The 288,358-nt window shown below is 37.0% G+C and overlaps 2 protein-coding genes across 2 annotated transcripts in view; both read right to left on the minus strand.

Moving 5' to 3' along the window:
- Positions 1–11,245: 11,245 nt before the first annotated feature.
- On the minus strand, positions 11,246–141,222 carry LOC103180383 (transcription elongation regulator 1-like protein). The gene is made up of 9 exons (XM_007896196.1): positions 141,091–141,222; positions 74,336–74,427; positions 73,482–73,570; positions 57,188–57,342; positions 52,127–52,190; positions 50,140–50,275; positions 38,053–38,142; positions 37,442–37,560; positions 11,246–11,518 (listed from the first exon to the last, which is right to left on the minus strand). The coding sequence occupies exons 3-9, from the start codon at positions 73,550–73,552 to the stop codon at positions 11,362–11,364; spliced, it is 792 nt and encodes a 263-aa protein (XP_007894387.1). The 5' UTR covers positions 73,553–73,570; positions 74,336–74,427; positions 141,091–141,222; the 3' UTR covers positions 11,246–11,361.
- Positions 141,223–282,538: 141,316 nt separating this feature from the next.
- The window catches only part of glrx3 (glutaredoxin 3), a 7,355-nt gene continuing 1,535 nt past the window's right edge, over positions 282,539–288,358 (minus strand). The window contains 10 exon segments of the mRNA NM_001292424.1: positions 282,539–282,799; positions 284,060–284,152; positions 284,599–284,638; positions 284,954–285,006; positions 285,345–285,402; positions 285,586–285,647; positions 285,728–285,900; positions 286,079–286,250; positions 286,736–286,810; positions 287,841–287,949. Coding sequence (NP_001279353.1) covers positions 282,743–282,799; positions 284,060–284,152; positions 284,599–284,638; positions 284,954–285,006; positions 285,345–285,402; positions 285,586–285,647; positions 285,728–285,900; positions 286,079–286,250; positions 286,736–286,810; positions 287,841–287,949 — 892 coding nt within the window. The 3' untranslated portion in view covers positions 282,539–282,742.

The following is a 288,358-nucleotide window of genomic DNA, read 5'->3' on the forward strand; positions in this document are numbered from 1 at the left end:
AAGTTCAAACACCTTCATATTGACCTTACAGACACATCTCAGCACCATAGAACAATACAATCAGTTTCCTCTAGTTAAAGGGCAGGTTTAATTTTATGTTTAGTTGATTGGGTCACTGTATTTTGTTGGATATTGTGATTCTCATTCAGTGTCTCTGCCTGCTTAGAGCACTCACCTCCCAAGCGAGAGACCTGGGTTCGATTCCGCCCGCAAAATATACAGTCAATTCACTTTACAGTATATTCTGTGAAGGGCTTTGAGACGTCTCGAAGATATGATTAAGGCACTGTATCAAATGTAAGGATTATTATTATTATCTGTGACATGTGAATTAATCTATACTTCTCAAAAGGTGAGATAATGGGACGAGGGCTGATGTGGGATACAGCTATATTTCACCAATTTGCAAATTAGTCTAACAGTTGTACTTGTTGTTTCCACACGATGAGCTTTATGTAAATACAAGTTAATCTTTCCTTCAGATTGTACCTTTACCGCCGTTTGTAGGACACGCTGCCAGGTTCCCCTGCAAACACACAGTCTCCATTTGCATTTATATATCGCTCTTCACATGATTAGCATCTCAGAGCACTTAACAGTGATCAAATACACAGTCAAATAGGAAAATCTTCAAGAGCAAACAAGCAGCATGGACTAATTTCCTATGTTTGAACAGTGGCTCTTTCAACAAACCATTGAGTACCTTAGGGGAAACATTTGAAGCCTAAGACAGTGCTAGTCCTCTTGCTGAAACTAGGTGTTTGTTGGCTGGTGCTAGACAAATATAAATATGATCTCTTTAGCATTTGAAATATTCACTGGTTTAAGGATGATACATAATAGTAAAATCCATACTGAAGATAAACTATGGCTCTTGTCACAAATAAAATAACATGTTTACTTAACCACATTCATGCATTCAATTAATTTAAATACAGTTTGGTCACTTAGAGTGGTGCTTCCCTGTTTAAAAGCTAAGTCTGACAGCACATGCACAGAGAATTCTTTTTGGTATTTATTAGACTGATAACATTTTCAAGCTGTCATATGCATGATTAACTTTCTGTAGAACTGTGGACATAAGAGTAATGGTACAACATGTGTGGCTTGGCATAGTAGAGATTGGAGTGTACTGAGATACCCTTGAAACGTAATATAGTCAATTTCCTGTCGTGAATAAATAGACACCTCCAACTAAAAGATTGCTCTTCACTCAAAGTACTCTTGAGAGGATTTCACCATTTTACTATTGCTAAAATTGATACCCTGATGTAAATTGGTTTTTAGATTAAATTACTTTGATTTAACCTAGCCCTCAGCAGTACAGCATGAACTTCACTGATGTTCTATTTGTGCAACCTTGGAGGTTAAATTAATAGAAGTCAGAGTTAGAGAAATAAGAGTTACCCAACCAAAAATGTTATGTAATGTAATTTCAGCAAAATGTAAAAATGTCTGCAAAAGAAATGAACAAGTGAATTTCATTAAAAATATTATACACAAGTGTTATCAATGATTTTATTCTTAAAAAAACCATAATGTCAAATGTTGAACTATTCACAGTCTGGCAAGTTATTTAAGGACAAACAAACTATAAAAACAATATAACTATTAAGCAATAAAACAAACTAAAATATTTTAATAAAGCTACTGAGACAGTTGTTCCTTCAATATTAATAACAAATTAGAGTATTATTTTAACCATATTATATGTTTATGCCCAATGTTATGCGTTGAGCAGCTGCCTGTAGCTTGGGTTCAGTTCCATGGTTGCTGGCCAGCTATCACCTAAGTGATAATTTTGAATATATGGAAACTGAGTGTTGGCAAGATATTTGGAAAACATCATAAACGAATGGTCCACATATTTTACAAGCTTTATGTATAAGAAAACATCAACGTAAATATTGTTTTATATCCAGGGCAGTATCATTTCACTATAATTCTGTAATCATATCACAATATCTGATAAAATGTAGGTGGCTTATACTGCTTTCATGCCAGGTAAATATATACTAAAATGTAGTGTGCCGCAGATATACCAAAGCAGGATTTGCAAAATGTACCAGTACAGCCAAATCTTTATAAAATTCACTTAAAGAACGAGAGAAAATAGCTTCCAATTTGAAGACTTCAATTTCATATTGTTTAAAAGTAGAGCCAACAAGAAAGACCAATAACAACACACTGTTATAGGCATCCAACTATGAAAAACACAGTAAAATGTGGCTTTCAAATTCTTGCCACTTCTTTCCTTCCAGCAGTTTGCTTTTACCTCAAGCAGTTATGTCTTCATCAACTGTTGGTGTTCCCCTCTGTTGCTAAATTAAACACAAGACTATAAATATATTTAAACTGTATGTCTCGACATGTTTCAAAGATGAGAACGGACAAGATATTTCTTGGTGCGTCTGGTTGCAGAGGATTGACCCAACCATGTAAGGGCAGCACCACTGAAGCTGGAGGCAACAATGTTGAACGTTGATCCCAGATTACATCTCAGGAATTCAGCTCAAATTTAACAGTAGATTCCTTCCAGCGTGGAACTAAGCACCTGCTCACAGTGCGCTGAGTGGTGTCATCATGGAAAGAAACCAATAACAGCAACTTGATTTTTATACTGCTTTGCTACTGGTATTATCTGTTAACTCTGCAAGCCAACTGTGCCCACACCATTCCAGACAGAAGGTTATTTCCATGTAAAATACAATTCACATTTATATAACATATTTCAGGTAGGGAGGACATCTTGAAGCTGGATGGGCACCCAAGCTGGGGATGGCAGCCAAGGGGGTGGGTTAGAGAAATATAACTGAAAGTGCAATCAAAGAGGTATATTTTTGAGACCTGCATATCTAGGTGGTGTACATATGTGGAACTCTCAGTCTGAGTTAGATATTTTTAAACTGGCAATGGGTTTCCACCAAGCTTATTAGGTCAAATTGAAATTCTCCAGCATAAACTTATTGTCCATTCCAATTGTCTGATGTTCATAATATTTATAGATACCATAGTTTTAACATTAGAACGTCAAGATAAAAAAGCTTCCTAATGCAGGACATATAAAAAAGATTTAATTATAAATGCATCAGGATCACAATATGTCAATTTGCTCCTGGAACAGTTCATTTCATGCTAGATTGCATGTATTGTGAGTTAATGTTAAAGCAATGTGACTTGCTGTTAGCTTTCATTGATGTACTTACACTTCATATTTGCATCCTGCAAAATATTGATTTTGCTATGTGTGTGAACCTCATCATTACAATGGCAATTCACTGTGTTACAAGTTACATTAATCAGTATTATAATCCTCATTATGCATGATTTCTTCACTGATGAAATAGATGTGGTAATGAAACATACACTTGTACTATCCAATTAAATTCTTCTCCAATTTACATTTGTCAATATTATGAATGCATCTAGACTACTATATCTGTTCATGTTCAAAGTCACGAAAGGACTATTCAGGTATCATTCATTTCCTGTTCTTTGAAATAGGACTGAAACCATCCCAACAGTTTACATTCGGAGCAGTCTTATTGTACGGGTAGTCTATTACAAATGCAAGGATTATTATTTGGATATATTGGCTATGTGCTATCTCCCGTCCTTCAGATGAAACGTTAAACAAGGTCCCATCTGCCTATTCTGGTGGACTCTAAAGATCCCATGGCACCATTCAAAAAGAGAAGGGAGTTTCTCTCGGTGTCCTGGCCATCAATCCTAAAAATAAAAGTTAGTTACTGACTTCATTGTTATTTGTGGGACATTGTTGTGTGCAAACTGGACGTCCTCCCGACGTGAAAGGCGCTCTATAAATGGAATCTTGTTGTTGTTGTAATATTTCTAATAAAGTTCTCTTTTCCCTTGAAAAGGAAGCAGTGGTTCAAATTGCAAGGTAGAAATCCACATACGGAATGGTGAACGTACAAATGAGTAATGGTGCTTTTGTAGTTAATCACCACATCTGGTTAATATTGCCTCTAAATAATATGCTACTGAGGAATGCCTGTTTCAGAGATTAAAACATCTGAGTTTTCTATCAGTTTTAAAAGGATTTAAAATGTTAACTCTGGTAAACTTGATAATTCAAGAATAACAGAGCTTGCTTTATAAATGTAGCAGTTCAGATGGTCTCACAAACATTTGGAGTTTTAAATTCAGTATTGATTACCTTTGTCATAAGCTGTGTGGCATTTATGTTTTGTAAATTGCTTTGTATGTATGAAACTTAAGGACATTGTGTTATTGCTACAAGTACACTGAAGCAGAGAATTCAGGCGCATTAAAGGACCACATGCTTTATGAACGTCTTGAAAAAAGATTTAAACCACTGATAATATTGTATCTAACATTACTTATATGAAAAAAAAGACCCAAGTTCCATGCTAAAACCTGAGACAGATTGCCACGTAAACTAAAATGTGAAATTATGTAAAATAAAAAAATGCAAAATAAAAAAGAAAGGCCATTTTGAACCTAGCTGGGTGTTAAGTGATAAAAATAAGAGAGGTTTATATTGAGACCATGAGTACAACTGTATGAAATATGAAGAGTATGCAGTATTTCAAGGAGTACAATTTACCGTGGAAACAAGTAGGCAGTCTCAAAGTAGACAGAATGATAGATTTTCAGTGGTAACAGATCTGATTTCTGAAGAATATATTCATAAGAGTCAACTGAAACTGAGCAACATTTGTGGGGGTGGGATTGGGGGAAGGAGTTGAGCATCTGAATCAAAAATAAATCTCAGAAAGATACAGAAGAAGATGAGACCTGAGATTACCTGACCCGTCTACACTGTTAAATATACCAATTCCAGGTGCTGTTTGATGGCTTCATCCCTCCATGTCTATAAATCCTCAGCCAATATAATGCAAGGGAGCTGGTGAGGGCTTAATGTCTTTCCTCTATTATTAAAGTGGTTCCCTGTGGGCACAGTTGAAAACCCAATTTAACTTATTGTCAGAGGGATGACTTTCAGAATTATCTAGACTGAAGGATGAGATCAAATGGGCCAAAAGGCCTTCTCCAGCTCAACCTTTCTTGTGAATTTGTGAACCCCAAAAGCTCCCTATATGGAATGCTGAATTATTAAAAATAGATCAAATCATCAATTGTCAGGCTAGTGTGTTGAATTAACTGTTTCAGGGGATTGCTCTGGAGATGTCTTTATATTTGTAAGTGTCCATTTGCAGCACTGTGTTGGGATAGAGATTATTATTCTGTTATGAATATGAGCAAACAGCGCTTGCCCTAACACGTCAAGGTACACATTCTAGGGGATGCATTCCAGTACATAAAGGCAATTGGAATGTTTTAGCTCCAATTCATAATAACCATTTGAAATTGAACATAAGAAGTATGTTCTGAAGATGACTGATTGTTTGCTGATGAAAATGATCAGTCAGCATTTTTTAGTTTAATTCGATAGTTTCAAATGTGAAATATCTGCCGTGGAAGATTTTTAAAAATTCTGGCTTCTAACAGGCCTCCACACTTCAATTTATTTTATGTATTCTTCTCCTCTTTTACTATTGTAATGGGAACTTTTTATTGATTCAGAAAACTAGCATAACAATAATCTCCAGGTTTTACATTATTTATCTGTGGAAAGAAGCAAAGAAAGCTAAATCTATTTAACTGGAAAATATATTTTTTTACATGACCACAGGCATTCATATACTTTGTTGCATAACAACAAAATATAATTTTGTAGACGATCAAAATTTCTAGCAAAATACTATGGCAGAGAGAAAACATTTTTGTCCGTTTTCCACTGTCGTACTCATTACATGTCTTTCAGGTGGGATAAACCAATTATTTTGCATAATACCAGAGAAGCATACAGTGCACAGATGTATCTGAATTTGTAACAACAGATCAAGGTAAGACCTTTTTCCTGATGCATGCCCACAGAAGTCCTGTAGCTCAGTGGTTAGAGCACTCGCCTTGCAAGCGAGACACCTGGGTTCAATTCCAGGCAGAGGGCGAAACCTTGGGCAAGTTTCCTTACTCCACACACCTAATAATAATCCCTCCAAAACAAAACAATAATAAATTGGTCATTTTTAATCCACGACTGTTTGTGGGACACTGCTGTGCGCAATTGGCTGCCACGTTTCGCCCACAAATATACGGTCAATTCACCTTACAGTGTGTTCTGTGAAGCGCTTTGGGACATCCTCCCGACGTGAAAAGCGCTATATCAAATGCAAGGATTATTATTATTACAGTCTATCCTGTGAAGCACTTTGAGTCGTCGAGAAGACGTGAAAAGTGCTTTATCAAATGCAAGGATTATTATTATTATCTTGGTAGACAAGGAAATATGTCGTCTTTTGCCCTACATTAAATTTAAATATGACACATTTCCTTGCACACATTAACACAGCATTAAAACTGTTTCTGGCCAACATTTTGATACTCATTGACTGTTAATGAACTATTTCATTCAATTGATAAGATGCTAAACATAAAACTTACAGCAAACTTTGATTTTGTTATGCTCAACAGTCCCGATTAAAACTGTGTCACTGCATAATGCAGCCATATTAGTTGTGAAAAATAATTACAAACTAAAAGTTACACAATTAAATAAAAGGACTCAAAAAAGAAGATCCAATAAGATTAAACTTTGAAAATGTAACTCCAGTACAGAGTAACAAACAAATCAAATAATAATCTTTGTATTTGATGTAACATCTTTTACATTGGGAGGATGTTTCAAAGGCTCTTCACAGGATTTACCGTAAAACATAGTGACTGGAATTTGCATGCAACAAAGTCCCACGAACAGCCATGAAGTGAGTAACCAATCAAGATTTCTGAAAGCTGGTAAAGTGCAAAACAGTTTGAAGTACAAAATACCAATCTGAAAAACTCCCTGGTTAAATTTAATAGTGGTGCAGTGAACACTGATTGATTTGGCACTTACAGACTGCAAAAGTTATCCATGTTTATGTATTACACAATTGTAAGGTGCTATTTGTTCAGTGTTTATCCTTTCAAATTTAAAATATTATGCTTTGTGTATTTCCTGCAAAGATCGATTTAACTTTTAAGTTATATCAATCATTCAATTGATCTGGCATATAAATAATTCTATCATATCCTTCCTAGGCATAACATCAATAAATATATATGATCTAGGGTTCATAAGAAGTGGAAATCATTACTGTGATTAAATATGGAATGTGAGCAAACAGAAAGGCTTTGTTATGGGGGATGGTTTGACCTCCCTCTGAGATAAGTCAGTTCTTGTCCACTGAATTGATATGTTGAAACAGAACATCCCTGGCACAGAAATACAGTGAAATCAACCTTTTAGGAGATTGTGTTTGTGTGTGTGTTTGGCAAATATGTTTAATTCATTCCTAAATCTTTTAAATTTAATTTATGATGTGGCAGGATATAAGCCATTCTTATTTAAGATTATAATTTGTTAAAGATCACAAATCAGGCAAAGTTTAGAAGGAACAGAAGGTCCAGAATCCACCTGAGAAATAGATCAATTGACCAGGATTATGATTGTTTGAAAGTTCATTCTTTTGTAACCTGCACAACTGAACACTAGAAACCAATAAATACCAGCTCATGTCAACTTAGATTTAATTGACTCTGCTGCAAGTTAAGGGCAGGCTAGCCCCACTTATCCTGGTCCTCTATTTATTATTTTTGACGTATATGACATGTAATCTGCAAAATAGTCTTGGACAATTGGTCTCTCCTCAACTGGACAGGAATGGCAGATTCCTCTAACTCTCAAGGCAATTTTTAGTCTTCTTAAAAGATCATTTCTCAAGAGCTTCTGAATGATTTCTTCAGTGTTTTATCCCCTATGCTTTTTTTCTAACTCAATCACTTTTAAGTGCTATTAATTGAATTTCGATGCATCTGTTGCCAAACCAAGCACAATTATTGTACACGGTTGAGCATTTGTCACACTATTTAACTATGTAAGTACAAATTAATTCTGATTTGATATAATGGGGGTCTGAATTGCAGCAATTTCAAATGGGATTTGAAGTGAAATGAACAGCCATGGAGTGAGTGAACACATTTATTTGGAGGATTGTTGGCCAGGACACCAGAAAAAAACTCCCTTCTCTTTTCAAGTAATGCAACAGAGTCTTTAATGTCCACTGAACAGGTATACAGGACCTTTGTTTAATCCCCCATCTAAAGGTTGTTACCTCTGAAAATGCAGCATTCCCCCAGCATGGTACTAAATTATCAGCCAAGACAATGAGCTCAGAGTTTAGACACAATCTTAAACACACAGCCTGCTGACTCAAGAGAGTGGCTATCAATTGAGCCAGGATGACACCTGACATACAAGTACAGTAAAGGTATAGATACCTCACTTTATAATTAAGGTTCTCTATGGTGTTATTTTGTGGAACCTCCACTTTAAACCTGGTTTAAGCCTGGGACGTCCTCCTGATATGAAAGACGCTATACAAATGTGATTTTGTTGTTGTTTTGGTTTTACAATTCTCCTCTCATCTGCTAATTTCCCCCAATCCAGATATGGCTTACTCTAGCATTTAATACTGGAGCAGATATTAAACATAGGGCACTTAATCTACCCGTTCTGAATTCTCTGAAGAAATCTGCTCAGCCTGTTAGAATCGGCTCAGCACCTCAAGCCCTCTGAGGCACTACCCTACATGGAGGGCGCTATATAAGTGCAAGTTGTTGTTGGATTAATGTGTAACTACTCACTTCTGTTTTGAATGCTGAACAAATTGATTTCAACAAAAACTATTCATCTTCAAGAAACTTCAAAATCGCTTAGAAATTAATCACATTTAAGAGTACAAATTATCCATTCTTGCTGCGTGGTGATACATTACATGTCTCTGTGAAATATTAATCAAAGACTAGCAAAAATGTTGATGAGAAGACCAACTGATAATAACAGAACCTAATGAATGCCTCCATTAAACAGAACATTGACAATTCCACAAGGCAACTTACAATAGAAAAGATATGTTTCCCAAATGTTCCTTCATCTTAAGACAATTTACTGGTTTAACTCAGAAGGATGACAGAGTAAAACTTGCATAAGTCTTATCTTTATAAATCGTATCATTGCCCAAGTTGTACACTCAACTGAGTCCGATTCAGTTTCGTATCAAAACCACTTAAGATATCCTTGCACTAGTTGTATTAATCATCTCCTACCTCGTATCGTCACTCCCCTATTCTCCATTACTTCTGCACTTTCCGGCTGCATTAAATCATGGGAAACGATGTCCTGATTCATCGCCACATGCAGACTTACAGAGGGTCAACATTCATAAAATGAATACTTTCCCCACTGATTGAACTTATTTCAATTACCGCTGAACATCCAATTTGAGACACCTTGACAACGTGATAAGGCACTATATCAAATGCAAGGATTATTATTGTTATTATAATGACTGATGGGCATCTTGTCTTGTACGAAATGATGCATCCATGTGGATGTCAAGGGACATCAGAACAAAATGAGCTGAAAAATGAGGTGAACATGGATCAGTGTGAGGTTAGTGTTTCAATTGCGGAAAATGACATGGAAGTGTGGATAGAAGCAAGCTTGCAGATGATATTAAAGTGGGAGGTTTTTTTCCTATCTTGCATCTTTATGATATTCCTTATTGAAGTCGTGTCTATTGCTAATCTCTGATGAACTGAAGACTTTTTTTGCAGTGGCCTACAGTCAAGAATAGTGTGATACAATAGTTTGTATTTTGTGCTGTTAAATTTTAATGCTATCGAAATAGTCTTCACCATGGATTTGCTGGAGATGTGCTTCATTACTTTGGGAAGAAATTATTCAAAATATCTCTTCAGTGGATGGATTAAAGTATTAATGGAAATGTTACAGATTAAATTGTACGCGATCTGAACTGAGTGGATTTGAAGGGCCAAATGTTCTTTCTTTATCCCATACTTTCTGATCGTAATCAATTCTTTGCTTGCTTTAAGTACAGTATTCTGGCACATTTTAATTTTCCAGATGAGTTAATTCTTTGCACTATTTTTATTGCACTTATTTAAATTCATATAACAACCTTTCCTGTGAGATTAAAATTCTTAATTATTTTCAGATTTACAAACTCCAACTGCTTAATAGAACTGACAAATGTGTTGTTACAGTGTGTGCAAGGTATATGTGACTGTAACTGTGAAATTAAATGATTATAATACAGAATAATTAGATCAGACTGTGAAATATTTATTAATGAAAATACACGAATTTGTGTATACATACTTTCAAAAAGAAATCATTCAAGACATTAAACCAGAAATGTCATGGAAATTAGTGTGGCTGTTAATAAAAGTAAAATGCTGATTTCTTTCTTTCAGATAATGCATAAACTATTCAGATATTATCTGACAGCATTGCATTACAAAATCATACTGTAAATGGTTTACTTTACCACAAGCACCTTTAAATCAGTACAACGTCATAAAAAGCTAATTTTGTGAAATTACAGGCAGTCTCTAATAGATCTACTAACGTTTTAAACATCAAGCTCACACTACTAATTAGGCACCTTGCATTTCATGAGCATTAATTCACTCATTAACTCACAGATTCAATAAAGAGCATGTATTAATGTAAATAGTTTAATACTGTACATTTTCCAACCTCAACATCACTATTTCAGAGATATGGATAAATGTGAAGCAACACATAATTGGATTAAAATTATCATGTTATTTCCTTAAATACTGTAATTATGCTTTTAACGGTGCAAATTAATAAACTGGTCCTTTGGGAAGAACCTAGTCCTACTCTAGCGTAAGAGCTTTTGGAGTAATGGTCCCATCTCATGTCCATGTTCAGCATCAATCTGTGCATATTGAGCTATCAAAGGGTTCAACAGTTATTACTGAACACCCCATAAATTCTGCTCAACACTAGCATTTTTTTTCCTTACAAAACATAGATTAAAAAAAAGATCAGCTTTGAAATAATGATATTTTCTGCCAGTTAAAACAGAGCAATGAGTTCATTAACATGAAACTTACACACTGTTATAGTGAGTGATGCTGCACTAATGGATGTGTAAACAAATACAACTATCTTATCTATAATTTTCTTTAAATAAAATGTAAGGAATGAAATAGTTGTGCTTTAACAAATGTCGTTTCACAAAAATACCTTCAAATTAATAAAGAATCAATATATTAACCAATGTCATTTATATTAAAAATGTTTTAACTGGTACCATCTGCAAGTTTAAATTTTAATAGATGCAAGGTATTACGCAGTACTGTAAATGATCTTATAATACAATTATTCAAATTTCTTGCTATAGTCACTGAATCTGTAAGAGCAATTCACTCTCATGTCATTCATCTGATCTTCCTCAGTCGAATTCTATTTTCTTTATCTTTCTTTTTGAGAATGTTTATGAACTGATTGAAGAAATGTTCTTGATCTTTCTTTTTCTGTACCATTCTAAACCGATGTTCTCTCCCATATTTTTCTGCAAACTCTTGGAAAGTGGATCTAGAAAGAAGAGGCGAGACATAAAACAATGATAAGCTTGTGCAACAGTCTGGACATGATGCGCTAAAAGCATTGGGCCTGACAATCAGAGTACTTGGACTGCAAAATGTCTCTTTTTATTTTTAGTTAAGCATTTATTTCATAAAGCCTTTCATAAGACATGGAACATTATGAATACAGTCACTGAAGAATAAATACAATCCTTTTAATCTTTCATTTAATTAATCAAATTATAGTGTTAGGGTATTGTTGTGCAAAGGCATTCCTTAAAGCACAACGATTATATTATTTCATGTTGATTAAAGAAAATGACATAAAGAATAAATTGTTTCATTTGTTGATATATGCAAACCACAACTTGCATTTATATAACGGCCCTCACACAGGGTAGCGTCTCAGAGCGCTTATTATGCAGCTTCTTATCCATTAATGCAGAATGACTCAATATAACAGTTTTACTTCAGATCGAAGGACTGGTTATATTTTCTAGAGGATAAACTTTTACATTGAAAGGTGCATTTATTTGAGCTTACTGATGTTGTGCAGGAATACACATGCTGATCATTCTTTTCTCAACTCCAAAATATCCAAAGATCAATAAAGGAAAATACTCTTTAGAAAATGTAACAGTAAATGGAAGTTGGCATGGTGACCATTTCACAGTGGTACAAAGGCATTATTATCACAGGTTTCTGAAATGTTAAACTACTCAGTGCTATTACCCCTGTGTCCTTATAAAGGACACAAACAAAAAGCCTGGTACATTGTGTTTTAACAATGAAAGAAATATAGATATGACACTTGCAGCTGAGCACACAGGATGGTCCAAACTGGGAGGTAGGAAACACAACTACTGTAAGATTGTGTAATTGTATGCTGGAATACAGTGCTATACAAAACTACATTTCCCCCTTCCCCAACCCCAGCCCCCCAACCATCTGTCCCAGAATGAAACAGGGATTTGGGATTAGACTGGATGGTTCTTGGAAAAGAAAACACTGACCCCAAAAAGTCTGAATTCAGAATGTTTGGGAGTTATTCTATGCTGTTTTGCAACAATGACCACAGAAATTCTTACACAGTTATATTGCCTTGATAAAAACAAATTCACTTAGAGTTGTTACTATGGAATTCTATCCGTTTGTATGCAAAACAGTTTACAGATCAATTAAACAAATATTCTATTGTTGACAAGAGCTATTGCATCTACTAACATTGAAGGAAACACAATGTTTTTTGCGAAGAATCTTATTACTTAAGAAAAAGTCATAGCACTAATACGATCTCATGTTTTTCTCATAAAACATTACTGTTAGATGGATTCTATCTACTACACTTTTACATGCTCTCTGCAGTACGTCTTGTGGTATGTGGTGAGCTGGGCATATTTTTTGGATTCATGTCAGTTAGTTTTATTTTCCTGAGCAGTAAACATAACATAACCACCTCATATATCACATAATTTTAAATGATGATATAGGAGGAAACATATTTTGCTTCTATTTTTCGCAAGATCAGTTCAACCAGACAATTGATTTAAGACGATTCAATTTTAATAGTTACCCACCTTCTTGCTGTTGTCCAAATCAACTATGTCTAACCATCTAGTATTTATTGAAGAAAGTCATGTTAACCCAAATCTGTCAGTGCTTCAGGCATTCCTCATTACATTAATAACCCAATTCATCATCATGCAAACTGGAGGTAGCAACATAGTACCCATAACTGTTAATTATGACCTTCTCATATCTTCTGTAGCATTTAAAACTGGATTCATAAAACATTTGACAATTTCCCTTTCCTCCAGGGACTACTGCCCTTGTATAGGCCACTCACTTCTCTACCTGGACCTTATTTAGCAGTAGAAATATTCATACTTTTTTCAGTATACCCCATTATAAACTTCTCCAATCATAAGTGAGCAGGATCATCAGTCATTGCCATCAAATCTGACACTTACAACAGTTGATTTGATATTTTATATTGAAGCATGTTGTGTTTGTTTCAAGGTGAACTCATTAAAGATAAATGTATGTTTTGTACATTGGATCCATTCTTCTTCCCTTTCACTTTGTTTCTGTCTACATTGAGCAGGCAAGAGGACAGGCAGACCGCCATTGCCACTGTATAATTGGCCACTAAGACATTTTGCAAAATAATCCCTAGGTGATTGAGTCACTTATCTTTTCTCTCTTCCTTCCTGGTTGGTGGTTGCAATACACACTTCATTTAACAACACCAAATTGGTCCTTTACTGTTGGGATTTGAAGACAGCAGTGGCAGAAATTGTAGCTGCCTCCCACTGGTGTTTTGCATGTTCTCTCATAAGGTCTTAGCAAGTGCAAAATATGAATGCATTTCCTTGGTGATCCTGAATGTGTGATGACCAGATAAATCGAGGTTAAGGATTTTAAAAAAAACAATTATTGAGTTTCATTCCATTTTAATTTGCTGTCCTACAAATTGAAGTCTTGGAGGATAATGGGCAAATTTTGTACACAGCTCTCCTAATAATTGCAAGGATGTGTAGTGAATTATTTAATCCTTTATACCAATATAGTTTACATGAAGAAGCTACAAACTAACCTATTGTGTCATTTGTATAAAATTCACCAAGTGACTGCTTCTCTTTCAAATTTGCATGCAGTACTGTAATCTAGCCGTGGTATGATTTTTTTTTCTAAAGTGGTTTGTTTACAAGTAATAAATGTGCAACATATGTCCATAAATATGCATTTCCTAATTACCTTAATTCATTTGCATTTGGATTCTAAGCTATTTCTTTGGAGCAAATTTCAATAACAATTAAAGCACAGTTCAAAACATAATTAAAGCACAGAGCAAATAAAACTTCTCTTTGTCCCATAAAAAAACCTTGTTAAAACAGACAATGATCTTTGTTTGTATCAATCAATTTGCATTTTAAGAGAGTTTTACAGAGTTAGAAAGCTATTGACTTTATAATTAATGGTGATATAACAATATATGATTCAGTAAAAATGTAATTAAATGCGTTGATTCTGAACACAAAACATATTTTGTGAGAAATAGATTTAACAAAATATGCAAAGCTTTTTTCTTAAATAAATAAAAAATTCAGACTAATAATCTTAACAGAATGGTACTGAAACAATTGATGAGGTCAAATGTGTCAGAAATTTGACCCTGAAAGTTAGATTATTGGGGTCCTGTAGCTCAGTGGTTAGAGCACTTGCCTCACAAGCAAGAGACTTGGGTTCGATTCCAGGCAGGGCAAAGTTTCCTTACTCCACACACCTGATAATAATCCCTCAAGAAAAAAACAATAATCAAATTGGTCACTTCAATCCACGACTGTTTGTGGGACACTGCTGTGCGCAATTGGCTGCTGCGTTTTGCCCACAAATATACAGTCAATTCACTTTACAGTCTATTCTGTGAAGCACTTTGAGACGTCTAGAATATGTGAAAACGTGCTTTATCAAATGCAAAGATTATTATTATTATTATGATTATAAAAAGACCTGGTGAAATGCTATTAAATGCCAATGGTTTTTGCAAAAGTCAGGGTTTAGCAAGAGGTCTAATGCTTTGTCCGATAATCTTGGTTCAGTAAGTGAGATGTAGTTTCTGCATTTGAGTATTTATACTGTAGAAGGAACAAATATTTTGTTGACAGAATGTTCCACAGTCAGTAGTTTGCTGTCCATTTTGTTCAGCCTTTCTGAATTGATATAAATGTTTTTGGGGTGAAGTTGCTGCAGTTCTGTATTTCTATTGGGAATCTGGAGGCCTTGCCTTTAGAATTAGCAGTTCTTATACTCATGTAACAGATATCCTGACAGGTCAGCTGCATCTTAGAACATTGTAGAATGTGTAAGGAGTTAGGATTCTTCATTCATTCCATTGCTATGTATGGTCTTAGACTGTACCAAGGGGATGATGGAGAGAAAGGTTTTCTCTATAGTGTGCACAACAGGGCTACATAATCCCATCAGCGATTATAAGAAAGCAACAAATGAGACACATCATTCAGCACATAAAGCTTCCCCTTCCATAGCCCTGCCTACCCAACATCTGGGGAGACCAAGCCACAAATAAAGTCAAATCTTGAAGCTGCCAGTAAAAATTAGCAGGGGGCTCGAAATTTCGAAGAATTCCCACTTAAAAGATGATTTTTTAAACAACTTTGCTTCTTAATCATCCTGAGACAGTTCAGATGTTTTACCAAGCAAAAAACATTTTTGTAATTGGATAGAGCTGCACATCTTCATAGATTTTGATACACTGATGATTTCCCACCAGTCAAGCTGCTGATCTCAGTCAAAGGCCAGGCACTTTGCTACGCAGAAGAAAAAAGCAATTGCAGTTTGTACATTTGATGATATTTAACACTAACTTTAAGGCCTCAAAACATCCCAATTTAGCACATTTTGTTATACATGTGTAACACTATGTAATCTGAGTTCTCACACCAACTAGTGCCTCTGCTATGGTTGCTGCATATCTGTTCCAGCAAAGCAGATCAGTTTTAGGTTAGATTTATAAATTAAAAATGGAATGGGTGAGTCCTGCATACCTCTCAGCATCTGATTATAGAGTAGTCTAGGCAACAGTCCAGAAGTAATTAATTTACTTGCTTTCTCAATTAGAATTGATGCATGCAGCAAAGACATAAAGAAAAGAAACATATGCGAATAAGTCAGCTTTGGTTTCCTTACAATCTATTTAGGCCCATTTTTTATTTGATTTTTGCAATTCGCAGCGAAGATTGCATGGAAGTGGGATCCTGGGAATCTAACTGGTTTATCCTGATTTAAACCTTTTTCATCAATGTTATGTAATTTCCCAGGGAAAGCACAGTATAAAACCATCATAAAACAGGCTTCCAGTAGTCTTAGGACATTGGCTCTACCTCAGGCCTTGCATATTAAAAATGTGTAAAAGATCTGAGACTGACTTGTGATAATTTGGAACACTAGTTTGTGCTTTATACACCTCAAAATACACTGGAGTCATGCATGTTCCTGCCAAATCAAATAAAATGGGTCTCCTACCATCTGTTCTTGGAATAGTCTAAATGAAAAAAACACAAGATCTACACTCTATAGAGCTGAAAGCATATTGTAAACAATATTTTAAGATCTAAAGAAATCTAAGATTGAGAAGACCCAAGTCTCTGTGGCTCATATTCTGGCAGATTCTCTGTGCACTTTTCTGCCAATAATTGAACATCATTTAGTGAATAACCATCAAAGCTGTGTTTGTACAGCAATCCCCCTCTCTACCACCACCACTGAGAGAAATGGAGATTTTCTGCCACATTATGATGGAAAGACCAACATTTTTTTTAAAAAATGAGGTATCAGAACAGATTGTATCTGAACAGAGTGAGGAAAATCCCCCAGTTCTTATAGAGAATAGTTTGAATTGGTACTGAAGATCTTTTGAGGAAACAAATATTTCGACAATGATTATCCCAAGCATCCAACTGTATGCTTTAACATGCTGTTCTCTTATCCTTAAAACACTGGATTTCCTGCTTCAAATAGATTTCTCAATGTTGTGAGTTGATAGAGTATATACACACAACAAATTCAACTGTTGGGGGCACATATAATGCTATCCTCCCTGTACTTTTTTCACATGCATACCTTTCATCATCAGCAACTCGATAGTGACTAACAGCAGAAACTCGAGCTTATATTCCCTTCCCAAGCCTTTATCCAATGTGTGCAATCTAATCTGGAATTGACTGTACCGCTTGAGGTAGGTTCATATCCTTTCAGAAGCATGTGTATGACATTCATGCCCTCGTGCAAAGTCTATTTTTATTTTTAAGATAGAGCCGTTACTTCAGTATTTTTGACCACCTAAATTAAATGCTGTGGTAAAGACAAAGTTCAAAATTGTGGCATTCTTAACACATTCTGTTCCTTAATTACCCTAAATAAGGAACAGCATTTGCTTAGGAATTCTACAATTTTTCACATGTATCTAAAACCATTGTTGATTAGCGAGTTACTGATTATGAACTTGATACTTTGCTGTTTGAGGTGCTAATTATTTATTTAAACCCAAGCTATTCTCTTCTAAGATTTTCTAAAAAAAAGTCTGGGACAAAATTGATGCAGTATTTTTATGCTGCACTATCAATGACCTTGACTTGTCTCCTCTATATCAAATATTTAGTGATTCTGGCATTAGTGAAGTTAAAGGAATGATAATTTAAAGGAATGTTAAAGGAATGATAATTTGCTTGATTCACAAATCAAGAACAGATGATAGATTTTTGGAAAACAAAATCCACAGTAAACCTGTTTCTTTACATCAATTATATAATTTATTTTGCTTTTCCCCCCAAGTTTACAGCAATAAGACCTATTTTGCATTCATCTTTTATGAGTAGCTATAAGGGAAAATATACATTTATAAAATAATCAGCATTGGAAGCAAGCTCTGTTGTGGTAACATGCTACTCATGCACTATTTTGAAATAAGGGCAAATAAACGTAGATCACTGGTTAGATGACAATCAGTTAGCAAAGCCAGCATTTTGTTAATGGATAACTTGTAAGGATAATGATCTCCAAATTGCGGAGAGTCCTAATAGAGGTTATTGCTAATGACTCTGAAACTCCGTCTGATAACTGGACATACATCACACTGACCTACTGAAATGTTCAGTTGCCATATTCTACTGCTATAGTTTGGTGTGACATACCCCTGGTTTATCTACAAATATAAAGACAGTACACTTTACAGTAAATCCTGTGAAGCACTTTGAGACATTTCAATGATACAATATGGTACTGTGCCAAATGTAAGGATCGGAAGCAATGTCTCTTTGGTATTCAGAGTTGTTATAAAGAACTCTGGTTGAGAATTTGCTTACAATTAAGACCCCAATGTGGCTTTAATATTAATATGAGCTATCCACATAAATGGTATTATAGAAAATCATGCATGTAATCATTCCACAAAATATCAATTTAATATCATCTTTTACATCACTTAGCCAGTATAGAATGGAAACACCCACAAATGGTCACTCTATTCTTGATTCTCTAATGTTTAAGATAAAACTATTATATAAATTATAATCATGCAGAACATAATCCAATGAAACATGTTCTTTCAGCACTGTAACCAAAATGATGCTGTGAATGTCTACATTTATGCATTCATGGGTTATCTCTAAGAATTGACAGCAGCAACATTTTACGTGAAATAATTTTGTGACAAGCAAAATTGCACTGTATTTTAATATCAATATCAGCTGTGTTGCATGACTAACCACAAAATGTTAGATTTCATATAACCCACGGATAACACAAGAATCATACATCTTTCCTGTGATGCAATCCATAGGAAACATGAAGCATTATTTTGGCTACAGTGCTGAAAGCTACTGCTTTATCAAATCATAAAATATAGTAATCATTCTTCCTGTAACTTAGATCACAGCTAAATGGAGAAAGGCTACGCATTAATCTAAAGTCTAAATGGTAATAATACTTTTGATAGTTTAATATAAATAACTGGAAGCTGTAACCTGGTGGGGTAATGTATTGGCTCAAGTTCATTCTATAAAACAGGATTTATTTTACGCTGATTTGCAAAAACAGTGACCTTCTTAATAGCAAAAACATTTCTATTTTATAATTTAATGTAAGATAGACACCCATGAAATACTAGACCAGGTTTCATAACTGTGCTTTGTTCAGTCTCAATCTCCTCTGCTAAGGCCTTGTGTGAAGTGTAGACAACCTTCTAGTTTAGTCAGTAATTTTAAATAGATAAAACACATTTTAGGCTTGCATTTGCAATTTATTAAACACACATTTGTGCAATGGGCCAAAATAGCCCATTAATTAAATATATCTCAAAGCAACATTTCAGCAATTCATTTATAATTTATCATTTACTGAAATAAATACTCACAGGAAGAGGGTTTCAACACCAAACACAGCCAGAAACTGGAGTAATAAAGTGAATAAGGTGAAAATGTCTGCACAGTTGGGGAACAAACATTTTTGTTATCCACCATTCCTTTTAGGTTTCTTTTGCAGCTGGGTTACTAGATTCTAGTCTTTGTTCTACGATTGCTTTTTTATGATGTGCATTTTGCTCGAGGATACTAACTATTGAAGCTTTTGCAGCTCCACTAGAAGAGGTGCACCACTGTGCATGCCACATTCTTTACAGAAAATATTAAAAATATTACTTGCATTTGTTATAGTGCCTTATTATATTATCAAGACATCTCAATGTACTTCACAGGATTCTTCTGTAAAGTGTGGTGATTTTTTATTTGAAGGTGAATGTGGGAGCCAATTTGTGCACAGCAATGTCCCACAAACAGCCATAAGGTGAATGAGCATTTTGATCTGGGGTGTGTTTGGCCAGGGTACTAGGAGAAATAAAACAAATTGTCAGTTGAAGAGGTGACTTTCAGCAGAAGAAACAGGAAAGCAAGTTGAAGAGAAAAAGCAATGCCATAGAAAGTATAAATAGGTGTAGGACAAAAGTGTGGCAGGGATAAGAGAAATCATACAGATAAAGTGAGGAGAACTTTGAAAAGATAAAAGTAGAGAGGAGTAATCATAGAGAGAAAATATAAGGAGAGAATTAGGAATAGAGAAAATAATAGAGAAAAAAAAACCCTCTTTATTATTCTTATTCTTAAACTAGTTCCGGACTTTCTAAATCAGAACTGCTTTTGACCTTAGCTGTAACATTTCTGGTATATTTGAATTACTCCAATTTGTACTGACATGATGATACAAAAGACAATCTAAATATAGAGGAACACTTGATTCATTTAATTTGGGCTTTAACTGCATATTATTTAAGAGAAATTAATTGGATGCATTATTAATAAATGTAATCTTTTTATAATAAAATGCTGTCATGTGGTTTATTTCATTAATGGGAAGCTGTTAATTGACAGAATTTAATTGATTTGGAGATTTAATTAATTTAACTAGATGGAAATTTACCATTGGAGACAAGTAATAGTCTGTCCGGAAATTGGCAAGTCCTGGATGAGCAACGTGGAATTTCCTTTCTTTTAGGATGTTGGGTGAAGCTCTATTCCAATCCTAATCATGGCAATTAAATGGCAGCTCAGTTGTGCTCAAATTTTATAATGTTTAATGCGTCAAGATATTGTTAAAGTTAACAACATGATGAAGGGTACCTTCAATGATAGTGTTAGGGTACAGAATGGAATTTAGTGGTCTGGACAACCTGAATACATATTTTAGGGTAAAATGTGTGCTATGACACCGTGCTGATAAAGAAACATGACCATTAAATTATTATGCAAAGTAGTAATAAGTAAATCAAAATAAATACACAATGATGGGAGAATTAATGTAGTGTATTATGATTTCTTTCATTTCTATCTCAACATTAAAGGCTATGTTCAAGGACAAGAATTGGTACTTAACTAGAGGTCATAGACAGTCAGAACATCTCTCACAAATTCCCACACTGTTGCTAATGCAGGCCTTGGAATTCATATTCAATGAGGTAGCCATGGTTAGCTTCAACCATTGTGAGATGGCCTCAACCAAAAATATGTTTTCTCCTGATGTGAAAGGCGCTATACAAATTGAATCTGTTGTTGTTTGGAATGGCAAAAGTGTAGGTAGTTGACCTTCATATGACTAGTACTTCGATTCTGGTCTGTATCTGATAGAATTTTTTGTGTGAGGAAAGCTAAAATTTAGGCCAAGATTTACTTAATGATGTACTTAATGAATTGCAACATGTCTTATAATTTTTTTAAAATTGCTATTCACCTAGATGATCATGTAAGATAAAACAACGCAAGACACATGTTACGATTAACATTTAGTAAAGCACATCCAGAGATTCTAAGGGAAGTGTTAGAACTTTGACAGGTACAATAGTTGTTACCAACTGCAATTGTGTTGCCAGCTCCAGGTTTAATTGATAAATAAGTAAAGGCAGTCCTGGTGGTAGTATGCTGAACTTCTATTTGGAGGACTGATTCAATCATGCTCTTAATAACCATTCAGACTTAATTCCAGTCAATCAAGATGTTTTGTGGGCGCCACAGTGGAGCTCTGGAACGATAAATCTAAATGGGAGGAGAAGCAGACCCAAACAATCCTACCCTGCTGAATGAAACAAACTCTGTATTCAGCAAATCACAGAAGATGCAATGCCAAAAGACAGTGGCATAGTGATAGCAAGGATAAATCATTTCACTTGGCAAATAACCATTGTCATGCTGGAAAAATAGAACGTCCACAATTTGAAACAAAATTTGCCATTTGTCAATGGTAACTTTCTCTTCTGTCCTGAGACGTTTAAACCTTGTTGGTCTGTTACAACTTTTCCCTGTCCTACTCGAATGTGTTCAAAAATACAAAATGTGTATGCAGGATTTATAGGTCAATAACAGCCAATACTTTTAATAATATCCCAGTGCTAGGCAGGTGAGTTGTTGTGGATCTTGTAATAATTCACAAGGTCACAAGGGAAGCTTGGATGAAGAAGATCCTTCAGCACAATATCGTTTTCCAGGTACAACATTAAGATGTTTCTAAAGTGAATCTAGCATCCTGGGCTCAATCATCTTTCCTAGTAATCTGTTCTAGTTGTTGATCATCCTCTGTGTAATGAAATACTTACCAATGTCTGCCCTCAAATTACAACCCCCCCACCCCCATGTTTAGTTTCTTGTCCTACCGCCTTGGCATATTTGAAAGTAACAACAACAACAACTTGGATTTATATAGCGCCCACCACGGCGGACGGGGTTTCAGAGCACTTCATAGTAACGGATCCCGGGGCCGAGCCGGGGGGAGGGGAAGAAGATGACCAAAGACGTGATTGAAAAGAAAGGTCTTCAGCCGAGACCTGAAAATAGGAAGAGGGGGCGAGGCGAAGAGAGTGAGGAAGGGAGTTCCAGAACCTCGGGGTATAGTGGCTAAAGGAACGGCCGCTGATGGTGGAGTGGAGGATTTCGGGGGATGAGGAGGAGGCCAGACCCGGTGGAGCGAAGGCATCCGTCACTGTTGTGAGGAGAGAGGTCAGAGAGGTAGGGGAGTGCAGAGAAGTGGAGGGATTTGAAGACAAGGGTGAGGATCTTGAAGTCGATCCTCTCTGGGACAAGCAGCCAGTGCAGTCTGGCAAGGACTGGGGGAATCGGGGAGTGGAGTTTGGTGCGGGTAAGAATGTGGGCGGCAGAGATCTGGATGACCTGGATTTGATGAATGGTAGTGGAGGGGAGACTGGCAAGAAGGGCATTTGAAATTCAATTGTTTGCACAGAAATAACATATGGAGAAAAGGAACTTAGAAGAAAAGATATTACTGAGAAACTCGAAACACCTTATGATAATTACCCATTTTCACCTGTCATTTGCAACTATATTTATTGCATTTGGGGCCAATTACATTCCCTCCAAATTTAACGTAACAGCAAAACTGCCATCTGTGCATCTTGTCTAAGTACAAGTAAAATATCAGTAGTCTTAAAAACATTATATTATAACCAGAACAATGTAGGTTTGCTTCATTGTTTCAGACTCCTTCTAATGCTTGACCAACATATTGCTGCTCCTCCAGGCTGTAATCTGTGTTCTTGTACATTGTTTATCTGAATAGGCTTACAGTATTTAAAATATTTCTTACAGAGTCACTTACAGTGGCAAATAACAGCTTTCAATATTATTCCACTTCGAGTGCCAAGCAGAAGCCGAATCAATAAGAAAAAGCAGTTGATTTAGTTGCCATTTATTACTGTGAATTTATTTTGAATACCTGCCATTTACCATTTTAATGCTACAAATCTTAATTCCCTGTTATATAGAATCTGTCATGTGTGCATCTACAGCATCATTAACATTAGTTTTTCTGCTTCCATTCTGGCAACCCTCAAAAAAGAGCACACTTTTTTACACAACACTTCTTTGGAATACTTCAAATATGATCAAGAATAAAACTGGTGCAACAAATGACAGCATAACACAATCTATTTCTGGGGGCATCAGATCAAATCACCAGGACTCCAGTTCTGATGTCTACAGTTTCCAGCATGATTATTTATGCAGTGATTCTACATTTCATGTGGAGAATTTGCAAATTAGACCCCAATTTCTGAAACTTGTTGCAAAAATACTGAGGTTTAAATGGAGCTTTAAATTTGAATGAAGCTTGATCAGAGTTAAAGAGGAGTTCTGTCTTTATTCTTTATTCAGGAATTCAATCAGCGAGGACCATGTACTGCATAATATAATATCCTTGACCTAGATTCTCTCTTGGAAGCAGAATATTAATGTACTGCAGTCCAACAATACTCTGTTCCAACGGTACCTATTCAGGATTTTATATTGTTCTATTTCTACAGACATGACAGACTATTCAAGACCTGGGTTCCATCCCGGCAGAGCGAAACCTTGGGCAAGTTTCCTTACTCCACATGCCTGATAATAATCCCTCACGAAAAAATAAAATAAAATAATAATTTGGTCACTCAATCCACGACTGTTTGTGGGACGCTGCTGTGTGCAATTGGCTGCCGCATTTCGCCGACAAATATACAGTCAACTTACTTTACAGTATATTCTCTGAAGCACTTTGAGAAGTCTAGAAGATGTGAAAAGCGCTATATCAAATGCAAGGGTTATTATTAATATTATTATTATGTTAAACTTAGGTCCCTGTTCAGTTAGACATTAAAGATTCCATGGCACTATTCAAAAAAAGGGAGTTTCTCCCAGCATCCTGGCCAGTACAGATAAAACGTTTGGCTGTTCACTTCATGGCTATTGTGGGACATTGCCGTGTGCACATTGAATTACATGAGATAGAGAATCAATTTATTGTTGAGCTTTGATTGTATATTATATGCAGTATAAATAAAAGAAAGGCACTACAAATACTTGGAAATGAACCCAGTTGAACCTGATTCCCTAACCTTCTGAACTAGAAGGCAAGTGTGCTAACCCATCAGATAAGTCACACGGCAAAGAAAAACTGAGATCCAATAACACATGTAACTGCCAAATGGAGGTAAGTTTGGGTAATGATTTCTGTAAATTAGAAACTATTGGAGTCAATCGGTTAAAACATTAGGAAGCATCTTTCAGTCAATATTGAGCAGACACTGCCATGCAGGTTCATAGGTTTGTCCCCTTTTGATGGATTAGTGTACTAATGACAGTACTAATGACATTGTACCTTGCAAATTAATGTAATTAAAATACACTATAAAGAGAAGAATTAGCATGTGCTGGGAAACCTTAGATTATTCCACTGGTAAAGTGAAATACGACTTAGATGGCAGACACTGCAATTACCTGTTTAAAATCTAACGGGTCATCGGCATTCTTTAATGGCCCTTTTTAAAAAAAACAGATGTATCAAAAGATGAAAACACACAGGAATTAATCCAGAAAGTCTTAAAAGATTATTATGATTCCAGCAAAATGAATTAAAGAAAGATAAAAGCTGTACTATTGTTGTCCTGTAAAATGACCAGGTCAACATTTTGTAGCTAATGAGTGAAACCAGCAAGTTGTAAGCGATTGATCACCTTTGGACTAAGGCATTCCTTAGATTTCTAAAGAAGGCCAACAGTCACTTCACTTGACAGTAATTAATGTCAAGAACTTTACGACAACAATATGATAAGGTGCAATAAAAATGTAAGTCTTTCTCCTTTCTAATGAGGAATGTAATCAAAAGGAGAAGAAATTCAGTAATACTCGTATAAGTCTGATCTGTACAAATCGTATGATCGCCTAAGCCTTACATCTGCCGATGTCCCGTTCAAGAGTTTATATTCTATGGAGGTTTGACATAACTCATACTTTTCATAAATCATATTAAATGTATGGTCCCAACTGATACAACTTAGTGAGGTTTACTGTATGCTGTATAATAATAACACGCCTAATAATAATCCCTCCAAAACCAAAAACAATAATAAATTGGTCATTTTCAATCTACGACTGTTTGTGGGACATTGCTGTGCGCAATTGGCTGCCGCGTTCGCCCACAAATATACAGTCAATTCACTTTACAGTGTGTTTTGTGAAGCGCTTTGGGACGTCCTCCCGACGTGAAAAGCGCTATATCAAATGCAAGGATTATTATTATTATTATTATATGCTATGTTAAAAGGCATGAGAGCATCAGACTGTCTGGTTGCATGTATAAGATCAAGGGCATTACTAGACTTCCACTTTAAAAGCACAAAATATATAATTAAGTCAAAGGGGAAAATTTTACACTTTGTCTGGGAATAAACTACGATTGAATTGATTCATATTCAGCTTGCCCAAAATGCAAACAAATGCTCCAAGTAGGTTGCCATTTTGATAGACTCTCTAGTCATTCGGCTCTTCGGTGCAGGAACAGACCAGAAAGCTGATGGAGTTAATATCAGCCATGAGGTGGATGTGCTGGGAATAAGAAAAAACTTTAAAAATAATTTTAGTAGTGCACAAGGTCAAAAAGTACAAGAGCAACCATCTGCTCGGTGCTTGGATTTGGATCCACTGCATTCAGTTAACATAATAAACAGGTGGAAGATATTGATGTTGATGTCAATTTCAGCTCACCTATACAGGGATGAGTGGCAGTCAATTAGAAACCGTCAGCTTTTCTTCTTGTGCAGCCAGGAGAAACTGCCTGCAAGTTGTTTGCAATGATCCAAAAGGAGGTAAAATCATTAGTGCTTAACCATTCAGCATTTTACTGAAAACACTGTTTCAGGGCCTACACTATCCCTCGTGAGAATTTAAAAATGCACCTCAGCTTTTTAAAACAATAACAATGAGTGTGGTCATTCAGATGCTAAATATGGTCAAAAATCACATAGCTTAAGTGAAATGAATGAAAAATCTGTGAGGACAAGAGTGTGTGTTAACGTACTGCAAAGGTGTTATGCTTCTTACTGTTTACTGGATATCTGGGGACTTGAACCCAGATGTTTAGAATCCGATTATTGTTCTTGCTCATTATTCACTATCTCGCGAAGACATTTTTCTGCTTGTGGTCCATTACCTTCCTTATATTCCTCTTTTTCGTAGATATACGATGGCAATTACAGCAAGAGAAAATATCATACCCCACTGGAAACACTTCTTGATGCACTTCCAAAGATTCAGCATTCTCTGAATATCTGCTCATACCATGGCTGAATATATGTACTAAGGATCAGAGCCTGAGAAAATCTATCAATTTCCCAGTGTTCAGCAACAGTTAAAAGCCAAAATTGCTGCTTTTGACAATGTTTGTGTCAATTGCTATTTGGCCCTTTTTTATTTGAAATGAGAAAATGTTCCATACTATGGAATAAAGCATGATTAGCCTTCTATAAAGGTGAGAGCTATCAGTATCAATATGTGACTTTTGGAGAGGAGGTTATTTAAACAAATTGTAACAATTAGAACATTCAACCAAAGAACATACTTCTAGATTATAATTGGCAATAGGATGAGCTTTTGGGAAGTCAAACGCACAGAAATAATCAAGTCTATTTGAAGCAGAGGAAGCTCAGTTGCTGATGGATAAGCAAGCCTGCTCACAGTACTTTACACAACAATTTTGAATAGACAATATATGAAGGAGATTTCCCTGGCATCAGTCTCAAAGGAAAAAACTGCATTGATAGGGCCAGAATAGGGAATAGGGACCAGAAAACTAGCCAGTAACAATTAAAAGAGTAATAAGTGTTTGACAAATAACATTTTGGGATTTGCTCCCAAATCCATTAAATGATGAGTTAACACATACTCTGCTCGGGTTTCCCCACTTTCCACCCCCATTTCCCACGTCCAAACAACAGAAACAGTTTGTTAGGACGATAATACTGATTTAACAGAAACAGAAGCTCTTCAGCTTGATTGAGGTTCAGCCCTCCCCATTAGTCAATCTGGATGCGAATAGTGGAAAAACAAACTAGAGTATGCAGGTGGCCATCTTTGTATTAATTCTTTAATGTCAGAAAAAGCAAATACTGCATGTAATTTAGACAAAACACTAATTAATTTTGCATAATTAAAAGAGTGAGAGCTTCTGACTTTGTTGAAAGAGTGTTTGCAACAACTGTATTATTCATTCTGTGGTTATAGGCCTAAGTTTAAGTTTTAAGCTCCTTAACTCACAAAGAATAAAAGACTTATTAGTGTTAATGCTTATTAAATATTTATAAGACTGCATAGACACTCATGAATATGCCTGCTCTTTTTGTTTAAATGTTCCTTCCACTATTTCCGCTGTTCTCTCTCCCGGTTATCTCTTTTCAGCACACATGGCAAGATCAGGATAGGAGTCAAGCAACCTGTCCTTAGGTCTCTGTCAAACAGGCTCTGTCACTAGACACTAGGAAGTACATGACAATGAGACAGGCTGATTTGTCCTCACATTTTATCTTTCTTTCTTGAGGAAGTGCCTCACCTCAGCTCCCCTGAACCATTTGGCTGCAATACATGGGCAGGAGAGGAATTTCCAAAAATGGGATAATAATCACCTGCCAGTGAGTATCATCATGTCAAGAATCAAAATGTGTTACTCCAGCTTGTTATTTGCAAGCAAAACCAACATGATGAAAACACATAGCTTCTCTTTGCCCAAATAGAAAAAAAGTTTGGAAAAAACTTTCTTTTGAAGATTGGGGTAAATAATGTGCTTGTTTTATTCCCATTCATAAGGCTTTTCCTGTCATAAGTACAGAATGCAACGTTCTCAAGCACTAAGGAATAAAATATTTATCTCCAATGTCTCTGTAAAATTAATTGCAATTCAATGAAATATTCTTTGATTTTCTTCTGAATGTTTGTGCGGATAAAAGCATTCAATGAGGTGAGGACTGCAATTATCTATTAAGCAGCTGTGTATTCACACACCCAGATTGTTATCTGGAGCCTGTGTGTGCCTCTCTGACAGCATGCCAACTAGGTGACACTTTTGTCTTAGATGAAAATCAAAAGGATTGGAAAAAAACAGATAGATAGAGAAAGGCTGGGAGAAGACATGACACAGACAGGCATAAGCCAAGACTGGTACATAGAGACAAGCAGAGAGCAAATACATGCTGCTTGTTTGGCTTGCTCATGGTGTCTTTATATGTGCATAGCATCTAATCATAAAAGCATTAAAAGTGATTGATTCACAGAAACAATTTATGATCAAGAGTTTATTGCCCCATACCGACTCCTGCAAAAATTAGTTCAGTTGCTTGCAATCCGACGATGCAGTGTTGGGGAAATGTTCCTAGTATCAGTTAATAATAGTACAGGATAATCATGGATATGTCCATTTCCCAACAATAGGCACTGCAATTTTGTTTGGCTGTTGTCAAAATTGAGCCAATGGTTGACCCCAACAGTACCATGCCTCAATGGACCAACTGTTGTATTAGCTAAAGTTACAAAAAAGGGAGTAATGTACAGAATTGATGAAACCGCTGATTTATACAATACAGGAACTCACTTTTCCACTGACATGAATAGACATGAACCCATCTTGACGCACATCTCTACTATTAACACTTCAAATAAATGCGTGAAATATCCAAGTAATTTTTTTCCTATTTTTGCAGGGTGTGAAGTCAAGCTGGTCTCTGATTGGAAATGAGGCCCAGATCTTTCTTTTCTTGGTGAGATTGTGCAACGAAAAATCTTTCAACCTGACCTATAGTTTCATTACCAACAAGAAATGTGAATCTATAGCAGCAAATATAAAAACAAACTAAGCAATGCAGTAATATGTGGGAACAGCTCATACTCCTAAAATCACAATTATTTACTGGTGTAAATGATTAATGAGGTTGTAGGTTTTACCCTGGTATAGAGGAAACTGCTTTAATCAATTCAATATCCGCTATTCCAGCACAAAATATGTTGAAATGATCATATTACCGTAATAATACTGGTAAAGCATTTGTAAAGCAATTACTGAGACTCTGGTTATAAACTTAACGGGACTTAAAAAGCATCATGTCTACGGATGCTTATGTATCTTTGTTGGCTAAGTGCGCTTGTAGACTTCACAAATTCCACAGCACATTCTAGAGAACTGATGACTATGAATTTTTCATATAACACATTCAAATGAATAACTGCGTGGTAATGAACAATTTTTAGCTGCTCACCCATAAATCTAAATCTTGTTACTTTTTTCAAATGTCCACGTAATTTACTATGGCGGCAGTTTCTTTGTTCCTTTGCTACATAAAAAATTGTGCTATTTAACTTTTTATGTCACACAATAAGATGGATTGCTCACCTGCAATGTAAAAGTTCTTGTTCACATAAAATTAACTTCCAGATACTGCAGAGTCTAAAATCAGCAAGTCCCACAATAGTTTTCAAGCACTTGGTTTCTTAAGACCAGCAAAACTTGGACTTGTATTATCCCACAAGTACTTTTAGCTATTTACAAAGACTTACCTAGATTGTACAGCACAGAAACAGGTAATTCAGCCCAACTAGTCCACACCGGTGTTTATACTCTTTTTAAATGCATCTTTTAAACAATAATGTTATTATTATCGTCCATGCTACCTACTTCACCATCGCTTAAGCAGTGAGTTCCACGTTCTCACGTCTCTTTGCGTGAAATAATTCTTCCTAAATCCTCTTTTAGAGAATTCCCAAATCGTTAACTTCCCAAGTCGTGGAGTCCTGTAGCTCAGTGGTTAGAGCACTCCCTTTGCAAGCGAGAGACCTGAGTTCAATCCCAGGCAGAGGGCGAAATCTTGGGCAAGTTTCCTTACTCCACATGCCTAATAATAATCCCTCCAAAACCAAAAACAATAATAAATTGGTCATTTTCAATCTACGACTGTTTGTGGGACACTGCTGTGCGCAATTGGCTGCCGCTTTCGCCCACAAATATACAGTCAATTCACTTTACAGTGTGTTCTGTGAAGCGCTTTGGGACATCCTCCCGACGTGAAAAGCGCTATATCAAATGCAAGGATTATTATTATTATTATTATACTGTGTTCCCTGATTTGAACACCCCAACAGGTGGGAACAGACTATTTAGGCTAACCTTATCGAACCCTTTTATAATCTGGAAGTGAAAAAAAGCCAAACCTATCCAGTCTATCCAGATGGACAAACAGGGTTGGAATGATTGACCAGGAAAGGAATTCAATGCTTGGACACAACCAGTTGTTGCAATGGGAAGAAGATGTTGGTTATTCTAAAACAATGCAATCAACTTAGTTTAAACCCCTTATTCATCCAAACCTGTTTGGTAATTTGCCATCAGTTCTTTTCAGTCTAATGAGAACAAAGTTTACCAGCACCAGCTTCTAGTGGAAAACACACATCATTTTTTGTTCCACTTGAAACAAAAAATAGCTCTATTCTTTGATTTATTGGAAAATCAGACGCATTATATGTGGGTAATATATTTGCAATGCCTAAAACGCTAGTCATGTTTAGCTGAACAGTTGTTGCATCTGTCAGTGTTTTTATAGTATCCACAAATTTACAACAGTGGGTAGCAGAACAGAAAGAATGGCCCACTGAAGTCACAAAGCAAATCTGCTGTTTAGGTAAAATGCACGAACAACTTTTCAATTTTAAAACTTGAGTCCCCTTTTTAAACATTGAGCTAGTAGGTTGCATCTGGAGCAATTAACCCAGGAAAACTTTACAGAGGCTCTCAAACAGTTTAGGGTTTTTTGGTGCACAATAGACATAATATTAATTCATTGAACTACCAATTCAGATTAAGTATTTAGAAGGACTGTAATCTAGGGAGCCAATTAACCTGAATGGCATAACAGCCCTTCCTTGCTCTGGGACATTTTATACTTGTTTTATCGTGTTTTCTGGCAAGCAGTTTTCACACTTTTCTTCCCTGAATTGCAGATGCAGTGTTGTAATTAACTGTTTCTCTGCTCAGGGCTCTATCTATCACCACTTGTTCCCAGTTGTTTTGAGACGCCTAACAGCAACTTTTATTGCAGACAAATTAACGCAAGATCTTTTGGTTTTCAAATCTTCATCCAAGAAGATAATAAAGCAAATATTGCATAGAGCTTTAGGTTACACTACTGACCTATAGATAAAGCCTAAGGTGTAGCCTGAAGTTTATTTCAATTGGCAATATTTTCCATTCTACTGCTCACTGGCATAAAACGAGCAGCTGAAGTTGAAAATCCTTCAAATTCCTTGCTGGCTGTTGGAAGTGGATTCACAGAGATTTCAACAAGATAACATTTCTCCCATTTCACATTGGACTGCAATAGCCTAAATGTTATCTTGTTTTAGTTAAGAGACTTTCTAATGTGTAATCACGTCAGCATGACTACTTGCCACAAAATCTATAGTCAGAAAGACGCTCCTTAATTGCTTATCACAATTCACAAGTTGTAAAAACCATTACCCATTCTATTCTTAAAGTATGACAAGACACACGAGTGGCAAACACTTTGGAACACATTCTATTAGTACAAGATGGATGTTCCATATTATCTATTTATATAGCCTCAATAACTATCCTAAACACCTACCATCACCTCTATGCAGTCAAAACTCTCATCCATGGCATTTTCAGGCTGAGGCCGGAGTCTGCTGAGTGGAGGCAGCGGACAGGTTGATATGGCATTCGCAGGTCACAAAGGTAGGAAGTGGCAAAGCCGTGAAAGATTTTGAAGGCGAGGACAAGGATTTTGAACTCTATCTTCTGAGGGATGGGAAGCCAGTGGAGCCGAGCGGGGGTGATCAGGTCACTGAACCTGGTGCAGGAGAGGACACGAGCTGCAGATTTCTGAATGATCTGCAGCTTGTGGAGGGAAGAGTTGGGAAAGCCGACAAGCAGGGAAGGGAGTTGGTGTAGTTGAGCCAATGAACTTTTAAAGGACTACAACAACAACAAAAAAATTACATATGTATAGCGCCTTTCACATCAGGAGGACGTCCCAAGGGCTGGACAGAGTTTTGGACCCGAGCTGGAGGTCGGGATCGGGGAGGGTGGAGGGCAGGGGGGAAGCAGGGAGATCAAAAGCACAGTCGAAGGGGAGGGTCTACCCGACTACTGCTAAACAAACACAGTACAATGTGTTCTAGAAATTTGCATTGTATGGGCATGTCCTTATAGCACCACCTTGCTAAGCGTAGTGCTGAAGCATGATCGATGCTTCTTAAACTTTCATTTATATGGCATCTTTGGTGGTAAATGGCTGCAAAAATATATTATTTCGCCACTAAATGCACAACGGATACTCAGCATAAATCATCAAAGCACATTGCACTGAAAATGCATTTCAATATTTTGTGCCATTACTCAAAGCCAGAGCTAGCATTTTATCCCTGAACTGTAGATGATTAACTTCTAACAGCACTGCTATAACCTACAAATCAAAGATCACAGCCAAAATAACCCCCACAAATTCAAATTCTAAAACACAATACATGGCGCACTGTTATTCAGTTCAAGAACAAAAGGCAATAGCATAAACCTGTAATATAACAACAACATTAAAAAAAACCTTTCACATTGGGAAGATGTCCCAAGGCGTTGGACAGACAGAGTTACGGACCCGAGCTGCGGATTGGGGTTGGGCAGGGTGGAGGTTAGCTGGGGAAACCAGGGAGATCGAAAGCACGGTCGAAGAGGAGGGTCTTGAGATGGGTCTTGAAGGTGGCAAGGGAGGGGGCAAGGTGGAGGAACTGCGGGATGGAGTTCCAGAGGATGGGGGCAGAGTGACGGAAGGCCCGCCCACCAATAATGGGCGACCAGGTGAGGACCAAGATCCTGGAGTCAAGAGTGGAGGCAGAGAGGTAGATTTGGTGTCATCCACATACAAGTGGAAGTTGACCCCATATCTGCGGATGATGTCACCAAGAGGAAGCATATAGATATTGAAAAGGGGACCAAGGACAAAGACCTGAGGAATACCACACAAGATGGTGCGGGGGCTAGAGAAGCCGTATATAAATATATATAATAAATAATATATATAAATATATAAACAGTAACCCTCCATCCCCAAATAATTTGAGAAATCACACAGTAGACTAGAATAATTTTTCATCTCCCTACACAATAGACATCATCCAGAATTTCCACCTTATAACATTAGTTCCTAATAGTGCTGAAATATGCCCCAAGGTGAAAAAAAAGCAGTAGGTTTCAATCACCTATTTTATTATATAATAATAATCCTTGCATTTGATATAGCAGATTATCACGTCTTCAAGACGTCTCAAAGCGCTTCACAGAATATACTGTAAAGTAAATTGACTATACATTTTGTGGGTGAAACGGGCAACCAGTTGTGCACAGCAGGGTCCCACAAACAATCATGGATTAAGTAAACAAATTATGATTATTATTACATTTTAAAACATTTGTGATATATTTTTTGAGGGATTGTTAACCCCGGAAAAGTTACATTTTAAATTATGTTACATAACAAAGTATTTCAAATGGAAGACTAGGTCACATCTTAAAATCTCAATATGTGTGCCATGTAATTCCTCTTGTTACACTCCTCACCGGTCTCCCTAGCTCCACTATTCAAAAGATCCAGCTCATTCAGAACTCTGCCACCCACATACTTACCTGGAACAAACTCCATACCTCCATCTCACCAGTTCTGGCCAACCTCTGCACTCCCCAATCCACCTGGTGCCTCCGCTCAACTGGCACTGGCCTCTTGCTCATCCCTTGCACCCTCCGACCCACCATCAGAGGTCACGCATTCAGCCATTACATTCTGAAACTCTGGAACACTCTCCCTCAATCTCTCCGCCTTGGCCCCTCTCTTCCCTTTTTCAAGACCCACCTGAAAACCTTCCTCTTCGACCGTGCTTATGGCCACCTCACTCCCCAGCCAGCCCCCCCCTCCCCCCCACCACCGGCTCAGAGTCAGACTCCGACACTGTCTGACTCCGACACTGTTAAGTGATCTGAGACACTACCCTGCATGGGGGCACTGTATAAGTGCAAATTGTTGTTATTATAATTACATGTAACTCTGTATGAGTATGTGATATTTGTTTGAAGTTATAGGCCTGGGTTTAACGGGTCCATCTGCCTTTCACTGGGCAAAACACCTCAGTCTAAATGGAGCATTACATAAGTTGTCCAATACCAGGAACAAACCTCATGACATTGCTCGGGTATTCTGATCAATAAGAAGTTAAAATGCCTTGCTCATTAACTTTACCCAAGTTGGCAGTGGTACCACAATGAGCTAGGGAAGCAAAAAAACATCATTCGAATTTTCTCCTGATTTGCAATCCAGTAACCCTCTACTGAGCAGCCTGTATGAATTTTGTCATAGCAGCCAGGTTTGGGCTCAGCTGCATTACCACTAGCAGCTGAATAGTATTCTGATACTCTCTGCCTAGGCTCTAATATTAAGAATTGCCACTTGAGTGAGGTACCAGAGGGCATCCGTTGTCAATGCAACCGTATCTCCAGCAGAATGCAGAGCCCCTGGAGAGGATGAGTGGAAAAATTGGAAAAAGGAATGAAACATTTAAAAATGACAACACTCAGTTAAGAGAAATGTCTTGCATTTGAGAGAGATAAAAGACCTAGAGGGGAAGCAACAAAGGTTCATTTGCTAGGTTACCTACAGATAAAAGATATATTTTACCGAGAAACAAGAACCCCTAAAGCTCAACAGATTTCCAATAAGTAAGAAAATCTGTAATATTTTGTGTTGCTTGAAGCACAGACTTTTCATATAATGCAGAAATGATATTTTCACGTGAAGACCTCGGGCCCAAAAATAAGACATTATTTTTCTGAGATATTATCTAACTTTACTTCACTGCATTTCATTTAGGCATAATATCACATCCGGTCACAGAAAACATTAATACACATTTTAATGTTATGTCACACGCTGGAGAATTTGCATCTAAAATGAAAACAAAATTCTGCAGCAAATATTCATTAGAACTGGCTGTAACATCAATCTATCCAACAGTTTAACATTCCCAACTGAATATGGCATTTGCAGCTATGATAGTCCTGCATCATATTTCTTGACATTATAACAGGGAGGTAAAAAAAAATTAGATTTTCTAATTTACATTGTATCCCTGCATTGTAATCCACAGAGGACTCAATCCTATTCTTCATCCAGTCATTAAGAAACAGGTTTAAAATTGTCAGTGAGTGTACCGTTTTGTACCTAAGCAACAGATATCCCCTAATAAAGAGGACTTCCCCCAGACAGTATTCTGGATAATATATTCAGCATCAAAGACTTAGAAGTTACAGCATTGAAGGAAGCAATGCAGCCCATTGATCTTAAATGGTGCTAGCTCATCTACTGTAGCTAACTTGTCTCATTTACTTCAATTCACTGTTCTTTCCCTGTACATCCGATATTCTTTCTATGCAAGTATTGTCATGAACTAGCAAAGCTGTGCGAGAAGATCACATTCATATTTTCTTGTAAAAGCCATTCTTCTACTAGCAAAATCTTCTAAACCTTCTCCTTCATACAACAATTGGCTTTTAACATCTTAGACAATTGAGGGGAAATTCAACCAGGTTCCTGTACCCAACTGCTAAGCAAAGATTTGTTGGATGGTGCGTGTGTTTTGTAATGAATTGCTGAAACACTGGTCCACGCCTTTAACACCTCAAAGCTGGACTATGGGAACTCTCTCCTCGCCGGCCTTCCCAGCACCTCCCTCCACAAGCTGCAGGTCATTCCGAACTCTGCAGCTCATGTACTGTCCCGCACCAGGCTTCGCCACCACATCACTCCCACCCTCGCTCGCCCCACTGGCTCCCCATCCCCCAAAGGATCGAATTCAAGATCCTCATCCTCACCTATAAGACCATTCACGGCCTTGCTCCCTCCTACCTCTCCGACCTACTATCCCCCTACCTACCTGCCCGTACCCTCCGTTCCTCTGGCTCCGGTCTGCTCCACATCCCCCGCCCTAACCGCCCTACCATCGATGGCTGGGCCTTCAGCCTCTCAGCCCCTAGGCTCTGGAACTCCATCCCCCAGTGCCTTTGTCGTGCTTCCTCCCTTTCCTCCTTCAAAGCTGGTCTCAAGACCTTTCTCTTCGACCGTGCCTTCAGCTCCCCTCTCGACTCTCTAACCCCTCCTCGCTCGCTCGCTCCCTCCCTTCCCTCCCCTCACCCTGACCATTTCCCCCTTGCTCGGGTCCTGACCCAACTGTCCAGCGCCTTGGGACGTCCTCCCGACGTGAAAGGCGCTCTATAAATGAAATCTTGTTGTTGTTGTACGCTGGGATCCAGCACAGGTTTACGGTGAACTATAATGACTCCATCATCTCTGTTCACAAATAAATAAATCACCGTTTGGGCAAGGGACCTTGGGAGCGTCTTGTGCCTATGGAACCATATTCCAGTAAAAGGATAAAGCAGTCAAATGACTTCAAGAAAGGAAGAGGGAGTGGGGGGACAGAATAGAGGCATTAAACTGGGGAGAGGGAAGAAAAACATCTATTGCCAACATGTTTTAGATTTTACATTCGCAGTTTTTGCTGCAGTCCTAACCCTCCCCTCTGAATATGTAACAATCTTCCAAAGGACTCCAGCACCTTATAGCCTACAGCAACACATTTTCAGTCAACTCTAACACTTCATGTATAATGAACAGAAAGGGAGAAAAAAAGATAAAAGGATTGAGGATCATTCACTTTGCAAGATACAAGAGAGATCTGACAAATAATTTTCTTACTCTTGCAAGAAAGGCACGACCAAGGTTATATCATTTGCTGTAGCTCACATCTATTGTACAATTTAAAGAGGCCACTGGATATATCAAACACAAGTCAAATGTGTTTCAAATGCAAGTTACAGTCAAATATGTTTCTCTGAATAAAGTTGAATTACCTTTAAAAGTTCCAAGATGCTGTCCGGTGTGAAGTGTGCAATATAAATGCAAGTTGTTGTTACCTTGCTCTGTCAACAGTGTATCTGAATACTATACCTGGGAGTGAGTTTGGATTCTTCTAGGAGTTTTCGAAATTCTTCTTTGGCCTGAAGTAGCTTGCTCTTTTTCTCTTTGCATTCTTCTTTAATTCTTGTTTTTATAAATTTTTCAAAGATCTTTAAGAAAAAAGTGGTACAATTCGATTTGAATGTCGAACAATTGTTCGCAATGTTCTACATATGAATTTGTTAATTTGTACTCCCGCTAAAATGATCATATATTAAATATGTATCATTCATAGAAATCAATTTGCAATTGAAGTATTACTTTCAAGGACAAAATATTATTATGTTTTAATAGCTTTAAAGGGTGATGGATATGTTAAAACATACAATATATACACAATACAACCTGCTTCTGTAAAGCACACTGTGCTTCAAGCTGCATAGCATGGCCATCTACATAGTTAGCAACACTATAAGATGTCTAAAGGACATTTAATAAGGCATGTTTATGATCTGTACATTATAGCTCAGGGTCCATTGATAGCTTATTTTTCAAATCCATCACTACTCATTGCATTATATCCTGTACAACCACTTCCCAGTATACAGTACTTGGATTCATTAAGCAGTCAATCACCATTAACTGAAAAGACTTGTTTTTACCTGTTTACGTTCCTCAGGGTTTAGAAACAAATAGCGAGGGTCAAAGACTATCTTGTGCAGCTCCTTTTCCCAAGTAGAAAATGCAGACACCTAAAAGCAAAAAAAAAACTTGTTTGTATATACTCAACAGTATTCTAATAATGTAATCTGCCTTTGTTTCAATTTGACTGAATGCATTCCTAACTTGGCTTCACAATATGGTATTTCAGAATGAAAGGCAGATTTAGCGAATATATTCATTCCATCAAAGACATTTCCTTTCTGCAAACAGGCATTGCTGGATTGCCAATAAACTCAAATATTTCACAGGTGGAATACCACCACCAATTTGGACATTCACTTTACATGAATGATAATATCTTGAAGGGTCTTTATGGAAATAGAGTGGAACCCTGACCATATGGGAATCAGGGAAGAGAGTTGAGTGGAACAGTGTCTGAAAGTTTGGCCATCAATGGTTGAATATATTTTACATATTATACCAACATTATTACAACATCTTACAATGGTATTCATAAAACTTTCATGGGAAACTGTCAACAATCCTAGTAGAGTGGTTTTAACAAGTTTGATGGTACAATCATTTCAAGTAAATGGAACTGTTATAACTTTTAGAACCATTCTGAGCAGTCCATTTACCAAATATATAGCTAAGAAGGCAATTCACCAAGCAGAATTGAGCAAAGAGGTATTCGTCATCCTCTAACTAAGACCATCAGACTTCTGTACAGTTGTTGTTGCTTAAGAATACTTCATGAAGGCCAGAACCAGGTTAACAGAATACAGTATGACACCTGGAGTACTTAAATCAACCATGTCAAGACTGGTTTCGCCACAGGCCATTATTCTGTGCTCCTCGAATCACTGGTGTCCTGAATTGGAATGTTTTATAGCACTATCCTGAATTCCCAGTTTTGCAATTTGGGAATAATCTATGTCTTCAAATAACATTTTGCATACCTTGTATGCCCCCTACCCCCACCAAATTTGAATAGCAAAACCATGTGCACATATTAATACCCTCCATTCTCCACACAGGAAGTCACTTTGAATTTTCTGCACCAAGGCCTGAATAAAAGTAATTGTCAGCCATAGACAACAACTGCCTTCTTTCCTTAAATAAATGTTATCCATTATGAGGAAGAGTGGCTTCCCTTTCTGACAATTCAATATTAAAATGATCTATAAAATGTACATTATTCAGTTTTAGTTTACTTTGAATGTTGTAGAAAAATTGCCCCAACAAATGTAGATAAGGTTGGCGATGGGGGTGGGGGACGGTCAAAGCATGGTATGTGATGCAAGACATTTCACCCTTTCGACTTTGTTCAAGTGGTAATCCCCTCCCAAAAGCAGTCACTGAGATGGGCACCTTTGATCCTATCAAGTATGGCTGTTGAGTTATGAGTTCAGGCTCAGTGAAATTTGAGCTTCCTTCAGCTTTTATCTGCAGCATTTTCCTCCCATCTGGGCATATTTCTTTCTTTTATTCACTAATGATTGTGTTGAGTATTTGCTACAAGACCAATTTATTGATTCACGTTGCCTTCTCCTCATTTAAGAATCGTAGGCAGGAATTGGGGCTTTTTGGCGGAAAATGAAGAAGTATCTCTTACTCACTAATCAAGCAGAGTTGTTGATGGTGCCTTGGTTAAAGGGGATAATTAAAGGGGATAAGAGCAATATTCATTTCTATGCATATCTTGTTGGTTTACTATTCGTTAACTTTACCTGTCGAGGGCAAGTATCCATAGCTTTGTGTAAATGTGTAGTATAATCAAAATCTTTACAAAGCTATGTAGCAGCAGACACTGCAAAAGGCTGACTTCATAATGATTTTATAGCAAATTGCCTCATCTCAAACTTTTCACCAACAAGAACCCCATTGTGTGGAAGGGAAACATTTGTACTATTTCTTCAGAATGGGGACTGTCAATTTCTGGTCTTGCAAATTAAAAGTGACAACACAGGGGATCCATTGTATAGAGAACAATTCTCCTGAGTATTAAGCAAATATATTGCAGCAAACTTTGAGCTGTAAAAATTCTTCATTCAAGCCAAACTGTATAAACTGACCTGCATTAATATTTAAATCCAGGTTTTGGGGATAGAGAAAAATATTGACTTGAAAAACAATATCAGTTATTGCAACAATTGTAATGGTTGCAGGTTATTTTTCCCTCTAGTACTGCCTTCACTGGCTCATTTACGCTGGACAAAAGTTGATGAATGTTGATTCTTTTTATTAAAAACAAGTGGCGGGGTGGGGGTCTAACAAATGGTGTACATTTACAAATCAAATGCAAGGATTATTATTTAGAAATTCCTAAAGTATTGAATATTAATTGTCAAGGTATACTGGAGAAGAACCCCACCCCATGATCAGGCGTGAAACTGAGACTCACAGGCAATTTCTGATCTCCAGCATTTGCTGGCTAGTTAGTGTCATTCCAACTTTTGCTAAGCAAAAAAACTGAATAAGCAGTTATCTCAAGCACTGGTAGGTGAATGATGCAATCTGCAAGTTGGATATGTGTCCCAGTTTCTTGGATGTCAGTATTGAGATAGAGCACCTTATCATACCCTTGAGACATCTCAAAGTGCTTCACATGATATACTGTAAAGTGGAGTGACTGTGTATTTTGCGGGCAAAACAAGGTAGCTAATTGCGCACAACAGCCATGGAGTAAGTGACCAATTTTATGAGGGGGATTGTTGGCCATGACACCGGGAGAAACTCCCTTATCTTTTTGAATAGTCCCACAGGATATAATTCAGCTCACCAGTTAGATGGGACCTCGGTTTAATATCTCATCAGAAGTATGGCATCTCCGACAATGCAACACCCCCCCGCCCCCAGCAGCACTGCATTGGAGTGTCAGCTTAGACTATGTGATTGTAAGTGGATCACATCAAAATACAGCGTTATAATAATAATAATCCTTGCATTTGATATTGTGGCTTATCACATCTTTGAGATGCTTCAAAGCACTTCAACGTGTTGTGTCGATAAGGTGTACGTTAAAACAATAGCTGTTTCCACTTGTTGGTGAGTCGAAAATGAGGGGACATAAATATAGGATAGCTGGTCATGGATCTAATAGGAGGTTTAGGAAGCATGTATTCATGCAGAGGGTGATGAGGATGTAGAATTCACTGCCAGAAGCTGCATTGAAGCAAAACAAAATACAGTTAAGAGGAAACTTGATGCATACATGAGGGAGAAAGGAAGACAGGGATATAGGAGAGGATATTAAGAGGGTTTGGGTGCTCATGCGGAGGAGAAACACTAGCATGGACTAGTTTGGTCAAATGGATCGTTTATAACATTCTGTGTATTTCTATGTAACTTGTAAGAGATGGCACCATGAAGCAAAGCTCTCTTTCATTTCCCCTTCCCTCCGACAAAGTCAAAAAGGTTTCCAAAGTATTTTCTTCATTAGGTAGATGCCTCTTAAGCAGAGAAACAAAATGATAAGTTATCAAAAAGCCTTTATCTAAAAAGGCATCACGTTTTCATGAATATAACTGATGTGAGTCTATCAGAGATCTCCTAATTAATTTTTATTAGAATATTCCATTTAATATTCTTAGAATATCTGATTTATTTTAATTGTATAACCCATTTAGTTTAATTGCTTAATTTGGAGAACGTATTTGAAAAATCAATGCTGCTTCATACAAAGACAGATTGGAACCAGCAGTGGCTGGGGAAGACCATTTGAGTCAATTGAGACTCGAGTTTTAGATTCAAACCACACGAGGATCAGATGGCACTGATATGGAAAATAATTTATGGTTATTGGGAACAATGTCCCCAGAGTGTCAGTGAAACAAATTCTTCAAATCGGTGGATCTATAGAACTGTTCGTGGAAATTAGTGGAATCAAATAGATATTCCCTAAGCCGACTGGAGAATAAAACACTGTCCCATTTGTCCAATAGGACAATCAAATAAGTGGGGTATCTTTTCCTCACAGCTGCTTAAATGGACAAACAGATCCATTGACCAGCACAGAAATCAATATTTCAAACACCTTGGTCTAGACCTATTGTGCTGATGTAGCATTTCAAAGCATCCAGAAAAAGCCAAATTCTTAATTATAAAGTCAGTTTCTGCAAGCTTTAAAACCGACTTCAAAGTTCAGACTGAATTCAATTTTTTTTTACCCAAATTCTGGACACTCTAAAATGCTGCACTGACAGAACACATCTAGATCCCAGTAAAATCTGCACTCCAATATTCCTTAAGTGGAGTCCTGTAGCGGATTGGTTAGAGCACTTGCTTTGCAAGCGAGCGGACCAGGGCTCGATTCCTAGGCAGGGCAAAATGTTAGGCAAGTTTCCTCTGTTCATATTGCAGTAAGTAGGAACCCAGTTGTTATGCAATTGGTGGATCCCCCGACCCCCCCCCAAAAAAATTATTTTGTCACTCAATCCACGACTGTTTGTGGGACACTGCTGTGTGCAATTGGCTGCCGTTTTTCACCCATTAAAAAATAGTCAATTCACTTCACAGTATATTCTGTGAAATGCTTTGAGACTTAATAATAATAATAATCCTTGCATTTGATATAGCGCTTTTCATGTCTTCTAGACATTCCAAAGCGCTTCACAGAATATACTGTAAAGTGAATTGACTGTATATTTGTGGGCGAACGCGGCAGCCAATTGCACACAGCAGTGTCCACAAACAGTCATGGATTGAAAATGACCAATTTATTATTATTGTTTTGTCTTTTTGGAGGGATTATTATTAGGCTGTGGAGTAAGGAAACTTGCCCAAGGTTTCGCTCTGCCTGGAATTGAACTCAGGTCTCTCACTTGCAAAGCGAGTGCTCTTACCACTGAGCTACAGGACTCCACAAGACTTCTCGAAGATGTGATAAGGTGCTTTATCAAATGCAAGGATTATTATTATTATATGTGCTAAAAGTTCCATACACTCTCTCTGTACATTCTCCACACTTAGTTTTTGAAAAAGCAAACACGTTGCTGAACTGTCCTTTTAATTAACAGTGCTGCCAAATATCTCCAATCTGAATTTATTACCAGGAATGGATCTTTTACACATTTGTTTTTTCAAACTTGTCCAGTGAAGCACATTATTATCAGAAATTCCAATGTGCACAACTACCTCTTATTCTGGGTTTCTTCACACTGCTATTTTGATCCATACAAAAATTCAGTTAACTGCATCAATCACTCCTGCTATTTCAATGGTGCTGAACAATGACGAGAATTTTATTATAATCTTCCCCTGTAACTACATTCACATATCCAGCATTCAACAGTAATAATTAAGGTCATGTTACGCATAATTAAACATACAGGTACCGAGGTCGAAAAATGCAGTATTCATAACCTGGGTGCACACAGGAGTTGGAGATGTATAATAGGCCAGTAACTAGATATGCACCATACCAAGCCACAGGAACACAGCCCCAAGACTATTACCTGTGATCATTTCAAAGTGGAGTCATTGCAAGTCAGCATAATGCATCTCTGATATGCAGCAAAATTCAAATTGTATAAATTTTTAGATATGATTTAGGCTTTAATGGTGCATTTAAACCATTAACAAAGCTTTATTGTCTGAAGCACCACATATTAAACCTAGTCTAATCCAATTCATGCCTTGCAGGGGAAACTGTATGCATTCCACAGTGGCTACAGGTAATTATACAGCAACCAAATTAAATGGTAGGCACCTGCCCTTGGAAAAAAATCAACTCTCCCAAATTTCGCTTCATTATAAAATATAAAGTAATATAAAAGGGAACAGCTATGAGATCTAAAATTGATACAATCAAAATCCCTAGCATTTCTGAGGCTTAACAAAATGAATCAAAGACATGATCAGGCATTATATCAAATGCAAGAATTATTATTATTATTTCCTGCTCCAGCTCTCTTGCCATCACTCACCGTGCTGCTGCCGTGCCATACATCACCTCACATGGTCAACTCTTCAACTAATGCAATTATCTGAACTAATTATACAGATATGAATGAAATTGACTAACTATCTTTCATACAATTAAGCGAATATGCAATAATCTGATATGCATCTGAACTAAGTGCAACACCATGCAAACAAAAAGCAAATTTTCCGTACTAAATTGCTACGCAATTGCAACGCAATGACATTAAATATGCAATTAGTCAATATGCGATTAAGCATGGTGAACTGTGTTTGCAAACTGGACTTTTTGTCTCAAATATAAATTCAGGTTTCTGAAATTTGGGAATTAACACCGGACAAATTCCAAGTCAACAAAGTTGAAAGAATAGCAAACAAGTACAAAACTGTTCACATTTTCTTTGTCGGATTGGTATTCTGGAAGAAGGCGAACAAATGGGCTGGAGGGAGTTCTTCCTCTCAACCAATTGTATGATTGTGTGAATCCTTCAGAAGTTTCTGAATTTAAACTGTGAGTCAGATTCAAGTGTCAACAAAAAAGGTTTGAAGAATCCTGCTTGTGAATAATAGCACCACTGACATTAGAAAATATTGCAAAAATATTGCAATGGTTGAAGATCAAATTTCAGATGCTCTTTTTATTAACTTTTAATCATATGGAATATTAATTTATATTTGGACAGAATACAAGTTGTCATTTTGATTGCTGAAAATCCTTCAAGCGAGCACAAATATTGTTGTAATGTCTAATGTGTTTGCATTTAAAATTGTTGACCTGGGTGAGATTATAGTCTTTGTAATGTCTTTTCACAAACACAAAATTGTTATTGTTATTATTATACTGGAACACACTTGCCTGACTTTGTTCTTTTAATTATCTGAAAACAAGGCTGTAACAAGACTGAAAACAGGACGTGGAGTCCTGTAGCTCAGTGGTTAGAGCACTCGCTTTGCAAGCGAGACACCTGAGTTCAATTCCAGGCAGGTCAGGGCGAAACCTTGGGCAAGTTTCCTTACTCCACACGCCTAATAATAATCCCTCCAAAAACCAAAAACAATAATAAATTGGTCATTTTCAATCTACGACTGTTTGCGGGACATTGCTGTGCGCAATTGGCTGCCGCGTTCGCCCACAAATATACAGCCAATTCACTTTACAGTCTATTCTGTGAAGCGCTTTGGGACGTCCTCCCGACGTGAAAAGCGCTATATCAAATGCAAGGATTATTATTATTATTATTATTAAATGATCAGGGTCAAACCAAGTTGCAATGAAAAGATTGTAGATGCATATTCCAACTGATATGAAATTGCAAATGGCAATCAGATTTTGAATAATTGGATATCAACGTAAAGCATTTTCGCATGGGTTTTTGGCCAATTTCATATGATTCATTTTGGATAACAAGTATTGTAATAACAATCTCTCCCACTATTAAAACAGAAATAGTGCACTGTATGCTGTACTTTTTGCAGCAATTTGCCATGGCAATAAACACCATGCAGTCCAACTCCTATTGTAACACAGGTCTGCTCATACCATACTATGGAAAAAAGGCTTATGTGAAAACTGAATAACAAAAATAACCTAAACTGATGGCAGCTGCCCCTCATTGTAGCCTCTTTCATCTATTTTGTTAAATAGAATATTGGATTATTTCAAAATTGGCTAATGGAAAGTAGAGATACTGAAGGCAGTGACTGAAGATTCTCAGCAGCCAGGACTTACCCTACACACAACGCTTCGTAACCTTTAGCAAATATGTTAATTTCAGTTTGCAGTTTTGGACTTTAATACTGCTCTTAAACAAATACCTGTTCAGCCAAATCATTAATAAATACAAATAAATCCTGGATAGTCGTACTATTGGGGCTGAATTTGATATACTGCCTTATCACATCTCGAAGACGTGATAAGGCGCTATATCAAAAGCGAGGATTATTAATATTACGCAGTTATCTGTGATGAACATTATCCTTAATGCAGTGTCCAGTAAACAAACCCACTCATAACCAATAAGCTATAAGGCACGTCATGTATCCCTCTTCGATTTCATTGCATAACATAAAGCAATAAGCACTAACACCATTCCTCACAAAGTTTGCAGCCAACTCTTTATTATGCTGGTATATTTTAAACAGCAGAATACTGACTTCAGTGCCTTAATGTTGTACAGTTTTACTTTATAGAAACCCTGAAAAAAAGTCACAAAAATAATATCTTTTGACTGTTGCACTAGATAAACAAAACTAAAGTCAACTGCATGATCAATATGAATACACAGTACAAAAGTAATAAAATATATTTAATCCAATTAAGTACAACTATTTTATTCATTTATTATGGAATGCATTTTATGTGAGTGTTTCAGATTTATTTCAGAAGAAAAAATATATAGATTTAAAGCACATATTCCTAAAAAAAAACTGAAATAGCTCCTCACTCAAGTTTGTTAAATAACTATATGCTTTTTATATCCACAAAGCAAAACACCAGCTCTAAAAGAAAAAAACAGATCTCTTTTGATTGTTTGTCTTTTGTTACATAAGATGAACAAACATCTATTAGCTGTTTTGAATATTTCCAGTAGTAACTTTCTGTAACACTCACCATGAGTAGAAACTAGGGTTGTCAGAGAAACTGCAGGTTATTGCAGATTAAAAGATACACTTCAATGGATCCAGTAACTTTGATGCTTCAGTGAAAGAAAATGCAATGTAATATCCAGACATGATTGGCAATTAAATATTGTAGGATACTAAATATTTAGAAAGAAGAGGAGATGGGGTAGCATTATTGGTAAGGGAATTTATAATCACACTGGAAAGGAAGTGTAAATAATGAGGATAGAGACAGAATCCATCTTGGCGAGAGATAAAAAGGACTAGCCATGCTTTTAGAGGTGAACTACAGGGCACCTAAAGCAGAAAAGAAGTAGAAGAGGAAATATTCAGGCAGATAAGGGAGATGAGAAAAAATAGGTGATAATCATAGGCATTTCAATTATCCCCAGATAGATTAGCAGAGAGAGGGAGTAGGAGCCGAGAAGGGAATGGAGTTTTTTCAATGTGTATAGGACTCTTTTCTTTCAGAATATGTAGGAACTCTAAGAGGAGAAACACTGCTTGTCCTTGTTACGGCAATGAGCCAGAGCAGGTCAAACATTTCAATGTGGGGGAATAAATTAGGGATAGGGTTCACCTAGAAGATTTTTAAGCAAGGGATAGAAATGGTACAGGAGAAATTTATTCCATTAAGAAATAAGGGAACATTAGTTAATTGCCGTGGACAAATAAGGAGGTGAAGACAAAACTGCAGCTAAGGAAAACAGTATTTGAAAAGCATAGGATCCATAACAGAGAAAAACAGGAGAGAATACAGCAAAGTTAGGAAAGTGGTTAAAAGTCAATGAGGAATGCAAAGAGGAACCATGAGGAGGACCCAGCAGAAATATAAAAAAAGAAACAACAGTGTTAAAGTCCATGAACTCACTGCAGATAATAAGGAAATGCCAGATGTACTAGAATAATACTTTGCCTCAATTTTCACAAAGGAAACTGATAAAGAAAATATAGTATTTTGTTATGAATCCATTATGTATCCATTTTTATATTTGTGTACCAAGTTCAGGTACAAGTGATGATTGAATCAGATGCATTCAAAAGGAAGCTACCCCTTCACATGATGGAGAGGGGAATAAAAGGGTATGGGAGGGAGGAAAGGAATGGGTGGAGAAATGTGTGGAGTATGAACACTGGCACCGACTGGTTGGGCTGAGTGGCCTATTTCTGTGCTGTATATTCATTGTAAATAGGCTAAACTGTTGGCTTGGTGCAAACGGTGTAATTCAACTTTACTTTTGGGAAATTAATACTGTGTTTATTCTGGCTTTTATGTAGCACTAAAGTCTTCTCTTCCAACTTTGCCAAATGGGATTTTGTTTCAGAATCCTTTAATGAGGGCATGTGTCAGAACAATGGCTTGTGTGTTGTTGTTTTCTATTTAGTTATTTGAAGCAATTTCCTAGTGCAATTTATATCAAGATCCGTCTGGTGTTAGCTGACAGCAAACAGTATTAAAAGGAGAAGGCAAAAAAGACACAGGATATAGTTGATTGCTTGAGCAATAGCTCAGGATTTTGTAGCAATGCTGTTGGAAAGACAAAATAATAATAATATAATCCTAAATAAATACAACATTCTTGGTGCAATTTCATCTCCAATGTGGTTACCATGTCTTTGTCTAATCTTAGCAATCTTTTAAGTAATTGTAATTGTAATACATTTTGTGTCCATTTTTAGATTTGTGTACCAAGTTCTGATACATTTAAGCTAAATCCAAAGGATGTATACTTTTACTGGAAACAGTGAAATGAATGGCTTCATTTAACCACTATGCTATTGCTGCTTTTAGTCCTTGGTCTTCATGTGGCAATTTATTACGTCAATTCATTACACCCAAGTCAAGCTAAAAGCATTCTTACTGAATGAGATAGAATAAGAAGAAGTTCTATTCACAAGAAGGTACATTTTGTTTGACTAAACACGCTCTCAAATAAATAATAATAATAATCGTTGCATTTGATATAGCTCCTTTCACATCATTGAGATGTCCCAACACACTTTACAGAATACACTGTAAAGTGAATTGACTGTTCATTTGTGGGCGAAACACGGCAGCCATTTGTGCACAGCAGTGTTCCACAAACAGTCGTGGATTGAAGTAACTAGTTTATTATTTTTTACTGTCGAACCAGCTGCCTTTCTATTTACCATTTAACGACCACCAAGAACCCAAAGCGCAGAATTGTACCACAATGCTTCTCTTTTTATATGAAAATAAAATCTGACCCTCATCAGCTGTAAAATCCTGAAAAACAGCAAGTTATTGCGTCTCATTATCTGTTACATAAAACAACATGACAACACCCTGTAGCAAATCTAATCGCTTTCCCTTTCCCCTCCCTCCACTCCCACATGAACTCAGAGAAGTTATTTGTGTGAATAACAGTCTTGCTGAGCAAGGTATAATCTACATTTCAAAATGTAACCACAGGCGAGATTACTGTAATGAACTGATTGAACATACTGATGGACTGTGTATTTTGTGAGCAAAACGCGGCAGCCAGTTGACCAAGGCAATTTTCCACAAACAGCCATGGAGTGAGTGAGTAATTTGTTTTAATTTGGGGGGATTGTTGGTTAGGACACCGGGAGAGAGAAACTCCCTTCTCTTTTCGAATAATGATGCGATAAGTTTAACATCCACCTGGACAGGCAGGGGGAACCTTGGTTTAACATCTCATCTGAAGGACAGTAATTCCAACAATGAAACACACGCCCAACACTGCTTTGGGATGTCAGTTTAGACTATGTGATTCCAAATCCCAACATGGGGCTTGAACCCACAACCTTCTGACTCAGAAGCGAGAGTGCTACCGCTGTGCCATTTTGACACACAAATGTGTTCTCTCACTATTTTTCTCTTGGGAGGATTCACCCAAAAGAGTTGTTGATCATCAGGACAGGTGCTGGATGAATTTTGAAAGAGAAGGAAAGAGAAAAGGAAGGAAAAGAGAAGCGTACAGTGATAAGCAATCGTGTGGTTTTTCTTCCTGCTATTTACAGATGATCTGTGACCAGGTTCTGTAGAGATTGCAGCTTCTTTTGAAGGTAGGGTATTATCACAGCATGAATCTTCTGTTGGTTTTCCCCCTAACCCACAGGGAAAGCTGTGCCTATGACATTCCAGGAGGAGGAAGAGTATTTTGCTTATGCGATATTGAACAGTGTAAGTAAAATAAATATGCACACATACAGACATTAATACACAGAAAATCAGGTATAGCTCTTTAAGAATAGGTCACAATGCATATTCTTGAAAGGATAGACCTGGTAGCCAGTGCTGTTTGAAAGGCTCACTCAACACTCAATCCGTGCTATCAAGAGGAGACTTGACAATGAAAAATACTGCTTCTCCCATCAAATTATTTTACCAACTGTAGGGAACAAGTATTATATGGAACAGACTATATGTGTTCTAATTTCATATTAAAAAAAATTCTTTCTTTCAGCTTTCTTGCAGCATGTGGAAACAAATATTGATATGCGAGTAAGGCAAAGAGAAATCAATGATACATGCATGATAGACGTGTTCTTCTTACCCCTCTCTCCAAAAGCATATCCCGGAAATGATTTATTCGTTCTTCTAAGGGGAGAACAGTTCTGTGTGCAGTGTTATTCAGATTTTTCCCATCCATTTCTTCCTTTGCCGGTTTAGCAATTTCTACCTGCTCAATTCTTTAAGAAACGGTAATTCATTATATTGGGTCGAACTGATGTTTAGAGAATTGTACATAAGAAGCTAAGCTACACAATAAAGCAAACTTACAGAAAGTGTGTCATTAGATGTGATTGAATAGAATCAGGCCAGAATAGAAAGCCCAGCGGTACAATGAAGCTGCAAAGCATATGTCCCCAATGTGTTCTTAGCTATTTGCATATTGCAGTTATTCAAAACAAAGAAATGAAAATATGTCAACAGTGTTTCGTACAGTCAATCAGCACCTTCTATCAATATTCAGATCTGTGCAATTTTGAATTGAACAATAAGAATCTTTCTTTAGTGTGTAATAAAGTTCACACAAAATTAGACTTTTATGCATCCTATCCACTGTTATATCTCTGATCAGTAAATCTAATTACTATAGCTGAGTTACATTATTAGGTGGTGTTTGAAGTCCATAAAATCTCAAGCCACCTCATAACAAAGCCAGTTTCATTATGTACACACACAGCTGGCTGACTTGCTTCTGATACACTGGCCAGCTCTTGTGCTTAAAAAAAACTTCCAGGTGATCAGGTTACCACCGTCATACACCCCATTTATGTTATAGGTGAGTCAACACCACAGCAAAGGTTTATAGTGGGGCAGAATTATAGAATGACAGGATGCTCTAAATACATTTTAAGGTTGGGAATACAGTTTACAATACAGTAGTTACAGGACAACAATTAACCCACAGAAAATGCCTGCTCAGATACTAGTTGAGCACTAAATCATCTAGGCCAGTGCAAGCACATCCTGCCATCGTCTCCAACAGAGCTAGACATGTCAATGCCTGATCGTGCAGGATCGTGTGGCTTGTCTGCTGATACTTTTAAAGGACTTGGACAAGAGAGCAATCTAACAATATAAAAGAAACTATATAGAATCTACAGCAAATTCTACAAATTACAATGAACTATGTTCACAACAGTCATTGTACAATTGTTGTTAATATAGTATTTAAAATCTAGATAATTCTAAGACATTTTTAATGCCTGATATTTAATGACTGAGCTCCCGAAACCTTAACGTTGGGCTAATGTCCAAGCATGCTAATCAGCTGATCCAATCATTTGCTGTGACTTATTATCGTATCTAGAGGACATAAATGTCTCCTGCACTCTGCAGGAATCTAATGTAACAAATGTTCTGTTCAGTTAGATGCAGTCTTGGTCAGAGGGCAAGGCATGTTAACTATCACAAGAAGCATACTGATAATTATTAACTCTTTGCCTTGTCAATTCTGATGATGGAAATGTTCCCAGAAGAGTATTAATTCTAAGAGGTGCCAAGATGTTTCTAAATGTTTGAAGCATTTCAAGACATTCAATACATTATCCTAACAGAGTATTTGCTTCAAAACATTATCCTATGGTGAAAGGTGCCGTGGAAGAATATTTGTTGTTCTAAATGTTGACTTTTCTGTTAATTTTGCAAATTTTGCAAATATATAATTGATTTATATGTTATTAAAAATGCTCTGAATTTTGATAGTTTTAATGTTTATACACAACACAATTAAAGTATACTGTTGTCATAATTGGATTTTCTAGAAATTCAGATATGTTGGTGAAATAGTAAAGATTTTACATTGATAACAATCCTTGCATCCGTGCCTTATCACACTGTCTGAACATCTTTAAGTGCTTCACAAGATTTTACTGTAAAGTCTACTGACTGCGTATTTGTAAGCAAACCACAGCAAATCATATGAGCCAAATGAGATTTTAATATAATAGGGTAAATGGGCATAAGGACAAAAGTGTTTCATAGAGGATGCACATTTATATGAAAAGAAAGCAAGAACAAATTACTTTACATACTTGTTTCTTTTTGTTTTCATAAGGTGCTCCCCATGCGCTTCTTGATTAGAAGTTTCATCTTTAGCTAATAAAATAAAAATAATTTAAATGTAACCACCTTACAGCTAGAGTACAATTTAAAGAAAAAGTAAATGCAGTATCATTTCTGTTATTTAAAATATAGCTTTGCCAGGACTTAGCTCTACCTATTTCTTTAAAAATACAGACAGCAACAAAAAAACATATTTTAGATTTTTTTTATAAGGGAGGAAAGCACTAAACTTACAATAGTATTATATCTACAAGTGGTTATCAATGTTATTGATGGCAAATACAGCTAGCATGAAAATCTTTTTAAAAACTTGATCCAAGAGAATCTAATAAGATGAAAAGGACATTCAGCTGGTTCAGCTTGGTCCGTTCCTCAGATCCTGTTTTAAAACACAATCTGCTTCTGCTATTTAAACCCTAACCTTCTTCCCTTCACACATTCTTCCCCCCTGCATGTTTCAATGAAGGCAGTATTTACTTGATGGAAATGTACAGTGTAAATGGGAATAGAGTAACGTGGGAATCTCACAGAAGCGGTTTCAGTAACACTTTGATTTAAACCATGCAGTATTAACATTGCTCTTCCAATCAATTCTGGCTCAGCTCCCCAACTGTCTTTTGAAAGTTCTTTAGAGCAGTTTTTGAATGTTATTATAGGGTTCATGACAGCAGCTCTTCAATAAAATCCAAAATAATTGCCTAATACTGAACTTCTGCTCAAACAAGACCAAGTGCTTGTGCAGGAGTCCACAATCAGGTCTATCTTCTAAAACGTTTCTGGCTAATGCAAGGAGGAGCAGAAAGTATGAAGCTTTGATATAATAAAGTGCTTTAAACTTGCAAGTTATTTCCTTTGTTCCATCATCACATCACTCTGTGCTTCTAATGTTGTAAATGGGATTTAAGGAAGCTATTCATTCTGCTATTTCCACAAATGGCTTTTCCTCCAGGCCCCGCACAAGAGTGTGGTGTCCCTCAGGGCTCTGTACTCGGTCCCCTCCTCTTCACCCTCTATATGCTCCCCCTTGGTGACATCATCCGCAGACATGGGGTTAACTTCCACATGTATGTGGATGACACCCAACTCTACCTTTCCTCCTCTACCTTCAACTCCACGACCCCCGATGTCCTGACAGCCTGCCTGTCTGACATCGAGTCCTGGACGAGAGACAACTTTCTTCAGCTCAACGTGCGCAAAACTGAGGCCCTCCTGATTGGCTCGGCGCCTCCGCACCTCAGGCACTGACAGCATCAGCATCCAAGGCTGCACTCTCCACCTCTTAAAGCCAGTCAGGAACCTCGGCGTTCTGTTCGACCCTGAGCTGTCCTTTCTTCCTCATATCCGCGCCACAATTTGCACCGCCTTCCTCCACCTCCGAAACATCGCCAGACTACGGCACTACCTCACGCTGCTGAAACTCTGGTCCACGCCTTTATCACCTCAAGGCTGGACTATGGGAACTCTCTCCTCGCCGGCCTTCCCGACACCTCCCTCCACAAGCTGCAGGTCATTCAGAACTCTGCAGCTCGTGTACTGTCCCGCACCAGGCTTCACGACCACATCACTCCCACCCTCGCTCGCCTCCACTGGCTTCCCATCCCCCAGAGGAACGAATTCATGATCTTCACCTACAAGGCCATTCACGGCCTTGCTCCCTCCTACCTCTCTGACCTACTATCCCCCTACTTACCTGCCCATACCCTCCATTTCTCTGGCTCCGGTCTGCTCCACATCCCCCGCCCCAACCGCCCTACCATCGGTGGCCGGGCCTTCAGCCTCTCAGCCCCTCGGCTCTGGAACTCCATCGCCCAGTGCCTTCGCCTTGCTTCCTCCCTTTCCTCCTTCAAGGCCCTTCTCAAGACCTTTCTCTTTGACCGTGCCTTCAGCTCCCCTCTCGACTCTCTAACCCATCCTCGCTGCCTCCCTTCCCTCCCCTCACCCTGACCATTTCCCCCCTGCTCGGGTCCTGAACCAACTGTCCAACGCCTCCCGACATGAAAGGCGCTCTATAAATGGAATCTTGTTGTTGTTGTTGTTGCTAAGTCCAACTCTCATGTTTTCTTAGTTCCTAATCGTGTCCATTGCTTTTTCAATCTTTCTCTTGCACAAAGTAGCTCTTATTATTGATTCCCTTCATCATTCAACTAGCTTGATTCACACATCTCTTTTAATCTTTTTCCATTGAGAACAGACTTAACTTCCTTAGCATTTTATCATTGTTTAATTATGTCAAATGTGGAATCATCCTTGTGTTCCTTCTCTGAATCTTCTTACATTTTATTCACTTTCATACTGCTGCCAATATATTATGACAGTATGTTCAATATTTGGTTAACTATTGCACCTAGTTAATTCTCTTTAATTGTTGTATTTAATAGTTTACCTTAATTTTCCTGTTATATTTTCCTACGTTTCAAAGGTCTTTTGTGATTTATCTGAAATAAAGCAGAAAACCCTAGGTGAGCACAGCAGGTCGATTGGTCTATTAAAGAATAAGATAGGTTAATGTTTTAGGGGTGAATCTTCATTAGGATTCATGTATTCAGATGCTCTGATGAAGGATCAGACCTTTTATGTTAACCAATCTTTCTCCTTCAGATGGTGATTGACCTGCTGTGCATTTCCAGCAGTTTCCGGTTTTAAATCTTGATTTCTAGCATTTCCAGTTTTTCCTTTTATCTCTGCTACTGTGAGAAAAAGAAAATAGATAACTCTGCTCTGTGTTAAAAAACAATATATGCCAACTTGTTAATTCTCTCAATTCCTCTCCTTTCCCTCTAAATAGAAGCACTCCGGGACTCTATCCCACATGAAGGGCGTTATATAATTGCAAGTTGTTTTTGTGAATATCCTATTTTTCACACAGCTGTGCTTTGTTATAAAAAATGCTTTGCTATATAAAAAAGAAAAATTATATGCAGAAATAGTGTGTAAACACAAATTAAGATAATATTGTTCCATTCTAGTAAAAGGAAAACAGAAGTCCTCAAAAAAGCAGTGAAAATTCAATAGTTTGGTAGAATGAGCAAAGCAAGGTAATTTGCTCCTACATAAATGCCAAGAAATTTTCAAATACACTGCAAGTACATGTATTTTTCCTTTTATTAAAAAAAATTGTGAGAGGATTCTTTAATAAAACTAAATAGCTAATATCCGTACTCAATTTTTAAAGCCCCAACCAGACTTGAGAGTAGAAGACATTCCCTTTGCCTCCAAGTAGTGGAACAGCCTCCCAACATTTGGACGAGAAAAAGTTGATTAAATGCAACCAGAAACAACTGAATAAACATATACTTGAGAATGGTATGGGAAGCATATCAATATAGATGAATGAACACATTCTCCAGCAGACATAATGATTTTGGGCTGTGGGAAGTTGTTTTGTGAAGGAGTATGCCTACAGTTTGGGTGTGGGACAATTATATAGCTTGTGCAAGATTACTGTAGGCCAAGGAGTATTTCCGAGGAATTAAATGTCTGGGGTGAAGAGCTCCAAATGATTGTGGAGGGAAGTGGGATTCATTGAGCTTTTCTCATCCCGTTGGTTCTTTTGTGACAATGTTACAGTAGTTCTCATTGCTATGCAAGAGTGTCTCCTTGGGACTTAAATACATTTTCGGTGGAATAATTTAAATTGCCAATGTGATCCTTCAGGGAAATATAAATTCATCCTGTTTTCCAAACCACAGATAATGTACATTCCAATTAGATTCGCTCCAAAATTAGTTGAGATTAACTTAAACTGTTGCGCCAAGAGGGAGTGATCCATCATTTGAAATACTGTTTTTATTGAATTACTGTAAAATATGGATGATAAATGACTAAGGTTGTCAGATTATATACAAAATAAAAGTTCACATTTAAATCTATCCATTTTATATCTTGTTAATGAAGTGAATTTCGGTTTGGATTTTTATTCAACAATAATAGAACAAGATTTTTTTAAAGGTTTATATTTATAAAATGTATTGATTTTTGTTAGTTCACCACCCCCTCAGCTCTATTTCTTTAAACAAAATGATCCCATATAATTTATATGCTTTTGATAAACTGAATAACAATATTGACTATAAAGTGTACCATTATAAGAAATGCCCTCATTAATCGCCCACTATATCCTTGTTGGAGCTCATTAAGTGATGACTGGTATCTGTGCACCATTGAGTTTCATGGGTATTAACAATTGGCACTAGAGAATGTAGAGAATGGCTTCGGCATGCACAATTCAGGGTAATTCCAACCAGCACCAAATTTAAATAGGTCTGTGTACCTTGATCAATACAAAGGAGCTTTAATCAGGAAGGGAGTGGAAACTCATTAGTGCAAGACATAGAGAATGCTATACACTAGCTTGGCTGGCTACACAGGTATCATCACTCCACTTATAGATTGAGAGATCCACAGGTAGCAATTTCACTTGGGTCGAGATTATTCTATTAAGGTAGCATTTCAGAGCATCCAGAATTTAGGAAAGTCTTAGATAACCTTCAATTTTGAAGTAAGTTTTTTTGCCAAATTCAAATTCTACCCAGGTGGAATTTCTACCTAATGCACTGTAAAAACATGCTTCAAAAACATCGCTCCTTAGATTTTTTCCCCTTTTCACTTCCCTACACTGCATCATTCCCCAGCCAAAAAGGCAAGAAATGCTGGCATACTAAAATAGCAGGTACCACATCTTAAAATCATAGAAACTTGTTACACAGGGGGATTGCAGCAAGAAATCATTACAACAACAACAACAAGATTCCATTTATTGAGCGCCTTTTACGTCGGGAGGATGTCCCAAGGCGCTGTACAGTTGAGTCAGGACCTGAGCAGGGGGGAAATGGTCAGGGTGAGGGGAGGGAAGGGAGGGAGCGAGGAGGGGTAGAGAGTCGAGAGGGGACTCATTAGCCCTTCTGCTTTGAGTCACGGGTCAAAGGAACACCAACTCAAGGTATGTGATGCATTCTGCCACACGCACACTACATTTAGTGTGTTATTTGCTCATCAAGTGGTTAGCATTCATTAATGCAATTGATACTCACATGTTGTCATTTCCATCTTGCGCTTATGAGGAGGATCTTGTATAATTTTGCTAATATCGCCACGGCCTTCAAGTTCCATTGGTTTTTCCCATACGGACAGTTGTATTGAAGGGTTGAAGAAGAAGACTCTATCATCTCCAGTCCAGACAACACACCTGCACATACAACAAGTTAGAATGAGAATTAATAAGGCTGTGACTTTACCTTGATTTTGATGTTATTGATCAATTCTAATATGTGGCTAAATTCACTGATTATTTTTGCATGGAAAATACGATTGCATCACTGGAAGAATGCTCCCTCCCATTATTCCATAACAAATAATTGCTTGCAACAGAACCCAACACACTATTTCAACTCTCCTTCAAGAAATAGTTTTAGAGAAAAAAAACTGCAACAAAATTTTTTTATTCTATTTGCAGTTTATTTGAACCCAGCAATCCTCTTTATTAGTTCTGACAATTCTTCCGATATTTGATATACATATAGATTGCACCGTGCCCCAGATTCAACTAGTCAACACAATTATAAAGAATGTGTGTAACGGAAAACTAATTGCAGTGTCGGATCATATTAAGTTTCTTTTCTTTTTACGTCTCCCATTAAAAAAAACTATGCATACTATGTCCCACTTTGTTTTAGCTGAAAGAGTGGGCATGCAATAGTCTGCAGCTAAAACAGGTCATTAGAGTCCTACTCATGTTCCATTTTAAATGTAAAGTAATGATGTCTTCTTGCTATATAAAAAAATTGATGGGAGTTTCAAAAACATTTCAGACAGGAACACTTATTTGGGAATCTTCCACGTAGCAGTAAGTTTATGTCTGACATGCCATATGTAGTACTGGGGTGCCACTTAGAATCTGCACCTGACAGGAACTAGTGGACCTTTCTATTTCTAATTTCACAGCAGATTTCCCGCAGTTGTTGCATTCCAAGAATAAGTATATACTTCTGGAATAGTTAATAAATACAGTACAGTAGAACCTCACTAATCCGGTCATTCAAGGGACTGGGCAAAAGTGACTTACTTAGTGAGATGATCTGATTACTGGAACAGGTTGGGTGATTCAGGTCACTGATGTAATGTTAAGGGCATTGGTAATGGGCAAGGGTGATGAACATTCAACATACTTTGCAATCTCATTAAAATAGGCGTTTTCACATTTAAAACAAAAGCTGTCATGTATTGAGCCTCCTTTTTGAGAATGCATCCAACCTGTGTTCTGCCGATGCCATAGATCACAGCTAACTTTCTATGTCTTTTGCCCTCACTGTTTTTGATTACATCCACTCTCTCACGTAAGGACAACTCCTTCCGAATTGGCATGTTTACAACACTCGCCAACAGTCACTAAATCACAACACTGTACACACAAACCACGTGCTCTGAATACAGCATTTACCAAGAATTAGAGCTCAGGTTAGGCCGTGGCCATTGGGCAAAGTCGATTTGCTGCTTCTGAGATCCCAACACTCCCCACGCTGCGCATGTGCGACTGGAACCCACTCTGCCCACAGTAGCAGCATTGAGGAAACAGCGCGAGAGGCCTGAGGTTTAGCGCACTCCGTTCTGTACAGGTTAGTAGCGGAGGGGGGTGTTTGAAGCAGAGGAGGGCAATGCAATGGCTGCAATCAATGACCGTTTTTCTGAATAGTGAGTTGCCCAGATTACTGAAGCAGACAGACAGCCTGTCTTTTAACATTGACAATGAAAGAAACTGTGAAAATGCGCCCGCAATTGTGAGGTACCTGGAATACTAAGGTGACCGCATACAACTTTGAAAGATACATGGATTATTAAGTATTAAGAAATACATTGAGGGCTTTGGGAATATTAAATGGACAAGGTGGTTTACACTGCTGAGATAAGACAAAAGCATCTGGCCAGAGATGAGACCCAAACCTTAATTGGTGGTACGGAGGATGACTGGATACCCTGAGGTTTTACTTTATCAACTTTTTATGACTTTGGGGAAGAAAGGAAACTTTATTGTGGATCAAATGAGAGCTAGTGGTGAGGAAAGTCGATGATGGGATAATTATAAGAAGGATTGTGGAAAGAGTGACGAGTTTGTGATGACAGGCTTTCTGACCTTTTTATGAATGTCAAATTGAGAAAGCATACTGTTGAATTAAAATTCCAGTGCTTCTAAATGTATTCCGTTCCTTAATTATTAATGGCAGTAAGGAAAGCTATGCATGTAAGAGGCATAAACTTACTGCTATGTGGGAGATTCCTCTAATAAGTGTTCCTATCAAAAATACTTTGGAAACCCCCACCATATATTGTTTTTTTTATATCAAGTTGGCATACATTTCTTTAAAGTTAGAATGGTTTTCTTAAATAGAGGTCACGCTCCATCTAGGATGACTTTTGCTCCATAACCATGCAAACTTCCCAGCAAACTTCAGTCATTATACTACAACTATTTACAGCACACGTGCAATGTTACTTCAAATATTTCTTAGAACTATACATTTTGTTGTACGCCTACTACTTTTCAGCACAAAATATTATTATCATTGTTATATTGTTGGTCTCTCCACTTGTCTCCCCTTTTTGTCCCATTGAGACTTCCAGCATTATGAGCTGCACCAAGTTGCCAGGACACATTTTAGAAAATGTATTTGCACTTAATGTTAAATACTTAATATGGATTAAAGAAATGCTCCAACTCATAAAACACAACAAAAATTCAAATGCTGGCCTTGTCCGAAACACTGATTGTCCAGTGCCTTGGGACATCCTCCCGACATGAAAGGCGCTGTACAAATGTAATTTTGTTGTTGTTGTACTATGTTTGACAGCGTACAAGGAATGTACAAGGAAGATCAAGTAGCATTAATCACACTGCAACTGCACTCTCAACACCTTGGAGAAGGTATTTTTCAGGAACAGTACAATTTACATAGTCATAGAATAAACTGAGTGAATATGGTTCACTTTCTCTTTCTCCATTTAGTAAGCCACCAATCTTATTTGCCATTTCCCTTATATGCAGAACACAATCCAAGTAAATTACTTGCTTTCCAATTAATTTATAATTTATTTGAACCTATGGTTACGCCATGGGTGGACTGAAGAAGATTTAGAGTATTTTGACTGCATTTGTCTTTTTGCAGCTATTGTAAGTATTCATAGGAAACAGGTACAACAGAATTAGAGAGTGGCTTATTCTCTGGGCCCGAGGGAAGACACCTAGCAAGGATTTTTAAAAAAAATCTAGTATTGTTCTGCTTTCTCTAATTGGAATATCATGGTGTGCAGGCATTTGAAGTCCAAATTCTATAAAGGGATTGGAGACTGCACTTGTGTCTGCAATTTAGGCATACCAATACTAGCTCAAAAGAACTCTGAAGCATTGTTCATATTCTCTTAAAGACCTTTCAGATTTACTTAGTGGAATGACAAACATGCAATTGCTTATTTTCATAGTACCCATCTTTACACTCAGGAAAAATGATTAGATTGGAGAGATTACCTTTGAATCTGCTGAATAAAAGCTACTGATAATATTTGACCTTTTTAAGGGATGAGGCAGCTTCAAGCCAGCATTCATTGCCAGCCTGTCATTGTGTAGTTAAACCATCTGTTCAAAAGAACAATCTACAGTTTAGCTCAGTTTACATGGATCTGCAGCATTTTGCAAACTCTTTAACTGCATATCAAGGGAGTCAGAAATAAATTATACTTAGAAACAAACATCTTTGTTCATGGATAATTTAGCATTTGCTCCCTTACTTGATTAATGCAGGCTGTACAACTACTCAAAAAGTTCTGAGCTCATCATTATAAAATCAAGAGGACAATCCTCTTGGTGTGAAAGGTGAAACAAGAAAAGACATTTTAGGGCAACTGAAGTAATGGGAATTGAGTAATCTCTCTAATCATTCACCTACAAAATAGACTCATAGAATTATATAGCACAGAAGGAGACCATTCAGCCCATCGTGTCTGTACCGGCTCTTTGAAAAGAGCTATCCAATCCCATTTACCCCATAGCCCTGCAAACTCCCCAAGACAGTCTCTTTATAGTACATTCTGTGAAGTGCTTTGAGACATCCCTCGGATGTGAAAGGTGCCATATCAGATGCCAGCATGTTTTTTTTAATATAAAACCAAGCCTGGTTCTAAACTTGATCATGCTGTAAGAGAACTACTTCCAATCAACCAGACAATAATCGATTTTCTGCATCTAGTGAAAGTGCTGTAACCACACAATTCATTTGCGCCATGGAGCAAATTAAACTGCACATGTTCTCTGGTGCCTTCAGCCGCCAACCTACTTCTCTGCCCTCCATCATCCTAACCCTTCCACCCCACGCTCAGGTCCTGATCCCTGACTGTTCAATGCCTTGGGACGTGCTCCCCACGTGAAAGGCGCTTTATCAATGTAATTTTGTTGTTGCTGTTGTTGCTGAGAAGTCTCTTACAAAAAAAAACTTACTTTCACTTCATGTATTAAATGGATCAATGCTACCTCTAATCTGACCATTCCCAGTCAAGAATGATACATGATAACATCAATTAATGGGATTCATATCTACACTGACTTTAATGAACCATCTTCAAAACATCCTTTGCTGTGCTGGGGCTATAACCATCAAATAAATCTTTATAAAGTATACCAATGTAAGGCAAAGATTTCCCGGCAACTTACATCTTTTCCTGATAGAGACAAGTTATTCTGTAATTAATTTAGAAGTAGTTCATCCAGTGTTTCTATTTGAAGTTGATGAATGTTCACAAAAAATGTGTCCAATTCTTCTTCATTAATCTAAGCATCCAATCAATATAAATCTTCGCCAAATGACCTGAACTGCTCAATGAGTTTCTGGAGCATCATTATAAAATTCCGAACATGTATCATAAATAATGTTAATTCAAATCCACCCAGCTCCGAATCCCTGGCCCAAATTAATTATTTCAGATCATCTGTGTAAACCACTTGCTCCTACGCTAAACCTATGTCATAATAAGTTTCCCCCAATTCATTGCAGCTGGCCAGTAAGAGCGCATGTGTGAACAGGTCAGGACATCATTTCCTGCGGTTTAATGCAGCTGGTAAGTGTAGGAGTAACGGAGGGTAGAACAGCAGCATTACGAGTTGAGAGATAATAAATAACTAGTACAAATAAACTTAAATGACTTGATAGGAACCTAAATAGGACTTGGGGGCATGTACAACTTGGGCGATTATATGACTTATAAAGATAAGATTTATTTATGCAAGTTTTACTATAGTGCTAATAGGATCTTTACCATTCACCTGAGTAGGCAGATGCCGGGACCTGGTTTAATGTCTCATCCTAAGGAAGCACCTCTAACAATGCAGCATATCCCCTAACATTGACTGACAGCGAGCTATGAGCTGAGCCAAGCCTAATTGCCTGAAATTAGTTTGAACATTCTGGCTCATATTTTGCATTTGGCAGTAAATAGCATAAAAAATTACCAGCAGCGTAAATGTAACCCCAGAGGAGCATGATCAGCCACACACACACACAGAACTACGAGCATGCAAACACATACTCAGGGTTAGGAACTTGTCTGAGGAGAATATTCAGGAGCAACTTTGTCTGGCTTCAAGATAGAAATAAACTCTTCTAATTATGTCAATACAGAAATGCAAATGTATTTGTAACATCAATGCTTATGTGATGGACAATGTGTGGGCTGTACTGGGGAAATGGACTGATATCCTGTACATCATGTTTTGCTTGTAGCATGGGAGGTCTTTCATGCATGCCAAGCAGATTTGAATTGTATATTAATTAAAAGTATTCTCCTGTAACAGCAGCAAGCTTGCTGCATTGTGCATCACTGTTACTGTACTTCACACTGACATTTTAACAGCATTTCATGTCTTAGAACACAGCTGTGCATTCATAGTTGTTTGCTTTTCTAAATGTAAGGGTCCCGTTTATAATTTCTGTATATTTTTAATCTTTCAGCTCCTTTTGATTCAGAGCCTTGGTGATTAAATATTTTTGCACATGTTTACTAACCTCTCAGCATTCAAGACATGCACTAGAAGCATACATTTCAGCAGAACTGATTAAGTAGCTTGAATTGGTCAATGGACTAAAGAAAATAGATTTATGTTAAAAACAAATTGAAATTCAGAAGTTGCAATTGGCCCTTGCCATTTTGTAAGAGTCAGCATTTTTTTTTAGATTGAGTTTCAATTATTTACATTTTTGGGGCATTAAGAATTTACACGTTCTGTTGACCTTTCCAGATCTCGAGTCTGACAGATGTGCCTCAATCTTCATTCATATAATTCTACATTATAAGCACTTATATTCACATCCAAATCTTCCCTAACAATTTGTAATGCGCTTTGAAATACTGAAACATTTAAACATGTGGAATTCAAAATACTTGTATAAATAATATCAATAATCCTTGCATTTGAAATAGCATCTTTTATGTCGGGAGGACAGCCCAAAGGGCTTCACAGGGTTTATTGTGGAAGAGTAATGTGTATTTGTGGACAAAAGCGGCAGCCCAATTGAGCACAGCTCACAAACAGCCATGAAATGAATGACCAATTTTATTTGGAGTATTGTTAGTCAGGAAACAGGAAGAATCTCCCTTCTCTTTTTGAATTGTGCCATGGGACCTTCAACATCCTCCTGAACAGGCAAACAGGACCTCGGTTTAACATCTCATCCAAAGCACAGTACCTTCAAAAATGCAACACACCCCCAACACTACACTGGAGTGTCATCTTAGACTTTGTGAGTTCAAGTCCCAATGTCCTGATGTAGGGCTCGAACCTATAACCTTTTGATCCAGAGGTGAGAGTGCTATCACTGAGCTAGGCTGACATGAGAAGCAATTTTTGGATTTCCTCTGTTTATCATATTTTTGTCCTGCAACATTCACCTGATTTTACTGCATTTGCTCACAGAGCATCATAGTCCATTGCTGAGCTGTCTGCTGTGAACTGAACAGTGAAAAAAAATAATGGGTGTTCCTTACAATTCAGATATATAAATTCAATTCAATGTTTAACCAGCAGAAAAGTTGGCTAAAAAATGCTGTCACTATGTTTTAATAGTGGATCCTGTGAAGTGTTTTGAAATGTTTTCCCGAATCCAAAAGTGCTATATCAAATGCATGAATTATTATCATAAATTCAATTTGAAGCTTGATTTATGCACCGTGAGTCTAAAATGTGGGATTTTTAAATAACATATGAGAAATAGGGCAATTTAACCTTATCATTATTATTATGATACACCACACACTTTAGGGACTCCTCACAACAAACTCCACAAGAAGGCCATAGAAGCAATATTAAAATGGTACCAACTAACTTGAATATGAATAATAAATGATGTACATGCAACATTTATGAAGGAAGAATGTTCCTTCTAAAACAAAACAACGAACATGAAGAGAGAATGTCCTTCCCTGATCTACTCATGTGACTTAGTAACAATTATCTCCTGTTCCATTATGGGCATATATAAACATAGATGTTTTCAATGTTGTCTAAGCCAACGTTTGAAGAATATTAACTGGAACATAAGCATCCATGTACTCAAACTCTCTAGCAGTTGGTGGTAGCAGCCAAACCATTCATTGCTGGAATCAGTAAATGGAGAAATATTAAACTGACCTGTGAACTAGAACCTAACCAATACACCATCAACAGTACTACCTTCAATATTATCACTTCATTGCATCGTGAAAAAATAAGTGTGTTGGCACTTTGTGATCTTGCGAGTTCTATTTTAGGTAAGGATTCAATCCTCTTGTAATAACAGATTTGATGAAGATCATTTAGAAATGAAAGGAAAGCTTTGTTATTTTACAGTAAGGAAGGTTCACCCCGTCTGGACTTCCATTACTACTCAAACATATCAAAGATCTCCCGACACAAATTGATAAACTACAAGGAAGAAGCTACAGTGTGCAAGTCACTCTCTCTCCACCTATCCTTCCTAGATACACAGAGAATTATAGTTTATAAAATCTTTGTCACAGGATATTGGGCTTTCTAAAGTAATATTTTATACACTAGAAATGTGAAAAATCATCAGCTATAGATTGTGATTTTAATAGAGCATCGCCACATTCCCCAACATTTACCTCCACCCCAATTCATATACTTCTCTTCCTCCAGCCAACTATACCTATAAGATTCTCTTCCAACCATTCTGTGTCTCCAAAATTGCACCTCCCTTCTATATATTAGGCTTCCTTTCCTCCTACACCTTTCTGAGTTCACCCTTGCCTCTGTGTCTCGTGGATTCCCCAGTTTGGACTGTGATTCCTTTAATGTCCAGCTTCATGCTTCCAATTTCCCCATTTCCCTGTGAACCTTCTCCCACACCATTCCCGATCTGCTGCACACCCTCCCCTCCCATTTCACATCTCAAGACCCTCCTCTTCGACCGTGCTTTTGATCTCCCTGCTTCCCCCCCTGCCCTCTACACTCCCCGACCCCGACCCAGCTTGGGTCTGAAACTCTGTCTGTCCAGCACCTTGGGACATCCTCCTGACTCGAAAGGCAGTATACACATGTAATTTTGTTGTTGTTGTTCATGTCAACTTCAAACTCTTCTTCTCTTTCCTCCTTTTTGCTTCATTACTATATCTTCTCCCTATTAGAGCAATACTAAATGACAAGGAACCCAGATCATATGAACATTCTTTTGCACCAGTGCAAGTGGATTTCAATTGTCTGCAGTTTGCCATTTCCACACATTGCATTATACTGCAAGAGAAAGCCTCAGAGAGACAACTACAACAGTGAAGGGAAAGGATGGCATCAAGGTTGAAGCTGACATTAGAGAAAAAGGGTGATCTTGAGCCTTTATTATGGACCATTTGATACAGAGACAGACATAGTCAGATAACAAGGTGCGTTTGTTCACAAAATACCATTTTAGAGAACTATCAGCTACTCTTTTGCTACATTTTTGACATGTACACAATAATATGAAGCATCTTTCACCCAAAGATTAGTAGTCTGTGACAGAGATTAGAAAATATTAGTAATCTCAGCACAGACATTTCAAGTACTATTCTTTTGTACTCTAAACTTAGCGGGTAGATACAGAAAGCCAATGTGTGTGTGCCGAATGCTTTGTAGGAAACAAGCTACAGCGGGAATTGAAACATCAACTCAGAATAGATACTAGGTACTTGAGTTTGCAGCAGGATGCATACAATTACTCTACTGTTAATTTTCTACCCTCTAGACACAGTCATTCCACTATACCGAATAAAATAGGAACTCCCTATAGGATTTTAACTGTATTATGGTTTCAGATTTAAGGCAATGGGAGTAATCAAGACTCCCAGTTTAATGCATGTTTTCATGCATCGAAATACTATGCTTCACGTCTTAATTATTCCTCCAATCCATAATCTAAAGACTGAAAAGCCAAGCCAGGCACTACTTTTTTAAAATTATGTTGTAACTCTGTTTCTTTTAAAACTTGGGGATTGTACGGCACTGTGGGTTTTGAGCCTGTGTTATAGCAATAAAAACATGTTGAAAGAATATCAAAGGAATGATTTTACAGAAAATAATATATGGGAAACCAATGATGGGATTACAAAAAAAAGGCACCTGTACTGTTAACTTGACTGGGTGAGAAACTTTAGCTCTTGTTATGAAATCAAACTGCTGAGTAGGTGTAAAACTGAATGAGAGGTTTAGAGTAGACAGAAAAAAAGTGGTGTGCATTATTATGACTATTGTCCAGAGGCATTTTCTAATGGAAATTCCTAAGCGGCTGGTATATAATTTCTGATTCATGAATAAATTTACCGAATGTGGAGACGATCTGAAAATGAATGAGTTTTCACAATGAAATCTAGCCCCTGGTGCATTATTGAGATTTTACATTTTGTCCTCCTCACCTTCCCCCATCTGCCACTTGTTTTTTCAGCTAAATATCCTTGTCAGACAGAACAGCCTGTGGCACTAATTTCCTTACAGTCCACCATATAAGACAATGCCACAACAGTTGATTATCATGGGAACCTTTATCAGAACACCCAAAGAATTGTATGCAGAATAAAATGCCATCAGTAAGCGTGCACCTCAGCTAACCATCACATTTGATAATTTGCCATAACATGGCAGATCATTTCCTACACTTTCTATATCATATTGCAAAAACTTATTAAGAATCTTTCGATAAATATCTAGCCAGCAATCATATCTATCTATATTAATTACTACCATCAGTATTGCTTTTCAATAACAACAAATCACATTTGTATAGCGCCTTTCATGTTGGGACAATGTCCTAAGGTGCTGAAACATACCAAGCCACCACTTGCTTTCCCCACTATTCGTTAAGGAATCTTAAGCTGTTATCCCGGCTTACGTTGGTCACACTCTCACTTCTGAATCAGAAAGCTGAAAGTTCAAGCTCCAAGTCGGGACATAGAACTCATAGTCTAGGCTGACACTCCAGTGCCTTGCTGGAGGAGCCCACAATGTTGAATTCCATCCTTCGGATGAGACATTAAATCAAAGTTCAGTTTGTGGCTGTTCAGATGCACGTGAAAGATCCTACACCACTATTCGAGAAACAAAGAGAGTTTCTCCTAGTGTACTGGTCAACCATCCTCCAGATACAAATGGTCATTCACTTCATGACTGCTTGTGGGACATGCTGTATGCAAATTGGCTGTTAAATCTGCCTACAAATACAGTCTTTACAGTAAATCCTGTGAAGAGCTTTGGGACGTTTTGCTGATGTGATAAGGCACTATATCAAATGACGGGATTTTTTATTATAAATAACTTCACCTCATCGATTTCTTTGACAAACGGTTCTCTGCAGGGGCACAATCGATTAGCTGTAATATAAAATGGATTTACAAAACAAACGAGTAATAGATTGACCTTTAGACTGTGAAGGCTATTCTCCCCTACATCTTGTTAGAATTTACACTTTTTGTATGATGTTAGAATCATAATCGATGTTGCGAACGGGTTAACTTTTAAGTTAAGTGTGGGGGGCAACTGGATTGACTGTCATCGAATAGGACACATCTGGTTTTCTCTGTTTTTGAAAGAATAACGGACAGCTTTGGAAAAGGGCAGGGGGTCACCTCTTATCAGTAAATAACAACAAGCCCACAGAGGTAACGCTCCAAGGTACCGGTCGGCACAGGATCTCGACTTAGCAATAAGTCGCTAGATTCTGACAGGGCCTGCCAAGCGACAGAAGGCAACCCTCAAGAATAGCAACTAATGAGCAAGTTGCTTAAACTAGAGGACCTTGGTACCATCCCGAGATACTGATAAGAAATAACCAGTCACTTAAAAGGAATGTACTATTGATCCCACCTTACAAAATAACAAGCATCAGATAACAGGGGTCTTAAGGACAATGTGTATGTGTGCTGAGGCACGTACACCCCATGAGGTGTTCACGTGAACCCAGCATGATTTCGACCGGGTGATCTAATGTCCGCACCATGATTGGACGAACATCAGTATAAGAGTTCCGATAACTTTGTGTTATCATCCCGGGTCGCGGAGACAAGGATACGGGAGATGGGGCCATCCCGGGCTGCGGAGACAAGGATACGGGAGATGGGGCCATCCCGGGCTGCGGAGACAAGGGTACGGGAGATGGAAGACTGAGAGCTAGAAACACTAAGACTGAGGATATCAGATGGACGATTGAAAGCTGTAAGCAAGAAGACTGAAAGCATGACGAATCAAGCTTGTGTGTTGTAAAGATACAGTGTTGAACTCGAGATATCTACGGTGGTATTATTCTGTTATAAGATCTGTTGATTGTACCGGCCTTTGGTCTGACCCATCGGGATATTGGGGAATAACGAACGAATAATAATAAAACAGTCTGATATCTGGTTAAATGAATTAGACTTTAATTGCTTTAGTCATTGTTTCCTTACAGATTTGGCTGATTTTATTTTCTAACAATTTGGAATTCGGCAGGATACTCTGAATTAATACACTCGGCAGTTGACGTGTGTATGAGTCCGGTACGACCATAACTAGTAAATAGTTGGGACGGTGGCCGTGGTACTCGCAGAAATTATGTGTCCGGTACGATCGTAACTAGTAGATAGTTGGGACAATGGCCGTGCCTGCGGGCAATTAACCGAGTGTATTAACCCATTGGAATTCTGAGTATTAAAGAACCAATATAATCCATTTGAGCGAGTGTCTCTTATTTGGATTTTCTAACAATCTTTAGTAAGTTATGCTACAGAACAAAATAGCTACATTGTTATTTATATTGGATATTTTATATCAATCTGTTCTAAAATACATTTATTTGATGATATTTGTATATAGGCTGAAAATTGTATGGATATAAGATGGTCACACCATCCGTCAGTAAAAAGCTTTTACAAATTGCCTTGCGCTTCTGGTATTTTCAAAACAAAACAAACTAATTTGTATTCCTATTTAAAAGCACCTTGCAAGTGAGTCACCTGGGTTCAATTCCAGGCAGGGCGAAACCTTGGGCAAGTTTCCTTACTCCACACGCCTAATAATAATCCCTCCAAAACAAAACAATAATAAATTGGTCATTTTTAATCCACGACGTTTGTGGGACGTTGCTGTGTGCAATTGGCTGCCGTGTTTCACCCACAACTATAGCCAATTCACTTTACATTAGATTCTGTGAAGTGCTTTGAGACATCTAGAAGACGTGAAAAGTGCTATATCAAATGCAAGGATTAATATTATTTATGATTATTATTATCTGCAAGAACAACATTGAAAAATAGTCACTCTAGTGACTGCTAAACTTGATCTGACCAGGAAGACTGATGGCACTAGCAAAAGGAACTTTGTATTACTAATTTCACTTTCTCAAAATTTGTGTTCCATATTATGTTCCAGTACATCACAAAATGTGAGACACCTTCTCATTCTGATGACAAAAGTGAACTCTGGTAGTAATAGATACAATCCCAAACAAGCAAACTTGGAACCTAAGGCCAGGATACTAAATTGTACAGCAAAGATCTAAACAAAATACAAATGAGAAATGAAAATAAAAGTATTACAAGCTGTAACAGAACCTTGGGGTTCTTATTATTTTATAAACTACTCAAGCTTCACGCTTGAGATTTGCGATCGCAAAAGAACCCTCATCTGTATTTACAGCTTTGTACTCCCAGATAATTGTTATTCTGCATTCAAATAAGTACAGAGAATGCACATATGTGTTTTATTCAATATGATGTAAATGGTGTGTTTAATTTGGGGAAACAAATAAATTGATAAATATGACTAAGTCGGAATTTATGTTTCCACTGGTTTTTCAATTACGTTATCAAAAAAAATGACTCATTTATTATTCCACTCAAGGAATGGCAGCAAATTGGGACCAGGAAAATATTTTTAAATTTTTTTTCAGTAAATTAACACAACTATGCAACATGTGTATAAAATAAATGACACTGTTTTTTGCTGCAGTCAACAATAAAGTGAAACATTCATTGTATAGTGGCTAGACTTGTGTTCAGAAACATAATCAATTTGTTAAATCAATGATGTGTTTTTCATGTTAGCAGAACATTGTATTTACTATCAGGAGATAAGTTTACAGTTGCACAATTTCTCGTGTTTTTCAATAAAAATAGATTAACTGAAATGAAAAATTTCTTTATTGCAACTAATTTTAACTCAATATAGTTTGGTAGATTGATAGAGCAACAAAAGCCTACTGTAGGTGATTTCTCTTTTTGGCTCTGTTATTGAGTTACAAATCTGATAAATGTGTTAATCTTGATGAAAAAGTATTCATGTGAACAACCAAAATATTAAATGAAGTATAGTAAACATGAACGCATTTATATAGCGCCCTTTATGAGGGTTAGTGTCTCAGAGTGCTTAGCTTTGTTCAATATCTGTACATGTGGAGTCCTGTAGCTCAGTGGTTAGAGCACTCGCCTCGCAAGCGAGACACCCGGGTTTGATTCCCAGCAGGACGAAATGTTGGGCAAGTTTCTTTACTCCACACACCTCTGTTTACCTAGCAGGAAGTAAGAACCCGGTTGTTAGTCGATTGGAGGATCGCTTTTCCGGGGGTAATAATTCCTTCAAAAAAATAATAATAATTTGGTCACTCAATCCACGATGGGATGTGGGTAACACACCGTCCTTTCCTCTCTGGAACCTGTGTATGTATTGAGTTTACATTTAGAGCAGGAGTACATGAAAGAAACTCAGGCAGACTCAGAAGTTCAAAAGGCAAAATGGAAAATGCCCTGCAGTTCATTATTAAATGAAAAGGCTTGTTTACAAAGACCACAGGTCAGGTATATTTTCAGAGCAGACTGTTAATCTCAAAGCATATACTGGTTGATTTTACTTCACACCATTCTTTAAGTTAAGGGAAATCATGACAAATATGCCATTTCTTTTGAGTTCTGTGAAATCTGCAGTTTTAATTGAAATATCGTAGTACTGGAGATCTCAGCATTGTGATAGCTTTTGTTCCAAGAGCAGTAGTGGTTATGGAGGGGAAACACTGTTAGTTGGAGTGAATTGCTGGCAAGCTGTTGTCAGAGACGTGTCACTGAATTATTGGAAATCTGTGTTATTGCCATGGAATTTACACTTCTTAAAAAGAAATTCTTGCAGCAACATCTATTGAATATGCTAGTTTCCTTCTCATTTCCTTTTGCTATTTTCTACCAGTATTGTCTTCACTGACAAGGACTTCCATTCATGTTATCTTTGTTACACAAGCAAAGGTAAAATTCAACCAGATTAAATCAACCAGAATATTCTCCAAATGGTGCCTTCTGGTAGCATTAAACTCTACAGAATTGGACAACAAACACTATTTGTAATGCCAGCCAGCACAAATCACCTGCAGCAAAGCAAGTGAATTTAAAGCTTATTATTTGTGATGCAGTAGGACATTCATTGTCGGCATAGGTGATTTGCGCTGGCTGGCAATACAATGGCAACTCTTACATAAATGCAACTTGTTGCTGTAATGACAGCCAGCACAAATCATGGTATTTTGACAATGAGTGCGCTTGCTACATGGCAAGCTTTAAACTCATCCTGAAATGGTGTGACCTCGCCCTGTTAAAACTAGTTAAAACTCCAAGTTCATTTTGTAGCATTTAAAATGTTTTAAACTGCACAACCAGCAATTCATTCTTATAACTTTACATACTTTAAAACAAAACAACTTATCATGATAATAACATGGCTGTTTATGGAATACTGCTGTGCACAAGATGGTTGTTGTAAAGTTTGTAAAGTCATAATTGTTGATTGTGAATTGCTGTTAATAATTAGAATGATATTTAACGCTCTTTTATTTAGCTATTTAAGCAAGATGGTGAATACTGAATTAAAACAATTTTGTGCTAAAAATGTTTGCTTTTAACAATATCAACAGAAACAAAGTAAATTTTAAGTTAGGTAGAAGCATTTAAGTTAGATAGTAATATTTGCTTTAATAACAGTTTATGAACCATTTAAATTTAGATTACAAGTACAAATTTCTCTGTTATTTCCCTAATTCAGACATAGTGTATCTGGCAGTCCAAACTATGTTTAGGGAAGCTATCCAATCTAGAAATAATCTACACTTCAATAATTTACTACAATCCAACCATTCTGACAGATGTTCTGAATCATTTGTCGACTGGATGTGAAGGAATGAAGTCTTTAAATAAGGTATCATTGGATGCAATAACTTACTTCATGCTCCAGGTTCAGGTAATTATCACTGGTTATTTATTTTGATCTGAACAACTGTAACAGAAAACATTCTACAAATGTTTGGTACACGCAACAACAATAATTTTATTTTTTTCAATATTTTACAGTAAAACTGCACTTCTCAAATGAACAATTCGACCTTTTTGTCCCGAATGCACGAATCAGCAGAAATGGCACACGTGTGCTGAAATTTTAAATCGCTGAAAGCAATCTTAGATCAGACACCAGGAATGTCAGGATAAATCGACAGTTGGAACGGTTATCAGAAAGGATGATAGCGATTACGATGTTGAAATCATTTAAGAAGCAATTTGATTCTGCAATTGCAGCACGGTAGGTTTGGTATTGGAAGTGAGGATACAGTAATATTTACGTACGTTTATGACCGCCTGCTGACCCGAGAAGGTCAGTAAAGGTACCGATGTGTGAAGCTTGAATAAATTCAGTTAAGAATTTTGTTCAAGAATGGGAACAAGATTTCTTTGAAAAAAATACGTAAATTAGCTACTTGTATTATTCCAGATTAGAAATTGTACATGAATTTTCAGGTTAGAAATTATGTATGAACTTACCAAGGTGATCCAGGGACAGGAGTAGAAGCCACTGGTTTGTTCTGGCGACATATTGCTTCTTCTATGTTCATTTTTTTCTTTGAATTATTCTGAATTAAAAAAATGGAACATTAGCATTCTGGTAATCCAACAACTTTTTTTTATTTATCAAGCTGTTTCTCAGGTACCAGCCAAAGAATAAATTATGGACATGAATCTCAGAACATGATCTCCTTAACAGCTTTTCAGTGTCTGGAAATCCTTTGCCTAGTGAGTAGACCTTCAAGTCTGTCCATATAAAATGTTGTGTTGAAGTTCATGTGCTAGTGCCAGTTGCAGTACTGTCTGATGCCTCATACCTCTTCTATAATAATGATTCTCTTCTAAAATAATGCTGCCATTTTAGTATTTTGATGGTAAGTTTGACTCAATTAAAATATATATATATATATATAATTACAATATGAGGTAAAATAACAACTTGGAAGTCTCAGTAGACTTGAATTTTGAAATGAGTGATTATTTTGTGAGAACTGGAACTGTAGATTTTATGTGCATCTTAAATCTGTCAGCTGTTATTTGATTGTCCTCACAGCAGATATTTTCTTTTAATTGCCAAACTCTTTAAGATGGCTCGGTCACCACCATCATCAGGTCAATCTATAACGTTTGTATCCTGGCATTCAAATCCAACTTATTGCTAGCATCAACAATGTGTTTAATTTAAGTATTTAATATTCATGCATATCTTAATGCAGTGCTGCTTAGAAGCCTACTTTTTATGGACTGAAGCAGGTTAGTTGGTTTAAAATATCCAATGGCTTTGACATTGCTATTGATGTACAGATATGAACAGAATAAAAATAAAAACAAACCTCTTCTCCATGTTCACTTGACACTGTTTTCTCTGTTGAAAGAACTTTGGAAACTCCAGTGCAGATAGGTTTGCTTGACTGTATTCCTTTATCTATAAGATGAACAAAATACTTTTTGTGTTTGGAAATCTTAAGAGCAGCATGTGTTAATACACGTTTTCAAATGTAAAAGGTGCAGCTTTGAATATTTGCTTTACTTCTTTTGGTTATTCATGATGTTCCAGTTTGACTAAATGGTCTATTAACTATCCATGTTCACATTATGGGGTCAACCTGATGTAATCTTAAATACATCCAGTCCTTGTTTTAAGGAACAAGATTAAAATGTATTTTGAAATCTGCCCCACCCTGATGTCTGAATAAGGGTAGCTGCAAACTCACCTGTGAAATTGCTGCAGATGCTTACTATTGGGGAATCCTTTCTGTAAAGTTTAATTTACTCATCGATTGAAAAAAGTGCAACTGTTTTGTCAGTCATGAAATGCATATACATTTTTACAAAAAATACTTAATAACCTTGATATGTATGAGTTGCAAACAAAGTCAGCAACAGGCCCAGCAGGAGATGAATTCTGACACTATTATCAGATGACGATACTAAAAGACTTGATTTTGATTCTCTCTTGTGACAAGTTCACTACCATGAATCAAAATGGAACTGAACAAAATGAATGGTAGTATAATCAAATCAAATTACTGTAATTTAGCTCTTCAACTTGCTAATTAATGAGCTTCAGTTTTAATTCATCACAACGCTTTACAAGTAACAGCAAAATATTGGAACTAATTTCATTTTAAATAAACATTTTACATCAACACTGAATGACTTCAAGGTCCTGTAGTTATGAATCTTGTACTTTTTATTTAAATATATATTCTGCCAATAAACAAACATTCTCTTATTTCCTACACTTATGCTTAAATTTCCACTGAATTACATTCAGTAAGCGAAATTTACCAAAAGTATTTTTGTAGATGCTATATGATATATAAGAAAATTCTTAAACCAACCTTACCTTAAAAAAATGTTGGGGGTTATGTCAAAAATCAGGAAACTTTTTTTATTATTAGATATATATTTTGCAGTATCTAATAATAACATCTGTTGACACGTCTGGTAGATCCAGGGATAAAAAACTGGACTAAGATTTGAATCCCAAGCTTAGCCATCATTTGAAGTTGGCCATTTTCTGTCATTGAATGATATTGTCTCATGGCTTGGGTTACAAGATGGAGTGCCTTGTGCTGACAGTGATGGAGCACTCCACCTTCAGGGAAGCAAAAACAATTGTCATGGAGATCCATCTCACTCTATGAAGCAGACCTTGTCAGCTGATACAGAGGAACACTGATAGTAGATACAGACACGTTTGCAAGTTAGAATATTCTTCACTTGCATCTGAACAAGTCAATGAAGATGGTTGGGTCCTGTATTTTTATTTTGCTTACATCTTCATTTGTTTACAACTATCATTCAACACAAATCCTTGGTGTGATTTTTAGCTCATACACTACTGTTTGTGGCACAATTTCCTTCCCCCTCTATTTTTGGTTTTCAAGATTTATGATTCTGGTGAATTCTTGTTATTATTATGATGATGAATTCCATCCGCCCATTGATGCGAGGAGAACTGGATAGCCAGAGGCAGACATCTGTACAGATTCTTCACACTATACTTATAGCCAAAAGACCTTCTTTTTTGATCGTGCTCCCGGTCACCAACCCCCTCCCTCTGGCTCAGCGTCAGACTACACCACTGGGACGCTGCGCTGCATTAGAGCGCTGTATAAATGCAAGTTGTTGTTGCACTTAATAAAATGATAACCACAATTTTTTNGCCTCAATAATATTGCTTGGTATTATTTCAGATATTTTTTCCCCCAATGGATTTACATGGATGAGGAAAATATAAGCAGGTTATTCAACTTGTGAGAGCAGAACTGGAGACAATTTTGAATGGAAAAACTCATGTACCCATTGAAAATCCTATTGTACAAATATTCCTTAAAACCAAGATATTCAAGAACAAAACAAATCTTCACATTCAACCCTGACTTTCTTTGCTAAAAAGACAGCATTGTATCTCCCCTCCATCCCACCATCAATCCAACCCCAACAGTACAGAAATAATGTGTCCTGTAGAGTATTTGTTCATTTCACTTTGCACTTAACATTGTCCACAACTATTCTCAACATAAAAATCAGAAATTTCATAATTGCCCTTCATTCTAGGTTGGAACATTTAAAACAAATTACGTTTGAATAGCACCTTTCATGTCAGGAGATGTATAAATTTAGTAATCATAATTAGCTTTGTAGATGTTAAAATAATATTGTTTTCCCTAATAGATATTAAATTATATTATTTCCCCTCCACCCAACTCCTCCAGTCTCCCTGCTCACACCAGACTATATATGTTCTGTAGTCAAGAAGGCTGTTGCTGAATAGCTGTTCCACTGAGATTCAGGAGAGTGGCTCTATTGGTTTCCCATCTTCCCCGACAGAAAGCATCTGGTGACCATTTGTCAACCCTCTATACTAGTATAACTGTGATTAAAAACCCTTCAATGCAGGGATTGAACCAACAGCTCCCCACCCTCTGCCATGGTGCCACAGCGAATAATCCAAATTGTTTACCACTATTCTCCCTGTAAATGTTATATTACAGGCAAGTTTCAAAAGTTAGTTTATTCCACAATCGGAGGGCTAAAATAATACGTTAACATAAGTAAATCACGTGTTTTATAATTGCAATCCTATTGTAGGTTAATTGAAAGTCGTTGACATCTTACTTCGCACACAGGATTAAAAGATTAGAAACAAGCATACAAATACTGAAATACTTAATTTGGTTGCTATCAAACATGGTTTGTTCCAAGTGTGCTTTTACATTTAAAACAGAAGATTGAGACTGGATCAGTAATGCACCACTGAACAACGTTTTTTTCCAAATGACAATTAAAAACAGAATCTAAACACAGAATATTTGGCACTCACAACACATTCATTATATCTCAAATACTCTCCCACGTTAAACATGATTTAAAAAAAACCCACAGGATTTAATTTGCTTCAGCCCTCAATCTTCAAGAATAGATAAATTCAGTGCAATTCTATTTCATAAGTGCTGGTTCTAATCTAATGTGTCCTGTTTACAATGAAATCATAGGCAATGTTAGGCACATGGTCAATGCTTGAAACTTCTGGCCACCACATGTATGGTAGCAACCAGGGAACAAAATATCAAATTTAATTTCCCACAGTGAACTTATCAGCCCCTAGGTACATCAAATGTTTTCAGGAGGCTTTCCATCAGCACATGGCCAGCCATCTTGCACAAAATGAAATGACTTGCCATTTATAAAGCAAATCATGAAACATTTACAAAGTTTAGAGATTGTTGCATGAGAGACCCAATAGACTAAGCACTTGAGTACTTCTGGACATTTTCTTACAAGTGCAAATTGTTGAAGCAGTCTCTCTTGCACTGATTCAGATGTGCCATGTAATATTTAAGGAAAGATTTTTTGGAACAGACTCAGCCAACCTTAAAAGCTCCCTCCCACACCCAGTAAATCATATCAGCTGTTGGATCACACTATATTCTTCATTCATCTTTCATGCTATTTTGAAACTTCCAGCAATAAGTTTTTGATCACAAATAATGTATATAAAATAATAGGAAACATCTAAGTCTATGAATGGATCATTGTGAAACTGCATGGAAAAATATTGAGTTGACAATGATGTATTTTTTTTAAATCATGTCTTCACTGGGTTAAGTCTCTTGAATGGCTCATCAGATACTTTTTCTCCCTTTGGCCAAAGTGGGAAAGGCATCACAAAGCAGGGATACCATCTGCCAATCCCTGGACTTCACTCAGCTGAAACAAATAAAATAGCTGTCACAGTGCAGCCTGACTGCTCAATAACATATTTACAGTAATTTGTTTCATTTTTGCCTTTGATGAAGAGATTCGCATTCTGAGCTGGAGTAGATTTATAGCTACGTTTGTTGCCATTTACTATGTAGGAAATTCAATCTGGGCGCTGTCTCACTCATCCATTTAACACAAAAACACAATGTGATGGAAATGTATGCTATTCTAAGCAAACTTGCATTCATGTAGCTCCTTAAAAGAAATCTCAAAGCACACGACAAACATAGTGGTTCACACTGAGCAAGGAACAGACAGATTTAAAGATGTTAACCAAAGCCACGATCAAAGAGATATATTGTTCAGAGGTTTTTGAAAGAAAAGAGAAAGTCATGAAGAGTAGTTATAGAAGTGGGTACCAGAGGACAGGGCAATGGCAATTGAAGGCTTGCCAACAAATGCTGAAAGAAAGCAAATGGAGATTGAGCAATAAATAGATCTGATTCAGAAGAGCATGGACCACTGTAATATTGGGCTGCAGCAGACTGAAGGGAGACTGAGGCAAGAAAGTAGAGGGATTTTGAAAGGCAAGGATCTTAATTTTATCTTTTCAGATAGTGTGAGCCAATGGAGCTTGGTGAGTAAAGAAGGATAGGTGTACAGAGCCTTGTTTGAGAAAATGTGAGCTGCAGAGTTTTGGATCAGCTTAGTGGGTGAAGGTGGAATAGCTAGGAAGAAAACATTAGAAAATGTATGAACAAATTGACAATAGGGGCTAAGAATTATTTTAAGGTAAATCGTAGAATTAAAAGTCTGTGAGGAACTGGACATTTCGTAATTCTATTTCTAAAGATTAATCAATTGAATTGATTCAATTGAAAACATCCAGAATTTAGGACTTTATTTTCAACTTACTTTAGTATTTCTAACAGTTTGCAGTCTAATAGACTGCCAAGCAAAGAAAAACATTCTTGGACCATTCTTTGACTTTAGCACCACATATGGGGTCTCACAGAGATAAACGCTCAACACCAGTACACAGACTAACTCGGGTGCTGGCAACATCAGCATCATGACTGCAGACTCAATCTCACTAAGCCAGTCAGGAATCTGGGTGTCTTGTTTGACCTATCCTTTCTCCCCCACATCCGCGCCATGACTGGCACTGCCTACCACCACCTACGCAACATTGTCAGACTCCGCCACTGCCTCACCCCTCAGGTTGCCGAAACCCTTACCCACGCATTCGTCACATCAAGTCTCGATTATGGAAATTCTCTCCTCATCGGCCTTCCCAGCACTTCCCTTCACAAGCTGCAGATCATCCAAAACTCTGCAGCCTTATGTACTCTCGCGCACCAGGCTCCGTGACCCCATCACTCCTATCCTCGTCTGACTCCACTGGCTTCCCATCCCTCAGAGGATCGAATTCAAGATCCTCGTCCTCACATTCAAGGCCATCCATGGCCTTGCCCCTTCCTACCTCTCTGATCTGCTAACTCCCTACCAACCTGCCCGCTCCCTCCGTTCAGTGGGCTCCGGTCTGCTCCATGTCTCCCGCCCGACCCGCCCTACCATCGGTGGCCAGGTTTTCAGCCTCTCTGCCCCCACCCTCTGGAACCTCATCCCACGGTCCCTTTGCCTCGCTTCCTCCCTTGCCTCCTTCAAGGTCGGTCTCAAAATCCTCCTCTTTGATCGTGCCTTCAGTCGTCCTCCCACCTCTCTGCCTTCCCTCCCCCCTACCCTTCCCCCATGCTCGGGTCCTGAAAGACACTCTATAAATGTAATTGCGTTGTTGTTGTGTTGTTTATGATCGCAAAGGGGAAAGACATCCTCTTATTCCCAGGCAAGCAATGGATGAATTTCTTAGGCATATTAGAAACAAATGGATTTTAGAAGCTATAGTTTCAATTGGGAGCAAATATTGGATCTGTGTAAATGGTATCATCATATATGGAGGGCTCCCTAATGACTCCAGCTGTTTCGCTTATAGTGGTAAAAGTCACAGCACTCATCAATCTTTAACCACTAGTTCATTTCAAACAGCAGGAGATCATTTCTCTCTTATTATCCAAGGCATCAACTCCTCTGCACTCAGGAGGCGACTGATATAACCATCCTGGAGAGTTGATAGTTTTCTAATTTCTCTGGGGAATAGAGAAACTGTTGACCATGCAACAAATATTTTATACTCTTGTTCCAACAACAATTTGTATTTATATAGCACCATTCATGCAGGATAGTGTCCCCGAGAGCTTGACAGTTGCAGAGTCTGTCGCCGAGCTGGCAGTTGGCAGGGGAGGTCACCGTAAGCACCAGTTTCTTTAAATGCCAAGTGCAAGGGAATCCAACAGACATCACATCAGAAACACCTCATTGAGGCTTTTCAGCCCAGAAAATCTCTGTAGCCAGCAAACCCAACAGAAACATATCAACTGCTTATTTTACTTGTCCCCAATGTACATATTTATCCAGTAAATCCCCAGGTATTTATTGTTTATAAGGATCTAGCGATGGTTAGTCCACCATATAATACTGGCAAAATCAAGCACACGTTTTGCTCATGATACATTTTGGTACCTACTGACCTTAAAAAATTAAAATGTCCAGGCAGCAGTAAATATTTTATTGCCCGTACAAAATTGTTGGAAAGACTTGTAATGTTGAACAGGCAATAAAACTCATGTGCATTCATTTGTTGTATTTGTATTGCTTAAACCCATCAACTCCATATCTCCTGGAGTCTAGATTTTAGCAAGTTTTTTATGCTATATGTAGTGAAATGAAAGGACGTCCCTGCAGTTAGATGTGTTGTGCACTATTATTTTTCACAGGATGCCACTTGCATTTCTTTGTTGTAATTCCAGTGACATTCCCCTATGCCTGACCCCAAGTAGAATAACTTTAGGGTTGATGTTTAACTATATATAATTCATGAAGGGTACATCACACAAGCATTTTAGTCCTTGAATGTATGAAGCTCTTTGCCATGAGAAGTTAAAATTGCTCTTCATAGAATACAAGATTTTGTTACTTAGTATGTGGCTGGTATTCACAAAATCTATACATTGAACGTTTAAAAACTAGGCATTAAAAGTAAGAGAGAGAAGAAGGAAAAAAGAAATTGAGTGCACTGTTTCATTTAGAGCAATGGTAGCCAAACTTTTTAGTTGGCCAACAAAATAAATGTTTCTTGATTGAATATTTCTTGATTTATGGCATAAACCTATTCCATTTTGTTATTTCTATGATTATTTTGTTGGCTAACCAAAAAGGCCAACCATGAAAAGGTTCAAGAAGAAACTGTGATTACAAAGAGATGAGGTATACAAGGAATGCAAGTAACTACAATTCAGTAGTCAAAAAAGGGACAGACTTGTTCGACCTAAGGGACTTTTCCTACCCATAAACGTTTCACTTTATCATAAAATGATAAGGTAAATTGAGCAACAACCACAACTTGCATTTATATAGCACTCTTCACACTCCGAGCACTTATAATTGAATTGGGACACTGTAATGTCGCAGTGGTGTCCTGTAGCTCAGTAGTTAGAGCGAGAAACCTGGGTTCGATTCCTGACAAGGTGAAACCTTGGGCAAGTTTCCTTACTCCACACACCTACTAATAATCCCTCGAGAAAAAAATAATAAATTGGTCACTTCAATCCTAGACTGTTTGTGGGCCACTGCTGTGTGCAATTGGCTGCCGTGTTTTGCCCACAAATATACAGTCAATTCACTTTACAGTATATTCTGTGAAGCGCTTTGAGACGTCTAGAAGACGTGAAAAGCGCTATATCAAATGCAACCATTATTATATTTTATTATTATAAAAATAGCTGTTTCTTCACCTCTGGATAGCAATTATGAGTTAAGGTGACATGATGATTAGTAAGGTTTGACACTTGCTTCATAGCTCTCTCAATATTTGTAGGTGTATTGCTCCAGAGCCTATGCTCTCATCCTCATCGACTAACTGCTAATCCATACACTGCTGAGTCAGGGCCAGCATGATCCTGCATGTTAATAGGGACTGACTAGCTTCATCACACTATGGGATAAATCACTCATCATTAGAATAGAGTTAAGAACAACATTGTGAAAGAGACAAATGTTCCGAATACCAGGATTTTGTTTGGCAAGCTAACCGCAATAGAGTTAATAAATATGAGCTTTTTTTTACAGTGTTATCACTGTTAACACTGGGGTCCTGTAGCTCAGTGGTGAGAGCACTCGCTTTGCAAGCGAGAGACCTGAGTTCAATTCCAGGCAGGGCGAAACCTTGGGCAAGTTTCCTTACTCCACACGCCTAATAATAATCCCTCCAAAACAAAACACAATAATAAATTGGTCATTTTCAATCCATGACTGTTTGTGGGACATTGCTGTGCGCAATTGGCTGCCGCGTTCGCCCACAAATATACAGTCAATTCACTCTACAGTATATTCTGTGAAGTGCTTTGAGACGTCTAGAAGACGTGAAAAGCGCTATATCAAATGCAACCATTATTATATTTTATTATTATAAAAACAGCTGTTTCTTCACCTCTGGATAGCAATTATGAGTTAAGGTGACATGATGATTAGTAAGGTTTGACACTTGCTTCAAAGCGCTTTGGGACGTCCTCCCGACATGAAAAGCGCTATATCAAATGCAAGGATTATTATTATTATTATTATCAAACGTAACCTCCAGAGAGTTCTGCACATTCACCAAGGCTGCTTGTGATGTTGGGTTTGTTCTCTGTTTGGTCCTATTGGCGCAAGTAGCCCCAGGACTGCTATTCTGAATGGCGTGCTATTGTCTCACCTACAATGTTGTATTATTCAGGACAGACACTCCTGCATCAATTCAATGATATGAGCATACAGTACTCTGTTGCTAAGTACACTACTCTTTGGTAAACATTCAATGCACTGACTTCAGAATCTCCATTGCACCCAGATGAAATGTTCCAAAGAAGATGTCCATGCACCTTCAAAGCAGTACAGCATGACTGATGAGTGTCTGAAGTAAAGCTATTCCTTTGATCAAGTAAATCAAAGGATGCCTTTTGCTTTAACACAGTAGCCTGTTATCTGCGATAGTCATGCATAATAAAGAATTATGGGCAAAAAAAGGAAAACTATAGCTTTCAAAAGATATCCTGAATAATGCAATTATTCTCAAATAATTATAATACGGTATTATAAGACTTTTTGAAGAAAGGAATTAATCAGTTTTATCATACCTGCTCGAATATTACATTTTGGCCTGTTGGTACAAATTGAAACTTAGCCAGGAGAAATTCATAATAAGTTGCCTAACAATTAAAATTAAGTTTGTTCTCCAGTTACTTATCCCAGACTCTTGAGAAACAGTACACTTGGAAAATAAAGAGTATTCCAGCCAAAATCAGTCTGAATGTGCAGCTATGAACTGAAAAGTTTTCAATTGAGGAAAAAATGTGAGACTTGCCATTGAGAAAGTAAGTCCAATTTGAGCTGCATGATCTAAAAGTAGCCTTCTGTCCTTTCTTACCTAGTTATCCTTGCAAGTGAAGTTGGCAATTTAACAATTCTTCATGTCTTCCTACCCACCTTTGGTTCTACAGCTTTCTGAAGTTGCCAAACTGATTATAATTCTTAGATTTGATAGAGCACCTTATCATGTCTTCAAGATGTCTCAATACGCTTCACAGAATATACTGTATAATGAATTGACTATATATTTTGTGGGTGAAATGCTGCAGACAATTGCACACAATAGTGCCCCACAAACGGTCGTGGATTGAGTGACCAATTTATTTTTATTGAAGGAATTATTGCCCCTGGAAAAACAATCCACCAATTGACTAGTAATTGCTCTAGATAGAAGATTACAGAAGATTTCATCTATCAATGAGCTACGGGGATGTGACTGGACTTCAACAATACAAGTCTTAATTGATTGATAAAAAATTTGGAAAATAGCAAATGAGAAGATAAACTAATTGGTCTGGTCAAAGCTCCAAAATAGATAGTGGCAGGAGCAATCAGGATGCTTTCCACATGAGGATAAAATAAGTGAAGAAAATGGATGAATGAGGAAGGATATAAATACAAGTTAAAATTCCTCGAGACGTGTACATTTTTTATGAACATAAAGGTGTAAGTTCAAAGTCCGAAAGAAACTTCTGAAGCAGCTGGGCAGCACTTGAGGTGCCCAAGGCCCAAGGTTAGTGATCCACTATCTAATCACCAGCCATAACATACTCAGGCAACACCAATGGAGTGCTGGAGGCGCAATGCATTGTCGGAGGTGCACTAACTCCACTAAGAGTAAACTGTGTCAGGATGAGATATTAACCCGAGGTTCCATCTGCCTACTCAAGTGGAAGTTTAACCCCCATGGAACTAATTAATAAAAAAGAGAGGAGAGAGTGTGGATGTTAGGTGAGAATAGGATCAGGATCAAATGTTTCCTGCCAACACACTGTTAAGGATCATACACCTTCAGTAAAGGAAGAGAAAAAATGTACAATAAAGCCATTCTCAGCATCTGAACAATCCCCAACAATCTCCCAAATATAATTAGGCAATCATTTCATGGCTCTTTTGGGGATATTGCCATGCAATCTAGCTGCCACATTTCACCCGCAAAAAAAAAGTCATACTGTGAAGCGCTTTGAGACATCTTGATGACATGATGAGGTGCTATATCAAATGCAAGGATTGTTATTATTATAACATTTTAACTGTAATATTGAGTACTTATTTTGCTCTTAAAGAATAAAGTGAAATCTTATAAATGATTGGCTAAGAAAATGAGGAGAAAGGCAGAAAGTTGGGAGTAAAAAGACTGACAGCATAATTTCAGCAGATGTTTCGTTATTTTCTGCAGATTCCCACTAACTGCAAGCATTTCAATTTATTACAATGTTCAGCTTCTATAAAAAATAATTAAGATTCACGATTAGACTGAATTGTTCTGCCAACATAATTTTACATGGTCATGTGCCACACAGCAAACAGGCAAGAAGTTTACATTTATTTAAATTCTAAATACTATATACAAGTTACCCCAGCTATCAAATTGGCATCCAATCACCATATAGGTTGATCTTTTCAAGTAAACTGCTCTCCTTTAGAATTTTTCTTTGCACAAATATTAGATACGAACAGCACAAACAATTTTTCCTTGAGCGTTACTTTCATTTTTTAATGAGATTTTCTCTGCATTATACTCATGGCGGAGTAAACGTTATGATTTGAAAGGCTGATTTTGATCCAGTGAAAATCAATTTAAAAAAAAATGTTGCTTCCACATTCCAACATTAATGGTATCAGGTAGATGAAATAAGGAAAGTGAAGGCTTTTTTAAAAAAAAGTAAACTAGGTGGAAAAGAGTGAAAACACGAAGAACAGAAAATGAACAGATCAGAACCTAATAATGGAAAGGATGTGGAAAGCATAACTACATTTTAAAAAAATCATTTTCTAAAAATCATTTTAATGTTATTTTGAAGATTATATTTTAAAAAGTCCTAAAGTTCCACTTGTTGTGGAGATATCTGTACTATTTTAATATTATTAGCATGGATTTCTGACAACTCAGCATAACACACTTCTGATCATCTGCAGTTTTGACATTTTGGGAATCTAAAATACAAAAATTCTGGAGTGATTCCTGCATTTCGTAGGCCAAGGAGTAATATTCCACCTGCTCAGTGTAGTGATTTTAACGATACAAACCTATATGGGAAAAATAAATTGTCAAAGTCACTTAACGATATATCTTACCCAAAGTACTCTAGGAATTGAAACTGCTTCTCAATACTCAAATTAGCAATGCTCTTTTAAAGACTACTTAAAAATCAATGTCCTTCATAGACTTTTTTCCTATTTCAATGTTTCTGATGACGTCTGATGAGCTAGGACAAAGTCTAAAGTTGGAACAGTGTAAAAATGCTTTGTCACAGCCAGAACTAACTAAGATAATTCCACTTTAGCAAGATACTCTGGCATAGAACCAGAGAGCTGTCAAATTTTGTGCAGGCTACTTGCCAACTTGAAGGTATTATTATTATTATATACATGCTCATAATGCAGGTGCCAAGCCAGCACACTGCACAAAAGGGATGACCAATTTGTTTCCCTGCTAAACTTCACGTAACTTTAATTAATTTAAATTCTGTTATTGTACCTTCTTCATAGAGCTATAGATCGTACTTCATGTGCCATTAACATAGTGAATGTCAAATGTTTATGAGGCAGAGCTCTTGTACATCACTTCAGAGTGAACTTCACACATTAACTACAAAATAAATATGCATACAATTTGGATTTTGTTCCTGTGTATAATTGCAAAATAATGACATCAACCATTAAAGCTGATAGTCTTGGGATTAATTTACTGCTGTATTCAATATTTGAATGTATCTAGACATGATGATCATGTATATCCTCTCCCAGCGTCTGAATGACACTGTTTGCAACTTTCCCTGAAGCCATCCATGATGTACCAAAAGAGAACCTTGGATATAACCAAGCAGCATAATTGATATCAGGTCCTACCCTACTCAGCAAAATATATGAATTCATAGTGAGCTTGCAAACATCTAGGCATCATTTCCTTTGCATTGTTATTGTGGAACGATATTACAAAATATAATGCTATGTATAAAATATATATAATCTTAAATGCTGATAGTAAAAAAGTAGTGTGCTCACGTTATCATGAATGATATGCCCAGTTATGTGGAAATTATTGTAATGTAAGCTCTGCAAGACAGGTTAACGATTGACCTGACACAGTTTACTCTTAGTGGAGTTAGTGAAAAAATTGCTACTCTTAAAATTCCAATTCTTTAAATATCAGTGTTACAATAATGTTGGCAGCAATGAAAGAATCAGAAATTAACCCCAAGAACGTTTTGTTGAAGGCCATTAAACTCCATAAATCTGATGTAAATTCTCCAGTAACCTCTAACTTGGCATTATAACGCTCATCATTGACACAATGCAGAATCTGGGTGTGAAGCTGATTTGGGAGTGAGGCAGGTATAGGAGTGAATATCAACTTGTATTTAGAAACACTATTTTTCAGCTCACAGATAAGGAATCCAACAATGTCCATCCTACCTGGAGCATGTGCTATGGAAAATAATATAGTGTTATTTAAAGGAAAGGCTCTCAGCATTTTACTTTCTTCAGCATTGTTAAGCATAATCCCCAAGGTGTACTTTTTCAAATATTTATAGATTACAATTCAGAAGCAGTAGATAGCCAGATTAAAGGATTGCCCTGAAGTGATCATTTTTAACTGTTATGTGCCGTCATTGTTCCAGATGGTAATGTTTATTAAAATTAAAATCTCGCGAATGCTATATAAGACAAACTCTTGGTTACTAGCATGCATATTCCAGTACATTTAATGTAGATTTGATTAGTTTTCATGTTTCTACATTGGCATATAAAACATGGCAATCTGTCTCCTAACCCATGGGAACTCCAATGTCAACAATAACAACATGAACAACAACAATAACATGATTGCATTTATAGAGCGCCTTTCACGTCGGGAGGACGTCCCAAGGCACTGGACAGTTGGATCGGGACCCAAGCAGGGGGGAAATGGTCAGGGTGAGGGGAGGGAAGGGAGGGAGCGAGGAGGGGGTGGGGAGTCGAGAGGGGAGCTGAAGCCACGTCATTTACTTCTGGAGCGGATTTCTATCAGGCCAACACAAGTACTTCTGGTTAACAGTGTGAGTTGCAATTTGTGATTCCGGTTGTCATGTTTTAGATGCTGTCAGATTTACGAGCGGATATATATGGTATCCTGCAAATTGATGGATATGTATTATAAAAGCTCTATTGCACCCTTGTCGAGGATTTTATGAAGAACACAATATACATAGCAACAATGTCAATAATGTACCAACTTGGGGGCTGACACAAGACCACTTTAGAGGAGATACAGTCATGAGCTACGATACCACTATAATTTTCTACCGGCCAAAATCAAACTTCACCAATGTGCAAGCCCTGACTGTGCTCATCTCCTGAAAATCCAGACTCCACAACTAAATTATTGTCCTTCGTCATTCTTACTATTATTAACTATCTTGTTGAGTAATTAATGCAACAAAATGCACATTATTGAAGATGTCTTCTCAATTATTACAATTAGGGCATTAATGTTAAAACCAGAGTGGTAGATGCGCTGTTGGATTTTTTCTACTGAACGGTATGTTAATAACTTAGCAACAACCTAACCTTGCACTGATATGGCGCTAGCACTTTTTTTTCCTTCCACTGGTAGGACAGCAACCTTTTAGTTCCTTAAACACAATGAAGTGCATAATCCCATTAAGAAATGTCAATGTTAAGAACACTGTATGTATCAAATAGTGCTGTAAATTGAGAAAAGTGAAACAGAAAGTTAATTTTAAATGTTTCAATTCCTCTTGAAGTTTAAAAAATATAGTGAATTCTGGAATTCAACTCTTTCTTAGATGGACTCAACTTGTCCAGAATAGTAGAACCAGAGGACACGGCCTGCGATTGAAAGGGGGTAAATTCAGAACGAATCTACGCAAACACTATTTCAGTGAGCGAATAGTGAACCTGTGGAACAGGTTCCCTGGGGAGACAGTTGAAGCAGGAAGTGTTGATTCTTTGAAACACGGATTAGATTAGTTTTATTTTCTGAATTAACATGATGGGTTATGGTACATAGGTAGTTCGGGACATATGTGCATGCGACCACCAGGAAGGTGGAAGGCGAACTAGATGAACCTTGATCTTTTTTCGGCTAGCATTTCTTATGTTCTTATGGATTGCAATGTTCTGTTCACAAAATCAGTTTGAAAGACGAAGGCCATTCAGCCCATCTAATCTCATCTTTCCAGAAAAATCACACTACAGCATCAAGCTGTTTCTAAAATGAGTCCAGAATCCTGGCATCAACCACCATTCTGGCCAACCTGTTCCAGTTGTTATTTACACTTGTGGGTAAATAAACTTACCAATGTCTGTCATGACTTATCCTTTGTGACTCTAAACCCATGTTCTCTTGTACTACCATCTTGTTACATCCGAGAAGTAATGGTCATAAATACTGATATGTTCTCATTATGCACCTCTCCAGTAAAAGGAAGGCATGAAATGTATCCTTAAATAACCTTTGGTGAAATATTATTCAATATGGAATTGAATGTTATAAAATTTGCGCTGTGATAAATGTACACCAGAAAAAGAACAATGTATAAGGAAACAAAATAAAAGAGTTACAACTGGGATATCTTCCTTATTGTTGGAATTTACTTAACTGATTCAACTCTCCCAGTAAAAAATCTTATTTATGTGGCCCTTATACCTCCCGCGAGATAAATTCCAGAATATTGGTGTTGTCTTATATTCTACTCTCCTCGGCATAACATTTCCAAAGTTCTAACAGTCAATCATATCTATCTGTAATTATCTCTGAAACTCTTACATTTTTAAAATGCTGAAAGGGAAATTTAATTTGGATTGTGCGGACCGAATTAGAGAATATGAATATATTAAACTATACATATATATGTGTGTGTATATATATTATGTATATATTTAGTCCTGTAGCTCAGTGGTTAAAACACTCGCCTCGCAAGTGAGAGACCCGAGTTCGATTCCCGGCAGGGCGAAACCTTGGGCAAGTTTCCTTACTCCACACACCTGATAATAAGCCTTCAAGAAAAAAAAGCATAATAAAAAAATTGGTCACTTCAATCTCCAACTGTTTGTGGGAAACTGCTGTGTGCAATTGGCTGCCGCGTTTTGCCCACAAATATGCAGTCAATTCACTTTACAGTATATTCTGTGAAGAGCGTTGAGATGTTTAGAACATGTGAAAAGCGCTATATCAAATGCAAGAATTATTATTATTATAACATGGGATGAATTCTATATCAGAAGTATTTTCTTTTCTCTTAACTGAGTAGTTGAGTCGAGTAACTAAGCACTTAAAACTGCATAAAAGCGGGATAGGCATTTAGAAAGAAACATATGAAGTACAACAAAGGAATTTATTTTAAACATATTTTATCCCAGAATTTATCCTTCAGTCTTTTTTGCTCAACTTGCCTGGATATAAAAATGAGCTGCTGCAGACTGGGCTGATTAGTTTTTTGTACCAGCAAAAGAAAATGTTTCATGTGAATGCAGCTGTCTTTTGCAAAGTGCACTACATTAAAAAAACACACATTAAAGCAAGCTTGGAAATTCAAAATGGAATTTAAGATAATATAATCACCTCAGTTCCCCTTTTAGTAGGCTGAATAAATCTAATGATATGCACCAAACAAATATGCAAAGTTATAATTTAAGGTGTCAGTTGTACAGGATCCTAGAAATAATTAGTCAAGTCTTACAATTAAATTAGTCAAATTAGTCAAATTACAAATTCATAAGAAATGTTGAAGTGTTTTTTCTCGCCAAGTTACAGTCTGAACTTATTGAAATGTTGCCTAAAATAAGACAAAGGAAAATGTGTGGTTATGGCAAGGAAATAATAAGTTTGTTATAAAAAGTTTGTCTCTATTCCTTTGGGTTGAATTGTGAATTCATTTAGTAGTGTAAACTCTTTTTTCATTTTTCCCCTATCAATCTCCAAGTTAATGCTCTCTAGCAAATCTGATATCAGCTGAACTGAGATTGATTGCCCAAACATTAATAGCAACTTCTTGACATCTTACAGGAATCATTTGCAGAATTTGAACATTTATTAAATATTTGCCACCCAAACTAATAGATATAAACATCTTTGCATTGGATCTGAAGAAATAGAACAACATAAGCACTTTCTATGTTTTGTCTTTCAACACATAAACCCAATGCACTCTTCTCTCCCTCCTCCACATTGGCAGATCCTCTCACTGACAGCAGTTGTCTGTCACAGTAATTCAGTCTCGTCATATGGAAACTAGGGTAAAACTTTGGCCCATCTGTCCAGCTTAAGTGAGGACACAACACTTATGATTTGGATGAAGTATAAATCAGTTTTCCATCAGTGATTCTCATATAAACTGACTTTTTGCTTAAATGGATTATACAGTTCATAACAAATTAAACAAGCAGTCCTCTATGATGCTGCCATGAGTATTTACACTGTGGGTAACGTTTGATCTGGTGCAATTATTTTCATACAACTTGACATTGTTATAGCAGAAGTTCAAAGGCTCTTCATCAGAGCCATTAAGGGTGTTATCCTACTATATACTCATAAATTGGTGTTACAGATGGTTCTCAATCTTTGCATCTTTGATAAAATGCCTCAAAATGCTTCACAGGATTTTCCTGTAAAGTGTTGTGACTGGAGATGAATGCAAAATGGATTGTTGCTAACATAAAAAGGTGAAAAAATGGGTAAATAGTGAAAAATACTCATCTTGTACACATCGAGCACAAAGTGAATGCAAAATCTTTTGAAAAAACTTAATTAGACCTTCAATACAAACTCTCATGTACCTTCATCAATGCCACACTGTCATCAAAGCGAATGCAGAACTGTTGTACGAGTTTGATTCTATGCTTTTGCAGATTTTGAAACCTACTTAGAAATCCATATCAAAAACAAATTTTATCATAACTTTGTAGAAATTTATGATTAGATTCTTAGAGTTACAGGGCCATAAAAGAGATTTGATATTTTTATAACTGTCGGATTTTTTTAAAAGCGTTTCAAACTTATATTTTTATACAAAATTATGTGAGGATAGTGTGGAATAAACCTAATGTGATGCAAAAGTTCTCACAATATGACAGCTTTGAAACTGCAACTCTTCATTAAGCTATTATTAAAAAGATGTGTGAGCAAACTAAATTTATCCTTATTTTACTTGGCCACATTTACCTGACCCTCTTCACCTACAAATAACAAAATGTCCTTTATTTATTCCATTCATTCTTACATAAAACAAGGACTCTTCAAACTCAAAAGAAAGTTCTGAAAGAACCATAAAGGCATAAGATATTTAGGGGTATAAAGAAATTAAACGTGAAACAAAGAATTCAGATAATCCAAAGCAGAACAAGACGGCACAGGTTTAAGGTTGTGAAGAGAACGTTTAAGTCATATATATGAAGTATTTCTTTACGCAAAGGATAACTGATTGCTGTAAAAAGTTGCTGGATAGGGTTGTTGATAAAAGAACTCTGGACTCATTCAAAAAAGATTCAGAAGAGCTAGTGTTTTGGAAGGAAGAGATCAAATGGGCTGAAGGTCCTAATTGCATTTGACTCTCTCTCCTGAGATTCTTTTTTNCCTGCTATATACCTGGCACATATTGGTCTTTTACAGATGTAGTACTATACCTGTATTTAGTTGTAAGGAATTAAAGAGCAAGAATAATAGATTGTGTGTTTAACAATAAGTGTTTTTGTGTCTTTGTATAAAACTATGGAGCTAAATGAATTTTTCTGGTACCCTGGCCCAAATATGGAAAAATTTAACTTGACAACCAAACAATCCTGAAATTTCACACTTGTAATAATAATAATAATAATCCTTGCATTTGAAATAGCACTTTTCACGTCGGGAGGACGTCCCAAAGCGCTTCACAGAACACACTGTAAAGTGAATTGACTGTACATTTGTGGGCGAACGCGGCAGCCAATTGCACACAGCAATGTCCCACAAACAGTCGTAGATTGAAAATGACCAATTTATTATTGTTGTATTCCTGCTAAGGAGATTTTCCAGATGACATTCAGTCACACCTGCAATGAGAGAGGCAATTCACACAACATAAAATGAGAGTACCATTAATAAAAATAAATTAATTATTTTAGTTTCAATAAATTTATTCTAACACCTGCTGAGTAATAATACACAATGACGCACAGTAAAATCGTCAGTTTGATCTACTCACTAGAAAGACTTCCATCACTCAAAAAGTATTAAGTGCTTCTCACAACTAAATTATAGTAAGGTTGATATTTCATCATTCCATATTTTATATACTGAATGCATCAGCGATTTCTGAAATCTAAAATAATCACAACTTGACATTTCAGTAATAATACATTCAGGCAGAGATGATCAAATTTGCTATGAGCATAATTGCTCAAGTATTCTTTCATAAGAATATTAACTATAGAATGTGATTGGTCAGAGTTAAGAACATATATTATAACAGGCTTTGAATTTTTGAACAATTACCCTTGGGAGCTGATCTGGGAAGAATTTCACTAAGTTTCTTTCAAGGAGATTTTACCGCAGTCATAAGTTAAGGGCTGTTAATGATAGCATAATTGTGGGGCGCATGTCCATTTTCTATACTACATTTTCTCATCTACTTGCCTGCTTTTTAATTTAGTGTTTCTCCAAAAAACTGGTTAAGTAATAATAAGTTTAACTGATATAAGTTCTCTTATTTATTACGTTGTATGTTATTAATTAACAAATCCCTCTTCCTATTGAACATGCATTTATATAGTGCTCCTTGCTAATTAAAAATAGGCCAATTCTTGGCTGTTAGAATATCATTCCTCTTGTAGTTTATGGCAGCATTTACATAGCCAGAAGCAAAGTGATTTTGCTCCCAGTAACATAGAGATGTGGAGTGGGAAGTGACCTTTATATAATGTCTGCTGCATTTGCTTTCATTTTGAGCTGGAAAAAACACATACATTTTGTCATTCAGTGTTTTTGTGTATATTTTTTCATGATTTTATATAGGTCTTAAAAGTTCCTAGCTGAAGACTTTGAACAGACTTCAGACAGCAAGCCCAAAGTGATTCTCACCTGGTGTGTTTATAAAGTGTACATAATATGCTGTAAATGGCAACATTCTTGAAACTACCTCTCTGTTCCTGGTCCTCACCTCCAAAGCCCTCCATGGTCTTGCTCCCCCCACCTATGTGACCTCCTAACCCCCTAGCATCCTGCACGCTCCCTCCGCTCAGCAGCCTCCGGCCTGCTTCACGTACCCCGCCTCGCACATCCCATCATTGGAGGATAGGCCTTCTGCCACTCTGCCCCCACCCTCTGAAACTCCATCTCACATTCCCTCCGCCTCGCCCCCTCCCTTGTCTCCTTCAAGACCCATCTCAAGACCCTCCTCTTCAACTGTGCTTTCGATCACCCTGCCCTCCACCTTCCCTGATCCCGACCCCCAGCTTGGGTCCGAAACTCTGACTGTCCAGCGCCTTAGGACATCCTCCTGATGTGAAAGGCGCTATACACATGTAATTTTGTTGTTATTGTTCTCCAGCTGATGTGAGGAGCACAGCTTTAGCATGACTTGCACTGTCCAAGAGTGTTTACACTGCATGCTTCTGTTGACAAATCCCTGATAAAATCTTCGCAATTCAACACTAAATGTAGCATATATACACAAAATTACATCATTACTTTGATACTATCAGGAGGTTCATTTCAGTCGGATTTTGACATTCTCTGAAGAGTTACCCAGAGGATTGATGCAATCTGCGAGGAGAATTAGCCCAAGTCTTTTTCAGATTCAGAAATCATAAAAAACTGCTGGAGAATGTGCTTAATACAGCACAAGGTCTTAGGCTTTCAGGTTATGAATGACTTTTCTAATAAGTAACAAATAACATTAACAATGATTTTATTCATTGTTTAAAGGATACTATTCTGCAGTGATGTAAAGTGACAGATTGAGTCAGAGGAATCTGGTATGCACATTTATAATTGGTCCACTGCTCTTTTTCATATAGAAAGTATTTCTGTATCAACTGATAAATCAGGATGTTGAAAACAATGAAATAGGCCTTCAGCAAACACAGGAACAGAAATTGCCATCTACTGTAAGCAGCAAAACTCCAGTTAATGACGCTGAAACTTAGTCTCACAGAGGAAATTTACATCCAAAATTAAATACCCATTACTTATATCTAGGAGCTGAAGAAGCACATTGTTCATTTGGTTTATATATTACATTAATGGTTTCAAACTTGAATCCTTAATTTTAACTTGAAATTTTAAAACTCAATCATAACTGGAAACGTGATGCCTATATGAGGAATAGGAGGGTATGGGAGAAGGAATTAGGAGAAGTGGAGGGCTCACGTGGAAATTAAACACTGGCACGGATTAGTTAGACCAATGGCTTGTTTCTGTGCTGTGATATTCTACAATTTCGAAAATGATTCTTTCTTGTGTGGACCTTGACCCGATCTGACAAACAACTCATGAAAAAAGGGGAATCCATTTCTGTATACATATTAGTCCGGTGCAAGTCCATTATGAATTTAATTCTGTCCAATAAAGAATCTAGTCCTTCATCCTTACACATGTTATAGTGTTTGAGCTGGCAAAAGATGTGGCATTGGGATTAAAAGATTCGCCAAGATCTAAAACTGGTGGAACAGGCTAGGTGAACTCAATGGCCTCGTCCTCTTCCAGTTTTCCTATTTTCCCTAATCTGTTGTTTATATTTTACGGATCTGGTTTTCTTTGCATCGGGGAAGGATGTTCATTTCCCAAACATGCTGTTACTTCATCACACAGGTTAGAAAGCATTAATGTAACGTGTTTCTTGTAAATGGTAAGCATCATAATAAGATGTCGCCTCGTTCAAATTACATTATATTCAACAGAGTTACATTTCCATTAATAATTACTTTGATATTCTCACACAGATATAATGGATCCTTCAGGCACTGTTGGAATTATGATTTAACAAATTAATATGAAACTCTATACAAGAAGCGTCACGCCTGAGGGTGCAACGACTAATTTTGTTTCTGCATTTGTTAGGGTGAGAGGAAAGGTAATATAGCACTCAATATCAATCATTGGCTTCCTTTGATTCATTCATTTCAAAAAATAGATATTTTGTGGATTGGGAAAAAAGATGGGAATTGATAAAATAGTAACTGGTGTCTCTATGATAAACATTTGGTTATTTGGGCACATGGGACATGGTGATTAGAGGAGTTCAGATGTACTTGCCATTCTTTCCAACCATTCACACCCCTATTGCTTTAGGGAATATTGTTAAGACCTGGAATGCATACAGTAAATGGTAACTGAAAACAATTTACATAATGGTAGCATTCTGGTTAATGCATACAACAGAGGAAAGTCTGCAAAAAACACTGCTAAATCACAGTCCTTACTCAGAGAAAGTCACCAACAATGTATATTTAAAAGGGCATTTTTCTTGTACTATTTTTACCATTATATATATCCTGAACATGTTTAATATAACATAGCTGGTGAAAAAGTGATCAAGGAAACAGTGAAAGTCATCAAGGTAAAATAACTCCTAAACAGTAGATGATTTTTTCCAGATTTTGTTCAGCAATGAATTGAAAGGAAACACATCTTATATTATTGCATTATATTTAATAGCATCAAACATAAGTCTGCTTGCAATTCAGAATATTTTCAATTGAAGTAAACGTAGTTCTTGCTTGTTCTAGAGATACTGCAACATCAACTCTAGTTTGAAAATCTCCAAATACATATAACAAGCGTGAATTGGTGGGCCTTGCTTTGAATTTCTGTGGCTTTCTCCTCATCATAAGAGCTAAAGTGCACTCTCAAGTTTCATCAGACCAGCAATATAGCTATAGCAACAATTGACCTCTAGGGTTAGGAAGCTTTCAACCTGTATAAGAAGTGGATTGATGAAACGCTTCATCAACTGTACAATTTCAAAAACTGAGATGTTCCAAACAGTGTGAAAAAACAAAACGCTTCATGAGGAGAATTGCTGAATAGCTCATTTCTCAAGTGGAGATTGTTTTTACTGACTCATTGCCAAGCACTGATGTTTTAACGGCCAGTAAATCGTTTGCACTCAAGGACTAAAGACACCAATGTTGCCAATAAGTGGGGAAGATGATCTAAATAGCTTTAGGCACATTGCAAATGGAATAGTTCTGTACATTTTCCAATTCAAGTTAAAAAAAGCTGTATGTTCTATTGAAAGGATTATGGAGTAAGTAGTTGTCTGATTAATTTAACTCTGTGGAAAACATGAACAATTTATGGCCAAAAGTTTCAACACCCTGGAGATGTGTTAATTAAGTTTAGTCATTGCCAACCATAATGTAAATGACTTAATTGTCAACCTTTCAGATTTCTTCAATGCTATTTTACTATTTAATAAATAGTTGATGTAATAAATTATTTCAATAAGCACATCTAACTCTTTTAGAAAGGTTTTGTTGAACTTTTTTTTGAAAGGAAGCAATTGCTTCTGTTTAACATTGCCAACTTATGTAAATCCGAATTTCCCTGCCATTAAAGTCAGTTTGACAATCCTTTTTTGCTTGTGACTCATGTTTAATCCGGTCACTGATTGGGGTGAAAATTGCAATTGAAATCCATGCTTTTTGTTAAGAAAAACAACACACTTTCAAATGATAATTATCAACCTCAGGTATGATTCCCACCATGATCTTAGAACAGCAGTTTATCCACGGTTACTTTTGAAATACCATTAACTAACATTTTTTTTAAAAAAGTTTCTCATCTGTGGAACTTGATCAATTGCCTTCTGAAAATCCAAGTAAAATGCAACATTCTCTCATCCACAAGTTTTCAAATATTCCATACATCCTAAATGATATTGAACAATTGAGCTCTTCTATGAGCAATATTTACCTTGCGAACCTTTGTGAAGAGTAAGCCAAAAACTAAGTTATGAGAAAAGAATTGAATTTGAGAAGTTGGAAACCAAGTTTAGAAACAGCAAATTGAGTTTGTGCAGTCACAGATTGAGTTAGTGTATTAAGTTAGGATTCACACACAAGGCAGAAATCAACTGCAACGTTATTGTCTCATTGAATATCATCCCACATCCTCCAACATATAGCTCTTAAACCTGAAGGTACTGCAGTTGTCAACTGCTTCAAGCAAATTAGCTGTCAGCCCGGAACTTCAAAATGTGAATTAAATCTCAGACCAATTAATGGTCAGCAGACTGACAGCAAATCAAAAATATATGGCAATAGTTTTACATATTTCACTTCAGAATGAACTGATCAAAATCTAAAAATCTTCCCACTTGACTCCAATTATTTAATCATGAGTTAATACATTTCACTTATAAAAACTCCAACATAATTCTCTGGCTGAGACAATACCACCATCAAAATTCACGTGAACTTGCTTAAAAGCAAACCTTACAGAGATATACCTGAAGATTATTCAGTAAATAAGGCTAAAGCTTTTCCAAAATGACTTATTCTTGTAGCTGCATCATTTGCTTTGCAAGCGAGAGACCTGAGTTCAATTCTAGGCAGGGCGAAACCTTGGGCAAGTTTCCTTACTCCACACAGTGCCTAATAATAATCCCTCCAAAACCAAAAACAATAATAAATTGGTCATTTTCAATCTACGACTGTTTGTGGGACATTGCTGTGCGCAATTTGCTGCCGCATTCGCCCACAAATATACAGTCAATTCACTTTACAGTGTGTTCTGTGAAGCGCTTTGGGACGTCCTCACGACGTGAAAAGCGGTATATCAAATGCAAGGATTATTATTATTATTATTATTATTTATTCAACATGCAGGAAAGTGACTTACATCACTGGGTGTGAGATTTATATCACTGAGCTGTTTCCCCCTTTTTCCCCAACACTGTTGTTGAAGGAATAGAAATATAAAATATTCACATCAATATGTTCAATGTATGCCAAATATTACACTTTGTTGTGTAGTTAATAGAAAGAAAACATATTTTAGGTCTTCTGGAATATAACATAGGAAAACAAACTTCTTTTGTTAATATTCAATAACATAGCACAATATTTAACACAAAAAAGACAAGATAGAAGCTTTAAACTAAAGATATTGTTGAACTAAAACAGGAAGTAGTTTGCAGAATAATTCTACACTATGCGGGGTAGGGAAACTATGAACATATTTTTCAAATCTACACTACAAACACTGTTATTTAGCTTCAGGGACACCTGAATTCTTTCTCACTCTGTTGCCGGCTATGCAGAGATTTATAGCCCCAGTTCTAAATTAATAACCTGCTGCATACAATGCAAACAGCAGCACAGATTCTACTTCTGTACAGCAGGTAACAGTAAGCTGAACGCGTGATTGTTGCCCCCTGTATTTAGATTAATTACTGAGCTAAAAGAAAATCTCCATTTCTTACAGTTTAACCAAGTTGTATTTTGGGTTTAGATAAGTCTATAAATATAACAAAACAGCACTAAGCTCTACCGACAGTTACTGCTTCAGTCATGTTAGTCGAAGTACCTTACAGTAGTTTTGTGAATGTTGAGTTTTGATATCAGAGAAGATCATCTCTAAAGAGGCAAGGCAGCTCAGTTGGGTTGTCTAGAAGTATTTTCTGTGATTGTAATAGAGTGAAATATTTCCTGTTTTCAAAATAGATATTAGAAATATTTTCTGAATGCACCAAAAAAAGTCCTTAAAATTAACTCAAAATATTTGACATGTGCAATCTTGTAAATACGGAAATCCAAACCTAAAATATCACCTTTGCTTCTACTGCTTACAGTCGAAAGGATGTAAATCTTGTCCTTTTTCTTTTTACAACTGAGAGACTAGTGAAGTTGGATCTTAAACAACTGTCAATTAAGTGTCTGAGATACTTGAGATACAAGAGAATGCAATCTCTTCTCAATGACTGCTGGCATTCCAGTATGACTACAATGTGCTAGGAGCAACCAATAAATCCATAGCTATTGTACTCCTAGATCAAGGTTACGTCCAAGGCTGAGCACCCACATAAATGGCAACAACAACAACAACAACAAGATTCCATTTATTGAGCGCCTTTCACGTCGGGAGGACGTCCCAAGGCACTGTACAGTTGGGTCAGGACTTGAGCAGGGGGGAAATGGTCAGGGTGAGGGGAGGGAAGGGAGGGAGTGAGGAGGGGGTAGAGAGTCGAGAGGGGAGCTGAAGGCACGGTCAAAGAGAAAGGTCTTGAGACCGGCCTTGAAGGAGGAAAGGGAGGAGGCAAGGCGAAGGCACTGGGGAATAGAGTTCCAGAGCCTCGGGGCTGCAACAGTTACTGCTCCAGTCATGTTCGGTGAAGTACCTTACAGTAGTTTTGTGAATGTTAAAACTAATGTAGTGAAAGCACAACAAAAATAAACATTGCACGACACAGTAATGAGTTTATTTCAAGAAAGTTTCCTTCTTGCAATAATGGGACAAGTTTTAAATCAGGCAGTACTCCATTTGATTTGGAACATTTATTTATTAATGAAATCAGTCGTGGATTCACAATGTCTCAGTTGTTGAAGGTATTGTCATTGTGTAGAACTGAGCCACAGAAACTGCAAAAGTATCAGACTAAATCCACATTTGCTAAGTTAACTGATTGCATTAGGGTTACCAATGTTAAAAATTGGATTTGTGCCCTAGGCTAGGGAAGAGAAAATTGAACAGAATTTATGTTCCTGAACGATATTCAAGCTCCTCATCCTCACCTACAAGGCCATTCACGGTCTTGCTCCCTCCTACCTCTCAGACCTACTATCCCCCTGTCTACCTGCCCGTACCCTCCGTTCCTCTGGCTCCGGTCTGCTCCACATCCCCTGCCCCAACCGCCCTACCATCGGTGGCCGGGCCTTCAGCCCGTAGGCTCTGGAACTCCATCCCCCAGTGCCTTTGCCTTGCTTCCTCCCTTTCTTCCTTCAAGGCCGGTCTCAAGACCTTTCTCTTTGACCTTGCCTTCAGCTCCCCTCTCAACTCTCTACCCCCTCCTCGCCCCCTCCCTTCCCTCCCCTCACCCTGACCATTTCCCCCTCTTCGCTCCCTCCCTTCCCTCCCCTCACCATTTCCTCCCTGCTCGGGTCCTGCCTAACTGTCCAGCGCTTTGGGACGTCCTCCCGACGTGAAAGGCGCTCTATAAATGGAATCTTGTTGTTGTTGTTGTTGATATCCAATGACTCCAACTGTAAAAATGTGAATATCTGGAGAGGACAGTTTGGAGCTCAGTTGTTGACAGGAATCATAGAGACCCATTCTCAAGAGTGGTGATAGTAAGCAAGTAATACCAATTCAGTGTTCGCAGAACTATGCTGTATTAACAACAGACTTTGTTATGATAAAACTTGGCTTATGTTTTGAAACTGGACACCAATATAGGCAATAAATCTGGTAATTGCTAAATAGGCATAAAGTGCATTTTGCACAAATTGCATGGATGTCTTTCCAAATGCAGAGTTCAATGGGATTTTGGCTCCAGGTCTACAAATACTCCTCCAATTTTGAGATCACCAGAGCAATGCACCAGAAGAAATTCAAACCAATTTCTTTCTCACTATAAGCAACAAAGTGCAATGATTCTCAATTAAAAAAAAGATGTATTAAATAACATCTTTAGTCTCTGCTCCCAATAATCCAACCATGAACCCACACCAGTCGTTCTCACAGAATCCCTTTTTATGTGTCCTGGTCTGCTTTCATTTGTTCCCAGTTACTATCTATTTACTATTTAAAGGGGAACCAACACAAAGATCTAATGGAAATTAATTTTAACAAATTGGAGTAAAAACATCTTTAAACTGCGCTGTAATGCTAAATTATACTGGCAATATAAATATTATGCCCATTCTGCTTGCATCAATGTCTGCTACAGTTAATCAATATAACTCTACTAACATACTGCCAGCATCAAAATAGCAATTAAAAGCAGGATAAACAGACATGAATAATTTTAACCCTAACTCGTGGAAATTCAAGAAGAGTCCCTGAGCTCAAATAAAACTGTTTTTAATGGTTAAATTGATAAGACAGTCACCTGAATTACTCTCAAATTTTAAAGTTGCAGGTTTGTGGACAAAATGCTCTCCAGTCAAACAATTATAGCTGTTAGAAGGAAGTTTATGGCTGAGATGAAGAATATCCTTGGACCTATGGCCTTATAATAATAATAATCCTTGCATTTGATATAGTGCTTTTCACGTCTTCTAGACATCTCAAAGCACTTCACAGAATATACTGTAAAGTGAATTGACTGTACATTTGTGGGCGAAATGCAGCATCCAATTGTGCACAGCAGTGGGTCACAAACAGTCATGGATTGAACGACCAAATAGTTAGTTAGTTAGTTAGTTCCTTGAGGATTATTATCATCCATGTGGAGTGAGGAAACTTGCCCAAGGTTTCAGGGACGTCCTCCTGACGTGAAAGGCGCTTTATAAATGGAATCTTGTTGTTGTTGTATTGGGAATTGAACCCAGGTCTCATGATTGCGAGGTGAGTGCTCTAAACATTGAGCTACAGGACTCCACAATATAATATAATCCAACACTTAAGTAACTGTTGTGCATCCCTAAAATTCCCAAAGATGTTGATAGAAATTGGCTGCCATCTTCTAGTGCCGTTCAGTAAGACCATAGTAACAAAATAAAATATCAGTCTATTGCTCAGAATAGCAAAATCATTCAATCACATAATTTGCAACTGCATTTGGATCTTCTATGGGCCTTTCACTAAAAAAAATCTGAAATGCTCGCAGTTTAGGCATAGCATAGGGAATCGCGTATTCTTAGAGAATTGCTGAAGAAACTAAAGAAAACAAAATCAACATGGATCTGCAATTTTCAGTTCTCTGCTTGACTGGCACCGGTCTCCTACTCGTCCCTAGCATCCTCTGCCCCAGTGTAGTGTAGGAACAGTTCCCTCCTGCGAACCTATAAAACTACCTCCCCCAGCCCTCCCAGCCCCCAATCCCACCCTCCCACACCCTTCCTCCGCTCGAACTTCCTAAATGCTAAAGGATTCCAGCAAGTCAGTAAAGCATATCTTATGCATTTTTTTGTGCCAGTAGATTGCAATTTTCCAATTGACATTTCTGAATTATCGCCTGGCTGGCATTTTATGAAAGTTGAAGACTTGTTAAGGTTTAGCAGCTAAACTGATTTATCTTAACTGAGATCTCATTCAATGGTTTAACTTCCAGCTGGGAGGAAGATGGACTGGACTGCTACTGTGACTACTTGTAAAATGTTGCCTCAGGTGAGTGACTTGCATAAAAAGTAAAAAAAAGTTTCAAGACCATATTATCTTACCTAGAAAAATACCTTCTACAAATTGATTGCAAGTCATTCAAATATAGGTCTTTATTTTGGTAAGTTGTGTGTCTGACACATGCAGAAACCGATTGCCATGTTTAGTATACAAATAATAATCTTTGTATTTGATATAGCGCCTCATCATGTCTTTGAGACGTCTCAAAGTGCTTCACAGAATATACTGTTAAGTGAATTGACTGTACATTTTGTGGGTGAAACATGACAAGCAATTGCTCATAGCAGTGTCCCACAAGCAGTCGTGGATTGAAGTAATCATTTTTTAATGCGATCCGTCAATCTACTAACAACTGGGTTCCTACTTACTGCTAGGTAAACAGAGGCATGTGGAGTAAGGAAACTTGCCCAACATTTCATCTGCCGGGAATCAAAACCAGGTCTCTCGCTTGTGAGGTGAGTGCTCTAACCACTGAGCTACAGGACTCCAAATAGCCTTAAAAGCTGCACCAGTGACTTTCAACAGTACATTTGAATTACAAAACAACTTGCACTTATATAGTGCCCTCCACACAGGGCAGTCTCAGATTGCTTAACAGTTGTGGAGCCTGACTCCGAGCTGTTGGGGGGGGTGGGGGAGGTGGCCGTAAGAATGGACGAAGAGGAAGGTTTTCAGGCGGGACTTAGAAAAGGGAAGAGAGGGGACAAGGCGGAAGGATTGAGAGAAAGTGTTCTAGAGTTTCGGGGAATAGTGGCTGAAAGCACAACCTCTGATGGTACGGTGGAGAGTACGAGGGATGAGCAGGAGTCGGTGCCAGTCGAGTGGAGGCACCGGATGGTGGATTGGGGACTGAGGAGGTCAGAGAGGTAGGGAGGTGCCAGAGAGTGAAAGGATTTGAACACGAGTGTGAGGATCTTGAAGTTGATCCGTTCGGTGATGGGGAGCCTGGTTGGAACTGGTAAGATGTGGGTACAGAGTTTGGGCGGGGTAAGTATGCGGGCGGCAGAGTTCTAAATGAGCTGGATTGTTTTAGTGGAGCTGGGGAGACTGGCGAGGAGTGCATTTGAGTAATCCAGGTGAGAGGTGACAAATGCCTGTACAAGGGTTTCGGCTGCATTTGGGGTAAGTTACGGTCAGAGGCAGGCAATGTGGCGAAGGTAGAAGAAGGCGGTCCTAGTCAGGGACCGGATGTGGGGGAGGAAGGACAGCTGACAGTCGAACCGAATGCCTAGATTGTGCACTGGTTCAGTGAGTATGAAGAAGAGCCCAGGGAGGTTAAGGAGTTCAGATCCGCAGGAGTGAAGACGTTGAAGGGAGCCAAGGAGTACGGCTTCCGTCTTGTCCACATACAGCTGCAGGAAGTTTGCACTCATTTAGGCCCTAATGTCTGCCAGACAAGCTGATAGAACATTGGCAGACCTGGAGTTGGTACTGGAGGAGGCAAAGTAGATTTGTGTGTCATGTGCATACACGTGGAAGTTTACCCTGTGTCTGTGGATGACATCGCCCAGAGAAACAAGGGACCTAGAATTTGAAGTATTTATGGGTAATCGTTTAGCTTTATGGGGCACTGTGGTTTTTTTGCAAACAGAAAATTGATGTAACTTCTGAAGCCCATTTCTTTAGATGCCAAATCCAAGTGATATACTTATAAATAGCAGCTACATCATTGTCCAATTTGGTTCTATTAGCCATTAACGGATGTAGCACCAATCTATAATAGTAACTGCCCATGATGTTTTTCAAAGCTGCATTGCACAACCTATAGCACACATGAATCATGAATGCTAATGTACAGCTGTTGTCCAAAAATACCATTAAATAAACTGTCACACACCAGCAGATGCTGTTAATTGTCCTGCTCGTGAATCTGATCCAATTACCATGGAAACTTTTCAAAGCACATCACAATGAGGCTTTTTACTACACAAAAAAAATTATCAGAGCAACCCATCTTACTTGTAGTATGACACTTGCAGCTGCAAAAAGTGGGAAATTTTTAGTCTTTGAATGAGGAAAATTGTCCCAGAATTATGAGTAGTTATGAAAAATGAGATATAAAAAAGTTCTTTTCAGCCTTCTACTTTGTATTGCAACATTGACGAATGATCTCTCTTGTTCTCCCGTACAAATCCACTAATGAGAAACTCAACTAGACACTTGAGGGGAGGGGATTGCTACTTGTGTGTGTGTTCAGATGTAATTGTTAGTGAATGTGTGTGAGCCATTATATTTACATAATATGTTTCTCACATCTATTTTACCACCAGTGGTAAATCAAGCCATATGTTTGATGAAATGTGCAAATATAATAAGCATGAAAAAGGCATATTGACCTGAGAATAATTTATGCGAAGTAAGAGGTTCCATTAGTAATTTTAACAACAGTAAAAAAAAACTGAAGCATATCCAGAGCAGTGTGAGAAGTAAGGGCAACGTTGGAGCCTTCTAACCAAGAGGCTCCACGTTGCATCTCTGTGGAATAATGCGAGTGCTATACTGTGCACACACACTGCTTATTAAAATTCACAAGCCACACTCCAGTTTAATGCATCCTTGCACCTTCTCTGTCTGGGAATCTGATGAAACCATGATTACAGAATATGGCAGAAATCCCATCAAATGTTGCAATATTTAAAGCTGTACTGCCTCACTAATTATAATAAGAATTAATAAGTTGTTAACAAAATGCGATAGAAATTGTGAGTATTATGATTCACAGCATAAAATTCACACAAAACAAAATGCACTGTGACCTTGAGTCGAGTTCTGAATCTGTGCTTCACGATTAAAGAGAGCAGCATTATGAATTGTTCGAGACATTGAATCCTCTATGGATCTGCATTTTCTCTTTACACTGCGTCACTTACGTAAAAACTCTATTTGGTAATAATCCTTGAGAGGATAACAACAACAACTTGGATTTATACAGCGCCCTCCACGCCGGACGGCGTCTCAGATCGCTTCACAGTAACGGATCCCGGGGCTGAGCCAGGGGGAGGGGGAGGAAGGTGACCAAAGGCACAATCAAAAAGAAAGGTCTTCAGCAGAGACCTGAAAGTAGGAAGGGAGGGAGCGAGGCGAAGGGAGTGAGGAAGGGAGTACCAGAGCCTCGGGGCATAGTGGCTGAAGGCACAGCTGCCGAGGGTGGAGTGGAGAACTCGGGGGATGAGGAGGAGGGCAGACCCGGAGGAACATAGGCAACGGGTACTGTTTTGAGGAGAGAGGAGGTCAGAGAGGTATGGTGGTGCATAGGAATGCAGGGACTTGAATACAAGGGTGAGGATCTTGAAATTGATCCTCTCTGGGATAGGCAGCCAATGCAGTCTGGCAAGGACGGATGTCTCAAAGTACTTCACAGAATTTACTGTACAGTGTATTGATTATATATGTATTTTGTAGACGAATGCAGCAGTCCAATTTGACACGGTAATGTCCCACAAATAGCCATGAAGTGAATGACTAACTTTACCTGGGGGGTCATTGGCCAGGATACTGGAAGAAATGCCCTTCTCTTCTTGATCAGTGCCATAAGATCTTTAGTATCCATCTGAATAGGCAGGTGAAACCTCAGTTTAATGTCTCATCTGAAGGACGGCACCTCCAGCAAACACTCCAGCACTGTATTGGAGCATCAGGCCAGACTGTGAATTCACTGTCCCAATACGAGGCTTGAATCCACAATCATCTGACTCGGAAAAACATTGGATGACTCGCTAGCTCATTCCACACTTTGGGACTCATTGGTTTGCATTGTTCATTTACGAACAAAAAAGACCAGGAGTAATAAAGTGTTATCGCATTTTGCCATACAATTTCTGGTGATATGAATTACAGGTAAAGTAATTGCCTTTCAACAATGTCACACGCCTAACACCTTCAAATCATTTCATACTGTTCAATACATTTCCGTTTTGTCGTGTACAAATCACTTCTGAAGGACTAATGGTGTGTCCCACGAGTTCACATCAACACTTCCGCTTCAGCAAGGAGCTTTCAGGCTTAATGCATGTTTTTGCTATTTTATAATAAATGGCATAAATTTATATGCATTGGGTTTCTTCAAGCAATATTAAATCACATCAACTCTGAAGACACATATGCACTAAAAGACGATGGATCAATACAACAGCTGTTCGACATTATGTATACTTCGTTGTATTAATATCAACACTTGAAGGTGCCTTTGATATTTATCAGAAGACTTTTACTGTGATCTCCTCAATATTTATTCATTGCAATGTATTGTCTCCTTTTATAGGAGTTCAAGGACTTTCCACTTGCATACATTTTTAAATTGCCTGCAGGCTGAAAAAAATCAGCGCATTTTTATATGCCTCAAACTTGTGCAATTACATATAATTACAGAGTATTATAGCACAAAAACTGGCCTTTTGGCCAAACTAGTCAATATTGGTGTTTGTACATGAACCTTCACTCCTCCTTATCTCCTCTCCCCCATGTGTGCATCAAGTTTCCTTCTAAATACATTGATGCTTTCTCATTCAACCACATCTTCCGGTTAGTGAGTTTCACACATTCTTACCACCCTCCTAAATACCCTTTTAGATTCAGATACTACAATCTTCTGCCACAATACTAACAGTAATAACGAAAAGCATCCTTGCATTTGATATTGTGCCTTTATGTTGTTGAAACATCGAAAAGCATTTCACAGAATTTATTGTCAGGTGTAGTGACTATGTATTTGTAAGCGAAAGTTAGTGCAACCCTGCAATATACATGATTTTTCATTGCTAGTGTTTTGAATTTGTTGCAGTTTTCAGATAGCCTGTTGACAGTCTTCATACCTCTCTTGTTAAAAAGAACCGACTATACCACCAACTATCTTATAGCATTAGAAAATTACCAAACACAAGGTTTAGAATTGTTCAAATTCACCAGTTAATTAAAGTCTGGTAAATAAAGATGTGAATAAATTTACAGTAGGCTTATACAGACAAGTGTTTTGCTCGCACCATTCTCATGCTGTGGTGACACTGGTGGGTTGCAGTAGGTAATATCACAGTCTGTACTCTACTGAAACACACAAATGGAACTCTGTTCACTGACCTCACGAGCAACATTTCCAATGTTACAAAAAACTGATGAGTTATTTAGCCATTTTCAAACATTAGAAACTAAAAGGTGGTTGAGCTATTGGCAAGGCACCTTAATAAGACTGAGGTTTGCTGTGTCCTGCTTGCAATTATAGTGGAATTGGCAAGCAACCAAAGCAATGAAATTAAATCCTCTTGTGATTAATCAATTTCTACTTACATCATTGGCATAAACTGCAATTATATATATATATACACACACACAAACAACTGCAGTTATACAGACTTATATTTGTTGCAATGGAAATTTAGTACAGCAAATACTGCAGTGTAACTGGCCCAATCCACTCTAAATACAATCTACTGCAGTTCCAACATCAACAATGACAACAATAGCTAAATAAACTGATTTAAAAAGTTTAGCTGTGACTTTTACAAAATACAGTGTAAATTGGATTGTGGTTTGTGATTGTCACTAATCAAGGAATGATGATACTAACATTTATTTTAACAAACAAATATTTTTTCAAGAATAAAATTCTTCAAGGGGACAAGCTGAAGATGAGCATGCTGCTCAAACACCTTCACATGCATGATATCAGCTGCTAGCTAATGGAATACGTTACATTTCCCAGTGTAATGACTGCACCTAATTTGTCTATAAAATACACCATCACTATACTGCTTCCACAGCAAATCCTCTGAAGTGCTTTGAAAAGGCCTCCTGACATGGAACTTGTTCTATCAAACAAGTATTTTGAGAACTAGAAATAATTAAGGACACATGTGAAAATCTCGTTAAAAAAAATATAAAGATTCAACACTAGTTCTACATATTGTAACATCCAGCCAACTGATGCGTTAATTTATCGTCTGTGGATGTGACCCCCTCCCATCTATGTAAGAATGATTGGGTTGAAAGTAGCCAGTGTTACCCATTGCACAACCAATTAGTGTAACTCATTACATGTTAGATTCCTTTTTGTTTTACACATACAGTCCTGTCAAGTCCACTGAGCAGTGGGAAGAATAAATTATGCCTCCACCTAGCACCACATCACATTTCTTCTGGAAGTAGTACTGGTGCATTATCTGTAGCTTCCCTCAGTATACATTAGGCATTCATATAAATACTGTCTATCTCAATTTCGTAGTGGATTGATGCACAATGGCTAAAACATTCATTAGGTTAATTACTTATGGGTAAGCCTGACTTCATTTAAATAAAGTAGCATTCAATATCTCCTATGCTATTTGACACACACTTAAGTCATAAATTTGGCACTTATTTTCAGCTAAATAGAAATCTGCTATGATTTCTTCCGGCATGGTTATGAGGAAAATTTGTTCATAAAAGGTCAAGTAAAATAATTTCCACATCTTATTAAATTTGCAAATACTCCATGGAGCATGATGGTTCCCGTCTTACTGGGGTTAGCTACATATCAACTTTGGAAAGTTACTGGTCTGAATTTAATAAAGGTTAGTTGGAAGATTTGATAAAGTTTTGTTCAATTATCTCACAGCCCCAAGAGTAAGAACAAATTGATCAATCCATGCTTGAGCTCCAGTGAAACTGTGATAAAGTTTTTTATTCTGATTATTTCGTGCTCTAACACCTTATGGTCAGTGTTGCTTTATGCTGTATCATTTTTTAAAGTGTGCAGTAAAGATTTATACATGCTTATTCCTGCCGATTATGAGTAATAACACATTGTGTTCCTGTAGTGATTTTTCATATCGTACCATGCTCTACCAATGCTTGATCTCGCTTATTCAAAGAAATACATTGGGTAGATTTATTCATGTTGAAGAAATTAGTCAAATTCTACACTCCGAAATTTGGTTCAGGAATGTATGAGGCAGTAATTAATTATGTGTTATATGGGAAAACAAACAAGGATTTACTGGGTATATGAACCAGTTGGGGTACACCATGGAATTCTCCAGATAAAACAATATTAAACAAAGCTTGGTGCTTTAACAGCTCCAGCAATTCAAAAGTTGTATGCAACGACAGTAGGACAAACAATATCCCAATAGTGTATTCATAAAATGGATTAGGCACAAATTAGGGATTTATAAAGCAGTTATTTTACTCTGCGGAGTATGGAAAATACTTGAGATATTACGATACCAACATTCGTCTAGAAGAGCTCGACCATAGACAGCAGTCAGCACGATTTTAGCTACAATAAGTCATACCTCGCAAATGTACGGGAAGTTATTTAAATTAAGTGTACAAGAGTGATGCAATTGATACAATATACATTGATTTTCTGATTGCAGTTGATAATGTTTCATATTTGAGGTTTTAAGAAGAATTACTGAAAGAATGCCACACAATGTGAATGACAGAACTTAAAAAGTAGAATATTTTTCAAAAGCACTTGACTGAAAGTAAACTAAGAAATATGACATTTTGTGGAAACCACAACAATCTTCTTGTGACATTTCAGAGCTGGGATCCCACAAATTGAGTCTGCTATAATACTATTTATTGGCAGGTTTCGCCATTAGTCACTCAAGTTGCTATCAACGAATCCTATTGTGAACTGCTACTTTTGCAACCGAATATCCTGGTATTTTCTCCAATTAACTCTAAGCGTTGGAGTGAAAATTTTCTTTGACCTTAATCTTCTTCTACCTTGCTCAGGAGACATTCATGGGTTAGACAGAGTTCATGATTAGAGAACTTATAAATGGCCTTTGGAGAGTTTGGGTTTGATCAGTTAAATAGACATTTCTCATTCCATACTTTAGTATCTCTATCTTATATATCAGTTTCAAATGTTGTAAACGTTATTTAGTAAAGATGAATATGATTTGTTTGTGTTAATTCCTATTTTTCAGTTTCTAAATTCAATCATGAAAATAAACTTTTTCCATGGAGAATAATTATATACTGGTATATTACATTTAATTGTTTTATTATATTTCCCAAATAGGGAATCCATAACCTCTATTGTTCTGCAACTTTATTTCAATTAGTTAGAAAAATACCCAATCTTTTTCATATAAGTACATTTACAACCAGAATGGTTTTAACTTACATCCTTTAGATACTTGAAATCTCACCCTAGGTTTTACTCATTTTGAAACTGATTAATAATAATGATAATCCTTACATTTGATATATCACCTTATCATGTCTTCAAAATGTCTCAAATCGCTTCACAGAATATACTGTAAAGTGAATTGAGTTAATGACCTTCATTGACTCCTTTTATACTGATGTAAATTTTTACCCTGGAGTAATAAATCCTTTTCACAACAAAATAAAACCCTGATTTTATTGATTTGAAGTGAAACTGATACTAGTGGTTCACAACAACTTCCATTTATGTGGGTGCCTCAGCAGGGTTTGGAAGGGCAGACAAGTCATCAGGAGCAGGGATTGTTTTCACTCACTTCCTGTTAATACTGTAAGCCAAAGCTGTGATGGGTAGGGTGTCTTTGTTGGACCAGCAAAAGCTTGCCAGACAGTGCAATTGGCTGCTGCATTTTCCCACAAAATATACAGTCAATTCACTTTACAGTATATTCCGTGAAGCATTTTGAGACATCTCGAACTTCGTGATAAGGCGCTATTTCAAATGTCAGGATTATTATTATTATTTTGTGGTTTTAGCAGCTTAAATTCCAGAAGTACCCCAACGTACTCTTTATAGGCCTCAAGCCTTCGTACTTGTCAACCTGCACTTAATACTTTCTAGAATTAGGGTAAGACCCTCCAGGTAGAGAATGCATATTAAATTCAGACACAAAGAGACTTCCATGTTCCAGATATGTAGAACATTCAGTCTGGTTTCTGTGCTGCATGATGGTAGTCCTGACCATCCACCTGTCCAAAATAAAATACACCTTTAGTCACATTGGGGAATGTGGAGCAGAAATAAACGGCTTTTGTTCCTGATCGATATTTTCTATAGTGCTTTTGAACTCATAATAGCACAAAATCAACCTCTGAATGAACAATTTTCACACTGCTATGAGACTAGAGAGCACAATTCAATAATGATTACAAGTGCAGTTACACGTTTGTGCTGCTTTGCTCTAAATATCCAACTAATTTCAGCAAAAAAATAGCAGTTTAAGCAAGGTATATAAACATTTAACCGGATCTAGTTCAATAAGGGTTATTTGGAGCATAGATCAACTGGCTTCTGTTCGTGGTCGGAATTTTGCTGTACTTTGTTTTTAAAACGTTTTCCAGATTGAGCAGTTTTCATATCAGTACAAATCTGGAGAGCACAATCCAATAATATTTACAAGTGCAGAACCAAACTTAGAACCATAGAAATTTATTTCACAGAAGAAGGTGATTCTGATCATTATATCTGTGCTGGTTCTGAAAATGCAATCCATTCAGTTCCATTAATCTGGCTTTTCCCCATACCCTTGCAAATTACTCCTTTTTAGATATCTATTTAACTCCACGTTGAAAGCTAGTATGGAATTTCAACTACCTTCCACATCCTAACAACCCTCTGTAATTAAACATCCTCCTAATCACCCTTCGCTAATTATCTTACACTGATGCCCTTTAGTCACTGTTTCACCAATCAGTGGAAATAATTTCTTTCCTAATGATTATCATACCCCTAATAATTTAAAGAGTTCCATCACATTTACCTTCAACCTTCTCTGTTATGGTGAAAAAAGTGACATTTGGGTAATGCATTAATTGCAATTATTTGTGAGCTTGAACTGCTTTGGGATGTCTTCCCAATGTGAAAGATGCTTTAGAAATGTAAATTGTAGCACTTGGTTTCGTCTCTGCACTTCAGCCATATTCTACACATCCACAGGCTTGATTTACACAAGCAGAAAAAGATTATTTAAGTATAATAATTACATTCACAAAACAATCTCTGCAACTTACTATGGTTCTCTTCCTGGGGCTGCTTATATTGTGTACATGAAACATGTACCTGTTCATGATTGTTCAAGGCTACAATTACTTCAGACGCAAGTCCATTCAATTTACTATCAAAACCACTTAGATTTCTTTGCACAATGTAGATTATTGATTATAGTGGATTTTCCACTACTTATACGTTTTGTCTGCAACTAGGACTTTGCGCAAATCAAATTAAATATTGTGGTCCCGATTGATACAACTTATGTGAGTTTTACCATAATGCCATATGTTGGCAAATAGACTGCTAACATGAGGGAGGGTGCTGGTTTGTAGAACCATATTGAAGAAGAAAAAGGAAGGAGAAAATTGGCAAGAGAATGGATAAGAACAGTGACCAAACATCCAGCTACTTTGCTTGTAAAATACATGTGAATTATATCCCAGTGTTGCAGTTAACAATATTTAATACATTAACTAATATGAAATAAAATAATAAAGTTGTTCCTTTTGTGCCTGAATGGTCAGGACTTCCTGTAGGAAACTGATCTTCTTAATATTAAAACTACCACCTACCTTTACAGACTCTTTAGAAATAGGATTACACAAATTATGTTCACAGAATGGTGTAACCTGCACAAAGCCCTAGGCATATCCACAGAAGAATAACAGTAGGATAATTTCAGAAGAAAAATAAAACTGGGACACTACCTTAGGGAATAGGTTCAGACAAGGCACAAGTACTGCATTCGTGATTAATATGTTGAACGTGTAAAAAAAAATTCACTGCTGACATTTAAATGTTCAGCTACCAAAAAATCTACCTTTGTGTGCTCAGAATCAGACTTTCTCCTCACAGAAAGAGTATTGAATGCTGACCTAAAGCTATCAGTTTTTTGATTGTTCAAAACCTAAAGATTCATGCTTGGAGTCAGTTTTGTATGAAATCCTCGTTTGAACCATAAAGGTTAACAAATGCCAAATCCATGCTGATTTAATATTAGCTTGTTGTCCGAGGATCCTACATACAGGTTCTGTTCTTGTTGCAGTCTGAATATCAAGAGCTCAAACAATTAAATCTATTGTCATTGGTATGGACAGTTGCAATCATGTAGCTTTTCTGTAAGGTTCGGAAATGAAGTGTCTGTTTCTTACCCATTTAATCTGATAGCACCATAATATAATACCATGAGAGCACCATTCCTCTTTATCCAAACCTCAAATTGCAGAGTTGGGCAACTTACAATATATGTGAAATTGAAGTCAAATGACAACGAGCTATGTTTCTAATAAGAGATAGGAATAAAGTATGTAATGGGAACGTGGAGTTGAGATAAATCAAATGAGGAAGGACTAATTGGGGCCAATGACTTTTCCCTTTATAAATGCAACTTTATGTTCCAGTTACCAGTTTTTGTGTCATTTTAAACCTTTTATATGTTCAACTATACAGCCTGTTGTATTGATGATATGAAAATGAAACTAAGTAGCTGGGGTGCGATAGACATGGAACATTACAGATGGAGTCACATCTCTTACAATGCAAAGTTACATTTCTACAGCACCTTTCACATTGGGAGGACATCCCAAAGCTCTGGACAGTCATGGATTTGGACCTGAGCTAGGGGTCATGATTGGGCAAGGTGGAGGGCGGGGGTTGGGGGGGGTAGATAGGAGGGGGATCGAAGGCAGTGTCGAAAAGGCAGCTTTTATGATGGATCTTGAAGGAGTCAAGGGAGGGAAAAAGGCAAAGGATTACAATGTTTCACCTGATAGATAAGTGAAAACATCTACTTTCTCTGAGGTGATAGACAAACGCAAGAATATACCAATGGTGTACAGAGCAGACCTGATATTAAAGAAATGTGAATAAACCGTTAATCACATTAAGTTTTAAAGATTATGGATTAATTAATTGTAGTCTTTCTGGCATTGACCAATTTTTGAATAATATATAAAATATGCTGAAAATAGATCGAACTGAAACCTTCACAAACCTTTGGCTACTAGAAAGGAAACACAATGCTCTGCCTGAGGGGGATACTCATGTTCAAAGACCAAGGATTATTATCAAGATTAGATTTTACCTCTCTTCGACACAGTATTTACCCTGAAGCTTGGCAGCAGGGTCTTCATGTTACATTTCATTACAGTGGTTATACCTTGGACTGAAGAATTCATGGTGAGGATGCAGTGGGTTCAACAAGTCTACTAACCACACTATTATTTCTATGCGCTGAATTTGCGAGAGCAATATTAGAGGTTATACCCTGTTTCAGAGATGGAAGCAGAAAGTCACCTTGTGCTAAGAGTGTGTGTATGTGTGTCTCTGGTCTCCATGATTGCTTAGCTGGCCTAAACTCAATCCTTGGACATACAATTTGAGTCAGGTATCTGAGACACATGTGAATTAATCCAACATTTGTTTACATCTTCAGAGGAATGAAAATTGGAGGAGAAAAAGAATTAGACAGTTTTAAAAAATGAAGCACTTTGTGCAGTATTGGAAGACAAAACTTCAGATAGGCATTTAGTAGGGAATTATTCCCATTTGAACCATTTAGGAAAATGTACATTCACCCTGGTTACACAAGCATTTAAGGTGCACTTTATTGTATTTTAATTGATCTTTAATGTCACCTTTACAGGATAATTAGCATAATAAAAATGAATATGCTATCCCCACATGCATACCAATACAGATTTTTATCAGTTGAGTCTAATTTCTGTTTTCACGTTGGTTTCACTTATAGTACTTTCACCTTATAAATCGGTAAAATGGTATCCTTGCTAGATTTTAATTACTCTGATGTCTCCACTGCTACCAAATTATACTGAAGTATTTTTAACACTATTTCAAGAGGTATACTATCTTCAAAATATCAGAAAACAGTTTGCATATTTTTGGAAGCAGTTGAAGGTCAGAATTTAATGAGTAAAATACAGTTAATTATAACTCAATGTTTGTACTACCTGTCTTCAACATAAGATGTTTTCACAGTGTAGTGTGTACAAATACAGTATATTTGAAAGAAAGCTCATTGCTCACGAAATCAGTGCTCTTTGGGAATCTTGAGCAAGATAGTCTACTGGTGAGAAGCTTGCCTTAGCAAAATATGTTAATAAATTTTAAATATTGTGAGCAAAGTTTGATAATGGTTTTACACTGCTCCTGATATGCTGGCCCTCAAAATTCTGGCAAGAATCTCATGTGCTTCACACCTTGCTAAGATAGTTTTGGCCAAGTTGTAAGTGTTGTAAATCCCATCTTGAACGAGCTATGTTTACCAGTGACTGTATAATTCTACTTTAGACATTGCCTTATTTAAGGTTGATGAAAGGCAAGTTCATGAATTTGGGACAATTGTGATTATTTGACTATGAGCATTCTTTTCATTGGTTTCCTTTCGAAGGGGCTGTAAATTGTGTAGGAGATTTGAATGTCAAGGACGAGAAGAGACAAGTCAGTATGCAGGGGCCACCTTAGAATGATCCATCATACAGCAGTAGGTACTATCCTAGACAGCGTTGTTCAGGAGCAAAGTCAGCTATCTGCAACTTTCAGGTGAGCATGTGTTAAGAGACCGAGGCTGATTCAGAATGTTGTCACTGAGATGTGCCATCTGCTACTGCAGCTTGCAGGGTCACTTAAATGTACACACCAAACTGTCAGTGACAATGAGGACGGTGATTGCCCTCAATTTCTATGCAACCTGTCCTTTCCAGGTACCAATGGAAAATATCTCGGAAAGCTTAGCAGTTCATCATGTGTCACTGCATCAGAGGTGATTGATGCCCTGTTCAGGAAAGCTGTGCGTTACATTTATCTCAGTGAAAATCAGGCTGCACACCCACAGCTATGTGTGCATTTATTAGGAATTCCCAAAACATATGCTAAACAGGAAATACTGTACTAACACTCAGTTTTTAAATGTGCTGGTGGTATGTGATGAGGAAACAACGATGCACACAAATTCTCACACCTTGGGAAAGACTCCTGCCTATTATTAATATAAATATAGATTTATTCACAGTCCCAGATTTGTTAAAGCAAGAGGCACAGATGATACATTGGCTTCGGAAGAATATGAAATAAACTGTGATTCCAGGACTCATGAGAAAATTTCACAATCCCCTTACGTCCCCTGAAGTAGCTTACAACTGGGAGCAAGCATCAACAAAGATCCTAATTGAGGAAACCCATTCTGAGGATGTAGAGATTTGTTATTTTTATTGGTCATGGACCATAACATTTCCAATGGGGTGGGTGGTGGGGGGGAGAATCTGCCTAATTGCTCCAGATCTTCCTGACTGCTGTTTATCTACCAACCTCATTTACCTGCCCACGTACAACATAAGAAGCACTCTCTTCCAAAGTATTTATAAATACTCAGAATAGTTAATAGCAGCCTTCCCAGTGAAAGTCTGCTATTAAATTTTGCAAACAGAATCTTCAATGTTTCATCACCTTCTGCTTTCTAGTGTTAAACTACTTTTTTCAATCCAAATAGTTAATTTAACCATTAAGTCTGTGATCTTTAACTTCCATTGAAAGTGTCACTGATGCAACTTTATCAAAGTGCACAACAGATGTGAAATCCAGTTTAAGCTGCTCCAGATCAAAATGTAGCAAGTCACTAGTTCAGCAGTGATTGATATGACAGAGAAATGTATACACATTTTAATACAAAACACATCAGATATATATTTTATAATGTTACTATTTGGCACAAACTTGCTACCAAGTTGTAAACTGCCTTCTAGGACTGCACAGAATAGCATTCATCTGACACAATTCATGTAATTTATCAAAATAGAAACAGAAAGGTAAAAATCAAGTTGTAAAGATTTGTTCCACCACAATTCTTCAACTTCCTGAAACTCATTACATTTTGCCACTTTGTCTCTGCAGAAATGACAAGAAGTAAACCCAAAGTCTAAATTATTGGTACATATAGGTACGCTCACTACCAACAACTCAATCTTCCAGACCTGGATTCCCAGGTAGCCTTCCTCCCTACTGCCCATGCATATAATATATATTATATAATACACATATTATATATATTATATAATATATATTTATATATTATATAATACAAATATTATATAATAATATATAGATAGGTATTTATAGAAAGAAATCAGCTGTGGCCTGATACTACTAAAATGAAGGTGTTCTCACTGGAGATGAAAAAGGTTATCAAAAGTATTATTTCCTAATTCCTATTGGCAAGCTTCATCCTGTTTATTTAGTTTCCACATATTCTGTTTATTTTGATTTATTATGATCTACATAAGCTTCAGAGCATACACGATACTACAATCGAAAATTAATCTGTTTTCTGCTCATTGATAATAATCCTAACATTTGATAGCATTTTACACTTTGGGAGGACTTCTCAAAGTACTTCACAGGATCCACTGTAAAGTGTAGTGACTGTGTATGTTTTGGGTGAATTTGCATCTCGAGTTACAACCAAACAAGGCTTGTTGCTTGTGGGAACATTGACTTGCCCCACAGGCCTACAGTCAGTAAATCCTTATATTCCAAGCCAGTTTGCTGAGATTGCAGACATTTCTTACAAAATATCGCTTAAATCGCTATTTGTCTATGCTAGCTATTTAAAAGGAATTTAAATCAACTGTAAAATTATTATTTTTGCTTTACATTGCGGGTTAATATTCAGCTCCTTTGGTGCATTTCACAACATACTGTGCAGATGATGTTCAATCCATCAAGGGAAATCATAACTACATTTACAACTGATGTGTGAATTTTTGTTTCAGCAGCACACACATCTAGTATTCTTTTTGTGCGCTGGCAGAAATATAGCTTAATGAACTATAGATATCAGGACATGCTATTGAACTGATAGATTTACCAATGCTGTATGCAGGAAAACAAATGAGCACATTTTCTGAATATTTTACTTTGGTTTTGTTAATTCTATCAGTCATTTTAATGACTGTATTGAAAAAAATGGTTGTTTTGGTTTCTGGGCACAAGACTTGGCCACACAGCCTTTTTACAAAAACATCAAAAATTGCAATCGTACATTCTACATTGACTGCATGATAAACTAAACATAGTTTATGTACCGGAGGCATCTTTATTTAACAACAAGCATCTAGCAGAGAACTATTATATTCATCTTCTGAAAATCTACATCAACAATCCTTTTAAATCTGAATTCACAGAATAATTCCATGCACCCTGCGGGTGAAGAAGAAAAAACATGCATCAAGGACAGACACATTTCTGAATAATACCAGAAAAAATTGTCCTGTTCAATTGATTACAGATTAAGACATGGCAGATACTGAGAGAATCACTGTAGGAGCTCATTCACATATGCCACAGGCAAAATAATGTTAAAGATAAAGATTGAAAAATCAACCCTAATGCAGTGATAGCAGCAGTACAATAGTCTTTTTATTTGTCTGTCTCTGCACCAGCTTTCTCGAGTTTACAAATTTTTAGTGAAAATGTAGTACATGTATAGGAGCGGAATGTCAAGAGATCATGCAAATAGATAAATCATCGTCAGTTAGAGCTACGCTTACTATTCCTGCCCTCAGAAAGTAGCATTTCATTTGTTAGCAAAAAAAACATTACCCTGGGCAAAATTGGCTGCCACACAATACAATCACCCAGTCCCCCTTTTACATTAAATATTGTGAAGCATTCTGAGATGTTCTGACACAAAAGTCATTATCAAACGCAAGGGTGATTATTATTATTATTATTAAGGCCTTGTTAAGTCATTAAGGAACAACCTTCCCAACAATGAATAACAGAGATGCCACATCAAAAAGTTGGAATTTTACACTGGGTCAGGCCTGAAAAGTAAGTTCTAAAGAAGAGTTTTCTTCACACAAGCTATTGTTGGAAATATTACATTGAAGGAGAATTGAAGTGTGGAATCATTCCAGCAAGTTCACAACTACTGTGCACAATTGTCTCAAGTAATGAGGCTACCACAGGAGGACTGAGGTGTGGTATCAGGTTCATGAAGTCCTGCAAGCACAACCCACGATTAGATCTAAACTCCACTGTTAGATTAGATTTTTTAGAGTGAAAGTCATCTGTGCCCTCAACTGTTCGGCCACTGGAGCCTTCCATGACGTTTCGTCCACAAAATACAGTCAATTCACTGTACAGTTTATTCTGTGAAGCGCTTTGAAACATCTTGAAGACATGATAAGGCGCTATATCAAATGCAAGGATTACTATAATTATGCATCCAGAAGGAACATCTCAGCCAGCTCCTATGTAACCACTGTATTCAGGAGTGAATGGATGCATGATATTGTCAGCCACATCATTAAATGCACCTCAATAGCCAACCATTCACTCCAAGTAGGAAGACAGGTGGCAGAGCGTCTCACTATTAGTTGTTCTGCAATTGGGCAGCATTAATTTCTCAAGGACATATTGACAATCATGAAATATTGTTTGATTTTTGCTGTCGACTAAATATTTTGCTTGGTTGGTTTCTGTACAACTATCGCTCCATTTTAAGCAAAAAATTTGAATGATTACCTGCAAGATATTAAAATGAGCATGAGCTTATTAAGTGTCAGAGGAGGGGATGTTCAATGTTTGCTCCTTGGGTGTTCCAATGGTTTGCTTGGTGTTTGTGTAATTCTTCTACAAGGGTGTTTCTCAATCTGGTCCAAAACATATGCTTGAACTAAATTAAATTGCTCTATGATTTTATTTGCATTGGAGAAAATTGGAGAGGATAATTCACAATGATGGTTCATGGTGATAAATTACTGAGAGGCACAGATAATGTAGATGTTCAACAAACTATTTAACTTGGTTGAATTGTATCTGTGGTAATTAAAGATACTAGTACAAAGTTGCTCTTTAGACTGTTTCATGTCCTGAGTCAATTCACAGTTCCTAGGTTGACCATTCAATTCACACACCATAACAACAGAGCAAACCCAGCAACATTCCTGAAATTCTACGAGTGAGAATTCCGCTCTCCTTTATCTTGAAAGCAAAGGAATTTAAGTAAGAAAATAAGTCTATACATCAGTGTCACAAAAAGAAAAAAAACTTGCCTTCTTAATTTTTTCTTTCTCATTCCTCTTTACTATCATTGTTGTCTGTCTCAGTTTTGTTCTGATCGGTCTTAGTTTTGAGGTTTTTAATATAAATGATGGATTTATCTTTGGTTTCCTTCTCCATTTTTATACGTTTGACTCCAATAGTTTCCCTTAATTTGTTCATGATTTCCCTCTGGTAACATAAGTTTGACAGTTGATCTGTTGTTCCAAATTCAGATCCTTTGAAATACCAGATTAATTTAGCTTTAGAAAATGATTTAATATTCAATTCTGCTTTCTACCAGTCAGCACAAAGGATGTTCCAATAACAAATTGTCTACTATTAACAGAATTGAAAACTATTCATTTGGATTTAAATACAAATTCTGTGTCAAGGACCAATTCTTTAGATTTCTCCAAAAGATTGTTCTTTGCTGTCAGCTGCATCAGATTTTATGAAAATATGGTTCATATCAACTGCTTTTAAAAATATCAATAGAGTCACAGTAAACCGATTACCTCTGGCTTACAATGTAACATTAAGCTCTGCCAAACTACCTATCTAAACATAATAAATTTTAAGTGATCACAGTTTACAATGCATCGTCAAGTTGACTCAGCTCCTTGTCTCGGGTTGTAAGGTTATAGGTTCCAAGCCCCGCTTCATGTGGATGTGATCTACATCCACCACAATTGGGGGAGTTCTTATTCGATGTCTCATTTTAAACCACACATTATACTCAATATCTATTTCACATCACATTATGAACCAGTCATTTGGACCAATACCTCGGACCCTCAGCTATAAATGAAGCAAGAAGAAAAAAGTCAGCTTCCAAGTCATCAGATCACTTACTATGCACATGTATGTTGTGTCCAGGAAGTGCCTGCAGACGTGGAGAACATAGGGAAAATCATGTCAAATGACAAGGAGGTAGCTACTTTTAAGCTCAAGAATGCAGCTACGCAGAGCCAGAAGTGGTGTGTACTACAAGTAAAAGAATAATCTTGAAACACTTCACACACAAAAATAATTGAAAATGCAGTGAGTATTGTGCAGGTAAACATTGCAAGCTAATTTGAGCCAGTAATGACCAGAAACAACACTGAGATGAATAGCCAATTATTATGATTTTTTTTCCCCAAGTCAATCTGGAAGGAGGCAGAATATTGGCCAGAAAACAATACAGTTAGTTGACAGCTGGTTGACAAGCCTCTACAGTTCCAAAGAATGATCACAAAGCAATTCCTCTACACCGTGATTTGTATTGTGCATTTCATTGAGAAGCAGTACAGAAATATGGCAGTAATATGTAAATTAAGCAATGAATAATGCATTCAATCATGAATCCAAGCATTCATTGGCATCTACCGTGTACCATGTGTAAATCATGTGTAAAACAATAATAAAATAATAATAATCCTTGCATTTGATATAGCGCTTTCCACATTTTCTAGATGTCTCAAAGCACTTCACAGAATATACTGTAAAGTGAATTGACAGTATATTTGTGGGTGAAACGTGACAGCCAATTGAGCACAGCAGTGTCCCACAAACAGTCGTGGATTGAAGTGACTCATTTTTTATTATTATTTTTTTCTTGAGGGATTATTATCAGGCGTATGGAGTAAGGAAACTTGACCAAGGTTTCATCCTGCCAGGAATTGAACCCAGGTTTTTCGTTTGCGAGGCAAGTGCTAACCACAGAAAACAAAAATGTTTGGTGGAAGGTCTGGTTTGAGCAAAGGTCATTGGGCACATCAAAGCTTACCTTTCCATGTAAATGAGGAGTCATGCAGAGTTTATACTACATTTTTGGTGATGAGTTATTACGGGTTTTGGCAGTAAATACCAAAACATAAATTAGTAATGGGGACTCACTAGCGTGAATCTACTTGGTCCATACTCAGCAACACCATCGGACCATTATGATAGCAGATGAGAAACACACTGGGTTCACTCTCCCGTACTCTATTCAAGAAGAGACTTTGAATAGAATTTAAGAGCTGATCACACAAATGCTTCAATAAAAAAGGCAAATCCTCATTTCAAGGTTCTATACATTTGCTTGGCACACAGTGTATTAAAAATCACTATTTTTTCAATCACTCTATTCATTTTCAAAGTAGAAAGCAATTTTATTTAAAAAATGGTCTTCATTGGCTCACACCTCACACCTGGATACAGATCATTGACAGGATAGATTTTGCACCCAATACAAAGACAAAATATGTACATTTTAACTGTTATAGAAACTTTTCTGCATATAGCCTTTCTTCACAATTTGGTTTTCCCCAATTATAAATCGTGTAAAGCCAGTTCACTAATAATTCAACTATCAAATCAATGGAGGATTCTGGATCAGAAGGAAACCATATAACCGAATCCTAATAAAAAAACTTTAATAATCTAGATTCTAATATATAAAAACACAAGTGGAACACTCAGAGGAGAGGCTGATTTTTTGATGTACTATAGTTTAGTTAAATGATAAATTATGTGAAATCAAATATGCAATAGAAGAAGTGATGAAATCAATCATGTAAATTGCAGCAGTTTCATAAACTGTAGAAGGTTACACTTTTAAATAGTTGACATTCATACTTTTTTTTGCTGAAACAGATGTCTCATAACAGTACAGTTGCTAACCTTGAAAGCTAACCTAGCTTGAACGTGCTACACCAAGTTGGTCTCTTAGTAACTTCTCGCTATGTCTTACGGTTCTTTTCTGCAGTTTGTATCCTGTAGATTCAGCAAGAATATTTCTAACTGACTAACTAATGCAATGTCAACATGCATTTCGTGTTTTGCATTCATGTCACAATCTGAGGTGCATTCATGTAGCTTGATCTCCATAATCAATAATATATTGAGGTGCTGGATGAAGTTCTTTCATCATTCTCCATTAATTATAGCATGTTAACAAATTTCTCTTTGCATACTTTTCAAATTAAGCATTTACATCGGTCATAGTTTTCCTGTTAGCTCATACGGTAGAGATATATTTACATTTCTCAACAGAAAATGATGCTTCCATTTCATTAAGAACAATTTTTTAAACTTAATTTATATAGATTTCTGCAAAAGGCACGATCAAGGTTTACATCTGTAATTGCGCTAACCATGTGTAAAAAGGGAATTAGCAGTGATCTTAATTATATAATTAACAAGAATGATTCTGTAATCTTTTCATTAGTTAATTATATAATTAAAAGCAACTAATTCCCTCTTTACACACGATTCACAGCCTGTAAAGTGGATCTTTTTAAATCTGCATTTTGACAAACATATGGTTCAGACCGCCTCTCAACAAAACATTGGAATAATGTCTGAAGAGCAAAAGTTAATGGATTTCTGAATTATTAAATCCGATTGGGAACTCCTTTCGATAACTCGAAGTATTGTGCACCGCTGGTCCCAGAATAGGCCGAGTTTGGGTCATTGACTTTAAGTTTTTATTCGTAAGAGTAACTCTTATAATACATGTAGTTTACATTAATTCAAGGAGAACAATAATCTTTCCTTGACCTAAAATCAAAAAAAGTTGAGTGAACTCTTGATTACTGCATAGCAATAATTTTATTCTCTTGCTTGATTTTTTTTGTCACTATTGCAGAACCTCTACCCATTCCATGAAGATGCAACAATGTGATTATTCCTCACGTGTCTCAAAATTTTAAAAACGTCTAACCTGTATTTTGATTCTTCATTGCATACTCTGGAGTGTTATGGGAGCTGCGTCTCACAGGAATAGCTACTTACTCGATCCAATTCAATCCCTCACTCATCAAAGAAATTTGGAACCTTTTCCCAGTCTCTCGAGTACATGAATCCAAACTAGTCTTTGCAGTCAAAGACATTGAAAGCTTGGATTTATTTGGAGAGATTTGAAACATAGCTTGGTGCTAAAAAGGGTAGTTTTTTGTGCTGAAATTGCATTGTCTGACAACAGTGGAAATGATGAGCAGACTCAGCGTCAAATGGAATTCCTTAGCAGTAAAATGATCAAGAATATCGCCCGAAAACTGCAAGCACTGGAGACTTTGGGATAAACTGCAAATATGTAACAATTAGGAAACGTAAAGTTATTAAATAAGCAAAACAATTAATTTTGCTATTTGTATAATTGCTCCAATTATTTATTTATAAATTACTACAGGTATTGGCTTCACAAAACGAAAATGTCGCTTCCCTAACAGGCCTTAAACAATGGCAATGGGGCTCTGGGGAAATTACAGCAAAACACGTCTGTTTGGGTTTATGTGCTTTCACTATTAATTTTTCATTAGAAATCCGACAGAAACGCTTAAGGTAAAACTTAAACAAATGTGGATATAGCAATTTGTGTCCTTAACAGACTACGCTACTACATGGTAAAGATACAAGATACCTCACTAAATATATATATAGATAAATATATTTTATATATATAAAAAAAGTGATAGCTAAAAATTGAGGGTAAATATACTGCTTATGGCCAATTCTCTAGTTGCCATTTAGTAGAATGAAAATATACAAAGGGAATTTCACTTTGTTGAATTTGATATTTCACGTCCAGTTTGCAGACTCACAATACTGTTTACATTCAACATACAGATTTATTGTGGCAACATACAATGAGGTCAAATTATTTTCCCCTATATCCATTTTCAATCAAAGATCTATTATGATGAACATAAATTGCATTGAGTAGATTTTATTTTACTGCGATGGCTGCATACCATCCATAATTCATATTCTTCCCCTCTGTGGATATCAATTTTTGATTCTGATTTCTGAACCACTCTCATCACATATACTGACCCACAACTATAGATTTTACTTCAATCAAGAATGACAATAAAGCCCCAATTATTCATGCTTCACTACTATACTGCTCTGCAATTTTCAGAAACTTTGCTGTCAAGTGGAGAAAAATTGCCACTTATTTGCTGTTATATGAATTTTTTTTAGAAATTCACAGGTTAATTGATTACTGTTACATCTCACAGTAGTTAAAAATCTAATATGACAAATGTCAATTTTAAACCAAACTGCACAAGTACAGGCATAATCTTCAATGAGAAAAATGATCCATTCTTACTTCTTTCATGTATACAAATGCAGCTAAGTTTCTCTTTGATGGATAGATAATCTTTCTTTTGGTTTTGCCATCTAAAATGTCCAGCATTTTTAATTTATATCAATACCATATTAATGTAAAAACAGCTTTAGTTGAAGTGTTTTGGCAAAAGTTACATTTCAGCTTGCTTAAATGATCATAATTCAGGGAATTATGTTAATATTCACCACCCTATGACCCCAAGGCATCACAATAAATTACATGTTACTCCTTACCCTATTGTGGCTAATATGAACCTAATGTCAAGTGTATGAATATTTAGAACTGTTACCAACCTAAAAATCCAATGTTTAAATACTTGATTGTATAGTTTACATTATAAATGCTCACTGATATATTAATTCTGAATGTACTTACAGCAAGCATAACATTACTCCAGGGACATGCGTTTCAAAAGCAAGCTGAACTAAATACATAACATTATAATATTTTGTATAACTGTTATGTAGCAATATTATCACTTCAATATATTTAAGAAGTAGTTGAAAGCCTGGGTGGGTAAATACTCTTTCCGTTTCCTGTTAGGCAGAAAAAGACAGAGCTAACCACATGATTGCAGTGTGCACCCCAATCAGTACACATGCCAAGTTAAAAAAAACAATGCTATCAAGAAAAGTTCCAAAATATAAAATATCATGTAGTTGTGCAGCCCAAGTTACTGAGGCCTGACCACAGCAACACAGAAGGCTGTTATGCATTTGTGATGAATGGAGAAGCTGAAGGGCCAGATGTTGAAATTCACAGCTCAGATAACTTATATTGCACACCTCCATTTCCTTTAAAATCTACTATAGAGTTAGTTCAATGACAGGATGGGGCTGTACAGTTTGCTATAAGATGTAGATTACCTATATGTATTGTAATTTTGCCCCATTAATATAGACGAGTGGGAGATGCTGGGAATACATAGGGCTATGTAGATTGATACTTCAACTTTTCATTATCCTTTGCTGATTAAACTGCAGGACCTTGAATGAGCTCTTCTTTCCCAAAGGCAGCAGCTTGAATTAAATTGTACAGCATAAAGGAGTCGCGGTTTGAACTTAAAAGAAAGTAATTATGGATCAGGAATATTTGATACACTATCTCAGATTGTTGACAAGATCACTATAGATTATAGTGATGACCGATCTGATTTTTAATTTAAATATTTTTAGAAATATATCAAAAACAAAGTGAATACAGAGGTTTTAGGTTCTTGTAATTTGGTTTACAAGGTTTAGGCTACCTTTACTTTTGCCCAAGTCAATTTTTAAAAAAAACTTTTTCACGCTTAGGCATTGATAAGCAAGTCCATTATTTTGGATCTCTGTTTTACTTCTTGTATTTGCCAGAGTTTCTTGTTACATTGTTGACATTTCTTGGTTGAAATGTACAAAAGACAAACAGTTGCTGGTAATCATATGGATTTTTGTTTCTTGCAATAAATCCACAGAATGCATCAACTGAGATAAAGATTCTGGATACCACATTTGATAATGTAGTGTACCTTATGGCTGTCCAAAAAAAGTGAATCTGTTTCTGGGCACTTTACACTAATGTTCTTAGGATAATATATCTGAATGTTTAAATACAGTTCTTAAAAAAAGAAATCTGTTTTTCTGGGTATCAATCACTGAGGTGGACATGGTTTCATGCCTAATACTTAAGTAGCCAATAAACCAATGACAATTACTTTAACAACCAAATCCCTCCACCTAATCTTGGGCGATCTCCACAGCCTTTCTTTAGGGTTAAGGACGTGAATATAGCACAGGTGTTAGGTTTGAAATGAAATATTTACTGAGCGAGGGATTCAAAAGTGCTGCAAATCCATAGGAGGTCATTTCGTATGTGAAATTGAGAGATTGAGGATTTTTCAGGTAGAATCCTTGAGAACCTATGTTCTGATCAAAGAGTCCATTAACCTATTTTTCAGAAGCTGACCGTCTAGCTGATCTGAATTTTCCGGCTAATAATCAATTTAGTTTTAGTCATGTAAATCATTTACTTTTTATATTGGAAAGTGAGCTGTGGCATTAATACCATGAATCCAAAACTTTTAACTCGTCAGGTACTATTTTACAAGCGACAAAATATGTTTTCAGTAATCTAAACAATGACAAAATGCACAGTGATTTTTGTAAATTTGGCAAAGTGCTTTGAGGCATCCTTCCAAAGTGAAAGGACTATCTCAAACACAAGTATTATTATCTATGCAAAGCAAGAAGTTCAGCATATTTCTATCCTTGTATCCTCAACAGTCAAGCCACGTCAATATAAGTGTTAATTAGTTTTGTTTCAGTCATCCTTTGTGCTTAATCTATAAGTAAACTTGGCTGATACTGTAGAATTAGATAGAAGAATCAATTGTTCCTAGTGAGCTATGAACATTGCCGAATTTTACACTGCGTTGAGCAAAAGAAAGCTTTAACTGGTAAGATTTTAGATTTCAGACACTAGGTTTATGGTAGTATGAGAAGCATTCAATAATTGAAATTAACACACGGGCTATGATGCAGATTAAATTGCATTTCAAACCTGCCAATAATCACCGTGCTATAAAATTATAAGCCTGAAAATATACATTTTATATAGATTTCCGCTGCATAAAAAGTGTTTACAGTAAATAACAAAACTCCATTCAAATCTCACATTTGTGACAGGGAGATGTGACAGCCAAATTATTGTTACGAGTTTCCACAGCCCACATTAATTAACAGTTGTGCAAGAAGAACATTTGTTCAAATACTGACAAATGACAAATATTTGTTTTATTCATTTTATGACTGTTTGTGGAACACTGTTTTGCACAAATTGGCTGCTTCGTTTGCCTACAGTAAATCCTGTCAGTGCTTTGAGATGTTCTACCTACTTGAATGCCGCTACGTCAAATTCAAGATTATTTATTACTCATGGGGGACAAAAACACACTGCTGGTTAAAAAGCTGAAAAGTAACAATAACAAAAATCGCACCTGCTGTCAAAAATCAGTCCTTATAATTCTTGTGAACACCAACATGCCGGATTAGTAGCATGTATTTTGTGGGAAGAGCAGCCCCTTAGGTAACAAAGGCATTGAAGCAAGAAGCATGTGACAGACAGTGGTAATACTGGTTCAGCGCCTGAGAGGATCTGGCATAGATTCAGGAAGAAACTCCTTGATTTGAAGAAAATGCACAGTGGAAGCATAGGTCATACAATGGATAATAGGGGAAGCTGTAAATAAAATATGCTGACATATGCACTGCCAGAAAAATATTAGCAATATTATAGGCTAAGTAAGCCACCTAATAAATGGGAAAATATTATGATTGGGTAAATTATAACAAAGAAGGATATTCCAATAGTCAAAGCTTAGTTCCAATCTAGCTCACATAAGAAGGAAACAGGACAGGAAGAGGTGATCCCAACATCAATAAACTAAAGTTGAATGAAGAGGTAATGATGGATTTGCTTGCAAAGAGGATTTCAGTTTACCATTTGCACTTGAATGGTTCCCCTTCTATTTCAGATATGTGTTGGATCTTGTTAGCGGTGCATTAATACCTATACAAGTATTATCATTTATGCCAAGTACCTTTGGGGAGGTAGAATGTGGAAGAATTATTGATGCCTCTAAAATTATGCTGTTGCTTTCTGCTGAGGTTTACACTGTGGGATCTCTGGCAATAAGAGAGCTTCAGCTACTTCATTAATGCAGTTCAATAGAGCAAACTAACAAGAGTCCAGAGGTTCTGCTTGAATATAAATAAGGTCCTAATGGTACAAATATTAAGGGTCCTTTTAAACCTTCACTGTCACTAGATGTGCCATCAGAATTGTGGACCAGATCATGTGGTTTCCTTAGGTACTTTGCTCACAAAATACAGTTAATTCACTTTACAGTATATTCTGTGAAGCGCTTTCAGACATCTCGAAGATGTGATAAGGCGCTATATCAAATGCAAGAATTATTATTATTATTACTGTTCTTCTGTCTTGTTATTTAGTTTAGTTTCTTATTAATAGATGCACTGTCTTGGATAGAGCTATAGTGACTACCCCCAAAACTTCCTCACCTCCTCCTCTGTCACTATAGTATGGTCACAACTCTCGGTTCTTATCACTTACAACTCAAATCTCTTCTCTTCAATGACAAGAGATCCAACTTTTTAAGCTGTTGGAGCACCTCTTTCAACAGCCTATAATAAAACTTTAAACTCAATTGGCCTTGATTTCTTACAAACTATTTTATTGACGGGTTCTGAGCGATGGGGCTGTCACGAGCAGCGCTAAAGATTTGGTACATACGGTCCACCAGTATTCTCTATTGTTTTGCATATGTTTGCAGTTCATTAAGATTGACAAACCAAGTATTTTAGCCCATAGGTTTTGTATGGGCTGAGATAACCTGCAACTTCACTGTTGTTAATAGCTTGATATTTTTTCGTACATCCTGTACCCAATCAGTATGCGATGTACATAAATAGATGGAATTTTAATGACAATTTTCAGTGAATTAGTTTTTTCTGTGGCATCAATTGGCATTTCACCTGCCATCAATGAAGTGGTAACATATAATACTTTGATTTTTAATTACATCTTCAACAATTCAAGAGAATTCCATGTGGATTTTCCACTTACCATTCCACAAGTAGCAGTACCTTCTACACTACTGCCGCTTTACGCTGTGACCTTCTCCTATCCCATTTGTGGCTGAGCCTTTAGTCACTACGCTGCTAATTTCGAGAACTCCCTCCATCTGCCCTTCTGTTTCGCCACCTCTCTACATCTCCTTCAAATCCTACCGAGAAACCTACACCTTTTCCTCCACTTGTTACCTGACCCGTCCTTGTGAAGCCCTCCCAGACGTTGTCTATAGGAACAGCTCTATAGAGATGGCAGCTGTTTTCTAACTTCCAAAATGGCTATTGCAGGCATCAGTAATAAAAGACATCTCATAAGTAACAACTGTTTTGTTGAGGTTAAAAAGCCAATGTTATTAGTTTGCCTATGATCTCTGAGTAGCAACAACAAATTCGTCATCAGATATTTTATACAAATGTCTTCAATGCTGTACAGAAAGCTATAAAAACAGCATTACTGCTGCAAAATACTTCAATGTATTTTGCAATACAGTCGATTTACAGTAGTAGTGGGAAAGTGAGAAGCAGTTTGTCAGCATGTGATTATACTCACGAGGGATTTTTTGTGCAATCGTGCTCTGATATTTTAACCCGATTTTAATGAAATCATAACGCAATTGCAGAAGAAATGATCAATTTCTAGCTATGGCTCATAAGAGAAACACTTGACATAAGCATTTTACTTCGGATAAAAGATGCATTTATCACATTTTTGGGAATCAACTAAATAATGCAATGTGATATTTTGTGAGGTCCAGTTTGCCACCTAAAAAGTATATTAACAAAGAAATTAGAGTACAGTGAAATTAAAAATTTAGCGTAATTTGGTGTAAATGTTATACTTCATCTAGGTATTCCAATCTTATGGTAATATAAAAATAAAATCATTAGGGTTTGGTTTCATAGCAACAAGAGATCAAAAACAGTACAAAGTCAGATTCTTTGGCAGGAAACCAATTGCACTTAAACAATTTGCAAGTGTAGCCATCATGACTGTGATGAAGACATAGTAGAGAACAGTTATCATAACATAGCAGTAGTGGTTCATCCAAGGCCAGTAAATTCACTGATCCTTTTATTCTCTGTTGGTCCATAAATCCCTTTAAAAATGAACATTGCCAAGGTCCACAAATTTAGTGAGCATCCCTTGTATGCTAAGACATCTGTGTCTCTACTCCAAAAGGCACACATTCATTCTTTTAAAAAGTACAGGATTTAATGGGGACAATTTATATTCAGCATCATTTTGATTGGGGTATGCTGAAGGGGAAAAAAATCACAAAATTCATTAAAAGTATAGAAAATATTAAATAAAGAAGAACCCCATATACCCGAACATTGCATTATAATGAACATTGCATTATAAAATGGGTACTGCAACATCACTTCCTGCAAACGATACACGCACAAAAGGGCAAGAAGTGCAGCTGATGCAATTTCCTGAAAATTGGCCACAGTTGAAATAATTTCCAGTGCACTGCACATGTGCACTGGCATTCTCACTCTAAAAAAAAATGGCTGATCTCTGGTTCATCAGGTCATTGCCATCATGTCCTGTGCAATTTATACAATGCTATGTGCAAGGTCTTCCTACATACAATTGCACATATCCAGCAGAAAGTGGCAGTAATAGGAAGACCCAGGATTTAGCCATTTTTAGCATGCGGGAAGCCAGTGTCCTGTGTGTTCAAACCACTGTGGATCCAATGGGCACCCACCTTATAAGCAAACCCACCTTACATTATTAAAATAAACAACTTATAACAGATTCTACTGTATGAAGCACTTTGCTATAAATCACCAAAAACCAAAACATAATTAGTTTAAACACAATATTAAAGGCAAATTCCATTGTTCTGGTCTCTTATTTATCTAAGCCTGTACAATAAACTGATTAATAATACTATTGTTAGGAGAATGCATCTATAAAGTCCCATCTCCTAATTGACATTACAAGGCCTTTACAAAACACCAATTCTCAGCAAACCAACATAACACTGAATGATTAACATGACAATGTCCCTGTACTTTAAAGCAGGTCAACACCATGGCATCTGTCGACAACTGACCAACCAAATCAGTTAATCTATTGCTCAAGATAGTTGGACCAAACAACATTGGAGTTGAACAGAATAAAATTACATTATTGACTTGTTAACTCGTAATTACAGCAGAACTATTCCGCAATCGCTTTCAATTTGCCAACTAAAAGGCAGTAAGCAGGATGTGCCAATAACTGTACTCCTTTCCAATATATTGTTATAAATACTTCCTAACTCAGTCGCTCAGCCTCGCCCCTTTATCCATCTTTACGTCCCGCTTGAAGACCTACCAATTGTTGCCCACAAAATACACAACCAACCCACTTTACAGTAATCATGTGAAGTTCTCTGAGACGTCTCAACACCGTGATAAGGCACTATATCAAATACAATGGCAAGTATTATTATTACCTCTTTGATCAAGCCTATGATCACCTCCGCCAGTCACTGTACAGCACTCTGAGATGCTATCTTGTATGAAGGTTTTGTAATAATATTTTGAGATAGCACCTTTCATGTCAGAAGAACATCTCAAAGAATTTCACAGGATTAACTGTAAAGTGCAATGACTATTTTCCAGACAAACATTGCAGCCAATTTGCCACAAACAGCCTGGAATTGACTGACCAATTTTATCTGGAGGATTATTGGCCAAGACATCAGAGGAAACTACCTTCTCTTTTCAAGTAGTGCCATAGGATTTTCAATGGCCACGTGAGCACACAGTTGAGACCTCATTTTAGTATTTCATCTGAAGGATGGCACCTTCAACATTCTGAGACTCAGGGCTGTATGTTGTGTGGAAAGATTCCCATTCCATGAGTTATACCATTGAGACATATAGATTACACAGACATGAACTGACTATTTGAATATAGCAGTAGAGAAACAGGTTTAAAATTAAAATCCATAGAAGAGATTAAGAGATTTTTCATTTTACACACACACACACACACATTTAAAAACACTGTGGTTATGAACGAGGTGAGGAACATCCCCTGGTTTGTCTCTTCTTATGTGGATAACAATTCTCTAATCTTGTGTGGAGTCCGACCAAATTCGAAATATTTATCCTTCTAAACGGCATTGGGATTGACTAAAAGTGCTTTAAAAATAGGATCTACCAGCACAACCAGATTATTATTTATCAATTAATGGTTCATTTTATATCAAAAGGTAGCATTCAGACACATTGATTGATAATCCTGAAGCACATTGCAACATTTTCCTACCTAAAAGATGTTATACAAGCACAAGTTGTTATTCTTAAATTAGACTACTCTAATAGATATGGTATTTTTATGAATCCGAACCATGGATAAAAAACAATTCTAAGGTGGTACTCCTCTTGGGAAAATGTTCTAACCTATTAAATTCTACATACTATTATATAATTCATCACAACTTTTTGGAATAAATCTTATTTTTTTGCAACAGTTCATCATAAACTGGGTGTAGAAGCAAATAGGATGGGTTAATTCCTAACCAGATCCATCTAAAGTAACATTAAATGATTCCCTTACATTAGATGTTTCCATGCTCAGGTTTTCTTCCCTTGTACCACTGCAATTACCTTCCCATATATATAGTTGCCTCAACAAAAAACGCAAAGACATCAAATCCATTCTGGATAGTTAATACTGGGAGACATTTGCACGCTCACAACCAGGACTAGTTAATGTTTTGTTCATCTTTCCTTTGTTTGTTCTGCAAGCTAAGCAATTTAAACCTGAAAATCTATCCTAAAATAGTCCTAGACTAAGCTGCAATTTACCTCAATTGTACATGTCAGATGGTGCTCAGGAACAAATGTGAACTGGTAAACCTGACCTGACAGCTTTTGCTGTGACTCCCATCGCTTGTAACTTGCCCGCTTTATCCTGATTACTTCATTACATTAGCCAAGTTTCCAATTTAGTTAGACAGGAAACAGAACATGACTTTTTTTTGAACTTGGATACATTCATGAAAATCAATTTTGCTCATAAAAAAGAACTTAGAGCAAACATTAAATTATAATTTGGCAATAGCTGATTCAAAAATCAATTTGACCCTTCCCTCTATGAACATGAATCGGAACATTAATCCAATGCAAGTATTCTTCTGGAGGATCCTTTTTGTCTACAGGCATTTCAGATAGTGGTATATCAATTGAAAATACAAACATGTATCAAACGATTATCAAAGTAGTGCAATATATAATTGATAATTTGTGCTGGAGCCACTCTAGTGGATAGGTGTGAAATTGGAATGGAAGGATGGGGTCATTGAAATGTGTTTTAAATCACAATTAGTTTATTTTATTTAAGTTTGGTGAAATATTACAAACAAAATTGCTTGTTATTGTTAAAGTGTTTGCATAATTTCATCCATAGTGTGGGCAATCACCCTGGTGGTCTACTGCAGTCGATGCAATAAATATATATATATATATAGGATTCGGTAAGGAGGCAGGCTCATGAAATTATGCTGAAAGCTTATTTTGTGTTCAGCCTGCGTAATGTGGAAGAACATTTATCCTCTGTTCAATTTAACAAACAACTGCTGAAAACAGATTGAATTTCTCAAATGCCTAGGTGTACATTTCTTTTCCAATTTGAAGATTTTTTTTAAAAAATCAGATTGAATTTCTCTGATGCTAAATTTTGCAATACTGTAGAGGATGACTACATTTACTTGAATTTTTGTTTAAATCTGAAGATTTACAGCCTGAAGCCAAATCTGTGACCAAACACTTGGCTGTAGCATTTTAAAAGGGATTCTATTTGGCAACCATTTACCACATAAATTTTCCCAAACTCAAAAAAAATCCTTGCATTTGATATAGCGCCTTATCACGTCATTGAGACACCTCAAAGTGCTGCACACAATATATGGTAAAGTGGATAGACTGTATTTTGTAGACAAAATATAACTAATATACTGTAGTTACATGTGCATGTCATGCAATGAAAGTAACGTACGATTCTTCCAACTGTTCTCTTCTGCAATGAAGAAAAAAAAACAATAATAAATTGGTCATTTTCAATCTAAGACTGTTTGTGGGACACTGTTGTGCGCAATTGGCTGTCGCGTTCGCCCACAAATATACAGTCAATTCACTTTACAGTATATTCTGTGAAGCGCTTTGGGACGTCCTCCCGACATGAAAAGCGCTATATCAAATGCAAGGATTATTATTATTATTATTATTATTATTATTATTCCTCTTTTACTGTCAGAAATGTTGACAGCTGTTTTGTATATGTGATATTTGTTTTAATTTCTTAATATTTTAAACACATTGTGCTGCAATACCTGTTTGTACATTTGTGTTGGGGGTTTTAACCTTGCATTTCCTCTTCTATATTTCTTATAATTTACATATTAATAATATAACCCTTAATAATAATAATAATCCTTGCTTTTGATATAGCGCTTTTCACGTCGGGAAGACGTCCCAAAGCGCTTCACAGAACACATTGTAAAGTGAATTGACTGTATATTTGTGGGCGAACGTGGCAGCCATTTGCGCACAGCAATGTCCCACAAACAGTCGTAGATTGAAAATGACCAATTTATTATTGTTTTGGGTTTTTTGGAGGAATTATTATTAGGCGTGTGGAGTAAGGAAACTTGCCCAAGGTTTCGCCCTCTGCCTGGAATTATTTACTGTATATTGTGTGGGCAAAACAGTCAGCTGTTTGAACCATAGTTGGTCTTGGCATCACTTCTTTCGTTTAAGGTATTTTTATTCATTTCTGTTTGAACCTCCCTTTCCAACAAGCTTGAGGGTAGCGGATGGTCGCTACAACTTCAGAACATAATAGGGTTAACTAGATGATGCACCAATATACTCGAGTGCAGAGCTTCTATGATATGAATTTTAAAGCCATGCAAGAAATGCAAATATACATCCCTGCATTCCAATGTACTTCTGGGCCCTAAGATTTTTTTTCAAATGATCAAATATGGCAGTACAGTTTCACTGGCATCAGAGGTATTTATGTACTGAATGATTGAGAGATTCTATTTATATATAATGGCCCAGAAACTCTTCCAATCAAATCCTAGTGACTATCTACCATCAATTCACTTGTTCCTAAAAAGAAACCAGAAAACCAGAGGATTCATATAGATAAGTGCCCTCCTGTGCCACCAGGGAATCAAGTGCTCTGGATAGAAAATTACATAATTTTGACAGATTCCTGCTCAAAAAATTTTAAGGAAATAAATTTCTTACAAAATTATGCCAGTCAACAAGGGAAATGAATAGCCACTTTAGATAATCATTGAAAAAGACTTGTAGCCAGTAGACCATAGAAACAGTTGCCTCAGGCAGATATCGTTAACCCAACATAGCAATGGAACTTCTGAAAATTATCCTCCACTTCAAGCTAAAATTTGTACATTAAGTGACAGGAAAAAAATACAGCCAAAAGCAACTGTCATGAAGAATCAGAAGTTTAGCTGCACATTGCACAGGAAAACAGACAAATATTCTTTTGGGTGCAGATAGATATGCCCCAATTCAAAATCAATAAGGGATGCTTTACAAACACTCTCGATTATCAAGCATTAAACCTTCAGGCAACTCTTTCTACCACCAGAAATGAGAAAACATAAAGGCACACAGACATGCAGAGCTACCGGTCAAACATAAACTATGACATTGTAGTACTATCTTTGATCTAGCTACTGAAAGTCAAGATTGGTCTCATGAACAGAAAAAAAGTCTTAATATTATTCAATATGATTTTCTTAACCAACTCATGGGTATGCATTTGCTAAGCTGCCTCATGTTTCCTGCTGCTCAACTCTACTTCAATATTCAGTTAATTCTTAATCATTTTATTTGTACAGGCAATTCATCAGTAACAAATACCTGGTTTATGATCCAATACCTTGGTAAAAAAAAAAATCCAATTCCAGATGCAATGTTCAGTTCATAGATAATAACTGCACTTTTTTCCTGATCGTCAAAATTCATTCTTTCCACAATATTAATATTCACGTGAAGAAAGCAACAAAAATAACCTATTTCTAATACTATAATAATAATAATAATAATCCTTGCATTTGATATAGCGCTTTTCACGTCGGGAGGACGTCCCAAAGCGCTTCACAGAACACACTGTAAAGTGAATTGACTGTATATTTGTGGGCGAACGCGGCAGCCAATTTCGCACAGCAATGTCCCACAAACAGTCGTAGATTGAAAATGACCAATTTATTATTGTTTTGGGTTTTTTTGGAGGGATTATTATTAGGCGTGTGGAGTAAGGAAACTTGCCCAAGGTTTCGCCCTGCCTGGAATTGAACCCAGGTGTCTTGCTTGCAAAGCAAGTGCTCTAACCACTGAGCTACAGGACTCCACTACTAATAGGTAGTGCCAAGTCAGTGAAATTAGCATAAATCGTATTGCATTCAAACAAAGCTTAGTATGGTAGTCATCTGTTTTGATATCTCATCAGTTACATTTTCTTTTGGGCACAGTTCCTGTTTCCAGTTTAAAGCTGTTATTTTAAGCTTAAGATATCCCATGTTTATATAAATTTATGGCTTGTCGAAATTAGGTATAAATAATTTATCTATCAGTAGCTGGCAATGCTCTGTGGAATGCATTCAAGCACAGATGAAATGAGAATTTGGTTCAAGTTACTTGGTTTACTTTCCTTTTCCATCCACTGCCTTAAAGTTCCTTTCTAGTGTTGATATTTTAGGCCCCTTTATTTCCATATTAGTAGGTTTTGTTCTCTCTGATATTTAAAAAGAAAACACTGTAGCTGAAAGTATTCTGGGTGTATATAGATTTGATTAATATACATACGCAAAATACATATACATATATAAAAATGATAAATTTCAATTTTCCTTCATTGCAAGAAATCCTAGCTTAAAGTTAGGGCAAAATGTGATGAGGAAACATTTCTTCTCACTGACAAAATTAAGAATCTGGAATGCACTGACTCAGACAACCATAAATTGAGATCAGTTGAGAGATTTTGAAAAGGATAGATAAATGGAGAGCAAAATTATTAAGGGATATGAAACTCCTCATTGATCCGATGCAGGTGCAAGTGCCTTCGAATGGTCTGGAAACTGCTCCATAGTTGCCCCATCCCAGGAATGTACCCCATGAAAGAATCCTTCACAAATTCATATCACTGGGTGGTAAAGAGTTTACAGTGATTGTAAGGAGAACTAAACTAAAATGAGGGAGTTTTAAAGTGAATTGTGTGAAAGGTCCATACTAGGATCTCTCCTAAAAATTAACTAAAACGTTATTATTTTCACCCACACTCCAACCAAACATCAGTAATTTAGTTACTTTTCTCTGTTGCACGATGCTCATGCATTATGTATTTTCATTTGAAATTGCAAATCATTATTTTTCCAAAGGGAAAACAAGTTTTGCAAAAATTAATCTTGAACCCACTTTTGGGCATTGTTACAGATAAATAACAAAATCAGTATTTGGCAACTGCTGTACTCCAATCCAGTTCCTCTTTTAATGAATGGAAATCAAATTGCAGTATGCTAAAATGAATCTGGTAAACTTGAATACACTTACTGAAAAAATTATATAATCACACCAGCTTATTCTAGTGTATTTCCAGAATAGCTTGTCCCCCCTCCCTTCAGGTAAATTTGAGTCATAGCGAGAATGGAATATGTCATTATCCCATGTGGACCCAATGTAACAGGGTCAAAATGCACAAATTATATCAGCTCAGAAAATCCTCGACCGTGAGGATCCATTTAGAGATGGATGTGTGAAAGATCAGGTTGTACAAAATCAAACTGTCAATGTCTTTAACCGTGATTATAACATTTTCTGTAACCTACATAGCTTTCATGTTTGCCATTATATCATTCAGAGCAACCACTCCAATCTAACTCCTCAATTTTTTGCAAATCGATCTCATTATTATTTCCATGTGACAATTATTGCTTGGCTCTCCAAATGACAAATTTATTTCCTCAGAAACTCATTTTTCTTAAGCCTGTAGATTAAAGTTCACAACATGTCAGAGCCAAGCACACCTCCAAACACCGCTCAGATCTCAAACAGACAATTTCAAACAAAGAAGTCATGCTAATCAGAATTGTGAAATCTCCTCTGACGTTAAAAAAAACCCGATAGCAGTATTTGCCCACTTACATTTGCTTAGTTAAAAGCACAGATTGAATGAAGAGGTAGCTAACTGTTGTCCTAAACACAAGTACAGGATTTTTTTTCTCCTTTTTATCTTATATATTTGCCCCTCCTTTTTTCCCTACCTCTTTAGTTGTAAATGTAGTTATAAAAATGATTTAGGGATGCGACTAGTATTTTGCTGTTAATAAACAATGAAAGCAATTTTACTTTCCATAACACTTAGCATACATTTAAATACCAATAGTGTCTGGTTAAATTATCCTTGACAGAGCAAAATTACTTGAACCAGAAAAACAATGAATCGCTGGCACTCCTTATAACTGAGTGATAATCTAGGTAACCTTTCATATAATTACCTCCTCTACGTGAGGTTACAATAATCACCTTTCACATCAAACCTTTATTCTTAGCTTTTAATAGTCCATCAAAGAAACAAATTAAGTTTACTCATTTTTAAAAAAAATGGAACATGTTTTCTATTACATGGTACCATTCACCCACAAACACAAACAAACTCACTCCACTTCACATTAAATCTTGTAAATTGCTTTCACCTTCACATCTTCATGACGTGAAAGGCATTATACCAAATGCAAGGATTATTATCATCATTGCCAAATAAAATAACAGGTACATTGGTTTGTAAAATGACCAAACTTCCAAACAAAAGCAAATTAAAAAAAAGCTACTGATGACCAGTGTTTAAACATGGTGTTTGCTAAGATCATTGCTGCACATTGGAATTCAGCCTTGCAAATATCTTTCTTCTGTTTGGTATTTTTAATTTCCTATAAACCTTCATTCTTCAAATTATTCGGTAAATTGTTGCAGTTTACAATAAATTTCCAAAATGCAGTGATAAATAACCAGCCTATATTAACTTGCAATACAAACATTTAATATGTGCTTTTCAATTGTCAGTTTATCTAGGTTATCTGATGTGTATATAGATGTCTATCACTGCTGCATTGCTGAGACTAATAACGAAAAAGTACTGATTCTAATTATACATACGCTGATGAATCACTTACCATCAGTATTGTTTCTTGTATCAAACGGAACAAAACTTCTGAGGTCACGAAGTTGACTGCACTTTCGTTTGCCCAAACCTCTCTGGAAACAACGAATTTGTTTGAGCAAATCGGTGTTTGGGTAACAGGATGATGCTGCTGAAAGGATTGAGACGTAAATGAGTCTGGTGTGCAGTTACGGAAGAAACGTAGATGTAAATGATAACAGAATCTTGGATATGCTACAATACAATTACATAAGAAAATATCATTCTTCCACTTAATACAACACTTCATCAAGTCAAAATGTCTCAAAGTGCTTCACTGAGTTTAATGTAAAGTGTTGTGGTGTAAGAAAATAAAATCAGCCAAATCTGTAAGGAAATAACGCTAATTCCTTTAACCAGATGTCAGACTGTTTTATTATTATTTGTTCGTTATTCCCCAATATCCCGATGGGTCAGACCAAAGGCCGGTACAATCAACAGATCTTATAACAGAACAACACCACTATAGATATCCTGAGTTCAAGAGTTCAACACTGTGTCTTTACAGCACACAAGCTTTTTTTGTGGAGTCCTGTAGCTCAGTGGTTCGAGCACTCGCTTTGCAAGCGAGAGACCTGAGTTCAATTCCAGACAGGGCGAAACCTTGGGCAAGTTTCCTTACTCCACACAGAGCCTAATAACAGAGCCTAATAATAATCCCTCCAAAACAAAAAACAATCATAAATTGGTCATTTTCAATCTACGACTGTTTGTGGGACATTGCTGTGCGCAATTGGCTGCCGCGTTCGCCCACAAATATACAGTCAATTCACTTTACAGTGTGTTCTGTGAAGCACTTTGGGACGTCCTCCCGACGTGAAAAGTGCTATATCAAATGCAAGGATTAAGCTTGATTCTTCATGCTTTCAGTCTTCTTGCTTACAGCTTTCAATCTTCCATCTGATATCCTCAGTCTTAATGTTTCTAGCTCTCAGTCTTCCATCTCCCATACCCTTGTCTCCACAGCCCAGGATGGCCCCATCTCCCGTACCCTTGTCTCCGCAGCCCGGGATGGCCCCATCTCCCGTATCCTTGTCTCCGCGACCCGGGACGGCCCCGTACACAAAGTTATCGGAATTCTTGTACCAATGTTCGTCCAATCATGGTGCGGACATTAGATCATCTGTCGAAATCATGCTGGGTTCACGTGAACACCTCATGGGGTGTACGTGCCTCAGCACACACACACACATTGTCCTTAAGACCCCTGTTATCTGATCTAATTGTCTAAGATAAAGGATTGATCAGTTTAGGGCTGTATCTGGTGCTCATTATTTTGTGGTGTGGGATCATTAGTACATTCCTTTTAAGTGACTGGTTATTTCTTATCAGTATCCCGGGATGGTACCAAGGTCCTCTGGTTTAAGCAACTTGCTCATTAATTGCTATTCTTGAGGGTTGCCTTTTGTTGCTTGGCAGGCACTGTCAGAATCTAGCGACTTATTGCTCACGCGAGATCCTGTGTCGACTGGTACCTTGGACCATTACCTCTGTGGCTTGTTGTCATTTACTGATAAAAGGTGACCCCCTGCCCCTCTCCGTTAATCTTTCAAAAACAGAGAAAACCAGATGTGTCCTATCCCATGACTGTCAGTCCAGTTGTCCCCCACACTTAACTTAAAAGTTAACCCATTCACAACATCTATTGTGATTCCAGCAGTATACAAAAAGTGTATATTCTAACAGTGGCTTTATATTTGTAGCAGAACACAGAAGCCAATTTGCACCCAGTTATCACCCAAAATGAGCCAAAAGTAAATAATCAATTTGACCTGAGGGATTATTGGCCAAAACAATGGGAGAAACTCCATTCTCTTTTCATATAGTGCTATGGAACCTCTAACATCACACTGAGCAGCCATATGGGACCTTGCTTTCATGTCTCATCTGAAGAAGGTATTTCCCACATGCAACGCTCCCCGAGCATTGCATGTCAACTTGGGATAGGAGCTAAAATCCCAGTAGGGGTTTGAACTCATAATCTTCCCAAGATGATGACAACAATAACAAGTTGCATTTATATGGTGCAACGTTCTTAGACATCACGGAACAGGTGGCTAAAATTCTTCAGGGGGAAGGGGAACATCCAGAAGTGATGGTCCAGGTTGGGATCCGTGATATTGCTAAAAAAAAAGGGCTGAGATGCTACAGGGAGAATATCAAAAGCTGGGGAACAAACTAAAGAATGGAACATCCAAGGTGGTGATCTCTGGATTACTGTGCCTCGGGCAAATAAATGCCATAATAGCAGGATCAAGCATATGAATGCTTGGCTGGAGAAATGGTCCAGAAAAGAGGGCTTCAGGTTTCTGGATCATTGGGACCAGTTCTGGAACAAGTGGGACCTGTACCATATGGATGGTTTACATCTAAACAGGACTGGGGCGAATGTCCTTGCAGACAGGCTATCTAATGCTGTTGGGGAGGGTTTAAACTAATTTTGAGGGGGGAAGGGAATGCAAAAAATAATGGGCAAGAAAATGGAGAAATAAAGCGGGGGGGAGTGCAGAACAGGTCAAGTTGGTCTTGGAGTGCATGTGCCTAAATGCACAGAGTTTAGCAAACAAGATTGGTGAGCTGCAGGCTCAAGTGGTCATTGGGGAATACGATGTAGTAGCAGTAACAGAGACTTGGCTCAAACAAAGACAGGAATGCGAGCTGAATATTCCTGGCTATAATGTATTCAGGAGGGATAGGGAAGGATAAAAAGGAGGGGGAGTGGCAATATTAATCAAGGATACGGTTGTAGCCGTGGAAAGAGTCGAGGTGCTGGAGGACCCCAAAACAGAATCCATCTGGTTAGAGTTAAGGAACAAAAAAGGAGTTGTTATGCTGGTAGGGGTATACTATAGACCACCAAATAGTGGGAAGGAAATAGATGAGCAGATCTGCAAGCAGATCTCAGACAGGTGCAAGGCCAATAGAGTCGTGATAATGGGGAACTTTAATTATCCCAACAGACTGGCAAAACAACAGCGCAAAGGGCAAGGAGGAGGAAAGATTCCTAAAATGCATACAGGACAACTTTCTTGATCAGTACGTTTCCAGCCCAATGAGGAAGGAAGCAGTGCCGGATCTAGTTCTGGGGAATGAAGTAGAGCAAGTGGAGCAGGTTTCAGTGGGAGAGCACCTGGGCAATAGTGATCACAACATAATTAGATTCAGAGTGCATATGGAAAGGGATAAGGAACAATCAAAGGTGAAGATACTCAACTGGAAGAGGGTTAATTTCAGTGAGTTACAAAAGGGACTCTAGCCAAGTTGGACTGGAAAGAAAGGTTGGCAGGTAAATAATAATAATCCTTGCATTTGATATAGCGCTTTTCACGTAGGGAGGACGTCCCAAAGTGCTTCACAGAACACACTGTAAAGTGAATTGACTGTATATTTGTGGGCGAACGCGGCAGACAATTGCACACAGCAATGTCCCACAAACAGTCGTGGATTGAAAATGACCAATTTATTATTGTTTTTGGTTTAAAACAACTAAAGAGCAGTGGGAAGTCTTCAAGGATGAGATAGCGCAGGGACAGAACAAATACATTCCCACAAAAGGGAAAAGTAGGGGATCCAAACCTCCCTGGATGACGAAGGTAATTGTGTCTAGAATTAAGCAGAAAAAGGAGGCATATGACAAATATCAAGCCCAAGATACAGAAGACAACCAAATAGAATATAGGAAGCTCAGAAGAGATTTGAAAAAGGAAATAAGAGAGGCAAAAAGATTATACGAAAAAAGGTTGCGGGTAACATTAAAGGGAATCCTAAAATGTCTTACAAACATATCAAGAAAAAAAGGTTAGTCAAAGGTAGGGTGGGGCCAATTAAGGACAAAAGCGGAAATCTTATTGTGGAGGCAGAGGGCATGGCTGATGTACTGAATGAGTACTTTGCATCTGTCTTCACAAAATAAGTGGATGCACCAAATGCCGCAGTATCGGAGGAGAGGGTAGAGGAAATGAATAGCATCAGTATAAACAGAGAGGAAGTACTGAAAAGGTTGACTGAGCTCAAGGTAGATAAGTTGCCCGGTCCAGACGGAATGCAGCCAAGATTACTATTGGAGGCAGTCAGTCTAACATCAGTAGTGGGGAAACTCCTGGAGACTATAATCCGGGACAGAATAAATCTTCACTTAGAAGAATATGGGTTAATTAGGGACAGCCAGCACAGATTTGTTCAAGGCAAATCTTGTCTAACAAATCTAATAGAATTTTTCGATGAGGTAACAGAGAGGTTGGATGAAGGTAGTGCAGTTGATGTAGTTAATATGGACTTTCAAAAGGCATTTGACAAAGTGCCACATAAAAGACTTGTAAGAAAAATAGAAGCCCATGGTATAAAAGGGATAGTGGCAGCATGGATCCAGAACTGGCTGGGAGACAGAAAGCAGAGAGTTGTGGTGAACAATTGCTTTTCTGACTGGCACAGTGGCGTGCCCCAGGAATTGCTATTGGAACCACTGCTCTTCTTAATATACATATATAAATGATCTGGACTTGGGTATAGCAAGTACCATTTCCAAGTTTGCAGACCACACAAAGTTAGGTAGGACAGTAAACAGTGAGAAGGATAGCAGCCAATTGCAGGAAGACATAAACAGAATGACAAAATGGGCAGACACATGGCAGATGAATTTCAATGTGGAGAAATGCGAGGTAATGCATTTTGGAAGAAAGAATGAGGGGAGGCAATATAGGCTGGTAATACAATCTTAAGGGGGGTGAAGGAACAGAGCGACCTGGGGGTTCAGGTCAATGAATCCTTGAAGGTGGCAAGACAGGTAGATAAAACTGTATAAAGGGCATATGGGATACTAGGCTTTATAAATAGGGGCATAGAATACAAGAGTCACGAGGTTATGATTAACGTATATAAAACACTGATAGGCTTCAGTTAGAATACTGCGCCCAGTTCTGGGCACCCCACTAGAGGAAGGATGTTAAGGCATTGGAGAGGGTGCAGAGGAGATTTACAAGGATGGTACCAGGAATGAGGGACCTTGATTATGAGGAAAGGCTAGAGAGGCCGGGATTATTCTCATTGGAGCAGAGAAGGTTACGAAGAGACCTAGTAGAGGTCTTCAAAATCATGAGGGGATTTGATAGGTTAGAAAGGGAAAAACTGTTTCTACTGGTGGATGTGTCGGTGACTCAAAGTCACAGATTTAAAATAGTTTCTAAAAGAAGCAGAGAAGAAATTTCTTCACACAGCGAGTTGTTCACATCTGGAACGAATTGCCTGAAAGAGTGGTCGAGGCCAATTCGATAACAACTTTTAAAAACGCGGTGGATGGGTATTTGAGGAGGATGGGTTTGCAGGGTTATGGGGAAAGGGCTGGGGAGTGGTAGTGACATTACACTGCTCTTTTCAAAGAGCCGGCACAGACTCGATGGGCCATGTGGCCTCTTTTTGTGCTGTACGATTCTATGATATAGCACTCTTCAGGCGGGGTAGAGTCTCGGAGCGCTTATGAGTGGCTAAGCCTGATGCTGAGCTGGGGGCAGGTGACTTGAAGCATGGTCGAAGAGGAAGATCTTTGGGCATTTAAAACAGTCGAACCCAATCTTTAAAAGAAAATTCCAAACATTTTAGTTCATTTGGACAGACACAAAAATGGATTGCAGTAATAAGTAAAACTTTCACCTTATCCGCAATAAAAAGCAAAATATATTGAATTTCGGCCCATAGAAGGAATTACTTGGTGGCAGATGGCTAGTAATTCATATTTTTGTCTTTCACTGCTCTATAGATGAAAGACTATTCTTCAGCAAGAATGTCTATTAAAGTTTTTAGAATGCATTCGAGACTGAGATTGAACAAGGGAGATTTGGAAAATCAATTATGTGAGGCATGGTGCAAGTCACTACAGTTTTGGTACTGAACCCCTGAAATTCAGGTATTAATCCTTTTCATGCTATGCTTCTGTGGTGAATTGGTAGCCACTAATATGAATTGCACTTGTCATTCTCCTGCTGAATCTTATTAGTTTAGAAGACAGCGTACTTCTACAGATCCTCTATCTATTGAGAGGTCGTTACTGTGAAAATGCTGCCTGACTAGGTCTTTGTGACTGATTGGAGGATTTGAGGCTTTCATGGTGTTTGAATCTTGTAGAGATTTCACTTTCACAGTTTCAAAAGAAATGTACTTGCTTTCACAAACAGTGCAATCCAAGCCTTCAGAATAGGAAGAGAAAGCATTGGAATGGTGAAAAAAAAGTTTTGAAACTGTGGAACTCTCTGTCTCAATCCCTCTGCTTTGGCTCCTCCTTCTCCATCTTCAGATCACACACCTGAAGACATTCCTCTTCGACCATGCCTACAGTCACCTCCCCCTTCTCCCCTGCACAGCATCAAGCTCTACCACTGTTAAGCACTCCAAGATGCTACTCTGCACCAAGGGTGCTATATAAATGCAAGTTATCATTGTTGAATGGGTTTCTTGGGTCTACTATCATTGGTTAATAGGCAGAGAAAAGTCTAGTCATTTTTTTTTAAAACACAATTTGCTCTATCCTAATATAGAACACAATCCAAGACATCTATGTATAGCTCAGATTCTTAAACAAACATAATTTTTTTTACCTCACATTCCCCCAAGGCGAAATGAATCAGCAAAGCATATATTATACTCATTCATTATACTCCGAACAGCATATACAAATTATATAATTATAAACCAATATTAAAATACTAAAGCATATATAGCAGCATGATTGGGCCACAGAAATATTCAAAGTTTTAAAAAACATTGTTTATTACAGGTGAAATGTTAAGTGCCACATTTTCGAAATAAGAATAATCATAATCCTTGCATTTGATATAGCATTTTATCATGTGGTCAAGTCGTCTCAGAAGTGCCTCACGGGATATACTGTAAAATGGATTCACGGTGTAATTTGTGGGGGCAACAATATACTGTAAAGATCAGAAACAATATTTCTATCTGCTACTAGATGGCAAAGGCATGACTTCTGCATCTTCAGATCATACATTGGGTAGGTTCTACATTTCATGACAGTTATGGTGATTTGTGGTAATGAATGAGCTGATGTTCATTTGTTTTGTGGTTCAGACACATAAGAAGCTGCATTTACAAGTGGCGCACAGCTTACTTGTGATAACACGTACACTAGCATTACCGTTCATATGCTCTCTATTGCTGTTCTGCATACTACAAAGCCAACTCTACCACAAGCACCTAAAAACAAACAATGGCAAAATTAGCTCAAGTCCAAATTAATTTTCAACACTTGAAATTTTCAATAGCTGTTTTTGAACTATTTTTGTTCGAAAGATTATTAGATTCCAAAGGTGGAGTAATTTGCAAGTATCCTCACATCAGCCTTTGACCAACTTTAAAGGTAACATAAGAAATGCTTGATGAAAAAAGACAAAGGTCCATCTAGTTCACCCATCACATTCTTGCAGTCACATGCACATATGTCCCTAACTACTTATGTACTATGTCCCATATTTTGCCAGCAAAGTATACAGTCAATTCACTTTACATTATATTCTGTGAATCGCTTTGAGACGTCTCGAAGACGTGATAAAGCACTATATCAAATGCAAGGATTATTATAGTATAATGTTATTTCCTAACAGAAAACTATCTAATCTGTGTTTGAAAGAATCAACACTTACTGCTTCAACTGCCTCCCTCGGGTATCTGTTCCACTGGCTCACAATTCGCTCACTAAAATAGTGTTTGTGTAGATTTGTTCTGAATTTACACCCCTTCAATCGCAGGTCGCATTCTCTGGTTTTACTATTCTGGACAAGTTCTAATAGCTTGTCATGATCTATATTGTCTTGCCCTTTTTAGAAGCTTAAAGACAGCAATCATGTTGCATCTCAATCTCCTCTTTTTCACTTTTCACTGTGGACAAAAGCGTTTTTTTTTAAAAGAATAATGTGTGGCCACCCCAAACTATTTCTAAAAAATAACAGGAATTTAATGGTCAATAAACTATTTACTGCTGATTTGGGCAATTGTGTCTTAGGCTGGAACAGTGTAAATATATTTAAATTATAGGCAACTTTAATACAGTGACATTAATAGTATATTGATCACATCCTTGGCTATGTGTCAAGCATTATTAATTTGCTTGATTATTTTATTCCACATCATTTCCTGCATCTCTGAGTAGGTGACTGTCATTTGCCAAGTTATCTACTTGTAAACAGAGACCATCATTTAAAGAAAAGCAAGTTGTCCTTTATACCACAATATGCAGCCAGAATTTGAATTATTTAAAAACATTTAAAACCATACTTTTTGAAAAGGAAATGATTAGGGGTTTAATGAGATTTTTCTAAAGCCAATACAGTCACACATCATTAATTCATTCTTCATGGAACTATCAGTCTCAATAAATGTATTGAGAATATACATAATTGGTATTAACCCCAATAAACTGACTTGGTTAATCAAGCAATCATCATCAAGAATTTAATTTGTGACAAAATTGGTTTAATAGGGGTCACTGTACAAAAAACTGCAATGAAAATGATTTCCATTATCATGGCATGAAAGAATCTCCTTTCCTTCTCACAGTAAACAAAAGGGTTTAGAAATTGTAAATGAAAAATCAGAATGGGAAAAAATAAGTTTAATTAAAGACAATTCGGTTTTGCTGTAAAACAAAGAGTTGGGTTGCTTTGACATGTTGCTTTCATTCTCATAAGTCTCACATTCTCTACATTTCTAATCCAGAGATGAAACTGTTGATGTACTCAAGAATGCGTTAAAATGACAATATGGTATGTCAATCTTAATAATAATAATCCTTGCATTTGATATAGCGCTTTTCACGTCAGGAGGACATCCCAAAGCACTTCACAGAACACACTGTAAAGTGAATTGACTGTATATTTGTGGGCAAACGCGGCAGCCAATTGGCACAGCAGTGTCCCACAAACAGTCGTACATTGAAAATGACCAATTTATTATTGTTTTTGGTTTTGGAGGGATTATTATTAGGTGTGTGGAGTAAGGAAACTTGCCAAGGTTTCGCCCTGCCTAGAACTGAACTCCGGTCTCTCACTTGCAAAGCGAGTGCTCTAACCACTGAGCTACAGGACTCCACAATCTTGAATGCAAATTTTAATATGGTGAGGGAAAAACATTTTTATTTTAGTATTCCAGCGCACACCCAGAGATTGCAAACATTAAAGAAACTAGTCAATATTCCTCAATACAAATAATGTGAATAAACTGAAGCTGCACATTAAATTACTCATTAAATTCTGAAATACTGTGAATATTAATATTTCATAGAACAGAATACTAATTGGTAAACTAATTTACATTAATGGTTACTAAAAACACCAGATTTACTGAAGCCATAGCTGAGGATTTACTTTCCTTCACTGATTCCACAGGAGGTTTAGTAATATAATTTAAAATTTAGATTTTATATCCTGTTTGTTTTTAACTACTTTATATACTGAAATTGTTTCTGGAGCTATCAATTTGTGGTAAACAACCAGCTATTTAATTTAGTCTGGCTCATTGGTAGGAGGACTTTGGGTGACAGAACAGTCACCATAAACCTGCAAGCCAAAGCCCTGAAGGACAGTATGGTCCTAGCTGAACAGGCTCTGAGATGATTGCCAGCCAGTGTGTTCAATAGCAATCTGTGTGGTTTTAGCTGGTTAAACTACAGTAGCATCCCAACTCAAATTCAATACTCAGTACCCTCACTAAATGGTAGACAAAACATTTTATTAAAAAAAATTAACAATAATAATAATCCATGCATTTGATACAGCGCTTTTCACATCTTCTAGATGTCTCAAAGCGCTTCATAGAAGACTATAAAGTGAATTGACTGTATATTTGAGGACAGATAAAATATTAACACAACTTAATGGCTGCAGACCCTGTCTGCTTGGTCTTCAATTTTTTGATGGAAAAGATTTTACATTCAAGAACAGTAAATTTGTACTGTAACAGCCCCTGCCATTTTTCTGAATTAAAAAATATATAAATTTAAATGCAAACAGTATCAATTCAATTTCAAAGGGTTTTATGTGATGATATGATTGAATAAGAGAATAAATTGGGTCACGACAACCACAGGTTAAAGTTTGTATTATTGATGAGACTTCTATGCACAAAGAATGATTGACATTCATGTGGAATACACCAAGTGATTTGATAAAGAGCCAGCCATCTGCTCAGGGCCCTTTTCAAGTTTAAAATATCAACAGGGTCCTGTATATTGACTTTACACACAGTGATGGTAATACACTATTCTGTGCCAGTTAAAGTGGTGGTGCCAATCTAATTTGAAGTGCATAAGGTGTTAATCCGCCAGTGTGTAGTGAATCTTTATTAGAAATGACTTGAACAGCTCAATTGAGCCCAGTAGTCTTATCATTCTGGGTTTACATTTCAAGCTTGCCTCCAAAGGTAAGTCCACCTCTGAAGGCAATTTGTAATGAAAATTATTATTTTTTNCCAGAGCTGAATTTGGTAGATTCTTATTCAAATTTGAATCCCATTTTGAGGTTCCAGATCCACAATAGAATAGATGCACTACTTTTACTGACAAACAGAAGAGGCTCTCACCCATTCCTTTATATTGATTTGGGAGTGAGGGGGCAGAATGGAATCATTAAATGTTAAACACTTTCATGAGTTACATTACAGATAGGGATTAACAAAAGAGGCGAACATATTGTTATACAACATACACAGTGCCACACAAGTTAGAGATATTCATATGAATGATTTTCCACCAATTTTAGCAAAATAATCTAGGACTGATGCCAAATCGATGAAGCGCCCTTCCCTACAGAGAGGGAAACTCAAATCAAAGAGCAAGTCGACTTTGGTGGCCTGGTTGGGTAACAGTGAAAGATAAACAAAGAAGTAAGTAACTACAAAATAAATGCAAATAAATAAACTTTATCCACATTGTACAGAGGCTTTAAACATTGCAGTTCATTTAATTTTCTTAAACTAGGTGTGAATGTGACTTTAGCTTAAAAATGCTGGTAAATACATGAATGTTATTCTCATTACAAAATCTCACCTTTCCAGAATAGCCATCGCAACTTCTTCCCAGTATATGTCTGAGCAGTTTATTAAATGAGTATTGTGATTTCCATCACTGGGCTGGAAGAGTGGTGGAAGTCACAATACTGGACTCATTTAATAAACTATTCCAGCTTTCGATTACCATCTGGATAAAGAAATACTTACTACTGCCTAAAATTGTCAGCAAAAACTCTGACCTCTACCCTCTTCTCATCTTTAATAATTACAAGTCTTCCAAAGAGGAAGTAGTAGAGATCATGCTATATAGTAGTTGGATAACAATGTTAATCACTATCCAGAATGACCCAAATTCCCCCAAAATAATAACTTAATTCATTTCATTTAAAGAGGAACAATATGTGTCTTTAAAAAGGCAGGTGGCAGTGGTGCTATGGGAATAATGTTAATGTTACCACAGATAGACTTACAGCCAGAAATTCTTTCATCTTTAAGTTCTCCTAAAGTACATGGTCCCAGCACACATACATGCATCATTCGTAGATTACATAATTGTAGGTAAACTCAAGGGTGGGCTGGACCTTAAAATGGACCCAGAAGGCAGTGAACTGCCAGACAGCAAAAGAATTAGAAGCGTTCGGATTTATTGGTCGTAATCAAAACTCTCTCTTTGCTTCAATCATTTAATTTGTTTGAAAAAAGCCTATCTGAAAAGGGTATCGGAAGACTTAATGCAGGAATCCTATCTAACAGCCTTAAGCAGGGCTAGAGATCAGAAGCATCTCCTACCCGTACAGAGTTGAGGATACAATGGAATAAATCCTATCAAAAGTAGTTACTATTGTGTTGATGAATTTAAAAAAAGAGTTAAATATCCGCTTGAAATAGAATTGAAGGCTAGAAGCATAGGGACAGACATAGATGATCAAATAATCTATAGAATTCTGGTTCAATCCTGCTGCAGTCATGGAAATGTCATCTGTGAATAATGTCGATTATAGTGCCTTTTCCTTGATTACATTTGGAGATTAGGGACAAGTTTTACAGAATGTTATCTTCTTATAAGTTTTACTTGTGGTTGTTCATCTCCCTCAGATGATTAAATAAACTGGAGAAGGTTTAGGTCACTACAAGTTGTACATGCTTTGTTGGAAAGGGCAGGCTCAATAGACTTAATTGAATTTTCTGTTTGATATTTTCTCATAGGTATGTTCTTCCTATTATACTGACAAATAACATCTCACTGAGAACACATTGCTGAACAAGTCTGTCAAAAATGTTCTTTCATTCCAATACTGCATAAAAATGATAAAATGGATTGCACTTCTAACTTGAACAGTTACTATTCGCCATCACAAATTTTCAAAGAAGCACCAATGGGACTCCAGCTATCTCATCTATTTTACTTTCAATATTTCTCTGCTGGAATGAATATCACCATTAATTATTAAAATGGAGCATGAAGTCTTTTTTCCCCATTTAATGTCATAATATTCTGGAAAACAAGAGCAGCAGGAATGCAAAAATCATTAAGAAAGATAAGAGAAAAATAAGCTTTCGTCATATCTTTGGGAGCCACTCATTTTTTGGGGTGCTATAGATCTTAATCACTAAAATAGAAAAATCGAAGAGCCACTTTACTGTTTTTATTTTATATTTATTTTCCTTCACTTGAGATACTATTGAAATAGCCACAGTACATCTTATTTTCTTATCCATTGTGCTGTGTAAGCAGAGTTCTATTCATCCATTCTTTGAAGGTAAAGTTTCAATGTTCGTCTTCTAAACCTGAAATCCCAATATCCCCTCCATTATTTTACGTAAACACTACATATCTGATCTACTCATTCCCCACACCACCACCCTCTGCCTCGGATGGCTCCGGCCTCTCATTTGTCCCTCGTTCCCTCCACCATCGGTGGCCGTGCCTTCAGCCACTACGCCCCGAAACTCTGCGAGTGCTACCACTGAACCAAGATGATCAGTAAACCTTTAGTGAGACCATAACGTAATTTGTTTTTATAAATTGTATCTATTATTAGCAAGATTGGAAATTGTTCAAAGATGGGTCATATCAGTGCTCCCCTATCCTCATCAGATATGCACACATACTGTAATTACCATTAGCAAGGATCTCTGGAATGTTGGCATTTTGCTTGTGGGCTGATAATAGGCTTGAAAACTTTGAAAAGACTATTTTCAACCTTTGCCAACTTTCACTATTTAACATCTGTCTTATTTTTCTATTTCAAGATCGTGAACTCACAAACTGAAAGTCAAATTAACGTAACACATTGTGCTCGCACATATCACAGTTATTATTCTTAGCATTGATTTGGAACATAGCAATTTACGAGACCAAAGAGAATATTATGGGCTAGTGGGCCTGTCCCAAAGTTCCAAAAATATCATACCCTCAGTAATTTCTATTTCATTATTAAACAACATTCATCCACCTACACATTTATTTTTAAATCTCTGAATAATTCTACTGTCCACAGAGTATCTGGGTTTCCTGTGGAATTGGCAATCATTAGCAAACCTAGATATTCAATTTAAAATAAGATTATCAAGCTCATTATTCTGAACAGTTCAAGTCTCTGGAGCCCAGCCTACCATTCCCAAACTCTCCCCTGCTTTTTATTGTCCAGTTTTACATTTTACAAAGATTTACAAATACAGCACAACAAGGAAATAGGCCATTTGGCCCAATCGGTCCGTGCTGGTGTTTGTACTCCATGTGAGATATTATTTCTACTGTTTTAAGAAATCATCCCTCGTCTGTCTTCTATGTAAAGTGGATTGTGCTTGTTTTTTGTTTGCTCGTTAAAATAAAGATGTTCATGTTGGGGTATGGAATATTTTACATTTCAGACACTCAGCATCAGCAATAAGCACTCCAAAGTTAGATCTGTCCTGCCCAGCAACGTGACTTGAAAAGGATTTTTAATTAAGAAATTTGGAGGCAAGTTGCACTAACTCATGGGAATGTCCTCTGATCCTACCTAGTTACTTTCAGGGCAAAATTCCCACGAGTTGGTGAGATGTACTTCAATTAAGGAATCCCATTTGATAATGTTGTTTTAGACCCAAAGCATAAGAACCTCCCCCTTACATCACAAGTGACAATTAGTAACGCTCTGTGCCTTTCTAATTGAGCTACCAATTCAGTGTCAGTTAATGACAAGTTAGATCAGTTTATTTGCCAAGGATCCCAACTATCAGTTGGTCTATAAAATTGCTTTAATTTTAGAAAGTGCTCTATGATAAACAGTGAACACAACAAACCACGTTAATAAGAAACAGCATACATACAATTAAATTACATTGTTAAGAGTCAATAGGTGAGATATCATGCTTATGGCTAATTGCTGTGACTTATGTGCATACTTAATGATCACTTCATCTTAGAAACAGCAGAAAGGAAAGCTAATCCTAGTTGTATAAGAGAATCAAAGTTAAAGACAATCCAAACCATTTGGCAAGATTCAAATCGAGTGAAACATACAGTAGAACAAATAATAGTGCCTCCCGAAGAACAACCAACAGCATTGAAGTGATGAAGGATTTGGGGATGGAAGACATCCTGTAATTCTGTAAGGAGCTAACTGTAAAACATCTTCGAAGTTTGTGTTGATATGAAGGAAAAAGGACATGACAAAACATTATCTAATTCTGTTAACACAGATGGACTGAGAATCCCCAATCACCACCAAAAACAACAACCTACATTTATATCACCCTTATCATGTAAAAACATCTTATGTTTATCACATCTGCTGGATGTGTGTAAAAAAGTTTCCAGAACCTCCTCTATGTTAGCCAGAACATCTCTTGAGGACTTCGCATAGATCACTTATCATGATCATTACAGAATCTTCCACAGGCCATAGAACAAATTATTCCAGGAAGCAACTATAACTTGAGAACCTATACTGGATTTAACCAGAATTCATATGTTGAATGGTGACTTCCTAGGATATGTAGGCAGTATTGGTTGGCCTCAAAGGTCAATTTTCAAATAGCAACATGCGTTGTTTGTCAGGCTTCTTCCTCCAGACATGTACCAGCAGTCCATTTGCACACAGTCCCACAAACGACCATGCAATGAATGACCAACTTGATCCAGGGGACTGTTGGCCAGCAAAGATCCTATATCCTAGGTATTATCCTTGGGAATCATTGCTAGAATATACAAAAATTGTCTGCTACGATAACATTCATAAGGCAACAATAATAATAAAATGAACTGCTCACCTGGAATTTGTGTTGTAAGGAATGGTATTTTGATTGGAGACAAAGTCAGTAATAATGGATGAGTACTGGTAGGTGATATTCCCCGAGATGGTTCCTTTTCTACTGCTAATGCAGTAGCTAACAAGACAGCCTGATTATTGCCAACACGTTTGAAAGAAGATTCACAATCACCTGCAAAGAAATGTACACAGACTTCATAGAATGATTTTTACAGCATAGCAACTATTTTAGAGAAGACTAATATTGTAGCTATTGCCATTTTCTTTCATTTTAAGTATGAATTAGTAAGTTTCAAAAGCACAATGTGGGAAATGATGAAATCATTATAAAAGTGAATTAAATTAATAAAAAACATTACTGCCTTGTATTCCACCAATTTCCAGCGCCTTGGGACGTCTTGCCGACGAGAAAGGCGCTTTACAAATGAAATATTGTTGTTCCAGATTATCATTACACAGTGAGTATTCAACAAATTAGGCAGAACATTCATATATTCTTTTTTGGTAAATCAAAAGACTAATACCAGCTCAGCAGTTTAAACTGCAGTAGGCATTAGCAGAACAACCCAGGCTTCAATTCCTGGCAACCCTAATCAACCCTTTTAATGTGCAACCTTTTCTGACACCTAAATAACTGCTTGAGATCTTATGCTAATAAAAAGGTATAATTTAGTGCAAAACGCAAATTACTTTTCGATGTGAAATTACATCAGCAATCCTCTGAAATTATGCAAGAGTTTTCATTAGCACATTGCAGATGAAGATTCAAGCAGAGTATAGAAAAGTCATTTGATTTTTTATTGTGCTTTCATGCATGGAGAACAAAGGATGCTCACGAGAAGCTTAGCAGAAGTTTGATCTCTTTCACGATGAGGAAGTTTTACATTTTAGAGCAAATTTTAAAAAAAGTTTCCATAAATCTAAAAAATGGTATTGGTATCTGATTACTGTACAAAAATACAGAGGAATTACTTAACACTTCTTCCTCCCACCAAAAAGATAGCAGAATGAATATTATCAAACTGTGATGATGGTTATCCCTTCTGACATCAATGGTTACATTTGTTTACAACAACAAGTTGGATTGATATAGTACCCTTCCCCGCCAGACGGTGTCTCAGAGTGCTTTACAATAACGGATCCTGGGGCCGAGCCAGGGGGAGGGGGAAGAAGGTGATCAAAGGCGCGGTCAAAAAGAAAGGTCTTTAGCCAAGACCTGAAAGTAGGAAGAGAGGGGGCAAGGCAAAGGGAATGAGGAAGGGAGTTCCAGAGCCTCGAGGAGTAGTGGCTGAAGGCACGGCTGCCGATGGTGGAGTGGAGGATTCGGAGGACAAGGAGGAGGCCAGATCCGATGGAGCAAAGGCAACGGGCACTGTTGCGAGGGGAGAGGAGGTCAGAGAGGTAGGGGAGTGCAAAGGAATGGAGGGATTTGAAGACAAGAGTGAGGATCTTGAAATCGATCCTCTCTGGGACTGGCAGCCTGTGCAATCTGGCAAGGACTGGGGTGATCGGGGAGCGGAGTTTGGTGCAGGTAAGAATGTGGGCGGCAGAATTATGGATGACCTGGATTTCTTGAATGGTAATGTAGGGGAGACCGGTAAGGAGGGCATTTGAATAGTCCAGCTGAGAGGTGACAAAGGCATGGACCAGGGTTTCGGCGGCTTTTGGAGTGAGGTATTGGCGGAGACGGGCGATGCGTTGGAGGTGGAAGAAAGCGGTGCTGGTGAGGGACCAGATGTGGGGGAGGAAGGATAATTGGGGGTCGAAGCCTAGGTTGCGTACGGGTTCGGAGAGTTTTACGGAGAGGTCTCGTAGGTGGAGGAGGCGAGAATGGTGTGATTTAAGATGTTGACAAGAGCCATAGAGTATGGCTTCCATCTTGTCAGCATTTAGCTGAAGGAAATTCGCGCTCATCCAACTCCTGATGTTTGACAGGCAGGCTGACAGAACATCAGGGGACTGGGGGTCACAAAGTGAGGTGGAAAAATAGAGTTGGGTGTTGTCCAGGACTCGAACCAGGCGAGTGCTGTCCCCCTGAGGTGGATGACGGAGGAAAGGCGGTGGAGGAAGATGGCGTGATCGATTGCATAGAAAGCGGCAGAGAGGTCCAGGAGGACAAGGAGGCAGAGGGAGCCCTGGTCACAGATAGAGAGGATGTCATCAGAGATTGTCACAAGCACAGTCTCTGTACTGTGGGCAGGGCGGAAGCTGGACTGGAGGGGTTCGAAGAGGGAGTGGGAGGAGAGATGTGCCTGGAGTTGATTGGTAACAATGCGTTGTAGGACTTTGGCCAGGAAGGGCAAGTTTGAAATAGGGCAGTAGTGGCTGGGGTTTGAGGGATCTAGGGAAAGTTTTTTGAGGAGGGGGCTGATGACAGCAGTTTTGAGGGGGGCACGGACTGATCCAGAGGAGAAGGACTGGTTGATAACATCAGCCACTAGTGGGCAGAGGAGGGGGAGCTGGGTGACCAGCAAGTTGGTGGGGAGGGGGTCGAGGCAGCAGTTGGTGGGTTTCATCGAAGTGATAGTGGGCGAGAGGGAGGAGGGAGAGATGGGAAGGAAGGAATGTAGGATGGGGCACATGGTAGGAGTTGATGATGGGGAGGGTGAGGGGGACGGAGAGGGGGTGGTAGTGGGTGACAAGAGAATGAGGCTGCCAGGCTGCTATTATTTATTTGAGTTGAAAAGAAGTCCATGACCTCGCACTTTGGCATTTGCTGTGAAGATTGAGGAAGCCTGAAGAGGAGCACGGTGGAGGTAGTGAGTGGTGGAAAAAAGGACTTTGATTGTTTTTTTGCCTCCAAGATGATGTTGGAGTAGAAGGCTGGTAGCTGTGTACATTTGCTTTGCAGCAAAAATGGTGGCACACCTCACAATTTTAACTATACTGTTAGATAGATTTATCACATCAGTTTGATTTCATGACAAAACCATCAATTTAGTCAAAGGCGCATCTGCCAAGAATCACAATTATTGTGTTTAATAAAAAAAAGATATTTATCAGAATAGCAAATTAGCTTAAACATGGATTAGTTTATCACACTCAGATCTAGTAATAAGTATATTTACTCCACTAATTGCAACTTCGGAGGTATAAACCTGGCATTATATTCTATTATTTGCTGGTCTACAAATCTTTTGAAATGGGAAACTTGGGATATAGTTTTGCTTAAGGGCATTGAGCAAAATAATAATAATAATCCTTGCATTTGATATAGCACTTTTCATGTCTTCTAGACATCTCAAAGCGCTTCACAGAATATGCTGTAAAGTGAATTGACTGTATATTTGTGGGTGAAACGTGGCAGCCAATTGCGCACAGCAGTGTCCCACAAACAGTCGTGGATTGAAAATGACCAATTTATTATTGTTTTGTTTTGGAGGGATTATTATTAGGTGTGTGGAGAAAGGAAACTTGCCCAAGGTTTCGCCCTCTGCCTGGAATTGATCCCAGGTATCTCGCTTACAAGGCGAGTGCTCTAACCACTGAGCTACAGGACTCCACGCAAAACTGTTGCTTGAGGGCATTTAACAAAGCTTTAATGGAATATTTAGACTTTTTGGTAAGAGCTAGTTTCAAAGGAAAGAATACATTATCAAGATTATCACAAAAAAAACTTTGTATTAATGTTAACACGCGCATATTTTTCACAAATATTGATGCAACTTGGGAAAACTGCTAATAGTAGTAACCTAAGGAATATATCGTCAATAATTCTTTAAATTGCTTCATAATATATGCTCTAATGTATTTAAGGAACTGCATATGGAATTATAATTACAGGCTTCACTTTTCTAAGTGAATGTGAACATATTAACATATCTGACAGGCTCCCCCAAAAGATCTAGTGAATATAGGCACTGCCGAATACATCACTAAGCTACAAAAAAAAAGTTTGCAAGATGGTATCATGATCTTTATTGAGTTACCTCCCATCTTAGTCGGGACACCATCTTGCTAAGGAGGGTATGGAAAGAGAAATTTTCAGGAATCCTTTACCTGATTATTATCTCGTAAACCTGGGTGGAAAATGTGTACCAGTGTAGATATCAGGCTTGGCTGCTAATTCTCATCCTACCGCCCCTTCAAAACTAATCCTTAAATCCGTATCGGATCATTAACAATCTCTGCTGCTAACCTAGCTAAAATGTTTCAGTCGATCTGCTTGCTGCTGTGAACAATCTGCTTTTCTACTAACATCTCACCTCCTCCCACACCTCTTTTACTTAACCTTGTATTTTTGCAAAAGTGTACTTTTGCACGACTCCCATTATGAACTACTTTTATTTACTTGCATCTTTTAAAATATCTTGCTCTGCCTTGCGGGTTACTTTTAACCTCCTTATACAAGCAGTGTGATTTTAGACTTGCTGCATTTTTCTTTTTTCCCTCATAGCAATGCATTTCCTTTCCACCCTCCTTAACATGCAGCTGGATGCAGGAAACCAACAAAAATCCTGCACTTAGCAATGCCGTTAGCACTGAAAGCTGCATGAATCTGTATGTCATTGTGGTTCTCCATTCCTGTCAAACAGTCACAGAAAACAAGAGCTAGGTATGAGGCACGGGAAAAGGTTAAGGCTAGCTATGCCTTCTGTGTTCTTCCAGATCACTGATCAGAATGATTAGGGGTTGGGACATGACCAGAAAATGTGCAGAAGTGTGTCCTTGTGTAGCATATCAAACAAAAGTGAAAATATATCTCAGCACGCAGCAAGTCACAATCTGCCATCCTTCACATGACTTGAAAAAATAAATAACTAAAATAGCTTGAAAGCTATATTGTGCATTTAGAATTGAATGCTGCCCTTTAAATTCCGATAATAATTCAAACTTTTAATGCAATAAAAAGATTAAATCGAGTAGGTGGCCTTTAATGCTTCCTTGGTGTTGATAAAAGCTTCAGATTTAGAAGCTGGGGAAACTGGGATAAGCTTTCACAAATGTCAATTGGAATTACATGGTGCTTCAGACTTCACTAACATTTCCCGCAGCTGAGGTCTAAGGTGCTGGAATGGCACATTGCTTAAACATGTTTATCATGTTGTCAAATTCCAAGGCTAAAAATCTCCAGCCATCTTACATTCTCTTTTTCTCTGCAAATCTGTTTGGTTAAAGCTCACAAATACATTTCCTGTCTTCAGCAATTTCAACAACTTGACCTTATATAGCAACCTCCACACAGGGTGGTGCCTCAGATTTCAGTGAATTAGTGTATTTATTTGGCAACCCCTGACCTGAATGGCTGAACAACCTTCACCGTGGTGTACATTGGTACAAAGGAAAAACAGTTAGCATGGTGGCACAACAAAGGTTTCAGTTGTGATGATGATATGCCACAGCTTTCCTTGATTAGGGATTCAGCATTAACGAGGCATCTATATCCAGATCAAACTCATCAGAAAGGAAATGTTTGCAATGTTCCAGTGTTTTTTTGCCCAAAGCTAAGATAACTTATTTTCCTTTGAAAACCTCTTTAAACAGATTCCCTTATTCAAAATCCCTGAAGCATGGTTTAAAGTGGTTGCGTTCCATGGCATTTACAAGCATTTTCCGCCCCAGTGGAGTCAGCAGCAGATTTGTTGAATAAGGTTAAGAGGCTCATTTCCAGGTAGTTAAGCACATTTATTTGCATGATTTCAGATTTGAAATGATTGGGTAGTTAAAATAAGTTAAATTCATTAAGTGGCTTTGGAATATTTTGGCTTAGAGCTTGTTGGAAATACAACCAAGATACCACTAAAATTCCTCGCATGCAGGAGTTCCCAAACTTTCTGGGCCCTTCATAATGTTAGGCGTCCTGACTGAGGACCCTCACACAATAAGTCCATAGAAATTACTTTAATTGCAAACAGAATTTTAAAAGAATTAAAGAAAATAAATAAAAAGCAATACTTGCAATGTTAATGTAACTATAATACTGCAATTGATATAACACCTCGTGTCTTCAAGACGTCACAAAACACTTCACTGAATATAGTGTAATGAATTGAATGTATATGTGATATCCGACATAATCTAAATTCTACATGCCTAACGAGATGGGTGTGTCTGGTAATCTCCTCACAAGTCATCATATTGTGGCTTAATTCCAGTCAGTGCTACTCATATGCAGACATGCTCTAACAATTGCAAGGTTTCCATTAACTTGTGTTGATTCAATTCAACATTTTTTGAATTATAAAGTGGCGTGGGGTGGTGAGAGGGAGAAAGAGAAAAATAAATAACCAATCATCGGGCTCTGCAAATTTGCACCTCTTTCTGTTATCTTACGACCCCTAGCCTCAAAAAAGCGTAACTTAATAGTAATCCTTTTGTCACCATCCCTATGTTTAATTGAAGTCATTTCAACACTGTTCCTAGTTATATTTTTACTAATGATGATTCTTTTTACCAACATGAGATACACACACACACACACAGCCTATTTGGTTGTCTGGGGACCAGGATAGCTTTTGCCTTTTAACTCTCAAATTGTGACAGTCTTTTTATCTCAGTTTCATGTAACTCCTGATTATTTAGGAGGGTAGAAGAGGTCAGTTTCATATACTGCAGCGTAAATACTATTCTTGAAACTAACGGCCAAGCAAACATGACCTAGCAGCTGCTGGCTCGATTTCTCAGTAATTCTCGAGCTTAGTAAGCACTGTGATAACTCCATAGATTTAAAGAGGAGAAGCAATGCGTCACATTCCATTAGTATTTAAACTGATTGCTGTCAGAAGGCAGACATTCACAGACTGGAAACAAACATGCCTCTATTGCAAAGCAGATTGTTGGAATCAAGGGAATTCCATCACGGGAATGGAGTAAAATATCAAAGAGTGAACCGCTGAACTACAACCACAACATTTTGCAGGAAAATAAAGATGTGCATTTTGAATAGCAAGAGGTGCTACCACTTGGACATCAACACACAGATGAATTTTTAAGGAGCTACTTTAGGCTGATTTTTCCACCAGTTTTGAGGTCTTTTTAGAAAAAGAAAAGTACATGCAGGATTCTCTGCCAACAGTTTGCTATGCAGACTATTTTCTAATTAATGGACCAATTAAGTTTACAGTAAGAAAGCTGGAAGTAATGTTAACACATGCAATGGTGACCAAAATGTCATTAAAGGCAACAAACAAAGAATAGCCCAATTCTAAATCCAGAAGGGAGGTATAGGAGGCAATTATTTAGGTAATTAAGCGCTCTGAGACGCTACCCTGCATGTAGAGCTACATAAGTGAAAGTTGTTGTTATTGATGGTGTTACTTGCCATATGTGCTGCAATAGGAAATTGGAAAGATATTCAACATCATCAAAAAAAAATATCAAAACAATAGAAAAACGTGACCTTCAAATGATGGATTTGACAACATTCAGGAAAGGCTATAAAACCAAAAGTTTGATTAATGGCAAATGGAGAAAGACCTTAAATTCTGCATTGTGTGGGAAGTGACATAGAAATTATCTCAACAGACCAATACATTTGTCAGCGTGTTTTAAACGTTTAATAATGGCATTGTAGAAGAAATGAATTACTTTATCAAACCAATGAATACTGGATAAACAATCTTTATTTAAAAGTTAAATAGATATTTTATACAGGGCAACCCCATTACAGCACGATCATCTGGGTCCAATCTATCAGTGGCCATGTTGTCAGTCAAGAGCAAAATCATGCCTGACCTTTGAGTTCTCAGGTTGCTGCTGACTTTGTATGCGCGAGGCTACAACCACAGTCGTGCTGTAACAGGGGTTGCCCTCTATCAGCTTGATGGAATCAAATTTTGAAGCACGGGACCCAGTCATTGACCCATCATGTCTGTGAGGATGTTGCCTATATTTTTAAATTGCCCTACATCAGGATTTTGAACTTGTAGTCCAGGCTATTCATTTCTTGGTCACTTGAGGGCCATTGGTGTGTTGAAAATTAAACTGTTGTGTTCCTTATATATACAGTCACTATACTTTACAGCAATTCCTTGTAAAGTGCTTCAAGAAGTTTTAATTCTATAGGTTCAATATCAAATATAAGGATTATTATTATTAATCCTACCTCCCAACATTTTGTTTGATACTTCAGTGCTCAGGTGGTTATTCAGTCTCCTTTTTACGTAATCACACCAGAAACTGCAGCATACAGTGAAACAGCACTCACCAATACAGCTAGTATTTTACCTTCAGCATAAATATTGCTAAAATCTCCTACATATTGAGCACAGAGCAATTAGCAATGTACCAGATGAGGAAGGTCTATTGGACAGACTTGTTGTAAGCATTGCTAATAAGTACCCAAGCAGGAAATATGGATGCAGATGTTAAGCAGGTCTTCAAAGCATCAATGGTAATACATCAGTTGGCAATTTGCCAGATCCTGGAATACTTCAAAATCCATCAGAGCTCAGATAATAGTCAAGAATTCCTCTTGGAGTTTGTACTCCAGAACCGGAAATACGTCAAATAACTTGATGGCTGCTTAGTGACCTACAGAATAAGTAACCTTTGGAACAAGTAACATTGAGATTTAATTTCTGGTCTGTTTTAATGAGGAATCCTGTCCTCAGATGACAGGAACTCTGCTCTGCAAGAAAATTGATTTGGAGCAGAGTTGGCGTATTTCCAATTCCCTATCGCAATTTGAACCCCCAGTGCGCTTAGGCAAGAATTGGCAGATCTCACTCAATATAATGTGGAGTCCTGTAGCTCAGTGGTTAGAGCACTCGCCTTGCAAGCAAGAGACCTTGGTTTGATTCCCGGCAGGGCGGAACCTTGGCCAAGTTTCCTTACTTCACATGCCTGATAATAATCCCTCAAGAAAAAAAAAACAATAATAATTAGGTCACTCAATCCACGACTCTTTGTGGGCCACTGCTGTGCGCAATTGGCTGCCATGTTTTGCCCACAAATGTACAGTCAATTCACTTTACAGTATATTCCGTGAAGTACTTTGAGACATCTAGAAGACATGAATGTATGATATTATAATAATAGTATCCATTAATTTGGTAAAGAGCCTTATCACATCAAAGCTGAATAGGATAGACTGTAAAGTGGCATAAGCTGTATTTAAAGACAGTAAACAATTTGCACAACAGTGTCCCACAGAGAGCAAAAAGAACATTTATCAGAATTTGGGGTTGCAATGCAGATGGATTTCAGCTGGCTCGATGACCACCTTGCAAACCAGAAGCCATAATGCAACAAGGCTTAGGACATCAAAGAAAAATCAGTACTATTCATGCCAATTTTAATTTGTTCAGGCTTAGCCCAAGCATTATATTCAGAAAAAGATACTAAGCAGATATTGAACTCTGATGTTGCAGAAATTGATGCATATGGTTACAGACATTCCTTGCTGTGATGCAGAGACATCACCTATGTTGCTGTCGAGTTCATTATTTACACTCCATAGAACATCCAGCAAAATGATACAACAACTTTCTGTTAATATAACTAGTGAAGAGTTTGAGTAAATCATTCTGATATTAAGAAAACATTTTCATAAAGTTGTAAGTAAAACTTCCAACATTTTAATTCTCGTATTTGGTTTAGTGAAATTTTTAAGGTTTCTGGAACCTCTTAATTTAATCATTTGTGTAAAGTTCCAGAAACCCTTAAAAATCATTGAACTAAAGCCTGCAAAAAAAAACCTATCTTTAGTTTGTCACTTTAATAATAATACCTACATTTGATATATTGCCTTATCATGTCTTCTAGACGTCGCAAAGTGCTTCACAGAATATAATGTAAAGTGAATTGACTGTTTTGTGGATAAACACGCCAGCTAATTGTCCCACAAACAATCGTGGATTAAGTGACCACATTTTTATTTTAAACTAAGTGATTATTAGCCCCGGAAAAGCTATCCACCAATCGACTAAAAACTGGGTTCCTACTTCGTGCTGGATAAACAGAGGCATATGGAGTAAGGAAACTTGCCCAATGTTTCACCCTCCCAGGGAATGGAAGCGAGGGCCTCTTGTTTGTGAGGTGAGTGCTCTAATCACTATACTACAGGACTCCACAACTTTAGGGTCATTCAATTTCTTCCTATAAAGTAGTTAGTTTTTAGTCACTTTGCTGCACAACCCTCTAATCAGTAATTGGCCATCAACTTTGCAACAGAGTGTTAAATTCTGTCACACAATCTTGTTCCAATCTCAATCTGATGTTCCAAATTCCTCCCCATCACTATACGATGTAGCATAGAGCAGTCTGCAATGAATCTGCACACCTTCTGAGCAGGACAACTCACCCGTGGATCTATCCAGAACCTCCTATCCCTGTGTCAGCATTCTAAAGGCACATTCCATAATGGTGTTCTTCCAGGCTTTCTGTTCCAGGTATCAACAACATCAAGAAGATTGCATTTATAGAGCGCCTTTCAAGTCGGGAGGACGTCCCAAGGCGCTGGACAGTTGGGTCGGGACCCAAGCAGGGAGGAAATGGTCAGGGTGAAGGAAGGGAAGGGAGGAGGGGGTAGAGAGTCGAGAGGGGAGGTGAAGGCACGGTTGAAGAGAAAGTTCTTGAGACCGGCCTTGAAGGAGGAAAGGGAGGAAGCAAGGCGGAAGGCACTGGGGGATGGAGTTCCAGAGCCTCGGGGCTGAAAGCCCGGCCACCGATGGTAGGGCGGTTAGGGCGGGGGGTGTGGAGCAGACCGGAGGCAGAGGAACGGAGGGTACGGGCAGGTAAGTAGGGGGATAGTAGATCGGAGAGGTAGGAGGGAGCAAGGCCGTGAATGGCCTTGTAGGTGAGGATGAGGATCTTGAATTCGATCCTCTGGGGGATGGGGAGCCAATGGAGGCGAGCGAGGGCGGGAGTGATGTGTTCGCGAAGCCTGGTGCGGACCAGTACACGAGCTGCAGAGTTCTGAATGACCTGCAGCTTGTGGAGGGAGGTACCGGGAAGGCAGACGAGGAAAGTAGTGTTTAAAATCTTAGCCAACCAAGAGCCATTCTTGCTCTGCTCAAACAGCTAAAACTATTGCATCTGGAGGAAATGTGTCGATTCAGGGAATTATAATAATTATTGTAGTGAACATCATTTGTTAAAATTCTGTACAAAAAAGACGTTTAGGGAATGTTTCCACTAAAAATTGATTCACTGACAACCAATGTAAACTAGTATTTTCAGAGGATGCATATTTCTCAATACTTATCTAGATGAGCACACCTGCTCTCTGGGAAAACTAACAATAGCGATTAACAACTTCTGTCTTGATACTCATTTTTATTCTCCCAGAAATTGATGAAACATGAAAAACGCACCATGGAAGCTTCTGGTATCTCTTAAATACAATTGGACATTCAACTCTGAGCAATGTCAGAATAATCTCAACCAGAGGTTTGGACAGACCTTGGGGCAAAAAAAAAATCAAAGCAGCTATAAATGTTACCGACACAGGTGGGATTGAATAAAGCAGTGTTGACATCTGCATCTTATCACAGCAGATATCTGTAAGAACTACCTCACACACAATTCTTTATCACTTTAGCATGTTTTTCTGCATGCGCCATTTCTCCTGAAGGCAAACACACAGTGGTATACAGTTCAGTGGTCACAATCCCACCTTTGGCGCATTGGGCAAGTAGGCTTTTTTTTCAAAGCAAGTTCACAGGCAGGCTATTTGATCATGGAGGGAAGCAGCAACAAACCAAGTTCAACCTTTCCTCACTAAAAAATACAAAGAGGCTCTATAATGCTGGAGCCTACAGTATTGTATAATTCAAACCTTCTTACACAATATAATTGAATCTTCTGAAACAAACAACAAAACAAACTGAATGTGTGAGTTCACACATGTATAATTGTTTCAAAGTCATGAATTGCAAACTTTAATTTTCAGGCCATCGATTTTCCTTATCTCTTGAGAAGGATTGCCAGAAAGAACTGTAGAAATGAACAGTGTAAAAAACACATCACTGGCTTTTATTAGCGGATCGAGACCTCAACCCATCTGCAGCTTGAGAAATGGTAACAGTTGGGGCTGGCAATATTATATTTGTATCCAATGCCATTACTTCTTTATGGATAATCCCTGAAAACCACCTCCACTCTGGAGACACCAGTGGACTGCTTTATGTTACAAAGTTGAGACAGTGGTTCATGGCAGCACTGTAAGGGGGGAAAAATATAAAAAAACTACTTCTGTTAAATATGCTGAAACTTACATCAAATCTAACAATAACATTACATCATGTCAGCCTGTTCGCCAACAGTGCCACCTATCCCCTATGTTCAACACATCCAGCTGAATGCCTCGAGCATAATCACACTAATAATCCAATTCTGTTACTCTGACAAGCCTTCCAGAATCTAGCCAAAGACAGTAACAATATCATGCCACAAAGAAAATAAAGCAGGTATTTAGCAGACGTGTTTTAGGGCAGGAAATTATTTCAAATCTTCAGAGATTCAAACATTGGAAGTGCATCTTTAATATAATATCCCCAAAGTGCAACACCAATTAGAAGACTTAGTAATTTAATAGAATTGTTCGAGTGGAGAATATTTGGATCCAGCATATTATCATCAGCTGGGACCTCAGACTAGAACATTTCTAATATTAAAAAAACTGCAGAGAGACTATAAAAATATAAGATTTGTGCCAGTTTTAAAACACTTAAGAGTATTGTTTGGCAAGCTTTCCATTGCTTGTCCACCTAATCATCCCACCCATCAGGGCTTTGATGGTAGGATTCACAGGAGCCATATGCGAAGAATCACTGCCACCAGTGACTAGTCTGCCCCTCCAAGTACTGCTGATGAGCCAGGCTGCTGGTCTGATATCAGCACAGCCTTGGAGTAATACATACATATTTTGCTCAGATACCAGATTACCAAAACCAGCACAGAGGATTGAATTGATTGCAATAATCTGGTGCCAAGCACGACTTCTAAGAACTAGCTCAGCTCCAAAGGGACTCCACTTATCTTCCCCCCCAACCCCAGGAGGGCACTCTAGTCTACAGTTAAAATACCGGACAGGATGTAATGAGCTTTGCCTCTGGAGTTCAAAGATTCATTGATGCTCCATCTTCATTGACACTGAGGTGTGCTGATCAAGCAGAGCCTCCAAGTTTGAATTTCAATGCTGAGATTTCAAAGTATGCTACATTGTATGTTAATATTGTTCAGTTACACTCATTTAAATTTAAGTCAAAGGTGTGTGTCTAAATAGTATAGCATCAGATTAATGTGCTCATTATTTTTAGCCTAGCCAAGGTCTTTAAAGAAACATCCAACAACCCATGGTCAAGGAGAATTATTGGAGATTAAAGACTTACAGTTCAAGGAAGCTTTGGGAAATTATCTTCATCTTACAAAGAAGCTTTCCAATATTTAGATTAGACACAGGACTTGACAAGTAAAAACCCATTTTTCACGAGTTATGTGTGTGAAGGAACTAGATGAGGCATCTCAATTATTAAGTGCCACTTCAAGTGCTGAACAATTTTGCTGAAGCTTCCTGAATATATATTCACAGCAATGTTCTTGGATCAAACAAAATGAGGTTATTTCCATCTATAGATCTAAATTTTTTACATTTTATGGAATCTCGCAAAGAGTTTTCCTTTATCTCCAATTCTGTGTTGGTAATATTTTCCATCGTCAGATAAAGCTGGACTTGTAAACATATTGTACTGTTACTTTATGTAGAAATCATAGTAATGGTATGAATTAATCATAGGAAGACTGCGAAATTGACAATACAATCACTCTACAGGAATCGTATAATACAGGATTTTCACTGAATAAAACCTTTTGCCATTTCTGAAAACAACTTAATGAGGTGAAGGTACTTGTCGGGGCTTTAGTGACTCCCAGGAGATAAGAAAATCTTGTAAAGAAAATAGCAAAGAAATCTGGCTTAGTTCTCTACTCCTGCTGCACAGCGAGAAGATATATTGACCAATTCTCCAAAGCAAAGTATCAGTGATGCAGACACTATGGACTGCAATGGTACTAAGAATCTGAAATGTGCCAGTTGAGTAGAAAGTGAGCAGTCACTATCACTGGTATTGGCCAGGCAAAATTCCTGGGGCAATACTCAAATCATCTTTTAACTCCTCACACAGATTACACAGCATCTGCTTGTTAAATCTAAATCGTCACTAGCAGCGAGTATCAGTCGAGTGTATAAAAGTGATCTTCTGTCTATATATCTTTGAGGAGTGTGCCTCCTCCCCCACCGAGCCTTCTATGATTTGCAAACAGAAAGCCTCAAGTCATTCTACAATTGTGCTGCAAGTCCAGCAGCATTTTACATTCTGTTCCTATACTTTCCACAATGAAAAGGGTTGCTTTAATAATGGCAAAACCAATTGCCATTTAATGCCTCCAAATTGCCACATTAAACAGCACAAAGTGTAACATTAAGTGATTTTCTTTAGTCTAAATTGCCATAGATATCGCCTCGTCATAGATATTCAAGTAGTAATTGGGTACATTAGTACAGTTCAATGAATAAGTTGCAGAATCACAGATAATCCCACACAATGGCAGTATAGGTCAGCACAAGAAAACATCCTCAATGCAATATCCTTAGGCCAACCGTGAAGTTTGGGCTTTTCAGTTTTATACACACAATAAATAGTGGTAAGTGATGTTTATTAAAATGTGATCAATTTTTTTAGTAAACCACTGCTAAAGAGTTATTTAACACTTATGCTGAAAATGCTATGAATACAGCAATGCATTATTATAAGATCTCTGCCTATATTTGGTAAAGATCTCATCTCAGTGTAGTCCCACAGGACAGTGTCCAACCAAACAAGCATTTTTAATAGCTAGGCCTCATTACATTTAACAATTTTCAAACCATTTCACAAGTGCAGTTCAGTATTTCCTTTGTAAACAAATGCAATAAATCATTTCAATCATTCCCTGTAACTGTTTGCTCTGTGTTTGAATCTGGGTTGGAGGGGGGAAAGAGAAGGCTCTGAAATTTAATTTCAGACTGAGAATTTACTGCAGTCCAAAAATCAATTACCACAGCACAGCACTTGGCCATGTATTATTACATTCCTTTATCAATGTAGTTGGACACAAGCAGCGATATTGAAACTAGCAATAAAGGTTTTATTTTGTCATATTCAAAGTGTACATTCTTATGAGCACAAATATCAGTGCATTCCTGCTAGACATTGATTAATATTGCAATTAACTACATGGTATGTCATACTCCAGTGGTTTCTTCAACACAATTCCTAAGTATTTGAGATCAACACTTTCCTTTTAAAATGACTTCATATCAGTCTAGAAACTTGATTCACTTCGGTGATTTTGCTTCAACGTGTTCTTCAATTTTAAAAAAAAACTAAAGAAAAGCATTACATAAAAGGATAAATGATTAAAATTCAAAGTACTTATCTGTACTTTAGCTTTTCTTCTAAGAGGTTTTTTTTGTCACTATGCTCAATCAGGCTGATCTTAATGTAAGCATTCAATTTTGTCTAATGACTTTGTGAGTGGTTAAGGTTTAACAGGCTACCAATAGGGTACAAAATTAGCATTACACTTTATAAAAATTTATTTGTTTTTGATCTTTAAGGAACATGTGCCGGAGATAGTCATCTGAATCTGTAGGTGAGCAGGTGCTCTCCCTACCTCTGTGACCTCCTAAACCCCTACCATCCTGCCCCCTCCTTCCGCTCCGTGGGCTACAAACTGCTTTATGTGCCCCGCCTCACCATTGGTGGGCAGGCCTTCTGCCACTCTGCTCCTACCCTCTGCCTCACCCCTCCTTGCCTCCTTCAAGGATTATTATTATTCAAGACCCATCCCAAGTACTTTCAATCACTCTGCTTCCCCCCCTGCCCTCCACCCTCCCCATTCCTGACCCCTCAGCTCGGATCCAAAACATTGCCTGTCCAGCACCTTGGGAAGTCCTCCTGCTTTGAAAGGCAGTATACAAATTTAATTTTGTTGTTCTGTTTCACTATGCACATCAATTTGGACTGAGTTAAAATGTGTTGTATTTTGGTCTAATTTTAAAATTTAATTATGGAACGTGATTCTGTTGGTTTGGACTCAATTTGTTCAGTCTCACATTTACTATGTTAAGCAGGCATATTCATTTTAATAACACAAATTATTTTCTTGAATTGTCATTTTTAGAAGCAGCTTGGAGTATTTGGTAGTATATCCCCTGTGATGAGAAGCCAAGGCAAATCACATTCAGTTCATAGTTTCTTTACATTGCCTCGACAGCACAGGAAATGTATTGCACAATTATCTCCAGCTGCTTGTTGATTTTACAGTATACCCAGCCCAGCTCAAGGTTTAAGGCCATATCTGATCTTAAGAGAATTAGAAATGAATTCTGCATTGTGCAAAAACTCTGTAAATCCATGTATTTCATTGGTGAGAAACTTGTCTACCCACTCATCACTACAATGAAGTTGACAGTCACTGGCCAAACATTTTCTCTCTTTAAGTAGCAGACAAAATGTCATCCAATGATCAGAATATCAACAGTCAACCATTGCTATAATTAATACAAAATAAATGGCATTACGGCCACTGTTAGAAATATTAATGTGGCATTTACTTCACAGCATTACCAAAAATATTGATTTTCAGTTAATTTATCAAACTGGCTATTTGACTGAAAACACATTTGTTTGCATATCAATCTCATTTATTCTATATATATATACACACACACACAAAAATCAATTGCCCTCTTCTCCTTAAGCCGGTGACTTGTGGAGTAGTACGCTTTTACTAGCAACCTCCAATACCTTTCCCAAGTGCTCATTCTTCATGTGCAAGGTTGGAGACCCAGCATCAGCAGGCTACTGGAACAGTATTATAGCTCAACACAATCCAGATTCATGTCTACACATGCCCTATTCAGAAAAGGTCATTAGCAATATGTAGTAGCAGGAGCTCTGGAAGATATTTTCTCTCCCCCGCCTTGGTTGAGGTCAGTATAAACCAGGACAAAGATTAGTTCAGTACCATTATTGCACAATTAATTTTCTACGTAGTCAGGTACTGAAAAACAAGTTGCTTCAGAAGATAGTGCTCCCTCTTAAGACTCCAGGAATCCCACAAATAACGACATGCTCCCATGTCAGTGTGAGAATGTTCCTTTAAACTGCAGGAGGTGTGTAAGAATGGAGATTGTAATTTTACCAGATAGGAAAATAGACACAAAACTGTATCCTACTATTCCCAATATACCAAGGCTTTGTGCCAATGGCTTGCTTAAAGTTCTCTTATATGAAAATATCCTTTGTAATACATAAATATGCGCCACAAAACAAACCACACAGAAAGGACATCACTTTCATGTACAGTTTATAAAATACATCTGTTGGCAGAGCAGCACATTCAATAAAAATGACAACTTTTTAGCTTCTTTGTTGAAAGACATGGTAATAAATTGGTCAATTATTGTCAGAGGACTGGCAAAATTTAGATACTCTACCTATATTTATTACTAACGGTTTTTAAAAATACTGAATCTCACCAAATTTACAGACAGTTGGCAAAAGTCATCCAACACATATTGGGTACAGAGTCAGTTTCAGTCTATCAAAATATTACACTTCATTGTTAAAAATCGGAGATAGAAAGATGAAGAGAGCTTCAGCCTGTTCAATGAGCTGTGTCCCAATATTATTCTGAGGCGAATAATGGCAGCTGGGCTTTCAGATTTCACAGCTCAGCCCAATTTATACTGAGTTTTCATAGTGAATCATCTTATAAACCAGGTAGTAAGATCGTCACTTGGATTAAACAAAGACAGATTTTTTAAAAATATACAAGTACAAAGCACATTTTTTTTCTAAAAAGGTTTAAAACTCAAGATTAAAATTGCAAAGATGATTTACTGGGCTGTCTTTGCATTTCAGTTTATTTCCAATAGGACAGTCAGCGTATATCTCACAATCTAAAGGTCACCATCATCAAGGTCACAAGCACTTTGATCCAGAGACTGGAGCTCTTTGGATGCATTTTAATGCTATCGGAAGCAAATTGGCTTCGTTTCTGGTAGTATAACAATCCATAGCTGGATTGGTTTATACTTCTTGCTCCACTTTGTTTCACTCTTGTGATAAAACAACATTTACTCTAATAAAAAGAGAACGGACAGTTTAGCCAGGAGCTTGGGATAAGTGAGCACAATTAGACACCAAATTCAAAAATGTAGATGACTAATGATCGTTTTACCAGTTGGCTTTCACTGGAAAAAACAAGCAGTAAAGGGGAAAAAAAAAAACAACTTATGATCCTTAAGAGCACTATGATGTTTTATTTTAAACCAATCCCACTAATCTGGAGGTTTAATCATTGTTTGATTTGTACAACATATCCAGTTCAATATTCTGACCATCTATTACATGGAAGATTATTTTGGTATCCAAGAAATATAAAACAAATTTATCAGTTGCTTCTAGTTCCAGACAGCTATTTTGAAATCTTTTCTTTGACCTAAATCAAGATAGATGCAAATAAAATGCTAAATTTTCAATCTTTAAGCATTTTATGACAATTCACTAAGGTAAGTTTAGTGCACTGCTATAAGTTGCCAAATAGAAATGTTCATTCAGTTCTGAATAGAAAATATAAAGCAAAATGAAATATTCCAACTTCTAAATATGAAAATAATTTTATTCAAACATCGGTGGTCGGGCCTTCAGCCCCCAGGCTCTGGAACTCCATCCCCCAATGCCTTCGCCTTGCTTCCTCCCTTTCCTCCTTCAAGGCCGGTCTCAAAACCTTTCTCTTTGACCGTGCCTTCAGCTCCCCTCGCGACTCTCTTCCCCCTCCTCGCTCCCTCCCTTCCCTCCCCTCACCCTGACCATTTCCCCCTCCTTGCTCCCTCCCTTCCCTCACCCTGACCATTTCCCCCCTGCTCGGGTCATGACCCAACTGTGCAGCGCCTTGGGACGTCCTCCTGACGTGAAAGGCGCTTTATAAATGGAATCTTGTTGTTGTTGTTGTTGTTAATGCAGTTCACTTCATAATGCATAGCTTCATATCAGCTCATTATTTTTCAACTGTTAAGCCTTAAGGTACCCTCATTAGAGTGCTAGACAAAAAAAAACTAAAAATCAGAGTGTTTGCTACAGTCACAGCTACATCAACTGTAAAATAGACCATGAAAGACTGGACATTATCATGTAGTAGTTGACTCAGTATCAATGGACATTTGATCTATGCATAAAACTTCTATAAACTAAACCAAATCCTTCTCAAATTCACTCTAACTTAATACAATTCCTGATCCATGATTAGAATTTAGAGTATTAAATGCCTTTCCATTCAACTGTGGAGGACAAACTGTCATTTCCAAAGAGTAATGAAATGATGGGGAGGTTGTGATAGATTGGCCTGCCCTTATTCAGGAAAGGTGACAGAGGCAAATATTTAGCCACTGTAGGCCCAAGCTTTATCTCAATAAGTTAGAAAAATGGGAATAATTAAAATTGGTAGTGTGAAGCCACATCACACAATCTACCTAGAACTGCAAAAGACCATTGATGAAACATCAAACATTGAAAAGCAAATATAAGGAAGTATTTCTTTACGTATATGGAAAATCAATACATGTAACAAGATACCAAGAAGGATAGTTTAAATGAGAACACTGGACTGATTTAAGAAACAGTTTAATGCTGCAAGAGGAAGATGGTAGATTGGTATTCTGAAAGGATGAGAACAAAGGGCTGAAATGTTTTCTTCTTTCAAATTTCTTTAGTGATCTCTGTGCAGAATTCCTAACCCATACACATCACCATTTACATATAAATTATTCAAATACAAGCATCAGATAATGCCTCCAAATACAATATGCTATTGCTCATACACAGGAATGAAAATAAAATAAACCTTAAGGAAATTTACTGAATCACATTTGGGTCTGGTTACCTACTGGTGTTCTTTCAGGATCTAATTGAACTTTAGATGAGAGCAGTCCAGTGACCCGCATGCGATACACAGGCAATCTTTAAATATGACAATATTCACTTGGATTTTAATCAATTATATTTTGTAAAGCTCTTGAGGGCTTTGGACTCTATACTTATATTAAATTATATAAAGACACTATACATTATATTAAAGTACAGTGATCCTGGTCCTCACCTTCAAAGCTCCACATGGTCTTGTTCCCCCTATCTCTGCGACCTCCTAATCTCCTATCATCCTGCTCGCTCCCTCTGCTCAGAGGGCTCCAACCTACTTCACGTCCCTCACTATTGCCAGGCGGGCCTTCTGCCACCACCCTCTGGAACGCCATCTTGCAATCCCTCCACATCGCCCCCTCCCTTGCCCCCTTCAAGAACCATCTCAAGAGCTTCCTCTTTGACCATACTTTCAATCACCCTGCTTCCCCCCCCCACCCCGACTTCTACCCTCCATGATCCCGACCCCCAACTCGGGTCCGAAACTGACTGTCCAGCACCTTGGGAAGTCCTCCCGAAGTGAAAGGCACTATACATATATAAGCTTGTTGTAAAGATCATGAAATTAATGGCAAATTAGCTAATTGTACTGAACACTGGTTTATCACTTGGAAGCAAGGCTGAACATATTTTCATTGGATAATACAGCAGCTTTAGAGGGACACTTCTTTAAAATTATGAAAGCCATAAATGAGGTAAATCCAAGCAAGCTATTTCTTAATAATCCTTGCAATTGATATAGTGCTTTTCACATCAGGAGGCTATCTCAAAGGTACTTCACAAGATTTTACTGTAGTGAAGAGCTGTGACTGCATTTGATTTAGAATGTGAGAGTAGAATTAATTAGGCATAGATTAATAGGTTTAAAATCACAGTAGAATTACAACCCCTGGTTTACCAGACTCGGGGTATCTGGAATTTGTACCTAGATGGTCTGGACCTGAAACAGAATTTTTTAAAAATTCCACGAGTGTTCAAATTCCCACCAGTCCACTCTCCTAACGCTTTCTTCTTTTAAATTTCCCTATGCAGAATTCCTAACCCATACGAAACACCATTTACAGATAAATTATTTAAATACAAGCATTAAATAACCACTGCCTCTCCTTACTTGCTGGCCTTCAGTGGTCAGAGATATCAACTTGGACTCAGATTGAAGTCCGCAAGTAGAAGATAGTTTATTCATTATCTTCTGCTTGCGGGATTCAGATAATTACAATACTGGTACTGACAAAAGCCGATGCCAAAATAGGCCAGTAAAGGTATTGAAATTTCTCTTAGCTGTAAATTCCAACTCGCCAGACTGCATCTCCCCCCTATTAGTCCAGCCAGCCAGGGTTTTAGTGCAATAACAACAGGACTTGAGATCAGTAGAATTCTGCCTTTTTTTTGTGCCAGGAAAAGAAAACAATCTGTGGGTGGAAGAAGGTAGAAAGTGAATATTGGAGATGCTAGAGTTCTTGTTTTAATTACAATCGGGGTGTATTTATTTAGAACTTTGCCCCTGTGGATGGAATGGTGGGGCAAATCCCACTTCAGAGTTTCCATGGTATTTCCACAGTAAGTGCTCTAGGATGTTACCCTGTGTGAAAAGTGCTTTGTAAATGCAAGTTGTTTTGAAGAGGCTGCACGCTTTATAATCTGGGCTGCAAATTAATTAACATCCTCAAGTCTTTGACCAGGGGTAGCAGCAGAGACCTAGAGTGATAACGTAGGAAATGGAGCACAAAAACATCCACTCCGAACAGCAAAGTGAAAAATTGAGTGAAAGTTTTAGCTGGAGTTTTGTATGTAGCAGTGAAACTTTCTTCAAACACTGAATAAGTCTGAACCTGCAGGAGGAGATTTCAGGAGGTTATGTAATATTCCTCATCATTCATACTCAGCACACAACTACTATTAAACCAAAGTGGCATAGAAGCTGATAGTGGAGACGCTGACCTACACATCGAAACCAGCTTTGAGCAATGCAGCACGAAAGCACTTATCGACTTGAGCTGTCAGATCAAGACAATAATGTTTGGTTTTGTTCAGAACCAGATCTAAGTCAGGAGTTCACTAGTGAATAAATACCTTCAACTGTCAGGCTCCTTTTATAAATCTGAACATCATAAGGTGTGTTCCAACTGGAGTTTCCACAGCAGCTGGGTAGTAAAGCCAAACTAACTACTTGAACTCTTTGCAAACTAAATACAATTTCCTGATACACATAAAATAACTTGATCCACCAATTTCTGCTTTAAAATAACATGCTTCCCAAAGATCAGTGAATGATCCTCTTCAATTTCGCAGCATTGGTCTAGGATATTTTCTGGGATATACCATGTTTTCAATGGCCAAAGACTTGTTGCTATCCTAGTGAGCATCATAGTCTGGAAGATAAGGCACTTTAAACTAGATTACCAATCATGCATCAAGTATTTCATTTTCACAGGCATTTACTCTTAAAATGCAAAGAGAAACACACATTTAGCACTTTTGTAAATGTAAAGGACAATATAGAAGCCATCAATCTTCTTTGAATTGTAAGAAAATTGGAGCTTCAAAGCAAAAGTACTTTAACATGAATTCTATTGAAATATTTTAATCAAATGTTATATTTACAATAACCTGTCTACCCATCTCAGAGACACTCCACCTTTCTTTAAACCTATGATTGTGAGCATGCTTTCGGCCAAGTATCCCCTCCCCAGCTCAGGCTCCCTGACAATTGTGTGAATCAATTTGAGGTGTCCTCCTGATATGAAAGGCACTATTGAAATGTAAACTGTTGTTTCTTCTGTAGCGTTTCTTCCATCTTTGTAAAGCACTGAGATATTCTCCCTTGTGAAAAACACATAAGTGAAAATCTGTATCTTATTCCTTCAAACACAACAATCTTGATAGGAATTATCTACTGGGTGAAATTCCCATAACAGAGGGAACTAAAAAATCAATCATCCTACTTTGTATACAGTTGCATCCCATGTGGTCTGAATATAGGAATGATTAATACTATTAGCATAAGATCAGGAGATCTACTAGCCTTCCACCAATCCTCAAAGGAATTGACTATGAATAGTTATGATATGAAAGGGAGAGAGAAAAATAAGAGATAGATGCATTGAATGTAAAAAGATCATGAGCATTTGTTTCCTTAACATTTTTATACATTTCTTAAAAACTCACCAGCAAGAGATTGAGGGTTTACCACAAGAATGGGTCGGCAGGCTGTAGAAGATGTGGGTTGACCCACACGAGATAGTGCCATTGCTACTCGATTTGCTTTTAATACAGGCTTTTTGTATCCTTGGAAAATGAGATCTTCTGGTTTCCCCCAGGTTGATTCCACAGCAATTGCATTGTTAAAATACACCTAGTCACAACAGAAGAGCATATGAAGATCCAGGTGCTGGAATTATTGAGCGAGTCATTATATAGGTCATTCTGTGATTTGTGGCAACTGACACACAAACCTAATTAAGCCAAGCAGAGAGAGATAAATAAGAGCTTTATTTATTAATTAAATATTGATCCAGATAAGACATTGAAACTAAGTTTTATCATTGCTGAATACCGCTTAACAAAAGCCAAATACATTTTAGGAAAATAACTAGTTTGTCCTGTAAAGCAACACTTTGCCCACAATTTAGTCAGGACTGTTGATTAAAACTATGCTGCTTGAGAGATTATTCAAATTATATTTTTTTTATTGCAGAAATTAAAATAGTTGGGTTTTGAATGGATATTTAATGGTGTTTTGTACATTCTGTTATTTTTCACCAATTCTTGACTGCACCAGTTAATAATCAATTCCAATTCATGAATAGGGAATCCTGCCGATAACTGGAATATATTTTTGCTGACCTGTAGGAACACTTCTCGACATGCCTGGCAATAGATCTCAGAGTTTGTGGATGGGAATTGCACACATTCTTGTTCCTGGCAGCTTTTTCATTTTACACAGTCTAAATGAATAATAGTGTTACAAATTGCCACCAATTAGAGCTTTATTAAAAATACATTGCCACCCAAAAAAGTCTATTACTTTCTAAACTACCCTTTCCCCCCCCCACCCAAATCCAATTCACTGACCCTTGTAACTTTTAAGCACAAGACAGACTGAATGCCCATACTTTTTTAATTTTTTTTTAACAATTATTGATTAAAAAAATTATATATTGGTATTTTTGAAAATTATTAATAACTGCAGTCCATCTGCCAGTTATGGGAAATCGCTAAGGGGAAACAATAAACAGAAATGGGAAAATATCACTCATTCTGATCAGCACTCCAAATCTGTAACCTACATTAAGAATAAACAATTCTTAAATATAAAATAAAACCTATAAAATTTAGGACCTGAAATTCCAGTTGCTTAGACTCAAGAGCAAAACATGTTACCAACTTTTCTGAAGCAGTGCTAAGTAATGATCCTGAAATTTCTCAAGCAAATTGTGAGGTCTACATTTTCATTAGAGGGTACTTTGAGCTCACAGTCTAGGCTGACACTCCAGTGTGATGCTGGGGGAGCACTGCTGTGTCAAAGATGTCATCCAGTAAATTAAACATTAGACCAAGAGTTCTGATGAAGGGTCGTGGACCCGAAACGTCGGCTCACTTTCCTTTCTCCATAGATGCTGCCTGACCTGCTGAGTTCCCAACGACTTCTGTTTTTGTGTTCAGACCAAGGGGTCATCTGCTTTGTCAGATAAATGTTAATGATCCATGACACTATCGAAAGGAAAAGGGAGTTTCTCTTGGTGTCCAGGCCAACAATCCCTTAGTGAAAATTGGTTATTTGCTCCATGGCTGTGGGATATTGCTGTGTGCAAATCGGCTGCCTCATTTGCCTACAGATGCAGTCACCACACTAATATGTCACTGAAGAACTTTTGAGAAGTTTCAACAACATGTTAAGGTGCAGTAAAAATAATAATCCTTGCATTCATATAATGCCTTTCACATAAGGAGAACATCTCAATGTGCTTCACAGGATTGACTGAAACTTGTAGTAACTATGTATTTTGATGGCAAATATCAAATGCAAAGATCATTAATGTTAATTAAGGCATTGCAGTCAGTCAATAAGGTGGCATTTTCAATGATGAATATTTCATACGTCTGCAGCACTTTGAACTACAATATAGTGCCTTATCACCTCAAAAACATCTTAAAGTATTTACTTTATTTCAATCAGTTACTTTGATGCATCTTGTTAGTTAATCTGCTTAAGCCATGTCCCAAATAGCAATGAAATGATTGGCCAATGAAATCCATTTTGGTAATTTTATGAGTGAAGGTGACTTTGCAAATGATATGGGCTAAAAGATTCTACTGACAGACAATGATTATATCATTATGTCAATGTACTTTTAGGAAGTATTTCCAATGAGCCAAGTCACCTAGTCTGACTCACCACTTATCAAAGACAAAACTAGCAAACAAGAAGCTAGAGCAGGCAATGGGTGGTGAGACAGACTTTAAATAGGTATGAAGAAGCAATGAATGTCATGCTTCGGAGGAAAAGGAATTAACAGAAACATACAGTTGATTGCTTCCAAATAAAGAGTGCATTAAATGTCACATCATACTGTGTTCTAATCAATGTTAACTGTGTTCATCAGCAGCATGGGATCAGGATTATGGGAACTTATGGCATTATCTATCTTTAAAAAGGTTAGTGACCATCATAACACTAGCTGGTCCACTAAAAGCAGCTGCAAAAAGCATCATATTGTGTGCCACATTGATGATTATATTCTTATAATCCAGAATAAGTACTGCAGGTTGTGATTTGTGACTCAAATCACAATTGTCACAAGCACTAGCCATGGTGTTGAAATGAACACTAGCCATGGTTCTGAAAATCCATAATCGGCGTCAGATTCACTTGCTCAAAAACACAATCTGTAATTCCTAGGTATGACATGGTTTGTTTCTTATGGTAAAATGCATTCCTTTAACATTATCTTCATGCAATTCCCAAAATAAATTCAACTTGCCATCTTTTCACAATCTTTTTTTAAAAACATATTAGTCACTTTTTCAGCTCTTACTTATGCCATGCTCCTTATTCAACAGAGAGGATTCTGCCACAGGTATCGCATATGTGACACGTCTCCTCTCTGTTGGAAATGGTTACATATTAGTTTAATTGGAACTTTTAAACGACACCTCAAAATGAAATGTACTTACTCTCGTCAAAACTGTAGGAATATAAAATGCACTTGTGAGCTTTGCAAATAGCTCACTCTAGTGAAAGAGAATTGATTTCTATCAAATCATCCTATTCTGCAGGTCACAGATTTATACATGTACCTTATTCCTGTAACAAGAATAGAGAGATCTTACCTTGCAATCTGCTGTTCTCTTTTTTTCCCGAACTTTACTGAATGAAGGCGGAAGAGAAGAGGTGGGCACATGTGGAATTAAGGGAACAAAGTCCATACCCACAGGTGGGGGAATCCCTACCATTGGAGGATGCATTATGAGGTTCCACTGAAAATCAAATAAATTAATGTTTCAACAGAACAATACTTTAATAATTTCCACATTTCTCTTGTACAACACAAGAACCAACATATTTAAAACTCAAACTAATCTGCTTAATTTCATTTTAATCCCAATCTAGAAAGGCACACTTTACCTTCAAAAGGTAGACCAGAGTATCTGAATGTTAGACGAGTAGTCAGCATATGAAAGTTGAATAAATAGCTTACAAAATCATTACTTATAAAAAGGATAGTTGTGCAATTTCATTGAAAATATTTAACAAACAGGTTTAACTCTGTTATAAAAATACAGATTTTCAGTTTTAAAATTTCTGGAGTGAACAATCTTCACTTTCCGAAGGGCAACACCCCTGGTCTACCTTTACATAGAGAACACAGGTGCAGGTTGGTAGAAGCCAAGTCATTAAGGATCCCAAAGTGTATATTAATGTACAAGCGAGAAAAAAAAATCACCAAAACCCTAGGACACTGGTAAGCTTTCATCTGTGTTTTTTTCCCCGTTGGAACACCTTTGTACGAGTCCAGTGTGAAGAATTCCGACAGGGACATCCCCATGACATGTCTAACCCTTCACATGAGTAAACATTGACGAGCCAGGCAGGTCAATTATCCACATTTAGCTGCAGTACTACTATCCAACTCAAGTATTGGATCAGCACATGCATCAGAGTGATTTGCTATCTCATATTACTCAATGACAGATTAATACCTTGAATTACCACTTTGTTAAAAATGTAAGGAAAGTATATTTTATGGTTAATGATACTTCACATTCAAGTGTTACATATTCTATTCAGGTTTCAAGCACTAACCAAACACACGTTCCTTTTTTTCTATTATGGAGGGAACTAAGATTGTACATAAATCACTTCCAAGGAAACCACACAAAGATCACAGCGTAATATGGTCTGATCAATTGTCCATACATTTATAAACTCCTGAAAAGCCAAGGTCAAGATGTGCGGAATCTGAATTAAACAACATTTTCTATCTCTAGAAAGGTTACCCAGCATCCCTGGATGACTAGATTTTTTTTAAAAAAAATTGTCAAACATTTTAAGTAAAGATTTAAGGCAGCTGAAATTAAAAACTGATTATACCAAGAAACTCATCTTTCTCCTAATCAGTAATGTTTAATCATAGGATGTTATACATGGTAATGTTTAATCATAGGATGTTATACATAGATGAATGTGCATACATTCATGCTGCAAAGGTTTGGGAGTTTGATGGTATGCAACTTGTAAGCTTTTTAACCAAATACTGTAAAATAGTATTCTACCACAATGGATTTATAGATATTCTGTATATAGTGAAAAACTGTTTTCCTGCAGCCCAGCCTAACAATGTGAGTGAAAAAGCAGTATTGCACCAATTGCAATACTTCATGTCATGCTCCACTTGTCTCGCCACTGCAATTATACTTAACAGCTCAAAGCAGATTAAATTCATTGAACATTTAACTTGTAAACATAAGCATGAGAACTCAAACCTAGATGTCAATCTTGTGAAGTGAGCAGTTTGACCTTTGCACAAGAAAAAGGCACAAGTGAAGGTATTAAGAAAAATCAGAATGTTTGTTGTAACTGCTATAAGATTCCTGGCAGGAGGGAGGTAGTTTACTCTTAGATGTTGCATCAATGTAGAAACAAGACTTGGCATGTTTTCAAAGAGTAATACGTTTTAGTTTACTATCTAAAAATTAAAGGAAATAAAGCTTGGAATTTTTGTTTTGAACAATCCAAACAACAAAAACAACAGGATGGAAGCATAATGAGGTTGTAATGCAGGAGTTGTGATAGTTAAATCACAAGAACAAAGGTTCAGCACTTTGGAAGATCATTTTAACTTTGTAATTGTGTTACAGCCTGCACTTTGAAAAAAAACACATTTTAGAGTACATTTTTCATGTTGACTGGCCACTTGATGGTTATTGTTTCAAAGTAGCTAATTTATTTATACTGATTGAACTATTCAAAATTAGACCAAAAGTTTCTGTTTTCCATCAGACGCTTCTGAATACAGTGATTATTTCCTGTGACAATATGAGGGGTATAGTGGTAGTAATAATCAAATATTTAGATTATTAATGCCAAAGGAAGTGACTGAGTAAAAGCAACTTTGCTGCTATAGGAAATTATACAACCACTATCAAATAGTTTTTAAACTGTTAAAGCACTAATTAGAAATCCAAAAGGCTCTCAAAAATGGTTAGTCAAATGGAACACTAATTTAACATTTTGTAGAATAAAATCCTTCACATCTTTTGTCGCCACCAATATAACAATCATGTTTTCTGCAGAGTGTTTAACTAAATATTTGGTACATCAGGTTTGCTTTGTTCATCTTGTGACCCAATTATATACTACAAGTGCCAGTCTGACACCATTATCTGCAGCAGATCAATGAACAACCGCAACAAGATGTTATACTGCCGCTCTGTAACTACTCTAGGGTTGGGATACATGGAATTGTTCTCAAGCTCACTTATTTATATGTCCAGAGCTCTGTTCCCCAACATTGCTTTTTGTTCAGTATTAGGAAAGAGTTTCACCATTAGAAAATGGCAAAATGATCCAGCAGACTACTTGAAAACTTAAAAAAAGTTACAAATTTATACCCCACAAGTCAAAGTTCTATGATACTACCTCTTCAAAACACTTAATCATTGGTTCTGTTAAATGAAAACGGCTCCTTAAATTGGAGCAAGAATAAAGTTTAGGGTCTAACTAGCTGATTAGTTCATGATGGAAGTTCAATGCCTGAAAAATACTGAAAATTAGAGTAAGTTTTTTTTAATCACTTCTGTCTTAATACCAAATATCTTGTAGGTTTACAGCTTTTCTGCTTAAGCAGATAATAACTTACATTTATATAGCACCCTTCACAAAGCTCTTGACAGTGGTGGAGTCTGACCCCAAGCCAGGGGGAGATTGAAAGAATTTTTAACAACAAATGTTTGGTAACAATTTGTAGGCATTAAGATGCCTGCTTTCTTTCCATTGCCCAAGGCATCCTCTTATGCAATATCAAATTATGTTGGAAGTACACAGCTTTATTAAGTTTCCTACCTGCACGTTTGGAAGTGGAAGCTGGAGAATAGCTGGTTCCGGTGGAGAAGACACGGCCATCAAAGGAATCAAGGGATCATAAGGAAACTGCCACCCTGATGGAGCTTGTAGGAATGGAGGAGGGGCGTGTGGCGATGGTAGTGGAGGAAATTGGGAAGGAGGGCCAACGATTCTGATAAGACTAGGCACAGCTGGAGCTGTCCAAATCCAGGGAGGTGCCTCTCCATTCATCTGCCAAATTTGATGATGTCCTTTTGATCTTGGAATTGGAAGCATCCTGCACTTTACATCCCACAGTCCCAGAGTGTTGCCTTTCAGAAACATTGTCAAATGAGATGCAGGGTATTTAAGTAAGATGGAGCAGAGAAAACCAGCACAATGAGTTCTGGGAATCGAGGAACATTTGTACAGGTCTACCAGATGTTCATCTAATAAAGAATAAGAGGAAAAAAACAGAATAAGGAAATAAAGAATAGAGATGAGCGATTGTCCACCTATGATCTGGTATTTTACTTACTCTCTGGCGAAGAAGCTACATGAATAAATCACATTATTGTCCCATTTATTTACTATTTAATAACTGAAAAGTTCACCAAAACTTTACATTCCCATTTAGATAATGCTACCCAGCCCCATCACTTCAAATGTTACAAAAATTCAAAGAACTCACCTTCAAATATGTATGCTGAGGAAGAAAATTTACAGTAAAGTTAAGATTCTTTAAAATTCAATAAAATATGCTTTTCTTCTAAACACTCTGCCCTCCCCCTATGACATACAGTATGGAGCTACAGGTCATAAAAAGGATTGAAACAGCAGTCATACAATTTGTAAAAAAAAGTGCCTGAATTTCTCCACTTTCAAACAATAGATTGTACCTTCTTCAAAAGAAAGATGGCCTTTGCCCACCTCAGAATGTTCAATTTCAGATTCAGTGATTTTTAAAAAATATTTATATTGTTGAATTTCAACTTAGAAAAAAAACACTCAGGACACTACAATGTCCATAATAATGTGTTGACACTGTTGTAAATACGTAATCAACACTGTTGATTTAAAGGTGTTTCCAACATAAACAATTACATGATTTTAAAGTGCAATAACTTTTTAATATATTGTTTGATCCAAACACTTGAACGCGTACGTCCTGTAGTTCAGTGGTTAGAGCACTCACTTTGCAAGCAAGAGACCGGAGTTCAATTCCAGGCAGGGGCAAAACCTTGGGCAAGTTTCCTTACTCCACACGCCTAATAATAATCCCTCCAAAAAAAATAACAAATTGGTCATTTTTAATCTACGACTGTTTGTGGGACACTGCTGTGCGTAATTGGCTGCCGCGTTCGCCCACAAATATACAGTCAATTCACTTTACAGTATATTCTATGAAGCGCTTTGGGACGTCTAGAAGACGTGAAAAGCACTATATCAAATGCACCGATTATTATTATTATTTTATAATGCCTTTTAAAACATCATTGTTATTTTGTTAACACCATTTCTTGTATCCACTTCAGAACAGATACCTCATACCTTCAGTTCACATTCAATAAGCTTGGCCAAACAAATTAATCGCAGTTTTCACTGATCATGCAATATTATCACATAACATCTTCCTGATGCTAAGATACGCCAGTTTTCTAAATGTGGATTACAAAAAATATGAATAAGGTATCTGGGACGTAAAAGATTTCTATCACAATTTATGGTTCACCCCAAATATAATTCTGCAATGGATAAATGATCAGTTTTCAGCACCCAAACCATATTCAGATTGATGCAGCCCTACATTCAGTTTTGCTTGCTGGATATGGAACAGCTAAGGATTCTTAGGCTGATAAAAAGATACGCGATTGTCAAAAGACCAATGCATTTTTAGTACCATTGAGGCATAAAAGAGCTTTTAATGCAAAGCAAAACAAAAGCGATGAGGCAAGTCGTCGTTTTTGATTTGAAATGGCTTTTTGCTGGGCAGATCAATTAAACACATTTCTCTTTTCCTGCGATAATTTCCACTGCGTTCATCAGCCCAACAAAACAGAACAACCACAAACCACAAAGCTCATGCATCAAACTGCAAGCATCCCACTTGGCTGCAAATACAACACGAAGCTGCGCATCTGCAGCACAGAGAGGACTGGGAGGTTTTGCAATAGGGTACCAGAAGTGTCCTGATTTCTTCCTCTCTCTTTCTCTCTCTCTCTCTCTCTCTCTCTCTCGGTCTCTCTTTCTGGCCACACAGTTAATGCTCCATATTAAGGGTGCCTTGGGCTAAGAGTAGCGGGATATGGTGGAATATTCAGCAGGTTACCTGGTTTTTTTTTTGGGGGGGGGGGGGGGAGAGAGGGAGAGGGGCACTGATGTCCTACGATTGCTGCATCTCAAAATGCTTCAACTCACTTTCACAGATGTGCACACACCTCCTCCACCGGTGGTCTGTGACATGGCGAAGACAAGTTTGGTGCTGGTCCTGGCGCTTGAATTGCAAAGCAGATCTGCCCGTCTTTGCAAACGCGCACAAGCTCCAGTTTTGGGGCAATAATGTGCGAAAAGGTGCGCTTTGTGAACTCCCAATATGACAGTGATTCCAGATGGCATCTCGCAGGGAGAGAGGGGGGAAAAACAGTCGCCCAACAGGGAAGAGGAGACGTTAAAGACATTGGATGGATGGGGAGAGAGGTGGTGAGGGGTAGACACACACACACACACACACACACACAAGTGAGTTCTTACCTTGAGCAGATGTCTTCTCACCAACATGATGGGCTTTGAGTTTGTCAGAGGCGGCAGCTCCTGCTGCTGCTGCTTTTTTATTTATCCCCCTCTCACCATAAACCACCTCTCCTCTCCTCTCTGCTCCTCTCCTCTCCTTACATGATGAAAACGAGCTCTTTCAGAGGAGGCGACTCAGCCCCTGGGGTTAAGCCGCTGCCTGGACCGACTGACAGGCAGAGAGGGAGGCAGAGAGCGGACCCGTGTGTGTGTGTGTGTGTGTGAGAGAGTGTGTGAGTGAGGGTCGGTGCTGCTCAGATGCTACTCAGGCAATGTAAGTGCTCAGCTCACAAACTAACAGCCTCCCCTCCCACAGCAAAGGCTATATAGCCCTATATATATATACACACACATATATAGTCCTATAGCCCCTGCACCGAGCCTGGGGCTGGGGGACAATCACACTGCACTCCCACACTCACTGATGTGGTATGAGCAGTTTCTTCCCTTCTCCTCTTGCCTTTCTTTCAGCTCAGACAGAAATAAAAAAAATAACAAGCTCAGAGAGAGAGAGAGAACCAGGCAGCTAAACAACAGCACCACCACCAACAACCTACTTGAAGTGCATTGGGCAGAAATCTTGTGGGTGTATTTTTTTTTCATCTGGTCGTGCTTGAGGACTTGTTTGCTGCAATTTGACCAGTGTCAGCCCATTTATTCTACTCCATCGCGATAATTAGAAAGGAAGGGAGGTCAGGGCTTTTTATTGATGAACTGATGCTTGGAAACAGGTGCACTCAGGCAGGCTGTCTTTCATAGGCAGCATTGACTTATCGAGTTTGTTATGGTGTCCAAGGCTGGTACTGTTATAAAATCTAACTGGAACTGAAAAGTCACAAAGTCTCATGAGCAAAATTGAAAACGTGCTTTAATTTTTGTCCCTTTTGCTATTTTTCTCCCCCTCCCTTTTTTTTCCCCCTGATCCTTTTCTTCCAGTACCCTGGAATTTGCAATTTCAAAGAGTTTTGGTTAATAGCAATATAACTGTGTTGCTGTGTGGGGTGTGGGGGGGGGGAGGAACGGACACTCACACTAGTTTGAAATGAATTTATCTTTGTCAAGTGTTCTACGGGAGACATCAATCAGATGTCGTGAATTTCATTTTGAAGTTATGTAATTTTACTTTTTTTTTCCTGCATTACAATATATAACCGAGCAGAATAAGTTGAAGTTCTTTGTCATTAGTTTTGGGGGCAGAGCAGAAGGAATTAAATTACATAAATCCAGACAGTCTTGCAGAAATACCAAACTCACTCCAATTTTTTTTGGAATAATAACTTATATGGAATTAAATGATGACTCATTTTCCTATTTTTCTTTTTGCTTTGATCTCATCCTGAAATATTTAGGTGCCAACTTGGCTCATTTAGTGATACTCAGCAAAAACAACAACTTGCATTTATATAGCGCCCTTCACGCCAGACGGCATCTTGGAGCGCTTATTCTTAACTCTGAATCAGAAGGTGGTGTGTTCAAGCTCCACATCAGGACTTTGAAGACTCATAGTCGAAACTGACACTCCAATGCAGTGGTGCAGATGAACCACAGTGTTGGAAGTGCCCTCCTACAGATGAGACTTTAAACCAAAGACCCATCTTCCTAATCAGTTTGACATTGAAAATCTTACGGCACAATTCAAAAGAAGGGAGTTTCTCCCAATTTCCTGGTCACAGTCACCAGGTAATATTGGTCATTCGTTGTGTGGCTGTATGTAGGACTTTACTGTGTGCAAATTAGCTGCTGTGTTTGCCTGTAAAATACAGCCACTAAATTCTGTGAATGTCTTTGAGACATACCCTGAAGTGAAAGGCGCTATACTAAATGCAAGAAATATTATTATTCTATTATTATTAATGTGGCACATGACATTCCTTGTGTTGGTAATGAATGCAATTCTAAAGTCTTCACTTAATGCTACCATCTACCTCATGTTGAAATTCTTCTGAATCAGTGGTTGGTTTCTTTAGCAATCCTAAGATAATAATGTCACTTTCATACATGAACATTTGAGCACACATTAACAAACAGTACAGGACAGACTTATTGATAATTTACCTTTGAATCTGAATAATAAACACAGAACACAGTAAAATCTTCCTAATAGATCTCATGAATATTTACAGTACTGCATAACATTTAATAGTGAACAGAAATCATTTTCATTACTAGGAAGACCCAAGCTTCCTAATGCACCTTGCAGTGTGTGGAAGAGGAACCACTTAACTCCCTCTCTTAAGCTAATTTCCTATTCTCCCGCTTTAATGTAGCCCTGTACATTTCATAAGCTCCACAATTTTCCTATGTTGCTTGTCCATATTGCTTGTTTGTGGTCTATTGGATGTGAGAATCTCAAATTGGTTTGCATTGGATCCTGGCTGCCAAAACCATCCTGCGAAAGTGGCTTTGCCAGGATGCTGATTCATATTGGTGTACATTAAACAGACCACGCAAGAATTTTTAGGTGCCAATTTTATAATTAATAACAGCAATGTTATGCTCCCAGCTTGTTAATAACAATAAAAGCTAAGGCTGATTAATGAAGCTCCATGCATTGGTTGAGTTACACCTGTTCAGAATTTTGCTCTGCCATGATAAGAACAGTTGGGATCACAAACAAAGCCTCCTGCTTCATATTGCTCCACTATTGTGTAAGCGATATCAGATCACTTTTAGTACGTACATTTGGCAGTACATTATCAGAGAGATTAGTTGAGAAATAAAACAGTGGTAATACCATAGAGATACTTACAGAGTTATTTACATATTGATGCTGACAACAAAATGGTACAAACAGTTTTGTCTTTCCTCAACCCATAAGTTGAAGGTTTTTTTTAAATACATGAGACTTCCCTGACAAAAGATAGCATCAGAAAAATATGCTGCAACAAAACATATCTGCAAGGAGTTGCTTACACTAATAAGATACTTGTAAAGAAACTCTCTTTGGAACTGTGCAGAACACCATACCATAAATAATCCTTATAACCCTTGAGTTTGATATAATGCCTTTCATATCGAATTGTCTCAATGCCTTCACAGTAATTTTTATTTGGGATATTGTTAAATGTAGTGATTGTGTATTTGAAGATGAACACAGCACAGCAATGTCCCACATACCACATACTGCCAGGTGAATCTCTTATTTACTGGAGGATTGTTGGCCAAAACACTGGATGTAACTCTCTTTTTCTTTTGGAATATTGTCATGGCATCTTTAGCTTCAATCTGAATGAGCAGACGAGATCTGTTTAATTTCTCCTCTGGAAGACAGCACCTCTAATAAAATAGTACTTCCCCAGCACCGCACTGAAGGTCCTTTCTGCCTGCACTAAGCTAGTATGTGGAATACTAGCTTAGTGCAGGCAGGTGGGCATTAAAGATCCCATGACACTGCTCGAAAAGAGAAGGTGTTTCTCCTGGTGTTCTGGCCAACAATGCCCCAAATAAAAATTGGTTATTCACTTCATGGCTGTTTGTGGGACATTGCTGTGCGCAAACTGGCTACCGCATTTCAACCACAATTTACACAGTCAATCCAGTTTACAGTATATTCTGTGAAGCGCTTTGAGACGTCTCGAAGACATGATAAGGCGCTATATTAAATGCAAGGATTATTATTAATACCAACTGAGTGAAACTGTCACATCATATACATCTACTTTTTTTAAAAAAAGTTATTTTCATTGTAGAATCTTTAACTTTTCTGTATTGGTTTCTCTTTGGAACAGTAAGTCTGCTTTTGCAGACTGGATAACATGCTAATGCAAAGATTTTATCTTGTACTTTGAAATTACATTAATATGATTTTCAAAGGCTAGATTGACAGGAGAGTTGTGCAATTTTCTTGACATATTGAGGCAAAAAGAGTAATGACACTAAAATGGAATACTGCTTTTTCAACCTTTTTTTAACTGATATTCCACATACTAGCTTAGTGCAGTTTTCTTAACATATAAATGACATTGTTTGCAACAGAAGATTTTCAGAGCAGACAGCCTAATACAAACTGTATTAAGTAGTTGTCAGATCAATATCATGATCAGATACAAGTCAAAGTAACATTTGTGATTACTAGAAACTGTCAGCTGAGGAATAAGGGGTATGACCTCAGCAACCTTAAATTTCCTCAGTCTGACTCCCTTTGCTTTAGCCTGGCAATTGTAACCACAAATGCAGTAGTGGAGGAGTCCAATGTTTTAGATTCCTTACCAGCAAGATTCAAAGCTGATCCAATTCTGAAAAGATTACTGTGTTCGATATTGCAATAAATCCACTTTGGTATCTGTTGCTTTATCTGTTGAAGTTATAATTGTACTATATTCCAGACCATCGCTTTTATTAAAATCACAGTTTCATGTAGTGATGAGTGGACTGTTCCTATCAGCTTGACACTTGCTTCACGAATGACCGTCATGACAACTTTGTAAACCTGACAGTCAGGTTCATTTTTATGTCTCAAACGCTAATTCATGTCTATGGGTGACTGCAGTAAGATGTTAATTCAGCAGAATTATTCCTTTTGGCCAACCCTATAGACTTAAAGATCAAAGACAACAACAGGATTTCCTGCAAAAGTGATGACAACAAGGAAGGAATGGGGACAAGAGGTTTGTGTTCAAGGCAATCATTTACCAGACCACCCGCCCCCATAAGAAAATCAATTGACGCATGTTGCTTGTATATTGTGATACGGTCAGAGTACAAAATAAATTATTACATTTTGATAAACGCATATTCTATATTATCATTGTAAGGAAATAAATTCCACCCACCTTTCAGGAAGAAGAAGGTGCTGAAGTTATTCTAATAGGAAGAATAGAATTATTTATTGCATGGCTATATTTTCCCCTTTTCAAAAGAATTGGCTGTAACCTACCAAATGCATTGTTCTACAAGATATCATTGAATAAAGGAGCAGCATTGACAAGTCCTGTTCAGCTACTCAAATCTTAGATAAAATTACATTTGTAAAGCGCCTTTCAAGTTGGGAGGACGTCCAATAATAAAGTGAGCATGCTTGAAATTAAACTCACATATGAAGAAAGAAATGAAGGAAGTAAACAGCACTCACAACTACAAAGGCTTCATGTCTACCAGGCGACCATTCACCTACAAAATGCACAGTCACCACACCTTATCACAAATCCTGTAAAACAATTTGAAACATTTACTGACTTGAAAGGCATTGCATCAAAAGCAAGGTTGATTTATTTATTTGCTTTGTTTATTATATCTGTGTTGCAAAAATAGGAAAACAAGCTGCTTGATGCAACGCTATTCCATCTACTGCTTTGTTAAGTTGCAAGTGTTGTTTCCAAAAAGCCGCATTTTTATGTACAAGCATTTGTAGAGCTCAAGCAAAGCAATCACACCCGTTGTTTATAGTGTCAGGCTGTAGCTCTACAAAGTAGCTAAATACTGTTCTCTAGTTGAATCATCCAGGTAGCAGATAAAAGGGCACTATTGAAAGATTTTCAATGTGGTTTTGAAGATAAAAATTTTCCCATCACTCTTCATTAAATTGCTTATCACATCACACATAAAAATTCCCGCAATACAAATGCAACTTGCATTTGTATAGCACTTTTCATGTAACATAAATGTTTGGAGGGCCTTTACAAAATAAAAAAATGATTAGAAATGAATGAATGCTGTTCTGTAGGCAGAGCAGCAACTAATTTCTTCTAGCAACCTCCCACAAATAAAATCTAAAATACTTCATTTCCTAGCTGTAAACCTGCTTGATTATATATAACACAAGAGGTTCATATACAGAAACAAAACATTTTAACATGAGAAAAAAGTGAAATGGTCCTAATATCCCAGGTTGTGGATGTGGAACACTGACCAGAGCCCTCCTGTACCACCAGTGTTTTTAATGAATGATTCATTGTCCTGTCAAATCTATATTATACGCATTTCTTTATACACAACAGCCCAAGCTATTGTTAACAATTATTATAGGATACATTTTGCAATAAAATATATTTATGAGTACTTTCAAGAAGACACAAAATATTTTGGTCAAAAATCATAGAAACAAAGAGCATTCAGTCGATCTGGGTGAAACTATTCTGTACCCTTCTTATGGCCTTAGTGCTGTCTATAATGGCTGAAGTCAGTTGCAGTCTTAGATTTTGTCCATTTTTTTCCGATGTGAAAGGCACTATAGAAGTATAAATTGTACTCTATTATATTTTGATTGGTTTACACCACAGTTTCATGCAGGGGACTGAAATGTTTGTTCACAAGTGGTAAGAGAAAAATGATAGCAAAAATAGACTGCGATTAACCTCAGACAAAACCACTGTACCCTGTAGACTTGTATCAAATCAGAGTTCCTATGAATTTGTGTGACATATGAGAAGGTCCATTTGAAATCATTGTGTTTTAGATTCCATTGTGCAGAAAAATATTTCCCTCCAAGGACCACACAGTTGAAGGTATAAACTTCCATAAAATGGCCAAAAAATAATAGTTTACTCTTGATGAACATTAAGCAGAGAATGTACTGACACCTAGATAATTCAGACTTTGTTGTTAAGTAACTTATCCAGAATATAACCTGAGACTCTACTTAGCTGCTGCTGCTAAGTAAAGTAAGGGTTGTCGTCCATCATTGCCTATTTTCATCTTTTATTGTATTCCAAGTAAACCATTGAAATGTACTTGCAATGGTTCCCAGAAGATGCTATACCACTATCCCAGTCAAAAGACTGTTAATGATTGAGAAGATTGTAACATACAGTATTACTATTGTAAGATTTTAACTCTCAGATGTTTCATCTATACATATGCAAAAAAGAGATAGATTCAATAAAGCTACTTGCGTTTCTTTGGATTATCCAGGAAATCCTTCAGATGTTTTCCAGCTGTCATTATGTGCCCGTTTATCCCTGGATGCCAAATATCACCTAGATCTTTGGAAGGCAAGTGAATTCACCTAAATAATGCAAACATTATGCTGTTACAAGTCTCTTTCCCCTCAGTAAATTGGAATCCAAAGTCTTTCATTCTTTGGTCTCCATCATGACTTTGCATCTCTACCACCAGACATTAGTCCATTTAAATAATTCTTTGATATTGCATTATAAATCATTTAGATTATACATTTAAAAAATAAATGAGTTAGCTAAAAATATCTAATTGTTATCTGTGTGCATACACGTTTTACGAATTTGAATTTTAAAGAATGCTTTAGAAGGTTGAACAGCTCCTTGATTAACTTTCTTAATTATTTTTGTTTACTAAAATATGGGCCAATTTTGATTTTTGGCAGCAAGTACATGCTTTGCTGCCCCCATTGGGTGAAAAATAAAATTGAGTTACCATGGACCATTTCTGTTATGTGCCCTTTATTTAGTGTATTTTTTCATTACACATTTCTCATTTTTTATTTGCATTCAATTCAATGACAGTGGCAAAGATTCAGTGAATTATTGCATGGTCCAACTTGTAGTACACAATAAAATATATTGAAAGTCAAGGAGATCATTTCTAAAGCAGTTTGTACTAAAAGTCAATTAAAATTTAATCTTCAATATGTTAGGTTGAATAAATCATTCGATTCTGTTGCATGACCAAAGTGTCAACATGTATCAAGTTAATGTTACTGCTAAAATAGTGTTCGCAGTGCTACTATTGTGTTGATTAACGTAGGTGTTACTTTGATGGAGCAATATTTGTTCAACACATCGGATTGTGTAACATTTTCCGCAACATACAATGTCAACATTTAAAATTCAGTTGTAATTGAACAGCAGAACACTGTTTTCAAGATCCTCACCCTTGTCTTCAAATCCCTCCACTCTTCCGCACCCCCCTACCTCTCTGACCTCCTCTCTCCTGAAAACAGTGCCCGTTGCCTTCGTTCCTCCGGGTCTGGCCTCTACTTGTCTCCCGAGTCCCCCACTCCACCCTCGGCGGCTGTGCCTTTCAGTCACTATGCCCCGAGGCTCTGGAACTCCCTTCCTCACTCCCTTCGCCTCGCCCACTCTCTTCCTACTTTCAGGTCTCTGCTGAGACCTTTCTTTTCGACCGCGCCTTTGGTCACCTTCCTCCCTCTCCCCCTGGCTCGGCCCCGGGATCCATTACTGTGAAGCTCCCTGAGATGCTGTTCGGCGTGGAGGGCACTATATAAATCCAAGTTGTTGTTGTTGTTTGATATCTATATACATAAAAAAAGTGCATCACCTTTATCACCTCAAGGCTAGACTACGGGAACTCTCTCCTTGTTGGCCTTCCCGGCACCTCCTCCTCCACAAGCTGCAGGTCATTCAGAACTCTGCAGCTCGTGTACTCTCCCGCACCAGGCTTCGCGACCACATCACTCCCACCCTCGCTCGCCTCCACTGGCTCCCCATCCCCCAGAGGATCGAATTCAAGATGCTCATCCTCACCTACAAGGCCATACACGGCCTTGCTCCCTCCTACCTCTCCGACCTACTATCCCCCTACTTACCTGCCTGTACCCTCCGTTCCTCTGGATCCGGTTTGCTCCACACCCGCCCGCCCTAACCACCCTACCATCGGTGGCCGGGCTTTCAACCTCTCAGCCCCTAGGCTCTGGAACTCCATCCCCCAGTGCCTTCGCCTTGCTTCCTCCCTTTCCTCCTTCAAGGCCAGTCTCAAGACCTTTCTCTTCAGCCGTGCCTTCAGCTCTCCTCTCGACTCTCTACCCCCTCCTCGCTCCCTCCCTTCCTTCCGACCATTTCCCCCCTGCTCGGGTCCCGACCCAACTGTCCAGCGCCTTGGGACGTCCTCCCGATGTGAAAGGCGCTCTATAAATGCAATCTTGTTGTTGTTGTATTTTATAAATAATAATCTTTGCAATTTTGAAAATTAATGGATTTGGAAGATAAACTTGAAGAAAACATTTGATGAAAAAATAATGAGCGTAAAATCCTAAAGCAAACTGCTACAATAGATATAAATTTAATGATGATGAAATATATATCTAGTGTTTCTAAATTTAAGGATGGGACTTGAGAGGCTAACACAGACAATTCGATTATTTATGAATTAGACCAATCTCTTATATAAGTTTTACCAGTTGAAATGGATTAATAAATAACCAAAGCTAAGTAAGCAGAAATATCTCAATAATGGGAGCAAGGTCAACATGGGAAGAAAGTTATTGCGAGGAACCTCAGATTTAATGTTGCAAGCTGTGTCCTAGTATATATAAATGACCTGGATTTGTAACATGGTTAAGATTCGTAGATGAGACAAAACTCAGAGAATGGGGGTAGAGAAGATGTCCAAAAAAGTACAAACAACTCAAGTAGATATGTACTTGGATTTATCACTTACTAATGAAGTTCAATGCAGATAGATACTATTATGACAGGATGAGAACAAATGGGCCAAAAGATCTTCTTGATCCAAATTTCTTGTGATCTTTCTATTCAGGTTTCAAAATCATTTTCTAATCAATAGCAACAGTACTAAACTTAGTTAGTCTACCAAGGTTGAAAATGAGCAAAGCAGAGTAGCATTACTCAAGACAACCAAATTAGTTGAGGCTGTTGTATAATAAATGCAACAAATGCGCATTGGATGGTATGCTGGAAGAGTAGCCAATCACCTATTTGATCTTGACTGAAATATAATCCAGGCAAATAGGATGAACGCCTTTTCCTCTTTCCCGCCTATCTCAGCTAGTATTAATAATTACATAGGGAAATAGCTTAAAAAATCGTAACTCAATCCCAAATGGGTATGGGCCCACAGTGTAATTGTTTTTAACCAAAACAAAAATGTAAACTCCTCAAAATCATGCGAATACAAATTTAAGAGTACTTTTCAAACAGATGTAAACTGTAGCGACCCAAATTATTAGTTACAGCTAGTTTAGCTTTAAGAAATACACCTCAACTGTACCATCAAGTTTAATGACTGCAATAACAAGGTGTCCACTGGATGGGGGATCTGCTGAGCCTGGTGTAGAATATTGAACTAGTTCCTATTTGGCTTGAAATTATTGCCACAATAATTAGTGCTAACTGATACCATGCTTTACTTTTTGTTGATAATTGTGCCTGCATAACATAGTAATGCCCAATGCACCATATCTGACTAATTCTGCTAATGTTGATAATGTAAGAAATCAGGGCACTTTGCTAAAAGCTGCCATTATCTGACACAAATAAATCAAGTGACTGCAACTTCTAATTACAATGTTATGTGTTTTCAACTGTGCATTTGTCAGAGGAAACTACTAATCAATGGTACTTTTTCTGTGTTGCAAAAGGAAAACTACTTTATAGAATTCACAAGTAGATGCAGATTCTGCCATACTATTCAATTTAAGAATTTTGATTTACATTACTTAAACCAGTCAAGCATGTTCCATTTTCACTGTAACCTTTAAATGTATTAGATTTTGGTTTTACAACTTCGTGAAACATCAGTGAAAATTTACTACAGCAATTGAATGGTGATCTATGGTACTCCTAATCTTCGGATGAATCTCATATCTGCTTTTCAACCTTGCATTTTTGGATGCAAATTGTTTCCAACTATCACCATCCACAACTGAGGTACACTCAGACAGTATTCTTCAAAACTAATTCCCTACCCATGCAGTCACTGAATGCTGGAGGCTTTTCTGGCTTTTCCACACTGATATTTCTGATTCAATACAAAGCTATGAACATGTTGACTTGAGAGTCAATGCATTTCGGACACCCAGGCAATTGAGCTCACATAGACCTACATAAATTTTGAAACTTTTATTACAGCATAACACATTTACAGAAAAAGCAGAGTTATCAAGCTGGAGAACTGCGATGCAGTGGCTTTGTAACGCTTAGTCCTCTATCATTCTATTATTCTCCCAAGTCTGTTCTTAAATAGCTACACTACTCCATTTATACCTGACTTGTTTACTTCGTCTTTCCTTCAACTCTCGCTACAAAGCCATCTGGTTTATCTCACAGGTACCACTTTCTCACTCTTACTCCTCACCTAACAAAGACCATCTCATCTGAAAATTCCTCCTCTAAACGACTACTAGTAAAACAAAGATATTAGATAAGATAGAGTGGGACACTGCTGCGTGCAATTGGCTGCCATGTTTCGCCCACAAATATACGGTCAATTCACTTTACAGCATATTCTGTGAAGCGCTTTGAGAAGTCTAGAAGATGTGAAAAGCGCTATATCAAATGCAAGAATTGTTATTATTATTATAACAGTTTACATATGGAACAGTTCCTTTTTCCTCATTACCATACCAAACAGAGCAAAAAGACAACAAACATTAATCAGGTCTAACAAGGTTACAAAAAGGTTACCAGTAAAATTTATGGCAGCACAGCAGCACAATTGTTCTCTTAATACATTTTCATCGGTCTGCAAGATATGCACCTAAATATATTCAAAATCTACAGAAGTAGATGTACATACAGTTCATATACAGTTAATCATAAATTGATGATCAGTTATTGAACCAAGCGCTAGATTGTTGGATTTAGCCTACCCGTTAACCAGCAATTAAACTAGTTAAGCCACTATTAAAGGCCAATTGTGTATAAAACCCACAATCATTAGATTGCCATTGCAGAGATATTTTTCACCTATCTCTTATTGGTAATATGTTGTATTAATGCCAATATGATACTGAATGTAGGATTGAAGCCAGGCTGGAAAGAAGCATCCGTGGCCTGAATGCTAATTAAAAGTATTATACAGTATTTCATCTCAGCAATTCAACAATGTCCATGCTTTGTGCAGCATTCGCCATTTGCAGTTTTCAGCAGCACTTCAAACATGTTCCGTTGTCACTTCAAGGCAAAGTTTTTACTGAAATATTTTTCTTTCATGGCTAAGAATACATGTTGAATTCCAAAGATGTGAATGTGTTTTGTTATGATAACTATACATTATTATTGACATAATGCCTTTCACATCAGGAGGATGTCTCAAACCACGTCACAGTAACTTTGCAGGCATTATAGAATATCAACTACAGTTTCCAAAATGTGTTCATGTTTTGTGCGTCAGCCTGGCTTTTTTTTCAGCATTCTTGTCTTTTAGTCAAAAGGTTGTGGGTTCAAGTCCCATGTCAGGACTTTAACCTCAGTCCATTCTGACACTCTAGTGCAGTACTGGAGGTGCAATGTGTGTTATTGGATGAGATGTTAAATCGAGACATTATATTACATTTTATTTCAGAAATAGATTATTTGGGTTGAAGAATTGCCTTAAAGTAATGTTCCTATTCATTATTGCTATTAAGAATCCTCATTTTTTCTAAACATAAAATTAAAATCTCAGAAATATTGCAAAAAATAGACTCGAAATTATTGTAGCATGCATTTGCCAGTTGGTTAGATTTCATGTTTCAAAAATATTCAGTATTACATCTGACATCTTTAGGAATACATACATGTGCATAATCACAGTGAATTCAAGTTATTGCAATTGCACTGTTGCATCTTTCATGTAACATATGGGAAGAATTATGAAATATTAGGAAATAAATCAATGTGCATGATGTATGAGAAAACAAATTACTGATATCTCTGTAACACTGAAATAGCATTTAATCATTTAGTTTGTCACACATGAACATCAACCTGATGTCAAATCACTTTGGAAGAGAAATTGCAATCAAGCTGCTTTGCCATTTCAGTTGCAACTACCCAAAGTCAAACCAATCAATGCTCAGAAGCCATCTCCCAAATGGTATGGATTAAAATTAAATGGCAAACTATTTTGGAGAAGTTTCAATGCTCATTATGGAGGGTGAAAGGTTCTGTTTAACTATCAGCAGGTTTTGCAATCATTCACTCCCTCATGCTCTCCATCCTGATGCCAGAACACAGTAGCAGTTCGAAAGCATGCCAAGCTGTCATATAATTTATGGTTTACATATAACTCCATATGGAATAAATATCTTTGCAATGTTTTATGCAAGGTTACTTCTTAATTCATTAAGTCACCCAAATCTTAGTCTCTAATCATGGCCGTTCCACTTTCTGCTAATATTGCGTTCTCTGAGAGCTAGTTTGTCTTTGTCAGCATTACCATGGTTATTCTGTTCATTTAGGAAATTAGGAAAATTGAATCACTTTATTGAAGATACCTCTTCTCTGGTTATAAATGAGATGTGAACTTTAATGCTGTTGTACTATAGTATTTGGGCCCATTTTACTTAGCAGGATATCAGCTGATAATGATGTGGTGGTAATTCAGCAATGCCCATAAATAGGCAACATGTTTGATGCTTGTTCCTAATGTCGTCTTGCAGGCCAGCACATCTAAGATCTCAGTTTATCATTCCAAGGAAATACAGATCCAAACAGCCCCCACACCCCCATCAATTTTCTCTGCTCCATTTGCCTTCTGAAGGATTTTCACATCAAACATCATGAGAGATAGATACTGACAGCACTTACTGACGTTGGATTTGTTTACCTTGAAAATAATTCTTATTGTTTCCTATAAATGTGTATAGTGCTGCTTGGATAATCAAATGGATGCAGTTGTGTTGGTGTGCTGCTGGGAGCTGGAAAGTCGGGCGTACTTGTATTCAGTGTGTTTGCTTTATTTGGCATTTACTGAACTTATTCAACCATATTTTATGCTCTACAAAAGAAGGTCATATGCTTTGCGCACACAATTAGTTTAATATTTTGCATTTCATCGTGACAGATTCTAGTAATACATATTTACATTGTTTTAGAAGCTGCTTTTGCTAAACAAAGTATTATTTGCAACTGGAATGTACTCTTCTGCTGGCACAACCACCTCCAGAAGGACAATCACTGTTCCAGTTCTACCTTGTATTATGTGCCAGTTCTAAATCTAAACACAATTATTTGTATATTATTTATGAAAAGTTAGAAGCTGCTGGATTAATTTATCTATACTATTTAAATATAGTATAGAAACACTGCTGTGCGTAATTGGCTGCCGTGTTTCACCCACAAAATATAAAGTCAATTTACTTTACAGTATATTCTGTGAAGCGCTTTGTGACATGTGATAAGACGCTATATCAAATGCAAGGATTATTATTACTTAACATTGTGATGAGGTAATTACGAAATGAAAGTATTATTATTATTATTAGTTTTCCAAACATAATTTCTTAACATTACCATGTGGGGAATTCAAAATCTTTTTCAGATAAAACCTTTTAAAGAGATTTTGCATGGCTTTGAAGACTATTGGAAGACTATTGAAGTACTGCAAGGTACAAAACTATTAATACAATGATGTTGAAAAAATAAAGTATTTAGTGAATATCCTATGGACTATGAATAACTAGAACATTGTCTCGTAATCTCAGAAGATTATTCATCAGAATCTAGATATTCCTTTTTCAGCAGTTTCTTATTGCAATTAAAAGAAAATTAATCATTGTATTAAGTTCCCTTCAGATAAATAGTTTCAAATAATATAATTTCATAAGAGAAATGCACAAACAGAAAAACATACAGTTCAACTCCTGACTTCTTTGGTGGTATAGTGGGAGGCAAATGTAAGAAGAGATAGTCACAGATTTCAACCTAGTGAATGGTGGCAATACAGAAAGATTTGGGGAAATTATCTTGAGTTCCAACAGGCAAGACAGAATGGTTTTGATTTTTTCTGCAACATGTTGTATTTTGCAGAAACATTTTCTTGCATTTATATAGCACCTTTCATGCAAAACAAACATCCCAAAGTGCTTAACAAAATATAAATCACAGAAACAGGTTGCCAGGAAGGGTGGTTGAGGCCATGGCACTGGACACATTTAAAATATCCACCATTATCTAATAAATTGACAGAACTGCTTTGATTGACTGAAAGGTATCTTCCTGTTCCTATTTTCCTCGAACACGAGGCAAAATGTGAGGGACTGAAATTTAAATCGTAGCAGAATAAAATGCATCAAAAGCACCTATTGTGAATGGCAGCTCTAGTAATGTACAATGTCCTAGCACATTTTGTACAGTTTTAAAATCTAGTATGTGCAAAGCCATTATCATTCACAATGAGACTTGGCACCAAAATGAGTACAATACAATTCACATTTATGTGTGTGAATTTATTATTCATATTGGGAGGACGTCTCAAGGCGCTTCAATGACTAATTTTGCTTCTTTATCCAATGTTAGTGAGGCTGATTACGAGACAGAATATTGATTTATCAATGTTTGTGATTTTTTCCCCTTATTATAAGGATGGTTGTTATGTTCCTGCCTAAACTCCATTAATGGTTTAGTTGATTTTTTTTTATTGTTTAATAAATACAAATTTAAATGCATTTTGGATGCTTCGACTTTTTAAAATACTAAAACAAAAATAAAATTGTGGAGTAAAAAGAAAAGCATATTATTAAAACCATCATTCTTAAAGAGTTCATTTGGAATTAAAATAGATGGCTTCACTGGGGTAGCAATCATTAACAATGAGTCCAAAGGCCTTTTACTGTGTTCTAGATTTAAATAGTTCTTCTTCATGCATATTTGTATAGCTCCTTTCACATTGAGAGGTCGGGGAGAGCAAGGTCATGGAGAGCTTTGAAGGTGAGGACCAGGATCTTGAACTGTATCCTCTGTGTGATGGGAAACCAGTGGAGTCAAATGAGGTTGGGGGTGATAGGGTCACAGAGCCTGGTGCAGGAGAGGACACAGCCTGCAGAGTTCTGGATGATCTGCAGCCTATGTAGGGAGGTGTTGGGGAGGCCAACAAGCAGGGCGTTTGTGTAGTCGAGCCTGGATGTTATGAATATTATGAATTAAATAGTTCTACGGTTCAATGGTTAACATTTAATTAAGTTAATGACCTGTTTTTCCAAACATTAACATATAGATGTTTTATAAGAGATTGAAAATTCTCAGCTTTATAGACTAGGTCAAGGGTATAATATACTTATTCATTCAAAATTACTCTCATCGCTCAGAACAGTCTGAACTCATCGTTGAATTGGAAATTTCTATTTTCTCAAGTCTCTAAAAGGCTATTGAGGAGCTTCATTTGACTCTCTTAATGTGATGGTCTTGTATCTCACAAAGCTGTGTAAGAGTAGGAGAGAAAAAAAACAGCATGGCAGACAGCATGGCATAGCAAACAGCATGGCAGAAAGGCCTTTTACTATATGCTAGATTTAAATAGTTCTTCTTCAGGCACATTTGCAGCTTACAGGATGGAACATAATGAAACATGTTAATGAAGGGCAAAGATCAAAAGTCGAGAGAAAGTGAATCAAGATGAAGGATATAATTTGACAGTCATAAGTGAGGGATCAATCTAGAAGGGAAAATAAATCAAATGAAAGAAACTCTGTTTCTGTATGCAAAAGATAGCAATTGGTAAAAGGAGAGAAAGGTTCACTAAGGCTAAAACTGGGTGGATGGATACCCAGCAGAAAATTTATTATTTTACATTACACAAATATTGACCATTATAGGATACCTTTAAAATAAATAAATAATAAGATGCCATTTAATTGCTCCCACCTTGAAAAATGGATAATATAATATGGATTTACCAATTATTATAAATTCCCTGAACAAAATTTAATCTGAAGATTTTTATTGAGCAGTACTTATATTAATTCAATAGAGACTATTTGTCAATTTCTAATTAATTTATGTTTTGTATCACAAAAATCTTCCGTGAACCTTCAGAAACCAATTTAATTCAAAGAAATTTAACAGAAAACAAAAGTATTATTGTGGAAGCTCCTCAGAGAATGGTTTTCTGCTCATAGAAGCCAATCATAGGAAAGAATCTACAACAAAGTAAAGGGAAACCCATTTGCCTGGTTGTTATTATATCACTTCAATTTAATAAAAAGCTCAATGTGAATTATTGGTATATTGTGGCATCTACCAAGCCAATCCTTGACTGGCAGTCTTCAGAGTATCAATTCTACAACAAAACAAATATGAAAGCTATAAGATTACATAAGCACATCAATTGTGTTGATGAAACCTCCCTTTTCCTGACATGTAATCAGAGGCAGGAGATTGATAAATTGAAGGCTTGGGTGACATGAGGTATGAAAAACAGTCTTTACACAAAGCAGCAGTACAACATTTATCAGCTTGCAATGTGAAAAGTGCACAAAAGAAAAGAGACCGCATCTAAAAGCCAATTAAGTTGTGATAAGAGTTGAATCACTGTCATTCTTGGGCCCATTATCGTACAACAACAACAACTTGCTGATATAGTGACTGATATAACCTAGCTGAAATAGTGCCCTTCACGCAGGTTAGCATCTGAGTGCTCTGCTATCCTGCTACCAAATTATTTCCAAATACATAAAAGCCCACAATGAGCGCACATCTCCCTCATTCAGGATGGTCAAATCACAATGGAGTTCACTATAATTCCAACTCAATTACAAATCTGTTCAACAAAGGCTTCAAAGTGTTCATTGGGTTTAATGGTTGCTCTAATAATATGGGGAGTCTTGCAATGAAAACAATAGCTGCAAATATTTTCTCTGCAGCCTGATGTTTAAAAAAACACGCTGGTCTTAATCTCTACTCGCTGCTTTCCCAAAACTGCCCAGATGATTGAGGCTATTTTTAGGCTGATCTGAAGCAACCCAGAGAATGAAATATCTGTGAGCAGAAACTCAGAGCCTAACTTGGAATCCATTCAAAGGAAAATAGTAATCGCCCTTCACCGTCTCCAGGCTCTCATTTGGACGATCGATTTTGCTTGGCTGATGGTAAAAAATACAGTGCTGTAAGCTACAGGGTCTGGGAGATATACACTTTACTTTTGTATTTTATTTTATTTGAAAAGCAGCTGCCTCTATATTGCTGCAGTTTTCTGCCCTAATGTGAGGAACATTTCAATTGAACAATGAACTCTTTTATGGAGGTAGGTTTGATTTTTTTTTAAAACTTAAAAAACATTCTGTGCAAATAAAACTGCTGTACAGTTGAAATTATTGCATAAGCAACATTTGAAGTCAGATGTTCCTGACATAACTTGCATCAAAAGACAGGAAATTACTTTGTGAAAGATAACTGCCAGAAATAGATTAGCTGTATTTTCCATGCTATTATATAGCGAATAAAATCAGTTATAATTAAGATCACATTAACAAGGTCTGCCCAATAAGATCAATGAATCTTGTGTATGCTGTGATAGGCCTTTCAAATGTGCTATTGGTTGCCTTCGAAAAAGGAATTCTAAAGAAGATAAACAGTTTTATCATATGAGGAACCTGTTATTTCTGTCAAGTGCTTTGCCATTTTACAAAAAAGAACATTGTTAAATTGTATGCTAGGCTTAGCTGTTTCAGTAACATATTATAATCTCTCTCTTCAATCTCTATTCTCCACATCACTCAACATAGCAAGCCTTCCAAGTATTTTTTTTCTGTTCTTATTAATTGCATAGAACATTTTCTACCTCAAATGCACTTCATATAACAAGTAACTAACTGATTCTATCTGATTGCTGAGTAACTGTGCCCTTGTAACCATCAAATAGAAAGGAGAGCTACAAGATTTTAATTTATCAAAAACGAATATTCCGAGATAGAAACGTATAATGCCTTAAGCATCATTAAAAAAGGATATTATTTAATGTGTTTTTTTTCCCCCAGTGACTGATCTCACTATCAGCGATCCACTTGTTATTTCTGAGGTTGGGCACTGAAACATGACAATCAGCAATGAGAGGAGCTGGGAGGTCGAGTGCAGGAATCGTTATGTTTCAACACTTCAGCTTTGGAAATATGCAGAGAACAGTCGACCTATTCTATGGATTTTTTAATATTTTAGTTCAATTTTGAATAAATGTTCTTCCCATTGTCTGTTCCCAGTCTCCAGCCTTCTCTTGCTGGAGGATGGCTCCATAGTGCCTGGTTTCCCTCCAGTACACTGCCCAGTAGCTATTATTCACATGTGAACCTTGGCTAAGAGTATCAGCAGACCACTCAACTGTGAAGAGTGACACAGTGGAGTCTAACCCCAACTCAGACTGTGAGTTTGAAGTCCCGATGTGAGGCTTGAACACACAACCTTCTGACTCGGAGGCAAGAGCGCTACTAGGTGAACCATGCCAACACCAGGCATGGCACCAGGGAAATCCATAGCCTGACAAAGTAATAGGTGCAATATAACAGTTTGGAACAATATTAGATTTCTACCCAGTGCATTCTAGATTTCTCGTTTTGTTTGAATTTATGTTTATAAAGCAAGTAAAAATTATACAGTCATAGCAATAATGTGCAGCCTTGATTGCTGATAATGCAAAGGTGCTGAATGATAACATTATACTCACAGGAATAGTTTGCTTGGCCACCCATAGGAGGGATTACCTACCCATTGGCCTTTTTATGCTGATTTACTGCCATACAATAAATGCCAGTTTATGAGGTACAGCTACTTTGCACAGATTTTACAGCTTGCAAGTTTCAACACAGTTTTAAAAGGGCATTAATCTTTTGTACGAGTGGAGCAAAAGCCATCAGTTAGCCATACATTGGATTTGAACAGATTAATAATAATAATCCTTACATTTGATATAGCGCCTTATCGCATCTTCAAGATATCTCAAAGTGCTTCACAGAATATACTGCAAAGTGTAGTGACTGTATATTTTGTGGGTGAAATGCAGCAGCTAAATGTATAGTCACTGCACAATCCTGCAAACCAATTTGAGATATCTTCCTGATGTAAAAGGCACTGCTTCAAATGCAACGATTACTACTATTATTACTAACAAATTTGGAATTATTGTATAATGTGTCCTTATGAAGTAAAAAAAGTTTTTAAAAAAAACCTACATTTGATTTAAGGTTTAATTTTACCCCTGCAAATTAAACAAAACCTTTTAGATTCTGCTAATTTCTTTCAGAATGGGTCAATAAAAATGACTGTTGGTATTTAATGTTAGGCCTCTATACACAAGTATTGGTGAGTCTGTTAGGGTCCAAATCCCTAATTGTCCAGCGCCTGGAACGTCCCCCTGATGTGAAAGGTGCAATACAAATGTAATTTCTTGTTGGTGGTGGTGATAACTGCCATTTAGGTTCATATTGGTAAATTCGTCTTCCCTTACCATGAAAGTCAGTTGCAAATTGTAACTCGCAATGTATTGTATTTTGTATAGGTTGTAAAATATTTAAATAATGTAAATCCCCAGTCTCTGAAATAAAATCTCTGAATCCTGCTTCCAAACCAATCTCTTCAGTGTATGCAGAGTCTGAGCAGATTTGGAAGAATAGAGCTAAAGTGAAAAACGTCAAAGAGCTTGTCGCTCTGCCACTCCCAGGAACTTTAAAAGCAAAAACAATCTTTCATCGAGAGATTCAGCATCAGCAACAATGACCAGTTCAATTGTGCAATGTAAACATGCGAGTGCACATCTGAGGGTGACCAAACTGCACATGATTAATGGGCTGTTCATCAGACTCATTCTCTCCCTTCAGACGGCTCTGGGATAGGATGAAAGAACCTGTCTCACTCTGATGCGTGGCGTACTCTGTTTTTGCAAAACTTCCAGCTTGTATGATGAACCACAGAGAAGAAGCTATGGTTGACGTGGGGGGGAAGGGAGAGTCTGTATTTTAATAGAATGTTGGGTTTTCTTTTATCTGAGGATTCAGTGTCTTCTACCTTATCATCATCTTCTTCTCAGATGAATATAATGGAGATGGTTAGAAGCTCATTTGAAAAGATACAAAGAAAATCAATTGACTTTGTATTAAATGTGTTTGAAAATGGAGAAGTGTTGTCTCAGATGCCAGAGCAACAAAATAATGTTTGGACCTTCACCGGAGAATGAACCTAGGGCACAGGACTCTCTTTTGTGCTTAATGACTTTACGCACTATTATCAAACTGATCAAGATAGATGTTATAAAAAGTGTTTTGAAACTACTTGTATTGTAACAGGAGATTGCTTAAAGCACACTGTACTCCATACTTAGCACCTACTCTGGGGAAATATTTTCTTCCTCGTGGAGTAAATAGGATTGCTTAGATATCATTGACTCAGAGCAAGTATTGTTATCTATACCTCGGGGTTTCTGGAATGCATTTTTGACTTTTGCTTATTGTATTCCACTTTTTTTTGTTTGTCATCAATTTGAGGTCATTAATCCATTTCCTACAAACTTGTAGCATCTGTGGAATTTCACACACTTTAGATTTTGTGCACAGGTTCACTAATCCAGGATGGGAGCTTTGATTTTGTGCCACATTAACCATTTTGATTCATAATAAATTATTTTACAAAACCCTGTCCTCATTCAATAAACCATGGCTTCCCTTTCTGTTTGTGTTCCATTTAGAATTTCTCAGAGATGGAGACCCACAAATTTTCCTTTGACACAATGGTTTCTGCATTGCTAGAGCTGGAGGGGAAAAGCTAGGTTTGTAGTAGAGATGTAATAATATGGACTTTGTGGTCGATTGACTTTCAGGTTTATGGAATCTAGATTTGCTTTCCCCAAGACGATACAATGGGATGAAATTCAGGATATAACAGCTTTTATGTGAACTGTGGAGGGCATCAATTTGCTGAGCTAATTGGGCTTCTCCTGTTCTACAATTTATGTTCATTTCAGTCTGGCTAAGTTGCCAGATGACACAGAGTCATAAATTTGTGGGTTCAAGCTCCATATCCGGACTATCAACTCACAGTCTAGACTGTCACACCAAATACAGTGATGGCAGGAGCACTATTGGAGTTTCTGTCCTAGGTACGCGGTGTCACTTGCCTTTGATTTTCATTTAATAGAGGGATTAAGGGATATGGGGATAAGGCGGGCAAACGGAGATAGAAGATAGAGGTAGAAGATCAGCCATGATCTTATTGAATGGCGGGGCGGGCTCGAGGGGCAGAATGGCCTGCTCCTGCTCCTATTTCCAATGTAAAATAAGGTTAGCCATAGTAAACTGCATTTCTGTTCATCATGCTGTCAAATATTTTGTCAGCGAGACCCCAAATCCATAGTTCCTTCACTGTGTTGCAGAATTTATTTGCATGTTACTGTTTCACTTCATAGCATTTACATCTATGCTGGTCAATGTAATAAACCATCAAATAGCGACATGGTGTACAAACACAGTCAACCACCTAGTAAAGCACAGCCACACAATGTATCAATGTACCATCAATTTATTGAAAATAATGAACATAAAGGATACAATTGTTCAGATAGCTCAAGTATCTATTAAACAAAACTGGAATCAATATTGAACAGGAAATATTTCCTGACTTTATTTTTAATCTGCAGAAAACAATGACAAATCGGATTTATGTTCTAAGCAGCTTTCAAATTTAGCTGCTTTGATGTACAAGAATCCATACAAGTATGGTTTGTGAAACGGACTTGTGAACCATTTAAATACAGTGCTGTAAACATTCCACTCGACCTAATATAATTTGACATGCTGAATTTTAGAGAAAACTCAAAATGATCTAAGCTCTAGCCATTTCCCAGATTTCAACACTGTAGCTGGAATTGAGCTTCCTTCAGCAAATGAGGTAGATTTCAAGTTTATTTGCAGAGATGATAGGGAAAATAAAAAAAAAGACTATAAAGTGATTTCAAAGGTGTTTGAAATGAACACATGTGGGTCACATTTGATTGATCACCAACAGGATTACATTGTAGCCTTGTTCTTGATTCAAGAATTTGAAAGACAATGAATTACTTAAATATGAAAAAAATGAATGGGTTTATATAAATTACGCCATGGAATTTAAGAATGCTGAAGGATTACGTACATCTGGCATTAGCCATGCTCCTTGTCAGAATTTACGGAACTCAATCAGAACATTTTCATGTTATTATTTCTTCATAATACAATGGCTTTTTTAAAAAAAAATCTCATTTTGGAATGTAATATATGCATGATTAAAATGTCAAAACGTGCAGGAAATCCCTCTACTATTTATATCCAGAGGGGAAATGGGAGTGTTTCATTAGTCTAATGTGATAGAAACTCAGAGACAATGACACTTAAAGTGGAAAATTGCATGTAAATTGCCCTTGATGGGTATTAAGTGCCTAAGAGGTTTGGATGTGTTTAAGCATGGTGAAAGGTTTCCACACGTGTCCTGGCTGACCAAAAACAATAATGTAAAGGGCTGGTTTAGATTATTGGAGGTGATGCAGCATTAAATAATAGAAGTTCAACTATGAGGTTTACTTAACTCACTCCAAGTCAACTAAAAAAGCAGCTCTTCCAAACTAGATAAATATATTTATCAGAAATAGCTTTTTCCCTTCTTCTTGGACTCACTTGCTTTCTCTCTCGCGCATACACTCACACACAGTATGTGGCATAATAACTGAGTGTAATGGAGTCAGGACCATAGCCTGACCTGAGTATACATGTTAATCATCTATTAAGATAAGTGCAGCATGCAGTACTGTCTGCCAGTTAAGTGAATTTCCTGCTGGAACATCTTTTCAGGTTTAATAAATGAACTATTTTTGTTCCACATGTCTTGTGCTCCATTTGGAGTTAAAGCAGGGCTATGTTGGATACGAATATTAACAAATAACATAAACCAACAGAGTTATATAGAAAGATTAAAATTAAAAAAATCCTTTTTTATATGAAGTTTCAAGGAAACCTTGGCTACACAGTATACCCTTTTTAAAACTAATACTTATCAAATGGATGTAAAACTGAATTGTTATATAGTGAGCATGTATAACCTCTTGCCATTTGAATGTGCAAACCATTAACAGCTTGGTCACATAATAATAACATAATAATCCTTGCATTTGATATACAGCCTTATCACGCCTTCAAGACATCTCAAAACGCTTCACAGAATATACCGTAAAGCGAATTGACTGTATATTTTGTGGGCGAAACACCCACGATCATGTAGTTGCACAATCATCTACGCTAAATCTGATGCCTTAAAGCAAAGTAGCAACTGTGTAACAAAGCAGTGTGTTCATATACAAATGTAGCATTTGTCCCAAATAATTAGCTCCTACAAATTAGTGAGAAAATGCATACAATGAGAAACAGACTTTTTATAAACATCTTTTTAGGGGCAATGTGGAAAACCACAAGAACTTCTTGAGGGTTGTGCCTTGAGTCATCTAGATTGCAACTATTCCTGGCAGAGATGGTTATAATTGGTTTTATAGTTCAACTCAAACAGAACAACTGCTGGTATGAACAGAGTATGCATTTTAAAGGAAACACCATAATTCATTAATTTGTCTTATCTTATTATGAACTGATATTGAGTTCAAAATGCAATTCAGCTTGAGATATTTTTGAAATAGTTATGAATATACTAATGACCAGTTAATTGTGCTGCATTTTGAAACCTTTTTCTTCAAATTGCAGAACCTTTCCAATTGTTTGTGTGTTGCATTTTGTGGTTAGAATTTTATTTGAATTGACAATTTATTTGTATTTAACCTGGGTGGAGATATACTCTTTTTTTTAGCATTCAGAGCTTCCAGAATTTGCCAAATTATTAAATACAGTCTTAATTATGAAGCCATATGAAGACAGTGATTTTAACATGGAATATCATTCATTCCAGATCAGCTGGTGTCATGGATGCAACAGTAAGCATATCACATGTTACACAGATCACCTGGGAAGTGAATCAGACTGCAGGTGTGTGCAAATGTACAGCTACATTTGCTTGATTAATATGGTGCCTCAGCAGAAAAAGAAGGAAAGTTATTTTTGTTTTATAAAGTTAAATACTTGTTTTAGTTGGTAGGTTTTGGTGGCATCATTGCAGTATTAGCAATAGCAACAAATGCTTTAATTTGGGGAAAGGGCTTTAGAACGTAGAAGGAAAACTGCTTTTTTTTCCTTATTAGTAGGGTAAATTGGCAGAGTAAAGAAATTCCAAGAATTCAAGTTTAATAGTCAATCTGAACTGAAACTTTTCTACCAAGCAAATGATCAAAATGCAACACTGCTTTTAATTAATCTGTCTTCAACCTTTAAATGACCTGCAACTGATAGGAGTTTTGAGAAAATAAAGGCAAGATGCAATTGCGAAGATTTAAATATGCTACTGCAGTCATTGAACTGTATTAAAATAAAATAATATAAAAAGCACTGTAATGTTTAAGCAAAATGACCACTTGGAACACTTATAGGATCATATCCTCTTCAAACTGCTGAAGTATTGCATGCACCATTACATTAATGGAGAAAAATAAATATATTTTCATGCTCAAAATGTTTTAAAGAATTTCTCCCAAAAATGGGGAGGAGTGGTTAGGGGAAAGAGAAACGGAAAAAAAAGAGGAAACATCAACAGTGGAACAGAAGCTGGGAACTATTAATGTATAAGAGGTACTGTGGTTGAAATTACGGGTTAGTGCAAGTAAAGCTATCATTGAGTAGCTTTCAGACGAATGGTATCCATGTAGATTTTGTATCCTGCATCGGGATCGTTGATCACTCAAAGCAATGGAAGGTTTAGCAAAACAGTTTCTAATGAAAATTGGATTTTTTTAAGAACATTAAAACAGTATAATTATTGGAACTAACTATATATCAGAATAATCCTTGCATTTTATATAGTGCCTTATCACGTCTACGAGACATCTCAAAGCGCTTCACAGAATATACTGTAAAATGAATTGACTGTAGGTTTTGTGGCCGAAACGTGGCAAACAATTACGCACAGCAATGTCCCACAAATAGTCGTGGATTGAGTGACCAAACTTTTTTTATTACATACGAATATAATGAACTCCTTCAAATGCTCTAGTTGTCTGCAGCTCCTAAGTCAGAATCCAATATCTGATCAAGCATACCACACTCTGGAACATCCTTCAAATGAATATTCTCAAACACTGTCAATTTGAATAGCGAATAATATATATTTTTGTAATATTTGTATAAATAATGCACAATGTTTAAGTGAAGGTAACTGCATTGATATGCAAGGACACATTTAACAGCAGAAATTAACATTTTGTTGTCTGTAAAATTGCTTAAAGATAAAATATTTGTCTATGCTTTTGCCTCCAGTACCTCCCACATCAGCTAATACATCATCTTCAATCCCATTTTTATTCACTAGAAATGTGACTTTTGACAAATAAGCATAGATGCAGATGATTATTTAACTTGTTTTAGAGAAATTACGTTGTTCATGTAAACACTGAACTTTTAATTTTCTGAACTTTTAATATTTAAGATAATAATAATAAGAAGAACATAAGAACATAAGAATTAGGAGCAGGGGTAGGCCATTCGGCCCTTCAAGCCTGTCCCGCCATTCGATAAATCATGGCTTATCTTCAGACCTAACTCTAATTACCTGCCCTATCCCCATATCCCCTAATCCCTCTGTTTTTTAATCCTTCCCTCTGTTTTTTATAATCCTTGCCTTTGACATAGCACCTTATCAAATTGTTGAGATGGCTCCAAGCACTTCACAGAATATACTGTAAAGTGAATTGACTGTATATTTTGTGGGCAAAATATGATGACTATAAGGGTTGAACAGGACAATCTGCTCTTTGGTAACTGTAAAATGTCACCGATTGTTGGAGGCGGTGACTACACAGGGAGTAAACATACAGTATCTAAACATAGCTCCTTCTCAATCTACAATGGTATGACTATAATTGAATAGGAAGTTTGCACTGTTCCAATAAATATCTTAGCATCATAGTATAACCGACAGAGAGAACAACAACTTGCATTTATGCAGTGCCCTTCAAGTAGGGTAGCGTCCCAGAGCGCTTGACAGAGTGGAGCACAATGCCGAGCCAGGGGTGGGAGGGGGTGACCATAGGCACGGTCGAATAGGAAGGTCTTCAGGTGTGATCTAAAGATGGGGAAGGAAGGGATAAGGCGGAGGGATAAAGGAAGAGTGTTCCAGAGAATTTTTTCAATGGAAATAAATACTTATTTTAAAAATAAAATAGGGAATGATTGTTCTAATATGATGGGGCTATTAAAAAAATACTTCTCCTTGACATTATCACTCCATAGCCTTTTATGTAGTGGATTATTAAATTTAATGACGCTTTGAACCTTCTGCATTAAGTATCAGTCCGAATCACCAATAGCAGCCTGCATAGATTTTAATAAACCATTCGTCTTACACCATGATCCATGTAATGTTCCAATCTGTTGAATTCTTGTTCCAATTAATTGTGGAAAGGAAATGTAATTGCTGAAGTAAGTCACAGTCTGGCATTAGCTGAGAGGAAGGCGGTCTGATTATGATAACTAATTGTGAACAATTGTGTGCGCTGTCAAACAACATTCCTGTAGTGCATGAGTGAGTATCTATTAAAAACAATTATGGCTTTTCTGAGTCCTGCAAAAGATTGAAGCAGCTACTGACATCAAAGAATGTTATGTTTGAAATGAATTAATTGCTAGGTATTAGAATATTAGAGAGGTTCAATGCACAAATTCAGTTAATTCCAATAAACTAAACAGAGCTCTGACCACTGAATTTTGTACAAGTAAGATTTCGAGTTTTGCAGAGGTAATAGGGTCAGGTGAGCTATGTAATAAAGAAAGCAGCTCTATCTAATGACAGTGAGTTTGTATAAAAACTGGAGTGAAACAGCAACCTTTTAAGATTCATCACTGTACATCATGCCACAGACATGTGGTAGGAAATCACGAAGCGGAAATGAAAACCTTCATCTTGGACACACTTTGCACCCCTCCCTGATGGGTAAACCTCAACTAAAATTGATACTCAAGTTTGCAATGTCAATGTGAACCTCAGTTTATAACACCACTAAACCCAACAAAACAATCATATTCCCAGAAATGTCAGTATCTCTGCATAAAAAACAACAAAGTAGGGAATTATTGCTCTGTACATTGGTATGATGTTTTACAATAAAAAGCAAACCTTTTGAAATCTAAAACCAAATTATTGAAACTATTCCATGGCTATACTGTGAATCACACTGTGAAGCCAATGGATACTCTAGACATGTACTAATGCTATAATTGGATTGAGTGCTGAGCTGGTAAATTCTAATGTAATTCATCATTCCTATATTTCTCCAGTCAAGACTGAGATCGATAGGTTTTTTAGAAACTAAAGGGATTAAGGGATATGGGGATAGGAAGGGTAAATGGAATTAGGTTAGTAGATCAGCCATGATCTTATTCAATGGTGGGACAGGCTCGAGGGGCTGAATGGCCTACTCCTGCTCCTATTTCTTATGTTATGTTATGTCATGTTACATATTGGTATTGGTACTAGTATCAGTAATTCCATCAATTGCCATCTATAATATGCAATTGCATTACATTAAAGTAAAAATCTCGCAAGAGAGTATGGAGTATCTAACAAGGTACTCTATTGTATGTTTACAGAAAATATCATTAGTTTGCTTACGTATAAGGGTTTACAAGGGTTAGCTTTTTGAACATATTCAAACAATGTAAAGACTGCGTGGGACATTGTAATTTTCCATTCAGGGAGGTATTGCTCTTTTGATTGTGATTTCAAGTTCTGATGCCTTTATTCTGACTGTTATACAGTCTGAAGTGGCAGCATAAATGAACAAAAAAGAATTCATGAGCTGAGTTTTCTTTGGAAAGTGATGCAATAAAGCTCAATTGATCCACAGCAGTGGATCTACTATGTGGAATATGTGGCAGAGGAGCCAGTGGTGTAATGCTATAAAAATTTAATTTCTCAACAAAATACATGATTTGCTCCAAGAGTGTACATGAAAAGATGATTGTTTCTTTTAAGGATTGAATGGTTAAATGAATTATGCATTCTTATATTATTTCCATAATAGTATTATAATAAAGTACTAAGTTGAGCTATAGTAATGTTGAATTAAAGTTAGGAAAGCAGTGGAGTCAGTATATAACAATAGACGTTAGTGCATAGGATTTAGGATTTTCCCAGTTTAAGGGAGTGAAGATTTTTATTGTGAAGTAGACCTAAAAATCTTGAAGTGTAAGGAACAGCTCAAGGATTAAAAGGGAAGCTGGCAGGATATAGGTGATTGTTTTATGCATTGACAGACATCATCATCGATGAAGTTGTGCTTCAAAGAATCACTAGTGCTGCAGATCAAAAATAAACTGGTTGAAACAGATTAGTTCCGTTGTCAAATGGTTTCTGCCCCCAAATAATAGGGTGAAAATTGCAGAAATGCTCATACCTGCGGAATTTAGTGCCCCTTTTTTAATGACTACCCATAACAGAAGTGTTGGGCTGATAAAGTGTGAAATTGAATCACACAGTTCTACAGCTATTGAAAATCTGTAGAATTAGATTCTCTCTGTGAAATTATTAAACAAACTGCAAATAAGATAAAGTTCTGCACAGGTGTAGCTGTGTAAGGATAGTCGAGTTCATTTTTGTCTGTTTCTGTGCTAAGGACAAAATCAATTCTGACTACTCCAAACACTATATCAGAAAGTTCAATACGAGGAGCTCACCTTATCTCAAATGTATAAAATATTGAGAACAATCCCAGACTAATTAGGAATGTGTAGGACCCCAAAAGTTAAAAATTGTAAATTTTATATTTCATAAAAATAATTCTGCATTATTTTTCCATTTCCTTATCAAATACCTAGCTAATCCTCTCTAGAATTTTCTGACAGTCTACCTCCACTACTTCCCTAGGCAGTCTATTTAACGTACTCACCGCTCTATGTAAAGTAATTAATTCTGAATCTCCTGTTCACCTTCTGAGCTTACATCCTCAATATTTGTGTCTTCTCATTCTGGATTTCCTTTTTAACATTAAAAAAAACTGAAATGCTTTTGTGCAGTAGTACGATTATTGCACTAGTCAAACGATTTGAAGACAAACTAGAGGAGGTTTCAGGTAAAGTATTCTGTTTCATGTTAACATAACGTCAATAATAACTGTAAATCAAAGTGCACCATAAACCAGAGCATAAATACAATAAGCGTTTTCAAATGAAATACTTGCCTGTGTCAATACACTGTTGGAGGAACACGTTATATTCCTTTTGTGCAAAAACAATTCTTATTTTTCTGATTAAAATAATGATCAACTTCAGTACACATCCCTGATTCACCAACCAGCCATCACTATTTTCTCTCTCAAACACTTTTATAAGTTTTATCTCTTTGATTCAATTATGCCACCCAGACCCTCCAACCTTTGTTGCCCCAGGAGTTTTAAACCTTGACTCAGAGCTATATCCTTTATCTCCTCAGTCCTGGTATTATGCCAATAAACCCATTCTACACCCTCTCCATGACTTTCTATAATGAGGTTCTCTTGTTATAATAATAAAAGCAATAACATCCATTTTTGCAGCATATGCATGTCACTTGGTTGATAGTAGGCTGGCCATTTATTCTGAGAGTAATAAATGTTAGCTAGTAATATAAATTCAGAAGACTAATCAAAACTATAAGTGTATTCCAAGAAAGGAAATATGCAAATGCAGATTGTAAAGCTCAGTTAAATAACGTTACAGTGATGACTTCCACCAGGAATGATTGCCCATTCTGAAAAAGCACACCTATATACTGACAGGAAGATACAGATCAGCAGAGGGCAACATCTCCCCCAGAACAATTTCTATTGAAAGGGCCACTTAGAATGTCATTAAAAATTACTTATAGGATTCTCACATCCGTTCCGTAACAATCTATTCTCTTGCTATTCAGCTCTTCCTTCCTTTCAATTTGATTTTTTTTTAAAAATAACATTCAGTTTACAGCATATAGTACCAACGATAAGATTACATCCTATCTCCTCAGCACTTTCAAATATGTTTCCACATATACAGCTGATTCAGGCTGCAATCCAAATATAGTCAAACTGTCCAGTCCAATAAATCACGAAAGAATCTCCTGGACAACTACAGCGTAAAGATTCATTAGGATTTGCTTCAACAGCGGATGTCAGACAGACCAAACCAGAGAGAAACACCTCCCATCAATTAAGACAAACTAGAATCCAATATTAACCCTTAATTCACTAAACATTAAAGGTTGTTATCGATTGTGGGCAGTAACAAAAGCAGTGTGCATTGGTCTTGTCATGAGTTGCCAGAGGCAACAGCTACACACTGGCTTGAAGCCTTCTTGGAAAATCAGCTGACCCATACCCAGCTGGAATTTGTGTGACTTGACTATACGATGAGGTAAAACTTGGGTTTAACAGAACAATTTATGTAGCACTTTGTGGGGAGGGGAATGATTAATAGGTTTAGTATTTAAGCCATTAGTATTTGGAAATATTTTGTACAGCATGTTTAAAGTAATTTCATCCAATAAATCTGATTTTAAAAAAACATTGTATTGTATCTGCTGGTGAAAGGAGTCACAATCTGGTGCAGTACAACATATGGAACATATATGGTAAAATATTACCCAGGCCTATCACAATTAGAGTTTGTGTCATTTCACCAAACTGAAAAATGAAAGTCAGGATTACTTCCAATTTCTAATCACAATGTGCTGACCGAACAATCATTGCTGACTTGTAACTGACTGACATAACTGCTTGCATCCATTTAGACAGCATTCCTTTTAAGATCAAAATTGTTGAAATTCCTGAAGCGAAATGGGAGTTTGCAGCTGAATGCTGCAAATACTATTTTGAAATGATGAAAATAAATATGTTTCAATAATTGTAGTTAAGGGAAATGTTAATTGCTTGCCCCACAGCTTTTTTAATGACACTGTGATGACAAAGTGAATAATATCTAAACAATATTAACAGGCACTCTAATCGAGTTTTTGAAAGTTGAAAGTTTGACAGCATTAAATAGATATTTACGCAGCAAGTCTGAGGCAAAAAAAAACTTCTATTAAGTTAGAATTGTTTTTGAAAGTCACTCACATAACAAATCATGATGTATTCAGGTTTGTTTTTAAGATTCACATCTTTCTTGGTTACCATCAATCACATAACTAATCACTACCTATTCACATGAGTTACTAGTAACTGCAGTTCCAAGTTTGTAATTTAATTCTGTTTAAAGTTAACAGCTTTAAAGCTAAATTCAGTGAACCCATAATCATGTGCAGCACAATTCCTGGGCATGCATAAATTCAAATGTGAGGATCATTATTATTAGTTGTTTGTTACATACACCTTCCAATTCTGTGAAGACTAACAATTTATATTTACACTGGGGTCTATAATAATAATAAAAATCCTTGCATGTGGTATAACGCCTTATCACGTCAGAACGACATCTCAAAACGCTTCACAGAATTTACTGTTAAATGGGGTGACTGTGCATTTGTATGCAAACGTAGGATAAGGTCTAATTTACAAGATTGCAAAAAAGGATTAGAAAATAATGAAGCCTTCAGTAAACCAGATGTTTCCACCCACATCCACCCCGACCCCAATACTTTGATCAGATGTCAATCTCCATCTCCTTTACAAAAACTCTTCTTGGTGTTTATTTCTCCACGATCCACATAAATAAATCTGGTTGATCTTTAGTACTAGAATCAGACTGGAATCCATTTAAAAAAGACTAAGCTTTCCAAGTCGGCCTTCATAACCGCTTTCCAATATGTTTTTGCTTTTTCATAAGTACGGTGGCCAAAATAGCCATAATATTTTGTGTATAAGATTGTCAGTGTTAGTTCCTCAATTTGTAATCTATGGGTTGTTCCATCTAAAAATTGTATTTTTCATTGGTAGTTACGCCATGCATGATGACAACATTTTGAATATTTGATTAATTATCACACCCAAATGTACTCTCTTTATATCAAAGCTCATTCAGAAAAATTCTGGATTCCTGCTCTGATCTGGCGCCTCACATAATTGTACATTAGGCCCTCTGCATAATTCACACCAGTTTGATCTTACCACAGCTTGAAGTTTGAATGGTTTGTTTATCAAACCGAGCCACAGCCTGAAGCCTGGTTCTGTTTCATGTCTGTTGATATGCATGTAATACTTCCTTGGGCTATATTGTCTTGTTACAACAAATGTGTTGACAATTGCAGCATCCTTTCAGCAAATTAACATTCTGATCAATGTGATTGCTGGTGTTGCTATTCGCCTGGTTAGATCTGACAATTACAAGTGTCCAGATACTTTTAAGGGATGTTAACTGTCAGTCCTTCAAGGGGTGATTGCTATTTCCAGTATACAACCAAAAAAAGTAAAATTCAGGAAATATTTCATAAGCACTTCGCGTGAAAAGCAATCAGTATATCTGGTGCTAAGCCACAAATCAGCTGTCTCTTTTTTTAAAAAATATGATTTTATTGCACGAGTATTTACTTTCACCAAACATTATTTCACTTGATGAATCATAAAAGGAAACAATTTATACACAATTCTCATGCATCAGAAATGTAGAACAGATATCCAGCTGACAATTTGTAATTGTTTTCCTTATTCATCTTCAAATTCCAGGGCATTTTACTGATCCAAGTAACAATCAATGGTTAAGAAAAAGTAGATGGTTACATTTATATAAAATAAGTTGCATTTAGGATTGCATTTGATAATTGATAAATGTAATACTAGGAAATAAATTTACTCCAAAAATTAGTGAGTAAATCATTCCATTGCATTTGCTTTTATAAAAAAAAAGCTTTCAAGCATTTCTATGAAAATAATGAATTGCAGAATTTGGTTGGATAGACAGAAATTTGATAATTGATGAGAATTTCTCCATTTGATTATTGGAATGTTAAGAGAATAATAAGACATTTATCCATCCAAAGTAATGACCCCACAAAGTTGACAGCAATTGCAAATGTCATGGATTTCTTTTCTGACAATTGTACTATTACTGAAAATAGCAAAACTAAATTCCAGGATAGTTCTCACTGTCACATATGTCAGCTATCTAAAATGTCTTGATTAGCTGTCTGGAAGTACAGGCATACTGACAAATATTGAATCCAAAAGGTTTATAATTCTTAAAAGGTGCAGACATTTTTCCCCATCACAAGTCAGACAATGAAATTAAACCACTTTAAAGGATAGCTTCAATATATATGAGAATCTAGCCATAATTTGAAAGAAAACTATGCAAAGAAAGTGAATAAACATCAAGAGGAATATTGTTCATCTTGTTGCTCATTTTATAGAAACTACTAAAAGTGGGGCCTTTCGATGATTTTTTTCCACACAAAGGATTGTAGAATTTTGGAATTCTCTCCCTCAAAAAGCTGTGGATGCTGGTTCAATTGTAATTTTCAAGTTTGAGGTTGATAGAGACTTGTTAGGTAAGGACATGAAAGGATATGGAAAAAAGGCGAGTAAAGGAGTCAGATCAGCCATGTTCTGGTAGAATGATGGAACAAGCTTGAGGGGCTGAATGGGCTATTCCTGTTCCTGTCAATTTTGTATTTATCGATGTGATAAATAACTGGATAACTGCTGGAAAATGAACCATTTTGTACTCACCTGTTAAACAGTAGTTGCCCTCAATGTAACCTTTTAGTACCTTAGAGACAACACCTTTCAAACAAGTGTGAAACCAAATTCGGTACGTAGGCATGTTTCATATATCTTGGTCTTCAGTTTCATCTGTTATAACTCGACTTGCTTGATCCATGGAGGATTGAGTTTATGTCAATAGTAGTTTATAAACACCTGGTTGGTGTATCCTTCAACAATATAGCTGAATTGGTTGCACAAATTGATATTGATGGATCTCAGAAAAAAAATTCTGGTTACGTCCAATTCCATTTGACCACAAGATCACAAGAGAAGTTCAAACTCAAGAGACCCTGATGCCTATTTGATTTAATTCTTCCAGAATATCAATCCTATCATTGTCCCACTACAACACATGATTTCTTAAGAGACCAGAACTCTGGCCTGTACTCTTTCTACTGAATACTCTAAATTAACATAGGCAACTGGCTTCTTTTTTTTGCCCATTAACATCACATAATATTTCAAAGTCAAGTATAAGATGTCGTGTTTTGCTCTTCTACAATAACCAAAACATATCTCTCATCTCAGCCTCAGGACAGCATTGTCTAATATACTTTACTAAATATCCTGTGACGAGCTTTGCGACATCCTCCCAAGATGAAAGGTGCTATACCGAATGCAAGGATTATTGTTATAATTTTACATAGGCAAGGTGGAATGTGATGGAAAGAAACTATAGGCCAATGACCAAATGCTAGGCTTTTACTGATTTCATCTTATGAGACAAGCCAATGGCAACATAATAATAATAATAAGCCTTGCATTTGATATAGCGCTTTTCACGTCGGGAGGACGTCCCAAAGCGCTTCACAGAAGCGTATATTTGTGGGCGAACGCGGCAGCCAATTGCGCACAGCAATGTCCCACAAACAGTCGTAGATTGAAAATGACCAATTTATTATTGGTCTTGGTTTTTTGGAGGGATTATTATTAGGCTCTGTGTGGAGTAAGGAAACTTGCCCAAGGTTTCGCCCTGCCTGGAATTGAACCCAGGCGTCTCGCTTGCAAAGCGAGTGCTCTAACCACTGAGCTACAGGACTCCACCTACCACATGTTCAACCAATATTGTTTGTCATGGTCTCTAATTGCTACTGCCCTTCCAGTCACAGTCAAGTTGACTGCAGCTATCTTTGTTTATGCCAGTGGCTTTCTCCAGTAACAATGATGTAATTTTTGTAGCATTGTGCAATCAAATGTAATTTTATTGTTGTCAATGTACAACTGTACTGATAAGGTGATGGAATAATCTTCTGAGATGAGCAGAGGCACAGATTGAAATCAAGGAACAATTTGATGAGTTTTCTGGTTTTGCATGCGTGTTCAAAGAAGTTGACAAACCAATGTTGAAATCTATGCATCAAGGCAAAATTCATCAGAATGCATAAATTGGGGTATTACTCAGTGATTTTTTCACATTGTTGACAATGGTAAATATGAAATCATGCATTGCATAATGTTGTCAATTTCCTTGACTTGAATCATTGCCCATTTATTAGACACAATCTGTGATGTCAAGGGCCTTTGAGCAAGACATAGTCAGAGCAGGATGAACAGCTCTTTTAAACCATTGTTTTTGGTCAGAAGGCAAAGGTAATGACCATACAACCCAGAGTCTCCAGCTGATTAAAATGTGATCCGACTAAAATTAAACAAGAAAGAACATTTTATATATGAAAAGTTATTCTATTTAGATCAGTTGTTGCCAGCAACAGAGTTTCATTGCCATTTTATAGGATCCTGGATTAAATCAATCAGTATCGCATGAACCAGCACCAAAACACCATGATCCAATGGCCAGCAATAAATATGGTGGCTGTTAGCAGCAACAAAAATTGTTCCATTGAATCTTTACATAGACTGTACAACATACAAACAAGCCATTCAGTAGAACTATTCCTGGCTGGTGTTTATACTCCCTTTGAGCCTCCACCCCACTTCTTACTCCCACCCCCACCCTTCTATTCCCCTCTCCCTCATGTGGAAAATCTAGCTCCCTCTTAAATGCATCTATTTGATTCAACCACCATTTTGGGCAGAGAATTCCACATTCTTACTCCCTCTGCATGAAGGAGGTCCTCCTAAATTCTTTTTTAGATCCTCTCTGGGCCACATGTTACATGATAAGGCCATAGAGAAGAAAATACACTTTGAAATATTAAAGAAGATGAGGACAATGGCTACAAAAGTAGACAGTAGGCTTAAGTGCATAGGCAAATTCAAGCCCAAGAAACCAGAGCAAATCCCATTTGATTTTCAACTTTAGAAAAAAAATCTACAACAATCATATTTGTAATGTAAATCCTTGGCAATCCTTCTTAAAATATTCATATTTTTATAACTTACATAGAAACCCACCATACTTCCTACATATATTGAACAGCACAGAAAGCACTTTATGACCATCCTACAAGTCAAGTCTTTCACTAGTACCAACACGATATACATTATGAAACTCAAATTGCTTTTAAATTATAAATTGCCTTTAAAATACAACAGTTCCATAAAGTTAGGCTATATTCAAATATATTCAGCCCAACTATATCTATTTTGCCAAACATATTTGTGTTTGTTTATCCTTGTTGATGTTTGTTCTGTTAACTCTATGAGGACTCTTTCCTGCTTCTCTATTTGTGATGTATCTGAAGCTCTTTTGTGTCACTGGCTGTTCCACTACTAAAGAAGGGAACAGACATTTCTAAATCATCATTGACAGGATAAGAATTGACACTGATTGATAGAATAGTGTCAACGACTGTCCACTCTGCCTCAGGTAATGTATTGACTTCTCTCAACTCACCAGAGGGCAAAATCACTTGCAGTTTTTTTCAATTGATGTATATAATTTGGATGAGAAACCACCAAAGGCACAATACTGATCAATAACCCATCATCTACCGGAGTTGATGGGTGGAGAATGAAATCAAACTGCACAGATTTTCTTGAGCTGCCAAGTTGTCATCTAGCTGGTTGAGCCCCATCTGCTTGGCATTCTGAACGCTAACAAATACTTCATAATGCAAAGGATGTCAGCAACTGCCAAATCAACACTCAGAACACAAGGCAAAGTTGTCGCCATAACCAAAATGCAGTACATTTTGTCATTTGGACCTCAAAAAAAAGCAGTGAGAGCACGTTGTAAATAATCTCAATGTCAGTCACATTAATCTGCTGACTGCAATGCACATGCTGGTTGCCAAATGTAAATAATGGGTTGAATTCCTGCCAAGCAAAAATAGCATTATCTTTTAAATGGGTTTTCCTCTTATAAGCCTCCGAGAAGTTATCCTGTGTGATGGGCGCTATATAAATGCAAGTTGGTGTTGAACAAAGCTTCCCCATTATTTTTTTAAAAAAGTTCCCCATGCTTTTCCCCAAATATCCATTTAAAATGGATATTGTATATGTTGAAAATGGCATAGGTTAGGAAGATAACCGAAATTCAGTAGAATTCTGAATCGAAAAGAAGTTTATTAAGTGTCGAAGTGTGTCAAATCCAGTTGCAGGAATTCCAGTCTCTAGACAGATCATCTTGAAGGGGGGGGTCCCAGGAGTCAGAACGAAACATATTCAGATTCCTTAAATTAAGAAATCCTATTTGAAGTGAATGCGTTTTAGACCCCATGTACAGTACTAATTCTATGCTACATCAAAACAATCCCATTAAAGTGACATTTTCAAGCTAAACAAACATGTTTGAAAAATGAAAATACTGTATAGAAATTACTTTAGCCCGCAATTTTCTCTCAGAGGACTTGAAACTGTACAATTACCATTGAATTTTATCAAGTGCTTTGCACAATTAAGTAGTCAAGTGTCTGCTTTCAATCTGTTTTAGTTTGCTGAGGAAAATTCAACATCAACACGCAACAGGACAGGTAACCCTAAAGTGAGGTCAAATCACAATATGAAAGGAGATTTTTTGGGGGTGGCAAGGATTTTTTTTCCCCTGACGTACTGTAAACATTGTTGCAAAACCACAAAACCTCTTCACCTGGTATCCTCAACAATTTGTATTGCAATGATTCATCCTCCATTTGTTCCTTAATTGTGACTGAAGCTGACTAGCCAATTATAGGCCAAAATGTCTCTCACCTACAGAGAAAGCTTCTCAGATGGATTGAAATGGAATAAAATTGCACAAGAAATTTCAATTCAACAATAAAAGGTCTTTATATATAAATAGCACACGAGGTTTGGTTTCCTGTAACTGGAATCAGATTTGTCAGACTTCACTTGAGATTTCTAGTGTTGTTTAAAGAACCATTTTCCTTTCATCTGCCTGGACTGGGTTCAAATTTAACTGCTAGGGTGGAGCAATAAACATGGTAAGAAGGGCAAATGTAGAAACGAAGTATAGGTTTTTGAATTCAAAGCAATTTGGACAATTCGGTTTGCTACATTTTGCTTACTGTTTGGAAAGTCTAAACTACAACTTGATGATAACTGACAAAGAATCAGGCTTCAGTTAGCAAACTCTTGACAAGTGGTGGCTGCCTGTAATTACGCTACATTCTTCTTAAAACAGTACACACGTTGACAGTTAGAGATTAGATGCCACCCATGAAACTAAGGGCTGTGGTGAATGAAGGACTCAATGAATTTCATTACAATGATTTAAGGGCTCAATAAAGCTGCCTGCATTGATTGGGCCCCTTCATGCGAAAATCTCAACCATTAGCAACACTACCTCAAGTTTCATAAATGCTGCTGTTCATAATCTAGCCATGAAACTTGCCATTTCGCTACGTGCGTTATCAGATAGAGATCGAAAACCTTGTTTTGGGTTTGTTATGGGATATTGCACAATTATGGCAAATATTTAAAATTGAGTTGACATTTTAATTTCTCAGTGGTCATAAATGAACATGCAGGAATAGTTAGAATGATAACGTCTTACTACCTGAAATTTACAAGATAAAAATCTTCCAAAGATTTTCAAAATTGACAATTGCAAATATTGTATGTAGTATGAAAAAAGACTTTACCCAACTAAAAAGGAAAACTTCTTCAAAGAAAATAATGTTAGGATTCTCTGAGGGAATTTATTCAATAACTATCAAGCTATTGGGAGCGGTGTGCTTTTGACTCAATTACATTCACAACTGGCCTGAACCTCCCAGATTATTTTACTTGAGATATCTCGTATTTTTTAAGAAAACACTTTCACTTTCTGTGCCAGGGCTGGGTTCAAATCCATCTCTCAGAAGAGAAGGGATAGTGTTCTGTCTCTTATAAGCATTCAATCCTCTTAACATAAAGCTTTTTCAGTCAAATTATGGTTTTACTTTACCAATGCAATATTAAAGGTTTTTCCCAACAAAGGAGGTTTCAGTTCATTTGAAATATCTTGGCATTACAGCTACAGTTTAGTAACCTAAATAAATCTCTTGCTCTAAAGAAAGGGTGGTGGAAGCCGATTCGATAACAACTTTTAAGAGAGCAGATAATTATTTAGGGAGGACAAGTATGCAGGGTTATTGGGAGAGACCGGGGGAGTCGGATTGATTCGGATAGCTCTTTTCAAAGAGCAGGCACAAACACAATGGGCTGAATGGCCTCCTTCTGTGCTGTATAATTCTATGATTTTCTACTTGTTAGCCATTAGTGTGTTTATCTGCAGTGTAGCAACTTCTTATTTTTCACAAATACAATAGCACTACTGCACTTTTTCAAAATGGATATCCATTTTCCCCCTTAAAATACAAGTTATAAACATTTGTCTAGGAATTTAATCTGACCCCTTTCTTGCCTACCTTTAAAATGATGTGTGTTTTTTCTGATTAATTAGCCCTATTTTTAACTCACATCAAATCTAATTTCTAAATGTCACCTTTGACTAACAAGCCTGAAATGACTTGCATAGATTGAATAAAGCAACTGCAACTCCTGCAAGTTTTCAGTTCACACAATCAACCATCTCTCCAGATAAATAACACGTCATAACTCATCTACAGTTCAACATTTGATTTCCATGTGGATATTTAAACTCTCCTTCCAATACAGGAATATCAGTGTGCCTTAAAATTTAATATCATAATCAATCATCTGAAAATGAAGCTGTGAAAGACTGCATGACTCATATCATATTCCTGGCCACCTTTAGAAATATATAGGATGAGCCCATCAAAATTCTAATACTTTAATCTTAACTGGTTGCTTATTATTTAACTGTCTTCCTTCATTATTAAAGTTTCTGAAATCTTCATAGTATATCTACTGAAGATTTTTTCCAATTCTATATATTAGAAAACTATATCAGAGCGTAGGAATGATTGATTTGGGAATTATACCTTTATTTGATGGCGAGATTATAATTTTGCTTCCCATTTGCACTTCAGAAAATGACTCAAATAAACAAAAGGTAACAGTTGGACACTGAAAAGAATATTGCAGCCTTGGTAAGTTACCAATTTCCTCTCATCTTATCATAGAGACTCTGACGACTTGATACAACAAAACAGACGGTGCTAAACCAGGCTAATTCAAATTGACATCACATTTGGAACATTACAATGCAGTTGTATGAGGTGCAAACATCATCATAAGTCAGATGATTCAACCTCGCTAGCTAATAACAGCACAGCATTATGTTACTTATGTTACTCCAAGTACTGGCATTCTACCAGAGGACATACAACCTCTTGGAAGACTAGCGATATGCTGAAACAATTCAGTTGTGGTTCTGGCCCCTTCAGGTGGCGATGAACAACGATGCCGTTCAGTTTGCAAGTGTCTTGAAACAAAATTATGGCAGCTGTAATAAAAACTAATCTTCCTAGCTGGTAAATGTGTGTGCAAGTCTGTTTGCTTGATTCATCTGAAGAATTGTGGTTTCTTTTTCTAAATATGTTGCTATGAGAAGCAATGAACACTTGTCAAAAAGAATCAGGACAGAAAGGTATTCCAACTTCTTCCTGAAGACAGGCTCTTTATATTAAATGCACAATTGAAAATGCTGCCTGTGTGAAGAATATAAATACCAGACTATAGAGTACAATTAGTCTTATTTATTACCAGGATTCTTTAAGAGGAACTTCCACTCCCAATTTTGGAACAATCCATCATTCCATTGTGAGAACTTCACAGGATACACTAGTGTGTATGCGAATGCAGACACATTCAGCTTGTGGTCTGCAGGGTAGATTTATAATCTTCTGGATTCAACATTTAAAAAAAACTCAGATCAGGTCAAATCAATTTGAGAGTTTTAACTATTATGTCCTAGATTATCTGATTCAGTTTGACCCTCTATCTGTTAAGGAATGGGTCAGAGGTTGTGGATAGATTGTAACAATGCATCATCAACCCAAGGTCTTTGAGATTATACATTTGTTTTGAAAGGCCATCTTGAATAAGAACCGTGCCTTATGCAAATGCCAACAATCATTTTATTGAACAATTATTTCAAAGAAAATAATTATTGAGATTAATTTAGCAAAGTAACTGGTTTATGCTTCTTAACCTACACACAAGGTATCACAGTTTTAAGGAATTCTGTAGAAGCTATAAATAAAATGAATTCAACTCTTATCGTCAACCTGACTAACATGTTGTATCTTGAATCAATAGTCTTAATGCGCAATAATAAACAAGTTGGAAATCTGTGACAGGAAGGATCCCTCTGATAGTTTAGTGTGAGTCGGAAAGCAGGGATATGAAATGTTTTAATCATTATAAGTAGGCTGAGCTCTTCAATCATACACTTGCCAGTTATTTTAATGATCCATGCTTAGAAACACACTAAATTGAATTCTAATCTAACTATGAGGTCTTGGTTATACAGGTATGACCCAGAAACAATAAAACTGCTAACATTATATTCCTTTATTCTCACAAATAGCATTCGACTGTCGTTACTGTTAATCTGCAGTCTTCAAATATTGTAACAGATACATCAGGTAGGAGGAAGCAGCTGTGACTTGAATACTTCATGGTAATGAAGATTTGATCCATACACAAAGATCATAAAATATATGGCAGAGCTGTGTAGAGTGGAGATATTATAATGTCTCAAGAGTGATAAGAGAATGTGTCCTCATCCAATCAACACTTTGAAATGTTCTGTTCATTAAGTTGTTGGAGCTGAATCAGCTATAATAAGGAATCCCAACCAAGTGGATAGAGGGATTATCCCTGAATAGGAACAATGTTTTCATATTTGGGTTTTGTGCCTCATAAGGAGGGATAGAGGGATATAGAGGGATACCCAGTGGATTCCCTGCATAGTGACTAAATAAGCATCACTGGTAATAAGGCAAAATAGTCCCTGGTGGGAAAAGCAGTGGCACACAGAATCTCAAATAAGGAAATCACAATAATTGGCAGATACAACATCATCAACATCCTGTGGCATCATTCGTTTACATTTCCATTTTTTTTCCCCTCCCTTTGGGCCATTCTTTGCTTCTTCATCCAAATGAGCTTGAAGTCACTTGCAGTGATCCAGATCAGCCAGAAGTCCGATTTTTGCAAATTATCATTTTTTATGTTTATGTTTTCCAACTTGGCTCCATCTCTCCTCCAAAATCCTGGAATGAAAGGGCATTGGATTAATCACATGATTTGCTAAATCCTTTCAATTTTGAATGTCAAATGATCTGGGAATGAAATTTACTGCATAAAATTCAATTGGAAGGGAAAACAAACATAACAAACATGACATTCAATAAATACATATTCACAATGTGTCAACAGGTCAAGGAAAACACAATGCAATGAACAATCCAGAACAAAGTCCATGCAACAGCTTTTTTTTGAAAGGTTATAAGGTTACTAACAAAACATTAGTTTGAAACCCTTCGAGTGCCATCAAATCCAGGGAAACTCTGGCCTGGCTATTTTTTTTAAAAAAAATCAGGTCACACATTTGTGATCCAGAAAAATAATATTCCTGTAATGCTACTCGGGAGTAGCTTTATTACTGTATTATGAAGCCTCTTTTAAAGATTTACATAATTTCATCATTGTGCAACAAGCAAGGAAAGGCTATATCACTACTTATTATTAAGCTGTGGCTCTGACTGCTCGATTTAGCCCCCATGAACCAACACAATAAGCAAAAGGAGCACAAAATTAAAAAAATTACAGTGTAACCATAAATTATGCAATGTTGTGGTCACCTAAAGGTTATTCGTCGTAATGCTGTTTGGAGATATTCAGTGATATAATACCACTGGACTTTATTCTCAAACTTTGAGGCATTGAGACATGTCAGGTAAAATTTGCAGCGTTGACTAAAACTGCTCTATTTAGTCTCCTCTAGAATTTGTCTATCTGCTGGCAGAAATATAATCCACCAAATCAACAGCCAATACTAACATTTCACATTTAAATTGAAGCAAATTAACCATTTGAGCTATACTACATAATGTATTGGACTGGTTGTGATAAACACAAGCAATTTAAAAAATAATCCTTGCATTATTTGCATTCAATATTAAGACACAAGAGGCATGTTTGTGCAAGGTTGAACTGAGAAAGAATCATTCTTTGGAAAGCAAACAACCTTTTACGAAGTACAGAATAAGATCAACTATCGATTATCATTGCCCAAAAGGTTAACAGATATTTAAAAGTGCACAGAAAATCTGTCATATTGTTAATAGAAAAACATTAATGGCTCAAAGAATCAGAAAACATAAATTGTACCATAATAGAAAGTTGAAAACGATATCAGCTGCTTACAAAAGAAAATCTTTGACAAAGGCTCATATCTACAGAAAGAAGCATGTTGATAGCACCACCATTTCAGATGCTGCGAAGGAATTTTATGTAATATGGGAATTGATAGCTACTTCACATTCATAAATGTATAATATTATTGTAGAGCTCAAAGTATCCACAGCTACATGTCAATTGTGGAGTCCTGTAGCTCAGTGGTTGAGCACTCGCTTTGCAAGCTAGAGACCTGAGTTCAATTCCAGGCAGGGCGAAACCTTGGGCAAGTTTCCTTACTCCACACGCCTAATAATAATCCCTCCAAAAACAATAATAAATTGGTCATTTTCAATCCACGACTGTTTGTGGGACATTGCTATGCGCAATTGGCTGCCGCGTTCGCCCACAAATATACAGTCAATTCACTTTACAGTGTGTTCTGTGAAGCGCTTTGGGACGTCCTCCCGACGTGAAAAGCGCTATATCAAATGCAAGGATTATTATTTTATTATTATTAATTACAAGTAAACAGGTCTTTTACATCCTCAGATAATATGCTCATTATGCATTTTTCATTTCGCTCCCAGTTTTGCTTCATCTATTTCAATATTTTTTCCTGGTCTCACTTCAGAGTTTAAACCACACATTAACCATTTATAAAGTAAAATGATCCATGTTATCAGACTTCATTTCAGAGATACCCAAGATACCTATGGTGTGTTGTTATGTCAGTATTGTATCATTTTCTGTCCTCAGTTCGAAGATCAATCCTAACTATTTGATCATTTTATAATCCCAGTTACTTACCTTCGAATCAAATAAATTCCTTTCCTCTCCAGAAATGCATGTAGTTGCCTCTATACTGTCTGATTCAATGGCCTTCCTTGATGAAGTACCTGTACTGAAAAAAGTTTACATTCCTTCTGAAGTAATTTGTTCTGTTTCCTATATTTGATTAGGATATCCTAGCCCAAATTGTTTATATTAAGAACAACAATGATCCCAGTCTCTGAGATAACTCATTTGAAAGCAATTGAAGATTAATTTGTCACTCACCTCCTGTCTGTTGGTAGGACTTTGTTGTATGTAAATTGGCTGTCACATCTCGCTATAAAAGTAAATCACAGAACACTGAAGAACACTAGCAGAGTAACTACATTAATAGGTTTGGGCTAAAGTCTGTGATAATGCATTTGTGCACTTCATGTTTATTAACTCAAGAAATAATTTATGAAATGCTACAAACTTTACACCAGATTGTGCATACAAAGTTAGAGCCCTTTAAAGAAATAGCATTAAAAGTAAGAATATTTAACAGCATTAAAAGTGATTATTAAACAATCAAATTACCACAATTTCAAATGTTATAGGTAACTGTGGTATTGTGAATGAGCACAGCAAGTGTAAAAATGCAGATCACATTTTAAATATACTTTGCATGTGGTTCTGACATTGCTGAAGGATATTTATAGAAATAACAAGCTGCTTAAGTTATTCATACCCTATACTAAAACCAAAGCTTTGAAAATAACTCCTTATATCATGCTTCAAACATTTTCTACCCTATAAAGAAGTCTGACAGTATTTAAACTGCAATATTTCAAATCTGGCATGCAATCCTCGGGTATAAATCACTGAAAAGACAGACTTCCCCTTACTTCATTGTAATGGTGTGATATAAAGTGTTCAAAGAATAAAGTTAATGTTTTATGCATTACTTACACTGTGTCACTCCAAAATTCAGACAAAACTATTGGCCGGTATCTGCTTTCACAGTAGATGGGAAATAAGACGTGAATGTAATTACAGTGTCCCAATCTGGACTATTATTGGGAGATATATAATCTACATGACAATCCATACAGATGAAATATTAAGAGATCAGACTTTCAAAGATTCATTTTTTTCTGATTATATTGTATTCTGACTGTTCAAACATTTCCTATGATCATCTTCATTGCCACGTTGTGACTGAGCAAGACGTGGCAGCCAATCCCAATTTTCCTCTTCAAGTGAAATTTCTTTATAATCATCTCTTTGTAATATTGGTGCCCTGCCTGAGAACTAAACCTAACCCAACTAGGACAAGTCTGTTCAAAATAACACAACATAACAAATCTTGACCCCAAAATATGCTTTGCTCCTACTTAAACAATTTTTTATCCAATTTTCCTTCAGGAATTATCTAATGCTGGTAAAATTTGCATGTCTGCATCATCAACCATCTTCAGGTTGGGCCTGAAGACTTTTCTCTTCGACCATGCCTACGGTCACCTCCCCCCTGCTTGGCATCATGCTCTACCACTGACAAGCCTTCTGGTACTCTACCCTGCGTGAGAGTTGCTATATACATGCAAGTTGTCGTTGTTATCAAAGTCTATAAATACGAAAAGAGCTTTTTGAGAGTTTTGTAACTTTAACTGCTGCACAGCATATTAAATAACACTGAACATCTTCCATTGCTGACTGACTCAATCAATTTAACTCTGTATAAACTGCAAAGGGTAATTTAGCTTTGCTCATACTTTATCATGAGCTATAAGTATGTCAGTTGCTTCAGATTAGATTCTTGTGCTGTTGCTATAAATAAACACTGGGGCATTCAGTGTAAGTTAATTAATTATGTTTCAAAATTCCTAATATGCAATTTAAACAACCCAAGATTGTATTGTTTATTGTTTTAAGTGGAGATCAGTTTCAGATTTTCTTTCCTCAAGGGATAGAATACTCTCCGTACAGAATATAACACTTTCCTCTGCATTACCCATAATCAGCATTTTGTATATTTTGGGGGCTTTTGAGAATCATGTGTACCACATGATTATAGTGAACTGTGGTGCAACTGGGTAAGATCCGGGTAATAGCAAGGCTGCATTGCAGATCATTTTATTTTCACTTCAGTGGAACAAAATAATAATAATTCTTGCATTTGATTATAGGGCCTTTCACATTGGGAAGATGTCTCAAAGCGCTTCATTAGATTTACTGTTAAATGTTGTGACTGTATTTAAATAGGCAGATGTAGCAGTCAGTTTGCATTCAACAATGTCAGACAAACAGCCAAGAAGTGAATGATTAATTTTATTTGGGGGATTGTCGGAGAAATTACCTTCTCTTTTTATGCCACGGGACCTATAATGTCCACCTGAACAGGTAGATTGGACGTTGGTTTAACATCTCATCTGAAAGATGACATCTCTGACGATGGAACACTCCCCTAACACTGTATTGGAATGTCAAGCTAGGCCATGAGTTCAAAGTCCTGAAGTGGGTACTTAAACCCACAATCTTCTGACTTAGAGGTGACTGGGATGTCCTCCCGACGTGAAAGGTGCTCTATAAATGGAATCTTGTTGTTGTTGACTGTGCTACCAATGGAGCCAGACTGACAACAAATGTCTGATAAGACAACTTAGTTTTCTTAAACAAATAAATTCCAGTCTAAAGGATAAAACAACTGTTTATGTCATTTAGTCAGCCTACTGTCCTCAATTTTTAGACATCGATGAAGTGCTTCTTTCCTATTTTCTCAGTGTTTCAGCTGATATTTGAACCATGAGCATGTTTATTCTGGTCCTTTGCAGCCTTGATATATGTCTGCCTTGTCTCTAAAAGAGTATATGAAAACATTGTATCCCTGCTGACACATTAACAATGACACCATATCACGTGCAGTAATATCTTGGTGCTACATCCCTAATTGAGCTTGAATACTGATTAAGAAAAAAACAAGAAATCAAAATACTGATTTTAAAATTATACAAGCCAAATTTGCATTATTTATTAGGCAAAATAACCATTGTGACATTAAGGGTCAATTATTGTTTAATGGATTTATGTTGACAGGCAGTATATTACTTTGTGTACAATTATCATTTACATGATTTTAATATTATATGGGGCAGCCCTGACACTTGAATTTAGTCTCCATTATTTTTGACAAAATTTTGAGCAGGAGAAATGGGGGTGACATTTTCACCAATTGTTATACAATGCCTAATATTTCACCCACAATATTGCAGTACCCAAGCAAATTGTTTACGCAGAATGTTTGGTATCTGTGGAATAAGAAATGGAACATATGATAATTCTTGCATCTGATATAGCACCTTATCATGTCATCAAGACGTCTCAAAGTGCTGCACAGGATTTACTGGGAAATGTAGTGCCCGTGTATTTTAAGCAGTCATGATGGCCAATTTGTGCACAGCAATGTCCCTCATATAGTCCAATTTTATCTGGGGGATTGTTGGCAGGATCAATATTTGAGGAAATTAGAAATGAGAGGGAGTAATTTACCGAAATAAATAACCTGAACAGTGGTTTTAGTTCCTATTTCAACAGTATAAGTTTGCTAAACCAATAATATTCACATAGGAATTTCTCTCGACTCAACACACACTGTAAAAAAAATCAAGTAAACACCATTCAGTTGTCCATCATACAAAAGCAAAGAATATCTCTTCTAATGGTAATTTGAATTCAGCTGATTCCGCATCAATTATTCCATGCTACATCTATTATTTATATTGTGCAAATGGGAGATGAGGAACAAACAGACAAGGAGGTCTGAATCGACCTCTTGTCTGTTTCTTTCTCATCTCCCATTTACAAGCATTCTACCTATATGAGAACAAATGTAGAATACAGTGAATGTACAACATGCATATAAGGAAGACACTTCTTTTAAAATAATTGAAAATATCAATTTCTATTACATTAGCTTTCTCACCAGAATGCAGAGCCAGTTTATGTCTGATTCTACACCTTTTACTAATGGATTAGTACAGAAGACTTCTAGTATCCCAAATGCTTACATGTTCCAGGTGAAATTCAAAAAGGTTTCCACTTTGAATTTCAAATGTACCGTGCACCCTTCCTGGAAGTGGGTAATGAAGTGCAATTTCCAATGAATAATTTAAGGTGATGTGGAAAAAATTTTTATGGCTTCTCTGAAATGTAAATGCTACACCCCATACACCACTAAAAATACTAAAGAGTTTAGTAGTGATTGCATAATCTACGTAGATTAGAAATGGAAAAGGCTAATATACAACTACTGTGTCAACAGGACAAGTTAATGTTTTCGTAAAGGAGATGCATATTTCATAAATCATGAGAATACACTGACAATCCTTGGTTTTAATGTGTTTAAAGACTTTATGTGTTTGGTAATGAGGGGAATTGTCTGTGGCGATGAGAGATTAGAGTGTTGATGTTGGGATGAATGCATATTTGGCGATTTTGCTTCATTACTTTTGGAACCTGGCCTTATCTATAAAGAATTTTCCCACAGGAAACATAATGGGTGGTGTGGAATCCACAATAAGGTGAGTTTTAAGTGGTTTAGGAAAAATGGTCATGGATGGAGTGACATTTTTTTAAAAAAATTTGTGGGATTATTACTCCCTGCAGCCATTTGGCAATCGACTAACACCAGTGAATCAATTAACATTGAGATGGGCAAAGGAACCAATTAGAACATTATGCTGTCTGTATGTGTTTCTTTTAACAAAAAGAAAATCAATATAACAGAAAAATCTTAGCCAGCAAGGTTCATTTAATATTCAGCAATTTGGAGAGCCTGGCAGCATTGAAAGTTTTACATCATGACATGAAGTGCAACAAGCTATAAGGTTGACAGATCTACTTGGCTTTGGACCATACTGTCTCCAAATAAGTTTTCTCTGTTCCTTGTGATTCACAGCTACAATATTCCATTACTTGGTAAATTTATAGGTTTTGTAGAACTCTGATTGTACTTTTATGCTGCATTCATGTTATAAATTATTGTGACCTTTCCAATTACAACAAATTCTGCATGTGTACAATTGTCGAAATTTAGTTTAAATTCTTATAATAATTTTTATTTTATTCCTGTCGTTATGAATAAAATATCGGTCGACTTTGATGTGTGACTGAAAGTGGTACTTTCACGTCCAAATATGCTGACTTTTCAAAGAAAATAATTTCTCTTATTTACAAGATTGGCCACACGGTTGAATTTGATTCCTGCTGACTTCCTTCTGGGTGCACCTTTAAACCTTCCATTGGATAAATACTAGCTTTGAATGATAGATTATAGAGAGGGGTAGAAGCCTTCCATCGTTTTTCCAATAAAGATTAGGTTTAGTGCCCCCAGTGTAAAAACTACAAGCTAATTAGAAAATGACTGAACCTTTTCTTCACATGAAAGCTGTTTCATCATTGATGGGCTTTCCACCTAAATTAGAATAATGCACAGAGAATAGAGATGCCTCAATGAGCAGGAGTGCATCTCTTCTGTCACTCATACTTTTGGCTCCTGATTAGCTATGCAGGACATCCAGCTTCATTCAGTTCTATATTATTTTTATGTCAAACCTCTTTTAATCTTCTCACTATTCCTGTTGTCTATTAAAATAACTTTACACTTGCAACGGCCAACATAATGCCTTAAGGTCTGCAATTGCAATTGTTATAACATTCATAAAAGTCTGCAATGATTCTAATGAAAATTCTAATGTGTTATTCTTTGCTTCTCTCACACATGCATTTCTTACAAACAGCTTTAAACATTTTATCTGAAAGCAAAATGAAGATAACATGTATCTGTGAATTTTCAACATAAGCAAACACACCTATGTAGTTTCCTGTGATAGCTAACTCCCAAATTCCGAGGAGCTTGTTACAAAATGAACGCAAAATTTCTAAATCTTACCAACAAATAAGCAAAGAGTCTTCACAGATTATGAGATATCATCAGACAAATGCTTTAATCTGTATTCTCTCTGTAAAAGTTGAAAGAAGTGTAACAGTAGGCAGCAAGACTTCAATGTACTTTTCCCATCAGTTAACTCCTTTAAATCCATTAAAAAACATTCATTTTAAACATCAATGCATCTTTCTCATTTAAATAAAAATCAGCTATAATGAACTCAGAAGCAATATCACTAGGATGTCCTCTGTGTTTCCCGATGAGTTTGGTTGCCATCCGACAAAGAAACTCTAATGAATTGACTACCCAATAGAATATTTTATTGGAGTTATTACTCTAGATTATTTATTAAAGCATTTGCAGATTGAACTAATAATTGTATTCTTACTTAACCCTTACTGTTAAACTTTTCCATTCTCCAGGAGAGTGACTAAGCATGCCTCTGTCAATCCTGTTGTATAACTAGCCAGTAGGTTGTGCAGGAGAACACAGTGGGTGGATTTACCCTCCTGCCCTGCAAGGATGTGTGTGATGAGTTGACCATTGGCTGCCTCTTCAATTCCAAGCTACCTCTTTGAGACTGTAAACCTCAACTCTTGTTCTGCCACTAAATAGCATGATCTATGAAAGCAACAAGGTGCTACACAGAAAATTATTGAATGCATTTCAGAAGTTGTGAAACAATTCACATTACAATTAGAATGCATTTGCATTTAAAATTGAAACTCTTACTTGGAGATGAAAACGTCAGCACAAGTTGATATCAGACACAATTTCCCATTTTGCTTTGAGTAATGTAGCCATGCACTCCCAACGTATGGTGCAGTTTTTCTTATAAAGCAAACTATCAGCCTGGCTCAGTTGGCAGCACTCTTGCCTCTGGCACGAAAGGTTTTGGGTTCAATCAAGACCCTTGTCAGGAACTTGTCTGGATCAGTGGTGGTCAACAAAATAAATGTTTTTGATAGAAGATTTCTTGATTTATGCCACTAGTACAATATACTGGCCCTTTTAGCAAACTGAATATATCTTTTTCAGGAAACACATTATGCATGTTCAAATCCCTTTCCAGAGTTGCAAAGTTCTTTTTTGCTTCCTTAGCTTCTACAGTCAGCAATATAGCAGACTGCTTTATGTGCAGTAGTTGCTTAAAATTTGAGGTTATCGCAAATATTTCAAATTCTCACTCAAACCGTTGCCAATTGTGTCTTAAATTACCCACTAACTTCAATGGCCTTGGTATTTGCACATACCTTGGTATGGCATCCATTTCTGCTGCTCACAAACTCGTTTGTCTCTTTATCATCCACAATATTGGCATATTAAATAAGTAAATCATTTAGTCTCATCTTCAATCAAATACTCCATAAACCCACATTAGTTGTTCTCCCTGAATCCCTTTTTTTTCTTCCTGGTCTTCGTTCAGTGGTTCCCAGTTAATTTCTATTTACTTTTAAAGGGTTTTGAATAGAGGTCATGTCTGCTGTTCAGGTGGACATTAAAGAATTTATGACACTATTTGGAAAGAGAAGGGCGCTTGATTTGGAGTGCTGATCAACAATCCTTCAATTAAATTGGTTATTAACCTCATGTCTGTGTCTGTGAAGTGCATTGAAATGCTTTGGCATGATAAGACACTATATCAAACTCAAAGACTAATCTTAGCATGTCCTAAAGAACGAATCCTAGTCTCGTAAACATTATTTATTTCTCTGGTGAGATTATATATTCACCACACATTTAATTTTGATTTCAGATATCTGAGTTGAGTTAATTATAGGCTATCAATTTGTCTGGAACTTGAGATAGAACTGTTTTTTCCCAGTTGATATCATTTGTAACTTACATTCAGATTTAATCGTGCTGCTAAATGGTAAAATGCAGAACTATAAATTAGTTTTAGGCTACTTTCTCACATAATCTCTCAAATATGCAGCATTTTACTAATTCAATTCCAAGATGCTCATTTCATTTTGGAACACATCTACGCTAAATCATTTGCTACAGTTCTGTGGGCAAATTGCAAGTGAATGAACTTGTTAATTTATTGTAACCAGGATTCCCACACACGCACAGCCCAGAATAGTTATCTGGGAGCATTGGAATGTACAGGATCGGAAGGTATTATTGAAATCACATCTAGTACATAGTTATCTCTCATAAGTCTCAATCACTTTCATGTGTCACGTTTTCTGATTGGGTGGCATAGGTGCCAAGCTGGTGCAGAATGGCTGACTCTTATTAAGTTAGACTGTGTGAAAGTGTTCTCACCATTGTTGCTGTAGGGAAACAGGAACGTGCTTGAAAGGCTAATATGAAGAAAGATTCAGATTTCTGCCTTATTGATTCTCTGACATTTTGTAAGGCCCTTTGACTTATGAGATGAGAAACTTGCTTTGAAATCTGAATATTGTGTATATTTGTCTATTATTAACTCTTTAGCATCTAAATTCCAACATACAAGACTCAGATTTGATTTTATGATGATTAACAGGGCAAATTATAGTAACAGAAAGGAAATATGGTGATAAAATATACATTTTTAAAATGTTATGCTATGTTTTTATTAATAAATGAATGAATGCAGTTTTTCTGAGCAATATACATCTTCAGCTTGCTAAAAGGGCCAGTATACTAAAACATTGTACTATTTGGACCTAATCTATAAAGACAAATTTACAAAATAATTTGTCTTCTATAACACAAATGTTTGAGATAGTATGAAATTGTGGATAATCTAGTAAGAAATTATAACTGTTAAATTTTACTTTACATCAGCAGTTTAGTTAGAAGTAAAAAACCTGTCTTAATTATTTTTTTCCAAAAGTCAAAGGATAAAATTTTCATTTTAATGAATTAGTATAAGTACACAGATTGAAGTTGGTCAAAAAATATAAATCCCAAAAATTTATGCCATACATATGTGGAACTCTGTCTGGTTTGGATATACTATAGGATGGTGATGGATTTCTGCATGTGTCAGTTACATAACTGACCAAAAATAAAGTACTAAATCTGTGGCACAATCAGTCTTAATCCTTTTACTTGCAGCAAATATTGCAGTAGTATAACACCTGAAACGGTTTGTTTTAGCCTTAACATCCTAGGAAAATATTCCTGTGAAAGAAGCACCAGAAAGAAATTTAACTGGGGTATTAGCAGAGTGGGGTATCCTTAACTTAACCCTTAGTCAAGTTAAGGATACATTTAATCCTATTTAAGTGGGTATCCTTAACTTTCATTTTCTTCAGTGGTATGTTACAGTCATGCTTACTAATAATTCACTCAAACAGTTATATTGTTTAGCCAGTGCCCTGGGGCACAAGTAATAAATCACCCATGTCAATAATTAAAATGTGAGATATATAAGTTTGTTTCACCTAATGAGAAGATTTCAAAACACAAAGAATTTGCAACGAATATTAATTTTCTCACAATTCTTCATCTACCCTGTTAAATGATAATGGAACAACTCATAAAATGTAGCATGGAAATAATGCTACAAAATAATGTGCTGTAATGTTCTATGATTCTATTGAAGTATATTTGGGGAGAAATTCTTTGGGTCAGCTTTATTCTGCTTACTTGGCATTTTAGAGCACCTTGAATTTGATACATTCGTAGATATTGCCTTAACTTTGAAGCCAGTTTTCCATAAGTTGTTTTAACAGCCACAACAAATTGAGTGTTTAAGTTAAAGCTGTATTCGACAATTTCAGAAAAATTATCCCAATTGGTTCTAAATAGGAAAACAAATGTTAAAAATGGGGTGGATGAAGAGCAGGGTTCCCAAGTACAAAGTGCTGCCAAACCTCTTTAGGCTGCAGTTTCTCATAGGGCTAATTTTATTTCTACCATACAGCACTTGTTATCTCCCCGCATTGCAATGCCCAAGCTTGTCCAAGCCTCACATAAAACAGAAAAGGTTTGACAGATTCCCAATTAGGCTTGCTTGCCTCTGCTCATCAGCATACAACAGCAGCATGTCAGGTGGTTTCTGAGCATTTTAAATCACTTTTGCCTGTGTTTAAAAAAGCCAAATCTCCTCTGGGAACTACGTTTGCTGTAAAAATGAATTATACAAATCAAAAGCAAAATCGATTTAATTAACATAACTAAGCCTTGTGATGCAGTACCTTGTAGTTTTCCTTAAGGCTGGAATTAAATTGATGTAGTTATTCATAGACCCTCAAAAGCACAAGCACAGCAAATCTGTGAACTCACTTTGTCTCCCAAGAACCACTGACTTACACGTCTAAACACTGAAAACTGTCAGTCAAGACAAACTGAAATTTAAAGAGGCAATTTCTTTCTCTCTGCAGCCCCCCATAAGTCATGACTTAAATTATTCAAGGCTGCATAAATTGACCAGTAACTTCAGACGAACTCCCCAACTCCCTGCAACAAAGTTATGACATCATGTCTGAGGGTCACCCATCATTCAATGCCACTCGATTCATTGTCGTGAGTTTAACAGTACCCTGGAGACAGAAGGCCATCTGAGGGAACTATATTAAGGAGACAACAACAACAACAAGATTTCATTTATAGAGCGCCTTTCACGTCGGGAGGACGTCCTAAGGTGCTGGACAGTTGGGTCAGGACCCGAGCAGGGGGGAAATGGTCAGGGTGAGGGGAGGGAAGGGAGGGAGCGAGGAGGGGGTAGAGAGTCGAGAGGGGAGCTGAAGGCACGGTCAAAGAGGAAGGTCTTGAGACCGGCCTTGAAAAAGGCAAAAAAATAACATTAACCAGCTCAAGCCTATTGGCAATATATAATCTTAGGTGATTATGAAGCAATGTTGGCTGCACTGTGGAGATGTCTGTGAAACTGATACTCTCATCCCTCTGGCTCAATGAGGCTTAGTGGTGATAAGCAGTTTGCAAGGGAATTCAGAGTTAGTGCAACTGCATTTTAATAATTAAGAAACAATAACTGGCTCCAATAGCATATGGTTCAGTTGTTCACTGACGTAAAAAGCTACATATTTGATTCAAAGTCAACACTGCATGAATTGATCTAAAATGGGGTGGCGGAAAACATGCTGTAATTGGTAAAGTTGTGAGAAATCAGTCACATGTTCTCATTTCTGATGACAAGCTAATGATCCCTGCCAAAAATGACATGTGTGTTGATGTCTGATTAGGACAAGTTTAAGATAGTTTGTACACATCAAAATGTGACTAAAAATACCAACAATAGACACCCCAATGGAAATCCTCTACTGCCAGGGGAGTTGCTGCTTCTCAATATTGCCTTCTGAAATCCACAGCATAAATTATCTTTCTGAAATGGTCGCACTTGCCATTTCAGTCCTTACAGAATATATTGATCTATTTGTCTTAAATGTTTCCCTTCTACATGTTCCTTTGGCTGGTCTGATTTTGATCCTGATAAAAATTGCTTACAAATTATCAATTTCATAATTTTGAATGACTATATTGTTAGCATGGCCAGTATTCTTTAGTTAGAAGGTAATCAATAACTGGGACATGGATGACGATATGTGATTTCTATATACATTCTTGATCAAGCCAGGTTTGCTGGAAATTTCTCAAAATTAAAAAATTGAAAAAAAGTATGAGGAGTAATAGACTTTTCCTGAAGGAACTGCAGAACAATCAAACAATTAAAAAATTAAACACTTCTCTTATATTCCAGAACAAATTATGGAGAAGTTGCAATCAAATGCATATTTCAAGTGATTAACTATTTGTTGAAGAATGATATGAGACTGATATAATTTGGGAAAGCAAATTCAAAATTATTTCGTAAAATTATTATAATTTACTTTACTCCAGGTAGTTCAATTAGCAATTTAGTCAATATTGGGGCTTTTTGCTAAAATAGCAATCTTTTTGTTGTATCGTTCCTACTATAAAGACATAGAAAAAAGATTAACAAATTCTAACGTTCAGGATAACTTAGATCTCAATGTGTTGGGAACTTGTTGACTCAAATTCTTTTTATTTTAATCACTGATCATCACAAAATAATAATAATCCTTCCTTTTGATATAGCGCTCTTCATGTCTTCTAGACTTCTCAAAGCGCTTCACAGAATATACTGTGAAGTGAATCGGTTGTATATTTGTGGGTGAAAAGCAGCAGCCAATTGCGCACAGCAGTTTCCCCACAAACAGTCATGAATTGAAGTGACCAATTTATTATTGTTTTTGTTTCTTGAGGGATTATCATCAGGCGTGTGAATTAAGGAAACTTGCCCATGGTTTTGCCCTGCCGGGAATTGAACCCAGGTCTCTCACTTGCAAGGCGAGTGCTCTAACCACTGAGCTACAAAACTCCACTAATCATCATACCCATGTGATGAGACTCCAGCATGAAATCACACTAAATAACTTAGATTCATACTGCACTTTTCATTACTATTCCTCGTGGAAATGATAGCAGAAATAGAAATGAGACTTGCTAGAAATGTTGAACTTGTTATTTTAAGGGTTTCAGACAGGAGCAATTCAAACAGCCGGCAGTTCATTCGTAAGCTGTTTTTGAAGTTCTCAACCCCAAAGGCCTGTCACATCTATGTACATTGGCAGAATTCAAGCAAGCAATTCCAACAAGCAATTTCAACCTGAGGGAGAGAAAGATTTAATAATATGTGACTTCAATAGAGCAAACTTTTGTTCATCAGAGTGATCTTCCAAGGCCAAAGTGAAAGCCATTTCAACTGAAGGGGTAACTGATCCCATCAATTACAGTGTGTTTATATTGTGCTTTAATACTTCCTGAATGTTGTGTTATAGTTTAAAATTTGACTTGTAAATACAGCTAGCAGTTTCATAAACTTTGCAAACCAGAAGTTTATCTTGCAACATCATCCGTTTCAAAACATTCTGACAGTGTGCTATAAGAATACGCCAAACCAATAAGTAATTTCCCAGAAGTGGGATAAATACCAGAATTACCCTCGAGGTAGGCAGGTAAGGGTGGGATATAGAGAATGCAGCATCCAGATCATAAGGAAAGAAACTGGATTATGGATCAGCTGGGAGAAGCACATTTATACAAGAGCAACTTGCTTTCATATAGCACCTGCCACATAAAAGAATATCTCAAAGCAGATGGAAATGTAATGGTGCACCACCAAGTAGAGAAGCAAGAGATTTAAAATTTTGGTCAAAAGCACGTTTGAAGAACTATTCTTTAAAGAGGTGGCGAAAGCAGTAGAAGAGCATCATAAGATGTATTTGGGAGAGAGTTCCAAAGGGTAAAGGCACGGTGACTGAAGTCTTGAGCAAATAATACAGGGTTGGAAAGGCATATGTGCTGTAGAAAGTAGGAGCTATGTTGAATGCAAGGATTATTTATTACTTTTAATTTTAAAATTAAGTCCTATTATTCTGGATAATGGGAAGAGTTGTCCACTATCTAGCTTTTCAATTTTCTTAATTATTTCAAAAGATCACTTATTATTTTTGAAAGGTTTCTTGCAACAAGGAACTTGATTCTTGATTTTATTGATTTATAACTTTGGCCCCCTAAATCCCTTTGCTTATCTACCCTTCTTAATGCTTCCTTAAAACACTAGGAGACTGCAAAGGTAGGATAAAACCCTGGAGGCATTTGAAGATCTTGAGGCAAGGATCTTGGACTTGATTCTCTGGGTTATTGGAAAACAACGACCCTCGGCAAGGATGGGGATAATAGGTGTGTAAAAATTGGGCTGCAGAGTTCTGTATCATTTGAAATTTCAATGTATTCTTATCCCGGTTTAAAGTTTGCTCTTTGTGGTGATTCACCAATATAATTCAACCAACCTGCGACACCTTCCTCCCCCATTCAAATTGGAGAGGTGTGTTCATGAAGTGATTATTGCTGGCGCTTTAGGTTAAATAGAGTGTTTTGCTAAAATGTCAATTCACATAATAATAATCCTTGCATTTGATATAGCGCTTTTCATGTCTTCTAGATGTCTCAAAGCGCTTCACAGAATATACTGTAAAGTGAATTGACTGTATATTTCTGGGCGAAACGCGGCAGCCAATTGTGCACAGCAGTGTCCCACAAACAGTCGTGGATTGAGTGACCAAATTGTGACTCATTACATTATAATTAGATCCTTGGCCCCCATCTATTCAAAATGTTTCCTTAATTAAGACACCATTTTTCTTTTTGCTTAACGTTAATAACATTAAAAAAAAGAATAATACTAGTCAACAAACTTTTGTGTCTGTACTTAACTGCACATATACAGAGTTCTCCTCAGGCTTTGGCAACAGCAATTTGTAATTGATCATTATAAATTATGTTTCCCACTCCAATTTACTGCTGGAAGTAAGGTTCGTGGTTTCCAGAAGGAAATCTGGTTCAAAAGCCTAAACTGATATAAACTCTGTAACATATGCTTTTTAACACAGATTAAATATCACTCTCAAATACAGGATTTTAGTCTACAGTAAGAGATATGCTAAAAATAGTATCATTGCTTATGGCTGTAGAACTGTGAGACTATTGCAACCAATAATGTGTTGGGTGACTGACAAATACACAGTCACTATACTTCACAATAAATCTTTGAGCACTTTGAGACTTTCTGCTGATGTGAAAGGCACTGTATCAAATGCAAGGATTATTATTATTATTTACTGAAATAATTTATTCATACACAAAAATAATAAACCTTTTCAGTTAACTGCATGCTTAATGGCTTGAAATACACTCTATTATCATGATAAATGAAAATGTTAATGAACCTTAAATGAACCTCATCTTATTTGGAATGGATCATTTACAGTTTGCTTTCCACAGCAGGAATAATATCTTCTACAAAAGAATCCACAACAAATCGGCTCCATAACTGTTCAGCATTGCACTGTGCTATCATTGTGTCAGTTGGCTCATTACAACTAATCTAAACAATTATTTATTAATCAATACAGCCCTGAACAAAAAAAACGAGAACTTCAAATAATGTCAGTGATTTTGCCTGACAGCATATATAAGCTGCGATGGAATAATGGAACACTTTCTGAGGTTTTAATCATGCTGGGTACATATTGGTGAAGGTTTTTTTAATAAAAGAAAAGATGCACTCATTCTGTTTAAGCCTATTGGGTCATTTGCTGCAACAATTCTACAACAAGCTAATTTAAGATCCACCGAATTAAATGGTTCATTTGCACTCATTGAACAAACATTGTCAAGCAATTGTAACTACCTTGGATAAATGATTTCAGAAGGTACATTGTTCCATTCAACATGTGGGAGTTGCTGGAGGGCAGTCTGAGCCTGGGCGACCACATCTGCAGCAAATGTCTGCAACTGAGGCAGCTCCAGCTCAGAGTGTCTGAGCTGGAATCCGTGGTGCAGACATTGCGCAGCATCAGAGACAGTGAGTGCTTCTTGGATAGTTTCATCCTGGAACCAGTCACTACCCTGAAGCTCAGGGAATGTATAGATACTAGTATCAGTCAAGGACAGGATAGGGTGTTTGACAGGCAGGAGGTTAAGGGAACACCAGGGAGAGTGGTAGTGAAGCCTCAGGCTTTAAACTTGGCCAACAGGTATGAGATCCTTGCAACCTGTGTGGACAAGGAAGCCTGTGAGGAGGAAGGAAAACGTGATTCCAATATCAGGGGAAACAAACCGAAAGTTGTAGTAATTGGGGACGAGACTATCAGGCGGACAGACACACTTATCTGCAGCCACAACCAGGAGATCCGAAGGCTTTGTTGCCCTCCTGGGGCCGGTGTGAAGGACATCTATTTCAAAAAGATGGGCTCCACTTAAATCGGGCTGGGACAAATGTCCTAGCAAACCGAATACATAGGGAGGTAAATAAAGCTTTAAACTAGTAAAGGGTGGGAGGAAATACAATTAGAAATAATCGCAAGCCAGCAATACTAAAAAAACTAAAGGTGGTAGAACAAAATAGCGAGGGAGATAAATAGAATAGGTCAAAGAGTGGTAAGCAGCTCAGTAAAGAAGACAGGGCATCAGAGAGTAGGAAAATGGTAAGAAATTAAAATCGCTATATCTGAATGCGCGAAGCATTCGGAATAAGATAGATGAATTAAAGGCACAGATAGATACAAACAGGTATGATCTAATAGCCATTACTGAGTCATGGTTACAGGGAGATCTAGGGTGGGAATTAAATATTCTGGGGTTTTCAGTTTATAGGAAGGATAGACAATGTGGAAAATGAGGTGGTGGGGTAGCCTTGTTAATAAAGAATGGAATAAAAACAGTAGAGAGGAAGGATTTCAAATCAGATAACCAGGATGTAGAGACAGTATGGGTAGAATTACAAAATAACAAGGAGTAGAAAGCAGTAGTGGGAGTAGTTTATAGACCCCCAAACAGTGATCACAGCTTAGCGCAGGGTACTAATCACGAAATTAGAGGAGCATGTAGCAAAGGTAATACAGTAATAGTGGATGATTTCAATCTTCTCGTAGATTGGGAAAACCAAATCGGTAAAAGTAGGGTAGAGGAGGAGTTTATAGAAAGTATGAGAGATAGCTTTCTGGAGCAGTATGCTGAGGAACCAACGAGGGGACAGGCCATGCTAGACCTTGTTTTGTGTAACGAAACAGGGCTAGTTTGGTAATATAGATATTACCAAATAGTAATATAGATATTACTAAATAGGCTCCTCTAGTGCAGAGTGATCATAACATGATAGAATTTAGTATTAAGTTAGAGAGCGATGTAGTCAAATCCAAAGCAAGGGTCTTAAATTTAAATAGAGCTAACTTTGCAGGTATGAGGGAAGAATTAGCTAAAATAGACTGGGGAATTAGATTAATGGATATGACAATAGACCAACAGTGGCAAACGTTTAAAGATGCAGTGCAAAATTCTCAGCGGTCACATATTCACTTGAGGAATAAGAGTACCACAGGGAAAGCAGTTCATCTGTGGCTAACTAGAGCAGTTAGAGAAAGTATAAAACTGGAAGTGTTTCAGGGACCAACAAAGGAAAACTAAAAAGCTCATTAAGAGTGAGAAAATGGATTATGAGGGCAAACTAGCTAGGAACATTAAGACAGATTGTTAGAGTTTTTATACATACATTAAGAGGAATAGAGGAGTAGGGAAGTCTTGCTGCAACTGTATAGGGCCCTGGTGAGATTGCACCTAGAGTATTGTGTGCAGTTTTGCTCTCCTTATTTAAGAAAGGATGTACTCACCTTGGAGGGGGTACAACGTAGATTCACTAGGTTGGTACCAGGGGTGAGGGAGATGAGTTATGAGGATAGGTTGAGCAATTTAGGCCTATATTCTTTAGAACACAGAAAAATGAGTGGTGATATTATAGAAACCTATAAGATTATTAAAGGGTACGACAGAATAGATAGTGGGAGACTTTTTCCAGGGGTCATAGTCTTAAAATTAGGGGTAAGCCCTTTTGCACTGAGTTGAGGAAAAACTTCTTCACTCAGATGTTAGTGAATTTATGGAATTCTCTATCCCAAAGGGCTGTAGATCCTCAGTCCTTGAACATATTCAAGACTGAGATTGATAGATTTCTTGTAGATAAAGGGATTAAGGGATATGGGGATAAGGCAGGTAGGTAGAGTTAGAATAGATCAGCCATGATCTTATTGAATGGCGGGGCAGGTTAGAGGGGCCGAATGGCCTACTCCTGCTCCTAATTCTTATGCTCTTATCGTCTTTTTTATAGATATTTTTCTATTGCAGGAAAGGTGATGTCATGTTTGAAGCCACAAAGAACAAAGGCTACTCTATTATGTAGCACTTTTAGAGAGAAAAATATTGACCTGATAATGTTACTCATGCCAGTATAGGCTTTGGTGGTGCAATATATGTCACCCCAGAGATCACACACGGAGAGAAAATAGGAACATTTATATTTCATGAAAACAAAGATTTATAAGCAACAAACGGTCTAATGGTGCTGGAGGATACAACAGATGAGAATGCAAAACAGAGAGAAAAATATAACAAAATAAAAAAGAAAACACAGCAATTCGCAATATACAAGAGTGGGCCCATTTGATTACTGATGAATTCAACAAGAAATTCTAAGTAGTGAAAGAAAATCAATCAATATCAATTGATTAATCAGTACCAGTTAGTCTGTTGGTATTAAATATCATTAAGTTTCAATCCAACCCGTTTGTTTGAATGAAATTTACAACCAAATCAATTTCCATGCAGAAAACTGCAATACAAATCAATTCATGACAAAGTATATATTTTTGATCTACAAAACTGAATAGCAGACTAATTGAGTGGGAAATACAATATAAAATTACATTTGTATAGCGCCTTTCACATCAGAAGGGTGTTTCAAGGCACTGGAACTTTCTACCAGATGCAAGTCGCAATACAGAACTAGTCAACACAAGTTAGACCAATCAATCCACTGATTTATTTGAAACTCTAGGGACTAATCAACATAATTAAATTAACAGAAGTTATAAGAACTAATGTGCAGAACTAATTGCCAGAACAAGGTAGTGGAATTAATAAACAGAAATACTATAGCTAACAATACCAAGACCAAAGTGTATAACAGAATTGCAATCATAGACAGCATGCTAAGAACAGTGTATGTTTCTTTTGGGTTCAATAGGGTAAGGATAGAGCGCTGAATAATTCAATATTTTCACGCTTTCCACCTACCGGCAATATCAAGTTTTCCTATCTCAGGTTAGATACAATTCAGATCTGCCCCTGATAATGTTCAAAGCCTCTCATTTCAGTATCAACATGGACCGCTGAACCAGTATGACATTTCAATTTACCACACAGTGCATCCTTATGCTTGGAGAAACATGACTGAGTACAAGTGCTAGGAATGGAAGATACGAGGGCAATTTCAGATTGAGACATCCCCAAATAATCTCACATAAAAGGCTTAACCTCTGTCAGAGACAGAACAGACTGTCAGTCAGTTTGTAATGAATTGGAAAACAGGTCATGGGCAAGTTACATGTATTTGAGCCTGATAATTGACACCTCTTCCACATTAGCTGTGGTAGCTTAAATAACTGGGTTCAATGGCAGGTTTGCCTTTCATGGTATTTCTGTAATATGAACAAGATTATGCTGTTGTTGCTGTAGATTGTATCCCATTTCGGTAACCTTATGAAATGGGTTTTCATCCCTTCCCCGAAGGCAACAGTACCTGAAACGACAAATTCAATAGCAATGACTGGGTGATCTGACTGCCTTGTTCTCTGGTAGATGATAGTTGGCCTCTGAACCTACTCGACTGACTAGCACTGTGATTAGGCTGAAATTTTTACCAGAAGCAAAGAAGATTTGTAACTTGTAGTTCTTGTCTGCTGATTTGACAGCCCATTTTGTCCTGGTAAAGATTCCAGCCAATCATGTGAATGTCATATAATTTTACAACAAAGTTTCACGTTAAACTAACATTTACAAATTTCTACAGAACGTTTTCTGCGAACACAATTAATGTTGTGGAACTTCTGCTGACCACAAAGATGTGTTTGCTGAGAAATGTGTTTTTCTCAATCAGATTCAAGCAGACATGGAAGTACGTCCTACTGTAATAATGCATATGTAATGATTCCAATGGGATATCAGCTTCATGGTGCATTTGCTTCACTAAAATCCACTAAAACTGCTGAGTTTAGGAAAAAAGGAAGCTTGAATTTCACAGCATAAAGCTCAGTATCATCATTCATACTTTTATTTTTCTTTATACATAACGTAAATTTAATAATAAGAATTAGCCACTAATAGCCAGACCATCAGACCACAAACAATGACAGCTGAAGAAACATTCCAATGTAAAGGATGAGAAATTTAATTTAGAAATTACGAGGGGCAAATATGTACTGTAGTTGGAGAGAATTAAATTTTAGTTGTGATTCAACTAAGATCTCATGCTGCCATTCGAAAAAAGGGTCATGAGTTAGGAGTTCAATAGAGTAAGCATACAATACTGAATAATTTAATATTTTCATGCTTTCCACTCACCGGCAAAATCAAGTTTTTGTACGTGACAGGTTTGACAGTTCAGATTTGCCCCTGATAATGTTCAAAGTCTCTCATCTCAGTATGAACACAATCCTGGTCTCCCGATGTTCTGGCCCACAGTCACCTAGATAAAATTGGTCATTAATTCATGGCTGTTTCTGTGTGCAAAGTTACCTGCCGTGGTTTGCCTTCAAAATACACAGACACTGCACTTTACAATAAATCCTGTGAAGCCCTTTGAGACACCCTCCCGGGGTGAAAGACATCATATTAAACAACCACTCTGGGACTCTACCCCTCATGAAGAGCACTATATAAATGCAAATTATTGTTGTTGTTGTAAACAATAAGGAAGCATGTCACATGGCTTTTGTGCACTAAATGGCATTACATTGTATTAACATCAGCGTATTATCAATAGACTTAAAATCGAGATCTTTATTATTTAAGCACATTAACTGTACCTTAATTCTTCTTCAATTCAATCATATTTCCTGTCAAAATTAATGCAGCAAACTAAGTAATTAACCTTTTGAAATTTACATTAACAGAGCTGTCAAACTTAGTATATCATAGAGGAAAAATTGTCATGAATCAAACTATTAGATAAAGTGAGTAAGAGGGAGACTAAAAACATTAATACTGTATAAACTGATGTTTTTAAAAGTAAAGAATGTAAAAACTGATTTTGTTTCTTAACCAAATGAATTTTTTTAATGCAGAAAGGATGTGCTCTGGCAGCTGTGCACGACTCTGAATTTCAGCTCAGTGGAGTTATAAATATTGAATTGCTAAAATGACTAGTTAAATCACTTTTAATGATGTGAAAAACTAATTGAATATCAGGCTGTAAACTAAATGGTACCTTACTATTTGATAACTCTGATGACAAAGTGCAGATAACCTTAAATCTCTCACTTTTGATTTGTCAGTTCTGGGGGATTAACATAATCTTGAAATTAATACATCTAATTAAACTCGCTAGAAGAAACCAAAATTAGGCTCACTGCATTTTTGAAGCAAACCTTGCCACCCAGTTCAGTGATTTAGAGAAGCATATATACACACGCACACATATATATAAATATATGTATCACCTCATCAGGTTAAGTCCATTTTGCTACAGAAATCTGATATTACCTGGGAAATGTCTCATTGGAAAAGGATTGTCACTCTTGTAATGTTTCTCTATGTATATTTTATTGCAGCATTCTATCGTGCTCATTAATTCTTTGAGACAACTGAAGAGACAGTTTCATGAGCACTAAAATAAGTTATTTATATTTACTCCCATGCAATTTTCTCCCTTCCTTTTCTGAAGGCACTGGCCCATACCTGAGTTGGGACATTATGGGCGTAAGGTACCTTCCTCTCCTACATGGTCATTCTTTATGTGCAAACCTACAATCTGAGGGGAAACATTTATTCAACTATGAGAACCTACACAGTCAAACTGATGTTCTTATCTGATATAGGAAGCTGAGACAGTTAATGCAATACTCACCATGTCAAAACAGTATGAGGCAAGAATAAACAAAGCTAAAAGGATGCTGAGCTATATTGCTACATCAGTGGGGTACAGATCTTAAGAAATCGTAATTAAACTGTATAATGCTTAAGGCAGAATGCTGCAGATGCTGAAAATCTGAAATAAAAACAGAAGTTCCTGGGGCGGATGGAAGGCAAACAGGAGGGTCTTGAGACGGGTCTTGAAGGAGGCAAGGAAGAGGGGGAGGAACTGCAGAATGTTCCAGAGGGTGGTGGCAGAAGGCCTGAAGGCCCAATGGTGGGGCGGGCGTGGTGGGGGACGTGAAGCAGGCCAGAGCCTGCTGAGCAGAGGGAGCAGGCAGGTTGGTAAGGGGTTAGGAGGTCGCAGAGTTAAGGGGGAGCAAAGCCATGGAGGACTTTGAAGGTGAGGGCCAGTATCTCAAACTGTATCCTCCGTGTGATGGGAAGCCAGTGGAGTTGGGTGAGGATGGGGGTGATAGGCTCACAGAGCCTGGTGCCAGAGAGGTCATGGGCTGGAGAGTTCTGGATGATCTGCAGCCTATGGAAAGGAGGAGTTGCGGAGGCCAACAAGCAATAGTCAAGCCTGGATGTTATGAACGTGTGTATGAGGAAACCCAGAACAATACTTTTAGATGTTCTGAGATAGCAGAATAAAAAGGTTTTATTCAAGAGACTGTCGAGTTGATTCAGTTTTATCATTGCAAAGGGCAATTTCAGGTTAGACACCCGTAAATTACCCAGAAGGTAATTAATGACTGTATCAGGTTACCAGGAAGGGTGGTTGAGGCAGGATACTGGATTCATTTTTAAAAAATCTTGATAATGTATTAGGAAGACAGTAGGATGTGTATTCCAGTAGGGTGAGATGAAATGGGCCAGAGGGCCTTCTTCATCCAAGCTAACGTTGTGATATTTATCTGAACGGAAAATTAAACTATCCGTGTCTTCATGTCCTGTTGTAGAAATGCACCTTTCATTAGTTAGATAAAGAGATTTCAGTTTGGATTCCTAGAATAACAAGGAACCATAATTTTACAATAATTGTGTAATAATAATTTGATATAGCCACTTTTGTACCACGATGAGATCTCAAAGTGCTTCAAAGGATATATTATAAAAGTACAGTGACTGTATTCTATCTATAGGCAAAACAAAAGCAAATTTAAAGAAGTGTGGATGCTGGGGATCTGAAATAAAAGAATCGACCTAAAATATTTTCTTTCTTTCTCTTTGAGATATTGATTTACCTTTTGTAGAATTCAAGCATTTTCAGTCTCTATTTTGATCTCTATAGATCGCTATTTTTATCCAAAGCCACTGGCAGTGCTTTGAGAGACAGTCCAGTTGATTTTAAAACATCATCTCACAGGACTGCTTTTTTAAGATTTCAATCCTATGAATCATGTTTAAATAGAAGTAAGACTGTATTTAATCTCCAAACCATCAATTTTTAGCTTTTAAAATTTAATTATCTTCCGTCTTATATATCTGAATCACAGCTTTCAAACGCCGGTTCATTTAAACATTGATTTTACAGTAACAGTAGTCGAAACCCAGGGAGGAGGGAGAAGTCTGTCTGATACGTGCAAGCAAATATTGACAGAATTTCTGAATTAAACCATCAGTTAGGTCCCAATGTCCTCAATCAAATGTACCACGGTTCTCTGGTATGCATGTGTACAATCAGTATTGATGATTACATTGATTTACCACACTGTCTAAAACACTCCCAGCACATTCAAAACTTACAAGGTTGCGAATGTATGAACTCGACGCTCGATAGGCACTGTGACATATAAATCTTGTCAAAACACATCAGGTTATAAAAACTAATACCCTTAGTCCCCTTTTGTTGTATTATGGCTTCACCCTTGAAAAGATGAACAGTCAAACAGATTGATTTGGCCCATAGAAACTGCACCCTGTGGTGCGTTCCTTTTCCCAACATGTCAATATAGACCTTGGTGTTTGCATCATCCTGTTACTTTCACTATTATTACTTTATTTGCATCACTGTTCTTCTCTCAGTGCCACTTCACCTCTCCTGATGTGAGTATTCGCGATGTAGTCCTGATGAACAACAGGAATAAAATCACTGTTCACACATGTGCCAATGGACTCCTCAATCCTAATTTTTTCACCTATTATTTCTTAGAAAAGCAGAATTTTGTGAATTTAAACATTAAACGTTTTAGATATTCATAATATATTCATTCACCTGAGCCTAGTATTGCTTGGCTTCAATCAAGTGTATGGTTTCAAACATTTTGTATGGTTTAGCTATGTCAACTCTTTGCAGTCACACTATGTTCCTGATCTAAACTGATCCAATGATGGTTTTACTCAATTTCTGGTTTCTGTTCGAAATTGCCAGTCTTAACTTTTTTAACAGAATTTTTTATCCTTTATTGTCCTAACTTCAAGCTTTTCACTGTTCCAAGATTTTCTAATGAATTCCTGATAATAATAATAATAACAATAATAATAATAATAATAATTGTTGGATTTGATACAGCGCCTTATCACCTCTTCGAGACGTCTTAAAGGGCTTCACAGAACACACTGTAAAGTGAATTGATTGCATATTTTAACAGGCTATTTTGTACTAAAATGGTATTTTACAAATTGAACTTGCGTACTGCTGGCAACAAATATTGGATTAGAGATACAAGGAAACAAACACAGATTGTGTATGTTTATGTGCATATGCTGCACTATTTTAATGCACTATCTGTACTATTTTAATTTCTTCTTATGTGTTTATTTTATTTTGTTACATCTTTCATCCTATACGTAGAGACTCTTTCAAGTCATTGTTTCAGTTCTACTTGTGCACTATACTTTATACACCAAGAAATCGATACCAAGGAGAACATAATATCAAGATATGGTTCACTCCTGGATTTTGATTTACCTGTTGTGTATTTCCAGCATTCAGTTTTTTGTTTTAAAATTCCGGCACCTGCAGTTTTGCTTTCTTTTTACCCTCAGCTGTACAAGGCCCAGGTGAGTGAACTTGTGCGGGGAATTAACTGGACCGTAATATGTGCCGTGCAGCCTTCAGTTCTCATTTTCAGGCATTTTTATTTGCACCATCTGTGAACTATTCTTCTTATCTTTCTGAATCATCAGCCAAGCAAAGTAAACACACCACAGTCTGTGAGCTCTCAGCAGGAACCTCACAGGCTTCTGGCACAGCTTCTGTGATAGCACACCTGGCCAAGTGTCTGTGCTCAGCATCCAGCAGTTACCCCTGCTGTTCCAATACATTATAAGACCAATTGATCACCCTTTACAACTATAAATAGCACTACTAAATAGTAATCATGTGTGGAGCATTTGTGCCAGTGTCAGACAGTCTGGTGTGTTATCAAAACAATGATAATAATCCTTGCATTTGATGTAGCGCCTTAAAGCGCTTCACAGAATATACTGTAAAAGAAATTGACTGTATATTTTGTGGGCGAAATAATGTCCTTGTGCTGTCGGGTACTAGCTAACACGAATATAGCTGCCCCTCCCTTAACAGCTAAGTTGGATTTCCATTTAAATGTTATTTTTTAAATGGACTTGTAGAACCAGCTAGAGATGGTAACACATCCTGACATGATCGTGTAAAACTAATAAAGAGATAATGACAACAAAGATAATGTAAGGGTCTTTCTCGTTCTTTGAATGGGTGGTATCTCCACACGCCAGTGAAAATCAGTAAATCTTATACAACATCAAGGCTGTGCATACTTAAAACTCTATTCAAGTGCTCCCGAACTAATTCAAATAACTCCTACATATTCCACTATGCATGTCCCCCTAGGAATATTTGAGGATTCAAATGGGACACGTTTAATATTTTCTGAATATAAGTCACCTCACAGTTTTTATTGTTGCTAAGAAGCTCTCTGCCAGTACTATGAAAGAAGCTTAACAACCTTAACTGAAATTAAATTAAGTCTGTAGGTAACAAAGAATGCCAGTTGGAAAAATAAACCCTATTTAGCTACTCAGTTTGGCTGGAAATAATTGTACAGTATTTGCCTTGGAGGACGTGCATGTACAGATTTAAATTGTAGGCATCAGCATTGTGTAATTAAAGAATCATCTTCATTGAGAAGTTTCTGTAATTAACTAAATTCCTTGAACTTTTCTGTAATTAACTAAATTCCGGCACCTTGGGACATCCTCCCGACGTGGCAGGCGCTATACAAATGTAATTTTATATTGTATTTGCAACTTAATCAGATTGTAATTGCTGATGTAACTTGTTTAAAAAAATGTGGAAAACAACATAAGAAAAATGGCTTTAATTTCATTCCCAACTGGAATTTGGCCACAATCTGCATTTATGTAAACTAATGTGAATGATCTAAGTTTACACATGTGCCATCTATTTTCAATTGGAAATAACACCACTAATAATTGGCCACAAGTATTGACCCTTACCGTGATACTTCATTTGAAATAATTGCCAGTAATCTCATGTTAGAGAATTATCATCCTTTGATCTATTAAAGGAGCACCAAGTGACAAGGAGACAAGTAATGAGGATTGATTTTTGTGTGTGTATGAATTGACATTTTAACCAGCTTGATAAATTTAATTTGAATTTCTGTTAACAACTCCTGGTGCTGTTCCCTCAGCACTAATGGTGAGTACTCATAGAAATTCCACCTGCCACATTTTTCAATCCTGCAAAACCTTTCCTGAATTGTCCTCCTGTTTGTCTAATTAGAATTGAATGTCATTTTAATAGCTATCATCAAATTCAAATTGCTGTTGGTTGTTAATTCCATTTTCAAAGTTAAAAATAAAACAGATTTGGACCAATTTAATCACTTCAGACAATCGCACTCAAGACCCTTTCAGAATTTTGCAGCACATAAGTCATTAATGTGGAGGAGTATATACCTACAGAACTGCGCTTCAAAATAAGAGACTTGTGAAAAGCACTTCAGATGTTGTGACATGATAGAGCCCTATACCGTATCATTTTTAAAAAATAATACATCAGTATGTTATTTTCTTCTGGGTCATAGAAATGGCAAATGGCATTGAACCCTTTAATGGCTTCTCCACTCTAGTTACATAAAGTAATCCAAATTCCCCACTCTTTCTTCATAGATTTTTATATTGTGTCTGAAATATTCGTCCAATTCCTTTTTAAACAACCTGTGTTACTGAGGCTATTCTCCAGCTTTCCACATAATAATAATCCTTGCATTTGATATAGCACCTTATCACGTCTTTGAGACATCTCAAAGTGGTTCACAGAATAGATATATTTGCACATCTTTAGTCTCCAAAGATGCAACACAAAATCGACAGAAAGCTAGCTCATCAATGCCACCTTCAAACTGTACTCAGCATTGTTCATAACAAGCCCAGTGCAGCACATTGAGCCACTATTGACATAAATGTACAGAGAAAGACTCATGAGAATTTCTTTTGAAGTGCCTAAATGAGCTTTTCACTTAAACCAACCCTGGTTTGGTCCATGCCACTTGGTGACCTGGATCTGCCACTACCCTCATTAAATCAATTATTTTTTCCCTCTTTATGTTTCTGTCTGAATTTTGTTCGGATTGAAATCTGTTCCCAGATGCCATTGTATTTCACTGTCATTGTTTTGTTCTCTTACGGCAGCAGTGCAAAATAAAATTAGGCATCAAACTGATTTGTTAAGTAGGTTCCAGAAGGCTCTCAGCAATTATCTTGTCACTTTCTCTGTCCATCTCATTTCACAGTTCATTTATATAGAATATGTTGAAAAATATATTTTGTAGCACTTGGCTCTCCAGACATGCCGTGGTTTATGTCATCTAAGCAATAAAGTTCCTACACTAAACAGTACTATTTAACATGAATATAATATGCCCGCTTTTCCCTAGTCCAATAAAACATTGGATTATGTAGATTGGTGAGCATTTTGGCTACATTTGTCGACAAAATACACTTGTAGTGAAACACTTTGAGACATCCTGACTTGAAAAACACTATTAATTTCAAAAGAGGACACCTAACTTGAGTCTCTAGACTCTAGACTCAGACAGGGGCTGGCATCTCTTATAGCTACTGGTGGGACAATCAAAAAAAGTTGACAATCATTTGTTTAACTGTGGCGGAGCTTGAGCTGGGGGGGGGGGCGGGGCTGGGGGGGGTGTCTGGCCAGTTTCAGCACGGTCGAAGAGGAAGGAGAGGAAAGTTTTCAGGCGAGGCTTGAAAAAGGGAAGAGAGGGGGCAAGGCGGAGGGATTGAGGGAGAGTGTTCCAGAGTTTCAGGACATAGTGCTTGAAAGCACTAACAGTGAATAAGAGAACACAAAACTAACGGTGAATCACAGAGGTACCTGAGGGCAATTTTGAATCTAATCAAAATACAAGAGGACAAAAAAGGAATTGATTTAACAAAGGTAGTGCCAGATCCGGATCACCTATTTGTACATTCAAAAATTCAGCAGGGAAATTCAACTGATGAGATTATTTTTTGGCGACTAAAACCACAGCAATTGCAAACTGGATTTCTTCCACCCATGAAGATGAAATAATAATAATAATAAGAAGAAGAAGAAGAAGTAGAAGAAAAAGAAGAAGAAGAAGAAGAAGAAGAAGAGCTAAGAAAAAAGGATTGGCTGTATCTGTTATACAAGTGACAATCATCACCAGTGTCAATCATAGATTGCAATTTTTTCAAACATATAACCATATATTCCCTGACAGTCCAGTCAGAGGCAGTATCTCTGCATTCATTACTCAGTCTTGCAGTTCTCTATCTTACTGGGATTGTTCCTCAGCTGTGAATAGTTGAATTCTAGGCCATCCAAAGCTGTCAAATAAAATCCCTAGAAAGCTCATCATTACTCACCACTGTATTCAAATTCTGCACTCAGCACTGGTCTGTAACAAGCTCACTGTAGCACGCTGAAGCCACGACTGACACAAATGTACATTGAAAGATTCATGCAAATTTTTTATTTGAAATACCTAAACTGAGCTTTTCACTCAAACCAACACTGGTTTTGGTCCATACAAATTTGGTGACCTGGATCTGTCACGATCCTTATTAAATCAATTAGGTTTTTTCTCCTGTATTTTGATCAGATTCAAAGTCATCCCCAGGTGCTGTTGTGTTTCACCATTATTTTTTTTGTTCCCTTATGGCAGCAGTTAAAAATCGGGAATCAAACTGATTTGTTCAGTGGGTTCCAGAAGGTCCCAGCAGGCTCTCCACAATTTTCTTGTCATGCGCTCTCTGTCTATTCAAAATTAATTTTATTTTTAGGTTAGAATATTAAAGAAAAAAAAAGCCCACCGGGTGAAGGCACCTCTCACTCAGCACTAAACCATGATGACCAGGCAACCACAGAGTGGTTTCCTGATCTGTCCTGAATCAGACTATAGTTAAGATTTTACATTTGACTTGGAGCCTCCGGGTGGAGAAAAAATAAAAGTCAGGCAAGTGCTGCTCACTGCCTGCTGATTCCTCCTCTGTGGATGTCAGTTATGATCCCCTCTACAGTCAAGGAGGCTGTCAATACTTCCTGTCCAGGCTTGAATAAGATTGGATGAAATAAATAAATAAGACTATTTGAGGGAGATATTAGAGGGATCGCAGTGCCAGTTCCAGTGTTAATGAGAGTTCTGAACCACGTGTACAAATGACCCATGAGCAGATCATTTTATTATTTATAGAACAATAATAATAATAATCCTTGCATTTGATATAGCGCCTTATCACATCTTCGAAGCATCTCAAAGCGCTTCACAGATTATACTGTAAAGTGAATTGACTATAATATTCTGTGGGCGAAATGCAGCAGCCAATTGCTCACAGCAGTGTCTGACAAACAGTCGTGGATTAAGTGACTAAATTATTATTTAACATTTATTAAAATGTTATTACCCTGGAAAAGCGATCTGCCAAACAATGAAAAACTGGGTTCCTAATTACTGTTAGGTAAACAGGCATGTGGAGAAAACTTGCCTAACGTTTCACCCTGCCCAGGAATCGAACCCAGGTCATCTCGCTTGCAAGGTGAGTGCTCTAACCAATAAGCTACAGGACTCCAAAATGGCATGGGTCTACTTTTAATTGGGTCTGTCCACTAATTTATGACATTAATTGCTGACTATTTTCATAGTATCATAGAATATTTATGGAAGGAAACTATTGCTTCTTGAAATCCATGGATGACATTTTAAACCACGCTGAAAACTGGAAACCTCTGAATTATTACTTAATGAAGCTCTGGGCTGTTCTTTCCGGATGTCAGCAATTTGTTTTTGTCAACTGGGTGACTGACACGTAGGAAAACTAATGCTTTAGAGTATCCAAACCAGACGTAGATAAATGTCCTGTCTGTAAATGGAATGTACATTTTCTCCTTGGCAGGTTCACCCTGCTAAATTCTGGAGAGGTTTCTGATGGTTTCTAAAAATGTCTAATATCTTCTTATAATTCTGTCAGAGGAGATACTGACTTCAGAAGGTAGTTACTGCAAGTGTCCCTAGTGGCTATTTGATTTAATTTTTAATACAGCAAAGTTAAAATATTGAAGGTATATGGATGTGTAATAATGAACCTGTAGGTTTTTTTCAAAGAAAACAGGTGATTAAGAAACAGTGTTGCTATTCTTTTCAGAGGACATTTCACAAGTTGAATTTTTTAATTTTAGTTTGTTAGGGTTGTAATGTGAGTAATTATCTCACCAACTATATTACAGTAATTAAAGCCTGCTCTTTTGGAACCTATTGTATAGTACACTATAATGTGTCTTCAATAAAATTAGCTTTTTTCTAATTCTGAGATAAATAGCAGAGTAATATCAAACGGAAAGTTACATGATAAACAGTGTGCATATATAGTCTCATAAATATTATCTTATCCATCTTATCCAAATCCATGATTCCTCTGAGTGATAGTTATTAGGTAATAGCGCAATTTTCTTTCCCCCACCCCCGCCAAAAAGAACCTTGTCAATTCATTTATAAACTGGAAAACCAGTTGCACTTAATATAATAGTTCCTAGTCACTGTCTACCGAAGGACGAGAAATTAGCAATTTCGATGGTGCAACTCTATTATCTTTAATGACAGTAGAGGAGCAAGAAGACCCATTGATGTAAGACAGGATACAATAGTGCATTAGGCAGTTTTTGACAGAGTGTGGCAGTGAAAGCCAGCAAGAATTCTCCATTAAATTGTGAATTGTTATTCTACTTAATATGACATAAGTAGGCATCTTAAATAACACAGCATAAATTATATCTCTGTACCTTAATAGAAGCAGTGAATATGTACAGATTAACAGGAAACAATTAATATATACCTCAAATTGTACGTGTCGATATATGTCCATACTACACATAAATGATTTCTCAAATTTTTACTAGTGAATAACTCTATTCACAGAGTAAACATTTATAAATCTGCCTCATTTTATTTCTTAGATTTTGTGCCTAAATGTTTTTAAAGCTATAAATAGCTTGCTTCTTCAAAAATATTTGCTTTGACCTTAACTGGCATAGTCAGATGTATTATTTCAGAGAATCAGTTAACAAAAGGCTGTCACTTCAGTTCCCATTCTACTGAATCATAACTATACTGCGTAGAGATTCTATTAGAGGGGACCTTATAGAGGAGTATACGATCACAAGGTTAGTTTGGATGAGTCCCTTCAGCCCAATCCCATTCTTCCAGCATACAAACCCTCCCATCACAGCACCAAACTGTTTTATACGTTAAATGAGAAAGAGAATGTAAATCCATTACTGTACATCAGCTTCAGATACAAAACAGCCGAACAAGAGGGCACAGATTCCAGATTGTGATGGGTGATATAAATTTCATGAGAAAAGGATACAAACTTTAGCAATAAACATTTTATTAGGATGGTGTGCTGCGATTAAAACTGTCTGAGATTAAAAATTAGTAGCTATTTTGGCAGAAAGTAGTTTCAGAATGTACTGGTTTTTGATTAAAGGTTGACTTGCGTTCGTAAAAATTGTGAGCTTATGTTTTTGCCAAAACAGCTATTACTCTTGTGCTTTTCTGGTAAATGAACTGAAGGCAGAATAGACAGCATCTCTCTAAGTGATAGTAGTTTGAACGAGTTCATGTACATCACCATAGAGAATGCTTTGGGGAGTCTGACAGTATCATATCTGCTGTAACAAGTCCTGAATGTACCATTGGATTGACCACCATCATTGTGAAGAAAGAATGTTTTCAGATAGCAGTGAAGAATACCTGGTGGGCAAGTGCAGGATGTCACTTGAAGCTCAATGAACCTTTTATAGCGGTGAGGATGCGAGGTGCTTTTCTTGAAAGAAGCCAAAGCATGTACAAAAATGACTTGTCATTCATCAGAAAGTGGCACCAGTAGTGTTTGGAAACCCCTTTTCAATTCTGGGAAGAAAAAATCCTTTGGTGCCTGCAGAGAGTGAAACAAATAGATGACCTCGCACAAAACAGACACGAGATGGTTGCTTCCCCAGTCTAGAAGAACTGAGGATGCTGCTGAGACAGCAGCTGCTGCCTATTCCCTCAGGCACCAGAGGCAACAACAGATATGAGAATCACAATCCATAAGCATCCGCATTGAATGCCTTATACCTAGATGTGGGGCAAGTCAGCAGCCTAATAACTGAAATACATTTCATTTACATGCACAAACTGGGAGAAACCAGAAGTATTTTAATGCAATACACAAAAGAAATGTACAAAATGCTGAGGCTGATGCACCTTCTGAGTGTCTGTTACATTCTGCTTTGGTGGGTGCAGAATTGCATTCCAAAATGTATAACAATCCCCTCCTAAAACAGATGTAGAGTTATACTGTGTTTCCAATTATTTCTATTAAGGTGCAAGGACAATAGAAAAGATATCAGGTGTCACACTAACAACTGTACTGACAGTTCTGCAGTTAAAAATCTGCGCCTGTCAGGATAGTGATTTTGTTGGTAGGGAGGAGGAGAGAGGGTGTGGGGAACACTCCTGTAGAGTATGTTAGGAACGGTCAGACCTTTGGTGAATGAAACGAGGCTGATTCTGACCTCAGCATTTATTTTTTGTAATGAAATCCTGCACTCGCAAAAGCAGTATGTAACAGACTTTCAACATGCACAATAGCCTCAGAGTTTCTTTTTACAGTGTTTCTCACAGGACTGTGTGTATCAATCCACATCATAATTCAGCTCTATTGCATTACACCACTGATTATGTGGCGCCCTCTTTAATCCATCAATGGCCTTCCATGAACACTACCACTCATAAACTCAATTGTATTGTGTACATATACAATACAATCCCACAGGAAGGTTTGGCCGGGTAATTTCTACAATAATATGGGGAAGAATTACATTTCTGTTGTTGTTTGAAGAAGAATAATGCATTCACCTGTCGATAGCATAGGTGACCAAAGAACGCTTTGAATTACACGTATCCAATATACACACATACACACATAACTGAATTCATTGCCTTTGCTTTATAGGTTTTATATCTGCCAAATGTTTACAATAGACTTAATTGGTCGCTTATATCAGTTGTTTTCAAAAGCAGTTCATATCAAGGAATTTTTTTTGTCTCAACCACTTTCTCTCTCTGCATTCTACCATTTCAGACAATGTTGTTACAATATGCTCCATAGTATCCCAGATGAAAATGAATGCCATCATTGCAAAGTTTAGAATGTAATTTTCCATTTGATGCACAGACGATTTCAGAAATGAGTTCCCAGAGGAATAGACACCTGAAATAAAGATAAGTATGGGGACTCGTTGTGAAACCCTATTAGACGTCAAGCAGCAATGGACTTCTTAACCTGAAGTTTAATATTGCATCATTCCCTGGTAGTGTGAATGTTTCATGTTCAATCACAGTATTGGAGGCTTTGTTGGATAATTCATTTTAGATATGGTCTTATTTCTCCTTTGAAAGGAATCACCTGGATTTCTAGAGCTGAGCATGTGGCCAGCCATCTCTGCAGTGCGCAGGGCGATCTGTTTGAAATAAACCACTTCCATTAAATGCACTTCTGATCATTGCTGTACTCTCATCATCTCCTTCAATTTTCCTAACAATGGAACAATAACAGGGTAGCTCTGATGTGAGCCTGTTTTCCACAGTACAACATTAATGATAAGCCACCTCTCCATCCAATCCCTATGAAATAAGTAGGTCACTATTTGCACTTTTGTAGAGATTTTCATTACTTTGCCCATTAAGATAAGAATATGAAAACCCACACTTGTTTCATCAACTATAGGATGGCTGAGTAACAAAAGACTTACTTGCAAAGACATGTGGAGTCCTGTAGCTCAGTGGTTAGAGCACTCACTTTGCAAGTGAGAGACCTGAGTTCAATTCCAGGCAGGGCGAAACCTTGGGCAAGTTTCCTTACTCCACACACCTAATAATAATCCCTCCAAAAGAAAACAATAATAAATTGGTCATTTTCAATCCACGACTGTTTGTGGGTCATTGCTGTGCGCAATTGGCTGCCGCGTTCGCCCACAAATATACAGTCAATTCACTTTACAGTGTGTTCTGTGAAGCGCTTTGGGACATCCTCCCGACGTGAAAAGCGCTATATCAAATGCAAGGATTATTATTATTATTATTACAGTAAAGTTGTAAAGTACCAGAGAAAATGCTAAACTAATAGTATTCCCAGATCAACTGAACTGCATTAATTGTTCAATTTGCATGCTTTTACTTTTCGTTTCTATGTTACTTTTTCTGCAAATTCTGGAACTAAACTAAAACAGAAATGGAAATGTTGAATGAATACTTTGAAATTCAAACATTTTTATGATGTGTAGAGGAAAGAGATAATGAAGTATATAGGATTTCCTATAACAACTATGAATGGATTTAAACTATCTGCTGTAATGTACATAATCTTTCCACCACATGGACACATTAAAAGATTAAGCTTTTCCATAACTGAAATAATATCTTACTCCACAGGGACATACATGAAATGCTGATCCACCTATTCAATTCTATGAGAAACTCAAAGTAATTAGTACATGGTATGTTTCATTAGTAATATATAACAACTAATCAATGGCAAGATATTATTACCATAAAAAATGAATGATGGGAGTTGACTGAAAAGAATTGGGATTTTAGAGAGAAAAGCAACTGATCGATGTAACTAATAATGTGGTTTAATGCACCAAATATTGATGAGTTTCCTATATCACGATAGCTTCACTGCATTTAAATTCCTTGCAACACCTTTATGTTGGCTCTTCATCAACAGATTTTCATGTGGCTGGTCGACATGAAGTAAAATTTAGCAGCAATTTAGCCTGATATATACAAACACATTGATCATTTCTCACTGTTACATATGCCTTGTGTTTATTGTCCAAATGGAAATTACTGCTGGTGTAATTTTCCTTGTGATCTTTTCTCCGAAACACACCACCATAAATACTCTTTACCCTCTCTCCTTCCTCATAATGCTAAATTCAAAATATATTGCAGTCGTCTACTTTAACGCCTCGAGATATCTGTGGAACTGATTACCTCCAGTTATTTTTTATTTTCAGTTAGAGAGGGTTCCTGCTCCTGACTGCTATTCAGCAGCATCGCTGTAAAGTTTGGATTCTTGGGTGTGAGCAGGGTAAGCTTAGTTGTGATGTCTCCAGCAGTTGAAGATATTTGAGAGCATCCCTTGATGCACTTACTGCCTACTCCTATGTTCCTAACCCAGGAGAAGGGAGAAAAATGAGTCAAAAACCTTCAGGCGGGGAGCAGAAAAACTGATAATAGGAAAAAATACCTTAAGAAATAAAAGATTTACATTGCATTTACAATCTCTTTTCATTAGAAAAGTAACATCTGTGATTACAGTAGCTGTCAAGCTATTCTTATCGGTATATCGACAATATTACATGCATAAAACTTAAAAAATATCAAAAATATGTTCTTTAACTAAGGCTATGGAATTGACTGTTTAGATTTAATGTTATTGGGGGAGGGGGCGAACTAGGTGGTGAAGTGAATTAGTACCTTGATCCTTTATCTCTGAGACCTTGTCAGACTGAAAAAATGAGAATTTTTTATTTATCTGAGCTGCAACTTTTAATAATAATATAATAATCTTTGCATTTGATATAACACAAAACTGTCCACTTTAATTGGAGTTGGCTCAGTTACTTGGGATATTAAAAATATTTTCAAAGATGGTGCAAGTTTGCTCTTCTAAGATTGACGGTAAGGCATGTTACTGAAGTATAACATAAGATGCTTATTCTGCATCTAGACATGCTATTCCTGAACTTGAAGTGTTTGATGCTGACAGTTTTTGACAAGTGGGAAAAAAAGTGATCAATTTCCCAGCTCTGACATCCTTCAAGCTGATGAAGACAAAAGCTGGCTTAAAAATCTCAATTTAAAATGATTTAACTTTCTGCAAAACATTACATCTATGATTTCTAACACAAATGACTTTATAAAGGTACATTACTCCCATTCCAGTGCACTGACTGGTCCACTATAAATCTTTCATGTTCCAGTGAAGCCCACTACTAAAACAAAATGATTGTGCCGCAAAAAAAAGTGACAAACAGTTTAGAAGAAATAAACCTGTGACGCTATGTTTGCAGCCATAGGGGAAAAATAAGTCACTTGCTCCAAGATCCATTAATGGATCCCTAATGTAGAAGTTGGTGGGTGGAGTGCCGTTGTCCATTGCTCCAGGAAATTGTGCTCGCTACCAGTCTAGGTTATCTGGAGAGGTGGAGTAGAGAGGCAGATGATTAGTGGGAGATGCCTGTGATCCAGCCAAATCAAATGACTTCTCTGCAAAATATCATTCACTAATGCCAAGTGTGCGTGGAGAGAGCGGTGGGTGGGGGGAAAGAGAAAAGGATAAAATTTATAAATTCCTCTTTAATTACACTTACTTGCTGGCTATTTCTCACCGTTGCTTATTCTATTGCTCTTCTCTTTTCAAGCTTTGCAGCAACACAGGGAATGTGCAAGTGAGTGTACTAGAGCCAGACGTGAATCTTTGGTCTGAGGCTTAAGCTTGTGCATTGATATTGTGCTGCGCCATGTGTTTCTTTGTGTAAGAAGCAAACTACCGAAGAAGAGACCAGATTATATGTTTTGCATGAAAGGTAAATGATATCCTTGTAAAACATTGTTTTCATGAGGTAGCTTCACATCCTACACACTTTAGACTCAGTTGGAATTCAGGAGGAAGCATGGTAATAGCTCCAAACTATATGTAATCAATACAGATCCAATAATTTTCATCGGACAAAGGGCTGAGGTTCAGAACCATGATAACACAATTCATACAATACATTTGCACATTTTTTATACACAGGTTATGCAGCTATTTCAAATGTATTTAAAGTACCCAAATTAAGTTAAAGCTCCAGGTAAAGCTTAAGAACTACTGTAAAGCTAAAGAACTACTGAAATCAGATTCCGTTACAATTGAAAGCCTGGAACCCTAAATATTGAGTCCGTTTGTCTGATAAGTATCTTCTGGCTGCAGCGTGGGAGATTCTGTTTCGTCAATTCCCTTTTCCTGCAAATGAACACTTTGCAAAATCATGAGAGTGGTTCAGAGCAAGACATCTACGAAAATCTCCTGGATTTAAGAACTCCACAGCTATAGCTTAGACAGCACAGGACTTGGCTAATATCTAGCCTGGCCAACAATCCTCCAGGTAGATTACTCATTCACTTCATGACTGTTTAAGGCCCCTGCTGTGTGAAAATTGGCTGCTGTGTTTACCTTCAACTACACAGTCACTATACTTAACAGCAATTACCCATGAAGCAATTTGAAACATTTAAACAGTAATAGGCACTAAATCAATCACGGGAATGTTATTACGGTAAGCCCCTGATTTACCAGATTCTGGATATCCAGAATTCGTATCTAACCAGACCAGCCCCAAGCCAAATTTTTAAAAATAAAATTACATGGAATTTCACTCAATTTGAATCCCACAAGTAGGAGTAGGAGATAGCTTATTCACTATCTTCTGCTCGAGAGATTCAAACAATTACTTACGTTTAGCTGGAAATTGCACTTTGCCAGATTGGATCGTCTCTCCCCCTTTCCCAATTAATCCAGCTGAACAGAGTTTTAGTGCATTATAACCATCAAGTACTGTCAAAAGCTCAATTTAAAGAGTGCAGTAGAACTGTATACATATTAACTACAAAAGAAATATGCATGAGTCACCTACGTTAACCATTTAGATGTTTGATGGTAATGTAGAAGCAAAGTTGATACACTTTTGTTTTTGTGTTATGTTTTTATTTGATAAGCATGTGGTGTCCTGAACATTTAATTGAACTAAATTATTAATATGTGGCCTTTTTTGCATTGAATCTGCAATCAATCTGCAATCAATCATTATTTAAGCACAAAATAATTTTTTTCTAAGAAAGCAATTGACATATAACTACCAATATAGTCAAAGTCAAACTTGCCTGGCTATGGCAGCACCTTGAATTACACTTGAGTTTCAAATGTTTATGAAGGAAATATATCTTGGCGATTGCTGAGTCTATTAACTAATTTATGTAAAAATATGTCATTTAGTCATTTTCTGTAACAAAATGGATATCTTTGCATCACTTGTGGTCCATCTGTCTGCTTCTTCAGCAGACAGATGGATCACAGTAGTATTCCTATGATACTATTCAATAAGAAATCACCTGGTTTCCTGGCCAACAATCCTCTAGATTTATGGTCAGTCATATCACAGCTGTTTGGCGGACTTTGCCTGGAAAAATAATCACTGCATTTGAAAGTAATTATCTGTGAAGTGCTTCGAGATGTTTCAACATAATGCGGCATAAAATGATGAGTTATTTTTTTTCTTATTAAATTGTCATTTAACATTTGAACATTAGTATCTGAACAGTACATACGGCAAAACAATTCGAGGTGTTAATTCAAATGAAATGTAGTTAAAAAGGAACTGCTATTTCAATTGAAACATCTGTGCACAAATTGAGCGTTGATGGGGTCTGGTAATAAAGTAGGGTCACTATTACTAGAATTACATTTCTATTGAAAATAATCTTTTTTTCTAAAAAAATTGCATTAAGTGGGAAAGGACAATAAAAGAAATGACAAAAAGTGAAATGTATCGTAAATGTCTTGTGACTTGGATAAAAGTGATAGCTAGTAGTTCCTTTTTCACCAAAGACACATAGATTTGCATCACCTATGTCATATTACAGTATTGACATAGTATTTCTGTGTCCTTTAAGGAGTAAGATACTTTTTTTTTACCTGTCCCGCCATCATTCCTCAGACATACAAAGAGAATATGAAAGGCAGTATTTATTGAAATGCTTTCATTATTTGGAGTTCTTTGATTTTTTCTGGCATACATTGGCACAATCCACCTTCAATTGATAGTTGTAGTGTTTATACGTGGATTTAATTATTTATAATTTATAGAAACAGCATTCACGACTATCTTGTTCTGTGACAGTCCATCTGTTCTGTGCAAAAAGTAATTGCTAAATATTGCACATCTGTGTTTCCAATATAAACTAAATAATTCTTTGAAAATTCTGTGCATGACTCAATTAATTTGCTATGTTCTCTATGATGGCTCTATTGGAATAAGGGGCTTTTCAATTGACAGGAAAGTGTAAGCTTCCAACTACAACAATCTTTTTTTTAATATGAGTTTCTATAAGATTTGTCATAATAAACAATGCAAACAATGAAAGAAAGAAGAAATGTTTTAATTCCTTTTGAAATAAAGTACAAAGTTGGAAGCTATATTTTGTGTCGGGTGAAACAGTTATTATTTTGCTTGTATAAATCCCCTTCCTAAAATTTCCTTGCATTACTTTTCTTAGCCTCCCTTCTCACAGTCATTCATCCTCAATTCAGTTTGCGCTGATGACAGCAGTCCTTTGGTTCTTTGCCTGAGCATCCATTTCACATGGGGTCTGAACAGTCAGTGTCAACAGAACACTTAGCTTCAAGGAGCATAACAGCTCCTGCATTCACTGATGTCCAAGTCATGTCACTTCCAGGAGAAGTCACTTGACAGTGATCAAGATAGGGAGAAGTCGTTGGCGGCTTATTGAGTAAACACAGTGGTTATTGGGGTACTGAGCCACACAACCAGAAAGGATTCATTTGTGAGTAACTGTGTCAAAGTTACTGGGATTGAAAAACAATCCAAAGTATTGCAGCTAGACTTTTTAATTTATAATTCAGCAATCTTACACTAGGAGCAATGGTTTTTTGGGTCAATCTATTTTCAAACCTTGAATAAGACGGAGACATCTACACTTTAATGATTGATTGGTTATGGAGTTTAGGCGTTGCTTTGCAAAGGTTTATACAGCTGTAAAGTTACATTTATTTTTGTGCAACTTATTGAAGTGCTTCTGACAACACCTATGACTACATAAATTAAACGTGCAACAGTATATTGGTGTTAACAATGACAAATGAAAGTATAAGATTGGAATATTCAGTGAAATTACATGAATACAAGAGAAAGTGTAGGGGAAATGTAAATAAGACTTAAGGGGTCATGTTACATCATCAGAGTGAAACAATAGGTTTACTCAGGAATCTGGGAATTTATATAGGATTGCACTCTAATGAGAGAGTTGGTAAAAAAAATCTAAGTTTTATTGCGTCTTGTTTTACACCTGTAATTTTAAAGGAAATCACAACACACCAAAAGGCTCTAATAACATGTTTCACTAAAGAGGTTTTATAGTACAGTTGGTCCTCCACAGTGTTCCAATGAATATTCTTGCATTGAAAATATAAAAATATAAAGAAGAAAATAAATGAATGGGTTTTGAAGAAGTAATTAATTAATAGTATCTTAAAGCAGGCCAAGAAATATCAGCTAAAGACTGTGCATTCTGTAGATGACAGTTCCACACTGACATTCTGTTTGTTGTTTTCTAAAATTCTGCAAAATCATGAAACTCAAATAGTAATAATAATCCTTGCATTTGAAATAGCGCCTTAGTACTTCTATGAGACGTCTCAAAGCGCTTCATAGGATATACTGTAATGTGTAGTGAAAAGCCCGCAAAATGCACAGCTAGGTGTATTATGTATCTGCTTCTGATATTATTTTTTTCTGGTAAAAGAAGCCAGAACTAAAATGGAGCTGCTTGAGGAGAGTAATATTTTTACATTTCTGCCCCTCAGAGGTCAGTCTAAGAATTCATTCAGATTCATTAAAAAAAAATTGTGGTGCATACCGTTCTCTGCTGGTAGTATATATGTACTACAAGTGTGTGAATCTTTCCTATTCCACAATATATCAGAAACAAATCTAATATGCAGGCCATTTTGTATAACTAATGCTTCTTGAAGGAGGTCATTATATTTTAAATCTAATCTAATAAAAGGCTCAATAATGATATGACACTGACAGTTGGCAGTTTTTTTTCCCTGTTTTCCTATTTATACTTTTTGTGGTTAACAGTAATTTTTAAACATTGCCCAACTACAAACCAGTAATAGGTATGTGTGATGTTTGACAGATTTTCTTAAGAAATACATCAAATGGTTAAAGGTTTTATAAAACCATTTCATTATGTGTGTGTGCGTGTGTGGTTACGTATTTAAGAGCGAGCACATTACATACTAAAATGTTGTACCAGAATAGTTTAACAAATTAATGGCGATTGACAAAAATGGACATGTTTATAATTGTGTTTTTTGTCTAAGAATATTATAAAATATTAGATAATCTCAGTACTTACATTTTCAATAAGCTGCATCAGAGCACGTTATGTTATGTGAATATTAAGCCATAAGTGCTTTAACATGATCCCCAATTATGTAATTCCATTCTCAGTACTATCAGGTTACATTTCACCCTATAACAAGAAAAAGGTTTTTCTAATTAAGTTTGTGACAGGCAAAGAGCATTTTAGTACAAAATAATGCACTGCTTTGCTCAGAATGGTTTATATGAAGTCCATTATCTGTGCATTTAGTTTATACTGTATTTTCATTTATAAAGAGCCACCAAGTGGTGAGGCTAAGGGTTTGCAAATCCCCATTGCAATTGCTCATTTTATTTGAACCATCAAGGAAATGTACAAATGAAGAATCAAAAGGTAAACAGCCTCTGACATAGCTCAGACATTTTCATTCCTGTGTATTAATAACTTGTTTTCATTGATATGCAATAATTTTGGAAGGAACTGTGAACAAAACAGTAGCAGAGGTGCAATGACAATTGGAAGGCCCTGCAATTGCTTCTTGTTAAGTGTGGCATCCATTATAATCAATCAAATGCCTGATGTAGTTTTCCATTTGGGGATCATTCATTTCTTTTAAGGAAAGGAAGATGAAATATGAATTAGTGTGGCATACTTTCGAAATCAAACTGCTGTTGAAATACCTGAAAACAAAACGGTTATAATTTCGAGTTCTTTCTGACGGCTCAATGGATAAAATCACAAAGTTGAAGGATAATGAGCAACATGAAGGTCCCAGGTTTGTGCTGACTGATGTAATCTCAGCCTATTTAGTGGACTCACTGCAACTGACTCAAGAGACACCAATGTAGGAAAGAAAACAAAATCAATCAGAATTCCAAAACAGTCTTGCTATCCAGTTCCACTCTGTCGATATATTAGGACATCTGAAACCCGAAATTCCCCTTAATAAAAATATTATATCTTACATTTTTAATATTGTGGAGAATTGTGGATTTTTTTAAACTCGGCAAGTGGTGACCATCCTGAAATTGCCCTGTGCAACATGAAAGCTGTAATGTTTAGTTACCTCTGTGTATCAGACTGGAAAAAAAGGGACAAAAACAGCTTTTCTTTATGTCGTGATGTTCTGCATGGTTTTAAGTAATGAACTCTGTAATGTGGTTGTGTGTAGGAGTAAAGGCAGACCGTGCCTGGATAAATGCCAAATTGGCAGCTTGAGACATTCACACAGCAGGATGTGATACCTATCTAACTACCTTTATGTTACATAATAACTTTCCTATACATGAAAATTTGTCAGATGACTGTTCAAAATGTAATCATCTTCTGGTCTGAGATGCATTCAAGTAATCCACTTAACATGGATGAAAATGAAGAGGTAACTATAAATCCAACAACAAGAATAATTTGAGTTTATATAGCACTTTTTACATCAGGAGGACATCCCGAGATGCTGGACACTCAGTTTGCACCCGAACTGAGTATTGGATTTGTGAGAGGTGGGAACCACGGGGATGGGAAGTTGACCAAAGATGCAGTCAAAGAGGAAGTTCTTGAGACGGACCTTGCAGGAGTTGAGGACTTTGGGACTTGGAACTAATATATTCTGGGCTGATACTCCAATGCAGTGCTGGAGGTGTGCTGTATTGTTGGACATGTTGTCCTTCAGTTGAGATGTTAAACCAAAGTCACTGTTCAGATGGACGTTAAAGATCCCATAATGCAATTTGAAAAGAAGAGAAAGTTTCTCCCTATTTCTCAGCCGAGAATTCCCCCAAATAAGATGGATCTTTCATTTTATTGCTGCAATGTTTGCTGGCAAAATACTATGATTATACTTTGCAGTATATTCTCTGAGGCAATTTGAGATGTACTGTCACCATGATAAGGCACTGTATCAAGTGCAGGGATTATTATTTTGACAGTTGTGATGACCAACAAAACTGCCCAATTGTCAAAACAAGAGGTATATGAAACTTATCCATCAACAATACGAGAAATACAATTCCCAGTAATTTAATTGGAGTCATTTACAGTAAATTAACTTACAATTATGTAAATATTTCATATTTCTCTTCATCATGTGGTAATGATTATCAGTAAACAATTAATCCCCATTAACATTCAAGTGTAATGATGGCAAGGGAAGTAGATCTATATATAAAATTGTTGGAAACCATGTACATTAGTTTTCTCAGTGTTAACTAGTTCAGAATCAGTGAATCTTTCATCTATGTGTAATAGTTTCTTGCAATGGCAACTGTATGATTAATTAACCATTTATGAACTGTGCACAGTGTTGTTAATATAAATGCTCAACTTGATATAAATGTATTTTCTAGGTTAATTCATCCTTACATACATATCAACCTGTAATCTGTGAACAGATGAGAGATTTGTAAGTAGCCTTTGGGGAAAATCATGAGTGATAGGTATTGATTAGACCTACTAACTTGTAAATAATGCAACATTTTGTTGACATTTAAATATGATTAAAAATGCACAAATCAAAATGGTCTCAACTGAAATATACCCTGAGGGCTTGTGTTGTCAACACTCAAATAAATAAATATAATTTACATGCATTTATCACATATGAAGACAACATTGTGCATTGCATTAATTTTGCATTTTTGGAAAATAATCCTTAACAATTGCTTGACGGAGGACACAAGTCATTTTTGAACTCTGGCAACCAACACAAGTTAGATTTTTGGAGGGTCAGCTGAGTGTCTGATACACGCGGAAAATCATCACCATGCTTATGAGTCTCCAAATATAATTATTGTGCATTCCACAATTGTATGGTTTATATTCATCTCAGAATATAAGAACATTATCTGATATGGAATTTGCACTCTCTCCCCAGAGGGACTCGCCTTGCCTATCTAATCCTAGAGATTTTAAGCACAGGCTGCAAGTCAAGACTTGGTAATCACAGCGTGCATTATCCAAGTCCCACTAAGAAACCAGGCTGTTCCTTGTCACCAGTGCCCGTCTTAGATACCAGACTACAGAGACCACCACAGAGTAGTTACAGAAGAGGTTCTGTCTTTTTTTTACATCTTATTATAACTCTTAAGGAATTCTAACTGTTTAATATAGAAAACCAAGCACATCATAATTTGTTAATTATGGGTCTAAAAGCTACACATGCATCGCACTTAAAATAATGCTAAAATTATACGATATAATGATAAAAGCTAGATGATAGATTTAGTAGTTAATGAGTTCATGTTAAGACACTATTATCGTAGAGTTATAGATTCACAAAAACTTCTCAAACGTTTTAAAGTGACCACACAGTTATCCAGAAGTTGAATTTAATGTTGTTTAATGAAGTCTTCTGGTATTCCAGTTCAAATAAATATTTTACTTACTAATATACTACAGTTATTGTATTATCAAGGGATTGTGTTTACCTTAAATATGACACTTTGTCTTCTTGTATCTGGCATGAGTGCCAATTGCCAAATATCCGTTTTCTGCACTGAAGATTTCTACGTTTATAATTTATACTTTGGACTTTAATGGCAGTATGTGTTTTGTTAATGAAAGTTATAGTTGTAGTGCCATCAAGTATGTGCTCCCTATTTAAAACATTAATTTAAGACTTTACCTGTTGACCCTTTGTCAGAAAACATTATGTCTAGGAAGGAAACTATTTTCAACACAATAAATTAAGGGAGGAAACAAGCTTTCTTACACAAAGGGCAGTTTTGATTTTAATTCTTTAGAGATGTAAAATTAATCATGAGCAAACTTAATTTATCAAATCTTAAACAGATGGTTCTGTACTTCTGTGTATTTTTATGTAGATTTCTTCAAAATATCATGTAAAAACTATGTACAATTACCCAATCATCTTTTCCTACATTACTGATTTAGTTACATTTATTTCTTACTTGAATTACTGAACAGCTCCTAGGGTCTTGAGTTGTTTGACAAATCTATTCAAAATGCAAATTAATGGACGATTCATTGTTCATTTGCATAGCACTTGCTGACAAACAGAAATTGAGACCAGATCTTAAAAATAATGGCATAAATTTACAAAAATAACAACACATTTCAATTCAGAATCTTAAGAATCAGGTTTAGCCTTGTCTAAAGAAATGCAGTAATTTACAGTTTACCTTTGAGAATACTTCTTACATGTGTAAGATATTCCAAGCACCTAAGAAAAGCCATCCATTCTTCTTAAAATTTCAGGTCACGTACTGTGTTCAAACCACACATACTGTGGTGAAAACAATGTTATTACAGAACTGCTGCTTGTCAGATGTTTGGGTAAGGTTAATTCCACTAATATTAATCTAATCGAGTAATACTAAAATATAATATTCTAAGCATATTTAAATTTATGCTTGTATTAGATTTTCCAACCTGTAATAATCATAAAACAATAATAATAATAATCCTTGCATTTGATGTAACTTTTTCACATGGGAGAAGGTGGGGGTGGGACAAGAGTCTCAAAGTGCTTCATAGGATTTCACTGTGTAGTGATTGTATTTTGTAGATGAATGTGGCAGCCACATTGCACAGAGCAATGATCCACACACTACTATTAAGTGAATGACCAGTTTTGACTGGGAAACTGTTGACCAGGTCATGGGGGAAACTGCCTTCACTTTTTGACTGGTGCCATGAGATCTTTAACGTACACCTGAACAGACCGAGGGGATCTTGGTTTAATGGTTCATCCAAAGAAAGACACCTCTAACAATGCAGCACTCCCTCATCACTGTATTGGGGTGTCAGTCAGGACTTGTGGGAGGGTTCAATGTCCTGACCTGGAGCTTGAATCCACAACCTTTGGACTCACAGGCGAGAGTTCCACAGAGTGAGTCAGGCTGATTTTTTTTTGAAAATATATCTTTATTCATTTATTTATAAATATAATATTTAGTACCACAGAAATCTAAAACAAACACATCTTTTGTTACCATCTTCTTCCCTTTTCTCCTGATCCCAAAATCCTTGTTGTTTATGGTGCACTCCTTCACCACAAGTAGGTTGTGCACATGTTTTTTTGGGGATGTTCCCTTGAACACAGTCAGGCGTCGCCCCTGTTTGCACCACATCCACGTGCTCGCCCGCGCACGCCCTGGTAAGGCAGGTTTGCGGCTTTCGGATGGCGCCCTGATGTGCACCGTACACGTTTACCGGACATACATTTTCTTAACGCTCTTTGGTTACATCTCGAGCTCCTTCTGTACCTTTACTTCAGTCACTCTAAGCGGCTTGTGTTGGAGTTGGGCCCCATTCCCGTGGTTGAGCTGAACTTCAGCTTGTCCCTCAGTGTATAGTCCCTGATCCTAGCCTGCGTGAGCCTGAGAAAGGTCCTCACCGTCCCCTCGTTCTACCAGAAGAACACCTGGTTTCGGGAGTGGCCAAAGGGCCTCCTTTACCAAGTTTATGATCTTCCAGACACACTCGATGTGGGTTTTGGCTGTGAGAGTCCGGGAATAGGCCGTACAGCAGCGAGTGCCGTGGCAGCCGGTCCCCAGGGATGAACCGCGAGAGAATCTATTCCATCTTTTTCCAAACCGCCTTGGCGAAACAACACTCCAGGAAAAGGTGGTCCACGGTCTCCTGGCCTCTGCAGCCGGCCCGGGAGCAACATGCTGAGTGGCCCAGACCTCGACCGTGCAAGAAAGCCTTGAGGGGGAGGGGGCCCCTTTTATCACCAGCCAGGCCATGTCCTGATGGTTGTTGGTTGGGCCGGTGATTGAGTGGGGGTCTGGGATGGTGTTCTTCAGGAATTTCTCAACATTGGACAGGTGGTACGGCACGGTGCAACTGTGTGGAACATTTCGAGGCAGCTCTGCCAGATCCACCCTTTTATCACTGGGTACAGGTAGAAACCCAGCACGTAGCAGCATTTGTTGCCAGCGTGGCAGGGCTCCAGGCACAGCCTCAGGCAGCTACACACAAAGGTGGCCAAAAGGATCAGAGTGAGTCAGGATGATACCATTGATAATACACATGGTTGCTAAATTTTGAGAACTTAATCTGTGTGATTAGACACCGAAGAGCTCTGAAGAGCTTTGAGTTGTCTAAATGTTTTATGTCAGATGCAAGTGCAAATGCAAGATGAATGGTGGACTTGCAAACACTGTACAGTAAATGTATTGTGAGAACATAAGGTGGGAAGAATTAAAGACTGCTCAGTCTGCTGAGCCATTTAAATTCAGATTTATATTCCTACACTTTCTATTTATTACTTATTTATTTATTCTATTTATTATTTATTTATTACTGTTTAATTCAAAGTTCCCAGTTAGCTGCGTTCGCCCACAAATATACAGTCAATTCACTTTACAGTGTGTTCTGTGAAGCGCTTTGGGACGTCCTCCCGACGTGAAAAGCGCTATATCAAATGCAAGGATTATTATTATTATTATATTATCAGTGATTCAAGGGAAAGAATGTTGCAGAATGTGTCTAAGACTATAACTGAAAAGTGAGCATAACATTTGTACTTTATAGAATTTAAAATACTTACTGCTTGTGCGCAAAAACTTTTATTTAAGTTCCATTCTAGCCTCTGGGACTCTAACCTACATGAGGGGCACCATGTAGTTGTACATTCTGCTTCAAGTTTTGGTCTATTTGATTTGAAACAGATGTTCATCTAACAGTTTGTTTATGGGTCTAATAATCGCCATACGTGAATTCTGATTACAAATAGTTCAGTTAGCTGAGGCTGGGATGAAAGAAATTTAAAAACAAAATTAGTTCCATAATATTTAAATATTCCATTTCTTCCATTTTCAATAAGATTAGTTTTCACACTGGGAATAATATGCAATTATACGACAAAGCTATCCAGCAATCATTACGGTTTGAATTCCATGGTGATGAACAAATTGCATCACAGAAGTCAGTCAATGAATGCCTTGGGGATTTTAAGGCTGAGGCGCAATTCATTTTCTTAGAAAATGTCAAAACTGATCTCAAATGAAAAGTTAAATTGTTACTCCATTGATTGACCTAAATCCATTGTATCTCTGATGGCTTTCCAATGTCCTAAAGCAGATTATTGATTCTCATTCTCAACTGAACTGTCATAAATCTCCATAATAAAAGTTTGAATGGTATTCAGTTCAATAAGGGATTTCCTTGAGCATTTGGGATAAAAAGCTTGAGCCCTATTCTATAGTTAGGAGAGTGGATGTGGACATAGGGTTGAGTCAAGCAATAAAGTAAATTGAAAATTGAGGACAATAGTTACAGAATTCTATCCGAGAGGCACTTAAGGATGGATTAGAGTTTCAGCACCAATCGTGGGTAAGTGCTCCTGGCAATCAATCAGATCTACATTTTTAAACTAAATGTCAATCAGAATACTAAACTACGAAGGTTGCAAACCACTGAGTGTAAGCACAATATTACAATTAAATCTACGTCTAAACCATTACGATTTTAAACAAGTGTATGAAGCGCTATCTCCATCTTGCACTGGGTTCAAAGGTACAATTTGTTGAATCTTGCTATGATCAAAGTTCTATTGCCAAAGAAGAGCTGCTTTGTGGACCATGGACGGCTTCACAGTGGACTATTTTAGTTCTTTGGATGTTCTCTCTATTAAATCCTCAGAGTTATCATTCAGTCAAATTGACTATAACATTTAAGGTTGAGTTACTCCAAATACACTTAATAGCCTAACTCACATGTCTGAAGACTCCTGTCAAATAGCAAGATGTCAACCCACAGAAGAGCTACTTAAAGCATATTTAGATGAAAAATTACCAGTTGAAACTGGGATAACTATCATTTTATTAAGTAGATCAATGATTAAATGTAAAGACCAGAGTATTAAGAACATGTCCATTATGGCTAATGTACATATTCCACTTGAATATAAATGTATTTGAAATATAGTGCTTGTGTGCACAACACTACAGTTTAAGAAAAAGCTTTGGATTGCAAGCACAATGCCGAGATATCATTCTCACCAATCAAAATATAAAGATAGGTTGTCTCACGCATAAAGTATTATAACAAATATAGCATTGTTAGACATAATTTCAATAAAAAAACACACCATATATAGAATGTTTTATTGCAATAAAATGCATAACATTTTTAATGTTCTATTATATTAGTATTTTGCTCCCTCCTTGAATTGTTACAGATATCTTCAAACACCAAAGAAGCTTTAATTGGCTTTAATCTATATTATTGCCAATAGAACAAACTTAAGAAACTGAATATAATAAGATGATCCCATTTGTTCTTCAAGCGATTTAAACTTCAACTGTTTGTTTCTCCTTTTAAGACTGAAAGAAGATCGCCACTTTCTTTCAATTCCTGCACAGAAAACAAATTTGACATGTATGTTACAAGCTTTTCTTCACAAGAGCATACATACATGAAACAAACTGTTCATGAAGATATCTGTGATTGTATCCATCAAACTTCACACTTTTTGATGGAGACCCTGTACTGCCTGCACTGAAAGGAACTACCCCAACTAACATTACAAAAAGTAAAAAGATTTACAGTTAGCAATTCACAATTCTAGTATATTTGCTTTTGATATTCATACGTCTGTATATTTCTTATGTTGAGACAAACTTGAACTTTTAGGTGCAAATACTGCAATGTGGTTTTCCTTATAATTGAGAATACATAATACTTCTGTTATTTTTAATAGAATGACAGATTAGACATCCCATTCCTAGTCAGGATCAATGATTCTCAAAGTACAGCAAGCCTATTTATCAAACAACATATTTTGCATGTATATGTAAATTTCATCTATCAATGAGTCGTATCTGATATCCTAAATACAATTATAAAATATACCAGATACATTAAAGGTAGTAGTTGGGGTCAATAAAATCCCAATGATACAGAAGTTGGATTTTTTTTNAGCGCGGGATGCCAGCTGAACTACATACCAAAATTGCATGCATTGCATAGTGCGCGCACCTTAATGAACCAATGTTAAAGACTTATAACAAGAGTCTATTGTATGAAAGTTCAAAGCAAGCTGTGTGTTAATGACAAATCAACACTGGGTGTCCTCAAAGGTGAAATGTACAATTTTGCCAGCACAGAATTTACTTTTTCTGATCCATGCAATTCAATATCTTCAGTTACATATAACACGTAGATTTCATATTTATACATTATAAAAAATATTCTATTGCCCAGGGGGTGACAAAACCGGTTAAGATTTTCATAAGCTTTTTTCACCAGTTACACATTTTCTAAAGTACAGTAAACTCCTGATAACTCAACCCTGGCTTAACTTGTCACTGCCACTTAAGTCATCATGCTGACAATATCCCAGTTGCATTTATATACAGTAAATTTCTGATGACTTGTCAATCAAAAGGAAAAGGGCTCAGTGACGAGTTATCCAAAGTGGCAAGCTAGGAATATGTATAAATGCACAAATAATTGCAGCCGGTGAACTGTGACAAGTTAAGCCAAGCTCAAGTTATCAGGATTTACTATTTATACATATGCCTAACTCTTTGGGGGACAATGTAAACTAAACATGTACTGTGGAAAAACAAAACTTATGGATGGCTCCATGCCAATGTTCCATTTAACAATTACCTTCACAATATCGAGTCCACCAATAAGTTCACCCTTTACGTATAGCTGAGGGTATGTTGGCCAATTGGAATAGGTTTTTAATCCATGCCGCACCTATGGAAAAATACATTTGAGTGTGAGGCTTTGAGTTAGAATTGCTTCCAAAAGTAACAACCCACATTAAACATCAGCCCAAAAGCATACAGTATCTTGGTTTCATCACCAATACATGCACGAAGAAATCCCAGTCATCTTGCATGCAAACTTCCACAATCAGTGAAGAGTTTTCCATTTTTTGAACAAAGTAGAACACCTCACGGTAACAAAATATCGCATGTTGGGCAGGGAATGCATGTCAGAGGTTACATGGCTAAATTAGTGACTTTCTGGGTGGAGACTGCAAGCGGTCACACATTTATAAAAACTGATAGCCTCAACCTCCAATCATCTCTAAAGATAAGTTTGATGCAGTTCAGGGTTGGGAGTTGCAAATCAGGATTTGGAGGTTCAAAAGCAGATGAAATGCCAGTGCTCTCAATTTCTACAAATTCAAAACTTACTTGTTCGTCTCCCAATATGTCAAATGTTTCATAATCAATGCTATATTAAAAAAAGAGGCAAAACATAAGGCTCAAACTTAATTGTTCAAGTTACAGTGCAATATAAATGTTATGTAAATACAATTTTAAAGTTCCAATCATACCCGATACAGCGTATGTAGATATTCTACAGTAGATCTGCACAATAATAATCTTTATATTTGGCATAGCACCTTTCACATCAGGAGGTTGTCCCATAGTGCTTCACAAGATTTAGTGTGTAATGTAGGCGATTGTAGCAGCCCAATTGCACAAACCAATGTCCCAAAAACAGCTATGAAGTGAACGACCAATGCAAAAAAAAGTCAATACATACCCAGTTTCATTCATTATTCCTACTATGGCACGACTGAATCCACATTTTGCCATCTATAAAACAATTTACACATATTGTTCAGTTCAACTTTGCACTAATCCAGAATACAACAACAAAATTGCATTTGTATGGCGCCTTTCACATCAGAAAGAAGTCCCAAGGCGCTGGACAATCAGAGTTTCGGACCCGAGCTGGGGGTCAGGATCGGGGAGGGTGGAGAGCTGGGGGGGGTGAGTGTGATCGAAAGCACCATCAAAGAGGAGGGTCTTGAGAGAGATCTTGAAGGAGGCAAGGGAGGGGGGTGAGGCGGAGGGAATGCGGGATGGAGTTACACGCAAATCACCTAGATCACGTGAATTTCTGCTGTTTAATTTTAAATAACTACTCTTACCTCTTTGCTGCCCTTCATAAACAGAACCACTCTTGCTTTATTTATCAGTACTTTCAACCTGTAAATAAAAAGAACCGCTAAATAACAACTGAAGCATCAAATAGCTGTGACATTTCTAAATTATATGTAGTCTGAATCATTTAACCTATAGTTTCAAAGAACCATCGTTTTATTTGTTTCCTTGGGTGTGTTGTTAAAACTGCATCAGAAACCCATGCTAATAACTGAAATAAACTCTCACCTGTGCTCGAGTCCCATTTCCTTTGGGCAGATTTTGTCCAGTTCTCCAGACTCAGCAAGTTCCTAATATATATTAAGATATTGGGTTAATATTGATACATTAAAACAAATATTGGATTGAACCCGAATGCCAGCATACCAACCTTTACAATATCGAGCCCTCCCACCAATTCTCCATTCACGTACAGTTGAGGATATGTAGGCCAATTGGAATAGATCTTTAATCCCTGACGCACATCTTCATCAGAAAGAATATCAAAGCTGCTGTAACGAATATTACGCTCACTGAATATTCCTACAATTTGTCTGCTGAAACCTGCCAAATAAAAAAATGGCTTTAAGACAAAGAAAAATGGATGGACTTAAAATTGTCAAAGATAGTTTTTCTGCTAAAGAGAGTATCATTATATTGTTTATAATTATGGAATATAATTATTGATTAACTGTAACAAATATTCCCCAGACTACATTATAGTTCAGAAAATAATGTTTACCACATCGAGGATCTTGAGGTGTTCCTTTCATAAATAGAATGCAAGGTGCAGAATTTATGAGTTTTCTCAGATGGTCATTCAGATCTTGTTTGGCAGTCTCTCCATAGCGCTGAACTTTTTTAGTTAAGTCAGGAGCATGTGCACCATCAACTCGGTCAATCTTCTCATGGTTCTAAAGCATTCACATTCATTAAAAAACAATGTTAATCCTGAAACCTGATTTATTTGTAATACATTCATCAAGGAAGCAAAGTTGCTCCCAAGCTCAAACATAGTCTGGACAGTTATCCCAGTCACTATTTTAAATATCTCAAATTTAAAAAGGCTTTAAATCTGATAAATTACTGAGAAGATTCCATGTATATTTCATATCACCACAACCAAGAAACTAATTTGACAGATTTCCAAAACTAAAATTGAATTAGTGAAGCAGATATTTTTTGTTATTTGTTGCAGTAAACCATTAAACTAAGAATTTACATTTTGGCACAGGAATACTCTAGGTATTTTTGTTATGGTGCTGATTTGATACCTTGTAGATTTGAACAAATAGATCAGGAGTAAAATGCACACAGTGTAGAATCTGAATGCCAAATTAACGTTAAGGAACCCACTGTATTTGTCTGATTCTACAGTTTAGAAATATCTGACACTTACCTTAATGAACAAGAAAGTAGGGACAGAAGAAATCTCATATTTTTCAGATACTTCTGGTAGAGCTTCGGCTTCAAGCTGTCAAATGAAATTTTAAATTGTATTTTAAATGAGTTGAATTTATTCTTCAGAGCATTTATTTCATTAGCATTGATGTTAATATCATATCTTCCAGAGTTCAATGGTTTTAATTGAATTTTGTTTTGTAAGAATATTCAAAATCACACTTCAAAAAAAAATGTTAAAACTGTTAGGTAAAAATCCCTCATCTTTTTCAAATTGTAAGAAATTGTATAAGTTAAATCATGTCAAAGATTTTCACTTTCTTGAAGATTTTAAGAATGCCTTCCATTCATCACTAGAAATTTTTCAAGGAAAAACATTCAAATCAGCTGAAACGTATTGAAAACAAGGAATTGCTGACATCTTAATGTTGGTTCTAGCAATAACTTTTTGCAATAACTGATAAATTCTATAGAAAGCTTACACTGTAATGCAAAAATAGATTATAACTTGTGATGTCAGCAGTCACTACTATTTACACAATATACAATGTAATGTATTTTGATTTAACCAGTGAACTCAACATTTTGAAGTGCAACGAATTAACAATTATAATAATAATAATCCTTGTATTTGATATAGCGCTTTTCACGTCTTCTAGACGTCTCAAAGCGCTTCACAGAATATGCTGTAAAGTGAATTGACTGTAATATTTGTTGGTGAAATGCAACAAATTGTGTCCAATTGTGCACAGCAGTGTCCCACAAATAGTCGTGGATTGAAGTGACCAATTTATTATTTTTTTTCTCTTGAGGGATTATTATCAGGCATGTGGAGTAAGAAAACTTGCCCAAGATTTTGCCCTGCTGTGAATCAAACCCAGGTCTCTCGCTTGCGAGGCGAGTGCTCTAACCACTGAGCTACAGGACTCCAATTATTCAAAGAATTAATTTTCTTCCTAAGAAAATTAAGCTTCTTTGTTTGAAAATGAAATGTTATCAGGTGTTTCAATTTATTTAATGCCTATCAAGTTCCATTTTTGCTATGGCAAATTCTATATGATTGTGTTTTTTTTAACTGCCCACACAATTATTCAAGAAAATACCTTCACAAATGTAACTTGGGGATGTTCTTTTGCCAATTCAATCGTAACTTCGTTCATTTGCGTGTACTGTGGAGACCATGATGCACAAAAATAGATCACCACCAAGGATCTGTAGAGAAAAAAAATGTACATATGTATAATATAGATATGTAAATATATGCATAATATATATATTTTTTAAAAAGCCCAGTGTTTCAACACAGAACACCTGGGTTGCCTTAAGGCAGGTCCAAATTCCTGCCAACAGGGGATGATTTCATCCGGCCGCACGAACCATTTCTAACTTCATTGTCCGACGAGCAAATACAGGTGACATTATTGCTCCGAGCCAATTAGAAGATCAGGGGCTGAGGCTCTGCCCGGCAAGGGGACTGGCCAATAAGGGAAAACATTGCATACATGGCCCACGGATGTTCCTCAAATCTGGCATCTGGCCCTCAGCAGCCAAAATGTTGCACAACTTGACTTTAGGCTTTATTAAATTTTTTTAAAAATGACAGGCACTCCCACATTGTTGT

The sequence above is a fragment of the Callorhinchus milii genome, unplaced genomic scaffold, assembly GCF_018977255.1.
Source record: "Callorhinchus milii isolate IMCB2004 unplaced genomic scaffold, IMCB_Cmil_1.0 Scaffold7, whole genome shotgun sequence".
NCBI classification, from domain to species: domain Eukaryota; kingdom Metazoa; phylum Chordata; class Chondrichthyes; order Chimaeriformes; family Callorhinchidae; genus Callorhinchus; species Callorhinchus milii.

Bases quoted from the DNA above. Each gene is read 5' to 3' on its own strand.
- LOC103180383 (XM_007896196.1), bottom strand. From the start codon at position 73,552: ATGAACATAGAAGAAGCAATATGTCGCCAGAACAAACCAGTGGCTTCT. The intron at 57,343-73,481 runs GTAAGTTCATAC...TTGTATGTGCAG, and splicing joins CCTGTCCCTGGATCACCTTG to GTGTGTTGTCTGGACTGGAG. The intron at 11,519-37,441 runs GTATAGTATTCA...TCTTCTTTCTAG, and splicing joins GAATCCAAACTCACTCCCAG to ATCCACTTTCCAAGAGTTTG.